This window comes from Grampus griseus (assembly GCF_964374135.1).
Source record: "Grampus griseus genome assembly, chromosome: 16".
NCBI classification, from domain to species: Eukaryota; Metazoa; Chordata; class Mammalia; order Artiodactyla; family Delphinidae; genus Grampus; species Grampus griseus.
The window spans coordinates 40786256-41027217 of record NC_139010.1 but is presented as its reverse complement, the minus strand read 5'-3'; the positions used below and the strand labels follow the sequence as shown (position 1 = coordinate 41027217).

The 240962-nt window shown below is 38.4% G+C and overlaps 4 protein-coding genes across 7 annotated transcripts; 3 read left to right on the top strand and 1 right to left on the bottom strand.

Moving 5' to 3' along the window:
• Positions 1-32324: 32324 nt before the first annotated feature.
• Positions 32325-54904, top strand: NCOA4 (nuclear receptor coactivator 4). 3 transcript variants are annotated; one of them, XM_082673958.1, is made up of 10 exons: positions 32325-32411; positions 46314-46468; positions 48177-48317; positions 48506-48594; positions 48905-49013; positions 49565-49654; positions 50196-50339; positions 51423-52436; positions 52836-52976; positions 53324-54904. In XM_082673958.1, the coding sequence occupies exons 2-10, from the start codon at positions 46328-46330 to the stop codon at positions 53327-53329; spliced, it is 1875 nt and encodes a 624-aa protein (XP_082530084.1). In that variant the 5' UTR covers positions 32325-32411; positions 46314-46327; the 3' UTR covers positions 53330-54904. The 3 variants fall into 3 exon arrangements, with proteins under 3 accessions (XP_082530084.1, XP_082530083.1, XP_082530085.1); XM_082673957.1 differs by having other exon boundaries at positions 50193-50339; XM_082673959.1 differs by lacking the exon at positions 50196-50339.
• A 121-nt stretch (positions 54905-55025) lies between these two features.
• LOC309834830 (mitochondrial import inner membrane translocase subunit Tim23) lies at positions 55026-80775 on the bottom strand. Its single transcript, XM_082673960.1, has 7 exons — positions 80539-80775; positions 77908-77966; positions 69201-69294; positions 68898-68982; positions 66316-66374; positions 64423-64533; positions 55026-56241 (listed from the first exon to the last, which is right to left on the bottom strand). Exons 1-7 carry the CDS (start codon positions 80642-80644, stop codon positions 56126-56128), a joined length of 630 nt encoding a protein of 209 aa, XP_082530086.1. The 5' UTR covers positions 80645-80775; the 3' UTR covers positions 55026-56125.
• A 90-nt stretch (positions 80776-80865) lies between these two features.
• On the top strand, positions 80866-194038 carry PARG (poly(ADP-ribose) glycohydrolase). Of its 2 annotated transcripts, none has more exons than XM_082674048.1 (18): positions 80866-81339; positions 87315-87381; positions 87998-88978; positions 89870-90057; positions 95239-95357; positions 95491-95574; positions 100144-100218; positions 131162-131254; positions 138696-138853; positions 146304-146383; positions 150941-151001; positions 155768-155843; positions 161380-161527; positions 172326-172404; positions 173830-173938; positions 181273-181378; positions 192365-192493; positions 193192-194038. In XM_082674048.1, exons 1-18 carry the CDS (start codon positions 81120-81122, stop codon positions 193344-193346), a joined length of 2928 nt encoding a protein of 975 aa, XP_082530174.1. In that variant the 5' UTR covers positions 80866-81119; the 3' UTR covers positions 193347-194038. The 2 variants fall into 2 exon arrangements, with proteins under 2 accessions (XP_082530174.1, XP_082530175.1); XM_082674049.1 differs by having other exon boundaries at positions 80867-80910.
• A 3270-nt stretch (positions 194039-197308) lies between these two features.
• On the top strand, positions 197309-201972 carry LOC309834279 (protein FAM220A-like; the record flags this gene model as incomplete). The annotated part of the gene is given in 5 exon segments (XM_082672949.1): positions 197309-197338; positions 201164-201380; positions 201383-201494; positions 201496-201767; positions 201770-201972. Coding segments are annotated over 5 exon segments (834 nt in total).
• Positions 201973-240962: the final 38990 nt, after the last annotated feature.

The window sequence follows — 240962 nt, the reverse complement described above, 5'->3', positions numbered from 1 at the left end:
ATGCCTGTCCATATTATCACAAATGAATCTAAATTATTCTTTTTAACGACTGCAAAGTATTCTGCAGTATGAACATGCTATGGCTTATTTAGTTGTTCTCCCAATTACGGGAAACATTTAGGTTCTTTCCAATATCTCATTGTTATAAGCCATGCTGCTAGAATATCCTTGACTATACTTCCTTGCACCTGTATGCAAATGTTTTGGTTTTAATAGAGATGATAAATTGTTCTCCAGATTGTGCCAGTAATACACTCCCAATGGTGGGCTATGAGGGGAACTGCTTGCCCAACTTCCTAACTAACACGTGCTGTTACCAAAATTAAAAGTATTTGCCAATCTGGGCAGTAAAGATGGCATCTCAATGCCATATATTTGTATTTCCTTGATAACTGGTGAGATTGAACATCTTTTCTTAAGCTTATTGGCAATTTTAATTTTCCTCGAATGGTGTTTTCACATGAATCTCCCATTTTTTATTCACTTAAATCTTTTTTCCTATTATAGTCAATCATTTGTTTGGATTTAACCGTATTACCTTACTTTGTGTGTTCTATTTCCTATGGTCTCTTTGTTTCTTTTTTCTCCTCATTCCTGATACCTGTTGGGTTGATTGAATTTTCTTTGTTGCATTTCTTTTCCTCTGTTGGTGTGAAATTTATACATTCCATTGCTTTTTTTCTAATGGTTACTCTTAATTTTTTATACCCACACATAAAGTTATACTTGCCTAACAAAATCTAAAGGTAATCAGTATGTATATACTCTTCCTAAACAGGAGAAGACATTTTCACTTCCTTCTGCTGTTTCCCTTCTCCCCAACTCCCCTGTTCATATCATCCAGAATTCTAATTCTAAATTGTTTTAAACATGTTTGGCAATTAATACTAATTTAGTCTTAAACTATAGGATTGACTGAATTGTGCAAGATTACTTGGCTAAGATTACTTTTTTTCATACTGCTTTTCCCTCTGTATTCCTTCAACCTTTTTTGTATGTAGGCGTACATCTTAAGTAGTTCTTTCAGTGGGAATCTGTTGGTGCTAAACGTTCTTAAATGCTGAATACTTAAAATATGCCTTCGTTTCGCCTGTGCTTTAAAGTGATACTGTAGCTGAGTGTAGAATTCTAAAATGACAGTTATTTTCCAACAGCTCATTGAGGATATCATCTCATTGTCTTCTTGGTGTGTTGCTAATGAAATTTACAATGAAAATCTGATCCTTATTTCTTTAAAGCTAAACTATCTTTCTGCTATGGTAACTTTTTGCATTTTTTTCTTTATTTTGATGTTCTGAAATTTCTTAGCTTTCTTCACTTCTGGGGAATGCTTAACCATTGATTAAATACTACCTCCTCCTTTCTCTCTATATTCTCCCTCTGGAATTCCTAAATGAAAGGTAAAATGTCCTTATCCATTCTTTATGTCTCTAAACTTTCTCATCTTCTTTTTTTCTTTGTTCTATTCTGTAAGACCCCGTAAACTTAATCCCCAGCTTGCTAATTCACACAGTGTGTCTGTTCTGTTACTCAGACTATCTTTTGAGGTTTTTCTTTTCAACAATTTGGGCTTTAATTTTCAAGATTTCTAACTGGTTCTTTTTCATAATTCTTTGGTATTATTTTGCTTTATGTTGTTGAATATACTAAATGAATTTGTTTTAATTGATCTATTGATCACATATAAGATCTTCCATTTGCTACAAGATCTTCCATTTGCTACTTTTTAGATAGTTTGTTATCTATCTTCCATGGCAGTGGCATTCCTCGGACACTAGCACTTCTTGACTGTACACTAATTTTCTGGTTTAGAATTCTCCCACCTGATTCAGGATTCAGCAGAATTCCTATGTGGGTGTAAACTTAGGTTACCTGGGGGCTTGGCTTCTCCCATGGTTTCATATCAATTTCTTTCTTTGGGGGGGCCACATTGTTTGTTTCTGTACTCTCAAGCAATCCCACTTCATGATTTCAAGCCCAGACATGAAGTCAACAATTTATTTCTTATATCTGTTGTATCATTTATAAGGATACAGCATGGAGGGGAGTAACTTTCAGACTGTTTTAATTGCATAATCTTAAATCCCTAAATTACACTTTTTAAAAAATCTCAGCAAAAGTTTTGTTCTTTACTTAGGAGAGTAGAAAATGTCAGACACAGGCTCAAAGTAGGTTTGTGTGTGTGTGTGCACTCATACACATGCTATGACATTTGAACTTGTTTTTACAGTGTATTGCAATAATGTTTTAGTGTCAGTGCCCTAAAGAGTTCAGTTTAACTTAAATATATGTCAGCCTGGAATCTCCTGTTTAAAAAAAAAAGGAGGGTTAATATCTGTAGGGAGGACCTTGAAAGAGTAGCTAACAAATAATTCTAAATCTCATGATAATCTTCTGTTTTTTTGTTTTTATAAATTTATTTATGTTTATTTTTGGCTCTATTGGGTCTTCGTTGCTGTGTGCGGGCTTTCTCTAGTTGTGGTGAGCGGGGGGCTACTCTTCGTTGCAGTGCACAGACTTCTCGTTGTCGTGGCTTCTCTTGTTGCAGAGCACGGGCTCTAGGCAAGTGGGCTTCAGTAGTTGTGGCACGTGGGCTCAGTAGTTGCAGCTCGTGGGCTCTAGAGCGCAGGCTCAGTAGTTGTGGAGCACAGGCTTAGTTGCTCTGCAGCTTGTGGGATATTCCTGGGCCAGGGATCGAACCCGTGTCCCCTGCATTGGCAGCCAGATTCTTAACCACTGTGCCACCAGGGAAGGCGATTCTGCTTGTTTTTTGATATACATATTGTTGCTCAGTCCAACCTAAAATAAAATTCACAGAGCTGGTTCAGATATCTCCCTCCTAGTCTCTCATTACAATCTGCAACAAGAATGGGGACTTTCTCCTCTGAGGCTTGGGTTTAACCCTTAAACCACCAGGCAGGTGCCAGTGGGAAATATCCTCTCTGCCTTGGCTATAAATCTTGAGTCCTCTGGCAAAAGGCCACAAGATGATAACAAGATGCTTCGAAAAGAGATGCACTTCCTTTGTAACTGGGACTGACTGCAGTTTTCCTCAATGAAATTTTTCTTTATTGAATGTAAGAAATAGAGGTCATTTTATGAATGTCTGTGCTTCTAAGGTTTGGAAAGGAGTCTTTTAAAAAAAATTGTTTGAAGTATAATCGACATATCACATTATATTAGTTTCAAGTGTACAACATAATGATTTGATATTCATGTATATTGCAAAATGGATCGCCACAGCAGGTCAGCTTAGCATCCATCACCACACATAGTTACAAATTTTTTCCTTGTGATGAGAACTTTTAAGATTACTCTCTTGGCAACCTTCAAATATAAAATAAGTATTATTAATTATAGTCACCGTGCTGCACATTACATCCCCACGACTTATTTATTTTATAACTGGAAGTCTGTACCTTTTGACCTCCTTCACCCATTTCTCACATCCCGCACCCGCCGCCTGTGGCAACCACCAATCTCTTCTCTGTATGTCCGAGTTCATTTTGAGGAGGAGTGTTGTTTGCTTGCTTGGTTTTGTCTTTGATTTTATATTCCACATTTAATTGACAGCATATGATATATGTCTTCCTGGAGAGGAAGCTTTATAACCTATTCTGACCCTAGGGAGATAAAAACATCTGTGTTTCTTTTTTTGTTGTCTCTTGCTTCCTTTTATCTCTTTCTTGATCTGTGAATACTATGCCACCTTTATCTTCTTTTTCTTGTCTTCTCCTTTGCCATCCGGGCCCAAGTTCTCATCTCTTTGGCCTTTGCTTCTTCTCATTTACTGACCATATGTGAACCAGAAAAATAATTATAAAAATGATTTGTTGTTTTAGCTAATATAAATGTATTATCCCTGTGTTCATTGCCAAGCCAGTGAGTAAGAATTTTTACCATTCCTTCACTGAAAAAAAAAACCCCAAAAAACAAAAACACTCTGCCAAAACTAACAGAATTATTATTGTTTTTGGGGGGGGGGATTATAATATACCTACAGAAAAAGAGCACCTATTGTAGCTATACAGCTCAGCTAATTTTCACAAATGGAACAAAGTCATATAACCGGTACTTAGATCAAGAAACAGAACATTACATACACCCCAGGAGCCCCATTTCTGTCCCCATCCAGCTCTACCCAGGCTTCTAATAGCATAGATTAATTCTAGCTATTTTTGTGCTTTATATCAGTGGAATGAAATGTCCTAGTTTCAATTCCCTTAGGAGCTGACCTTGCAACAAGGACTTTAGAGCAGGTAGTTTATTGGGGAGGTAGAGTGAACACTGGGCAGGGAGTGAGGAAACAGAGAATGGAAGGCAGCAGCCAATAAAGGACGTATTAAGAATCAAGCTATCGCAGTGAGTGACTGGAGCCTTCTCCTGTAGGGAGTCTTTGGAAGGCACCGCAAAACACACTACTCAGAATTCTCTCTCTCTGGGGGGGAGGAGAGAGCTGGTATATTCATATAGCCAATTATTATTTGTCCCTCTAATGCCTTTTCCTGCCCCAGCATCCCACCTAACAGCTCACATTGCATTCGGTTGTTGTGTCTCTTTAGGCTCCTTTAATCTGGGATGGTTCCTTAGTCTTGTTATTTTTTTAATTTTCCTTTCATGAACTTGATACTTTTGGGAAGTACTGGCCAGTCATTTTGTAGAATGTCCCCTAAATGTACAAAATTTAGGTTTGTCTGCATTACTCCGCATTTTAAGGTAAAGAAACTGAGGCACAGAGAGGGTAAATAACTTGCTCAAGGTCATACAGCTCACAAATAATAGAGCCAGTACTTGAATCTAGACCATCTGGCTCCAGGGTGCTGGTTCTTAACAACTAAGCAATGGTGAATTCTTAGACCATTTAACTGAACTATTTTATGTTACAAAGTGATAATACCGTTCTTATCTAGAAAAAAGTTATCATTTTTGCATATATTAGAAAATAAATATCGATAAAGCAATGAGTATTTAAGAACCGCAACAGTGCACAATTGTGTACTAAGTACTCAGAGTACAGAGTAATCATGAGCTTAGCGCTGGACTGCAGTAAACCACCATCTAATAAATGATTGTGTGATCTAAATTCACAATATAGTGTGATGCTACAAAATTTGTTTTAGAATTAATGCTTAATATATCCTAATAACTCACTATTTTAATAAAAATACAACATGCTTTGTGTAAAAATTAAAACTACATGCAAAAATTTCACTTATGGAGAGAACAAATTTTTGTGCCTCAGTTTTCTCATCTGTAAAAAGGACAATAATCCCTATTTCACAGGGTTGTGTACGATTAACGAGATAATACATGCAGAGCACTTAGAAATGCTTGGCACATAGAAAACACTCAAGAAGAATGTGTGTCCTTAACATAATAAAGGTCATGCATGAAAAACCCACAGCTAAAATCATACTCAATGATGAAACACTGAAAGCTTTCCCCCAAGATCAGAAACAAGACAAGCATGTACACTCTTGCCACTTCTGTTCATCATAGTAATAGAAGTTCTAGACAGAGTAATTACGCAATAAAAAGAAATAAAAGGCATCCAAAATGTAAAGGAAGATGTAAAACTATCTCTGCAGATGACATGATCTTATATATAGTGATGGGGTTCTGGATACACTACCCCAGAATGTGGCACTGTGGCATATGGAAGCTGAAGGATTTTGAGAAAACAGCAGAAGCAAGGTCACTCAGACCTTTACCCCCTTGCCCTTCTCCCCTGAAACAGATCATAAAACTCTCAAATTTGCCCTTCCTATACCTGGAGAAAAGAGTATCTTAATCTCTGAAGACCAAAGTATGCCAAGAAGAATCCTAACAGAGAGGCCTTGTTAAGTTTCCTCCAGTTTACTACAATTACCTCATATGCTTTAAACTATCCTTTTCCTCCATGACTGTCCACTCTTGATTAAACCTGGTATAAATATACTCAAGTCTAACTGTTTCTTTGCGTATTTATTTCCTTATAAAGTCTCCTGTATCACATAAAACTTATACTAAATGAATTTATATATGCTTTTCTCCTGTTAATCTGTTTTTGTTAGTTTGTTTTTTTTTTTGCGATACGTGGGCCTCTTACTGTTGTGGCCTCTCCCATTGCACAGGCTCCGGACACGCAGGCTCAGCGGCCATGGCTCACGGGCCCAGCCGCTCCACGGCATGTGGGATCTTCCCGGACCGGGGCACGAACCCGTGTCCCCTGCATCGGCAGGCGGACTCTCAACCACTGCGCCACCAGGGAAGCCCCCTAGTGTCTACTTTTTAAAACATGTTCACCAGTACCTGATTCCTATTTTTGCTAAGTGTCCCCCATCTGACAGAGCAATAGCTATCAAGTGGACCAAATGTATGCTAGTATTCCTTTTATCCCTTCCAAGTTTTTTTTTAATTTTGAAAAGTATCAAATATATATCGTCTAGATTCACTAGTTGTTAATATTTTGCCACAGTTACTTTGTGTCTCTGTCTCTATTTTTCAGAAGCAATTTGATGCAGGTATCATGTCACTTTATCCCCAAATACTTCCATTTAGGGACTTCCCTGGTGGTGCAGTAGTTAAGAATCGCCTGCCAATCAGTGGACACGGGTTCGATCCCTGGCCCAGGAAGATCCCACATGCCGCAGAGCAACTAAGCCCGTGGGCCACAACTGAGCCTGCACTCTAGAGCCCGAGAGCCACAACAACTAAAGCCCTCATGCCTAGAGCCCATGCTCTGCAAGAAGAGAAGCCACCACAATGAGAAGCCTGTGTGCAGCAACAGACCCAATGCAGCCAAAATTAATAAATAAATAAATTTACGAAAAAAACAAACAAACTTCCATTTATATCATCTCCCAAGAGCAAGAATATTCTGCTACATAACAATAATTATCACACTCAGGAAATTTAATATTGATATAGTACTGTTACTTAACATTGTCCATATTCAAAATTGCCCAGTTGTCCCAATAACATTCTTTATAGTGATTTTTCCCTAATCTTGGATACAATCAAGGATCACACATTGCATTTATGTGTCTTGATTCCTGATAGTAATTTGCTTGGCTTCCAACTTGAGAACTGAACCATATATATTGCCCGATGACAACTGCATCTCATATTCACTACAATTCCCCTTTTCCATGTGAGTCTCTGTGATCAGTCCTGACCCTGCATCTTCAAGCCAGACCCGTCACCCTTTTTTGTACTTCACCGCATTCCCACTCATAGCCAATCAAAGAAAGCCCCAAATTGCCCAGGATCCTCTTTAGCTGTTCCTTGGGACTTTGCTCACTTCATGCTCAGCCTGCTCCAGTTCCACAATTGCATCAGCTACCAATCATGAGCTGTATCTCTGAATTGGGGACCAGTTTTAAGGCCCTTAATCTTGGTATGATACTTGGTTTCCTTGTTTTTGGCCACTGGCAAAAGACTTTGACTCAGATTCCCTGCTGTGATTGTCCCCTCATGTTGTCATTCCAAATACTAAGTTAAACCATATTAAGTTGAAACTGATATTTTTGTAGGTCAAAGACAAGTATTTCATATGGTTCAACATAAAAAAATTACCCTTGAGTGACTCAAACACCTAGGGACCCAAAAGCTGGCGCAGGCCTACTTGGCCAGCACTGCAGCAAGGCTGATTCCCAACTTAGTATACAATGTTTCAACTTTGCTTGCCCAAATATCTGATTATTTTATTATACTCTCTTTTTACCTCTGGTAAGTCCCTTGTTCTTTTTTCAGAATTATTTGAGCTACTGTTGATTGTTTCTTTTCCCAAATGAACATTAGAATCACTTAGTGCCAAAAATATCCTGTAGATATTTTAAAAATAGATTTATAGATCAACTTAGGAAGAATTGACATCTTCATGATTTTGAATGTTCCTATACAAGAACAGAACATGCCTTTCCATTTATTCAAGTTGTCTTTTTCGTCCTTGGTAGAATTAATTCTTAATAAAAACTTTATTGAGATATAATTCAAATACCATAGAATTCACCATTTTAAACTCTACAGTTCACTGGTTTTTAGTATATTCAGTGTTGTCCAACTATCACCACAATCAATTTCAGAAATATTTAGATTTTTAGAACCTCCAAGACAAACCCCATACCCCTTAGTTATCATTCCTCTGTCCTCCATTCTCCCACCCCCTAGCAACCACTAACCTATTTTCTGTCTCTATAATTTTGCTTATTTTAGATATTTTATATAAACGGAATCATATAATATATGGTCTTTTGTGACTGCCTTCTTTCAATGAGTATGTTTTGAAGGTTCAGCCTCATTACATGGTTCAGTAATCCATTCCTTTTTATTGCCTGATTATATTTTATTGAATGTATATGCCACATCTTTTCCATTCAACAGTTGATGGACATTGGAGTTGTTTCTGCTTTTTGACTCTTGAGAATAATGCTGCTATGAACATTTGTGTAGAAGTATTTGTCTGAGTACCTATTTTCAATTCTTTTGGGTATGTACCTAGGAGTAGAATTGCTGAGTCATATAACAATTCTATATTTAACATTTGAGGAACTGCTAAACTATTTTCCAAAGCAGCTACACCATTTTACTTTCAAACTAGCAATGTATGAGGGTTCCAGTTTTTCCACATTCTTATCAACACATGTTATTGTCTATCTTTTTGATTTAGCCATCCTAGTATCTCATTGTGGTTTTGATTTGCATTTAATGTTGACTATTGACTGTTGATGTTGAGCGTATTTTCATGTGTTTTTTGGCCAGTTGCATGTCTTCTTTGAAATGTTGGTTTAAGTTATTTGCTCATTTTTAATTGTTATTTGAATTTTTACTGCTCAGTTGTTGGAGTTCTTCATATATCCTGGATACAAGTCCCTTAACAGATAGATAATTTGCAAATATTTTCTCCTATTCTACAGGCTTTTTTTTTTTTTTTTTTTTTTTGGCCATGCCCTTCAGCATGTGCGATCTTAGTTCCCCAACCAGGGATCGGTCCCACGCAGAGTCTTAACCACTGGACCAGCAGGGAAGTCCCACCATGGGCTGTCTTTTCACTTTCTTGATGGTATCATTTGAAACACAAAATTTTTAATTTTTTTTTTTTTTTTTTTTTTTTTGCGATACGTGGGCCTCTCACTGTTGTGGCCTCTCCCGTTGCAGAGCACAGGCTCCGGACGCGCAGGCTCAGCGGCCATGGCTCACGGGCCCAGCTGCTCCGCGGCATGTGGGATCTTCCCGGACCGGGGCACAAACCCGTGTCCCCTGCATCGGCAGGCGGACTCTCAACCAGTGCACCACCAGGGAAGCCCCCAAAATTTTTAATTTTGATGAAGTCCTATTTGGCTATTTTTTCTTTTGCCTCTTATGCTCTCAGTGTCATATCTAAGAGGCTTTGCCAAAACCAAGGCCGCAGAAATTTACTCCTATGGTTTCTTCCAAGAGTTTTATAGTTTTACTTCTTACATTTAGACCTGTGATCCATTTTGGGTTAATTTCTGTGTATGGTGTGATGTAGGTTTTTATTTCTTTCCTTTGCATATGACTATCCAGTTGTCCCATTATTCCTTATTGAAAAGACTATTATTTCCCTATTGAATTGTCTTGGCACCCTTGTGGAAACTCAGTTGACGATAAATCCAAGAGTCTATTTCTGGATTCTCAATTATTTTCCATTGATCTATACAACAATCCTTATGCCAGTAGCACACTGTCTTGATTACCTTAGCTTTGTAATAAGTTTCAAAATATGTTGTCTTTTGGACTGGCTTTTTTCACTTAGCATAATGTTTTCATAGTTCATCCATGTTTAACGTGTATCAACACTTAATGCTTTTTATTGCTGAATGATATTTCATTGTATGGATATACCACATTTTGTTTATCTATTCATGGACATATGGGCTGTTTCCACCTTTTGGCTATTGTGAGTAATGCTGCTATAAACATTCAGGTACAAGTATGTATTTGGTACCTGTTTGTAATTCTCTTGGACATGTACCTAGGAGTGGAATTGCTAGGTTAAATGATAACTATGTTTAGATTTTTAAGGAATAACCTAAACATCCTCATCTTTGGTAATACTTGCTATTATCTGTCTTTTTGATTATTGCTGTCTTAGTGGGTGTGAAATGGTATCTCAGAGACTTTGATTTCCCTAATGAAAATGATGTTGAGCATCTTTTCAAGTGCTTATTGACCATTAAGAAGACACTTTTTAGGGCTTCCCTGGTGGCGCAGTGGTTGAGAGTCCGCCTGCCAATGCAGGCGACATGGGTTCATGCCCCGGTCCGGGAAGATCCCACATGCCGCGGAGCAGCTGGGCCCGTGAGCCATGGCCGCTGAGCCTGCGCGTCCGGAGACTGTGCTCTGCAATGGGAGAGGCCACAGCAGTGAGAGGCCCGCGTACTGCAAAAAAATTAGAAAAAAACCCCCAAAAAACAGAAGACACTTTTTAAAACTTTTTATTTTGACATAGTTTCACATTTACAGAAAAGTTATAGAATAGCTCAAAAAGGTTATGATAACCCTTTACCCAGATTCACCCCAGCTATTAATATTTCATCCCATTTGTGTCATCATTTCTTCTCTCTGTCTCTGTCTCTTTCTACACACACACACACACACACACACACACACACACACACACACACACTTTTTTTTAGTAATCTGAGAGTAATTTGCATATCATGCCCCTTTATCCATGAATGCTTATGTGAATTTTCTGAGAACAAGGACCTTTTTATTAAATATAACCTCAGTACATTTATGAAAATCAGGAAACTTAACGTTGACAAAATAATGTTACCTAATCCACAGTCCATATTTGAAATTTAGCAATTGTCCCAGTATTCCAGATTCAAGTCCAGGATCAAAGATTTCATTTTGTTGTCATATTTCTTTAGTTGCCTTTAATCTGAAACAGCTTTTCACCCTTTCTTCAATTTTTCATGGCCTTGGTATTTTTGAAGACTATGGGCCAGTTATTTTGTAGAATACGTTTGTCTGATGTTTCCTTGTGATTAGCTTATGTTATGCATTTTTGGCAGGAACTCCAAAATGTCCTAGGGCATGGTAGTAGGAAGCTCATTTTTACCCCATCATTGGCAATTAACTTTGGTTACTTGGTTAGAGTGGTATCCCTTAGTCTGCATTGAAAATTACTGTTTTTCCCTTTTGTAATTAATAAGCAATTTTGAGATGGTATAATATTCTGTCTTTAATTACACTTCCATTCACTGGTTTCAGCATCCTGTGTCTTTTTAAAAACCAGTTGTGAGGTAAAATTTACATACAATAAAAATTTACCTATTTTAAATGTCTAATTGGATGAGTTTTGACAAACGTGTGGAGTCATGCAGCCACCAGCATAATACAAATTTACAACATTTCCATTACTCCAAAGAGGCCGAAAGAGAGCCCTTCTTAATTATGTGGGACAACAGACATAAACCTAGACATATCCTATTTTAATCTTAAGGAACTTTGAATTTCTTCTGAACCAGGCCTGGTCTTCAGGATAATTGTCTTGGTAGGAACTTGAAACAGAAGCCAGTGTTGAGGGCCAAAGCAGAACAATGACCCCTTTGTTCAAGGTGGCACCCGCCTCTTCCCTGACTCAATGGGTGGGAGGCCTCCAGGCAACAGGACTTATTTTCAGAGCACCAAAACCCATCTGGAAATGTTGCCAAAAGTATCCCTCTGCACACTCAGAGTTCTGCTTGTCCTCAATGCAGGACTCTTGCAGGCCCAATGGCCTCTCATAGGGCACGGGGCACTTTTAGATATGCGGCCTCACTACTCCGGGAGCCCAGGAGGCAGAGCAGCTTGTGCTGCACCCCACTGTTCTTACCATGTGCCACACTGTGGGGATGTTTCAAGACCTCGCTGGTTCTCCCTGGGCCCCATGAGAAGTGAGCACAGCTCTCCTTTCCCACTCTAGGACCCTCCCACTTATCTGGGGCCTCTGCTGCCTATGCCCTTTCCTCTGCTGCCCACCGTAGGTGGAGTAATGAGTAGGACACAGAAGTCCCATTCAAGGACCCATATCTAGGGCTTCCCTGGTGGTGCAGTGGTTAAGAATCTGCCTGCCAGTGCAGGGGACATGGGTTTGAGCCCTGGTCCGGGAAGATCCCACATGCTGGGGAGCAACTAAGCCCATGCGCCACAACTACTGAGCCTGCGTGCCACAACTTCTGAAGCCCGCAAGCCTAGAGCCAGCTCTCCACAACAAGAGAAGCTACAGCAATGAGAAGCCCACGCACTGCACCGCAACGAAGTGTAGCCCCCACTCACCGCAACTAGAGAAAGCCCACATGCAGCAACAAAGATCCAACGCGGCCAAAAATAAATAAAATAATTTATTTTTTAAAAAGATGATAAAATTTTTAAAAAGTAATATATGCATGAGATTAGAAAAATTCAGATGGTACAGAAAGTATAAAATGAAAAGTAAAGCTCCATCCCTCACTGTTCCAACGCTTCACCTCAAAAGTAACAGCTGTTGATATTCATTCATTTAAAAATACTTGTTGGGCACCTACTATGTGCTGAGCACTGTTCTGGGTGCTGGGAAACACTGGTGAGCAAGATATGTCAAGTCTCTGCCTCATGGTGCTTGCACTTTTGTGGACAAGGGAGGTGATAAGCTAATACGTAAAAGAGTATTAGGTAGTGGTAAATGTCGTGAATAAAAAGCAGCATGGAAGAAAAGAGAGTGTTGAGAGTAGAGGATTATTCTGAGCTATGACCTGCAGTGAAGGAATGAACCTAGGAGTACCTGGGGGAAGATCATTCTAGAGAGGGAGAGCACAAGTACAAAATTCAGATGTGAGGGGTTTCTTGGTTTGAGGAATAGCAAGAAGGCCAAAGTGGCCAGATCAGAGTAATCAGGGGGACAAGTGGTAGGAGCTGAGACTGGAGAGCAAGCTGAGGGCCAGGTCAAACAGAACAAGATAAGTACTTGGGACACCACTCTGCGTGTAATGGAGAGCCATTGGAGGGCTGGATCAAAGAAGTGACTGACTGATCATATATATCTTAAATGTCCATTCTGGTGCTATGTGCACAATAATCAGCTAATGATGAGAGTGGAAGCACAGAGGTCAGTTTTGAGGCTATTACCATAGCTCAGGTCAAAGATTATGAAGACTTGGCTTAGGCTGTGAGAAGAGGTTGGATTTGCGATGCATTCTGAAAATAGAGTGAGCAGAGATTACCTGTGAATTGGATGTGGAAGGTAAAGAACAAAAGGAGGCTAGAATGGGCTGAAGTACTTTGGCCTGCACAACTGAGTGGCCCCATTTCCTGAAACAGGGGACACTGCGGTGGCAGGGGGGTTATCTTGGAGATACTTCCAGAAATGTTCTTATGTGTATATTAGCACATTAAATCCTTATCTTTTAAAAGTATGCAAATAGGATCCAATTATACACAGTGTTACAGTTATCTGTTGCTGTGTAACAAACTACTCCAAAAGTTAGTGGTTTAAAATGACAGTTTGTTATTATCGCTCCCAATTCTTCGGGTTAACTGAGCTCAGCTGAGGGGTTCCCTCTTGAGAGGGTGGTCATTCACGCAGCTACAATCAGATAGCAGTGGAGGTCAGCCCAGATGATCTGGGCTGGACATGCAGACTCAGTACCCCGGGAACTCAGTAACTAAGTTGACAGAAGGGAATGTTGGCATATGATCTCTTCATGAGGCTTGGGCTTCTCATGGGATGGCTAGTGGGTTCTGAGAAAGAGCATCTCAAGAGTGAACATTTTAACAGACCAAGGCAGAAGCTGCCCAGTTTCTTATGACCCAGCCTTGGAAGTCCAAGACTGTTCCAGCTGTCAGATTCCACTGACTAAGCAAGTTGCTTAACCGGCCCAGATTCAACGGGAGGGGGAAAAAGACTTTACTCTTGATGGTGCGGAGACAAGATTACTTTGCAGAAGGACGGATATAGTTATGGCTATAATTTGCCACACACAGTGTTTTGCATCTTTTCACTCTTAAAAGTATACTTGGGGGCTTCCCTGGTGGCACAGTGGTTGAGAGTCTGCCTGCCGATGCGGGGGACACGGGTTCGTGCCCCGGTCCGGGAGGATCCCACATGCCGTGGAGCGGCTGGACCCGTGAGTCACGGCCGCTGAGCCTGCACATCCGGAGCCTGTGCTCCACAGCGGGAGAGGCCACAGCAGTGAGAGACCCGCGTAGCACAAAAAAAAAAAAAGTATACTTGGAGTTCTTTTTATATCAGTGATAAATAACTACCTCATTTTTTAAAACAGCTGTGTAGTAGTCTTTTGTAATGATTATGAAAGATTATTTAACTAGTTCTCTATAGATGAGTATTTAGATTCTCTCTCTTTCTAATAGAAACAGTGCTACAATTATTACTTTAGTTCTTATACTTTGGACATACTTTTGACAATATATCCAAAGGTAAATGTATGCACTTTTAAGGTTGTATGGTTATTGCCTGTGGTGTCATTTACAAATAATAGTAGTATCAGAAAATATCAGAAATCAAAGATATTTCAGGCCAGTATTTCTGACATGTGCTCCTTGGGCCTCCTGCATCAGAATCAAGTGAGGTGTCTAGCTAAAAATGCAGATTCCTGGGCCCCAGACCTATGAGATTAGACTCTCCAGGGTTGAGTCCTAGGAATATGTATTTTTAGAGATTCCTTAAGTGATTCTTATGCGCTTTAAAGTTTTAGAACAATGATTTCGTCCAAACTCCTCATTTTATAAGTGGGAAAACTGAAAGTAGATTGATAGCTGCTTAGTACTTTCCTTATATTTCTGTTATATCCCTTAACAAAAAATCTACTCTTCTCAAAACTGAGTTACCCAAGAGAGGCCATATATTAACTATCTCAGTAATCCCAGGAAGTAGTGCCATGCTTGGTTTGCGATCAGAGCTTAGTCAATATTTGCTAGATGTCAAAATCAATTGACCACATATGTAGGGGTTATTTCTGAACTCTCAATTCGATTTCATTGATCTATATGTCTATCCTTATGCTACTACCACACTGTCTTGATTACTGTGGCTTTATCTTGACAGACTCTCTCCCTGACCAAACTTTAGTCAGCTACCTCTGAGCTCTCTTCTTGACTAGCCTCCAGTCGTGACCTATGAGAACTTGAGACTCTCAGCACAAACAATTTTGTCCAGTCCCACACCAAGACACTTGAACAAACACTAGCATAGTTTCTGATAAGTCTGCATGCCTGGAATGGTGACCCTGGCCCCCTTAATTTCCTCCCTGACAAAGCTCAATGCTGCCAAAAGAATTTACTGTTTGTTCCAGGCACTACCTGATCACAGGCTCCTGACCTGCCTTTTCTTAGAGCATTTACTTTAGAAAACTAAAGTAAATTGTGAATCCTTTCTCTGTCTCTCTGAGATGTATCTTCTGTAACCCAGGAATTTATTTCTCAAGGACCTGGGAGCTATCCCTTTGAAATGTAATCATCGAGAAGAATGGGGTCTCCATCTCCCAATCTCTGTGGGAGGGTAGGAGCCTAACTTCTGTGAGCATCAGTTGGTGCAAGAGTTTACCCACAGAGGCTCTGGCCTTCCCAGTGGCTGCTGAGCAGATGGTTGTTGCAGCCATAAGTTAACTCTAGAATTAACTCCAATATGTGTGGACTTTGACCAGTGAGCGAGGAAATGGGAGGAAACTAGCAGATATGTTGCTCACCCTCTTCCATGCCTCTTCTACTCACAACTTCCAAGACAAAAAACTTTCATACAGATTCTTTTTTTTCCTTTTTTTTTTTTAATTTTATTTTTTGGCTGCACCACACGGCTTGTGGGATCTTATTTCCCCAACCAGGGGTTGAACCCAGGCCCTCAGCCCTGACAGCACAGAGTCCTAACCACTGGACTGCCAGGGAATTCCCCATACAGATTCTGAAGATGTCCCACAAGACAGAGAAATCAGCTTCATTATGGCAAAGCTGTGGCCAGCTCATTACCTCACTCCCTCCTTCCCTGCCTCACTTTCATTTCCCCTCATTCTTGGTTCCCTAGAATTGTATTCCCAGCAAAATGTTAACATGAACGTTTTTTCTCTACTTTCTAAAGAACCCAGGCAGACAGAGCCTTAGATATTATCTAGGAGTGAGGTCACAAACTCGAAACCTCCTAAGTGGGATTTAACCCACCGACATTTTATTTAGCCTGGATGGTATTTTAAATCAACTGCATCTTGGCCATTATTTAACAATCGGGAGACTTCACATAAAACCTGGATTTCCTACTTGTCTGGTATAACTGAGGTCTTAAAACAGTTAGCTGGTGTGTAGTTCTGCTGGCCCTTTGGACATGGGTTACTAACACTCCCTGGGCCAGTACGAAGCCCACCATCCCTATTGTCTTCCCAAACTGGGCTGGGTGTCAGCAGTCACTTATCATCACACTCGCCCAGTTCCCTCTTACTTGTTACACATATGTCTCTGTCAGAACTGAGATAAAGCAAAACAGACTGGAAGTGATAACACATTTCATGAGAAACAGAGAAGGTAAATTTACTCAAAGTGAAGGCTCTTCTTACCTTGTGTTTAATATCTAAACACCACGCCCACTTCACTTGGATACATTGCCTGATTTGCCCCTGAAACATTTGAGCTTGCCGCTCCTAGAGAGGGCTCTCCCTCAGTTGCCGAAGAGGAATCTCAGACCTGGGGAAGGTGATCAATTTGCCCAAAGTCACATACTGAATTAGCTGTACGCTCCTTTACTCCTTTGCCTCCATGGCAAATGTTAGTTAACCATGTCTGAGAGACACTTATTTTCCTAGTGAATGCCTATAAAGAAAGGTGTTTGAAAAATAAAAATAAAAACAAAAACATGTGGGTTGTTAACCCTGGCCTAAATTGTTAGGCTGATTAGCATCTATTGGAATTTCCTGATGCCAAAGGTCACAGGAGGCTCAAACTCATTGTCAAGAGAGGAGGAAGGGAAAGGAGGAGGGCAGTGGACACCCCTGGCCCGAAAACCCCATCCAGGTGGCAGCTGCCATCCTGGTGCTCTGGTTCAGTGGTGCTTAGTTCTTTTTGCTTGAATCCAGCTGCTGCAGGCCCTTCAGGCAGGTGTGTGAGGGATGTAACATCTGTCCATAAAAGGGTGTAACATCTGTCCATAAAAGGAGGACAGTTATATGTGGAATCTAAAAAAAATGATGCAAATGAACTTATTTACAAAACAGAAATAGACTCACAGACATAGAAAACAAACTTATGGTTACCAAAGGGGAAAGGGGAGAGGGATAAATTAGGAGTTTGGGACTAACATACACACACTACTATGTATAAAATAGGTAAACAAGAAGGACCTACTGTATGGCACATGGAACTATACTCAACATCTTATAATAACGTATAATGGAAAAGAATCTGAAAAAGAAATCAGATTCTTTTTCAGAATCACTTTGCTGTACACCTGAAGCTAACACAACATTGTAAATTATATTTCAATTTTAAAAAATGGTTTAAAAAATAATTTTTTTTAAAAAGGAGCACAGGCTTTGAGTCAGCAGGCCTGGGTACAAATCCAGCCTCCTCTTACCACCTGAAAACCCCAGATAGATTTCTCCATCCCTCTAAACCTCAATTGTGCCACTAGTGAAATTGGAGTGAGAGTGCCTGTTTTGTAGTGTTGCAGTGAAGACTCAATGAGGGAATGCATGTAAGCAGTTATAAGAGGGCTGATGTATTGGCTACTGCTCTGCTCCTACCTCTTAGCCCTCAATCCTCAGGTGGTTCTGGAAGACTCTGCTCATAGCAAGACTGTGAGGGTTGCTGGCTGACTTTCTTCTCTGATTCTCGGGGCCACATTTACTTTGCAGGTGCTCTATGATGAGAGAGCATCAGGGCTGGCAATGCTGATGGGCATCAGTTCAGGGGTCCTGGCGGATCATTGGCCACTGCCCTGAGACTCCTGAGTGCCTCCACTCACCATACTGAGTATCCCGACCCCTCCACACCTCACCAGACACAGAAATAGAAGAGGTAACACCTGGCAGAGCAGGGTCCCCCAGACACATTGCTGGCAACTGTACTGGTGGGTCAGTGGTTAGTCATGCTGGTTGCTCAACGTTTTGCTTACCATCCTGAAATAAGGAACAAACTATCTGTCCACAGAGTCTTATTGTCATTGTCTTATCTTCAAAAGAAGGCAAGCATCAGCTTGACAAAGGGTGCAGTCTTTGCACAGCCCCCATCAAGGTCAGGGAGGCAGTGGTTCCTGGGTTCTTCGCACAGTCATTCTAAGCTGTAAACACATAATCATTGACCAAATAGCCTTTAATCCACTTGACAAACGAGACTTCCGAGCCTCCTTGAGGATGCCTGGGTCTCCCCTTTCTCTGGAACAAAACCTGGTTTTGCTTCTCAGGTTCTCAGTGGTTAATCCCAGACATGTTTGCTTAGGTCCATCTCTGTGTCAGTGTTTCATTTGTTTCTGTTGTTTTCACACCCCTCTAGGTAAGCATTCCAATTGCCTTACAGAAAAAAAAAAAAAAAAAAAGATTATTCACCAGCAATTTTCCTGGTGCCCTGGCTTGTCAGCTTCGAGCACATTCTTTCAACACTTACCCAGGGTAGATGTGGCTGATGGCATTTACAGTGAACCTGGATGGCTCAGGAAACCCACACCTGTGACATTCTTGCTGTTCTACTGGTGGCTTCACAGTGTCACTGTAGCTTTCCTTGGAACTACAGAATCTCTGTCCCGCTGCCACCCTTGCCCAGTGTTAGGGGTTCACCCTACAGCATCTCTGATATTGTAAAAGACCCTGTGCTGCATCTTTCGGCATACAGCAGTGAATTCATCTTATTGTATTGAAATAAATGGAAATATTAATTTGGCATAAATTAATACATGGACTACCATTGGCCTCCATCTTTCTGGTTTCTGGAGAGTAAAAACTCTATCACAAGGTCTGACATAGTCTGAGCCCCTAAATCCAGAAACTAGTTCAGCTCTGGACTGAACGCATGAACCCAAAACATTGCCTGCGTTCACTTGAGTTCATTTTTCTAACACTTCTGACAGTATCCTGGCTAATGCAGAAACTGGTCCTGCCGTGGGGTATCAGACTCTAAAGTGAAAAACTGACAGGGGGCTGGGTGGGCCTTCAGGGGAGGATGGCTCTTTGGTGAGGATCACGCTTTCCCTGGCTGGGAACTCGGCAATTCTCGCGTGCTGGATACTTTTCCATCTGCCCCTTCAAGCCTGCCTGTCACCAGGGAGGCTGGAGGAAGTCCCTGGGAAGGCATGTGTCTGTTGGGGGTGTGGAATATAGATGGCAAGTGTGGTACAGAAAAGGGACCTGGAGGGAGAGGAGAAGGAATAGGAGAAGGTGCAGGTCAATGTGTAGGGGTGAGTGCAGCAGTTCTCACATCTGTTGGCTGTGAGATAAGAGGTGAGATTATCTTCTGGGTGTGAAGGAGGCACAGGTGGGTGGGAGGTTTAAGAGAAGTGCAGACAGTTTGGAAAGGCTCTGGAGAAGGATTGGAGGGGTGACAGATGGGAGACAAGTAATCAGCTTGAAGACTGGTGAGTGGGGGCCACCCTGATCCTGGGCAGCCCACCCTGCAGCAGCCTCAACAGAGGGCTGTATGATTCTATGGACGCTGAGCAGCCCGTGGGGCAGATCTGGGGCTTGGGCCTTGTAAGGCTGATCCCCAGGTGGGGCTAGGGTGGGCACAGTGGAAGGTGGGGTGCTGAGGACCTCACTCTGGCTGACATCTCATTGGAGTCCATCCTCCTTTGTATCGCAAACTGCAGTCAGATGAGGTCACACCTCTTACCACGGTAGCCCAAATTCCCAGAAAAAGCAACTTAGAAGACACAAGACTGTGGCTGAGACTGAGCGGGAAATGTGCCTTGATCATTCTTATCTGGCTCTATAGGCTCCATGAGAAATTATCTACAGGAACAATGTCTATTATGGAGACTCTATTTCAAAGCCTGGTTTCCCAAGGTCATCTTAAAACAGCCTATCAGGTTTTAGGTGGTGATAGAGGATGGCATATTCTCTCCCATTACCACCTGCTCAATCAAATGTCAGCAGGACTGAGCTTCTGCTGGCAAAGCAATATTTCCCACTTCAAAGATGGCTCATCCCAAGAGATTAAAAATTAGACCAATAGTTGTCCACCAGGAAGTCCTGAACATTCTTTGCTATGATTATAGCAAGAAAAGCCTAGTTTATAGGGTGTTTTATATTTATTCCTTGCCATCTGTCAGTTCCCTCAGTCTTCACGATCACCCTGGGAGATAAGCAGGCTGGTCCTATTATTCCTATGCTTCAGATAGACCTGAGGTGACCCACTTTCATTCTTCATCTGTCCTTTGCTCTGCCGCCTGAGACTCTAGCCATCTCCCTCTGACATTGAACTCTGCAATTCACTAGCTAGTCACTGGACTCCCCCAGTCTCAGTCCTTGTCCATAAAGTCAAAGCACACAATCCTTGGAGGGTCCCTCTAGTTCTGCTCATTACAACAGTTTCTGTTTAACAGATACAATACAGTTTGTTACAATGAAACATTTTAAAGGCTCACTTGTAAAATTGACTGGGATACCCATAAAGAGCCAGCAGTGGTTGCTTTTTTTTTTTCTTTTTGCAACATCTCTCTCCCATTCCAGGCAGGAATCTATGTTAATTTAGTTAAAAGGCCAGCCATCTATCAATTTCTTATTTATTTATTTTTGGCTGTGTTGGGTCTTTGTTGCTGCACGCGGGCTTTCGTTGCGGCAAGTAGGGGCTATTCTTTGTTGCAGTGTGCGGGCTTCTCATTGCGGTGGCTTCTCTTGTTGCAGAGCATGGGCTCTAGGCACACGGGCTTCAGCAGCTGTGGCTCGCGGGCTCTAGAGCTTAGTCTCAGCAGTTGTGGCGCACGGGCACGTGGGATCTTCCCAGACCAGGGCTCGAACCTGTGTCCCCTGCATTGGCAGGCTGATTCCTAACCACTGAACCATCAGGGAAGTCCCCAGCCATTTATCAGTTTGGCAAACATGAATCCCCCTGGGTTAAGTTAAAGAAACTTGTATCTCTGAAAATAAGATAATCCTGGATTCAGACTTAAAATGTTTGCTGTACAGTCAGAAGACATTAAACAGGCACTCAGCCAATATTTATCAAACAAATACATCAAAACTCTTGCATGTGCCAATACTTTACCCACCTTTTCTCAAAGGCCCATCTGTGAAATTACAGAAAAGAACCAAACTATAGGGAAGTAAGGTTTTTACCTCACAGAAAAGGTGTTTACCCAGCACATATAATGAGATTTCACTATGAGATATCTCATAAAATGTGAAGTTGAGGCTACCTCTGAGAGGAAATTAGCAAGTAAAAGCCTATGTGTACAGAGATCACCCACCTATAGAAGGTAGCTGCTTCCATCTCTTCTCTTCTCCAGAATCACCAGCTACAGACCACATGATGGGATGGGTGAGTTCCCAGTAAAAGTGTGGCTTCATGCTTGTGGCTCGTGGAAGCATCCCCAGCTTAAGGCATATGGGACATTACAGAGAGAGAACTGGGCGGGGCATCACTGACACTTCCCAGAGTAGAGAAGGCGTTGGCCACCAGATTCCCAGGGGAGAAGGATGTGGCAAGCTGCTGTTGCTTGGTGGCACCAGCATTTATTAAAAACTATGACATGTGTCTGTTGGCCGCTTGTATGTCTTCTTTGGAAAAATGTCTGCTCAGATCCTCTGCCCATTTTTAAATCAGATTGTTTGGTTTTTTGTAATTGAGTTGCTTAAGAGCTTTATATATTTTGGACATTAACCATTATAGGATGTATTGTTTGCAACTATCTTCTCCCATTCAGTAGGTTGCCTTTTTGTTTTGTTGATGGTTTCCGTTGCTGTGCAAAAGCTTCCAAAGAAGACATACCGATGCCTACAGCCACATGAAAAGAGGCTCAACTAATCATCAGGGAAATGCAAATCAAAACCACAATGAGAAATCACCTTACACCTGTCGGAATGGCTATCATCATAAAGGCAACATATAAGAAGCATCGATGAGGATGTGGAGAAAAGGAAACCCTTGTGCACTGTTGATGGAAATGTAAATTGGTACAGTGACTATGGAAAAGAGTGTGGAGGTTCCCCCCAAAATTAAAAATAGAACTACCATACAATCCCATAATTCCACTTCTGAGTATTTACCTGAAGAAAATGAAAACATTAACTCAAAAAGATATATTTACCTCTCTGTTCATTGCTGCATTATTTACAATAGCCAAGATATGGAAGCAACCTAAGTGTCCATTGATAGATGAATGGATAAAAAAGATGTGGTATATGATGGAATATTACTCAGCCATGAAAAAGAATGAAATCTTGCCATTTGCAACAACATGGATGGATCTAGAGGGTATTACACTAAGTGAAATAAGTCAGAGAAAGACCAGTACCATATTATTTCACTTATATGTGGAACATATGAAAAAGCAAAACAAATGAACAAAGGAAAAGAAAACAGACTCATAGATACAGAGAAAAGACCAGTGGTTACCAGAGGGGAGGGAGGTGGGGGCTTGGATGAAACAGGTGAAAGGGATTAAGAATTACAAACTTTCAGTTATAAAATAAATCAAAGGGATGTAATATACAACATAAGGAATATGGTCAATAAAACTGTAATAACTGTATGGAGACAGATGGTTACTAGACTTATTGTAGTGATTGTTTTGTAATGTATTTAAATGTTGAATTACTATGTTGTACACCTGAAACTAACATAATATAGTACATTAACTATACTTCTGTAATAAAAAAGATGACATCACCCTTTATCTGGCACTGGGTTGAACACTTTAGACACATTGCTCATTATTTTTTCAGGCCAGTCCTTTGAGGTGGAGATCATCATACCTACTTAATAAATGAGGAAAATAAGGATCAGAGATGTTAAGAAATTTGCCCCATGTTTTGGAGGCAGAACTTGGATTAGAACCTACTTCTGTCTTAGCCTCTACACTAAATCTCCTTGCTCTGATTCTGCACTCACCCAGCTCCCCAGGCTGCATTTTCTAAAGGAAGAGACTGTGGCCAACAGATGCAGTGAGATACAGGAGAGAGTGAGGTTGGGAGCCAGCAGATCTGAGTTCCATTCCAGGTACTTCCATTTACAAGCTGTGGGATAGTGAGAGGGCCTTCTGTCCTCATCTGCAGAGTAGGGATACTTAGAGACCTCACAGGGAACCCCTCTGACTGGGCCACTGGAGTGTTGCCACAGGGCAGCCTCCCCACACGTGTAGTTCCTTTTCCCTTTTGCGCTTCCCAGTGTGATAAAGGACCTTGTTAGGTCAGCATTCGTATATGGGCTTCTTGGGAGTTTGGTACAAGCCTGTGTGTTCACAGATCAGAACATGCAATGGATTTGTCCAGAGACCCAACTTTCTCTGCAGAGCTTCACAGCCTAGAACACTGCAACCCCAGCAGGACAAAACTCTCCATAAAGACCTGTCTGCTAAGCAAGCCAGCTTCCCGACAGTGTCTTCACATTGTCCTTTTTAACAACAGCAATTTAAATATGCTGGCACAACACTCCTTGCCTTGAAAGTCCATTTCAAAGGAGAGTAATGAAATATTTTCTCTCTGGATAGTTGGAGCCTGGGATGGCATGGCAAATGCCCCCAGAGGCCAGTAGTGACTTGGGTGGAGAAAGAGGCTGACACACATTCCTGGGGCAAGGTGGAGAGCAGGCATGCCCTTCGCCAAGTATTTATGACGGCAGGGTGGACAGGCAGAACATGGAGCAGAATCTTTGCACACTGTTGGGGACAAACTAAACTGTATGTGGTTATTCTGTGACAGGCTGTGAGCTCTGTTGAGACCCAAGGATCGGTCCAAACAATGAACAAAGTCTCTAATGAGTAAAAGGCTTATCAGTAAACAGCCTTGTAATAAAAACTCTCACCCCCTATTTGCATAGCACTTTACGGTTTCTACACCCCCTTCCACATACATCGTTTAATTTAAATCTCATGGCAGGCCTGGTGGCTGTTATCACCGTTCTCGGTTTATACAACAGCAGCAGCACAGCTGTGGCTCCATTTATAGAGAACATGCTGGGTGTCAGGAATTGCGAAAGCACTTTTTTGTTATTCAGTCCCTCAGCACGTATTGTTGAGCCCTACTCTGTGCGGGGCACTTTTCTGAGTGTTGGGAATAAAGCCATGAACAAAAGAGTTAAAGTGCCAGCTGTAAAGGAGCTGATATTCTCTCTGCGGGAGGCAGACAACAACAAACAGGTAACTATGTCTTAGGTGGGGCAATGATCAGTGCCTCGCAGAGAAATAAAGCAGGGAAGGTGGGGAGGAGGGGAGCGTGAGGACAGGCCTATGGGTGAGATGGTCTGTAGTCGCTCAGGGAAGGACCTCCTAAGAAGGTGACATTTGGGCAAAGATCTGGAGGTGTCTGGGGGTTAGCAAGGAGAGTGAGGCCAGCAGGATGGAGCCTGGGAGTGGCCTGTAGGGAAGACAAGGCCATAGGGGCAAGGGGCAAGGGTCATGGAGGAGCTGACAGTCCCTGAAGGACTCCAGCCTGGGCTCTGAGCAGGATGAGAAGCCGCTGCAGGAGTGACCTGATCTGACTTTACTTTTAGTACTTTTTTTGTTTTTTTGTGGTACACAGGCCTCTCACTGCTGTGGCCTCTCCTATTGCGGAGCACAGGCTCCGGACACGCAGGCTCAGTGGCCATGGCTCACGGGCCCAGCCGCTCCGCGGCATGTGGGATCTTCCCGGACCGGGGCACAAACCCGTGTCCCCTGCATCGGTAGGCAGACTCTCAACCACTGCGCCACCAGGGAAGCCCTCACTGTTTTAAATGGCTGAGTAATATTCCATTGTATATATGTGCCACATCTTCTTTACCAGGTGTGATTCTATCCTGCATGGCTGCTCAGTGCCAGGCACTGGGTTAGTCATTGGGAGGAACATGGACAGGAATAAGTTATGGTCACTAACTTGGTCACAAAGTTCTTAGTTGCAAACAACAAACCTGCTGTAGTCTGTGGGAGCAGGAAAGGAATTTATTAAAGATGTCAGGCAGCTCACAGGCTTTGTGGAAGGCCAGAGACATAGGCTTGGTTGCCATGAGGCCAGATAGACTCCCCAAACCTCACTGCTCCAGCAAGACCTCACTGCCTCTGGTCATAGTCACTGCCGCTCATGCCACTGACACTGCACACTGGACTCTGGACACCCTCGCCCTAGGAGCAGCATCCACTCCCGCCATCGTTCCTGGGGGACTCTGTGTGATGGCAGTTTCCAGGTATCCTCTGTAAGGAGGTCCTGCTCCATGTGTCTGATTGTGGAACTGAGGTCACACATCTGTGACAAGGATGCTAGGACAGCAAGTCATGGATGCTACTTTGGTGTAATGGGACTCACATCGTGTGAAATTCTTCAAACTCTGTTTCAAAAGAAACCGAGGGGCCACAAACCATGATGAATGTGCCCCTGACTTCCAGGAACTCAGAGGCGGCAGCGGGCAGTTTAAACATATGAGGTGAAAGCAGAAGTGTACAGCACTTCTATGGCATCGCTGGTGAGAGGGGAGGCAACCCCTCAAGGGAGCAGGAGAGCTACCCCAAAGACTTATTTTAGGGGAGGTAGAGGATGGCACTGGAAAGGATCACCATGGCCAGCTCTGAAGAGCTTTGAGAGCCAATTGGTTAAGAGTCCTGAGCGTCTGTGTGTAGAGGCAAACACAGGGTGAAATTTTAGGCACCGTGGCAAGCTGTAGGGGGAACATTTGGGGATAAGATGGTGTTACGGGTTGAACTGTGTTACCCTCAAATTCATATGTTGAAATCCTAAGCCCCAGTACCTCAGAAAGTGACTGTATTAGAGGTAGGGGCTTTAAAGAGGTAATTAAAGTAAAATGAGGTCATCATTAGGCTGGGCTCTAATCCATTGTGACTGGTGTCCTCATAAGAAGAGGAGATTAGGACATAGATATGCTTAGAGGGAAGACCACATGAAGACACAGGGAGAAGACAGCCATCTACAAGCCAAAGAGAGAGGCTTCAGAAGAAACCAATCCTGCCAATGCCTTGATCTCAGACTTCTAGCCTCCAGAATTGTGAGAAAATAAATTTCTGTTGTTTAAGCAACCCAGTCTAAAGTATTTTGTTATGGCAGCCTGGGCAAACTAATAAAATGGTAAGTCCCTCAAATGTACCAGGAGGTACATTTGAAGCTTCTACCTTCAGATAATCTAGCAGAGGAACAAGATCTATACAAGTTACTAAAATAAACTGGGGAAAAAGCAAAATGTGAGTGAAAAGTCATAGAGCAATAATATTAGTGTCCTTGGGGCTTCCAAGGACAGGAGAGTCATTTACAGGATGATAAGAATAAGAGTATATGTTTGGTAATTAGATGTTTACCATGACATATAAATGGGGTCACTTAAATAAAATTTATCTCTGGTAATAACTCTTCTCTGGGAAGAATCCTCAATTTAATACTACCTAGGTAGTTAGTGGGGCAGTAGTTTCTCTTGAACCTGCAAGGTGTCTATTGCCTTTAGCTCAGAAAAATCCTCATGCAAAAGTGGCACATTTGGGGGAGGCTTGTCCTGAACCCCTACACTGGCTTATATCAATGTAACGTCCTCTAGAATCACTCATGTTGTAGCATGTCTTAGAATTTCCTTCCTTTTTAGGGATGAATAATGTTCACTATATATACAGTGAACATTATTCAACCTTAAAAAGTAAAAAAAAATTATATTAAATATATTAAATTATATATATTATATATCTCGCATTTTGTTTATCCATGCATCTGTTAATGGGTTGCTTCTACCTCAGTCTTATTTCTTTTAAGTTGTTTTTGAACCTTGATAAATAACCTTTATTATTAAATATCTAAATCCATATGGGTTGCTGAACACAGGATAGTGTACCCAGTAGTCTGAAGCTATTCTAGAAGTGAGCTGGTTTTCACTGCAGTCTTGCTTGGCCCATGGCAATTTGCAGGAACAGGAGTGGCTCTGAACACAGGCAGAGGGAATGGATGTGGGGAGTAAAGGATGATCTGTAGTGAGCCTTGTACTCTAAACCCGAAGTTGCTTCACTGCTCAAGTTTAACTCACGTCAGCCCAAAGGTCGCACAGATGTTTTCTGCTGGGTTAGTGTGGACTCCAAAGTTCTGGTACTTGGGCCAATAAAACAGAATATCTGCAGCATGGCCCTGTTTCCTCAATAGTTACATCCAAATCAGCCACTCCACCTCTACTCCCCCTCCCCCCCCATCCATCTTATGTCTTCACATCAGCCTTGGCCCTATAGTGTTTTGCAAGAACAGGAGTGGCTTTGATGATAGAAGCATTGGCATAAAGTAGTGTTTCCCAAACTTGCCTGATCACAGACTCCTCTGAGAGGCTTGATGGAATACAGATTCCTGGGGCCCACCCCCAAACCTACCGAATCAGAATTTATAGGAGGCCATGCAATTTGGATTTTAACAAGTGCCTCAGAGAGTCTTACGATACCAGCAGGAAGTAGAAGAACAAGCACTTGACTTAGAACATCTGAATGCTACTGAAGTTTAAGTATCTGGAAAGTTCTGAATACATTTGTTGAGCATGCCCCATGCTAAGTGCTAAATGGAACAAGAGGAATATCAGATCCAGACACTGCATGTCTGGCTGCCCGAAGCAGGTTTGCAGATATTGCCTTGGCTGGGTCACTGTGTCTTACAACTGAACCTTGATTTTGTGCTCCTGAAATTTGATATTGTCTTTGTATCGAGTGTCAATGTGACTCTGGAGTGCGATTGTATCAGCAAGGTTAAGGCCTAGTGAGCTCTTCCTCTCTGACATCGGAGTGCACCTCCAGAGTGGCCAAAGCACCCTTGTCAACTGAATTTGACACCCTCCCACCCCACTCAGTGATGCATCATCACAGCCACGTCAATATGACCCTCTTCTAGGGGTCCCGTGGACCTGGTGTGGAAAACAGTGAAGTGGGAAGAGGCTCGATGCTGGAGCCAATGTAACTGAGTCTGAATCTCCATTCCTTTGTACACCAGCTGTGTGCCCTGTATAAGTTTCTTAATCTCTCTGAGCCTCAGTTTCCTCACTGTAAAATAGGGATCATCAGGTGGATATGAGAATTAAATGAGGGGGCTCCTGGCGGTCCAGTGGTTAGGACTCGGCGCTTTCGCTGCTGAGTGTCTGGGTTCAATCTCTGGTCGGGGAACTAAGATCCCGCAAGCCACGAGTGCGGCCAAAAAAATTAATTAATTAGTTAAATGAGATTCTGCATATAAATTCATTAACTTAAAACAGATTTGATGCCTTCTCTATGCCAGTTATGTGTCCCTCAAGCCTGGGACAGAAACTGACTCCGAGTCAGGGCCCACAGAGCCCCTTCCCTCTTTCTTAACACGTTGCCTATCCCACTTAGCACAGCGCTCCACGTGGAGGAAAGGGGCATATTTTCTGCTCAGAGCCGCCAACTCCTTTCCCCTATAATTATCTCGCCACCTATGAAATTTCTCTCATGAACTTCTTTTTTGTGATAGCAAAATACACGTTTTTTTTGTTTTGTTTTTTTTTGTGTGTGTGGTATGCGGGCCTCTCACTGCTGTGGCCTCTCCCGTTGCGGAGCACAGGCTCCGGACGCGCAGGCTCAGCGGCCATGGCTCACGGGCCCAGCCGCTCCGCGGCATTTGGGATCTTCCCGGACCGGCGCACGAACCCGTGTCTCCTGCATCGGCAGGCGGACTCTCAACCACTGCGCCACCAGGGAATCCCAAAATACACGTTTTGATTAAAATTTCTCTGGGAGAATTTTTTAACCCATTGCACTCTCTAAGGCAGTGGTCCCCAACCTTTTTAGCACCAGGGACCGGTTTTGTGGAAGACAACTTTTCCATAGGCGGGGTTGGGGGGTGGGGTGCGGGGGTGGGGGGGTGGGGGGGGCGGGGGGGCGGGGTGGGGTGGATGGTTCAGGCGGTAATGCGAGCGATGGGGAGCCGCAGATGAAGCTTCGCTCGCTCGCCCACCGCTCACCTCCTGATGTGTGGCCCGGTTCCTAACAGGCCGCGGACCAGTACTGGTCCTTGGCCAGGGGGTTGGGGACCCCTGCCCTAGGGGCCGTTGTCCAGATATGAAGCTGCCTAGTGGCAGTCGAGGCTGAGGTTGGTGGCCCAGGCTGCTCTGGCCTCCCCACTACCCAGGGCACCTACCCCAGGTGCCTTGGGAAAAGCTTTTTCCAGTCTTCCTTTTGGCTTCCTGATTACCCTGTGGGAAGATAATTGAAATGTCCTCTTTTGTTAAAATAAGTCAAGGGTCACCTTGTGGAAGGAAACATTGTCACAAATGGCCCTGGGGATGGCTGTTCTGTGTACACCTTGGGGACGGGCAATTTAAATCTGGGGTTTACAGTTGGGTTTCAAGGGGGCAATGAGCCCTAAAATTGTTGGCACCCTAGAATGTGTGGGTGGATTTTCCCCGGGGAGATTGTTTCCAGTTTTCATCAGCTTTTCCTAGGGCTCCATGGTCCCTGCCTGGAGTGACTCGTTTCTGTTGGCTGAGCCAGCTCTTGACTTAACAAGCCTCTATGCCAGGCTTGGGACAACCATTCCCTTCCCACATTCAAGCAGCAGTACTGCTGGCTACTTCTTCAGCAGGGAGGACAAGAAGAGCCAGGCTGAAGCAAGCTGCCTGGCCTCAGAGGAGTCCAGACCTGCCTCTGGGCCTGTTGGAAGTTGCTGTGGTCCTGTGTGCGTGGGATGGAATTTACCAACAATGTCAGGGATGGTCTGTGTTCATAGTCTAGGTCCTATATATATATGGGTACCGATTCCTGAAGGTGGCATTTTGGGGTTCCCAGACAAGGGGTGACCTTAAATAGGTGAGGGGCACCCCAGACACCTGGAGTGCAGGCTGCTTCCAGCACAAAGCTGGCGCTGGGGAGGCTGGACATCCTATTCCTTCTAACAGGCCTTGTTCTTGTCTCAATGACAGTGCTGCTGTACCTGTGGATTATGACACAAACAAGTGCCAGATAATCTTCAACAAGGAGACCTGAACCTATGCAGTGGTGGAACAGGAGGACGCAGAAAAGACTTGTGCTGTCAGTGGATGGGTGTTATGTGCTTCTCATGGACCCAGAGCTCCCAGCCTGCTGGTGGCGCCCAGGTTCTCCCAGGCCAGGCGTCATTCTCCTATGGCCTCTAATAGTCTATGATTGTGTAACCCCACCTATCAGTCAAAAGTGTTTTGAGCAAACACTTGAATATGTGTATACTTTTAGTTTATACATTATGTATGCATTGATAATACACACATTATAAAGCATGTAAACATTTAAAGGAGACAAAAATAAATATGAATAAAAGTTATTTTCCCTCCACTCCCATAGATCATTGTGCATCCCTTACTCAGGGGAGCACTGCTGCTTCTCTTGCTTCTGATAGATCTGTGCTTTGCTGCCCCAGTGTCCCACTATCTGGTGAAAAATTCAAAATATAAATGTGTCTTAAAGATGAAATCAGATCCTTTATTTTCTTTGAGGTTTTCATGTTTATCCTTCCTTCCTGTTCTTCAGAGAGTATCTGTTGTGTCCCTTATATAAATCTGTGTTTGCCTGAGGTTAGAGCAGGTTAGAGCAGGATAGCTTGGCAGAAGTGCCTCTAAGCCCACTTGCAGCCCAGTGGGGTGTTAAGAGGCCAGGAGTCCTGCTTGTAGATGGGGAATGGCTTGGGTGCAGGGCTACAGTATCAGTACTCAAAACTTAGCGACTTAAAACAGTGACAATGCTGATCATCTCTTGCTGTTTCTGTGTTACAGAACATTTGTTCAGTCAACAGGTCCTTACTGAGTGCCTGGCAGTGCTCTAGGCCTGGGGATACAGTAGTGAACCAGAGAGATCAGGTCCCTGCTCTCTTGGGGCTTAGAGTTGGGTGTGTGTGTACATGACAGATCACAAACAAGCAAAGAGCCTTCTGTTGAACAATCCATGGGCAATCAGTAAAGAGCTTTATTTGCCCTCTGCCCCCTAACCCCACCTGTGCAAACATACTATGTGGACTAGTTGAGCAATCTAGGCAGGTCCTAGATTTCGGTCACCCTAAGATAATAAAAAAGTGCCTTGGTCACTTTTAGTTACAAAGGAAGTCTCAATCCAGAATCTGCTTCTGAATTGAAGAGGGAATGAGGGACAGTGTGATGCCATCTTGGCTCCGTCTGCCTGTGGCAGTGTTTAAGATGATTTACTTCCTCATGAGGCTTTTGTGGGCCTTTCTGATATTCCCTGCAGCTCCTCTTTCTCCACAGCTCCGCTCCTAATCACAGGCCATGAGAGCCCTTTTAACTTCTGCATCTGAACCTATGTTTCCTGTTGCTGTCTGCTGAGATAGCCTTACCCCTTGTTATTCTTGGGTGAGATGCATAAAACCCAATTACAATCATTTCCTTTGCAAATCCTACTCATGGGAAATCTGGGGAGCAGTTAGCAGCTAGTATTGGGGACTTCTGTCAGAACTAAGACAGAAAGATTCTTATTTTAACATCTGGTAATAAACAAACAAACAACTAAATAAAATTCCAATATGGATAATTAATGCCAAAACGTGAGGGGAGGTACAGAGTGGTGGAATGTGGAGTGCAGAAAACTGTGTGGTGTGTGATACGGTGCAAACAAGAAAATGCTTTTAAGTCAGATGGTGTAATTTGGAACCTGGGCTTTGACATTTATTTATTTATTTACTGAATTTTAAAAAATTGTGGCAAGATATACATAACATAAAATTTATCATTTTAACCATTTTTGTGTACAATTGAGCAGCATTTAGTATACTCCCATTGCTGTGCGACCATCACCACCACCCATATCCAGAACTTCCCATCATCCCAAACAGAAACTCTGTACTCATTAAACAATAACTTCCCTTCCCCAAGTCTGCGGCAACCACCATTCTATTTTCTGTCTCTATAAATATGGCTGTTGTAGGTACCTCATATATATGGAATCATACTTTGTCCTTTTGTGTGTTCTGACTTTTATTTTTGCATCTGTACGTTAAGCCTAAATAATATCTGCCTTGTTAGGACATCTGGTGTGAGAGAATCACTTAGGATAGTCCTCGTTACAGAGCCTGCCTTCGACAAATGTTTCTTTCATTTAATCTTATTTATTCCTAAACGGCGAAAGGTCCCTGATCTATGGCCCAGGAAAACTTGTGCGCCGGCGCTCTCGCCCTCTGGAGGGTAGTCAAGGACCTGGGCCGACTCGACTTGAGATCTCGCGAGACTGTCAAACATTTGGTAAGAGGCGTGGGAGGAAGGTTGTGTTATCGCGAGAAGTCTGCCTTTAGGCCCTTGGCTTGTGTCGGGCAGTGCCTCTGTCCGCTAAGGTCTCCTCAGAACGCCCGGAGCTGCACTCGGAGGTGGTAAGTACCGGAGGGGCTAGCGGGGCGGGCGTGCCTCCTCCCTATCTCAACGCCGCGGGTCGGTCTGGGGCGCCATGGCCGCGTACCGGACCGGCCCGGGCCTGTCTGGGCTGCCTTTCGAGGCCGGCCTCTCCCTCGACCCCCTTGCCTCGAGGGCGGCCTCCTCCTGCCTGCCCGCCGGCCTGGGCCTGCCTTCCTCTCTCTGGCCCTCGACTCTCGGCCTGAGGGCCACCTCTTTCTCCCCGCCCGGCCTGTTCTCCCTTCGTCCTTAGACACTCTGGCTTGGGGACCACCAACGGCTGTCTGCCCGCCCGCCCCCCGGCCCCGGCTGTGACAGCTCCAAGTTTTTGCTCCCTCTCGCCGGGGTCACTTGGAGCAAGGAGGGGCCTGTTTTCCTGACCGGACCCAGAGTATATACATTCCTAGCCTGTTGGGTGGAAACGCGAAGAAGATAACGTTTTTTTCGGCCCTCTACCTGCCAACACAGCGTCACTTACCGTAAAGTGCTTGTAGTTCTCCTAACAGTCCCGAGAGGCAGTTCCATTATCTCATTTTTACAGATGAGAAAAGCGAGGCTTGCTAGTTCATTGACTCATTCCACCAACAATTATTTAATTCAGTGCCTGTATGTTAAGGGTGTTGAGGATACAGCGATGAAAGAAAATGGGCACAGCCCTTATTTTCATGGAACTAAATTCTTGTGGCAGGAGCAACAATGATCATATAGTCTTAAGTGTCACATGATGTAACAGGGGTGATGCGATCAAGAATGGCAGAAGGCGGAGTGCTAGTGTCTGTTTGACCCCAAAGGCAGAGCTTTTTTCACCGTACCATTTTGTGTTGTTTTCTAAACAGGGTAAGGTTCACCATAGCATAACTGTTTGAACCACCTACTTGGTAATATGGAAATATGGTTGTAGGGACTATTGAGTTACTTCCTGGGTGAGAACGGGGCAGGTAATCATAGCTGGCTCATTTCTGCACAAGGTACTAATGTGACATTTCTGAACTTTAAATAACCTCAGAGCCTTTGAGGAAGACGCACCCAAATGCTGCAATGGAGATGGGGGGTGTGGTGCATGTACCTTTGAGGCAAGTCACTTGGTTTGCATTTTGACAGTTTGCTAGCTTGCAGATTTGTTAAGTAAGTGAGATGGTATATGTAAAGTCTAGCACGGTAACATTTCTTACATTTTAATATTCTTTCCTCCTTTTCTATTGTCCTTGGGTCCCCAGGGAAAACCTAGTGGTCTAAGGTTTTATGATAACTGTATTTTGTGTTTAAATAAACTTCTACAATTATATTATTACTTTTGGGAAAAGAGGTATTTCAAAAGTGGAGAAGCCTGGTGAGCTATGCAGGGAAAGTAAGATGTGATTCTCAAAGAGGGAGGAGGTATCTTATTTTAGAATTACATAGGTTTCCCCACTCCACCCACATTTTATTAAGATTCAGTCGGTTTAGCTGTGCCAGAATCTCAGTAGCCTGTGTAGGGGCTTCATAAAACTGCACAGGCGATTCTGATACATATCCCTCCCCCACTAGCTTCCTGGCTAGTTTCCCTCCCAGAGTAAGTGTTGGCACACTGGAAGGCATTCAGAGCAGTGGTTGCTGCTGGTGGACTTCTAAATCGCAGTCTATTTCAAAGTTTTCTTATTTTCTTAGTTTTCGGTGACTCAATGGCACAGATTTTCCTCTAGATGGCAAGTTTACCATTGTGTCCTTGGGGACTATCACAGTATGTGTCAGCTTAGACACTCAATAAATATTTGTTGAATGAATAAAAAGAGATAATAAAATCTTGACACCTAAATGATCCCTTCAACATGCATTGTGTGGTTGGAGACCTTAGACTCATCTGGCATTAAATCTTGGTTCTTTTACGTGGAATCCTGTTACTGTAGGTAATATATCTAACCTTGTCAAGCCTTAGTTTCTCTCTTTTTAAAATTGTGTTGATACATCACTAATCATTAGAGAAATGCAAGTCAAAACCACAATGAGGTATTACCTCCCACCAGTCAGAATGGCCATCATCAAGAAATATACAAACAATAAATGCTGGAGAGGGTGTGGAGGAAAGAGAACCCTCTTTCACTATTGGTGGGAATGTAAATTGATACAGCCACTATGGAGAACATAGTTCCTTAAAAAACTAAAAATAGAACTACCATATGACCCAGCAATCCCACTACTGGACATATATCGTGAGAAAACCATAGTTCAAAAAGAGACATGTACCACAATGTTCATTGCAGCACTGTTTACAATAGCCAGGACATGGGAGCAACCTAAGTGTCCATTGACAGATGAATGGATAAAGAAGATGTGGCACATATATACAATGGAATATTACTCAACCATAAAAAGAAACGATATCGAGTTATTTGTAATGAGTTGGATGGACCTAGAGTCTGTCATACAGAGTGAGTAAGTCAGAAAGAGAAAAATACAGTATGCTAACACATATATGGAATCTAAAAAAAAAAAAAGTTCTGATGAACCTAGGGGCAAGAAGACGGGAACAGAGATGCAGACGTAGGGTATGGACTTGAGGACACGGAGAGGGGGAAGGGTAAGTTGGGGTGAAGTGAGAGAGTAGCATTGACATATATACACTACCAAATGTAAAAATAGATAGCTAGTGGGAAGCAGCTGCATAGCACAGGGAGATCAGCTCGGTGCTTTGTGACCACCTAGAGGGGTGGGATAGGGAGGGTGGGAGGGAGGCGCAAGAGGGAGGGGATATGGGGATATATGTATACAGATAGCTGATTCACTTTGTTATACAGCAGAAATTAACATTGTAAAGCAATTATACTCCAATAAAGATGTTAAAATAAATAAATAAATTGTGTTGATAGTGCATATGTACCTTAAAGTTTTGTGAGGACTAAATGAGATAATGTGTAAAAGTAAAAGTCTTGGCACATAGATATATTAAATACTTACCGAAGCCATTCTTTTTTTTTTATATATATTTATTTATTTTTGGCTACGTTGGGTCTTTTGTTGCTGTACGTAGGCCTTCTCTAGTTGCGGCGAGCTGGGGCTACTCTTTTGTTGCTGTGCCCATGCTTCTCATTGCAGTGGCTTCTGTTGTCGTGGAGCACAGGCTCTAGGTGCGTGGGCTTCAGTTGTTGTGGCACAGGGCTCAGTAGTTGTGGCTCACGGGCTCTAGAGCGCAGGCTCAGTAGTTGTGGTGCACGGGCTTAGTTGCTCTGCGGCATGTGGGATCTTCCCGGACCAGGGCTCGAACCCATGTCCCCTGCATCGGCAGGCGGATTCTTAACCACTGCGCCACCAGGGAAGTCCCTGGATCCATTCTTCCAATGAATATTTATTGAACATCTACTGTATAACAGTGAACAAAAAGACAAAGTCCCTGCCTGTGTGGAACGTATATCTTCTAGTGTGTTTTCTGAAGTGGGATCAGAAAATAAATGGTTTCTACGTGTCAGATACTGATAAATACTATGGAGATAATTTTAAAATAAAATATATTAAGGGGGAGTGTGTGGAAGGAAGACTTATTTTACATAGGGTAGTGAGGAAGATGACACTAAGGAAGAGGAGTGGGCATGATATCTGGAGGATAAATGCAAGGGCCCTGAGGCATGCTGGAGGAGCAGTTCCAGCCTCAGAGAATGAAGACCATTCACTATGCAGGATACACAGTGCAATGTGCTGCTGGATCAGAGAGCACCTTCTGAGTGTTACAGAAATCAGTAAATTCAGTGTCTCTGTATACTTACTAGTTAGGTTGCAAGTCCAAAGTGATTATGATAAGGGACCAACCAATATGTATATACTGGATTAAGTTCAGTTTCATGAAAGAACTATAGATTTCCATGGCAGTTTTATTATTCTTCCTGCTGCTTTTTGGCTGTCTTAAAATTTTGCTCCGGGTTTTCACTTTGGCTCTGTTTCCTATACAGGTATGTCTAAATACATTGTTGCGACATACAAGATGTAAACAATGCAGGTGGCCTAGGCTGATAAGGAGACCAAGTTGACCACTTTTGCTCTGGTGAATTGTTTTAATAGTGTTTCTATCTATGCTTGTCAGTTAGAGGAGCTGCCATATAGTCTTTCTCAGCTTGTCTTCTTTGCTTGTTAAATCATAACATTACAGTCATAATTTGTAAACTTCCCACCTAGCCTGCCATACCTCAAATCCTAGCAAGTCATCCTTACTCTGAATTAAATAGATTCACTGGCAAGTGAACAAAAAGTTATCTTGAGGGTGCTTTTTTTTCTTTACTACTGACATGAATGCTCATTCCAACTCTCTTAGCCATTCTTATCCCAGCTCGTCATCCCTGATTTTGCTTGGCTCAATTATGCAGTGGAATCAAGATGTTCTTTTTGAGGTAAGGAGTATGTTTGGGTGTTAAGTATTCCTCTTATCTAGCATTGCCTTGAGTCCTTTACAAATGTAACAATTTGGTTCAGTGAAGGAGTGAGTAACTGGCAACATAGGTTAAAAGGTTTTTGCTTGTCAGTTGCTCATAGACAAGAAGTTAGGTCTTTTAATACTTGGACAACTACAGATTTCATAAGAACATGATCTCAGGTATATTTTGAGTTTTATTTTGGCATATTTTCTAGTCCCCCAAGCTTTAGAGGAGGGAAAATATTTTATAACTTGCTTATTTCTGTGGGGAAAACTGCAAGGTGTTTACCATGTAAAATCAGGGATAAAATGATATTATTACTGTGATGGTAGATAAATAACATGGTTTCCTAACCTTGGCTATATTATGGTGGGAAGTTTCAAGTGAAGATAGGGCACAGCCCTACTTCTGAAAGCTTACCAAACTTCAGTGATGTCAGCTGGAATTTCTGTGGTACTGCAAAATCAGAGAAAAAAATCTAGAGTTGGCTGTAAATACAGTTAATGTTTCCCCTTTAACTCACAAATCAGCTGGTGCTTGTGAATCTGTATAGCTGGGCTTTGATGGGCTTGGCATCAGGAAAGACACATTATATCAGTGCCTATCCTGGAATCATAGTTTCAGTAGCAATATCCTTGCTAGTTTTGTCTTGTTTGAAAGAGAACAAAAAGTAATAGTTATGGTAGAAACATTTCCACTTCTGAAAAACCCTCCTGAATTAATGCAGGCCTTAGTGGGACATCAAGTTGATTACTTATGTTTGAAGCAGAATTCTACCATAGTTATTGTGGCTGGTCTGAAATTGAGCATTCATTTAACATTATTCATTCATCCATTTATCAAACATGTATTAAGCCTCTGTTGAGTTGAGGGCTACTGCACTGCACAACTCCAGGGACACCATTCTCTTTATTTCAATTCAATAGAGCACATAGAATGTAAAGGGGGGTTGGTAATGCCATGATACCGATAGCAGGCAGTCTGTTCAGCACTAGGGTGTACAAAGCCAAATAATATGTGGTCCCTTCTCTTGGGGACCTCTCAGGCTAAGGAGGCAGACATGTAACAGTAAGGATAACATGTGTTATAGGTGTCATGCTGGAAACTTATACAGATTACAGTGAGCCCAGAGGAGGCAGCAGTTAACTCACTAGGTCAAAACTATTGAGGAATGGGATGCTTGGTCAGGAAAGGCTTAATAGTGTTGGTGACTTAAGCATAGTCAGAAAAGCAGACAGTTGGGGAGAAGGGGAGGAACTGGCTTTGCTGGCAGAGAGAGCTGGGAGAGCCAAGCTGTACAAGGCAAACCAGCCTGGTCCATGCATGGAACTGCCGTCTGGAAGATCATGGTGTGGGCGCTGCTCTGGGGAGACAGCAGGAGAGTCAGGCTGAAGCCAGAAGACAGAGAACTTTATTTATTAAAGAAATTTGGACTTTATCCTGTAGGCAGGGGGGAACCATTGGAGAGTTATAGTTTATGCTCTCTTTAGATGAGATGATCTACTAATCTACCGGGAAATAGATGATTCTCTTGTTGTGAGACACCGTAGAAATCTTGAAACATAAGAGAGGTAAAATGCCTTATGACTTTTTTCCCTTTAGAACTTAAACATTTCATAAATATGCCAGGGCAAATAACAAAGCTTAAGGGAGTAAAGAGGTGCCTGCAAAGTCTGAATGCAGAATTCTTGTAGATGTTTATGGTTTTTTTCTCTCCCCAGTGTTTTTATATTTATATACTCTTTAGTAAATCACATCATTATAGTAACTAAAGCTGTCATAAACAGAATAACACTGACTCTCAGTAACTGTGTAAGTTCAAGTGAAGAAGAGCTGCAGCATTTAGTGTGCTGAGGCATTGGCCAGGATCCTTTAGAGAGGGCATAGAAACCACTGGTTATGTAGGTGATGGTCCACAAAGTTCCTACTGTATTTATTTACATTGTAACTATTTTGTAGTGGCATATAAAAGAGAGGTGAAAGTTCTTGACAGTCATTTTTACAGACTGAGAATTCCTTTTTTCTAGCCATTGACTTAAAGTATAAATACAAAGGGCTATCAAATTTTAACTTAACATCATTCAGAGGTATGTATCTTTTTTGTATCTTCACAAAATATGTTCTCCAATGAAGAAATTTTGAATTCAGAGATAAGTTGCTTTCTCATTATTTTTGGTAGTGAATGTCTGAAGTGGGATCCCAGAAACTGTGCAACACAGATAAAGCAGGCACTTCCATAAACTCTGTTCATCTGAAATCTGAGGGATGCTTAATTGAGGGTGATAGTCTTCAGTGTCCACTGGCCTTTGCTTTTTGTCAAGTGGTTTTGCTTTACTCTGTTTATGAAGATAGCTTCATATGCATAGATGAGAGTAAGTATTTTACATTAAAAAAATTGAAGGGAATGACAAGGCTGTATAGAATTCTATCTCTGGCCTGATGGGATATGCAGACTTTGAGGATTATTTTCGGAGAAAAGGGCATCAAAGTAGAGTACCATGAGCGTGATAATCATCAGACAGGAAGTACTTACTATGTGTAAGATACTGTCTTAAACATTTTTTTGTATATTCATATAATTCTCATTGAGTTGGGCCCATTATTATTGTCCTCATTTTACAGATGGGGAAACTGAGGCACAGACTGGTTAAGTGACTTGCCTAAGGTTACACCGCATCTAAGTGGCAGAGCCAGGTTTTGTGTGGCAACGGTCTAGCTCCAGAGTTCATCCTCTTAACTACTCTGTACTACTGTCCTGGTGGAGCTTTCATTTCACTATTGTATTCCCAGCACCTAGAATAGAGCTTGGCATCTGGTTGGTGCTCAGCTTGTTGAATGAGAAGCATCCATGAGTGTTAAATGCAGCACTGGATTGAGGCCGTGTGGACTGTGTTTGAGAGAGACAGAGGGACGCTGGGGTATAGGTAGAGGTATGTCACAGAAGTGAGATGTCAGAGCCTGAAACAAAAGCCGGGCCTTGAACCTGTTAGGCTGACAGTGGTAATCTCAAGGAGTCAGGAGCTACTGGCCAGGAACATTCCAGTAATAACTCCGGAAGCCTTCTGACTGGCCCACGTTTGTTATTTCTTTGTAGTGATTAGCAGCAAAATCCTTAAATCAAAGACGTCTTGACGATTTGGGGCGCGGATCGGGGTGGACACAGGCTAAGCGCTGGAGCAGGTGGGCCGAGGAGAGGCTGGAGAGGAGCCCCTGGCATCCCTCGGGGCTCTGCGAGCTGGCTTTCGCCCTGAGCGGTCGGGCGGGGATGGTGGCGTCCAGCCGGGAGCCCAAGCGGCTTGGAGCCACGCCGGAGCCTTGCGGGAGGCTGCGGGGGGTCCTCGGGCAGCTATAGGGTCTCGCGAGCCGCCCGAGTGGGCGGAGCCTCCGGCCCCACCCCGGCGCCGACGTGCGCGCTCCCGCCCGCCGGTGGGGAGCTGCCAGGCGCGCGGGCGGGGCGCGACCTGAGGGTTCAAGGAAACTTTGTCACCGTGGTCGCGGATAAAGCAGCGTTCTGCTTGCTGGGCAGCTCACACGGCGGGGACCTGGCCTGCAAGGAGGTACGTCTGGCAGTGCAGGGCCGCAGCGGGAGCCCTCGGGGTGGGCTCCCCTTGCCGGGCTGGGAACGGGCCCTGCGGCCGGGGCTGTGCGCATGCGTACTGAGCAGTACTCGTGCCCGCTCTTAAGCGGAGAGTGAACGCGCGGCTGCGGCTTCCAGGGAGGACGGGACCCAGGCTTCTTAGGGCGACAGTGCTCCTAGAAAGTGTTGGGAAACCTGGAAAGTCGCATGAGTCAATGTTGCTTTTGTACTAGAAACGCTTAAATTGGCATTAGATGGTAATGACCAATATTGTGGTCAGTTTTCAGTTACTGCTTCGGAAAGTTGAAGTGCTGGAATTGATTGCTCATAGTTACATGTATAAAGGTAGATCTGAGCGCAGTAAGGTCTGAAGTGTTAAACGATCTTAAAATGTGCTATCGTGAATTTATTACCTTATTTTGTTTGTTTCTTCAGGAATTAATCTTTATTTACATGGTTTTTAAAAAAATTACGAAGAATCAGATCTTGAATTTCAGAAATTATTAAAGAATTAAAGGGTTAGGATAAGATACGTATAGATAACCTTTGAGTTAATGAATTGTGACATAAAAAAACCTTTTGTTTTTTAAAACTGACAGTAAGAAGAAAGAACATGTTAAGAAATGTCTCAAGGTAAAATTGCATGCGGACTATTACTATAATTTTTTTCCTGAAAATTTGTACAGATGTTCTGATATATATTGTCTTATCAAAGATAACCAAATGGGCAGTTAGTGTTTCGAATTTAGTAATTCATAGAACATAGTAAGTGTCTTATGGGTCTGTTTTTTAAGGGCTTGGTCTTTTCGCAGTGATTTAGATGCTAGGAAAATAAGTGAAAAGTGGACACCTTTTTTGGAGAGGAGGGCCATTTGGGAAGGGGGGACAAGCAGTGAGACCTGGAAGGTGCAGTTAGAAATGATATAAGCATTCAGACAGAGGAATGGAATGCGGAATGCTTGTGATAAGATGTGAGATCAGAACCCAGGGCTGTTGCTCCTGTCCTTCATCTTGGAAGTGTTTTGATTATTCTGAGTCTATCATGATGTGCTGTTTATTTTTGTTAGCATTATCTAAGGAAGACGGTTCTGAAAAATTGTTATAATTTATTGAGGACTATGAGAATTGGCTGAGATTCTTTTTTTTCTTTTTCTTTTTTTTTTTGGCGGTACACGGGCCTCTCACTGTTGCGGCCTCTCCCGTTGCGGAGCACAGGCTCCGGACGCGCAGGCTCAGCGGCCCTGGCTCACGGGCCCAGCCGCTCCGCGGCATGTGGGATCTTCCCGGACCGGGGCACGAACCCGTGTCCCCTGCATCAGCAGGCGGATTCTCAACCACTGCGCCACCAGGGAAGCCCTGGACTGAGATTCTTAATGGAAGGTGTTCCATTAGTAACCCATTGGAATGTTAATTTTAATCTTTAGTGTTGACAAATAAAAAGAATTTATGGGTGATAATACACTAAAGGAAGAACAAGCTGGTAAGAAGGAGAGAATCCAGGACTAGACCCTAGGAATGCTAGTTCTAAACCCAAATCTGCGTGTAATGGCTGTGGATGGGTCATTTAAACTCTCTGGGGCTTTGTGGCTTCATCTGTTTAATGAGAGTAGTCTACTAAAGAGATGGCTAAGGTTTTCCAACTTTAAATTGTGGTTTGTGTCGGTCACAAGAGGGTTATGTTTCTTTGGAAATTTTATGGTTAAACCATATGATAGGGACTTAGCTTCATTTGTGGTTTAGTTGCTCAGTTCTGGTTCCATGATCTTTGGATTTCATAACTAGATTTGTGCAAAGCATTATGCAAGTATGGCATATATAGTTTGTGGAACTCTTCTTTGAGGAAAGCTCCAGGTTTTCCTGGAGCCTTATTCATTTGTTTGAGGGATGTGTGTGTTTCCCCCTCTATCTCTCTCCTCCTCCAAAACCTAGAAAAGGAACCCTAGAGGCAGGGAAGTTTTAGAAAGCACTTAAACTTTTAACTTGTCTCAAAAAAAAAAATACACATTTAAGGCAATCCTCTGTTGAAGGTGGTAGGGCAGTAGTTTGTATTATAAAGGTGAAGAGAAAAAGACATTTTTAGTAGTCTTTCATTGATCTGAATTTTAGAATTAGAGCTGATTTGGTCTAATCTTTTTACAGGTAAGAAAACAGGCAAAAGTGTGTGTACACTTGGTATATATTAGAGAGTTTAGACTACTGAGCTTTTGCCATAAAAACAACTTGCCTTTTGCTGGGTTTTACAGTGAGAGAGTATATGGGGAGCTATATTTATTAAATAGGTACCACATCCTCACCCCTAAGTCTATGAGGTAAGTATTGTTATCCTCACTTATTTAATTAAGACATTAGGTTCAAAAAGGGCAAATGGTCCAAGGTCATAGCATTGATTAATGGCTAAATGATTCTAAGTCAGGGCCTCCTCACTTCAAAGCCTTTTCTAGCTTCAGTGCTGCTTTCTATATAGTCCATAGGTGGAGATTCTTAAGGTCCCCATAATTCAGCTAACCAAAAACAACCAAAGCATTAAAAAGTGCAGTGTGCAGGGCCTGGGTTAAGTGCCTAAAGGCAGATACTGTCTCACTTTAACTTCATTGCAGCACTTTGTAGCTACTGTCATTGTCCACATTTTTCTAGAGGAAACTGAGGTCCAGAGAAGTTAAGTAACTCGCTCATGGGTCTGAAGGTTGCAGATGGAGCTGGAATTCTGGTTTGTCAGGCCTCAGAGTAATCTCTTAAACATCATGCTTGCTACATTGACTCTCTAACCTGAAAGGAATGGTGAATTTTTGAAATTGACCATATGAGCTAGATAACTCATAAAGGTCTCTTTGGATGTGACATTTCATAAAGCTAGCTCAGGCTTCACCTTATTGTGGTTTGAATTCACCCATGTGGTGGAGTTCTTGATTTCAGCTCTGAGGGCTCTCTCCTCACTGCAGTACAAGAAGGCAAACCTTTGCACAGCTTCTTTCTTGGGATTTCAACTATGGAAGCTGACTGCCCCTTGACTGCTCCACAGGGAGGAGGAGGGTCAGAGCCAAGGGCAGCGAAGGGACAGACATCCCTGGGGCTGGCCGTAAAGGAATGAAACAGGTTTTCTTAATGGCTTTAAAGACCCCTACTCTAACAAGGTTACTGTTTTGAAGGATAACACTCATTTTAATTTGAAAACAAGGGATAAATATGTGGGGAAAATCAGTTTTGTAACTTTTAAATCTCATCCTATTTTCTATCCATAGCTGATAAGGGGAAAATCCAATTTGTGTACTTTTGCCATATTCTGTTCTTGTTAGGCAGTTGTATAGTATTTGTGATGGACTTGAGAAGACTTCTCTAAGTCAGCACTGTATGCATTTGAATTTGTCTCCCGCGTGATCTAGAGTTCTGGGGTATTTGACATTGTGAAGCAACATTTTGACTTAATGTTACTGTTTAAATTTTACACTGTACCAGGCATTGTGGCATTGCACACACATGGTGAGGTCCTAAGAATGGGAAATTTGGCACAGGTGAAAGTTGGTTATACATTTGAAAGACCTAAACATGCTTTGCATATAAGTAACTTAAGTGAAAAGTGAAGCAACTTGTGGTAATGAGGTGACATTCCACTTTCTGAATATGAGCCAGCATTTCACTCGTTATGCAGGTATTGTTCAAAGTTCCTACAGTGTGCACTAAGTGCACACTAATGGTGTGCTTAAAACAGGGCAGCTTACAGTGTGAGAAAGAAGGTAGCAAAGTAGCTGCAGCTGGTGTTTCAAGGGTTGGAAAAAAAATCTCCAAGGGGATTCCTGTCGAATCCAGTTAATGAAGCCCTTCCGTTTTAGAGATCATTATGGGGAAACAGACTGTGGCAACAAAACAGCAGGGGGAAGTTAGAAAATTTCCTGAATCTTTCAGGAACTCTAGTTCCTGAATGGGAATTTTCTGCTGAGATGGTCAAAAGAAAGCCTACTGGGCTTTTTCCTCCCGCTGTCTTATTTCTGGGGGTGGGGAATCACAGTGTTCAGCCCGTTTCAGCTTCTAGCTAGCCACCTGGCCCTAAACCTCGGCTTAAAGATGCAGTGTAGGCCAGAGTTCCCTGTGTCTCGGATGAGCAGTCAGCCATTTGCACTGTGTAGACTGCTGTTCAGCCGAAAGCTGGCTTGCTTCTCTGAGAAGGTCGTTTCCTTCAGGACTGTTAGGAAGTTCTTTTATATGTTGCCTCAGATATCTTCTGTTAATCCTCCTCTACTCCTTTGGGTCATTCTGAACAGGTCTAATTCTATTTGACAGGTCTCCAAGTATTCCAGAATAGTAAATTTGTCCTCCCAGAGACTCCTCTTATCTAAACAGCCTCCCTTCCTGGCGAAAGTTTTCATGGTTTTGAGGCCCCTTTCTTTTTTCTTCTAAATGCCTCTTTCTGAAGTTTGCTATTCAGAAAGAAATTTCAAAATTAGTCTAATAAACATGGAACTGATTAGTGGCAAATGCTATACTTCTGGTAAATGTAGTCAAATAGCATGTAAGTAATTTTCCTCTGAGATCCAGCACACTGCTAACTCATGTAGAGCTTGCTTTCAATTAAAAACCTCCATCCTTTTACATTTATTCTCTTCCACTTTGTCCTCCCCCGTTCAAGTAAAAAAAAAAAAATCTACATTTTTGTTTTATAAGATTTAACAGCTATGTAGAGATTGTTTGGAATCTGTTTTTGTCACAGCCCCGTGTTGTCTCCAACTTTAATGTCTGCCTTCTGTGTTTTCATCCAGGCAATTAGGGAAAACAGTTGAGTAATTGGGGAAAACAGGGGCATACCTCTAAATACTTAACAGACTGGTTTCAATTCATTATCCTTTGAGTACTTTGTAAAAAATAATTTTATGATTCAATTTAGTTGGCCTGTTTTGCCCATGTTCACTTTGTCCACAGAGATGGTATACAACCTTGTCACAAGTCTTACTATTGTCCAAATATATCGTGTCTAAAGGATTACGTTGACTGGCCAGTTCAGTAAAACTACCCAAGAAGGAAATAATTTTGGTGTCACAGGGCTTAGTGAATCCATGCTGCGCTACTGTGATCACTGCTTTCTTTTTGTAAGTATTTAGAAACCATCTCTGATTCTAGATCTATCCAGGATACACATCAGACTGTTCTTCCAGCAGTTTTTGTCAAGCTTTGCTTCATTGCTTTTCTGACAGTCTTCTGTCCCAGTCTCATATCATTATATCTTGGGTTATGTGGTATTTTTCCACTTCTGTTTCTTCTCTCCTATGCTTATTAGAAAATTCTCTGTGGTTTCCCACACCAGTTTCTCTAAGTACCTCCCTTATAGCAGAATCCCATGAAATTATTGTCAGATTTACATTCCTGAGAGTTTCCTAGCTATGAAGGCATCCCTGAGTTCTTCCTAAATATAAAAGGAGGGGGGGAAAAAATTTAATCCTCCCAATAAATTTAGGTTAATGTCAGATCTAAACAGTGTTCTAAACTCTGTGTATTAGGTTATTGGTTTGCACCTTCTTTCCAAAGTAATTATGGTTCCTTCTAGACCTTTTAGTCTTCAGCTCTAAATCTATAAAACGAGAACACATGCCCCTTATGACTTCAGGTATGTAAATAGAAACAATCTAGTGTTCTTTTAACTTTTTGGAGGCTATATGCCCGATCAATTCAGGCAATTTAGTGTATTTTTTCAGAAATATCTGTTCCCATGTAAAGTGTAACTAAAGTAGATGCATAGGATTTTTGGGCAGGAACACAGTAATGGGGCGGGGAAGAGGAGTTAATATTTATTAAGGGTATACTATGTACCAAGTCCTATGTCGGAAGTAATCTAAGTAGTAACTGGGAGCTGGTTGGAATAATCATTTGGGAGATGATTGCAGGGTGGTTTTTGGTTGTAATTATGGTGCAATTTGGATTGTTCTTTTTTTCTTTTAAAGGAACAGGGAGCAGAATGAGTACCTCACAGGACCAGAGTGGCTGCTCCAGTAATAAAGAACCCCTTTTGAGGTGTTGTGATGCACGGAGGGACTTGGAGCTTGCTATTGGTGGAGTTCTCCGGGCTGAACAGCAAATTAAAGATAACTTGCGAGAGGTGTGACGTGTGCTTTTCTCTTTCCTTGTCTGAACTCTTATTACAGGGCTGGTTAGAGCATGGCGAAGGGATTGGCTTCTCCAAACCCAAAAGTTTTACCCCATGCCTTGCATGGTCTGCCTGAAATGTTGATGCCTTTGATCCCAAAGGGAAAATAAAGCAGATGTTAGAAGAGTTTGGAAACTCCTGCACCACCTTAGATAATTCAGTCCAGCGTGCATTTTTTTTTTTTTTTTTTTTTGCGGTATGCGGGGCTCTCACTCTTCTGGCCTCTCCCGTTGCGGAGCACAGGCTCTGGACGCGCAGACTCAGCGGCCATGGCTCACAGGCCCAGCTGCTCCGCGGCATGTGGGATCTTCCCGGACCGGGGCACAAACCCGTGTTCCCTGCATCGGCAGGCGGACTCTCAACCACTGTGCCACCAGGGAAGCCCCAGCGTGCATTTTTGATTGCTTCCGTGTGTGGTCCCTGTGCCAAGCACTGCCATCCGCTAAAAAGTAACAAAGTGAATGAGCTCAGCTCATTGAACTGGTCAGTTGTTCTTAATGCATAAAGGATGGCACTTCAGCATGTCCCCTACCATCTGTTAATTTGGTATTGGCATGGTTTTGGTGGTGGCATGGTTCTATAAACGACTTAATTGTTAGAGCTAGCCAGAACGAAATCTGTTCCTTCTATTGGCCTAATAACGTTCTGCTGGTGAGTGGGTAGACCAAGTGTTACATGACTTTGAAATACCACTTTACTATCCAGAAAAAGGTGTTTTAAAATACAGTTTCTTGGGGCTTCCCTGGTGGCGCAGTGGTTGAGAGTCCGCCTGCCGATGCAGGGGACACGGGTTCGTGCCCCGGTCCGGGAAGATCCACATGCTGCAGAGCGGCTGGGCCGGTGAGCCATGGCCACTGGGCCTGCGCGTCCGGAGCCTGTGCTCCGCAGCGGGAGAGGCCACAACAGTGAGAGACCTGTATACCGCAAAAAACAAAAACAAAAACAAAACAAAACAAAACAAAATATATATAGTTTCTTATGTGGATTCTCCTGGATAATTTATAGATGTTATGATTTTCTTCCTTAGAAATTTTATATTTATCCCTCTTGAATCATTCTTTATGCTTCCAGAGACATTTAGTTTGTAATTTTACATAAACTGTCTGCCCTGATGGTCTTCTGGCTGTTGACATGTAGTGACACATCTCTTTACTAAATTGGCCTACTGTAAATGTGTTGCTCATTTGTAGGGTGAGAAAAGAGGTAAGGGCTAGTTATTAATATTCTTGTCTTCTTCCACTGATGAATTTGTAAAACTATAGGTTTTCAAATTATGTGGAAAACTTAGGGGCATCAGTATCGCATGACATATCCTTGTATTTTCTCTTGACTCCTTTAGGACACCCAAAATAAACCTGATCCTCTTAGAAGAAGGAGTATTGAAGGAGGATTTTGGAGCTTAGATATGCATTATGGCTGGGATTCTTAAACTGGGTCCATGGGGCTTTGGTGGTTTCATGGATGGGATTCAGGACTCAACGCTGAAATTATAGGCAAAATTTTGAACGTATGCATTTTTCTGGGGAGACACTGCATAAATGTCATTGGATAATCAAAAGGATTTGTGACCCCCAGAAGTTTAGGGACCTCGCCATTCTGTGGGAAACACCATTCTTTGAGCTTACAGCACTAGTGAAGCTAACATATATATGTTTTCTAGGTCAAAGCCCAGATTCACAGTTGCATAAGTCGTCACCTGGAATGCCTTCGAAGCCGTGAGGTGTGGCTGTATGAACAGGTAGATCTGATCTATCAGCTTAAAGAGGAGACGCTACAGCAGCAGGCCCAACAGCTGTACTGGGTAAGATGACTGCAAGGCCATGATTGGTTTGAATGTGGTTTCTGGTTTCCAGAGACTTTTTCCTGTAATGCAGCATTAATATAGATGAGATAAAAATTTAATCTCGAGTGCTATTTGCTATTTGTTAACTTGGATACTCTTGGTGCTTTTAGTATCATTGTGGCTAGATGGTTTCATTTTTTTTATAGTTGCTGGGTCAGTTCAATTGTCTTATTCATCAGCTGGAGTGCACCCAGAACAAAGATCTAGCCAATCAAGTCTCTGTGTGCCTGGAGAGGTAAAGACCCTTTTTGCTTGTTTTGACTTTGGCTCTTTGACTTTGGTGTATTAAAAAAGAGTCACTTTGTAACTCATTGCATGATTTGGATTTAACTTGACGTCTCTCTTCCTTGGATAAGATCATCCTGCTTTATATATTTAATATCATACTTGGTATGATACATGGTACATGGTTAAGTCATCTATCTTTGGTTGAGTTTCTTAGAAAAGTACAGTCATTTCAAATAACTCACAATTTGGTTTCTATTTTGGATGAATTTGAAATAGATGTTTCTTTAAAATAACCAGGTTTTATTTTTTTTCTCCAGACTGGGCAGTTTGACCCTCAAACCTGAAGATTCGACTGTCCTACTCTTTGAAGCCGATATAACTGCCCTGCGCCAGGCAATCACCACGTTTGGGTCTCTTAAGACCATTGTGAGTAGTGTTCATCTCAGAAGGTTCATACTGAGCTTCTCAGGTCTGTGGCCTCACAGGTGGTCTTAAAAATAACACATTTTCACTGTGAATAGTGGCTTTCTTGAGAATTTGATAAGCTTCAGAAATTTCATTTTCTGATTAAATTTATAGAGTATTAGGCTGGTAGTGCTTGGAATGTGGTATTGACTCATTGATCATCTCTAGAATTCATCTTGTATCCCTTTAAATACCTTTGACTTCTTTCTTATGAAATTTATGGCTTGAATGGTCTTTAGAGTCAAATATGGTCTCATTTGGGTCTTGTTAAAAGTAGTAATACTACCAATTCTGGTGAAGGTTTCTTACATGAAGATAGTTATGTAGTACAATAGATAGGGAACTCTCAGATTTTATAACTACTTCGTAGGTCAGTGAATTTAGTATAAAGAATATTCTAGTGAAATGTAACACTTTGCTTAATACTTTTGAAATTTAGGGATTACAGTTTCACTTTTTTGGTATGAAAGCATAACATTAGTAAACATGATTAATTTGCTTTTTTCTTATAGCAAATTCCTGAGCACCTGATGGCTCATGCTAGTTCATCAAATATTGGGCCCTTTCTGGAGAAAAGAAGCTATATCGCATTGCCAGAGCAGGTAAAATGTCATTTTGTTTCTTGTAACTGAGTTATTACTTGGCTTATGTTTCTTTTGGGTTTTGATTATATCACTTTTTTTTTTTTGGCTACGAATTATTTGTAAAAAGGCACCAGTGGTAATAAATTAGTTTATGCAATTAAATGCTTCCCTTGAGACTGAATGTCAGAAATTTAGAGGTTTTAGAGGTGTTGGGTAAGAAAGTAATTGTTATCAGTTAGTTCATAAGAATTATCAATAGCTCTCTGATTGGGTTGGTTCTCTCTTAGGGATCCTTCTCTTTATCATTCATAGAGGTGATTTACTTCTAAAGGCAATGTGAATATAGGATCCTAGAAGTTTTGAGTTGAGAAGAACCCTGGAGATCAGCTATACTCCTTGTTTTGTAATTGTGAAAATGGAGGCTTAGGGAAGTCATTTGACTTGTGCAGGGTCAGCACCAAGCCAAGATTAGAGAACTTGGGTCTCCTGCTTTTCTGGCAAACTTTCTACTGCATTTGACATTGCCTTGTTAAGCAGCAAAGTATTGTGTGATTAGCAGAAGTCAGCATCCAGCACCACAGCTGTCCCTCTCAGCGAATGGCTCCTTGGAAGCAAACCTGCCAGCAGTCGCCAAGCTCCTTACATACCCAGTACCAATCTGCAGGACTGGCTCACCCAAAAGCAGACCTTGGAGAATAGTCAGGTGTGTTGCTGCCTTTATTGTTTCTGAGATAGATGAAGTAATAGATGGGGCTAGTTATTAACTGATAGTGTATGTCTTTGTTTGGTTTTTAGTTCTAGTCTGGGAAATATATATCTTTTAATAACTTTTTATTACAGTAGTGACACGTCTACACTGTAGATAAAAAGCTTAGGAAAAAACTGTATAAAGAAATACAAGCCCATAATCCCACATGCGGAAACAACCACTGTAACATTTTTGTTTATGCATACATACACTTTTAAAGAAAAATATCATTCTGTAACTTTTGTTTTGGCTAGCAGATTTTTTTACTAATAGAGCATGAATATATTTCTCTGTCATTTAATTTCTTCCATAAAATCCTTCACACTATATTTCATTGATTGGCTCTAAACTTCAGTTTTTCTGAATATAAATACATTTCCTCTGCATGTCCAGGAACTAATTATTTGCGTACATTCTTGATTCAGTCTTTAGGAGTAAATTCTTAGAAATGGCATTCCTAGATTATAGTTCTGCAGTCCCTTTAAGACTTTTGCTACAGATTGCCAATTTGGCTTTCCAGGAAGTTGATAGCAGTTTATATTCCCACCAGAGTATTGAAGAGACCTGCTTCCCTGAAACTTCTCTAATAGTGGTAGTCGTTTACAAGTTTATTTCTCTGAATTTGACACGAAGTAACAGTAAAAACTTTTGTTTTGAGTTTCTTAGATTACTAAGGAGGTTGAGTATTTTTCATGTTTATTAGCCTTCTTTGATGACTTGTCTCATCATATCCATGGCTCATTTTTGTCTTCTTTATTCATAAAGTCACATTATATAGAAGTACTAGTCTCTTTTCTATAAACCACTACAAATGCTTCCTCCTATTTGCCTTGTTTATTTTAAAACTGCAGAAAATTAAGTTTTACTGTAACCATATATTTTAATATCTTAATAGAGAAATCCCATACCTTTTGGCTATGTATATACTTAAATTTAGAAACATTGGGCAGTGTGGTAAATATAAGTAGAAGTCTTATCATTGAATCCCAAAGCAGTCATAATATTCTGGCAAACTAATATTGTGTACTTCTTACGTAGACTTCTGCCAGAGCCTGCAATTTCTTCAGTAAAGTCTGGGGCAACCTAAAGGGCTTGGAAAATTGGCTCCACAAGAGTCAGCAACAAGAAGTTTCTGAAAAACCAAGTTACCAAAAGTGTAACAGCCATTCTACTACCAGTTCTTACTCCATTGAAATTGAAAAGGTTGGAGATCTAGAGCTTCTTGATCAAGATGAGATGGAGCTTTCTGATTGGCTGGTGACTCCCCAGGAATCCCATAAGCTTGAGAAGCCTGAGAATGGCAGCTGTGAAACCAGTGAGAAGTTTAAGCTCTTGTTCCAGGTGTTCCAGGAGTCCTATAGTGTGAATGATTGGCTTGTCAAGCCTGATTCTTGTACCAATTGTCAGGGTAACCAGCTCAAAGGTGTGGAGATTGAGAACCTGGGCAATCTGAAGTGCCTGAATGACCACTTGGAGGCCAAGAAACCCTTGTCCACTCCCAGCATGATTACTGAGGATTGGCTTGTCCAGAATCATCAAGACCCATATAAAGTAGAGGAGGTCTGCAAAGCCAATGAGCCCTGTACAAGCTTTGCAGAGTGTGTGTGTGATGAAAATTGTGAGAAGGAAGCTCTGTGTAAATGGCTTCTGAAGAAAGAAGGAAAGGATAAAAATGGTATGCCTGTGGAACCAAAACCTGAACCTGAGAAACATAAAGATTCCCTGAATATGTGGCTCTGTCCATCCAGAAGAGAGGCAACAGAACAAGCTAAGGCACCAAAGGCAATGGCTTCTTCTAGAATTGCTGATTCCTTCCAAGTCATAAGGAACAGTCCCTTGTCAGAGTGGCTCATTACCCCCTCATGCAAAGAAGGATGTCCCAAGGAAGTGCCTCTTAGAGAGGACAGAGCTGGCATACCAAAGCTTACAAGCCACTTGGCCACTTCCTGGTGTCCCTTTAACACAGCTGACTGGGTCTTGCCAGGAAAAAAGACAGGAAATCTTAGCCAGTTATCCTCAGGAGAAGACAAATGGCTACTTCGGAAGGCCAAGGTGAGCACAACACATTAAAATAGCACCTTTTGAAGTATATTTAATACATTTTTACTTTCTTAATCCCAAACCTTGCAAATGGGCCAGATCCTTAAATATCTTAACTATTAAATATGGCTTAAGTATTAATTTTGGTGCCATGTTAGCAACAGAATGGAGGATTTGATTATTCAAACTGAAATTTCTGTGCATTTTCTAGGCCCCAAATCCCCATCTGGCCTATTTTATTGCTACTTATGGAAAAGATTAGGAGTAGAGAAAATAGTTGTCCCCTTTGCTCATTATTAGAATGCCCAACATTTACATCATTCTTTATAGACACTACACTATTTGAAGATGAATTGTTGGTCTCACGCCTCCCAGTTGTCATGTAGCAATCCACCTTTTGTCTTCTTGCAGGAAGTATTACTTAATTCGCCCCTACAGGAGGAACACAGCTTTCCCCCAGACCGTTACGGCCTCCCAGCAGTTTGTGATCTCTTTGCCTGTATGCAGCTTAAAGTTGATAAAGAAAAATGGTTGTATCGAACTCCTCTACAGGTGGGTACATGCCACTAGTGCAAATATTAGTTTTAGCTGCTCAAAGATATTTTGCCTTATATATGAATTCATACTTTGCCCACTGAACTGTATTCCTATTAATGGTTTCTATATTAGGTGAGGTGGGGAAAAGATCATAAAAATTTCATGTATTTCACTTGAACTTGCTCCATGAAGTAACGAGGACATACTTGAAAGTGACCTTTCAAGATGATGTAGCTGTTGGGGGAATTTTTGGAGCCTGTGTGGATTCTAGTAGCTTATTGAGAAGTGAGAGCTTCAGGGTGGGAAACTTGCTTTTTATCCTGCAGTGAAGTGACTTTTTATCTATGGGCTTTTCTTTACAGATGTGAAGGAATGGAGTACTGGAGTCAAGCAAATTTTCTGCAGATTAGCACAAATCCATGAGCTGAGTAACTGCGGCTTGCCAAATCATTGCGTTTCTGGGTCTGATGTAGTTCCTTTTCTGCCTAATTTTGAACTAGTGAAGAGAAATAATCAAATTATGAGTTACTGTGTAAAAGAAAAAGGCTGTTTGTTGATGTTGAGGTGATTCAGTTCCTTCTTACAGAAGTATTAATTCACCCCTACACTAGAAACACAGCATCATAGTGGGTAGGTCTTTTTCATAAGCCTCCACGGCTCCTTAGTTTGGGTTGTTATTAGAAGTACATTAAAGCACTGTAGTTTTAAAAATGAAATAGTTTTATAATCAAGGTGTGTTGATGTATTCTGAAACTAGTAAACTTACTTTTTTTTTTTTTTTTTAACCTAACCTTTTGATTGCCTTTGGATGCTTGTGGGTTTTCTTCCATTAACGGTGAATTCTTCTGTTTAATTAATGTACAATATTATTTCACACAAATAATTAACCTTGCCAATATAGTGGTTTTTTTCTTACCAAAACAGTATTAACAATCTTGGCAATTTTTGACATTAATTACAAAACATTTTAGCTTACATGCCAGATTCTACATTATTTTTCTTTTTTTGAAACAAACTCAACTATTTCAAGTTTTATCTTTATTCCCGTCTCTAAACGTTATTATTGAAGTATCTAGACAGCTCTTTCAGAAGGGCTCCATATTGCTTGAAGACTATATTCAGGGTAATCCTAGCCTCTTTCAAAGTATTCTGAAGAACTACAGGCAGAAAAGCCCCAGTGCTGACTAATCAAAAAGCAAAAGGCAAGACATGCTGGAAATGTAGTACTTGAACTATTCACTATCCTAAGTGTTAGTGGTGCATCCTGTGTAAATGTAAGCTGAACTGGACACCTGGTGCTTTTAACTAGGCATAAATTAAATGTCCTCTCACTGCAAGCATAGCATACCTATAGCTTATAATGCAGTGACATTTTAGTGAATAGGCCGTTTTGAACACTGTGCCTTGGGGTGTTTATTGAATCTTTATGAAAAGTATTGATGTTTCCTTAGCATCCCTAAAGTTATGTCCATGCTTTAAAAAGTTTCTCTGTAGGAGAGAAATGGTATTTATACCATGTTTTAAAATTCTGTAAGATGAGACATCTTAGCTGCTTTCCAGGCTTTTACACTATTAAGCCACTCAACTTGCCTATGTGTTATTGGAAATACTTTTAAAGTTTGTGATGTGGTCATCTAGAAAGCCCTTTTGGGGAAACTTCACATTCCCAGTGTCATTGCCAACTTCATTAGAATTCTTGAACCACAGCTGAAACGAGCCTATTATTTTTTAGTTCTCCAATACCATTTAGAACTTTAAAACTAAAGGTGGTGGGTAAAAACTTAAGGAGCCTTTCCATTATCTTAGGTTGCAGGAAACCTTGTAGATTTTGAGGTTTAACACATTGTGTATCCCTAAATTAACAATCACTGTGCTAATGAGTGTAAAACATTCTTTTGCATTGATGGATTTTATGCCTCCCTCCATTAAAAGCATAACAGCCATATAGTTGTCCTGTGATTTGTAAAACACCTTGTCACAAAATTATATGAATGTGATATCCTTTGGTTAGGAGTACAGTTGAGAAACACTTGAACATAAAAACAGTGTTTTTATATTCACTTAAATTTATCAGTGTATTTTATGATTCTTGAATTAGCAAATAGGTTATTACTAACTTCCATTGTCTTTCTTGCACACTCTTCATATCTACTTTTAATTTTTAATCTGCTGTTGCAGGTAAGATATTACACTGCTTTTTCTTTTTTTTTAAACTAGAGGACTTCAGCTGAAGTTCAGTGCTTTTCTGCCAAATTCCTTCTAACTAGATGCATTCAGAAAGGCCCTACTTTACTTTCTCTAATCAATCACAATAGCCACCAGTTGTTTAGTATTTCTTATGTATATCGTGCAGTGCAATCTTATTTAACTTCATTTCAAAGATGAGAAGACTAACTCAGAAATTAAATAACTTGTCCTTATTTTCTTTAGCTTGCTTTCCCAAGGCTTCCTAAAAACTTACAGCTTGTGTCTATATCATCTCTTTTTCGAATTATCCCCAGTAAGATGAGTTAACGCGTACAGAATCACGATTGTTGCACAGATTGTTCTAGCACAGTACACTAATGGTATAATGGTTAATCTGAAATATCTTGAGGTTGGGTAGTGTCAACTCTATTGGAGAAAAATTTTAACCTAGTTGCTAATGCTGCCAGTAGCCCTTCATTTCAACACAAACATGAAAACATGTTTTAGCCTAGTGGGGCATAAACAAATGCCAAGAGTAACTTCGGAGACACCCACTATGTTTTATGTTGGAGTTATGACTTTGGTTCTGTTTTTACCCTTTATTGGGAATACAGGGCAGTATTACAGTCTTGGATTATTAAATGAATAAATGTGGTGATACAGCATTGACAAGCATGACCTGAATTCTGGGAGTAAGTGGTTTTCCAGTTCAGGGGGTAGGAGAAAAAACAGGTGCAAGATCTTCTTTAAAGGAGAAGAGAGCCACATTACTCAGCCACCAAAGGGTTTTTTTGGCTTCAACTCATTAATGGCTGGAAGGAGTGCCAGTCCTGGTCAACCATCCATGATCTTCATCACAGCAAACTGGAAATCTCCTTTTTCAAACTAGTTGCAGGTAAAAGAGTAAATGACTCCAGACTGACATAAATTGATCTGGATGACTACTAAAGTGTCCTCCGTTCACCAGCTAGTAATCTTCAGAGAGACTGTTGGAGCAAGGAGCCTCTCATGTGCTCCCAGTTGTTATATAGCGCGTAGAGGCCCGTAAGGGTTAGTCCTGCCAGGCCGCCTCGTGCCACCCCTCGAAGACCACCTGCAGAGGAAAAACAAGAAAGTAACAGCCTTGTATTGCATACTGTCCTAGCATCACAGGGTTAACTAAGAGTTTCCTAAAGCTGAGACACACTGTTCATGTTTATGCAGATTCCATCCCAAACAGGAGAATAAGCTGTAAAAGTAATAAAAGAAACCAAGACTGAAGTTCAGGAGAGAGAGATTCCCTAAATCAGTTGTTTAATACATAAGCTATACCTTCATATTCACAACGTTTTTTTCCACTTTTAATTTCACAATTTGTATCTAAGATCATCAGCATAATTTCTTGACTTTTCTCAATCTGACTTGATCCTAGAACACTTCTGGACAAGATCTTATGCTTATCATTGAAGTCACAGCCAGATCAGTAATTAATTCCCTGCTAGTCATATAATTTAGAACTTGGGACTTCCCTGGTAGCACAGTGGTTAAGACTCCAAGCTCCCAATACAGGGGGCCCGGGTTCGATCCCTGGTCAAGGTACTAGATCCCACATGCATACTGCAACTAAGAAGCCGGTGAGCCATAACTAAGGAGCAGCCCGCTGGCCGTAACTAAGGAGCCTGCCTGCTGCAATGAAGACCTGGTGCAACCAAATTAATAATAAGAACTTAACTGACACTGTCAACTGATTTAAGGCTGTATGTAAACAGTGACACCCTCTTTGAAAAAGTATTAACAGCCTTTGGACTCTGCACAGGTCCTCTAAATATTAACTTTGAAGACTCAAGACAGAATGGTGGGTGATGGCTATAATCAAGCTTTGAGTTAGATGCTGATGAAGCACCAACTCCCCTGTTGCTTATTCCTACCCTGATGTGTCAGAAAATCTCAACTAAGGAGCAATGAGGCACTTAACATCATCATACTAGTTGAAAAACATTCAAGGATTAGACTTTGAACTGTTTCTGCTTAACAACAAAAGAATTTTTCATGTGGAAAAAGATTAGGAATAGATATTTCATTTGAAATGCAGAAACAAAAATGTTTCAGTCAGTTATCTGAAAATAGTCCCCAAGTCTAATAAGAGGAATGGGGGTACCCAAAGAAGCTTTTAAGAAATATTTGATGTTCTCTTACAGTTTCACAAATAAGTAGGAATCACAGACTTCAGGTGTAGCCTATATTGTACCTATGGAGTATTTGTTCCAAGTCACATGTTAGGAAGGCAAAGGTCCAGTGGTTATACCTTATTATAGGCCCTTTAGCTACAAGCCAGTAAATTCCGTGCAATTCATGACACTGCTGAGTTAGAATGCTTCAGACCAACCCTTTCTGCAATGAAAGTCTTGCCAGATGGCTTCAGATGATAAAGGGCCACTCCCTCTAGGAGGCTCTCTAGCCTGAAGACTTAAGATAGCTGACCTGTTTAAGCTTCAACTATGAAGTGCCCTAATTATCTCTCTTAAACAGACCCAAATAGAAACTGCAGGCATCATCTGTAAACAGCTGTCAAATATGTGGGAAGGAGGATCAGAAACATAAAAAAATTAAAGTAAATGGGAGATATCTCCTAGAAGTCTACATCATCTCTTTGTATCTTGCCACACAGACTACACATGACAGTTGAATTTGCAACTGTATTCAGTGTGGTTGAAAAATTAGAAAAATGATATAGGGGAGGTAATTGAAAGCACAATAATTTCGCAGACACCATTTCCTGGGACCATACATTCAACTTCAGACTAACTCCCCTGGACCTTTGGCCGATTACAAGTCCACAGGACTCTGAAGTCTGCCCACTGGTTTGGAATTGGCTGCAAGCTCTTACTTTCAGTTGGCCTTTTGCTTTGAGTGTCCTAGGAACATGGTTTCTACTTGGCCATTTTAGAAGGATCTTCACACTACTCATCTATCAGATAGCAAGCCTCCCTGGATATAGGTACTAGGGGTAATAATGAAATTGGGAACTATAAGGATTTAAGATTTTGGAGACATAAGTGGCACACTGTATCCTTTAAGAAAAACTTATCCCCTAGAAAGCCTTCTACTTTCTGACCAAAATAAAACAAACTTAGTTCAAATCAATTATGTTACTTCTCTGAAGACTAGAAAAAAGTTGTTTCTAGTAAGAAGACACCAAACATACGTAAGTGCTTGATTTACTAATAATCACAGTAACCCTGACTCAAGGGTAGCCTTTTATTACATGTTTTAGTTTTAATTCTTTCCATTAATTTCAGGGTTTTCCAGCTGGTTGATCTGTTAAAAGTTTGACAGCCTTGGCTTTAGGCTTTCTGTAATAAAACAACTTTTGCCCAACTAAACACAGGAAGTCGATTAGCAAATAAACTTGCTTTGAACACAGAGTAACCAAATGAGGCCAATGGTTAATCTCTATAAAGCAGAACAAACATGAGACTTGTGTGTCACAGTTTTATCTTCTGTCTTTTGGATACTTATACAACTCTTCCAGAAAGGGCAAATATCACCTCTTCTAAACCTGGGAAAATGAGGCCCAGAATATTTAAACGCCTGGTTTATGGGGTATAGAGCTGATCACTGGCAGAGCTGACACACTGAACTGAAAATTATTTTAGCACAAGGGTCAGCACATTTTTCTTGAAACGACCAGAAAGTAAATATTTTAGGCTTTGAGAATGCAAAGGCTACGTAGGTACTTATATAACCATTAAAAATGTTTACTGTTTAAAAATGTAAAATACATTCAGTGAAGAGACAGGTATCTGGCCAGCAGGAGTCTGTGGCCCTTGCTTTAGACAAACAGCCTTACATACACAGAGATGGCTACAAATTCCATTCAACAAATGTTTGTACTACTTAAATTTTTTTGTTAAAACTATTCTTTAAAACTGTGATAAAATACACATAAAATTTACCATTATTAAGTGTGCAGCTCAGTAGCATTAAGTACATTGGCGTTGGGCTACCATCATCCATCTCCAGAGAACTTTTTTCATCTTACAAAACAAAAACTCTGTGCCCATTAAACAACAATTCCCTCCTCCCCTTCCCAATCTAATGCCTAATTTAATTTTTATTATGTTGATATATCTTTGCACACTTTAATTTTTATTTTTATCAAAGTAGTCCATATAGATAATTTTAGAAGTCAAAATAGTACCAAAAGATTTTAGTGATGCACAACAGTCTGGGGTCCTCATCGTTCTTACCCTAATTCCCAGTTCCCAAAAGCAACTACTTTAATTCTTCACTTTTTACCTGCATGTTTCTAAAGAACATCTTTATCTTGCTATTTCTTGATATTTCAATCCTAGATATTGTCTATTGACTTCCTACTAGGAAAACTGTGTCAAGTCTCGTAAGAATTGTACAAAATATGCTTATGGCAGAAAGGTTTATTGTTATCTCATTTACAACTCTCTGAAGGCAACAGTCACCCTTGTTTTATAGACAAACTCAAATTCAGACAAGTTACTCTCCTATTTACACATTTATTTAGGGATCCAGTGCTAGTCAAACTCAGTCTGACTCCAAAGCCCAGTTTTCTTCAGCATACCAAATTGCCTCCAGCATAGAGAAAGGAGATTATCAGGGAAATTTCTTGAAAGGGGTACTAACAATTGAGCTGGGTCTTAAGGATGGACTGGATTTCAAATTTATCTGTTTGATCATACGACATGCATGAGAAAGCTGTGGGAGAAAAGGCTGGGAAGATAGATTAAGAATAGAACATGGAAGGCTAGGGTGAGAAGTTTGAATTAAGATAGGAAGTGTGTCATCATCACAGGCTCCTGGGTAGGGAGTATTAGAATTAGAACCTTCCTTGAGGAAGATTAAGCTAGAAATAGTAAGTAGGTAAGAGACTGGAGGTAGAAGTCTAATGTCAAAATGGTCAACGGAAAATACTGTTAGAGAAGTTCAGGGCTTGTGATAAGGGCCTCAACTCAGGTGATGGGTGTGGTAAACTTCGTAACTGATGGAATGAGGGAACAGAGTAAGAAAGGCAGAAATCAAAGGTGATTAGGCCTGCTTCCTGCTTCTTGTTTTTTCTTTCTTCGTTTTGTAACAGAGTGGAAGCAATAGGTGGGACTTTGAACTGCACTTCTGGGCTTTCCTGGGCTCCCGTACCACTGCCCCATCCAGTCCTTCCTTGCAATGCCAGCGCTTCCATGCAGGACAAAACTCACTAAAATATCCCAGCTGTTTTTGAGCCCCCACGTTACAGTGTCCTTTTAGGACTAGTCTTTCGGTGGCTGTTTTTCTGCAGGTGGTAGGGAGTGTCCCAGACCCCTTTGAGAACCTTGTGGAAATTTTAGAGGATTTAGAAACCCTGACTTAACATCTCCTGGTGTAAACTCTGTACTCAGGAGAAGGGTGAAAGTTTAACTCTCTGGAAGTTACAATAAACAATTTAAGGCTTGTAAGTAAATGGAAATGCTCTAGTACTTAGATGGTAAGAATTAAAGTCCAGGTAAGCCAAGTCTTTACACTGGCCTATGAAGTTCTATCATCTATATGATTTGGTCCCTTCCCACTTTTATCACTCCAGATTCTACTACTCTCCCATTGCCTTTTTTTTTTTGCTGTAAGTGGGCCTCTTACTGTTGTGGCCTCTGCCGTCGCGGAGCACAGGCTCCGGACGCGTAGGCTCAGCGGCCATGGTTCACGGGCCCAGCCGCTCCGCGGCATGTGGGATTTTCCCAGACCGGGGCACGAACCCGTGTCCCCTGCATCGGCAGACGGACTTTCAACCACTGCGCTACCAGGGAAGCCCTCCCATTGCCTTTTAACTCCCACTTCAGGGCTTTTGTTCTTGCTGTTACCTAAACTGCTCCCTCCAGACATCCACCTCACGCTCCCTCATCTATCCATCTTTGGTCAGATATCACCTTTTCCTTGAAGGGTGTCTTAAAACACCTTGGTACATACAGTTTTCCATGTATGCCTTTGTGTGCTGTGGGATAAATTGCTGAAAATTAGATGACTTAAGCAAAGGATCTACATATTTAAAATAGTAATAACTAACGCCAAATTGCTCTTCAAAGTACTTGCTTACCTTTGCCAATAAGCATCGTCTACCATCACTTTTTAAAAGCCAGGTTGTGAAAAATATTACCTTAATGTTTTATTTTGCTTTTCCCTGGTTGCTTGTGAGCAAACTTCAATTGTTCATTGGTCATTTGCCTTTCCTCCTGAAGGGCTTTGTCATATCCTTACTCCACTTTTTACTGGGTTGTTGGTTTAAGTGATTTGTTGACATGTTTTATACATTATGGCAGTTAGCTCTTTGGAAGAATGTTGATGCCAGTAATAGAAACAAAGAAGTCATCAAGAGGCTGTTTGTGGTATATGAAGTTTAATTTTGAAGGCCTGGCATTCATTGAGAAGTAGTACATTTTAACAATAACCCTGATAATTGCTTAATTTGAAGAACTGTATTTGTTTATCTTCTTACTTTTACTTAGCTTGCTTTTATAAGGTGACTTTCTCATGGAAGGCACAGGATTAACAGGTAAGGAATTTTCTGCGAGGGGGAAAGGGGCACCCATATTTTTTGGTTTCTGAGGTCTTGTTTCCTGAAGATAAGTGATCAGGTCTCTTCAACATTCCTAAACTTACACATAATAGCAAAACTACAGCTGTTCTCATTCTGGTAAAATACTGGTCGTTAGATTTTCACATGGCATAGGAAACTAATAATGACATTTCACATCCTCTGAAAAATATTTACAGAGTTCATTAAATACAGCATTAGATCTGAAGTAAAACCACACCATCAGAATTATTCCTTTAGCCTCTTTTTGGTGTGACAACTACCCACCTTCTCATGTATTTTCCCTCATGGTTTTTCTTTCTACAAAAGTAGCTTCCATACCTAAATTGAATCATATTGCTTTCATTCTAAACCCCTTCCTTTAAAAAAAAAAGAAAAAAATTCCTATTCTAGAAGAGTAAACTGGGGATTGGAAAGATTTTAGGTCAACAGGAATTAACCATTCTCTAAATGTAAACTTCTTTCCTCAATGGTTTATGCTGATTCTACACTAAAGAGTGCCTAAACTCTTTTCCAAATCCTTGAATCTAGAAGTTTTACAAATATTCCTGCCACACAAAACTCATAATTCTGTGCTCTGTCTTAAGTAGAGTGTAAACCAGAAATCAATAAGACACTGATTTGCCTCTTTTAGAGCAATTTTGATGCGCTGAGTTAAATTGTTCAGCCAGGAACTACAAACCAATGTTGGAATTCTGGGTCAGCAGACTATTTACCTCTTCTACGTTCCCCAATTGCGGTGGAAACTGAAATGTACTTGTCACCTGACATAGAATTAATGAATATTCCTTTTTGCCCTTTTTCTTCTGAGCCAAGAGCCTACTCTTCCATATTTGATGTTGGAGGTGTCCCAGGTGGTGTTATAAATGCTACTCCCGCAAGGAAGTTCTGGACACAGAAAGCTAGGCTCTCCTTTTCTGGATAACACCAAGTATTCAGCCTTTCCCTTTTTATCTTTAAAATACATGTAATATGTCTTAAATGAGATGGTAATTCAGTACATTTTTATCCTCAGGACTGCCCTCAACACAAGAAATGCCGTAATGGCTTACCTTGAGCAAGAAAACGGGGACTGGTGGGAACTGAGCTGGAGCTTCAGTGCCATCCACTGGGGTAGCTGCTCCCCAACCTCAGCTCCAGCCATCTGCCACCACACATAACGTGAGCTTAGTGTCTTCCATTTGTTCAAAAGAAGCTAAAATTTCCAGACTTTTGTGTGAAATCTCCTGTTTTTTAAATTTTAATTTGATTTTTAATAAACATAGTTTGGGCCAACTAAACTCTTGATGGCTGAGTGCCACCCTTGTGGTGCCAATAGGGTTTTCAATTCCTTTGTCTGATCCCAAAGATTTTCAATGTGGAAGTATTTTTAGGTTTTTAACAAGGTTCTTCTATGCCAAGGTAACACTTCCATGGACATAAAAGGTATTTACTGTCTTACTCTACCTGGGAGCTCTGTTGATGTGCGTAAGCACATGCAGAAAGTATTGCGAGCTCTTAAGAAGAAAATTCCCAATGTGATCCATTTTCAAAATTAAAAAAGCCTCTTACTCTCAGTTATATCAGGAAATTTTGGATTTTACAATTCTGTTGAGACTTCTCTCATTTCTTTCCAGTAAAAATGAGGCCAAAATGCTACTTGATATTTGTGATAGAGGAATTACATAAAAACGAAATTACTCAGTTAATCAAGTGTCTAAAAGCAGAATAAAGCAATCAAACAAATAAAAGTAGTTTTCAGAGGCTTGAGTATAGAACATATGTAGTTTAGGCAATTTAAAACAGAAATGTGAGAAAAATCTGGGGCTGTCGCTAGTTATATGATCTTTTAAGAAAGATCATCTTAATACCGTCCGTGCTCATCTATAAAATTGGGGTGTGATGATTATCACTTCACAAAGTTTTAAATGAAACAAGTTATATTAACTGATTATTGCTGAGAGTGTAATCATAACTCAGTGAATGTTAATTTCTTTTCCATCTTAGAGGAGAATTTGATATTTGATCTTCATCCAGTTAATTTTGACTCAACTCTCAGGGTTTTGATTTTTTTTTTTCCCCCAAAACTGAATGGTATTTTGTCCACCCATGTTCATAACAGCATTATGCACAGTAGCCAAAGTGGAAGAAACACAAGTATCCATTGACAGATGAATGAATAAACAAAACGTGGGACATACGTACAATGGGGTATTATTCAGCCTTAAAAAGGAAGGAAATTCTAACATATGCTACAACATGGATAAACCTTGAGGACATTATGCTAAATGAAATAAGCCAGTCACAAAAAGAAAAATACTACATGATTCCACTTACGTGAGGTACCTAAAGTAGTCAAATTCAGAGAGATAGAAAGTAGAATGGTGGTTGCCAGGGGCTGTAGAAGGGGGAAATGCAGAGTTGTTGTTTAACGGGTACAGGGTCTCAGTTTTGCAAGATCAAGAAAAGTTCTGGAGATTAGCTGCACAACAATGTAAACATACTTAACATTACTGAACTGTACACTTAAATGGTTCGGATGGTCAATTTTATGTTATGTGTATTTTACAAAAAATAAAAACCAAAATCCCAAACCACAAGATGGCAGAGAACATTATACTACAAAAAAAAAAGTATAGTGTTTCCTTTGAAACTACAGTATGGATAAAAAGCATACTTCAACTGTATTAAGAGACAGCTTCACTATTTAATAGTACCTACCTGTACATTTATACAACATGCCTGTCATGGTTCCAGCTGCTACTGTGTTGAGGTCATCTTCTGCACCTCGTGTTTTTTCAATGATGACACCAAATGCACTATAGAGCAAAGCTATAGGGGAAATGGAACTGATCAGTAATAAAAAAGTAAACTGAAAGTCAGTGTGACAATTATATTTAGATAAATGTATTCTACAGACATATTATAAGTATTCACAGACATATAAACAATGATCACTGGAACACTATTTGTAATAAAAAAGGCCTAGCAACAAATAAAATGACCTTCAAGAGGGGACTGATCCAGAAAGAGACTTTCTACATAATGGAATACTATGTACTCACTTAAAACGCAGGAAGAGCTCTATTCACTAATATGTAAAGCAGGCACATGTGTGTATGACTCTGGATATGCAAAGAAAATGTTTGGAGAGATTCAGAAGAAATTTATTAGCTATTTATGGAAAGTACTACTGGGGAGTCCCAGGAAGAATATCTTTAATTTTCACTTCCATTTGATTCATAACAGCTGTACTTTGGGTTTAGAAACAAAAACAAAACACATGCATTTCTATTCTAAGAAAAATATAACATCCAGAAACATGAGATCTGGTTCCTGCACATGTAAAAACCCTAACACTAGCACTATTTAGTTTTAACAAGATCTTCCCCCAAACTACCATTCTCTTATGCCTGTAAAGACTGATTAGCCATGAATGCATTAACCCTTCTCCTTACCCTTTCTCAAAATTATAGCCACATTTGACCCCTCAAAATTATACCAAACTCAGCCTTACAACTCCTCTGCTGTGATATTTTTATACTTCTATAAGGGCTCTTCTTCCCGTTTCAATTTATTTAACTGAAACTAAACTTGAGCAGAACATTGTGACCGGTCACATTACAAGGGAAACATACAGGGTGACTGGCCACCCCAGTCTGCCCAGAATTGAGGGTTTCCTGGAACAGGAAGTGCTACAACTGAGAAAGTCCTAGGGAGACCAGCACGACTGATTACTCTGGGCACACAGGTACAAAGGAGGGTGACTGTGCTTGGGAAGGGCACTGGGGTCATGGGCAGCATATGGAAGCAGACATTTACTATTACAGTGTGAAAATGTACTGCTTCCAAAGCCTATGACAAGGCTAGGATCTCACTCTGTTACACAGAGGCTTTTCCTATTTTTTTAACAAGATGCCTACATCTTCTCTTACTTAATCTGCCACAAGTAAAAGATTTTCAGACTTTCAAATAAAGTAAACTTTGGATTAGGGCATAAGTGCCATAAGTAGGCTTATTATAAGTCATGAGTAATCAAAAGAGTCAATCATTCATAAACATTACAGTATGAAAGCATTTGGTCCTAAGTACTACTAAATTATCCCTTCCTTAGAACTGCAAATGTTTTCAATGTCTACAAAGGCCCTATTACAATTCTGGCAATTAAGTCTGGGAAATCTAATTAGGTAAAGAGAATGATGAATGCTCTATTAGGAAAACTTACCAGGACAGCTGGATTAATCTACCATATCTTACTACAGGAACTTGAACCTCTCCTAACAAACAAAACCATTTGCCTTGAACCTAAATTATTTTAATTTCATTTAGTTAAAACATGATTTTATTTGGTGTCTTGCTGAGACAGGAGAGTATGCAATGCTTAAAGCATTTAGAAATGAATGTATTTCACAATGGTATTAGCAGCTGGGATTCTTTTGTTATACAGTTTATGGTCTTCTCCTAAGTAGTATCTATACTACTCACCAGAGTGGATTTAAACATAATTTTTAACATCCCAGGACCAGGATTTTAGTTGATCAAATTGTTCATAATACATGTACATTCTTTCTTTGCAGTAATAATAATTTATTAAAAAGTGAGATATCTACTTACCCAGAGAACCTAGAGTATTAGCCCAAAGTGCCCCTTGCCTGGTCACCATATTCAAGATCCTACCAGGGCAGAAAGAGAAAGAATCTGTATTTAGAACCAGTATTCCTTTAGTATTTAGAAAAACCATAATAATAGCAATTTTAAATGTATAAACGCAATATACAAAGTTTTCTTAATTTTAAAACTTAACACCTCCTCAGAATTCAATTAGGATAGCTTTTACTTTATATAAATATTTATATTTATATGTAAATATAAATGAAGATTAGATTAAAAACTCCAACATTTCTGGGCAACAAGTAAATTCTGATTATTAAATGTGTAAAACTATTAAATATATAAAAGGTTTGAATGATATCCGGGAATGTATTTTATAAAGTTTACAGAAACTGATCTATGTGAAAAAAAAATGACATAACAGACAAACTAGCTTATAATTAAGTTTCTTATGTGTGTGGGGTAGTATGTATACTCAGAATGTTAAGTAGAATCAAAGTGTGGAATATCATGGAATATAAAGCAAACTTAAAGACAAATACTAAAAGGAAAAAGTCATCTAACTAGAATACATGAAGAAAGTGCACTCTGTGTCTGCTCCCAGACTAGAACTAAGCAGCCAAAGTGAATGCTTAGCACACTCTCAAGGAAGCACAGCACTGCCCTCATCCAGTGCCAGACGTCACCAGAACAGTGACGGAGGCAACTGGAGGAAGAAGACAGAACACTGCTCTCCCAGCAGTGTAACACTGTCACAGGAATGGTTCTGTCCTGACAGCTGACTACTGCTGGAGATTATAGAATTACAACAACAAACAGTAAAAGAACTCATTTAATTAAAGCACTCATTTAAATTAATGCTCAGTAATAACAAAAATCTGTATTACTTTTAAAGGATTATTTAAAAAATTAGTAATGATTACAAATATTATGTTACACATTTAATTAATCTAATTATGGTACATATTTACTAATATATTAAGTTTAGCACTTAATTGTTTTTCATTTATAACAAGCATCTAAAACTATTAATTTTCATTACTGTATTGCTGGTGGCACTGCAAATTGCCAAAGTCCTTTGGAATGTGATCGGGCAACACCACTTAACTGGGCCCTTACCTACTTCCCACTTTAACCATCTCTCAATAGATTAAAGGCAGAAAGTAAGGAAACTTACCCAAGATCCCAAAACAGTAAGCAATGAAACTGGGCTTTGAAACTACATAGATTTGTCTGGCCTGAAACCCAATTACCTTTCCATTTTTAAAATGTTGTCTCTCTATTTGAAAGATCAGAATGATTATACTAAAAAATGGTATGTAAGATTTTAAAAATCTGACTTCAGAAATGCAAACCAATTTGACTCTCCCCCAAAATTAGTAACTATGATGGTTTTAAGAAACAAAGGTTATCTTTTCTAAGAGACCTTCCACTTTCAAATTGGTGTTCAGTAATATGATGCTGGGGATTTGTTTCAAAATAATATGGAAGGGAAGAAGGAGGTGGGACATAACTGGTCCTGGTGCTGGTTGATGGTTGTTGAGCTTGGGTTATAGTTCATAGATGTTCACTGTACTACTTTGTCTACTTTTGTATAGATTCAAAATTATCCATAATACAAAAAGTAAAAAAAAATTGGAGTAAAGAACGAATATTAAGAATATAAATACAAATATATTCAAGGATCTGAGCTTGTAAAGCAAGGGCAGTGATCCATACAGTAGTAGGAATATGAAAAACTTGACAGGCCTTCAGGTTTCCCAAGGTCCAATTCTAACACACTGCTGCCATCTGCTGGCTAAGAAACATATAAGGAAAATGGAGCTTAAAGGGTCCTAAAATAAAAACCACAAGCCACTGAAGAACACATACTGTGTGATTCCACTCATATGAAGCATAAAAACATGCAAAACGAAACAATATATTATTTAGGGAACAGTAACAGGAACTTCTCATGTTTATTCCTTAATCAGGGTGAAGATACATGTTATATACACTTTCTGACCTTAATTGCACTTTCCCTTCTTTGCAAACTTCAGTTTCCTAAGAGAACACTGTCTTACTCCTTTTGGAACCACCTCTAAGTTCTAGGGATTTCATTTAAATTTTCTGCACCTTTGCACTTAAGAAAAGGAGAGTGAAGTCAATGAGAAGCTCAAGTCAAATGTCGGCAGAGTTAGCAATTACTCTTATGTGCTTATTTCTTCACTTATCATGTCCTACGCTTATGCACATCCCTGAACTATCCAAATAATGTACTAGTAATTCAACAATTTGAAAAGCATGTTATATAGGCCTGCAAAATGGAACAGGTGTAGCTGAGAAGTTAGGTTAGGATAGCACCAGCTGACGGAGGGACACTGACTCAAAAATCACTCCTTCTAAAAGCTTAGACCCAGGACTTAATTCCTAAATTCCTTTTATTTTGAGTAAGGGAAAAACAAAACAAAACACCGGAAAAAAAAAAAAAATGACCAAAAAGTATACCAATACTCTAAACAACCGTAACCTCAAGGTTGTGCTCATCAAGCCAACAAAGTAGAGATTAATATTCAAACATCACTATGTCATTACATGAGACTTACTGTACATTTCTTGGTTTGGACCAGGCCATGTTCTGGGTTTCCTTCAGTCCTAGCCGTAGACCATTCATTGCCCCAAACGCAGCCCCTGGCAAATCATAGTAACAATTCATTCAAATAATCAGCTATATATTAAAGAACAACTATATTTCTCATTCTTTTTCATTTTTATTTAACAATAAGAAAACTGTAAATAATGATTTTCAAAAAAACAACCCTGAAGGTGATATTTTAATTGCCTTTGCTTTTAAGCACCTCTGACTACTTGGATTGAGGATACTTAAAAAAACATATATAAATACCAACCTGTCATACAACATCCTCCAATGGTAAAGAAGGCCAGTTCAAATCTGCCCCGGGTTTTATTAGCTCCAGTTGGTAAAATAAACTCATCTGTATCCTACAGGGATAACAATGAAAACCAAGTTGAGCTCCCCTTAAGACACAGTACTTGGCAAAGTGTTTAATTTTTCAAAGGAGTTTTTCACATAATGTAAATCCGTATATTAACTAAAACTCAACTATACTTAGTCAAACAAAAGTAAAACTTTCTGCAACAAAAGGAACATGTAAATCAAAATTAAATGAAATATACAACATATATAGTTATACTCATTAGTTCTTAGGAGAGATTCTTGCCCAGAACTTTACATCTTAATGTAAGTTTGATAGATTATAGGAAATTTGCCTTCATGATAAATTTGAAAGTTTAGGAAGGCCATCTCTAGAGAAAGGTAAACTGAATGCTATGAGAGATAACAGAATACCAGTCTGGAAGGAGAAAATAACTTTCACTCTGTAGCTACTATTTATCCAGAACCATTTTACTATATGTAAGACCAATGATCATAAAAAATGAGCAGAAACTATAAAAGTACAACAGTTTGGATCACTTACGCAAGGGCAAAAATCACCTCCTTAACTAGTTGTTTAAAGGGGATATATTCCTTTGATAATCTTAGAAAGCTTACTAGATCCACCTTCTAGTAAATGCATACACAAAATTTGGTATGAACCCCCTGAAGGTCAGCCAAGAATCCTAGGTTGAGAAGTGCTACTGTAAGAGCACAATAGGATTGATTTCGCAGTACAATCCACTTTTTTATGATGAACAAATACATTTGCCAAGCTTTCCATACAAAAATGGTTAAAATGAGCCCCTGAAGGATAGCACACACCCTTAGCAAAAAACACTAACCAAAAAAAAAAAAAAAAAAACACTAACAAGTAAACATCCCTTTGGCAAATACTGACCTTTGGTAAATGCATTCCTGATTAGGAAAACTGTACCTCTGTACTGATTTTTGACTTCTGGCTTGTGCACACGTTCTTACCAAAAACTGTACAATAAACAAGCCCACGTACTCTCATCACACAGAAATGGTCTGTTGGGCAATGAGAAGCAAACTCTAAAAACTTCAGTGTCTAACTATATTTATTATACATAGATCTGTAAATTCTGGGTGTTTCCTGACTTTTCAATTAATGACTTAGTTTTAAATTGTGCTTCCTGTTTGAGGTTTTTAGGAATGGTATATTTAATATGATGAGGTAAATAATTATCCTTCAATCCAGAAATGGATCACTAACTACACATAGAAAATATAAAAAAAGATGGTCATGATTAACAGTAAGTATTGATACAAGTGCATGTCATCACCGACTCATTCTTCAGCTAGTGAGTCAACCTTGCATTCCTGAGATATCCAACAACTACTCTTCGAAGCCTGATGTTGTAAACTGAGCTTTAAAAAAAACCTACTATTTGCAACTTTATCTGTGTTGAATCAGCAACTTCTCCAAACTGAAAAAACAAAACCCACAAAAACAACCAACCAAAACCCGAGGCTAATATAAACCTTAAAATGTATAACCCCCTAATTTCAAATGTTTGTATTCATGAGACCACTCTTATTTTCATAGCCTTTTGAATAATAATAATCTGATCTAATTAAATAAACTCAGGTGGTATTTTTTTCCCCAAATGTAGATTTGGTTCAAGATTTCAGTAAAAAGATTCCCACTTTACACTTTCATTTACACTTAACTTAGTATTAATGACCTCTTATAACTTTGTAACTACTCACTCCAATATTTTTTATTGGGGTGCTTTTAAAGTTAATTACTTGTTGCTTTTATTTATGTATTTTTTAAAAATTTTATTTATTTATTGGCTGCATTGGGTCTTCGTTGCTGCGTTGCTGCGCGCAGGCTTTCTCTAGTTGTTGTGAGTGGGGTCTACTCTTCGCTGCAGTGCGTGGGCTTCTCACTACGGTGGCTTCTCTTGTTGTGGAGCACAGGCTCTAGGTGCATGGGCTTCAGAGTTGTGGCTCGCAGGCACTGGAGTGCAAGCTCAGCAGCAGTGGCGCACGGGCTTGGTTGCACTGCGGCAGGTAGGATCTTCCTGGACCAGGGCTTGAACCCATACCCCCTGTATTGGCAGGTGGATTCTCAACCACTGCACCACCAGGGAAGCCCTACTTGTTGCTTTTAGATATAAATCTTTAATTTGTGCTCTGATCACTGCTCCTTCTGATCACAGAAGTGTGTACAAAGAAGCAGGCAGCCATTGTTGTTGTACCCTCACCACCCCCACTTATTCCAGGGGCTTTAAAGAAGAGCTGGGAGCTGGTCTCCTTGCTGCTTCCCCGTTCGTGAACTAGACATTAAAGACTAGAACATTCAAAAGCAATTGCATAAAAAGGAAAAATTAGAAAGTGACAACACACACCCAGGAAAAAGTTTACGCTCAGAAAAGAACTGAGAAGAGCTTAAGTTTACATTTCAGGCTGGTCCTTGGCACATAGGGAGACTGTAATAATAGTAATAATAATAAAAACCAATAACCAAATAAAAGCAAACCTTGGGGAAGGGGGGAGAATCTGATTTCCAGAGTTAACCACATTATTAGAGTCAAACGTCCAGTTTTCAATAACAAAAAATCACAAGGCATACAAAGAAATAGGAAAGCATGGTCCATTCAAAGGAAAAAAAATAAATCAACAGAAATGTCCCTAAAAAACACCTGATAATAGGTCTACTAGGCAAAGACTTTAAAGTGTCATAAAGATGCTCAAAGAACTAAAGGAAATGTGGAGAAAGTCAAAACAATGTATGAACAAAATGGAAACAAAGAAATAGAAAACGTAGAAAGAAACCAAAAAGAAATTCTGAAGCTGAAAGAACAATAGCTGGAAAATTCACTAAAGGGATTCAAAGGCAGATTCGAACGGGCAGAAGAAAGAATCACTGAACTTGAATACAGAATAGAAATTATTCAGTCTTAGGAAATGGAGAAAAAATGATTGAACAGAAGTGAACAGAGCCTAAGGGATCTGTGGGATACCACAAAGCAGACTAACATACAGACCATGAGTTACAGAAGGAGAGAAAGAGAATGTTTGAAGAAACAATGGCTGAAAACTTCCCAATTTTGATAAAAGAGATGCATATGAACATTCAAGAAGCTCAATAAACACCAAGTAAGATACATTCAAAGACACCCATACTGAAACATGTTAAAATCAAACTTTCGAAAGCTAAAGACAAAGAGAGAATCTTGAAAGCAGCAAGAGAAGCAACTTATCACATACAAGGATCCTCAATAAGATTAACAGCCGATTTCTCAAGAGAAACTTTGGAGGCCACTAGACAGTGCGCTGATATATTTAAAGTGCTAGAAGAAAAAACTGTCCACCAAGAACCCCATATTCAGGAAAACTGTTCTTCAAAGTGAAGGAGGTATTAAGAAATTCCCAGATAAACAAAAGCTGAGAGAGTTCATGACCACTAGACCTGCCATGCAAGATATGATCAAGGGACTCCTACAAAGTAAAATGAAAGGACAATAGACAGTAACTCAAAGTCTTATAAAGGGATAAAGATATCAATAAAGGCAAATACATGGACAATTATAAAAGTATTACTGTAACTTACGCTTTTGACTCCACGTTTGTTTTCTACATAAAGTTTAAAGCATTTAGAAGAATTATTAGATTATGTTTTTGACCACATGATGTATAAAGATATAATTTTGTGACATCAACAATTGAGAGGGGCAGGGACAGCTGGTAAAGGAGCAGCATTTTTGTATGTTACTGAAGTTATTAAACTGGTATAAATTCAAATTAGTGTTATAACTTTAGAATACATTTTAAAAAAAAGGTTATAAGAAAGGAATTTAAACAATTTCCTACAAAAAAATCAAATAAACACAAAAGAAGATATTAATGCAGGAAGGGAGGGACAAAAAAGCTAAAAGCTTATAGAAAATGAATAGCAAAATGCCAGAAATCTCTCCTTATCAGTAAACACTTTAAATATAAATGGATTCAACTCTCTAGGCCGAAAGACAGATATTAGCACAATGGACTAAAAAACATGATCCATTTATATGCTGTCTACAACAGATTCACTTTACAGCCAAAGACACAAGACTGAAAGTGAAAGTATGGAAAAAGATATTCCACACAAATAATAACCAAAAAAGAGCAGGGTGGCTATACTAACATCAGAAAATATAGACTTTACAGCAAAAAAGGTTACAAGAGACAAAGAAGGACATTATATCAATAAAAGTATCAACATAGCAAGAAAATATAACAATTATAAACATTTACTTAACTAATAACAGACCATCAAAATATATTAGGCAAAAGTGATGGAATTAAAGGAAAGAATAGAAAGTTCTACAGTAACAGTTGGTGATTTCAAAATTCCACTCTCAATAATGAATAGTAACTGTTATAACCAGACAGAAAATAAGGAAATAGAGGAGTTAACACATTAAGTCAACTAGATCTAACAGACATATGCAAAACACTGTACCCAACAATGTACACATTTTTCTCAAGTGCACATAAGTCATTTTTTAGGATAGACCATATGTTAACCACAAGTTAAGTCTCAATAGATTTTAAGACACCATACGAAGCACCTTTTCCAACCACAATGGGATGAGTTAGAAATCAATAACAGAAGTAAAACTGGAAAATTCACAAATTCGTGGAAATTAAAAAAAACACCTCCTTAAACAATCCATGGATCAAGGAAGTAATCACAAGGGAAATTAGAAAATACTTAAGAGATGAGCAAAAAAGAAACACAACATACCAAAACTTGTGAAACTCAGTGAAAGTGGTGCTAAGGGGGACATTTATAGCTATAAATGCCCACATTAAAAAATAAGAAAGATCTCAAATCAAAAATCTAACTTTACAACTTAAGGAACTAGAAAAAGAAGAAACTAAACCCAAAGCTAGCAGAAGAAAGGACATATTAAAGATTCGAGCAGGGATAAATGAAATAAATTACTAGAATCAGAAATGAAAGTGAGGACATCACTACTGATTCTACAGAATTAAAAAGGATTATAAGAAAATGTTATTAACAACTGTATGCCAACAAACTGGATGCCCTTGATGAAATGTACAAATTCCTAGAAACACAAAACTCACCAAGAAACAGAAAATCAGAAGAGACCCATACAGTAAGGAGACGGAATCACTTATAAAAAAACTCACAACAAAGAAAAAGCCCAAAAGACCAAAAGCCCTGGATCTGATGGCTTCACTGGTAAATTTTACCAAACATTTAAAGAACTAACACCGGGCTTCCCTGGTGGCGCAGTGGTTGAGAGTCTGCCTGCTGATGCAGGGGTCACGGGTTCGTGCCCCGGTCCGGGAAGATCCCACATGCCGCGGAGTGGCTGGGCCCATGAGCCATGGCCACTGAGCCTGAAAGAACTAACACCAATCTGGGGGTTCCCTGGTGGCCCAGTGCTTAGAATTCTGGGCATTCACTGCCATAGCCCGGTTCAATCCCTAGTCAGGGAACTGAGATCCCAAAAGCTGTGTAGCAGCGCAGCCAAAAAAAAAAAAAAAGGACTAACACCAATTCTTCTCAAACTTTTCCAAAAAACTGAAGTGCAGGGAATACTTGGAACACTTCATAACTCTTTGTATGAGGCCAGCATTATCATACTGAAGCCAGGCAAAGACACTACAAGAAAAGAAAACTACAGACCAATACCCCTTATGATCACTGATGCAAAATCTTCAACAAAATTCTAGGAAACCAAATCCCACAGCATATTAAAAGGGTCATACATCATGACCAAGTGGGATTTATTCCTGGGATGCAGGATGTTCCAACAAATGAAAACTGATCAATGTAACAGATCATATTAACAGAATGAAAGGAAAAAACCCCACATGATCACCTCAATTGATGCAGAAATAGTATGACAAAATCCAACATACTTTCACTGATAAAAAACACTCAACAAACTAGGAACAGAAGGAAACTACCTCAACATAATAAAAGCCATATATGAAAAATCCAAAGCAATTACCATACCCAAAGATGAAAGACTGAAAGCTTTTCCTCTAAGATCAGGAACAAGGCAAAGGATGCCCGTTTTTTTTGCCACTTCTATTCAACACAGTATTAGACGTTCTAGTTGGAGCAATTAGGCAAGAAATAAAAGGCATCCAAACTAGAAAGAAGTAAAATTTTCTTTTTTCACAGATAATCTTATATGTAGAAAATCCTAAAGACTGCACCAAAAAAACCCTGTTACAACTAATAAGTGAATTCAGCAGAGTAGCAGGATACAAAGTCAATGCAAAAAATCAGATGCACGTCTACAAACTAACAACGAACAATCTGAAAAGGAAATGATGAAAACAATTCCACTTACAATAGAATCAAAAAGAATAAAATACTTAGGAATTAATTTAACCAGGGAGGTAAAAGTCTTTTACAAGAAAACTACAAAACTTGCTGGAAGTAACTTAAAAAGACATAAAGAAATGAAAACATTTCCCATATTCATAGATCAGAGACTTAATACTGTTATGATGTCAGTATTACCCAAAACAATCTACAGATTCAATACAATTCCTATCAAAATAGGAATTGACATTTTTGCAGAAATAGAAGAACCCATCTCAAAATTCATATGGAATTTCAACAAACCCCAAATAGCCAAAACAATCTTGAAAAAGAACAATTCTGGAGGACTCACACTTGCGAATTTCAAAACTTACCAAAGCTACAATAATCAAAACAGTGTGGTACTGGCATGTAGACCAATGAAATGGAAGAGAGCGCCCAGAAATAAACCCTTGTACATATGGTCAAACGATTTCTGGCAAGAATGCCAAGACCATTCCAAGGGGAAAAGACAGTCTTTTCAGCAAACAGTACTGTGAAAACTGGATATACACATGAAAAAGAGTGAAGCTGGACCTTTACCTAACACCATATACAAAAATTAACTCAAAATGGATCAAAGACGTAAACGTAAGACGTAAAACTATAAAACTCTTAGAAGAAAACACAGGGGAAAAGCTTTGCGACAATGGATTTGGCAATGATTTCTTGGATATGACACCAAAGGCAAAGGCAACAAAAGAAAAAATACAAATACTGGCCTTCATGAAAACTTAAAACTTCTGTGCACCAAAAGACAACATCAACAGAGTAAAAAGGCAACCCACAGAATGGGAGAAAATAACTGCAAATCATGTATCTGATAAGGGGTTAATAATTAGAATCTATAGAGAACTCCTAAAATTCAACAACAAAAAACCAAATGAACTGATTCAAAACTGGACAAAGGACTTGAATAGACATTTTTCCAAAGAAAATACACAAATGGCCAAGAAGCACATGAAAAGTTGCTCAACATGGCTAATCATTAGGGAAATGCGAATCAAAACTATAATGAGTTGCCACTTCACACTCATTAGAATAGCTATTACCAAAAAACCCCAGATAATAACAAGTGTTGGCGAGAATGTGAAGAAACTGGAACCCTTGTGCACTGTTGGTGGGAATGTAAAATAGTACAGCTGCCATGGAAAACAGTATGGCAGTTCCTCAAAAAATTAAAAATACAATTACCATATGATCCAGCAATTCTACTTTTGGATATATAATCAAAAGAATTGAAATGAGAGTCTAGAAGAGATATTTATACACCAAAGTTCATAGCAGCACTATTCACGATAGCTAAAACATGGAAGCAATCCAAGTGTCCATTGGACAGATGAATGGATAAGCAAAATGGAATATTATTCAATGGAATATTATCCAGCTTTAAAAAGGACATTCTGACACACACTACAATACAGACGAGCCTTGATGACATTATGCTAAATGAACTAAACCAGTCACAGAAAAATAAATACTGTATGACTCCAGTTATTTGAGGTACTTAAGAGTATTCAAAAATCAGACAGAAAGCAGAAGGGTTGCCAGGAGCTGGGGGGAGGGTGGAGAAAGGAGTTATTGCTTAATGGGTGTAGAGTTTCAGTTTTACAAGATGAAAAGCATGGAGCTGGTAGGTGGTGATGCTACAATATTAGGAATGCATTAAATACCACTGAACTGTGCAGTTAAAGATAGTATATTTTGTTAGTGTATTTTATCACAACTTTAAAAAATGGAAAAAACCCACCAAACCCCAAAATCATTTAATCAACTAGTATCAGGGGGCTTCCCTGGTGGCGCAGTGGTTGAGAATCTGCCTGCCAATGCAGGGGACACAGGTTCGAGCCCTGGTCTGGAAATATCCCACGTGCCGCGGAGCAACTGGGCCCGTGAGCCACAATTACTGAGCCTGCGCGTCTGGAGCCTGTGCTCCGCAACAAGAAGAGGCCACGATAGTGAGAGGCCCGCGCACCGCGATGAAGAGTGGCCCCCACTTGCCACAACTAGAGAAAGCCCTCGCACAAAAACGAAGACCCAACACAGCCATAAATAAATAATAAATAAATAAAAATTAAAAATTGCAAAAAAAAAAAAAGAACACTAGTATCAGGAAGAAATGCAAGCTAAATCCCCAGAGTCTGTGAGGGAAAAAAGGGTGAATGAAGACCAGAGACTTGGTGCCTCCAGATGCACATATCACAGATCAAGTCAACAGAGGTACTTGGGGTTATTTTTTTAAATGGTAAGATAAAGGACCAAATTAGTAAAATCATAAAAGGACTAGTCTTAATCTTACCTGCACGAGATACCGTGGATCCACATTTAAATAAGGAGACAGAGGGTTCATACCAGTTACTAGAGAGAAAACAAAGCATTATATTGCAATAAAATTTTAAAAAGTTATTTCATTTAGCATTAATTTTGCTCTTGTTTTGTGTGTTTTGCAATTTTGATGCACAGGCTCAATGAATGTGTATTTCTCTACCACTTTCTTGGTCTTATCCTTCCTGTCTGGCAGTTTAGGGGTTGCCTCTTCCTGGGGCCCTCAATCTTGCACTGGTGTCTCAGGATCGCATATCAACAAGATATTGGCAGTGACGTGGATCAAATAATCAAAGTAGCAGGAAGCATAGCCCAGATCAATAAAAAGCTAATTTCTTTCTACTTTACTACAAAAATGCTTGACAACTATACAGAATGCAAAATAAAACTGACCAGAGACCAATCAATTTTATGAGAAAAACATCGTTTAGGTTATGTGTTGTGTATAAATATTCTAAGGCAATTCCTTCAGATCTTAGTGTTGACAGTTGTTGACAGATTTGATTTACAGGGTAGAGAATTCTTAGGTCATCACCAGAAGGAAGGGGTCAGGGCAAAAGAAATGGGCACTCTCATAGGGCCAGACTTGAATTCTACTACCTTTGAAGATAGAAAAATCTATCAAGGAAAATCAACTTTCTCACATTTTAAATTTAATCTTTGGATCCTTTTGTATCTCAGCTGATTGTTCACAAACCTATCCACTACCCAGGACTCTGGTCTTCATCAATTCAAAGTCCTATAAATTCTATATCCAATATCTATCCTGAATTGTGTTACTTACCATCTTTATTGCTACCACCCTAGGCCAACCACTAAATCTCACGTAGACTGTAGTAACTATCTCCTACCTAACCGGACTCCTTACTTGCTCTAGTCCCTCCAATTCACTTTCTAAATGGCAATTAAAGTCATTTTCTTTTAAGAAAGGGAAATCAGCCTTAATGGCTTCCATTTACACCTGTAACCAAATCCAAACTCCTTACAAAAGGCTTACACAACACTACCTTAGCTGCCATTCCTTGCCCCTCTAATCTCATTATCTTCCACCAAACCAACTCCAAACCAATAGCTCTGTAGATACAATGACCTAACAGCTGATCCTCAAACACCTGCCTCCCCCCAGGCATTTGTACTGTCTTCGGGTCACAGCTCAAAGGGCAACACCCCTGAGTTGCTTCCCCTGGACCATTCTAAAATGGCTTCGGCTCCCATCACCATCTCAGGATCCTTTTATTGCCTTTACACACTTATCACTAACTGAAATATTTTTTACTCACGTTACTTGGCTCACTTCAACAGGATGTAAGCTCCATGAAAACAGCACTCATCTTTTAAAATTTAAATACTGTAGTCCTGCACCCAGAAAAGTCCACCTCAAGTACTCAGTGAATGGTGTTCACCCCTTGATCTCTTAATTTACCTTCAAATCTTAATTAACGTAACAATGCTTCTTCACATTAAGGCAGTGCCCTTTGTGCTCCAAAACTCAAAGGTCCTCAGACTAATATACAAACTACATACAATTATATCCTATAACTTATTACATACAAACTATGTTCTAGATTCAGTTTTTTTTAAACTAAATTTATCTATTATTTATTTTTGGACGCTCTGGGTCTTCGTTGCTGCGCGCAAGCTTTCTCTAGCTGTGAAAAGGGGGGCTACTCTTTGTTGCGATATGCGGGCTTCTCATCGCGGTGGCTTCTCTTGTTGCGGAGCACGGGCTCGCAGGCTTCAGTAGTTGTGGCAGACGGATTCTCAACCACTGCCGACCAGGGAAGTCCTAGATGCAGTTCTGACACAGGTGACACTAGGAACTTTAAAGGGCGTTTTTGTTTTTGAGCAAAAGAGACCTAAAGAAATAGTACAATGATTCTCAAGAGAAATCAGTTTTATGAAGCGCTTATCCTTCACCAACTTCCCACTATCTTTAACTCCAAGTTCTGTTCATCCAGTTGAATACCACAGTTAGAAAGTTCCAAAGATCTGGAATACATATTCACACTACTTAGGAGAGGGCACAGGCAGGGTATTCGTGCTTCGGCACCCTAGATCTTGAATAATTTCCTTTCCTAAAATTCTTACCGGCTTCTTTCTTCATGCCTATAAAAGTTCTCTTCCAAGTTCCTCCAGTTGTCTCGAGACGTTATTTCTTTCTCTCCTGTATGCCTTAGTATTGAGTGTCTTACCTTGACGGCTACTTCGTGGTTTAGAATGTGACTTTGTGCTAAAAAGTTATGTATGGGCTCGATACGTGGAATGCATTTACTTGCAAAACTGGGCGCTCTTCTGCACTTAGGGCCAAGCACACAGCCCAACAAACAAGGAATTTGTGGGAGGAACGCTAAGACACGAAGCTTGAATATAAAAGAAAACATGCAACATCTCCTGGGTCCAGGTCAAACACAGAGAGCTTCTCGGAATCCATGGCTCCAAACACCCGTTCAGTGCTAAAAGAGCGGCCGCGCAGACACACTAACCCCACCACTGCTACTGAAGCTTGTGACCGCCAGCAAAAAAAAAAGGGAACAGGGCACATCGCATGTGTAGCGTGGCCGCAAGAACCAGTCAGAAATGTTCGCAAGCTAGGCCCGATACTTACGCGGGACTCCGGCCAAATCCGCGTGCGAGTAGCCTGCTCCACCGGCTCCGAAAAAGCCGGCCAACCCCCCTGTGGTTTTGTTGCCGCTTCCGCCGCCGCCCTCCATGGTGTCGCAGCAAACCGCCCGTCCACTTCTCCCCGCCGCCTCAGGCCGAGATCGCGTGCTCGGCCGTTTTTCCTCTGTAATACTGGGGAGACCCGCGTTACCACCACCTCCTTCACAAGTTGACCTTCCGGGCGCCGGCGCCCGCTGAACCTCGCACTTCCGCTTTGCGACAGCGTACGTCCCGGAAGCCGGAAGTGCCTGACGGCAGCTTTCCGGTGGTGGGAAAGTGAACGAAGCTAGAATCAAAGCGGCGCATCTTGAGGAAGGTGGGGTGCCTGTGGAAGAGGGAAGGCAGGCGACTGGATAGGGTCTGGCTCGGGAGGCCGGCAGAGCAGCAGCTGCAGAAGCAGGCAGAGGCAGAGAGGGCATGGTGTCGGGAGGCGCCGAGAAGGAGGCGCAGTCCGTCCCTCCCAGGGTTAGTGAATGAGGCTCTCCGCCCGGGCTAGCCCGGGGACTGTGCGCTGCGGGTCCCAGCATGAGTGCGGGCCCCGGCTGTGAGCCCTGCACCAAGCGACCCCGCTGGGGCGCCGCTGCAACTTCTCCGCCGGCCGCCTCGGACGCCCGGAGCTTCCCCGGCAGGCAGAGGCGCGTCCTCGATCCCAAGGACGCTCCGGTGCAGTTCAGGGTCCCGCCGTCCTCGTCAGGCTGCGTCCCGGGGCGGGCGGGATCGCACAGAGGCAGCGCCACCTCGCTTGGTACGTGGGGAAATAAAGCTCTTTGTCCTTCGCCTCGGCCCAAACCTCTTCTTGGTCTCTGAGGAGCCAGGGACTCCAGCACCGCCCCCCCCCCGCCCCTTTTCTGGTCTTGTGTGCACCGCTCTGAACTCTGAGGTCCCCTTGCTGAGCCACCAAGGCTACTAGTTGGAGAATGGGGCCGGATTTTTCCCGTGGCGATTGGTGGTGTGACAAACCCTGATGAGTAGTCACTCACAGGGAGGGAAGCGGTAGGATACTCCACTTGTTTGCTTTCTTCGGGTTTGACTGAGAAATTGCCTTAGTCGTTAAGGAGGTTTAATTGTGTATGTGACGCTTCAGCCTCTAGATGGAAAGAAAGCTGCAAAGAAAATCACAGCTTATCTCAATTTACATTCTGAGTCCCTGGGTGCAGAGCTATTATTCTTAGCTTGCATTATGCTTGTTTCTGGTGTACAGTGTTGAACAAAAGTAACTTGGTCTCTGTCTTCAGACCCTAAAATCTGTCAGGAGAGATAGACAATTAGGGAAGTTAACATAATAAAGGGTAATGGGTGTTCCAATTCTTGAAGGAACAGAGCGTTATGGTAGAAGTCAGGTGTACCTAATCCAGTTTGTGGGCTCAAAGATAATCTTCCAGCCAGAAGATAAGAACCTTATTCCGAGGACTGAAGAGTGATGAGTTAGCTAGATGAAGAGAAGTTAATGAAGTGATCTCAAAGTGCAGCTGATTCATATTGTCAGCAGGGGAGCGTAGTGCGAGATGAGGTTGCAGAGAGGTAGGCAAAGATCAGATCATACTGGGCAATGCTAGGGGTTTTGAACTTTATTTCTAAGGGCGATGTGAAACTATTAAAGGGTTTCAGTAGGGGAGTGACTTGATTGGATATATATTTTTAAATATGTGTATATTTATTTAAAAATATATATTTTAAAGGTCCTTGTGGCTGGTGTGTGGAAAATGAAGAATAGATTGAAAGGGAGCAGAATCGCAGGCCCAAGATAGTTAAGGAGTTAGTCTAGATGGGAGATAATCATGGTTAATAGTTGGTTGCAGGCAGTAGGTAGGAGAGGGGAAAAGTGGATGGATTTAGGAGGGAATGGGTTATGTGGGTTTGTACCTCATAAGAAATATATCTGTGCTGGAAATACAGGTTTGAGAGTTATTGTCACATACACCATAATTGATACGATGGTAGTAGATTAGATAGTATAAAGCATGTAGTGAAAATAAAGGCGACCTAGGACAGACACCACCGTGTAAGAGTAGACTGAAGAGAAGCAGCCAGAGAAGTAGGAGGAAAGCCTGCTTTTGTTGTGTCATGCAAGGACGGGAGCATTTCAAAAAGGATGTGTTGGTCAGCAGTATAAGAGAATGGGCACAGGTTAGGAAGTCCTCTGATGAATGGTGTACACTTAGTTCTCTCGGGACTTGGAGGCAATGAGGAGCAGACCTGAACTTAGTATTGAAGGATGAGCAGGATTTGCTGTATAAACCAAGGAACGAAAAAATTACATAGGCATGTGGCTTGACGGGAGACCAGAATGACAAGACTCAGCTGAGGCTGGGAAGGGGAGCAAGAGCTTATTTATGGACAAACTCAAGTGCCATTTCAAGGAGTTTGGACTTGATCTGTGGTTAACGGGGAGCCACTAAAAAGCTTGTAAGAAAAGGGATATCATTTGGTTAATATTTTAGAAAAGATGGCGTAGGCAGTGATCTTTGGACCTTTCTGACTGCAACCCACAGTATAAATTTCACCTGGTACACAGAGTAAGCAGTCTCTCTCTCTCTCTCTCTCTCTCTCTCTCTCTCTCTCTCTCTCTCTCTAAATACGTCATATTTATAACAAATGTTTCATGAAATAATACTTTACTATGTGTGCTGCATTATCATGTTGTCTGTATTATTTCATTAAAAAATGTTGGTCATTTGTAGTTTGTGAAATGCTGGGTTAGAGAAAGTCAAGACTGTAGACAAGGAGACCAGTTGCAGGAAACAAATGCAGTTGCCCAGTGAGTGATGTAACTGTTCTTTTAATATTGGTCCTATTTTGAAGATGGGGAGGAAGGGATGGGTTTAAGATTTAGGATGTAGATTTCAGAGAACTTGTTGAAGGAGAGTGGAGGGGAGGGGAACTAAGGGTGACCTCCAAGTACTGTATCTGACTACTGTGACAGGCTAATTTGTGGTCCTATTAACTTTATCTGCATGTAAAGGAGAAGGAATGCGTTGGGGGTGCTGTCAGTCCTCACTAATTGGATCTCCTGATTTTTCGCAGAAGAGGGAGTGAATTAATACTTGGGCTGTACTTGTGCATGTGTGTAAATGTTTTCTGTATACCTGGCACAGGACACCAATTAACAAAATGTTCAAAATCTAAACTTGTGTCAAAATCTGTTGTTTGAGATTTTGGAATTCTTTTAGGAACTTGATATTTAAAATGTATATATATAGTTATCCTAGGAGAAGTGAGATAGGGAAATGGATATTCAGTATCTTTAAATTTTGTGTTATTTATCTTCCTGGGCATATTTCTTATACTGATTGAAATCTGCAAATCTGCATATAGGCAGAACTCAGCATGCTATTCACACTCTGATGGGGAATGGTTTATCCAGTTGTGTTACTGTAGGAGCTCCCCTTTTCTGCCTGTTATAACTACCTAGAGTTTCTCTCCTCGCTCCAGGGATGATCCGAGTGTAGGTCAGTGGTGGGTGGGTGGGAGGCTAGAGCTGCCTTGTCCCCCATCCCCCTTATCATTCTTTCAGCCTCAGTGCTGTCAAAAGCACCTTCAAACCTCTTTCCTCACCTCAAAACTTTCCCACTGTCCATTGCTCTTAGGTCTCACCACACCCTTCCTTCCCATGCCTTATCTTGCTGCTGCTGGAGGAAAGAGGCTTTTTGTGAAGGTCTGGGTGTTCCTTTAAATGCAGGTGAATTTTACTGCATTTTGTGCCTTTTGCCGGTATCTCTAGCACCTAATTGAATGATTTGCTAATTGAAATTTGCTGGTTACTGAGTGAGGTTACTTATGAGATTATGTAAATGGTGTGAAGTCAGAGTAAAGTTGGAGAACTACTGATCTCAGTGAAAAATGAGATTGGGTGAAATGTTGGTAGAGAATACATTTGTTGAGTTTCTGCTTTGTGAGACTGGCACAATATTTTCTCTCATTGATCCACATAAGCCTTGGAAATAGGTATTGTTAACCCTATTTTGCAGGTGAAGAAATAAAGGCTTAAAGAAATGGAAGTACATGCTAGTAAGTGACTGAGCAAAGAGCTCAGCCCAGGATTTTGTTTGACTCCAGATCTCGTATCTGTTGATATTTCATCACCTTCTATTGCCTCCCTTTTTGTTTGCTGTGATTACTTCTAGTTAAAAGAAATTCCCCAGAACCCAGGACACATCATTTTATGCTTACTTCAGGATTAAGAGGGGTACAACTGATACAGTCCTGTGATGTGTTGTGAAAGAAACCTTTTGAAGCCAGAAGTAGTGGTATTGGAAAGAGAAGTAGGCTGTCCTTTCTCTGGGGCCATCAGAAGGACTGAAGACCATTTTATTAGCAGGAAATGTCAGTTCCTCACCTCTTGCTTCTCCTCCTTCACCCTGTTCTCAGGCTTCAGGATTATGATAGGAAGCCTGAAGCTAGAGAGAGAACACATTCTCAGCATCAGAGCTGCAGGAGGGAGACCTCTCCTTCAACTGCACTGGAACACTCTTCCTAGTTTTTTAGGAAATGATGCATGCACTCTTTAAGTTCTGTAGACTTGTCATCATAGTGCCATGCTTCATGTGTGTTATAGGAACCTAGCCATTGCATACCATTGAATCTTTACATTTATGGAAAAAGGTATTTTAAATTCTACACTGACCCCAAAAATGAATTTTTTGGCTCATTGCTGATTTGTACTTTGAGGATTTTCTATACTTGCTGTGTTTAATATAAGGAAATTAAATAGAGAAGATGGAACTGTAGAAAAAGTCTCAGAACGAAGTGGATCATCGTCTTACTCCCTTGTGACTGAATCTAATTTTTTCTCTGAAGCCTGATTTGCTGCAGAAGTAGTAACTTAATAAAGTCACGAAGTAGTGGTGTTTAACAAGAAATATCAAATGTATATATATTTTTTTGTGAAAGAAATGATTCTAAAAATGCTAATAAAAGATTTTGTGGAAAGTATAAATTATATGGCACTCAAATGCAGTGGTAAATAAATTGTTGATTTTCATATATTTGGGATGGTATCTCATGTTATGGTGTTTGAGGGGACATAGGTAAATAAGAGGAGTTTATGACCTAAGGTACCTAGATTCTTACATTGCAATTTAGACAGTGGTTGAGAATGTTCAAGATTTTCTTATACTAAAATATTATATACATGTAATCCATATGCAGTACATTAAATTTTGAAAGTATGCTTAAATTTCTAATGTTTATATAAATTGTGGCTTGAATTTATTTATGTTACATGTCCCTTACTGAACCATCAATTCTACTTTTGCTACTGTCTGCTGGTCATTTCTGTCTAGTTATCTTTCTGGCATTTCAAATTTAGTGTGTTCAGTATTGACCCAATCATATTTTTCCCCTAAATCCAGTTCTTTTATATTCTGCATTTCTGTTTAATGTTGTCATCATCTTTCAAGTCTCAAGCATTAAAGCTTAGTGTCACCTTTAACTTCTCCTATCATTGTGAAGTCTGTAATGACTCTCACTTCTCAACTTTTTATTGTGTCCTTACAAGGGCTATTTTTAGATCTTGACCAGTAGTTCTTCAACCTTGCTGATCATCAAAATCATTTTTTGAAAAAAAAATACAGATTCCAGCTTCCCTCATACCTCCATCATCACATATAGATTTTGATTCAGAAGGTCTAGGTGTGGCCCTTGAATCCATTTGTTATCAGCCTCCTGATGATTCAGATGGTTTGGGAACCACTGACCTAGACCAATACCTTCCTCACTCGCTTCTACTGACAGGCTGTTCCTTTCTTGCCCCTTCACATCTGCCCTCCAGGCTATGTATCCTGCCTGACTTGGAGCCTCCTAGATTTGAACTCTGGCATTAACTCTGAGTGTGACTTTTGACACTTTTTTGTACCTCTCTTTGTGGATTATTCGGGGATCTCTATGGTATGGTCCTAGCTGACTTTTCAGCCATATTTTCTGTTGCTTTCTTTATATTTTTCTGCCGTTGGTTCCGTTGCTTCTGATTTTCCCTTTATGCGATGACATGTTTATTCTTCAAGACACAATTCAAGCACTACTTATCAGATGATCCCATTTACTTCAGTTCCCTAAAGTAGTCTTTTCCTCAGAAATATCTTAATTTCTTATCAGGATCTTTTTAATTTATTTTATTTTTTAAATTTATTATTATTATTATTTTGGCCGTGCCGCACAGCTTGCAGGGTCTCAGTTCCCCAACCAGGGATTAAACCTGGGCCATGGCAGTGAAAACACCAAATCCTAATCACTAGACCACCAGGGAACTCCCTCAGCCTCTCTTTTGATACTAATGATAATTAAGAACTAATATTACTGAACATATATCAGATAGTGCCCTAAACACTTTGCAGTGGTTATTATTTAATTTAAACCTCACAATAACCCCAAGAGAGATACTATTAATTTGCATGTTTACTAATAAGGAATCAGAGACACAGAGAAATGGCTCTTCACAAAGTCATACAGGAATCCAGTAGGAGAGCCAGGATTTGGATCTAGGTAATCTGATTTCAGAGCATGTACTCTCATCCATTAGGCCATACCAATTCTTTTAGGGTCTGGTCACTTTCTCTTCTATGCCAAATGTATTATCTCCCATTGCCTGAGTGGGGAAGGAGTGATTAATCGTTGTTTAATCCACAGAACCTGTCATAATGCCTTACATGCATATATGCTGCTATAGGTATTTTCTCTTTGAAGGTATGCATGCACATACATTAATTTTTTTTTTTTTTACAGTTTTCAAACAGAAGACTATTACCAGTTGGATGGACACGAAAGGACTCAAGACAGCTGAATCAGAAAGGTAAAGAGCCATGCCTATATAGAGAAATGAATAACATGATATATGGATGTTTTATTGTGCTTCATGCTGTTTTCTCTTCTTTTTACTTTCTCATTTTTCTTTATCTACATTTCATTTAATAAATAATAATTTTTTAGAGTCTCCTATGTGCCAGGGATGGTCCAATATACTTGAGATACAGAGATGAAAGAGGAATAGTCTCTGTCTTTAAGATACTTAATAGTGTAGTGATGCTGACAGACACCAAAATACATGATGATTACGTGGTGTGATCAATGCAACAGTAAAGATTTAAACAAGGTACAGTGGTGGTTAGCATATAAAACAGACAATCAGCTTTACTTTTACAGGAAAGACTGCACAGGAGGTGAGTGAAGTTTAACACTGCACTGTGGCAGGTGTTTGCCAGGCACACAGTTGGGGAAAGGGCATTATAGGCATATGTGCAAAGACATGGACCCATGAAAGAGCATGCTGTATGCTCAGGTAATCACAAGTAGTTTAATTAATGCTGTGACATTGTAGGAGTGTGTTCAGGTAAGTGATTTTTTTGCGTCATAAATTCTTTCTGTTGTATCATAAGTTCTGTTGTATCATTCTTTCTATTCTTTTGTAGTTTGCATAGTAAAGAAAACAACAATACAAGAGAAGAATCCATGATGAGTTCTGTACAGAAAGATAACTTTTATCAACATAACATGGAAAAATTAGAAAATGTTTCTCAGCTAGGTTTTGATAAATCACCAGTTGAAAAAAGTACACAGTATTTGAACCAGCATCAGACTGCAGCTATCTGTAAGTGGCAAAAGGAAGGGAAACATTCAGAGCGACTTTTGGAAAGTGAACCTCCAATAGTAACTCTGGTACCAGAGCAGTTCAGTAATGCTAACATTGATCAGTCACCCCAAAATGATGATCACAGCGACACAAATAGTGAGGAGAGTAGAGATAATCAACAATTTTTGACACCTATAAAGCTTGCAAATGCAAAACAGACAACAGAAGATGAACAGGGTGTAGAAGCCAGAAGCCACCAGAAGTGCAGCAAGACTTGCCATCCCGCCGAAGACTGTGCAGGGTGTCAGCAGGAAGAGACAGACGTGGTGCCAGAGAGCCCCTTGTCAGATATCGGCTCTGAGGATGTTGGTACTGGACTGAAAAATGCCAACAAATTGAATAGACAAGAAAGTAGCCTAGGAAATTCTCCTGCATTTGAGAAAGAAAGTGAACCCGAGTCACCAATGGATGTAGATAATTCCAAAAATAGTTGTCAGGACTCAGAAGCAGATGAAGAGACAAGTCCAGGTTTTGATGAACAGGAAGATAGTTCCGCCCAAACAGCAAATAAACCTTCAAGGTTCCAAGTAAGAGAAGCTGACACTGAATTGAGGAAACGGTCCTCTGCTAAGGGAGGTGAGATTCGATTACATTTCCAATTTGAAGGAGAGAGTCGCGCTGGAATGAATGATTTAAATGTCAGACTACCTGGAAGTACTTCTAGCCTGAATGTAGAGGGCAGAAATTCTAAGCAACATGGGAAAAAGGATTCTAAAATCACAGATCATTTCATGAGAATGCCGAAAGCAGAGGACAAAAGGTAATTTTTGCCATCAAGAGTATCTTCAGTAGTGTAACATGTTTAACAAAGGGGGTTTAACAAAGTTATGGTTTACACTGAAGCAAAGAAATAATTGTCTTTCTTGTTAACTATTTATGCTAAATTTAAACCTAGGTTCAAAATGTTAAATTCTAAAAGTCCCAGAAACAGAAAACAAGAAGTAAATAAATAATCAGACTTTAGTTTCATGAACTTCCTTCTGAGATTTATGGGAATTATTAGAACATAAATATGATAGTAACTGCTGTTTTCTTAGGCCATTGTACATGCACCTTCTCTAATGCTGTAACAGGCAGGCAGGTGTTATTGTACTCACTTCACAAATGAGAAAATTGAGATTTGGGTTAGAGAATTCACTGAAATTATGTAACTTGTGGGCAGTAAAGCTGGGATTTAAATCCCGGTCTGATTACAAAAAAAATGTAAATGTAAAAATTTTATTTATGCAATTATCCCATATGATATCTTAAAGCCTACTCTGTAATTCTTGTGATCTTTATGGCAAGCGTGCCATAGTAAGTTCACTTCATTGCATATTACTGTCTAGAGTCCTGAGAAGTAGCTGATACTGTGAATCATGACTCATTTGGCAGTGTATATATTTTTACACGTTCCCTTTTTTCAGAAGGTGGTTTACGTGTGTTTGGAAATTCCTTCCACAGACTATTGAAAATAAGCTCTCGGGTTTTACTGTAAACCTTATAAGGTATTTTTGTTGTTTTGTTTTGTTTTTTTTCTAAATACCAAGGAGAAAGAGCAAGTTTGGCACATTTTAAACAATAACGTTCTGGGTAAGTTTTTTCACTTGTGTATCTAAGTAAATTTAAACGGTAAGTGGTTTGTGACTGATTACATTTGTTTTGATCTTAGAAAAGAACAATGTGAAATCAAACATCAAAGAACAGAAAGGAAGATCCCTAAATACATTCCACCTCACCTTTCTCCAGATAAGAAATGGCTTGGAACTCCTATTGAGGAGATGAGAAGAATGCCAAGGTGTGGGGTCCGGCTGCCTCCCTTGAGACCATCTGCCAATCACACAGTGACTATTCGGGTAGGTGTTACCTCTTACCTATAAAGAGAGAAGATGCTAAGTCTTAATTTATTCTGATACTTATAAATGTGAAAAACAGACCAAAGCATAAAAGTGCTTCTCTTTTCTGCATATATAAAGTACTGAGAATTCTACAGGATGGAGAAATATAACAATAGCTTACTTAACACGGTACTTAACAAATCCATAAGAGGAATCATTGTTAGCTGGTGAGAAAATTGAATTTTTCTGTATTTTTAAGAAAATTTATTGGATTAAAAAAAAATTCAATTGACAATATTTATTGAGTACCCACTACATGTTAGGTACTAAAATTCAAAGTTGTATGTGGTTCAATATCCTCAAATCATTCTTCAGTTTTACCCTCTTTTCTGAGCTTTAGATTCTTCTAGATATCTCCCTCACTGTCCCACAGGTATCTCAAACTCAACATTTTTAAAACCTTATTTAAAAAAATTATGGTTATACATATACCATCTTAACCATTTTTAAGTGTACATTTCATTGGCATTCAGTCCATTCACAGTGTTGTGCAACCATTACCACTATTCATTTCCAGAAAATTTTCATCTTCCCACACAGAAACTCTGCCTACTAAACAATAACTTCCCATACCTAACTAACCCCTGGTAGCCTCTTTCACACTGTCCATGTGTTCTTTTTTTTAAAACAACAACAACAACAACAACTTTATTGAGGTACATAAAATTAACCCATTTTAAGTACTCAATTCAGTGATATTTAGTTAATTTTTAAAAAATTTTTATTTATTTATTTTTGGCTGCATTGGGTCTTTGTTGCTTTGCGCGGGCTTTCTCTAGTTGCAGTGAGCGGGGGCTACTATTTGTTGTGGTGCTCAGGCTTCTCATTGCAGTGGCTTCTCTTGTTGTGGAGCACGGGCTCTAGGTGCGCGGGCTCTAGGAGTTGTGGCACAGGGGCTCAGTAGTTGTGGCTCGTGGGCTCTAGAGCTCAGGCTCAGTAGTTTTGGTGCACGGGTTTAGTTGCTCCGTGGCACGTGGGATCTTCCCAGACCAGGGCTCGAACCCCTGTCCCTCCTGCATTGGCAGGCGGATTCTTAACCACTGTGCCACCAGGGAAGCCCATATTTAGTTAATTTACTGACTTAGGCAACCATCACCATAATCCAATTTTAGAAGATTTCTACCACTCATAGAATAGTTTTAGATATTCATCTCTTGGGAATTCTCTGGTGGTCCAGTGGTTAGGATGGTTAGGACTCAGCGCTTTCACCGCTATGGGCCTGGGTTTTATCCCTGGTCAGGGAACTAAGATCCTACAAGCTGTGTGGCGTGGCCGAAACAAAAAACAAAAAAAAACCCATAGAGGATTAAATATTTATCCCATTTATTAGTCAGATGCTGTATTAGATTTCACAGGGGCTACTTAAAAAAAATCCCTTTTCTTGTACAACTTAGTCCACATGTGATTAAATATTTTGAAGTATAGAATTTATTAACATAGTTAGGTAGCAGCAACATTGAGCAGGGTGGTGGGGTTGGACTGAGCTCCTAAAGATGAGCAGAAATTTCTGAGGTGGAGTTAATTTAGCGAGGCAAGGGAATTCCAGACAGATACATAATCTGTATAGGAAAAGGCTGTGTGGTTAAAAACTATTTGTTTTAGAAATGAAAAACAATTGATTTGCTAGAACTGAGAATTTGGATGGGAAATGGTGGAAGAGAAGACTTGAAAAGTGGATTGGGTCCATATTGTAGAGGGCTTCAGGTGCCAGGAACTGGACTTGAGTCTGTAGGAATTGGAACTCATTAAAATGTCTGTGTAGACAATAGTTGTACTGTATGTATAGCAAGATTGATCAGACAGGTATAAGTAAGGAAAACTGAAGTGAGGATACATTGGAAACAGGGGAAGGTAATGTAAGAGCTCAGATAAGAGATGAAAAGTAAAGAAACAATAATTATCAAATTGTGCTGCATGGAAGTTGTTCAGGGGTTCTTTTGAAATTGACTCTCGTTTCTTTTCTAAATTATACTTTTAGCTATGAAAAACCTGTAGTAAAAGAACTAACAAATGCGCTCAAATTTTAAAATGCTTAATACCATATTTTAACCAGCAGATTTTACCAGGAGAACTCATTTTTACGCAGATCATAGAATCAAGGTTCTCTTGCCACTGCTGTTTGAAGAATTTCCTTAAGTATCAAAATATCAGTTAAAAAAGGTTACCATTTGCAACTGTTTTGGTGTGTGAATAGGATTTTCTTAATACTGGATAAGAGATATAAATAGTAGGTTGATGTAAGCTTTAGCTGTCATCTCTAACTCCTGATTTCAGATTTTATAGTCCTTAAAGTAACCTCATTGCTATTGATGTTAGAATATGTAAAGTTACTGTAAAAATTATATTTATTTAAATAGCTTATGTTTAAATATAGTGATTTTGTATCACATTTCTTAGGGAAAAAAGAGTTTTGCTATTTTAAAAAGTTTGAAAAAAAATAAGAAAAAAATTTAAAAAAAGTTTGGAAATAACTGAGACAGGGTAATAACCATGAGAATAAAAAAGAATAAATGGTTGCATTGTTTTGAGGTAATATTGATAGGACATGGTGAATTCTTAAGTATGGGTGATAAGGGGAAAGGAGGCATTGATAATGTGTGTAAAATTAAGAAAAGACTTGGATGACTGACAAGATGTTAATGGTGAAGATTTGGAGAAAAGGTTGATCGGGGGAAGTAAGTGATATTTTGACTTTTCCTGCTTCCTCTCTCCCGCTACCCACAAAGAAAACCTGAAGCATCTTATACCATCATTACCTAATCTTTGTAACTACTGTTTATTTATTGTTAGATATCCAATGAATTTATAAAAGTTTTATTTTATTACAAAAGTAATATAGGCTCAATGGGGAAAAAAAAAAAGCAACTGTTATGTGAAAGTGTATACCTCAGAAAACCCAAGTGTCTCTCAGTCCTATTCCCAGAGTTTAACAGTTTGGTGTATTTTCTTCTAGATCCTTTTTCCTGAATATGGTAATATGATATATGTATAATTAATAGTTAGTTATTAAATAGACAGTCCTTAATTACATTTCTGAGATGCCAGATATTAATAGTTACAGAATTTGAAGTAATAAAGTAAAGCTGATATTTAGCGTTAGAAATGTAAGGCAATCTGAAATTGCATGGATGGACATAATAGTGCTTGATTATCTGTAAACGCACACACACATTCACGCACCAACATGTACACACATAAGGTAAACACATGTAGGTGCATGCACTATGCACATGCACACACACATTTAGACAGACAGACATCCAAAGCATATCCTTATATATATGTTCTCCTATGTGTGAACCTCTCCTGGTACCTGTTTTTGTCACCTCAGATTACATGGAACATCTTTACAGAATCACTTTTGGGATCCTCATCTGGAGGTGAAAATACTTTTGGCATGATTGGTTACTCAGCCACTTTTGACCATTCTTTATTCTTTCCTCCTTGGAATATTCTCATCCTTTGGATTCCTTGACACCATATAATCGTGATTTTCTTCCTACCTCCTTAAGCCACTTCTTATGTTCCTTTTAGCTTTTTTTCTATATGTGGCCCTTAAACGTCGTTGGAGTTCCCCAAAGCTCTTCATAGGTCCTCTTCTCCTTCTCTCTCGGGGTAGTCTTATACACACTCATGGTTTTAATGGTTATCTATATAAATGACCTATAAATTTATTTATCTTGGGTTGCAGACTTTTAATGAAGCTGCCTATTTGACAGCAGCTTTCCCTTTTCAAGGCTGTTCCCTTTTCTTGTTTCTTCCGCCTTTTCCTACTTCTTTTTATCCTTTGGAGTTGAGCTCAACTGCTACTTCCTCGAAGCCTTCCCTAAGCTTACCAGATAAGTTAAAATTGTCTAGAAAGGTTCTTATGACACTATGAACCTCTCATTTATAGCATCTTACAGTTGAAATTTTATATTTATTTATGTGATTATTTGATGATCTACAGTGAAATTCTGATTTATGCTATAGCATGGATGAACCTTGAAAACATTATGCTAAGTGGGAGGCCGGGCACAAAAGGTCACATTTTGTATGATTCCATTTATATGAAATGTCCAGATTAGGCAAAATGTAAAGCTATTTTGTTGTAAAGTATCTTTTTCCTCAGACATTTACTTAATGCTTATTATAAGTAGCATGTGTATATATATGCATACATATACATGCATATACATATATGTGTACATTTACATATACAGTTGACCCTTGAACAACTCGAGGGTTAGGGGTGCCGACCCTCTGGGTAGTCCAAAATCCAAGTATAACTTTACAGTTGGCCCTCTATATCCGACGTTCCACATCCACACATTCAGTCAACTGCTGATTGTGTGGTACTGTAGTACGTATTCATTGAAAAAGATCATTGTATAAGTGGACCCAAGCAGTTCAAACCCGTGTTGTTCAAGGGTCAACTGTATGTATGTAAACACTTATACCTATTAGAAACACACATGTCAGGCTCTGTTGTAAATATTCAAAATACAAAGTTAATATAATTACTATTCTCAAGAAGTTTAGAGTCTAGTGGGGGAAGGGAAAAAAGTGTGCTCTAGTATGATCATGATCTAGTAAAACAAGAGAGAATACACTTACTGCCTATTAGAAAGTTTTTAAAGACTTCTTAGAGGAAATGAAGATTGAGCTGAGTCTTGAAGGTCAGAATAGATGTTTACCCAGATAGTGTTTGCAGTAAGAGAGAATGTTAAAAACTGGCATCATTAGAATCAAAGTATAGGCAGAGGGGAGCCATTATAGGATTAGAAGCTTGGGGATATTTTAGAAACATACTGTTATTCCCAAGTGGGGATAAGGGTTTTATGGGGGATGAATGTGTCTGGGAGTAGTTGGAGTTAGGGAGAGGGATAGAAAGCTGTTACCAGAAATTCAGGCAATGAATAATGAGGACCGGGGGTGGCCGTGGGGGCTGGATGGGATGAAGATAGAATGCCAAGGACATGGTGACTTGGAAACTGATTAACTGGAGGTAAGGAGTGGGAACAACTGAAAAAGACATGAGATTTCTTGCCTAGGAGCTGGTCTGTATTTTATAACATTTGCTTTGGCTGCTTTCTTTGGATTATTTTGTACAAGAGATATGCCTAGTTTTTATGCACTTACAGTTTTCTTATATTTCAGGTAGATCTTCTGCGAGCAGGAGAAGTTCCTAAACCTTTCCCAACACATTTTAAAGATTTGTGGGACAACAAGCATGTTAAGATGCCTTGTTCAGAACAAAACTTGTACCCGGTGGAAGATGAGGTAAGAACAAAACTGAACAGAACTGATGTTCTTTTAGTCTCTGAAAGGTATTTTAATACTTGCTGTTTGACTTCTGATTCTACCATGTAAAGGAACTTGGAATAGTTTCCTCATGTTTTTCTTTTCCTTAAAGAATGGTGAGCGAACTGCAGGGAGCCGGTGGGAGCTCATTCAGACTGCACTTCTCAACAAATTCAGTCGACCCCAAAACCTGAAGGTGTGTTCTTTTGCTATTCTTGTCTCTTACATGTAGTTCTTAGAGGTGGGCCCTGGTGTCCTCCCTCAGAGACATTTTTTGGTCTTTAATAGACTCAGGTAACAGCATTATTTATATGGTAAGTGCTTGCTTCCTGAGGAACTCTCTTTAGAGACATTCTTGGTTTACACTCCATCACTAGGAAATGAGTAGAATTGAGAGTTGTAAATTACTTGCCTGGAGCCACACAGAATAATTTGGAGAACCAGGAATAAGACTTCTGTTTCTTGATTGCCCATCCAGTTTCCTTTGGTCCTGGCTTCTCTTTTATTTTGTTTTGGAATTATCATACTTCTGAAACGTCTTTAAAAGTAAATGAGGGAAGAATTATGACTTCACCATTGTTTGCCCGAAGGGAAGCTGAGTTTCCTAATGATTAAAGTATACATTAAGCATTCTACTTTTTATTGCTCTTAATATAGCTTCTAGCAGTTTCATAATTTATTAATCTTATATTTTGGCAATAATTCAATTTTTGCTTTAAAAAATATTTCGTTCAAGATTGTAAGGGCAACCATTAGATAGTTTTTTCTAATATTTAAAATATGAGTGAGAGTATATGTTTATTTTTGGCACTATAGCCTTATATAAACTTTTAAAGTTTTTGTAACTATAAACAGATTTTTTTATACTTCTGTGAAAATGGGTTTCATTTTATTTGAGAGACTTAATTTGTTGTATACAGTTTCTCAGGTTTAATACTGTTTTTTTCATTTATTTATTGTTAACGAGTCCAAGCTCACTCTTCTCGCCTTATGACAGGCAAATAAATCAGGAGATAGGTGTTGAGGCAAGGAATATAACTTTATTCGTAATTATTCAGAAAGCGGGCAGACCAAGAAGATGGCAGACTAACGTCTCCAAAAAAACCATCTTATGGGGGTTTGGATGTCAGTTTCTTTTATAGAACAGTGAAGGGGAGGAGATGAGGAAGTAAAGTAAAAAGGCCATAAGTTTTGCAGATATCCCCTGGAATGGCCGGCCTTGGGGAGGAGATGTGTTAATTTCTTCTTTCTGGCAGACATTCACAGGTGGACAGGGTCAGGATGCTTCCCTGAACAAAGGCACTTTGGTTTGACATTCAGGCAGAGGGGCACGGTTCCCTGAGCCAGCCATTATGGATAGACAGTATCCTTTTAGTGAACAAAAGCAGCTGGAAAGCAAAGGTTAAAGTAAAAGAAACAGGTAGTCAGATTTGGCTCTTCCTTGTTACGTACTTACAAGTTATTCTTAAACTTTCTATACCTTTCCTGTAGCTCCTTTTTTTTTCCTTAGCTCTTTTTTTCCTTAACGTGAAAAATAGTGATAAGTTGTACTATAATATATTTTGAAAATTTTATTTCTTAGTGACAGTGTTTCTCAATCTTGTAATTACTTCTTTTAAATGGGAGGAATTCTCAGGGTCTCCCAGACTTTACTTATTGTTAATATTTTAATTACATATGTACAAACGTAAAGCTAAATATAAACTCTTCATAGTATCCAGCTATATCAATTTGATGTTTTTCCATTTTAAGCATTATGACCCGTGATTTGAGTTGTGTTCATTATCACAGTCAAAACAATTTGTAATCAGCATTTCCTTTTTGCACAGATTTTTAAACACTGATCTGAGCCTTGAAATAGTATGCTGAGAAACTTAAAAAAAATACTGTATAAAGAAAACATTCTTTGTTTTGTATTTACTACTTTTTTTTTTTTTTAACCAATCACAAACAGTTGGTGGATGTTGGTAGAGGCAAAGATGGGATCCGTATGCAGAACATCAGCTTGTGAATAAGTATGATGGTGACCACTTTGGTCCAGGTTTTTATGACTTTGGCATTTCTATACTGCAGTGCATCTTAGGATCGCTCACTCTCTCCACCATTTTTATGTATTTGAAGCACCATCTTTCATTTCTACAGTGTGTTGTTTTTTGGCCTTTGTATTCATTCCCAAACCACAATTATATACTCATAAACACAAGCAGGCCAATCAAGAATACTATCCAGACTCCATTTGAAAAACACTGACTTAGGACCTTTATGGCCTTACAAACAGGATTATTTAAGAATTTACATATTTTTTCTTTAAACACAAATGCAGAATAATCATAGTGTTCTAAATTACATTGCTGCTTGCCTCTGTTAGCAATTCCTTAGTGCGCCATGATTACCTTAGGAAGGGGTAATTGCTTTAATCTGAATTTCCCTTTCTTGTTTATTTTATGGTAGGTTCAATAGAAAAGTAATCCACCGAGATTTTCTTCTGTTTATGGTAATTGTTTCCTTTGCTGAAAGAACACTATGAGAGGGATGGAGAAACGTTAAATCCCTCTTATCGAATATAATAATATTTTTGCTGTTTTTATGCCATTTGATGTTGAATTAAGAGGGATTAGAGATGTTAAAAATGTAAAAAAGGAACAGTGTCCTCAAAAGTTGATCTACACTGTAATATTTCTATGAATAATGTGTCTGGTAGTTTGTAAAGAATGGACTTCTTTCTGCTTTAACTCATTGTGCTTATTATGAATTATGAACTGAAAAAAAGTTACTCAGCTAAGAATACTGTATAGAGTAGCATCCAGCTTTTCTGGTGATAGGAGATCTCATGGTGGACTACTTCTAAGACTTGAAGACTGAAGTAAAAGTAAATATTAGTTAGGAGTTAATGCTAATTACACAACTCCATTAAAGAATTACAGCATAAATGCTATTTAGAATGTTTTTCCTTACCAACTTTGAGGAATAACTTACATATAAGAAAGTACATCCTTTTAAAGAATGTAATTTGATGAGGTTTGACATTTGCATATACACTTGAAGCCCCCACTACAGTAAAGATACAGAACATTCCTGTCACCCTGCAAGGATTCTTCTTACTCATTTGTGGTCAGTTTCCTCTTTCTGTACTGGCCCCAGGCAACTATTGATCTGCTTCTTCTTTTTCCTTTTTTTTTAAACTATAGATCGGTTTACATTTTATATGAATGGTATCATGTATTATGTATGCTAGTGTGTCTGGCTTCTTGCACTTAGGTGAAGATCTTTGAGATTCATCCGTGTTGTTGAATGTATCAGTAGCTTTTTCCAGTATAAGCATTGTTTGTCCATTCACCCGTTGATAGACATTGCTATTTTTTTTAATAAATTTATTTATTTTTGGCTGCGTTGGGTCTTCGCTGCTGCACGCGGGCTTTCTCTAGTTGCGGCGAGTGGGGGCTATTCTTTCTTGCGGTGCGTGGGCTTCTCATTGCGGTGGCTTCTCATGTTGCAGAGCACAGGCTCTAGGTGCGCAGGCTTCAGTAGTTGTGGCACGTGGGCTCAGTAGTTGTGGCTCGCAGGCCCTAGAGCGCAGGCTTAGTAGTTGTGGTGCATGGGCTTAGTTGCTCTGCGGCATGTGGGATCTTCCCAGACCAGGGCTTGAACCCGTGTCCCCTGCATTGGCAGGTGGATTCTCAACCACTGCGCCACCAGGGAAGCCCCAAAACTTGGGTATCTTCTTATTCCAAATAGATAAAAGACATTTTGTTGGCTCATTATTTAACCTAGCTGCTTGGTAATAATTTATGTGGCATGAAGTATTTTTCAGGAAGCTCTTTGGCAGAGTGTTAATTTTTAAAAACTTCATCAATTCTGAGGAAATTTGGAAGGTTTATAGTAATAATCTAACACAGTGTCTTTCAGACTTAATATGCCTTCAGTAAAAAAATTGGGGGGGTGTGTTACAGTCATAAATGTTTTTTTATAAATTCTATGTATTTATTACTTTAGTAATTTAATATTTATTATAAAAGATAATCAAAATAGAAATTTTAAAGGTTGAGATAAAATATAATTGTAAATAATTGTTCTTTTTGCATAATTAATGGATTGTCATATGCCTACCCCACTCTGGTAACTGGGAAGTACTGCCTGTTCAGACAGTTGAAAATTACACCAGCAGATGGCGCAATAGTCTAACTTTTTACAAAAATACGTAATTTACATGGACTAATGGGGAAAGATAACCATTTTTATGTAGCTTATAAAAATAGCTAATAGTAAAGGAGAAAAGACTATTTTAGGCTTTAAGCTAATGTTTCTCAGTCTTTTTTTCATTATTGCTCTCTTTCCCAGGGAGCCTTTTTAGATATTTTTTTCCTAATTTACTCTCCTAATGAAATCTTAATGCTGATGCGCAGTGTATCTGTACATGTAGTGTGACTCTGTTGAAGACCAAAAGTCACTATAATATTTACTTTTTTTATCCCTAAGATCCAATTTTTGTCCACTTGAATTATATCGCCTCTGATTAGAGAGCATGTTTTAGAGTAATTATGTTTTTCCCCCTGTTACTTGAGCTTTCTAATCTCATTTTTCTTAAGTGAATAATAAATTAGTATGCGCTCTTTTTGTTCATAGTTACTGACGTGGAGTAGCTAATGGTAGGAGAAGCTTGCCCAACATTAAGAAATATACTGGAAATAGTTCATAAAGGAGACAGGCTGTTCATAGACAATTCACTTTACTATATCATGACATTTTGTTTATGCTTTTTCCCTAGGATGCTATTCTGAAATACAATGTGGCATATTCTAAGAAATGGGACTTTACAGCTTTGGTTGATTTCTGGGATAAGGTAGAAGTATGCTTATTTCTTAAACTATGAAACTAATATGACAACTCTAATGGAAAAGTTTGAGAAAAATATGCATAATTCTGTCACACTAACACCATTATCATCTTTTATTTTTGTGAGAAATATTTCCTGCTATTTTATATGCAGCTAATTTTGAATTTTGCTTTAGTCTCTCATGATATGCATTTTCTGTTGTATTGTTGTACCATTTTCAGTAGTATAAAATGGCTGCATAGTATTTCATGTCTAGATTTTGATAATTTAATGATTCCCATATTCTCAGACATCTAGGTTGCATAAGTTTTACTCCCTTCTCAATTATACTGTAGTAACATCTTTATATATGTATGTGAATAAATACATGTATATGTTTTCCCAAATTTAATATTGTTTCTTTAGGTGATTCCCAGAAGTTAGGTGGCTAGGTCAAAAGGCACAAAACTTTTATAGCCCTGGATTTATGCTGTAAAATCATTTTTCCTCAGGGGACTGTAGCAGTTTAGTATGCTATCAGCAATGGGTAAGAATACCACTTTGATAGTACTGTTAGAAGAATAGGTATCATCCATTTTGAAAAACTGGCAGTATACCATTTTAAAAAAAACATTTTATTTTGATATAATGATAGATTCACAAGAAATTGTAAAGAAATGTACAGGGAAGGTCCCATGCACACTTCATCCTATCTTCCCAAATGTTGATTGCTTAAATAAGTATAATACAATATCAAAACTAGAAAACTGACACGAGACCTTATTTAGATTTTACCAGTTATACCTGTACTCATTTGTGTGTGTAGTTATGTAACTGTATCTTCATGTAACCACCACCACAGTCAAGATACAGAACTGTTCCATCACCACAGTGCTCACTGGTGCTGCCCATTATAGCCACACCAACTCCTTCCTAACTTCTGGCAACCACTAATCTGTTATCCCTGTGCATAATTTTGTTACTTCAGAAAGGTTATAGTTTGTAACCTTTTCACATTGCCTTTTGGTTCCTTTTTATTGCGGAGTAGTGTTCTGTGAGATTGATGTATCATAATTTAACTGTAAATGCATTTCAGGACATTTGAGTTGTTTCTAGTTTTTAGCTGTTAGAACTAAAGCTGCTGTGAACTTTCGTATACAGTTTTTTGCATAAACATAAGTTTTTATTTCTCTGGGGTAAATCCCCAAGAGTGCGATTGTTGAATTGTTTGATAAGTGTATTTTTAGTTTTAGAAGAAACTGCCAGTATACTTTTGCTAGGTAAGTAAGCCTTCCCAAAGAGATACTTTCATATACAATCTGTTTAAAAGTTTTTTTATAATTTGCTTTTTCTGCCCACAGTTTAATTATCCATGTTATATATGCTTCATTTACTAATACTAGAAACTGAAAGTAATTTTTGAAATGGAAACATTTTGAATTGAAATATTTTCAATATTACACAACTTTAACTTACCTAATAGAGAATAATTATTGAACTTTAAACATTTCCTATGTTGTTTTTAATTGTGGCCTTTCCCTCTCTGGTCTTTTTTTCAGATAAATAACTGTGAGATAAATAAGACAATAATTATTATTCCTGTCGTAAATGAGTAGTTATGATTTAGAAATGAACTTTCTTGGCCAAAGTGACATAGTTTGTCCCTGGTAGGACGGTGTAACCCAATCAGTGTTCTTTCCACTATTGCCTGCGATCACAGTCTGATGTCCCTCTGCACACACCTTCCCCTCCTACTTGCTGCTCATTTTCTCTGTAATTAGAGACTGATATGCCCGCTTCGTCCACTTTTCTGTATTGAAGTTCTGTCTCCCAAGACTAACATCTTCCTATCTACTCCCTCCAAAATGAGATGTCACCGTTCTTTGAATTTCCATGACAAATTTTAAAATTTATCTTGTGGCACTCCCTGTCTTTGCTTTGCTTTATTCTAGATGAAATGTTGACATCCACTGGTATGTCAAAAGTTTCTTGGGGCAGAGACTGTATCTTTCTTAGCTTTGTGTTTCGTGTAGCATCTATACAATGTCTTATTTATCGTGTGTGCTCTGTAAGTAGTTATGGACTGGATTTCAACAGGAGATCAGGCAGTCATATTGGTTTTCATGGTTACCAAGGTCATGAGAATATTATCTAGAAGTAACGGTTTGAGTTAATAAAAACTGATGTTTCTGATTCCTTCTCCCACTCCCTGCCCACACACACAACACATCTAAATTAGACTCTTCCTTCTCTGAGCATTTTTAGCTAGTGATGTTCCAGTGTTCTTGTTACTTCATTTCCTGTGACATTACTGAAGATCAGTCTGTCCTCTAGGATTGCTGGTGGTAATCCAGAAGAAAGTGGTTGCTTAATTACATGGTCAGGAATCAAACATTAAGATTATTGTGAACCCTTATTTTTGAGTTACAAATAAGGAAGAACCTGAAAATGTGAAAATGAAATTGACAGTGTTAACACCACCACTCTCTTTTTTCCAGTAGTTTTGATTGTTTCACAAAGTATCCGTGAGGCAGCATGATATAAGCAGTGGCTCTCAGATTTATTGTGTATCTGAATCCTGGAGGGCGTATTAAAAAGGTAGCTGCCGGGCTTCCCTGGTGGCGCAGTGGTTAAGAGTCCACCTGCCGATGCAGGGGACACAGGTTCGTGCCCCGGTCTGGGAAGATCCCACATGCCGCGGAGCAGCTAGGCCCGTGAGCCATGGCCGCTGAGCCTGCGCATCCGGAGCCTGTGCTCCGTAACGGGAGAGGCCACGACAGTGACAGGCCTGCGTACGGCAAAAAAAAAAAAAAACAAAAACAAAAGGTAGCTGCCTACCATCCTCTCCAAGTTTTCTGATTCAGTGGGTCTGGGATGAGACCTGAGAGTTTGCATTTCTAATAGTTTCCTAGGTGGTGCTGCTGTTGGTTCAGAGACCATGCCTTGAGAACTGCTGGCGGAAAAAAGAGCATAGAATTAGAAATGAGTATTTTGTTTCTTAGTCTCAAAGGTTTGTAACTTTAGGTAAGCCACATGACCTCAGCGTTAGTTTCCTCATTTGTAAAATTGACAAAATAACCACTTTATGCATCTTGATGACATGTTTTAAAGATCTAGCTAGCTAACTAATGTATCTGAAATCACTTTTAAAATTCTGGAATGATAATCAAATATATTGTTACTTTCTTACCTCTGTAAACAGTTTGTTTTGCCTCTTTTCAAGAAAAAGTTCTTTCTGTCATTAACATATCTGAATTGTAGGTATGTTGTAAAAATATAAGAAGTAAGACAATAAAAATTACTTGTGCTTTGGCTACCCCCAAACAATCACCTGAAACAACAATCTGTTTCAGGGCTTTGTGTTCTCTTCTGGTTAATTTGTCTATTACTGCAGTAGTGCCACAATGTCTTAATGGCTATAGCTTCATAATAATTCTTGATATCTAGTAAAACGAGCCTCTCATCAGTCTTCTTTCTCACAAGTGTACTGGCTATTCTTTATTCTTTCACGTAAATTTTAGAATCAGCCTGTTGGTGTCCGTAAAAATCCTGTTGGACTCTTGAGTAGAATTGCATTAAATATGCAGATAAATTGGAAAAGATTTTACATCTACATAATACTGTATGTTCCTCTCCATAAGGATGGTATGGGTCTTCATTTATTTAGGGTTTTCTTAGATCAGACAGGACCTTGTATTCCAATATTTCTCTTGCTTGCTGTCATGGAAGCCCTCATCATCTATTTCTCCGTAGTATAACATGAGCTATGCCCCATAATTATATATTTCTGTATATTGTCTTAATTCAATGTCTGCTCAATTGCTCAATTACTCTTAGGTTCCCTGGCATTTACCCCATTTGTGTTTGATTGCTGGCAGAGCCAAGGCACACCCACTGTCTTGGCCGTTGCCATATGCTTTAGGGAAAGATGTGAGATTTGAGCATAAAAGCACTTTGTCCCTTGCCTGATGGGAGCTGTTGGGAAGTTCTTTAGCTTTTCTGAGCCTCAGTTTTCTTCCCATAAAATGGGATTAACAGTAGCTACCTTGGAGTATGATATTCTGATAATTAGTGGCTTCTTGTGGTTCTTTCTCTCAAGACTCCAAACAGGAGGGAACAGGAGCAACCCAGACAGGCCTTGTTCCATCTGTCCATCAGCAGTCGCCGTAGGGCAAGAGCTGGAGGGAAGGTGTATTAGTCAGGGAAACAGCACCAATGGGAGAGAGATACATCTATATATCTATATCTATATATCTATCATCTATATATATATATGTGGGGGAGAGAGAGAGGAAGATTTTAAGGAGGAATTGGTTCACACAATTATGGGGGCTGGCAAGTCTAAAATCTGCAGGGTGGGCTGGCAGACTGGAGACCCAGGGATGAGCTGGTGTTGCAGATGATGTCCAAAGGCAGCCTGCTGGCAGAATTCTCTCTTGCTGAGGTAGGTCAGCCTTTCGTTCTGTCCAGGCCTTCAACTGATTGGATGAGGCCCATCCACCTTATGGAGGGCAGTCTGCCTTACTAAGAGTCCGTTGATTTAAATGTAAATCTCATCTATTGATTTAAATGTAAAACATCCTCACAGAAACATCCAGGATAATGTCTCATCAAATATCTGGCCACTGGGGCCCAGCCAGGTTGAAACAAAATGAACCATCACACAGGGGCTTTGGAAATCTCTTTCTTGTAGCACTTCTCCCTCTTCTTCTGTAATTACATTGTTTGAACATACGTAAACATCAGGAAGATTTGCAATGTGCCTCCACATCCATTCCACAGAGATAGGATTCTAGAGTGGTTAGGAGCACAGATAGGGGTCCACATGGCCTGGGTTTGGATCCTGGGTGGGTAACCTGAGGCATTCTTTCAGCGCATCAGTTTCCCCATTGGGAAATGGGGGTAAATAGTACATTTCTCTCACAGAGTTGTAGTGAGGGTTAAATGATGTAATGTATGCAAAGCATAGATCAGTGCCTGACACCCGGCCATTTTTATCCCTCACCTTCTAGAGTTAATACATTTAAACATCATGATACGATATGTTTCTGCCAAAAATTTTAATGAAAAATAGTATATATAGTTAAAACCTCCTTTGTTTCTCTCTGCAAGTTCTTTTCCCTTTCTCCTTCATTGAAGGCAGCATTGTCCTAAGTGTGGCATCTGATTTGGCAGTTATTTTTTTTCTACATTTTAACTACATATCCATTAACAAGAGATAGCAGTGTTTTCTGCATTTCAAATGATGGAATATGGTATCATAGTGTACATAATATTCTGTAACTTGCCTTATTTTTACTCAGCAGTATGTTGTTGGGATCTAACGATTCTGAATATATACAGAATTGTCTCATTTTAATGCTGATTAGATTCCTTGTATGAATAGCTTACCTTCCTGTGCCGGTACTGCTGGATGTTGGGGAGTTTCTAATGTTTTGCTGTCGTAAGCAGTGCTGTGATGGACACAGCCTATGGCTGTCTTTGTGCCCTTGTGATAGGCTGCAGGGTAGGGCAGGCATGTTGGAGGTTCCCTGGGTATCGACAAAGAACTCTCCAAGATAGTTAGTTGTACTTTATTTTTCACACCCTGGCCAATGCTTGATTGATATTGTCAGGCTTTAAAATCTTTGCCTGTCAGATGGCTTTTTTTTTTAATTAAAAACAATTTTTTTAACGTCTTTATTGGAGTAAAATTGCTTTACAATTGTGTGTTAGTTTCTGCTTTATAACAAAGTGAATCAGCTATACATATACATATATCCCCATATCTCCTCCCTCTTGCATCTCCCTCCCACCCTCCCTATCCCATCCCTCTAGGTGGTCACAAAGCACCCAGCTGATCTCCCTGTGCTATGCAGCTGCTTCCCACTAGCTATCCATTTTACATTTGGTAGTATATATTGCCACTCTCTCACTTTGTCCCAGTTTACCCTTCCCCCTCCCCATGTCCTCAAGTCCATTCTCTACGTCTGGTGGTGTCTTGCGAAGCACAGAAGTTTTTAATTTTGATGAAGCCTAAATTAATTTTTTCTGTTTTTGGTGTCATATCTAAGAAGCTAATCCAAGGTTGCAAACATTTACTCCTGTGTTTTCTTCTAAGAATTTTATGGTTTTAGCTCTTACTTTTAGGTTCATGACTTATTTTGAATTGATTTTTGTATATGGTGTGAATTAGGGGTCAATTTTATTTTTTTGCTTGTGAATAGCCATTTTGTGTTAATTTTCACATACGATGTGAGATAGAGGTCTGATTTCATTATTTTTCATGTGGATGGATATCAGGTTGTCCCAGCACCATTTGTGGAAAAGACTTCTATCCGTATTGAATTGTCTTGGCACCCTGCAAAAACCAATTGACCATACATGTGAGGGTTTATTTCTGGCCTCTCAATTCTATTCCACTGCTCTATATGTCTTTATGCCACTTCCACACAATCTTGACTACTGTAGCTTTGTAATAAGTTTTAAATTGGAAAATATGAGTCCTCCAGCTTTGTTCTTTTTCTAATTTGTTTTGGCAGTTTTGGATCTTTTGTGCTTTCATGTGAATTTTAGGGTCAGCTTATTAATTTCTGAAAAAAGTTAGCTGTGAAGGGTAATTTCTATAATCATTAATAGAATCCATACTAATTCTGCATCTTGAGGCAGGACCAGTCAATTTCAGGGTTACCTTATTGCGCTTTTGAACCATATGATGTTTAAAGGTAGGCATAAAATAATGGAAGCCTTATGGCTATGTCAGAATATCTTTGTATCTAGATGTCTTTCACTCTTAAAGAGATGTAATTTTTGATGCAATGAAAAGTTGACCAAACTGATAAAATCTTTGTCACTTAAGTTATAGTATATAGATGGTCTGTTTGCGTTTTGTAATTTTCGTGCCTTAAACTAGTTACAGTTGTTAATTTGGGTAGGTACATTTGATACCTTGTGATGGCAGTAAAACACGCCATTGGTTAAAATACCCCTGTCACCTTGCTATGAGGTAAAGTAGTCGATTTTTCCTCTCTTCTTAATCACTCTACTCAGACAGGACCTTGTTTCCCTTTTATCTAGTGACCTTGCCCAGAAACATTCCTGTAAGAGTAATATATAGCAAGTTTTGGTGTGTTTAGTGTAGATCATAAATATGAGGTGATTACCAAGGTGCTGATGATAGTTTTACAGTTCTCTAGAGAGAGGAGTCATTGCATTTTTGACCTTCTGATTTTTATTTACTTTGTAAACATACGGGAGGTTGGGGGAGTCCTCACAATTGTACCAAATACTCATTTCTTATTGTTTTCTTTAAGTTTTTGTCTCTCTCTCTCTATTTTTTATAGTTATATCTAGATATAAAAGTATATTTAAAATATTTTATGATATATTATAAAGCTGTGTTACATAGCTTCATCATTTTTAGTCTTAATGGTTGCATGATATTCCATCAAATGATATGTCATTTGCTTAGCCATTCCAGTGTTAGAGATTTAAGGAAGTCTCTTTGTGTAAAGCATGTCTAGAGATTTAAGGGTGTTCGTCCCTATGACTGTCTGTTGTTTGTGCATTGTCAATGTACTTAACAGTAGACCTTGGATATTTAATACAGTTGTGTGTTTTTCTGTCCTTCAAACTTCCAAAGGTATTAATATAGAACTTTACCATGTCACAGCCCACAGGGATAACATTGCCCAGGATTGCAGGAGTTAGTGAGAAGTAAGTATTAGATACATATGTGGTGGGATTGGAGGAGTAAAAACAGATCTTTAGTGCAAGGGAAGCAGTTGTTTGGCTAGGTTTTAAATTATAAGTGAATTCTATTTGCTTTGTATTGTCTGTGTCCACATTTTGGAGTAAGAATGCTTCTTTTAAAAGGGCTCTTAAATGTTGCTTTTAACAGTATTTGGGAATTCTTTACTTAAATGTCACACCCAGCTCTGAGTAACTTGTTTTGCTAAAGAAAAAAATGAAGTTTAAATTTAATATCATATCAATTTTAATATTTTACAGTTAAGTTGATTTTGGGGCTGTTAACATTTATCTCCTTAAAACTTTGCTTTGGCTGGTTCTGTGAGTAATAGGTTTTGTAACCCATACTACTTTAGAACAGGAGGTGTTCATATCAACAGTCATTTAGTGTGGTTCCATGTTACAGTCATTACCTAAATGCTAGTATTGAGAGCAAGAAGTAAGAGACCCAGAATCCTGGTGATCTTTTGAGCATCCTTATTTAGGATAAAAGCAAGGAGTACTGCCTAAGCTTTTTAAAAAATTTTTTCAGAGACCAGCAAAGATCACAGAAATCAACCTGTTATTTTGTAAATCATAGTTAAATATTTAGGTGCTACTGAGTTGAAATGGCCATTATTTAGTGTTTTTTGCATCTTGAATGCTAATATTAGTTTTCCTCCCTGCCAGCTGTTGGAAGTGCTAGGAACAAATAATCTGTGTTTTATGGCCCTCCTGGGTGGTGTTCCACAAAATTAAATTCAAACACTTCTATAATTCGTATTCTAACTAAATCAATATACTTACTGCTGACATTTTTCACAGGAAAGTTTAACAGAATGTCCTATATATTAAGAAAGTTTCTCTATTAATACATTTTAGACATATTTTAAATACTTCCCTCTTACAACAACTGTGGCACTATTTCTTTTCATTCTCAGTGAACTAACTTGTGAAATTTACATAGCACATTATGGCCATAGTGATGGAAGAGGGGTGTGGGGATGGCGTATGTTAAGAGTGGTTACTTCTGTTTCTGTGATCCTGGCTTCTATTTCTGGACTTGGATGCTAGTTAAAAAATGGATGTTTGCCTTATAATTATTCATTAGGCCATCCATATATATTTTGTGTACTTTTTGAACATTTATTTCACAATAAATGTAATTGTCAAAATAAAGAACTTTAAATTCTAAAACTGGTTTGTATAGTGAACTTTTTCAGTAAATGGAATAGTTGTTGAAAGGAAACCTAAGGTTTTTGGTGACTATTTCATCTTCCTTTCCATGTTTAGTTTTATGTCTGGAATAGAAAAGATAGGAATGAGTAGGTCTCTTATTTCCTCACTTATGTTAGTTAGTTTATCCATAAAGGCTTTCATAAATACCAAAATCAGGTATTTTGTTTTTGTTGTTGTTTTATTTTTACATCTGTGATTGCTAAAAGTGGAGAGAGAGATAGGAGTACAGAAATGGGAGATCATTTAAAATAAAAAATGGAAAAATTTAAACTTCAAAGTTCAAAGGTTTTATTGTTGTGGTTAGGCTAGAAATATATTCCTCTTTGGAAGCCACTATTTTTTTTTTTAATAAATACAGCATGAAGTTTATACCTCAAGTCATACGTACACAGTAAATTCTTTATGGCAACTCGGTAATTGTGCATCTCTTGCCTTTGCTGTAGTTATTAAAATATTGAGTATGTATTGTCCTGTCTGCTCGTGTCCTATGACTTGTCAGAGAAAGGTTGTGTAAAGCCTCTTTTCCTGTAAATGAGGATGTGTAAATCTATCAATAATGAACTTGCATTCTTGCTTATGTACTACTTAATTTTAAAAGGTAAATAGGTGTCGTATTGAGTTTTGAAGGATGTGCACTAAGTGGAGCAAACTATTATGCCTAAGTCATCTTTTCCTTCAGAGTTCTTTTTGTGTAGTTTTACATTTAAAAAACAGGTATATCAGAATTCTTTGTCCCAAAAATTGAGACGTGTGCTGTTATAGCCACGTTTAACTAAAATGACATTTTTGAACTCACGTGACCATGAGAAACCTTAAAAATTATCATTATTGACAGAACAACAATAGAAACTCAGGGAAAACAAATATAAGCTTGTATTAAAATGGATTACCGAGAAAGTTATCTCACATATATAAAGTAATGGCTAGATGGAATTGTTTTGACTTATATCTTTATTATGGGATAAAAAGTTAAAATATAATATATTGAAATTATTAGGCAAAAATCATAGTGTAAGTCACCTGTCATTAAGTAGCATAAAATGCAATAGTTGTATGTTTATGCATCACTTGGGTGTCATATGTGCATTCATACGTAAGTGATGTCTTTCAGACTTCCTGGCTTTCTGGTGCGTGCCATAGTATTATGGGCAGCTTATCTAATAATAACTATATCGAATGTACTTAGTACTTTTTTGTATGTTAAAATATTTTTTTAAATTTATTTATTTTGTTTATTTTATTTTTGGCTGCACTAGGTCTTCGTTGCTGTATCTGGGCTTTTCTCTAGTTGAGGCAAGCGGGGGCTACTCTTTGCTGCAGTGCACTGGCTTCTCACTGCAGTAGCTTCTCTTGTTGCAGAGCACGGGCTCTAGGTGTGCAGGTTCTAGGTGCTCTTAACCACAGTGGTTAAGAATCCGCCTGCCAATGTAGGGGACACGGGTTCGGTCCCTGGTCCGGGAAGATCCCACATGCCGCGGAGCAACTAAGCCCATGCGCCACAACTACTGAGCCTGTGCTCTAGAGCAGGCAAGCCACAACTACTGAGCCACGTGCCACAGCTACTGAAGTCCTCGCGCACCACAGAAGAAGAAACCCGCATACCACAGTGAAGAGTAGCTCCTGCTTGCAGCAACTAGAGAAAGCCCATGTGCAGTAACGAAGACCCAACACAGCCAAAAAATATATATACACACACATATATATAAGAAAAAAATTTTAGAACAAAAATATTATAGGATTTTTTTCTTTTTTCTCTCTCCATTCCCTCACCCCTACCCCCACCCCCACCCCACCCCCCATCACCACAATCTCTATAAATGTTTCATGGAACATTAGTGTTTTTTAGACTAGTTTTGGAAAAGCTGAGGTAAGGCAACATGTTGTTAACCACTGTTTCAAATCAGAACAAATGTCATTAACCAATAACCAGTAAAAATTGTGGGCTTTCACAATAGCCTTTTTTTTTTTTAATAGTGCAGAAGTAAGTTTCTGAATGTATATAAACACATTACTCCTTAGCTTCCAGTTCCAAGTGGAATTCTTCATAACGAATCTATTTCTGGACGTTTCTTCAAAACTTAAACGATTTAAAGTATCCTTGTTAGTTTTGTCATAAAGAGCCTGTAGCAAATTCCTAATCAAATGAAAGCAGCCTTGAATGTTTCACAAGACTACAGCTAATGTCTTTATTCCTCTAGCTTTCGAACCTCTGATTTGGAGTTCAGTGGAAATTTAACCTTTTTGGACTTTTTCCCTTAGTGACTCACAGTCTCTAGAATCAATAAGGTCTGCATTGCTTTTACAGCTTGACTTGATTTAATTCATGAGAACTGCAGGAGCCAAAAGAAAGCTAATCAGAGTCAGCAAAATATTAAATTTTAGATTTGTGTGAAATATGTGGACTTCCTCCTTGGTTTGGTTAATGTATCCTTTGGGTTGGAGCATATGTTGAGGGTCTCATTCATGATTTATTTTAAATAGTGCACCTCTCATAGAATTAATTGCTCCAATTGGAACTAGGCACCTTGCTTTATAAACTTGCTGAGGTATAATGGATAATTAGTCTCAGTTGAGCCCTCTATGCACTAGATCATTGATGAAATTAGAGTTGTTATTATGTGTTTGTGAAACACTGTGTTGTATTTATGTGTGTGGAGGACAAGGAGGATGGAAATTATAGACATCCAAAAGTGAAAATTTATTTAGTAGAATTCCTCCTGTATTCTAATGATGAAATTAATCTAGTACATTAATGTCCTGTAACTCCAACCCTACCTACTCTGTTCAAATAGCTATGGAAGCCATTACTTTTAAATGTTGCTGTGTCATTGATTTCATTATCTAGAAATCTACTCTGTTGGAGGGGTGATAATAATTTCATGTTCTAATCTCTCCTGTGATTTATATCTCTATCAACTAGCTCTGAGCTGTTTTCTTTTTTTCGATGCAATTTGACACCATACCTTGATTTATAAATCCTGTTAGATTACTTCTCAGATTATTTACTCATCTTATGCTCCTAGTCATTAAAAATAAATTCTGTATTCCTTTTGGTTAAGCTCCTCGTAACACTTTTATCCACATATAAGATCTCATATTTAACACTAGAAGGATTTTCGTAGTATATATTACCTGAAGATAAAAATAGTAAGAGGAAATAAAAACAATATAAATCTGTTTTTCAAATTTATATACTGTTTCCATGTGTAGCCTGTATAAACAGTGCAGTAAACTCGGTAGGACTGAGCCAATAGCTCTTTCCACATTTTACTTTTGGTACTAATTGTGAAAAATACTCATCCATGATTTATTGCTATGGTAATGACAAGTAATGATTAACTGCACGGGGCAGTCAGATTCTAAGCTGTCAGAGCAATTATTCTTTACAGTGTTAAAGAAGTTTTTAGTAAGCCGAGTGGCATAGTACCTTGTTGCCTCAGTTGCTCTTTGATTACATGAAGAGCACTACAAAAACATTTTCTGCAAGAAGAACCATTTCCAGCATAGTGAAATATGGACTATTTTCAAATGTACTCCCAAGCTATGCTATTGGTCTAATCTGCCTTAGCCCTGGGAAGCCCAGCTTAGATAGAAACAAGGTGTCTTAATCCATTCAGGCTGTTTTAACAGAATAGACTGGGTGGTTGATTTATTTCTCACAGTTCTGGACACTGGCAAGTTCAAGATCAAGGTGTTGGCAGATTCAGTGTCTGGTGAGGACCTGCTTCCTGATTCATAGATGGCTGTCTTCTTGCTGGGTCCTCACAAGGTAGAAGGAGCAAGAAAGCTCTCTGAGGTCTCTTTTATAAGGGCACTAAATCCCATTTAAGATGGCCTCACCTTCATGACCTAATCACCCCAAGGTCCCACCTCCAAATACTACCACATTGGAGGAATAGGTTTCAGCATACGAATTTTGGGGGGACAAAACATTCTATCTATAGAACCAGAGCATCTTCTTCCATTGGGAGTGGAATTTAAAAGTCCTTACTGTCACAGCACACTGGGTTGAGCAGCTGTATAAATAGCCTCTTTCCCCATGGTTGACTTTTGGCTCCTTTTTTAACCCTTTCCTTTTTCTTGGCCGACTGCTTAAGCTGCAGACCATTTTATCTTCACGTCACATGCAAACCCCTATCCATTCCAGGCTTAACCCTGTCTCCTCCTGGACTTACCCCTTCTACAAAGTTCGCCTTGTAGATAATCTCCTCAGTGTTTGATGCGACATCCTACTTGGTTATCTGTGGTAGAGATAGTGGTGGTGCTTATTATTGACATCTTTACTATGTACTAAGTACAGTGTAAGCAGTATATTTTATCTCATTTGATTCTCACAAATACCCCATTATATAGACACTGTATTTTACAAATGAACAACTAAAAATTCAAGGCTTAGAGAGTTTAAGTAGTTTGTTCAAGTGATGAAGCCAGGATTTCAACCCAGGTGCCACTCACTCCAGAGTCTTAGCTCTTAATGACTATAATCGGTTGTGGTAGTTCTCGTCAGTGAGTTATTCTGCTTCCCAGGGGACCTTTGGCAAGGTCTGGAGACATTTTAGATTCTCACAACTGGGGGAGAAGTGCTACTGGCTTCTGGTGGGTAGAGGGCATGGATGCCACTAAACATCCTACAATGAACAGGATGACACTCGCGGTGACAAAGAATTATGCAACCCAAAAGGTCAGTAGTGCCTAGATCAAGTAACCCTGCTCTTCTGCAGTGGTTCTCGAGGTTTGGTCCCTGATCCAGCAGCATCACCTGGGAACTTGTTAGAAATGTAAATTCTCCTGCCCTACCCTGAACCTTGCAAATTAGAAACTCTGGGGGTGAGGCCCAGCCATCTTTGCTTTAACAGTCCCCTAGCTAATTCTGATAGATGTGAAAGTTTGAGAACTGCTCTACTGTACCATCTTTCTCAAACCTCTCCTTGAAGAGTGCCTGTTCCTCAACTTTTTACCTTGGCTAAAGGAGCTTTTCCTATTGGCAGTTTTTCCTTCTCAAGTAGAACTTGCTGGAATGAAGAGGAGGAGTTGTTTTTCTCCTCAGCCCCCACTGCTGATTCCTGTCCATTGTTGAATTGTTTGGCCATGACCTAGATCTGTGAAAACCCAGGCTGATACCTGTAGAGCTGGGCTGAGGTGGGTCTCCTCTTATCTGTGCCCTGTGGTGCATGCCATCAGAGCTAGCCTTTGACTTAGCACCTCGAGAGGAACATACTGTCAGTCAAACATACTGCCAAACATTAGGTCAGCTGGAAATGATTCAGTTAAGGGACAGAATTGTCCTAGAAACCAATTAACTAAATCTAGGGAGGCCTGAAAAGGTCAAAGATTTGAATTATAAGTAGAAAGAAGAGGAGCCTGGGAAAAATCCTCTTAAAAAAAGGTGGCTTTAGTGGCCTATGGCCTTAGATCTGGCATCATTAAAAGCACTGACTTAGGGAGGGTACCTACCAACATCCAACAGCCTTTGTTCGGTTGATAATCATGTTGATGACCTATGAACTAGTCTGACTCAAACCTATATGTGAGACTCTCTACTGTATTAACCTATGATCACAAATTGGATCTGGTTATGCCCTGGGCCAGCTCCTTCTCTAACATCATTAACTCTGCATTTCTTTCCTACCATAGCCTCCTAGTTTTCTACTCACTTATTCCTATAGCACTTTCTGTTTTTAAGGCTACTGCTTCCATCCCTTTTCTTTTGGGCCACTGTTTTCCAGGTTGTGTTGTTCTAATACTTTTAAATAAAGAGTTGAATGGTCAAGTTAGTTTGCTACACGTTATGTCCTCCTACTGGGAATAGTTCTGAGGAGTCTTATAGTGAAGAAATCTGCTTAGTTTTGGTTAACTAAACATTTTCCCCAAACTTATTTATAAACAAAGCCTCCTTCTGTGTAACGGCTTATGATTTCCCTCGTAGGTAATGTCCCATGGAACACACCTTGCAAAACAGTTGTAATCTATTGGCTTTTTCCTGCCTTCCTATCTTTTCCTGCCCAGCCTGGTACCTGCACATTTGACCCTTGAACAACATGGGTTTGAACTGCGTGGGTCCACTGATACGTGTATTTTTTTCAGTAGTAAGTACTACAGTGCTGCGCGATCAACAGTTGGTAGAATCTGAAGGAATTAGCGGTGGGGGCTGAGGAGAATAACAGCTCCTCCTCTTCATTCTAAGAGGTTCTACTTGAGAAGGAAGAACTGCCGAGAGGAAAAACTCCTTCAGGCAAGGTAAAAAGTTGAGGGACAGGTACTATTCCAGAACCATGGATATGGGGGAAACGTGGATACACAGGGCCAAGTATAAATTATATGCAGGTTTTCGGCTGTGCAGAGGGTCGGTGCCTCTAACTCCTGTGTTGTTCAAGGGTCAACTGTAGTCTGCCTTTAAAATCTAGTTACTCCTTGGCACTTAACATAGTGCCAAGAGCTTTAAATACCACTTAATGCTGGGCACACTCAAATCTTTATCTTAAGCTCCTTCTCTCTGTCAGCTTCTTATATTAAGACATAATAAATTTACTTCCTAAACACTTCTTGAGGCTCACCTCTATTTCTGTTATACTTGTCTAATCCATGCTGTCATCATGACTCAGATGGTATATTGCAGCAGTCATCCAGCTGACCCCCATGTTCAGTGGTGCTCCCTTCAAATCCATCCTTCATGCTCCTCACCCACAGTGAGCTATCTGAAGCATATATCTTCAAACCCTATGTGGCACCTCATCTATTTTCAGTTCTGTTGGATGATGTTTATGGTATTCCCTGGCCTTGCCTCTACCCATTTCTCCAGCATCACTTGATACTGAGCTTCTCCATAACTGATATTCTAATGACTGAATTCCTAAAGGTTCTCTGGCATGCTGTTGGCTTGTTCTTAATCCATCCTTCCAGACTTAGCTCAGTCTTTATCTCCTCTGGGAACTCTTTTCTGTCCTCGCAGCCTCTACTAAAGACTCCACTCTGTGCTCACAGTAGTACCTGTGCCTGCCTCCATGCGCTTGCCACATAATGCATGATCTTTCTATAAAATGTCTGCATCCTTCATGAGGCTGAACCTCTCCAGGGCATCTTAGTGTTTTCTAGCTTATGGCTGGTGCTCAGTAAGTGTTTCTTGAACTAACTTCAGTATACTTAAGGAGAGTAGATCAGCACACAGAAATGTGGGTCTTAAGCCACAGCCTCTTACTGAAAGATTTAGGAATTATTTGTGTAAAGTGACAGTTGACCATTTGAGATTGGCAGTTGGTAGAGAGAAAAGATGAGGCATGTACACATAACCCTTATGTCTGTTTATATGGCATTTTTACCCTAAAAAGTAGTACGTTTCTGGAGGACAGAGACCTCGCTTTGCGTTGTTTACCTTTATTTATTTAAACACAGTGCGCATATTGAGCACTGTGTTTATTCCTCACAGTGCTCAATATGACATCCTGGGCAAAGTGGACACTCAATATATGCTTGAACTAAATGTCAACATACTACTAACAATATGCCTAACTTGAGTTAAGTATAAAGTAGAGGCTGGATCAATTGGGCTGTTCTCTTTCTTGGATTTCTGAGCTTAGCTAATTCACAGTTCAGGGGCTTGTTTACCTGTTTATTCTCTCTATGTGAGAAAAGAATGAATGCCCCAGATGATAAATTGAACCTGAGCTCGTAATCCGTTTTATTTGATGTAGCTAACTGGTGTACCAGTCGTCACATGTCTTAAAGCCAAAAATTATTTCAAAAGGGATATTTTACCATTTCAAACTCATCTGTATTTTCAAATGAATTGCAGTTACCAAAAAGTAATCCAATGCAATGGAATAAAATTAGGTGCATTTAAGAATCCCCAGACAAAATGGTGCAGGTCCAATTATATGTATTTGCACCATCCAGCTGTACATGTGTCTGGGAACCTTTGGCTCTTCCTTGAATTGCTCTGGTGACTATTTCTATTTCATTGGAGTGGAGTAAAGAGTAGGACTAGATTTGTGTTGTCCAAACAATAAGCCAATAGCGATATGTGGCTATTTACATGGAAATTAATTAAAATGAAATAAAATTTGAAATGCAGCTGCTCAGTCACACAGGCCACATTTCACATGCTCAGTCAACACATGTGGCTGGTGGCTACCGTCTTGGACAGTGTAGAAAGTTCTCTTCTGCCCTGGATGAGATCATCTCTAAGGTTTCTTCTGCATCAGACATCTTGCTAGTCCTGCTACCTAGGAGCTGGTACTGGTCAGATCTCCTCACAGGGAACTTCAGAGATTTCCCAACATTCTTTGATCACATTTTGAATTTTTTCTAGATTGGATGTTACCTGTAATAATAGAGTTGCTGAGTAGAACTTGGTCAATTTCTTAAAAAGATATTTTCATTGTAATGGTATTTGTGGGGTTTTCCCCCCTTCCCCAAAGTCTGCCACCAGGGGGTGCCCTCAAACCTTTTGGGAAATATGTTTGTTTCAGCCTTATTAATAAGAGTGAAGTTTGGACTATAATATTGACTATTCATACTGGATAATTTAAGAATTAAATTAAGAATTAAGTGTTATAATATGTAGGTATGCACATTACTTGATTCGCATGGCAAATTACTTTCCTAGTGGTGTGAGTGTGAGAAGCTGTCATTGAACTACCTTAAAAATTAGGTAAAAGTAAAAATAAGTAATTTTAAAGTATTTCTTATAGTTCAAAAATATTTTTATTAAATTTAAAACTGTTAACTATAGTAAAAGAATGAAGTTATTGTTCACTTATATTTCTCAGACAAATTAAGTCCATTTTGCTTCCAGGATGAGAAAACTTCCATTAACCATTAGCTATTTCTCTGAAATCTTGTCATGCTGAGTTTGATTGCCTGTCTATAAAAGATGGATAATAGTGTGACTATATGGTATTGAAAATATCTGTTGGCTTGTGTGTAATAGCATTGTGGTTTGGTGCTGTTTGCTAGAGTGATTGATGGTTATGGCCATGTAGGCATACAGTAATAGGAGTGAGAGATGAGAAAGACCCATCAGAGCATCTTGTGCTAGTCTGAGATCATTCCCTAAAGAATAATCATTTACCATGACGGTATTGAGAAGTAAATTCTTCTAGGAGACAGAGGATAATAAGGGTGTGTTATTATGTTTTATCCTTCTAAGGCAAAAATAATTTGTGCATTTTATTATTAGCATGAAAAAAGATAATGATTACTGTTTAGAGAAGAGCTTCCTTCATGTGTCATAAACCTACACAATTTTGTTCTTCATGTTTAATCTAATGAAATTTGTATAGGAAATAGTGTGACTGGTTTTGATTAGAGGCATATTTTGTTTCAAGAACTGGATGATGGTATTCTTCCTAAAGTGATTGTGTTCCCAAATTAGTTGTCACTTATTTGGGTTTTGGAGTATATGATGGTGAAATTTCCACACCCATCTACAAAAGTCTGTGAATTTTAAGCCACTAATGGCTTGTTTCCTGAAGTGAGAAACTAGTTCATAGTTCTGTCCTGAGAAACAGAACAAGGATTGGGAGAGTGGAAGTGGAGTTGAGGTAACCTGCCACAGGGCTCTTTCTCACTTCATCGTTACTTCCTCTTCCCTTTACTAGCTAATAAGAGTTTGGCTCTGGGATTGGAGGTTAAGAATCTCTTTGATTCTAGAGACACTGCTTTGGGAAAGATCCCAATGTTCTCCTTACTTGCTGCAAGTAATAAATCCTTCATTCCCCTGGGTGGGGGAAGAAAAGAATAAAAGGAGATTCTAATGCTTGGCACTCTTTTACTCCTGCTGGCACCCATTGATGGGGAGAAAAAGGAAGTGTATAGCAACCTGGTTTATCCCATATTAAACAGCTGTTAATTTAATGACAAATACAGATTATTTCTAGTGTAAGTTACAGGGCACATACTTCAAAGGATCTTTTATATTATCCTTAAAACAGATCATTTCAAGTGCTTCTAGTGAGTTGTGATCTTCATCAGTGCTTCTCAGGTTTGAGTCATAGCATTTGAAAATTACTTAGGAAGCTCTTAATAGCTGTTTGAGGAGAAAACCAAACCAAGGGACAATAGAGAGACAGGGTGGCTTCTCAGCACATCACCTTGCCTCGCCACCATATTCATTTTGTACCTCTTTTGTTGCCATAATATAAAATTTTTGGAAGTCTTATTTAAGTCCAGAAATTAGTTCACTAATTTGTGAAATGTGCCTTCTTAAATATGAAAATATTAGACTGGCTATTTCCTGAAAACCAATTGGACTTTATTAAAATTTGGAGAACATTTTTATTAAAGCAATAATTGTAATGGGTGATACACATGAGAGATCACCCTGTGGTTGGCTTGTCAGACTTGCATGAGCTTTCAGAAATTAAGGGGAATGAGTGAGTTTGTTTTCTTGTAAGCTGTCACATTCTTCTCTTCAAAGTGTCAGCCTGAATTGTGCACAAGTAAATGTTAGAAACATTCACCTTCTCCAGTTGATTTTTTTATCCTTACATAACTTAGTGCTATAATTATTTTTTTCCTCTAATGTTTAATTTTTGTAGTCTAAAAACATGCCTGAAGAAGAGGTGGATCTGAAAGATCTTAATAATTCTGACTTATGTTCTTTCTTTTTAATCTTTGTAATATGAACCTGTCTCTCGAACTTGGGAAGCTCTGGAGGTAGTTCCAGTAAGTTTTTTAGGTGTTTTATAGAAAACTCAGTTCATATGCAGTTTAATTTACTAAAAAAAAAATAAAAAATAAAAAAAATAAAAAACCTCTCGAGGGAGATTCTGATAGGCAGTAGAGAGAAGGAAGAGGGAGAGCTTGGTAAAATTACCTAGCTGTGGTAGAAAGTGTCAGTTAATTTAACATATTTTTATTGAGAACATTACATAAGAGTATGTTCTAGCATAGTGAATCAATGTCAATCTTGTATGCAAGGAACTTCTAGTAAACTCTAGAATGCATGTCCATAAATAACTACAACATAAAGCAGGAAGTCTTAAGTGTCTTGTGAAAAAACAGACAATTAAATTATAAGAGGAAGAGTTACCTTCTAGTTGGTGCGTCCATTTAGATAGACTTTGAAGCAGTGTATTGTTTGAGTAAGACATTAAAAGGTTAGGTAAGTTTTAGAGTAGGAAAGATATTCCAGGCGTAGCACAGATTGTATTTGTGGAAGCACAGGTAGGAGCTAGAGAAGAGTAAATTGCTGAAATGTCTAGTATGTAAAATGCACAGAAGGTAGTTTGAGAGACAGAGAGAGCCCTAAGTAAGACTAGATAAGCATCTAGGGCCAGATAGCTTGATTATTAATTGAAGGATTTGTACTGTACTGAAAAGGCAAGGAAAAGCCATTGAAAGCTTTCAAGTGGAACAGGGACACACCAGGGTGTACTTGGGCTAAAACTGAAGGTGGGCTAGCGGCAGGGCAACAGTTAGATTACTGTAGTAATCTTGGTGAGACTGGATGAGGGGCTGAGTCAGCGTAGTTTAGTAGTGATTAAGAGGAGGTAATGAATATGTGACGCCGCTGGATCAGTCAGTAGGACTGGCAGTTAATTGATATGGGGGGTCTTGAAAGAAAGAGGAGGCTCCAGAAAGGGCATAAGTTACTGGCCCAGTAGATAATAATACTTTGCATTTATATATGGGGCTTTAGAATTCATAAAACACGGTTATAGCTGAGCATTCATAACTCTGTAAGGTAAACAGAGTTCGAATTATCCTTATCATTCCATTCCAGTTTCTTGGCCAAGTGCTCCATTCTCTAAAATACCCTTCCTTGTGAACCTGGGAAGAAAAGTCCTGGCCTCTAGTCCCGATGTATGCCATTAAGTTTGAATGTGGGAAATTGGCTTTACATTCTTTGAGCTTCAGTTTCTCCAGATGTCGTTCTGCTTTCTGTTTTGCAGGGATGCTTGCAGGATAAAATGTAATTTTAAAATTTTCATCAACTCTATTCAGCAAATAATAACGAGTACTAAATATTATGCTTGGTACTGGAATACAAGATGTATGAAATACAATCCTTGCTTTTGCAGTGTCACAGATTAGAGAAGGAGAGGAGAAGAACATGTAAATAAATAATTATAATAAACCATAATAAGTGCTGTACTACAGGTATGTGCATGTGACTATAGAGTCACATGAGGAAGAAGGAATTAGGAAAGTCAAGGGAGGCTTCTTCACAAGGAGATGTGAACTTAGTCTTGACACATAATTAGTGGTTTAACTGTAGTAAAAGGTTAAACAAGGCAGAGGGTACAATATGCATCATCACCATAATAGTAGCCACTATTTGTTGAAAGCTTCTGAAAGCCAAGGAATTCCAAGGATTGCCCATAGGCACCAGAAGCTTGGGAGAGGCAAGGAAGGATTCTTTCTGAGAGCCTTCAGAGGGAACATGACCCTGTTAGCACCTTGATTTCAGAATTCTGGCCTCCAGAACTGTGAGAGAATGAATCTTTGTTTTTCTAAGCCACCCAGTTTGTGATAGTTACAGCAGCCCAAGGAAACTAATATAGTGTGGTCCTGGCATAAGAATCAAATTGATACTGGAAAACCCATAAAACCCAGAAATAGACCCATACTTATACAATCATTTGATTTTCAACAAAGGTGCCAAAGCAATCGATGGGGGAAAGAAACATCTTTCAACAAATGGTGCTGGGAAAATTGGGTTTCTTTATGGGGGAAAAAAATGAACTTCAACTCTTTGTATACAGCATACATAGAAAATAACTAAATGCAAAAACTAAAACCATAAAGATTCTAGAAGAAAGCATCTTTGTGACTTAGGGATAGACAAAGATTTCTTAGGACACAGAAAGCATTAAGCATAAAAGAAAAAAATTAAATACTTATCAAAAGACATTAAGAAAATGAATAGACAAGCTAAAGGCAAGGAGAAAATATTTGCAAAGCATATATATTTATCTGACAAAGGATTTATGTTTAGAATATATAAAGAACTCAATTTAAAAATAAGGCAAACCGGGCTTCCCTGGTGGCACAGTGGTTGAGAGTCCTGACGATGCAGGGGGCGCGGGTTCGTGCCCCGGCCCGGGAGGATCCCACGTGCCGCGGAGCGCCTGGGCCCGTGAGCCATGGCCACTGGGCCTGAGCGTCCGGAGCCTGTGCTCTGCAATGGGAGAGGCCACAACAGTGAGAGGCCCGTGTACCAAAAAAAAAAAAAAAGGACAAACCACCCCATTAAAAAAATTAAAAGAGTTTAAAGGACCGGTCACAAAGAAAGATATACAAATGACCAATTAGCACATTAAAATATGCTCAGTGTCATTTGTCATTGGGGAAATGCCAGTTAAAACTAGAATGAAGTATTAGTGCACAGGCACTAGAAGGGCTAAAACGAAAATGAATAGATGTAGCTAGAGATGTGGAGCAACTGGAACTCTCATACTTTGTTGTTGGGTTTGTAAAATGGTACTACCACGTTGGAAAAAGGTCTCGCAGTTCTTTAGAAAACTAAACATATACCTGCTCTATGACCTATGCATTTCATTTCCTTTCTAAACCTACCCAAGAGAAATTAATATACGTATACACAAAAAATCCTGTGTTTATAGAAGAATGTCTATAGCAGCTTTACTTATAATAGCCAAATCCTGGAAATAGTGCAGTTGTCTATGAACAAGAGAATGAATAAACAAATTGTGGTATAATTATACAATAGAATAAAATAATAGAAGGGAACAAAATCACTGATACACACAACATAGATGCATCTCAAAAGCACAGTGCTGAGGGGAAAAAAAAGCCTTACATAATATAGTACATGTCACATGTTTCCAATATATGAAGTTTTACAAGAGACAAAACTAATCTATGGTAGAAGAAAATTTAGAACAGTGGTAGTCTCTCAGATGTGGGAAAGTTGCCTGGGAAGGGGCATGAGGGAACCTTCTAGGGTGATAGTATAATAATATCCTGTGTCTTGATAGGGATTTAGTTTATGTAGGTGTATGCATTTGTAAAATGTCATTGAATGGTACACTTAGGGTTAGTTCATTTCATTGAATGTAAATTTTACCTCAAAATGAAAAAACTTCTAAACAAATGTCAAATTATATTTATATGGAGGCTGAAGTGGTCAGGGTGAAATGTACTGATGCCCCCAACTTACTTCAAAATGCATTTAAAAAATGGATTGATGGATGGATAGATATGCGACAAAAATAAATAGAGTAAAATGTTAACTGTAGAAAATGAGTTTATGGGTGTTCAGTGTATAGTTATTTTAGCTTTGCTGTATTTTTGAAATTTTTCATAATGCTGGGAAAGTTAATTGCCATCAATAAGGAATGGTTAAAATTGTATATCCATACTGTGGAAAATACTGTATAGCATTTATTCTATTACGGGGAAAGACTTCTAAGGCTTTCTCTTAAGGCAAAAAACAAGTTGCAAAAAATATAGTATACCATTTAGTTTAAAAATTAATGTAACAGAAAGCTAAATTTCTGTATGCACATATGTAGAAATGCTTAGAAGTAGTTTGGGAAGGAGACAAGCATCTGTTTGTCTGAGAAGTAGTTTGGAATTGGGGATTTGTGGTTAAGAAGAGCTTTGACTTCATCTGAATGGTTTGACATTTTTAAGGCAAGAATGTATCCACGTATTACTTAAAAATTAATAGAAAAGAAGGATTAAGGCTCATCACAGAGGAGTTTGTATACACGGGGATAAAAAGTTCAACATCATTAGTAATTAAATAAACATAAATTAAAATAATAGTGGTGTCAATTTAGTCTATCAGATTGTGAATAAAACAAGAATACGAGAATTCACAGTATTAGTAAGGTATGGAGTTGAGTACTTTCATATACAGCACCAGAATATAAATTGATAGAACCTTTCTGGAAGGTGATTAGACAGCATATATTAAAAACCTTTAAAAAAAAAAAAGCCTATGCTTTTTGATATAGCATTTTCACTTATAGAGATATCCAAATAGTTGCAGAAAGATGTATGTACAAGGATATTCATTGCAATGGTAATTTCAAGAGTGGAAAATTGGCAACAACCTGTAAATCTATCATAACAGAATTAGATAGGGAAATAAGGTATGGTGTGTCCAAATTGTTAATAATACTCAGCTACTGAAAATGGTGATATAGGATTATATTTATTTACACGGGAAAATGTCCACTATGTAAATGAAAACAAAATACAGACTGGAAGGATATATGCCAAAATGTTAGCAGTATATATATTGATAGTGGGTTTGTGGGTGGTATTTATTTTCTTTTTGTTTATGTTAATTTGCTACAGTGAAAATACATGACTTTTTAAAAAAACATTTTGTTGCTAGTGATGTTTATGAAGACTACACAGCAAAGTGGAAAATTCTTTTGTCTAATGAAAAAATTATACAGAATTGTTAGAGTAACGTGATTTTAAGTAATTTTTTTCTGTGTGAGAAGGAAAACAAATACCTAAGTGTAACAAACACTTAAATGGTTATATTAACTTTAGGATCATAGGACTATGAGGTTTTTCACCATGTCTGTTTAGATATTGGGATGATACATGTTTTATGTTAAAAAATTATTTCATAAAATTTATTGTTCTAGACCTTTTGTATAAACTTTTTTGAAATTTTTTATTAAAAAAGAGTATTAGTAACTTTAAAAATTTTTACTAGGATCTACCTAGGTTTACATCAATAGATAACATGGAGTGACTTGAGGTGTTTATTATATTTGTTGATTTGTGACTGATTAAAAAGCTGTTTCCTATGAACTCTTTGAAGAAGTAGAGCTATGGAAATATTCTCCTTCACTAAAATATCACTAGTTTTCTGATTTTACCGGCTACAGATTTCACTTCACCATTCAAAGTTCAGTAGTATTATTTATTTAGTACTGTCTGTGTGCCAGGCACTGTACTTAGTCACGCATGAATATGCCTTTAGTATTAGAGCACAGTTCACAGATTTAGTTTTACTTGATCAAGCATTCTAAGAAAGAAGAAATAAGTACAAATCTCTTTTCTATATGTAAGCTTCTAGATATTTAAATCATTCATCATGTTTTGACATTTGACAAATTAAGTTGCTCTATTTTAGTAGTTTGTTAATGCTTCCATCTGCTAAGGAAGAATGATAACTTCTCCATGACCACTGTGATGAAATTGCAATAATTACTGTCCTTCAAGGTGAAGGCTGATATATTGAGGGGATCACAGAAAGAGCATAGGACTTTCTGCTTTGAGATTCATGAGGTCAGTGATCATGTCTGTTATTGTTTACAGTTCTGTTGTCAGTCCTGGCACAGTGTCTGGCATATAATAGATACTTAAATTTACTGGTTAGTTGAATGGATGAACAACTCTATAGTCTAAAGAGAGGAAATGGGTAAAATAGCATTATAATTTTGAAAATCTTTGTATCAGTTCTGAGTGAAACACATACATAATCAACTTTTGGGATGAGAATAAAAGGATGGTATGTACACACATGCACACACACAAAGACTTGCCATATATAATTATGCAGACCCTCCAATAGAGGGCAGGGAGAATTTAATCATCATATAAATGCTTAATTTCCTTATAATCATCATCATCGTTATAAATAATATAATATATGATATATTATAAATAAATATTTATTATTTAAGGCTCTTCTTCCCTTGAAGTTAAGCAGTGATTTACATTTTAAAAACTTTTTAATACTAATGTCTTGGTTTGCATTGTATAGATTAATAAATTGTGCAGATTAATAAATAGTAAATAATAATTTGTAAAAGGTAAGATTTGCTTAAAGATGCTAATAATATATGAGAGGGCATAAGATTATACTAGTTTTTTAAATTATGCATTCCATCTCAAATGGTAGTTGGGTTGGTTATGTTCTCAAATGACATTTTTTATCTTCCCTTTTGTGTTTTCAAAGCAACATTAGACATAGGTCAAGTGTTGACAGAAGTCCAGTGCAATAATGCTTCATCAGATAAATAAGTGATATTTTAAAGCTTGTGATGGTCAGCAAAGCATGGCAGCAGCTACTCGTATGTCAGTTTTAAAAGACAAGGACAGGTACCCAAAGGAGAAGAAGCTGTCAGCCTATTTAGACACTTAAGGTTAAATGTCTTTAGGTTAAAAATGTTTGGAAAGACACTTCTCCTTATCCCTCTACTAAATACAGCTGAAAACCCAGGACACTATAAAAGAATAAGAAGACTCTGAAAGGTGGAGAAAAGACTGACCAGCTAGGGTCTGTGGGGCTGTTGGAAAAATATGGCACCTGGGTGGTATCAGCAGAGGCCTGGTGGGGAGCCTGAACTTTCACCCTCTGCACCCACCCCCCCACCCCCCAACCCAAAGGTATCAAGATGCCTTTCCCCCTCCCTGCCCTGGGAGTCAACAAGGGCAGTAGAATTTTCACTCCTGACTGGTAGTAATGAGGTGGCTCTCCCTTCCTGTGTTCCAGAAGACCTGCTAAAACAAGATTTAAATAAGATCCAAAGTCTCATAACATAAAATCCAGGTTTCAATAAAAAATCGCTCCACGAAGAACCAGGAAAATCTCAACTGAAATGTGAAGACAGTCAACAGATACCAACCCTGAGATAACACAGATGTTAGAATTATCTAACAAGGGCTTTAAAGCAGCCATCATAAAAAGGCTTCAATAAGCAATTACAGCTCCTTGAAACAAATGAAAAATAGACAGTCCCAGCAAAGAAATAGAAGCTATAAAGAAGAACCAAATGGAAATTTTAGAAATGAAAAATACAATACCTGATTTTTTTTTTTTAATGCAATGCATGGGCTCAATGGGGAGTGGGGGTGACAGAGGAAAGAATTGGAAAACTTGAAAAAGAACAAAGGAATCCATCTGAACAACAGAAAGAAATAGACTTTTATGTCATTTTTTTTCTGAGGTGACTCAGAAAAGTTAGAATGGTTTAATAATTTTGGTCTAAAAGTGACTATATATTTCCTTTCAGATTTTCTCATAATGTAGAAAATAATAATAGCATAATGGTCTAGTATATATAATTTTGGGGTTTATATTGGCTTGAAAATCTGAATTAAATTCCTAAATTTCCTATACTGGTTGTACTACTGGTCAAACAAGCAAACATTACATTCAAGAAACATTAAAATTTATTTAAAAAAGTGTAGGGACCTATGGAACTATTTAAAAATATTTAACAGTCATGCCTTTTTAGTACTGGAGGGAGAGGAGAAAAGGGGCAGGGATGAAAAAATACTCAACAACAAAAAATAGTGGCTGAAAACTAGAAATAATAGCTGAAAATTTCCCAGATTTGACAGAAAACATCAAGAAGCTGAGCAAACCTCTTACAGGATAAACCCAAAGAAATCCATGCCAAGACATATCATAGTCAAACTTCCTCAAACTAAAGGCAAAGAAAAAAATTTTGAAAGCATCCAGAAAGAAATAACACATTGCCTATAGGGGAAAAACAGTTTGAACGTTGTTGGATTTCTCATCAGAAAATATGAAAGCCAGAAAGAAGTGACATAATATTTTTGAAGGAGTAAGAGAAAAGAACTTTCAACAGAGAAGTGTATATCCATTGAAAATATCCTTCAGGACTGTAGGAGAAACGGTGACATTCTCAGATGAAGGAAAGGAAGAGAATTTGTCATTAATAGATCTATCCTAAAAGAATGTCTGAAGGAATTTCTTGAAACAGAAAGGAAATGATAAAAATGGAATCTTGGAACACCAGGACAGAAGAAAGAACAGTAGAAAGAGTAAAAATATAGTAGACTTTTCTTCTTGAGTATTCTAAATAGTGTTTGACATTTTCTGTTTCACTATTTTCAAACATTATAACACTATCAAATGTTCTCAATGTATGTGGAGAAATATTAAAGAAAATTATAATGGGGGTGGGTAAAGAGCCTTAAAGGTAAAGTTTCTATACTTTACTGCAACATGTGAAATGTTGACACCAGGAAACAGTGATAAGTTATATATAACGAATGCCTAGAGCAGCCAATTTAAAAAAAATCTGTTCAAAGAGATGTGTTCAAATATACTTTAGATAAATAAAAATGGAATTCTAAAATATGTTCAAGTAACCCATAGGAATGAAGGAAAAGAAAACAGGTAAAAGAAAGAGAAAATTAAAATGTTCTAATTTATCAGTGATTAAATGTAAATGTCAAAGTTCACCAATTAAAAGATGATTTACAGGGGCTTCCCTGGTGGCGCAGTGGTTGGGAGTCCGCCTGCCAATGCAGGAGACGCAGGTTCGTGCCCCGGACCGGGAAGATCCCACATGCCGCGGAGCAGCTGGGCCCGTGGCCATGGCCGCTGAGCCTGCGCGTCCGGAGCCTGTGCTCTGCAATGGGAGAGGCCACAACAGTGAGAGGCTCACATACCGCAAAAAAAAAAAAAAAAAAAAAAAAGACGATTTACAGAGTAGATTAAAAAAACCTGACACATTATATGCTGCTTGCAAGAAATTATTTCAGACATAACAGTATAGGCAGGTTGAAAGTAAAAGGCAGCCTTGTTTGTAATAGCCAAAAACTTGAAACAACCAAAATGCCCCTCAGTAGGTAAATGGTTAAACAAACTGTGGTATATTCATACTATGGAATACTACTCAGCAGTAGGAATTAACTGTTGATACATGCATGAACTTGAATAGATCTCAAGGATGTTACACTGGGTGAAAAAAAGTCTATCTTAAAAGGACACACACCATATGATTCCATTTGTATAACACAACAGAATTACAGAGATGGAAAGCAGATTGGTGCTTTCTAGGGCTTAGGGATGGTTGGAAGGAGGGTGTGACTATAAATTAGTAGCACAAAGGAGACTTTTGTTATAGTGGAACACTTCTGCATCTTGATTTTGGTTACACAAATGTACACGTGATAAAATAGCATAGAACAATACACACATACTGTACCAATATTAATTACCTGGTTTTGATATTGTGTTACAGTTAATCTGAAATGTAACCTTTAAGGGAAACTTGGTGAGGGGTAAACCGGACCTCCATATATTATTTTTGCAGCTTTCTGTGAATCTATAATTACTTCAAAATAAAATGTTTTAAAAAACAAAAAGATAAATTATGAATAAGAAGAATTTGAATATCTTAATACATTAATATGTTTTATGCATTTTCAGGTACAGGAAAGCAAGTATCTTTAATATATACAATAAAATTCTAAAATAGAACGCCTTCTATGTATGATTTTTTTTGATTTAGTTTTTCTTTTTATTAGCATTAAAGAGGCTTATAATGAAGAGGCTTTGAACCTTTTAGCCTTTATTTTTTTAGTGTGTTAACTTCCCATTATAGAAGATTAGGATTTAGCTGTTGTTTACTTAACCCTGTCACCATTAACAGCCTTATTTATGTTTCCCCACTTTTCCACTATAGATATCATATTCATTTCAATTAGATCAGTATTCTGGTTTTTTAGTAGGATGGTAAAAACACTGTTCATATCTGAGATCTGATTCCTTTTCTACTCTTGTACAACTTTTTGTTTTCCCCAGAATTAATAATTGTATTCTTGTTTTTTATATACCTATGATTAATTGGATCCTACACTCTCTGAATTGCAAATATCTTTCTGTTCATTCTGAATATCAATTTTCCCATTTTCCTAATTTAAAGAGGGAGGTGGGCATAGGTTTGGATTTTAGAGCTTTGGTATAAAGAAAATTCTTAGTGTTAGAACTTTTTTTTTTTTTTTTTTTTGCGGTACGCGGACCTTTCACTGTTGTGGCCTCTCCCATTGCGGAGCACAGGCTCCGAATGCGCAGGCTCCGCGGCCATGGCTCACGGCCCTAGCCGCTCCGCGGCATGTGGGATCTTCCCCGGACCGGGGCACGAACCCGTGTCCCCTGCATCGGCAGGCAGACTCTCAACCACTGCGCCACCAGGGAAGCCCTGTTAGAATTTTCTTGTAAAACCAGAGTGAATGTAAATTATCTTTGCTACTTTTTCTATTTATACACATACTGTGTCCAGCTGTAGACAGACAAATGAATATTCCTTTATTTCAGCTTAGCTCCTGATAGCAAAGGGAATCTATAGATATTTGTAAAGAGTCTGTATCCTCATCAATCCCAAACATTTGTTACATAGAGAAGTGGGGAGAGCTGTGGAATATAGGCCAGAATACTTGGGTTCTAGTTCTGATTTAGTTGCTAATTGACATTTTCAGTCTAGGATAATCAGGTGACCTCCTTGGCTTCAGTTTTCTTTTCTCTTTAATAATGACAGGATCAGACTGGATTATAACTGAGACCTCATCTATCTAGTTCAGATGTGATTTCAGATAGATACGTGATTTACTTTAATCCTGACTGTATATATAGAATCCCTAGATTAAGAGTGTTTTCATTTTCAGTATTTTAAAAGAAATACTCTGATGTTTAGAGAGAAGTTGGATTAAATGGCCTAAAGTAATTTCTAAAGCATTGAAGAGATGGGAAATTACAAAAGACAGAAATAGGCCATGAATGTCATCTTTCTTGTACTTCAAATTATGATATGGGAATCGTGGTTTTAACTTCCTAAAGGTGCCTAGAAAAGGAAATTGTAAGTCACCTGGAACTTCATTGTTTACTACCCAGTAGGTTAGATTTGACACATATAATATGCTCTGAAACGATTAGGGTGGCTTTTATGGTGATTTCTTTAAATTACTGACTGTAGAAGCTTGAGGGCTTCTGAGAGAGTTCTTTGTGGTCTAATAGTTTTTAGTTGATGTAACCGAGGTCAGAAGGTACTGTTTTTCATATGCAAGCATTTATTTAGTTGTGAATGTGATATGATAGATATTTCATATTTGGGATACTCGATTCATTTTCAGAGGGCATTTAGGTGAATTACATACATTTGGAAATGAATTTGTAAGTTCCTTACTGCACCTGTTGGTGTACTTGTGCATGTGTTCAATGATGCTGATAATATGCCTTCTTATGGGATCCTATATAAAGCACATATGTAATTTAATAACAGATATTTGTTCATTGGTTATTATTCACTGATAACATTTTATTGGTTTTCAGGTACTAGAAGAAGCAGAAGCTCAACACTTATACCAGTCCATTTTGCCTGATATGGTGAAAATTGCACTCTGTCTGCCAAATATTTGCACCCAGGTTGGTGGAAATAACTTCTTCCTCAGTAGCTTTCTTGAGACTCACAGTTGAATTTCGTTTAAACTCTAATTGTCAAGGTCAAACAGAGAGATGGGAAACAGTTTTTTGCCAGAGTATGATGATTTTGCTATACTAAGGAAAAGGTTAGAGGCTACAGAGAACACTGCGAGTGGACATTAAAAATGCAGCATTCAATTTCTGAGCTTCAGTTTACAGTGTTGATGTTTGCTCATACTTCTTTTTCTTTTTTTAAAAAATAATCTCTGAATTTCAAAAAAGGATAGTCATTATTTCAAAGCATACTAATGGATTTAGAAAATTTTATCTTCAAAATGGCTTAATACGTACTCCTTCCTCCCCTCTCCCCCAAAGTAGTGTATTGTATAACAAATGAGTTCATGATACATTCTTAACTTTTAAAAATAAAAGAAAGAATCTGGTATTATTTTGTTTTGTGTGGGAGTGTATTATTTATTGCTACATAACAAACTACCTCAAAATTTAGTGGTTTAAAACAGGAAACTTTTATTATCGCAGTTTCTGTTGGGAATTTGGGAGCAGCTTAGCTGACTGGTACTGGCTCGGGATCTCTCTTGTGGTTTCAGTCAGGGTGTTGGGCAGGGCTGCAGTCATCTGAAGATTTGACTGAAGCTGGAGGAGCTACCTCTCAGCTGGCTCACTCACATGACTGCTGGCAGAAGGCCTTAGTTCCTTGCTGTGGGGCTCTCTGTAGGCTGATTGGGTATCCTCGTGACATGGTTGCTAACTTCTCCAGAAAAAGCCACCCAAAGGAGAGAGGCAGGAAGAGGCAGTGCCTTTTTGACCTCGTTTCTGAAGGCGCACACTACCGCTTTCACTATTTTTTCTCTGCATTAGAATTTAGTCAATAAATCTAGCTCATACTCAAGGAGAGGATAATTAGACTCTGCCTCTCAAGGGGGGAGAGTATCAAAGAATTTGTAGATGTAATTATAAGAGGTTGTTGGTTCTTCATAATTCTTTTCCTGTGTTTCTCACAACAGTAGCTTGAATTCGCCTCTCATTTATTTCTAGGGCCAGCCCCCTGGCTACATGGATGCTAGCCAGGTTTCTGCTAACACTGTTGATCCACAGGGGCCCTAGGGACATTTTGGGCAGAGCAATTTCTGAATGTGTAGGATGGTCCCACACATTGCAGTGTATCATTGGAACAGCACAAAAAACACAAGCATAGTCATTGGGGCAACCAAAAGCCATGTCCGAATGCCTGAGTCCAAATGTTGAGAACCACTGAATGTTTTTCCGTGTGCCATGTTTGTTAGCATTATACTGTGATATTTCCAATTTTAGGTAACTATAATTTCACCTCATTAATTCACTGTGTCTGAAATAAGTTTTTCTATTGGGCAGAGAAAATATATTTTAAAACTCAACTTCTTGTTGTTTATGTTGGAAGTTATTTGCTTGCTTATGTTTCATGTTCATTCTTTTCTCTTTTTCTCCTTGCTTTTTTCCTTATGTAGTAAAATTTCTCACTACCTCTTAGGTTCTGCCCCTTGTGAAGCCTTTCCTACGCCTCCCAGCCAAAGTTTATCACTCCTGTAGCACTCGAATCATACTTATTATTATTAGCACATTATTTTGTAATTTATGTTTTTATATGTCTCCTCCCCTAGATTATATTCTCCCTGAAGGGGGATCATCTTTGTGTCCCCAGGTCTAACATAGTGCTTAATTAAATGCTTTTTAAATTCACTGTAGTTCATAATTAACCGAATATAGCCTTTAGATAGGAATCACTTTCTCCTCTTCTCTTCCCTTCATGCTTTAGAGAGAAGGTTTCCCTATTGTACTTAATGAGATATGTATTCAAAAGCACCCAAGTTTGTAATCTATAACAAGTCAGTGGGTGGAACCAAAATCAGATTTGCAGCTCCCATCTCTTTTTCCTGGCTTAAAACAACTATGTCCTTCCATTAGTGTACTAATGGGAGAACATTTTAATTTTGTCCTCTGTCCTCGACTAAAAGGTAAATCTCTGCTGTGAAAGTTAACATTTCAATTTGTTATCGAAATATATCTTTGGCAAGTTAAATTGCATATGTTGTTATTTAATGATTTATCATATTAATGTTCTCTAGGCCAAATCTAAAAGGTAAATTTTAGATTTATAAAAATTAAATTAAAGGAAACAAATTTTGGACATGAACTTTTTGAAAGATCTTCATTCATGCTTTTTTAAATTACTTAATTTTTTATACAGCAGGTCCTTATTAGTATCTGTTTTATACATATTAGTGTATATATGTTAATCCCAATCTCCCAATTGATCCTACCCTCCCACTCCTTTCCCCCCAGGTGTCCATACGTTTGTTCACTACAACTGTGTCTCTATTTCTGCCTTGCAGACCGGTTCATCTGTGCCGTTTTTCTAGATTCCACATATATGCGTTAATATACGATATTTGTTTTCCTCTTTCTGACTTACTCTGTATGACAGTCTCTAGGTCCATCCATATCTCTACAGATGACCCAATTTCGTTCCTTTGTATGGCTAATATTCCACTGTATATATTTACCACATCTTATCCATTCGTCTGTCGACGGGCATTTAGGTTGCTTCCATGACCTGGCTATTGTAAATAGTGCTGCAGTGAACATTGGGGTGCATGTGTCTTTTTGAATTATGGTTTTCTCAGGGTATATGCCCAGTAGTGGGATTGCTGGGCCATATGGTAATTCTATTTTTAGTTTTTTAAGGAACCTCCATACTGTTCTCCATAGTGGCTGTATCAGTTTACATTCCCACCAGCAGTGCAAGAGGGTTCCCTTTTCTCCACATCCTCTCCAGCAGTTGTTGTTTGTGGATCTTCTGATGATGCCCATTCTAACTGGTGTGAGGTGATACCTCATTGTAGTTTTGATTTGCATTTCTCTAATAATTAGTGATGTTGAGCAGCTTTTCATGTGCTTCTTGGCCATCTGTATGTCTTCTTTGGAGAAATGTCTATTTAGATCTTCTGCCCATTTTTGGATTGGGTTGTTTGTTTTTTTAATATTGAGCTGCATGAGCTGTTTATATATTTTAGAGATTAATCCTTTGTCCATTGATTTGTTTGCACATATTTTCTCCCATTCTGAGACTTGTCTTTTCGTCTTGTTTATAATTTCCTTTGCTGTGCAAAAACTTTTATTTTTCATTTTATTATTATGTTTATTTTTGTTTTTATTTCCATTACTCTACAAGGTGGGTCAAAAAAGATCTTGCTGTGATTTATGTCAAAGAGTGTTCTTCCTATGTTTTCCTCTAAAAGTTTTAGTGTCCAGTCTTACATTTAGGTCTTTAATCCATTTTCAGTTTATTTTTGTGTATGGTGTTAGGGAGTGTTCTTATTTCATTCTTTTACATGTAGCTGTCCAGTTTTCCCAGCATCACTTTTTTTTTCCCCCAATGTAACAGCTCCTTTACATTGCAGTGAAAATTGATTTGTATATTTTTTGCCTCTGAGTCCTTCCTTGTGGGATTTTTTTTATTATTATTCAAACAGAAGGTCACAAAAATTGTAATCATCCTCATCAGTTCACTCAGTCCCATGTAATTAATTTTTTTTATCTTGATCTTTTGTTAGCACTTTTATGAATTCATCAGTTTTCCATTAGAGTTCTGAAAATGCTTATTCATTCAGTTCAGCAGTATAGTCAGTTACCAGAAACCTGTACTTGTCAGAGTCTTTTCCATGACTTCCTTGAAGATGAAACCCTTTTATAGGAACATTTTTGCAAAAGCATCAGAGTACACCCAGAACTGTCTGTAAATGACAAAAGACTTAAAAATGACCATGGTTAAAGATTTGATGAAAGTTCATAATAATGCAATTGACAAGGAAGTATAGTTATTTCTGAGATATACATTTTAAAGTAATAACTAGAATTATGACTTATAACATTATACCAGAACATACAAGATTTTTAGAAATTTCATGTAATGTCTGAAACATTTATATTAACATATTTCCATACAAATAACCCAAAGAAAGTTTAGTATTAGTTGTTTTATTTTTTTGTTTTTTTATACTGCAGGTTCTTATTAGTCATCAATTTTACATACATCAGTGTATACATGTCAATCCCAATCGCCCAATTTAGCACACCACCATCCCCACCCCACCGCAGTTTTCCCCCCTTGGTGTCCATACGTTTGTTCTCTACATCTGTGTCTGAACTTCTGCCCTGCAAACCGGTTCATCTGTACCATTTTTCTAGGTTCCACATACATGCGTTAATATACAATATTTGTTTTTCTCTTTCTGACTTACTTCACTCTGTGGGACAGTCTTTAGATCCATCCATGTCTCAACAAATGACTCAATTTCGTTCCTTTTTATGGCTGATTAATATTCCATTGTATATATGTACCACAACTTCTTTATCCATTTGTCTGTCGATGGGCATTTAGGTTGCTTCTATGACCTGGCTATTGTAAGTAGTGCTGCAATGAACATTGGGGTGCATGTGTCTTTTTGAATTATGGTTTTCTTTGGGTATATGCCCAGTAGTGGGATTGCTGGATCATATGGTAATTCTATTTTTAGTTTTTTAAGGAACCTCCATACTGTTCTCCATAGTGGCTGTATCAGTTTACATTCCCACCAACAGTGCAAGAGGGTTCCCTTTTCTCCACATCCTCTCCAGCATTTGTTGTTTGTGGATCTTCTGATGATGCCCATTTTAACTGGTGTGAGATGATACCTCGTTGTAGTTTTGATTTGCATTTCTCTAATAATTAGTGATGTTGAGCAGCTTTTCATGTGCTTCTTGGCCGTCTGTATGTCTTCTTTGGAGAAATGTCTGTTTAGGTCTTCTGCCCATTTTTGGATTGGGTTGTTTGTTTCTTTAATATTGAACTGTGTGAGCTGTTTATATATTTTGGAGATTAATCCTTTGTCCATTGATTCATTTGCAAATATTTTCTCCCATTCTGAGGGTTGTCTTTTCGTCTTGTTTATGGTTTCCTTTGCTGTGCAAAAGCTTTGAAGTTTCATTAGGTCCCATTTGTTTATTTTTGTTTTTATTTCCATTTCTCTAGGAGGTGGGTCCAAAAAGATCTTGCTGTGATTTATGTCAAGGAGCGTTCTTCCAATGTTTTCCTCTAAGAGTTTTATAGTGTCCGGTCTTACATTTAGGTCTCGAATCCATTTTGAGTTTATTTTTGTGTATGGTGTTAGGGAGTGTTCTAATTTCATTCTTTTACATGTAGCTGTCCAGTTTTCCCAGCACCACTTATTGAAGAGACCCTCTTTTCTCCATTGTATATCCTTGCCTCCTTTGTCATAGATTAGTTGACCATAGGTGCGTGGGTTTACCTCTGGGCTTTCTATCCTGTTCCATTGATCTATATTTCTGTTTTTGTGCCAGTACCACATTGTCTTGATTACTGTAGCTTTGTAAAGTGTAGTCTGAAGTCAGGGAGTCTTATTCCTCCAGCTCTGTATTTTTCCCTCAAGATTGCTTTGGCTATTAGGGGTCTTTTGTGTCTCCATACAAATTTTAAGATTTTTTTTGTTCAGGTTCTGTAAAAATTGTCATTGGTTATTTGATAGGGATTGCATTGAATCTGTAGATTGCTTTCGGTATGGTCATTTTCACAATATTGATTCTTCTAATATAAGAACATGGTATATCTCTCCATCTGTTTGTGTCATCTTTGATTTCTTTCATCAGTGTCTTATAGTTTTCTGAGTACAGGTCTTTTACCTCCTTAGGTAGGTTTATTCCTAGGTATTTTATTCTTTTTGTTGCAAGGGTGAATGGGATTGTTTCCTTAATTTCTCTTTCTGATGAGAGGTCTTCATTCATATTAACCAGTGTCTTATTTTACCTAGCTGAGTGCTCGATGATAAGATTTACATCCTCTAGTTTTCCCCAAGTGTTAGCTTTCAGCATTTCTCCTCACCAGGAGAACAAATAACTTATTATATTTTAAATTATACTTATTTAGTTATTTGGGAAACAAGAAATGTTTGTGTTTTAAGTCCATTAAGCCTAAAATCATTATGTGGATAACCTGGTAAATGGTAGTTAAAAACTCATTTCTTACTAAAACCAAGGAACAGTGTGCTTTAAGCCATTGATACTTTGTCACCTTTTCTAAACTCATGGCTGGGTTGTAAATAAATGTATAGGAAGGAAAATGAAGATCAATATGAGCTCTCTATTGCTTCTTTCTTAGAACTGGTGTTTGCTAAGGCCTAAAAGGAGAGAATTTTGTTTACCCTAATGGAAATAAATTCTTGATATTTCCTGTTTGTTTACTTTTGTATTTTCCCAAGGCAAATAGTTGAACTGCAAGTTTAGCATTTTCTTTTTCTAGCAAACTCTTATTCTAGCAATGATGTATGTTTTCTGTTAGAGAAAAGCTAATTGTTGTAGTTGATTTGTCTTGCCTGCCTTTCCTCAGTTTCATTTTGAGTGTTGATTCCTGAGATGTGATCAGGACAGTTCTCTATGCATACTGTTTTGAATTAAAGTAGATATCCAGGATTCTTAGTTCTGACTTATTAAAGGGAATAGGAAAAGCGTCCCTAAATATTATGTTGGAGCATTTTGAAGCTTAACAACTGATGTAAATTGGCAGTTGGTCTTTGGCTTTCCCAGCATGACTTTAAAAACATACAGTTTAAACATTTAAAACAGAATAAAACTCACTGAACGCAATACTCAGGTCCTGTGGAATATACTAAAAATAAAAGGTTAGTCAGTTTGGGTTTGGTATAACTTGAAGACATTTCAGATGTAAAAAACTTGAGGGAGAAATGTCCTGCATCTTCCTTGACTTGAAATGATTATGTAGGAAATGCCTATATTCTTACAGGTTATACATAAATAAGTCTGTGTACACATGTTCCATTAATTGCTTTAATAAAATTAGATTTGGGTCTTATAAATTGTCAATGAGAAGTGTAATTCAAAATTAGAAGGAAAAGACTTATTTATTGAATTATTTTCCTTAGTTCATTTTCTTTAGGACTGAAATAGAAAAATTGCTCTGTCCAATAATCTTTAATATAAGTGAGAACAAAATTTAGCATATGCAGTAGTAGCTAAACTCAACATTACATTTTTCTGTTCCATCCTTTGTTTTAATTTTTCATTACATGTGTAATGTGTTTTTATTTCTTACTTGCTAAAGGAATCTCATTTTTCATTAATACAAGTAATGTTTTGTGTTCTCTTCACTATCATTATTATTGATTAGAAATCTGCACTTTGTCAAACAAGTACATTTTCCCAATCATCCTTGATGAACTGCTCTTGACTTCAACAGTATTGCTGATTTAAGGATTCAAGAGTGGCCTGAAATTATTCCTACCTTAATTTAGCAAATGCAATTTGGTGCCTCTGCTTTTGAAATTGCTAAACTAATTATTGCTCTTCTTGTCTGTATTTGTGTTTCCTCTATCAGCCAATACCGCTCCTGAAACAGAAGATGAATCATTCCATCACAATGTCACAGGAACAGATTGCTAGTCTTTTAGCTAATGCTTTCTTCTGCACATTTCCACGGCGCAATGCTAAGATGAAATCGGAGTATTCTAGTTATCCAGATATTAACTTCAATCGGTATGTTTTCAGTGAACCCCTTTTTAACATTAAAATGGAGGGTTGGCATTGAGTGATTTGCCAAACATTTTATGTACAATTATCTAATTTAATCTTTACAATACAGTGAGTTAAGTGATATTTTTGCTATTTTGCAGGCAAGATAATTAAAGTTCATGGTTAACAAAACTTGCTTTGGGTCCAGGAGCCAGTAAGTCACAGAGCTAAAGTTTAGTCTCAGGTCTGTCTTACTCCAAGGCACATGTTCTTTCCACTCTGTCAGGTTGTCCTCCTCCTCTAAGTGCCCTGAATTCCTTATGCCTGTTCCGTGTGATTATTTAGTCACAGAACATTTGTTGTACATTATATTCTTTGTATGCTGAAATAATGTTAAAGCTGGAGTGAGTACGAGTACTCCTTTCTGTAAAGTGTGAGTTTAGAGTCATGAGACTGACTGTCTTATGAGACTTGAAAATACAGTTCTTAAGACAAAAAGCAAAAGTGAAAGTTGACTTTGACTTTTTATAGACATGATTAATTTATTAATCTAATATTTTTTAAAAGGAAGACAAAATAATGTTTAACTTATTTGATTAAAGTAATGTGTTGTGAAGGTTGATAAAGTTTTAGATTTTAACCATTTTCCCACATTATTACTTTCTCCATCATTTACACAAAAACATTGTAAAATCTTCTTGGCAAATGATTATTGTTTTTTTCCTCCCTCCAACCCCCCCCTCCACCCCCATCTCTGTTTTTCACCTGAGAATTATCTTTATGGGATCTGTGAGTAAAATGTGAGGTTTTTCCCCCCTAATGTCAGGAGCAGGCCTTCAGAAAATTGTTCCAGTATATGCTCCTCTTTCCCAGTAGACTGTGTGTAATGTCCTCCTCCATTACCTCCCTCTAATCCCCATCTCCTGCCTCTGAGGGGTGGGGCAGTGTGGACAGGGTACAGAGAAGGAGATGTAGTGATGGAGCAAAGTCACATGACTTTGCTCAAAGTTGACAAAGTTCTGTTTGCTGTTCTGTTTTTGTGTTCAAAGTTGATTGGTGTGGTAATGCCACTTATTTTAGTTTACCTTTTTAATGTTGTCTCGTTAAAAACTTTATTTCTAATGAATTTTAGATGTGTAAAAAAGTTGCAGAAATAGTACTGAGAGATCTCGAATACAACTCTCCTTAATTTCCCCTTATGTTAATATTACTATGTAACCGTACTTTGTAACCATAGTAAAGTTATCAAAACCAGGAAATCAACATTGGTATAATACTGTTAACTGAACTACAGACCTTATTTGAATTCCAAGAGTTTTTTGGGTTTTTTGTTTTGTTTTGTTTTTTTGCGGTAGGCAGGCCTCTCACTGTTGTGGCCTCTCCCGTTGCGGAGCACAGGCTCCGGACGCGCAGGCTCAGCGGCCATGGCTCACGGGCCTAGCCGATCCGCGGCATGTGGGATCTTCCTGGACCGGGGCACAAACCCATGTCCCCTGCATCGGCAGGCGGACCCTCAACCACTGTGCCACCAGGGAAGCCCTCCAAAAGTTTTTGTACTGTATTTTTCTGATCCAGAATCCTCCCAGTATCCCACACTGTGTTTACAGTAGTCCCCTCTTTTTTTTTAAAAGACCATTTATTTAATTTATTTTTAAAAATTTTTATATTTATTTATTTATTTGGTTGTGTGGGGTGTTAGTTGCAGCAGGCGGGCTCCTTAGTTGCAGCACATGGTCTCCTAAGTTGTGGCATATGGGCTCCTTAGTTGTGGCATGCATGTGGGATCTAGTTCCCTGACCAGGGATTGAACTTGGGCCCATTGCACTGGGAGCGTGGAATCTTATCCACTACACCACCAGGGAAGTCCCTACAGTAGTCCCTTCTTATCTGTGGCTCGCTTTCCATGGTTTCAGTTACCTACAGTCAACCACAGTCTGAAAATATTAAATGGAAAATTCCAAACAATTCGTAAGTTTTAAATTGCACACCATTCTGAGTAGCATGATAGAATCTTGTACCGTCCCACTCCTTCCCATCCAGGACATGAATCATCCCTTTGTCCAGCGTATCCCACCTGTTAGTCACTTAGTAGCCTGACTTGGTTATCAGATCAGCTATTGAGGCATCGCAGTGCTTGTGTTCAAGTAACCCTTGTTTTACTTAATAATGGACCCCAAGCAGAGGAGTAGTGATGATGGCAGTTGGGATATGACAAAGAAAAGCTGTAAAGTGCTTCTGTCCATGGAATTAAGAAGAAGGAAAAAGAAATTTATGGTAGTTTTGCTGTTACACCTCAAACTGCACAAGTTATGGCCAATGTGTGTGATAAGTGCTTAGTTAAGAGGAAAAGGCATTAAATATGTACAATAGGATATTTTGAAAGCTAAAGACCACATTCACATAACTTTTATTACAGTATATTAGTATAATTGTTCTACTTTATTATAGTTATTGTTGTTAATGCCTTACTGTGCCTAATTTATAAATTAAACTTTATCATTAGGTATATATCTGTAGGGAAAAACATAGTATACATAGGGTTCCATATTGTCCAAGGTTTCAGGCAGCCACTGGGGAGTCTTGGATTTCCTACAGGTAAGGGGGGCTACTGTAGTTTTCTAAGTCTCCTCTACCCTGTTATTTCATTTTTCCTTTTCTTTCATGACTTTGACACTTTTGAAGACTACTCCTCAGTTATTTTGTAGTATGTTCTTCAGTCGGGTTTGACTGACATTTTTTTCACAAATGGAGTGAGGTCACTGAATTTTTGACAGAAATAGCAGAGAACTGATGTTGTGTCCTTTTCGGTGCATCATATCAGTGGACTCTTTAAAAAAAAAAATAAATAATTTTGTTTATTTATCTGTTTTTGGCTGTGTTGGGTCTTCGTTGCTTTGCGCAGGCTTTTTCTCTGGTTCTCTGGGGCAAGCAGGGGCTATTCTTTGTTGCGGTGAGCAGGCTTCTCATTGTGGTGGCTTCTCTTGTTGCACAGCATGGGCTCTAGGCACACGGGCTTCAGTAGTTGTGGCACGTGGGCTCAGTAGTTGTGGCTTACGGGCTCTAGAGCACAGGCTCAGTAGTTGTGGAGCGCGGGCTTAGTTGTTCCGTGGCATGTGGGATCTTCCTGGACCAGGGTTCGAACCCATGTCTGCTGTGTTGGCAGGCGGATTCTTAACCCCTGCGCCACCAGGGAAGCCCTATAGCCTCTTTTTGAATGAATCAGATTAATAGTTTTTTACATCATAGGTAGTCAGAAATTAGAATTATCCCTAGAAATAATTCTTGATCTGTAAGAATTATTTCCAGTCCAGAATGACCATGAGGGATTTAAGCTTGCAGTATCCTGGTAGCATTTTTACCAAGTAAGAGTTTAAGTAGGTAGGTCTGTTGAAGGTTTGAAACCAGGCATGCTCTTGTCTTCCTGGCTGATGGATGTTCTTTTGGTCACCAGAACACTGAAAATTAATTAAGGCAGGTGAAACCTGTGGTAGTTTCCACAGTTGTTTTAGGGAATCCTCAACAGTCAGGATGTCTGCACTTGTCTCTCAGTGAGATGAATGTGTTTTCATAAGCCGAAAACAGCCAACAACCGCAACTATTCGCGATCATTGATGCTGTCTATTGGCAGCTCACTTTGATTTTCTATCTCTGGAAGTTTCTAGTTGGGAAGCTTCTATACTAATAGGTTCAGTGAGAGTAAATGACTTGTAGCAGAAGTGGGACTTGAACACTGTCTTCTGTTCAAACTCATTGCTGTTTTGTTATGTCTCACTTCCTCTCAAGAGCAAAATGCTCTGCGTGCACTCCAGAAATGAAAAACAACCAGTAATTCCCCTTTTTCGTGTGGCTTATGAAAGATCAACTACCTAATTTGATGAGCCATTTGGTAAGCAGATTATGGAGCATTTTGTTGTTGTCATGTTTTCTTTTTTGCATAATTGCTGTTTATGATTATAGTTTCTGCCAGTTAGGAGTTGTGTGTGTGTGTGAGTGTATTTAGTCTCCAAAGGCTAGCCAGTTGATTGAATAAGAAAAATAGTAAGAGTTTGTGGTGGCAAGCTGATGTCAATAAATTGAATAGGTCTTCCCTTTTTTATTTATCCTTGTGTTCTTCCAGCCCTGCTTAGTTATGTTAAATTCCCCTGACCTTTTCCCCTGCTTGCCTTTCAGGGCCTAAACATTCTTACAAAGGCTTCCAATGTGATTAGCATCGATGCTTCTGAGATTGCTTAGAAACTGATGGTCAGAGATTAATTGTGGGTTGCAGCAGTGGTCAGCCCAGGAGGCTTTTACATCTGTCTCTTCCGTGGATTGAAAATGCTGTCAGGGCCATATGGCACAGTGCTTCACAGAAAAGCCAAGAATGACTTTCTGGCTGGGTTCCGGATTATCATTTGCTTCCACTTTAAAGTGGAGGTTATAGTGCTTTAGGTTTGATTTACTGTATACTAATAGGATTAATCCTTAACTTGAAATCACATGGGAGTGTGTGTGTGTGTCTAGAATCCAATTCTAGTAATGTTATCAATATTCCATTCAGGGAAAGATTTTATTAAACTATGTTTCTCTTTATATGTATGGAAAGAAAAACACCAGTTAATAAGTAGCTGACCCTTGATTGACTTATTCCCTTGAAAATAAAAGTTTTGTTTAGAACAAGAGTAAGGTTGCCTAACTGGCTTTTTCTGTTTATTTTCTTTAATAATCTGTAATTATCATTTGGTTAAATGCTAAAATGTCTTCCCTACGTGTGGAGGGGTTATTATGGCCTAGTTTATGTGCATGTTTACATGCACGCCTGCTGACTCAAAATATGCCTTCAAGTATACATACCCAGGGATCCAGGGATTTCCCTGGCAGTCCAGTGGTTAAGACTCCATGCTTCTACTGCAGGGGGTGCGGGTTTGATCCATGGTCTTGAAACAGATCCCACATCACGTGCAGCACAGCAAAAAAAAACCAAAAAAACCCCCAGGACTTGAAAATCCAAATTAACAACAACAACAAAAAATGGTGTTGAGGAGTTAAAAAAAAAAAACTGGGATGGTGCTTGATTATTATGAGAAGGTCTCATTCTCTCTGAGTCTCTGTCTTTTTCTGTTTGTCTCTCTGCGTGTCTTTCTCTGCGAGTTTCTGTCTCTCATACCCTCTTCTGTCTTCAACCCAACTTCTGTCTCTTTCTCTTCTCTCTGTCTTGTCAGTCCCATCTTTCTGTCTCTTCCTTTCTCAGCTCTGTCCTCAGTCCCTTTGTCTATCTCCCCATCACCACCACCCCTCCCCCCGCCGCCACCCCAAACACTGTCCTTCAGATAGTACATCACTCTTGTGGCTTTCTCTCATGCAGATTGCCTGTGTTTTTATGTTATTTTCACTTGCTTCCATACCAGAATAACTCATTTTATTTAGGTGGCTATTCGTGGTACTTTAAAATTTTACAAAGCGAAATCTGAGAATTGATGCAAAGATTTTAAACCTGCTTCATCTTGCCTTATTTTCTACCTCCCTGTTGTGTCCCAGACGCCACCCCACACACACTTCTCCATCAGGAAGATGGAAAGCGTATTTGGTTGCATAGTGATTTGAAATTAGACTTGGAGCAATGAAGAAAGAGAATGCATTGAGATTCTGCTTGATTTGTACCTATAAGATTTGGACCTGTAAAATAAACAGTAGTGCTCATTTGTAGTGGGTGATAATAACAGACATACAATCTTTCCAGGAAAGTCCATATTGCTAAGGTAATAAATATGCAGTCCCAAGAGTCTCCTAAGGTTAATAATTTGCCATCATGGTTATTAAATATGTTAACTTTTATGTGATTTTATAAATAAATGATCACATGCTGAAGCTAGGGATGCTTTTTACATTTGGGGGAATTATTTCTTAAGGGCAATAGCCATTTTCACGCATTATGCAACAGCTCTATGAAGAGGAACTTTTTCCCCTTAATTGAGTTGTATAGTAAGTACATCAGTTCATCTCTAAAAAAAAGGTGATAGCTGCCTTTGTATTTATCCTGATTCCCTCTACTAAGTAGTAAACCTAGAAAGGGATTTTGCAATGGATCCCAAGGTATTCATTCGGTAAATCATATTTATTTGATACAGGATGTTTAATTAAACTGCCAAGTGGCTTCTTCATTTTGACTGTCATTTTGATTTAAACAAGCTCTATTCTGGCTGACATTTTGCAGAAGAAACTGAACTGAAACCTGTGTTTGCAAAGATTTTCTTTCAGCAGGCAGCTGGATTTTAAGAGTATTTGTTATAAACATTTTAGAAAATACAGTCTTTTAGATGAGAAAAAATTTTCACACAGGCACTCAAACTACTTTTAAACATTAATTAGATTTCAGATTTCGTTAAAATGCTTTCTGACATTTAGCGTTCTTTTCAGGAAATAAGTATTCATGTAAATTGTTTTCTCAGAAATTGACCCTGAATAAAGAATTTCAGATCATTGGAAACAGGATCATTTGAAATCTACATTTCCTTCCCTTTTCCTAATTCATTTCATTTGCTCAATAGGATTTTCTCATAGAATTAACTTTTCCCTCTCTGCATAGTTACATAAGCTTGTTTTTCTAATCATGAAAAATTTTACCCATTTCGGCACTTATTAAAGTGGACTTTTACTTGAAGGGTTTCTGGTTTTAGAGCAAGAGTATATGACTAGAAGCAGATGACTAATACTTCATCGTTTATAGCCATAGAATTTCTTTGCAATTTTTAAATACCTTTGTAAAGCTAGATCTTGTGCCTGAAAGCATGCTTTTGTGTTAGAAATCTTTTGGTGAACTACTTACTGAGGTCATATGCTTTCAAAGCCTTACTTTTCTTTCCTCAGGATAAATTGCATTATGTGTTACCAATAACAATGCCATGTCATTTCAAAGAAAACTAAATTAAGTAGTGCAAGTCCAGGTTGCTGGAAACTGGATGACCTAGGGTAGGCATTGTTTTGGTCACCATACGAAGGGTATATGTGTTTAATCACCAAGGATTGGTCAGTTCGCCAATATCTTGTCATACCTGCTTGTTGTTATCCTAGCTGCACCCCACCCCCAAACAGTCATGTGGATTTTTTTTCAGATACCATTTTCGTTCAATCATTTAACTACCTGGTAATATTATGAATTATATATAGTATTTGCCATGATCAAGCATTAACTCACTGGCCTAATTGACTTTGGGGGACCAGATGGTGCCCCACAGAAAGATAGACTGGAGGAACGTGGTTGTTAGAGAGTGCCATCTGACATGGACAACTTTGAAGAAGCCTGGTTCTAGTTGGTCTCAGTCCTCTTCAGATTCTGTTTGAATCCAAACAGTTTCCCAGTTTTCTGTCGTTACAGAATTGCCTTCTGGAAGAATTACTTCTTTTATTACTTGGTAGCAGTATAGATTTAGTTTTCTATGAATCATTAAGGCATTTAGAATCATCCTTACCCTCTTTTATTTTCCATCTCTTTCAGGTTGTTTGAAGGACGTTCATCAAGGAAACCAGAGAAGCTTAAAACACTCTTCTGCTACTTTAGAAGAGTCACAGAGAAAAGTACATTCCTTTCATTCTTACCATAATTTTTGTCACTGAGGGGGACAGTTCAGACAGGTCAAAAACATTTTGTGTTTAAAGTACACTTTCCTCCCCAAACCACATTAAAACAATAATAATTCAATATCTAGATTTTATGCATTTGTTTTGTGTATATGTAAATGTGTGCTATGAATGTGTATGGGTTTTATATACTCTGAAATTAGACTAGCGTAACATACGCTAGTGGATGTTCATGAATAAAAATAGTAAATTAATACTTTCAAAAGAAAGTATATTGACTGGGAGATACATTTTAGATATTCTTTATTTAAAGAAACATTGACTATTACAATTAGTTTATTTGCAGAGGTTAACCAATTCATTGCCTTCCTACCCATCCCTCTCTTTTGTGCCTCCTTCAGCCCTTTGTAGAGTTCTTATAAAACAGTGTTTGTACTTAGAGTTTACATGTCTTTCTTCCTCTGTTGGACCTCAGCCAGCCATCTTCTTTTCCCAGAGGCTAATCATAGCACCTGAGGCAGTAGTGGTAAATGTCTAGCCAATGCTGGTAGTGACCAGCTAATATTAGATGGGTGTTGCCACCCTTATCCTAGGAGCTGGGTGATCACAGACCCACAGACAAGTTTCTTAACATCTCTAAGCCTCAGTTTCTTCATCTGTAAAATAAAAGAATAATAATAACTTACCTCATTGGGTAGTTGTAAATACTAAATCAGAAGTTACATGCTTAATAAATGTTAGCTATTATCATGGGTAGCCTTTCCTGCAAAGTAATTATAAAGGAAGCCAGAACACCTCAAAAGTTTGCTTTTGCTAAGTAGAACAGGTCAAGTGAAATGAGTTCTTTTCAGTTCTGGTTGTCCAAGTTGTGGGATTGTCTTAAAATACATCACTGAATTATTTTAAGGTCATTTTTCTCATATCCTTCCCTTAGTAAGTAATCTCACATCCTAGTGTACTTGGCATTCTTTTCCTTTTGAATGTATTGCTATTGGACATTGTACAAATTTGGGGGAAAGAAATCAATAATCAGGATTTTGATAATTTAAGGGGAAAATTCATAGGCTTCTTTTGATAGAGGGTTATTTTTTTTTCCTGTTTTGTTTTTTTTTGTTTGTTTTTGTTTATTTGGCTGCGTCAGGTCTTAGTTGTGGCACGTGGATCTTTGTTGCAGCATGCAGGGAGTTATTTCTTAGCTTATCATTTTTTGTTTTGTGCTCTGTACTGAATGAAATAGTAAGGAAAGAGAATGCTCACTGGGGCTTATGAGACATGAAACCTAATTAGAATTTGTACTAATTTGTTAGAAAGATGAGTATATATTTTGCTATTCTAAATCTAAATAGAATGAATTCCATTACTGTTTCTAAGTAATTCAGGGTTTACTTTTGTGTCCCTGAAGTCAAATCCTGCATGTCTGCTCTAAAAGCCAGCTTGCCTTTCCAAATTTTAGGATTTTAAACACTTTGAGAGAAGAAGCTAAAATTTTGTTTTTTCAACTAGAAATTTATAAATCATCATACATATTTTTTATTTATTTATTTTTTTTTTCATCATACTATTTTTTTAAAATATTTATTTATTTATTTGGCTGCTCTGGGTCTTTAGTTGCAGCACGTGGGATCTTTGGTTATGGCATGCAGGATCTTTGGTTGTGGCATGTGAGATCTTTAGTTGTGGCATGCAGGATCTTTAGTTGCAGCATGCGGGATCTAGTTCCCTGACCAGCATCGAACACTGGGCCCCTGCATTGGGAGCACGGAGTCTTAACCACTGGACCACCAGGGAAGTCCCTAAATCATCATAAGTATTGGGAATTAGGCTGAAAAAATAAATTGTAATTAGACGTTTTATTTTCTGACTTTTTCACTGTACATGGTAATTTGGTTCTTTGTAGAAATATAGTAAGACATACTATAGGTTTTTAGGATATAAAGCTACAGGCTTAAGGAGGAAATACTAAATAGAATAAAAGAGGTTTTCAATTTAATAATTACTTTCTATAGAATGTTCTAGAGTCTACTGAATAGAAACTATAGAAACCTATTTAAAGTACCATATTTCATCAACTCTAGGACATGATATATGGTAAGAAGTTTCATTATGTTAGGTATCACTACAAAGGAAAAAACACTCAGGATGGGGAGTTGTAGGAGATATCTCTTACAAAGCTGGTATACCAGAGGTCTGTACCCTTAGTCTAAGAATAAGTGAGAAATTAACTTGGCCATGCAGAAAGGGGACAACAAAGAAACTGCAAGTGTCAACCTAGGTAGAGAGGGCGCCCAAAAAATCTTCCCTGAGAATTTGAACCACGAGCCGCAAGTCTGAGGTCTGAAGTCATATTACCAGTGTGATCCACAGAAGCCTGCAACGGAAGATTTAATTCAGACTGATTTCAGGTTGGTGGTGGCCCCAGATGATGGTAGAAGCAGATGCATATCTTCTCTGGAAAAATTCAGCTTTAATGCAGACCAATAGCAATGGCTAGATACCTTTGACTATGTGAGATATGTCCTAGTTTCAGAAACTTAATATGTGAAAAATATGCTTTTTAGAATTGATAAAATATAATTTCATCAGGACCACCTTTTCAAGGATGTCAGTATATATTTTATATTTGTAGTGAGGCTCTTGAGACTGAAAGATTTTAAAGAGCTTTCTGAATTATTTTCAATATAATTTTAGATAAAACTATCTTATAAATGGAATATTTAAAAAGTGATGGCTTGGAACTTCCCTGGCGGTCCAGTGGTTAAGACTCTGCACTTCCAATGCAGGGGGTGTGGGTTCAATCCCTAGTCAGGGAACTAAGATCCCACATGCTGTACGGTGTGGTGAAAAAATTAAAAAAAATAAAAGATTAAAAAAAATTTTGGATGATCTTAAAACAAAAAAGTGATGACTCATATGCAGTATATATTGTGATTTTATTAAAGGAAATATTTGATTAACCAAAATAACCTATTCTGGTGTGAAAGGTGCCTTTCTATGGAAGAAAGGTAGTAGGCATGTTCTCAAGGGTTTTTTTTTTTTTGTTACTAATTATATCTAAAGAGCCATGTTCTTCATCCTTTTCTCTTGCTTTGCTAGAAATTTTCATTTTTTAATTTCTCTTGGTCTCTCCTAGTATATATGAGAGACATTTAATGTTCTTACTTTTCTGCTAAATTATTGAATGATGACACAGACATTAGTTTCCTATTAATAGAATTGCTTCTCTAGTGTTTGAATTATTTGACTTGTGAATTTTAACTATGCTATCCATTTGTCTTAAAGAAAGTTAGACATCTAAAGAATATTTTGTAACTCACGTTAACAAAATTCTGTTTTCTACTGTAACTACTCCATATGATTTTTGGATTGTTGCTGCTTGTGACTGAGAGCAGAGAAATGTGGAATCATCCGAAGGAATGAAATGATTGCCAAGCTTTCACTGGGACTCTACCACCATTATCACTAATAGCTCCTGACATAGTTCTCTCTGCTTAAGAGCATTTTTTTTTTTAAAACAGAAGAAAACAGAAATGGCCTGGCCTTTTTAGTTTGTTCTTTGATTTGAATCAAACAAATTTCTTTTGGCCAGATGATTTATTTTTTGCTTTTGCCACTATTTAAAAAAAAAAAAGTAAATCTAACAAAAAAGGATCTGATCCTCTAAAATTTACTGCATTTTGATCCTCTCATATCTATTGCTCCTTGAAAACTATGTCATCATTCTTCTCTAACCTCTTAGAATACAATAATTCCTCCTTCTGGCAAAGGTGCCTTTAAATAGAGCACTTGCGTATCATCTAAGCCCTGGGTTTAGCTGTGTCAACCTCAAAGGACATGCCAGCAATTTTCTTTTTTAATCTTAGACATATTATTTTATTATAAAACACATAAATGTGTATACATTTACCAGTCTTTAGGTGTAGGGTTAAGGCTTTTTTTTTTTGAGGAGTTTACAAATTAAAAGTTAGTTTGTCTTTGTTGTATAAGCTATATCCATTGTGCATCCTTTTTTCCCCCAAGGATTTTTTTTTTTTTTTTTTTTTTTTTGGCGATACGCGGGCCTCTCACTGTTGTGGCCTCTCCCGTTGTGGAGCACAGGCTCCAGATGCGCAGGCTCAGTGGCCATGGCTCACGGGCCTAGCCGCTCCGCGGCATGTGAGATCTTACCGGACCGGGGCACGAACCCGTGTCCCCTGCATCAGCAGGTGGACTCTCAACCACTGCGCCACCAGGGAAGCCCCCCACCAAGGATTTTTTAAAAGTATGTTCAGTTTGGAAAACTTAACCAAAAAGTACCAGCATGCAAATCCTACTGTCGTGCTGTTTTCTGTATAGTTTTGTGTCTTAGGGAGGGCTTATTTACTATTTTGTAGAAAGAATTCCTATTGTAAGGATAATATTATTTTAAATCAATCTTCTGTTGTATTCCAGCACCAGGCTTGGTTTTTCCTGATTAGCTTTACAGCCAGTGTTAGACCCATTCTTTTACTGAATATATATAATCTTTTCAAACTCAATACTTATTTTGGGTGTGTTTCTCTTTTATTGCTTTTGTAGAACCTACTGGGTTGGTGACATTTACGAGACAGAGTCTTGAAGATTTTCCAGAGTGGGAAAGGTAATAATAATGTAAATAATCCTGGAATCTTAGAATTGGAAGGACTCTTTCACCATGAGACGATTGTATTTTACAGCCCCTGAAAAGATGGTTTCCCAACTTCCTAATTGCCCTAGTACCAGGGAATTTCTTCTTAAAATGATCAATTGATAGCTCTCATTGTTAGAAAGGTCATGCCTTTTGAATCAAAGTCTGCAACCCTTTCACTTCTACTCTTTTGCCTTAGTTTTATCTTCTGAAACAAAGTCCTATTTAGAATTAGGAGTTTTCTGTGTGAAGACACTAACATTAAACACCAGTATTTAACGTTCCTCCTTACCCTTGGTTTTATGGTTAATGTTTGTATTTTATTGCTTTTCTTTCTGGGGGACAAGATTAGGAAGTTTTATTTTTACAAACTAAAATGTAAATCGTAGTTACTTAATATTTGTCTGAGTGACAAGAGTTTTGAAGTTTGGTTGTCAACATGTACTATTGGCAATTTTGTGGAAGTTGCTAATTTACTAGGGTTTTTTCTTATTTACCTGCAAATACTGAGGAGAATAATAAGCAATCTGAGTTTATTCAGATATGTAAGTTCCTTTAGTGCCTTGAAATAGTCAACACATTTTCTAACCTGGAACAAATTCCCAAAGCACTTAGAGAAGAATGTATCTACTGTTTCAGTGCATGTGACAACATGATTAAACATGCTAAATGCATATTTTGGATGTGCATTCATGTTAATCAGTGCGTCTTCATTTTCACTTTCTAATATTTTTTATTGTAGTTTGTAATTGTTTTGTTTAGAATTAGTGATGAAAGGGACTCACTCTTAAAGTAATTAACTTGAGAAAGCACATATGCTTAGATGGCTTTCCTGTGTTTTCATCCATCAAAGATGTTTATTTGTGAGGTGGAGGAAAAACAAACTTACTTTAGGAGGCTGACTCCATGGCTGAGATGATTATTAGCAGAGGGAAGTGGATAAAAGATTAAGCAACCAAAAGAAAGACAAAAACAAGAACAAAATTGAGTCAGAAAGGAAGAGAAACATGTACAGCATTTCAGAATCATGGTATATTAGAAATTAAAGGGACCCCAGGAAGTCATCTGGTCCAGCTGCCTACTAAAAGTAATCAGCTCTGTAATACCTATAACAGATGGAGACTAGGCAGCCCTGGTGATGGGAAATTCACTGTTTGGCCGCAGTCTATCCCACTGTTGGCTGCTTGTGTTATTGTCTAATACTTTCATTTACTAAAAAAAGTCTGTCTTCCAAAAATCTCCCCACCCCGCCAAATCCCATTCCTTGTTCTTCCTTCTGGAACTACAATCAATAAAACTAATTTTCTTTAAGATTTGACCCTCCTTCATGTATTTTGATGCTTTCTTGATCCACCCCCACCTCTAACAATACACACAGGTCCATACTAAAGTACTCATTTCTTTTGTTTCACATATAATATGGATTGTAAACCCTTTAACTCAGCTGTTGATGTATCCTAGGCCATTGGTCCCTCTTAAAATATGGTGCCTAGAACTAAAGTAACAATCTGCTGTGTTATCTGCCCAGATTAGAGTACAGAAGTTTGCTTTTCTTAGCTCTTCTATTAGTCTCTAATAGGAACACAGATGTTTTTGTTCATGTTGCTTTTGTGTAGATTTTATAGATCATTCAGAGGGATTGTTTTTAATTCAGCTCAGGATCTCTAATCTGCATCTGGCATTCATTTGGCACTAATGTGAAAGGACACCTATTTGTACACCATCTGGGAGAGAAGGGATAGGTCAAAATGCAGAGATTGGTGAGGCTGCTATGTCAGTAAGATAATTTTGCTCTTTAAATAAGATCTAGATATTCCACTTAACCTAGATAGGCAGAATTTAACTTGAAACTTTTCATACTTTTTTTTTTTAATTTCATTGATCTCTTTTTTGTTTTAGCTGCTTCTTAAGTGAGTTGCAGAATGCAATTAAAATCCATCTCCCAGATTCCACAGAACCAGAAACATGTGTTCACTTAAAGAGAGAGGATGAAGAAGAGATGAGGATTGTTGGTATTCCCAAGAGTAAGGGACTAAATGGGTGCCAGGAAATTGGAGGCTTTTCTGAGTTTCAGGATTCTGGCATTATAGTTAACCCTGTGACTATCAATAAATACCTTAGCCAGGCTTAGTTAATCACAGAGAACCAGAATAATCTGTCTTTGATTCCTGGGGCAGTGGTATGAAGAATTTGCTGGGGCCAGAAGGGGAAACCTATTAGGAAGTTGGAGGATGCTTATTTTAAAAAAATAGTTTCTAGCAATTTCCTAATTTTGAGAAGTGTACTATAAGGTGACAACTACAGTCACAGAGAATAGTTGACAGCAGATGAGACTTCTGGATCATGCTTCTTTATCTTCTCAATAGTATCCTCACAGGTAGTCTCCCCTGGAATAAAATAGCTAGGAAAGTAGGATGCTGCAAAAAAGGGAAGTTAAAAAAATCAAACTTATGGTACTAACTTTCTCCAAGAGATTTAGAAAGTAATTTTTCTAAAAGCATAGCTTACTGGTTAAGAGCTTGAACCATTACCTTAGGCTTTCTGGGTTCAAATCTTTGTTGCTTCATTTACTAGTCTTGGACAGGTTACTTAAATGCTTTTTGTGCTTTATTTTCCCATCTGTAAAAGGAGATAGTAATAGGGATGTTGTGAAGATTAAATAAGTTAATACAAATGAAGCTTTGAGAACAGAATCTGTACTGAATTATTTTACCTTCTGAGTAAGGTCAGTCTGTTGGACTGGAGCTTTACCAGAAATATATTTGGACTCATTGATACCAGGATAAAAGCAAATCCCAATAAATAAAATACTGCTTCCCAGCTAAATTTTTTTTTAATATAATTGTTTTAAAAAATATATAATTCCCCTCCCTCCAAAAATTCATGCCACTCTGTATAAGTTAGGGGTTTGCTATCTGTTACATATTATTATAATTTATTTATTTTTATTCAGTAATTAATCAGGAGAAAAAAATCTAAGGAAAAAATGTCATCACCAACTGCTATTAATAAAAAGGAATTTTTTTTTAATATGATTTAAGCAGGTAAACACTGTAGGGCAGGAAAAAGTTTTTCCTCAATCCTCTTAGGGTCCCTGGCTGGGTATGAATATTAAACTAAGATTAACAGGAGAAAAGCATAAAAATTTATTTTATATAAGTTTTGCATGATACAGGAGCCTTTATGAGGAAATGAAGACCCAAAGAAACAGATCTATGTACTTTTATGCTAGGTTTGATGAAGAATAGACGAGGAATATGATATGTAAAAGAGTATGAGGTGATTGAAGTAAACTGGGGGAAACAGCAAGTTCTGGTTGTTGGAATTCTTCTTGGCATCTTTTTGTCTTCAGAGATAATAATGCTCCTTTCCTCCAGGTATAGGTAGGGTCCCTCATGTGAGGGTTTTATGGCTTGTTTCAGGTAAGACGGGGGAGAGGGGGAGGAGGTCAGAGTGACCTTTCTGCTTCTGCCATTTTCTCAAACTTCTTCAGCTTAAAATATTCACTATGCCAAGATGCCAAATTTGGGGGTGGTTTATCTGAACCCCATAAACACCTCAGTGACCATGGTTTATGAAAAGGAAAGAAAATAATTGTGACTTACAGGTACTAGACTTACCTATCAATTTTATTAATATAAAAATACCATAGATCAGGATTTCTGTAGCATGTATTTTCATCAAGACACCCCACACACATATACGGTTTCCAAACTAGTGAAAATAGAGCCCCTCTGAGAATGATATATAATTTTTTGTAAAATTTTTCTATATTTTTCCTTAGGTTGCCAACTCTAGCATAATAATAAAATTTCATAGATCTTAATTTTTAAAAATATTTTGAGAAGTTTTTCAACTTTTAAAGAGGAGAAACTTAAACTGGTGCAGCCACTATGGAAAACAGTATGGAGGTTTCTCAAAAAACTGAAAATAGAATGACCATATGACCCAGTAATTCCACTCCTGGGCATATATCTGAAAAATAATTCGAAAAGATACATGCACCCCAATGTTCTTAGCAGCATTATTTATAGTTGCCAAGATATGGAAGCAACCTAAGTGTCCATCAACAGGTGAATGGATAAAGAAGATGTGGTATATACGTACAGTGGAATACTACTCGGCCATAAAAAAAGAACAAAATTTTGCCATTTACATCAACATGGATGGACTGGGAGGGCATTATGCTAAGTGAAAGAAGTCAGAGAAAGACTGTATGATATCACTTACATGTGGAATCTAAAAAGTACAACAAACTACTGGGTATAACAAGAAGGATACTCACAGATACAGGGAACAAATGAGTGGTTACCGGTGGTGGTGGGTGTGGAGCAGTGGGAGGTACACACTGTTGGGTGTTATATAGGCTCAAGGATGTATTGTACAACATGGGGAATGTAGGCCATATTTTGTAATAACTGTAAATGGAAAGTAACCTTTAAAAATTGTATAAAAATATTTTAAAAAAAGGGGAAAATGATACTTTGTAGGGGCAAAACAATTTTCAAAACAGTATGTTGTCCCATTTTAATTTAAATATTTGTATTTATATATTTGAATAAGAAAAATTTGGGGAGACTATCCCAAGAATGTTGAGTAAATAAGCATCTGTTTCTCACTTTTGAGATTTGGAATAGTTTCAGTTTTTCTTTTATAGTTAATCTGTATTTTCAGACTTTTCTGTAGTGCAATACTTACCATTAAAAAAATAAATAAGGAAATACCTTTTTAAATCCTAGATGTGAAAAACTCCTGACTCGATTGCATGTCACTTACGAAGGAACCATAGAAGGAAATGGTCAAGGCATGCTACAGGTAGGAGAATTACAGCAGTGGGGGCATGGGCGGATGGGACGACTGTCTCTTGTCAAGCTTCCGACAGCAAAGGAAATATGAAAAGCTGTTTATTTATCTTCTAAGCTGATGTAATGCAATGAAGCATAATAGCAGAATGGAGAAAAACACCAAACAGATCACCTTGACAGCCTTGGTAATACTTTTATCTGCCGATATACGTTCTCTGTTTCGTACGTGTGCCTCTTTAAAAAGCCTTTGACAGAAAATCCAAGATCTGGACAACATCAGGCCTCTTGGTTCAGATATAGCTTGTAGATTGACAGTGGAGGAAGTTGCCAGGGTATGGTCTTGACAAGCTGTCACCAGGCAGTTTTGTTCTCTTTCTTTAAAGGCTCTTGCTCTGCCCTAAAAAATGACCGGCTTGAGATGTTTTTCTGTCACCAACTTTGTTTGGGTCTAGGAGGCAGACATCTAAAACGGATTGATAAGAAAGTCCTCTCTCCATGTGTAATAGTTTTAGGCACATGAGCCAGATATACTTGCCATCTCTTCCCTGTTTTAGAGCAAGTAATTTTGTCCATCTGTCAATCTTTGTTATTAATCTATGTTCCTGCCATTATGTAAAAAAAAGTATTTTGGAAAAAGGAGTTAACAAATAAAACACTGTATCTGGCTTTAACTTGTAACACCTAACCTGAACATGTGCTTTCCTTTTGCTTCATAGTGATCTTTTAAAAAAATCACTAATCAGAGACGAAATGTTAGTGTTTTGTGTTCTTATTTAGAAGAGCATTGTAATCCTAATTTTCTTTGGAAGAAGCTTGTACACCATCCTGTTTATACTGAGACTAGCTGATTTTTTTCTTAGATCATTATTAAATGCTTATATAGGGTCAGAAGTTAAAGCAGTTGCCTGATAATGGACTATTTGTGTAATTAACTTAATTTTTATTATAAAATGACCAGACTGATTTGCATTTGGCTACTTATTATATGCTCTAAGTGCCTACATTTGTTTTAGAATGGCCTTTTATTTAGACATATTTGTATTTAAAATTTTCAAAGAGGCAAACCATGTTTTGTTTTAAGTCACCTCCCAGTGATTAAAATTATAGACAAAAATAATTTGGATAACTGAATTAATATTTGTCCTGTACTTAATTTTTTAATATTTATATTTAATAAGTCCTTTTTCTTCTATTTAAAACAATAATTTTGAAATAAGACTAAAGTTTGTTTCGAATGACTATCACTTTTTCCCCCACATTTCCATCTTGACAAGGTTCTTTCCTACAGTAACATCTTGGATTAACTGAGGGAAGCTTAATACACATGAAATAAACAAAGCTACTGGTGGTTAGCACCGCAGGAATGCTGACCTTTCATTACAGTACGATTCAGCAAGGAGTTATTCAACAACATTCAAGGTTGAGATTCTCCCCACTTCCCTGGAATGTATTATAGATGAAATGTGAAACCTCAGTAGATTAAAAGAATACCATAAAGGCTTCTATTTATTTTCTCCCTACCCATGCCATGTATCCCCAGGAGATCAGGGAATATTGTATTGCAGTGCTCCAAATCTCCTTGTGTAGCATATAAATTACATTATGCTGAGTGGCAACAACAACAGAACCTCTCCAAGGAGTGTTATCATTTCTCTCTTTTCATCAAGTTATAATTCAGAACTGAGTAAGCTGAACAGGTAGCTTTAAAGTAAAGTGAGTTAGAAAATGGCTAAAAATAAGGAAGCACTCATATGCTTGTTTTCATGTACTGGAACAGATTTCTTACCTGCAGTAGAGAGCCTTTTATTAAGAACTTTTTTAAGTAGTAGAAACTGATTTTCTAAAAGACCCCTGCTTTCAGAGGCATATTGAATTTAGTGTATTTCTTTCTGTGCATACCTTTTAAGTAATAAATGTTGGCCTTTTATTCAAAGAATGAACAGTAGTATGCACATTGAATGTATTTCATTTATCATTTCCAAGTAGTACATAGATTGGATAGAGCTTATCTTTTAAATTTAGTTATGTATCTTGTTCCGGTAACAATTAAGTTTAGCTGATCTCAGGCCTTTGTTTCTCATTTGTATTCCGAATACCATGATACTTAGCCAGTCTTTCAGTTTTCAAGAGCTGTCCATTTTATTTCCTTGCTGGGTCTCACTTCTTTCCCCACTGACCTATTTGAGGCCCTAGTTGTGCTTGTCTAAACTATTCAGTATTTACCTAGCCAGCCTTTCTGCTTTTACTTTTCCAGTTCATTCTTTAAACTTTAGTCTGAATTATCTTCCTAAAACACAGATACATTTGTTACTTTTCTTCTTAGAATCTTTCCCAGAATCCTAATAATTAAGTAAAAATTTCTTGGACCCCAGACCAGCTCATTACCAACTTTAACTCTCCACATACTGTACACTGCAGACAGGCATGAGGAATCTGCTTACCACTCTCCTCATACAGCTCTTTACATTGGTTTTTTCCTGTGTCCTTTTGCAGCTATTCCCTCAGCCTGATTGTCAGCAAAATCTCAATTGAATATGCCACATCCTTTTGTAACGCTCCTGTATCCTCCCCATGCGCCAATTTTAGTTAATTGTATTATCTGAGAAGTATCAAATACATCCTAATAGGTTCTTTAATAATCATCTTATCATTCTACTTATGTGCCTCACTCCCATCTAGACTGTAAATGCTATGAAACCAGGAACCACATCTTATTCATCTGTGTATTCCATGGTTCACAGCATAATAGTTCATCAATACTTGTTTAATTGAACAATTTAAGCTATAAATCACCCAATGTATAAAGACTTAATATGTAGTAGGTAACTATTTCTAATCAGTGGACTAGTTTAACCAAAATTATTTTTCTATATAAGTTAAAGTTTTAGTGTTGATTTATTATGCCAGAATATAAACCCAAATGATTCACTTTGGTAACTCATTTCAAGAACTTGTCCAGTCATATTTTTCAGTATTTTCTAAGTTCTTCTGTAGTGAAAGAAGACTACTTTATCTTCTATTAATTTCTCTCTTTTCACATATAGTATTTTTACGTGTCAAAAGATTCATATTCTTGTTTTACTCTTTTGTAAAACTGGCTTCACATTACTATTTCTTATAATTGCTTTAGAGATCACAAACAAGTTTTACAAAATCTCATACTTGACAATAGTATGAAAGTATATGTGAAATAATAGGAAATATATATATTAGTCTCTACAACCTGTTCTTGGCACAGAGCTCCTAAAACCCTTGTAATCTCCTGAGTGGTAAGAGCAGTAGGAGCATCTTTTGTTCTAATATTTGGTCTTTGACCCCAATTCCTGACTCAGAGCTCCTAAACCCCTTGGAATTTCCTGAGTAATAGACATGTCTTTTGTTCTAATGATGCAGCTCTTGGTGGGCTCCTGGGTAGCTTCAGGATGGGGATGGTCACCAGAAAGACTAAGCCATGATTAGAAGTTTGGAACTTTCTGCCCCACCTCCCATCCTCTGGGAAAGGGGGAGAGGGACTGGAGACTGAGTTAATGATCGGTCATGAGAATGTGATGAAGCTTCCATAAAAATTTCAGAAGTACAGGATTTGGAGAGCTTTGGGGTTGGTGAACATGCAGAGGGGCTGGGAGATGACTTGCTTGGAAAGGGCGTGGAAGGTCTGTGCCCCTTCCCACATACCTTGCCCTGTGTGTCTCTACATCTGGCTGTTCATCTGTATCCTTTATTACATCCTTTTTAATAAATCAGTAAATGTAAGTAAGTGTTACCCTGAATTCTGTGAGCTGGTCTAGCAAATCATCAAGCCCCGGGTGGGGTCATGGGAACCCCAATTTATAGCTGGTCAACTAGAAGTACAGGTGACAACCTGGGACTTGAGATTGTCATCTGAACTGGGGCAGTCTTGTAGGACTGAATCCTTAGCCTGTGGGATTTTTCACTAACCTCCAGGTAGACAGTGTCAGAACTGAACTGGATTGTAGGACACCTAGCCGGTATTGCAGAATTGCTTGATGTGTGGAAAATCCACACATCTGGTGTCAGAAGTGTCGAGAGTGTGGCAGTAGTGTGAGAGTAAAGAAGAGACACAGGATTGTGTTTTTCCTAAATAGTATAGAAGCCTCTCTTACGTTACTTACTAAATTCTGGTGGGGGCGGGAGGGGTTGTGTATGACTGTATGTGTACACAAGTTGTGGGTATGTGTGTAATCTAACTCCCCAAATAGAAAAATCTAAGACAAAGTCAGAAACTATTTCTTACATATTGCCCCATAGAGCCTAGCATACCGTTGGACACATTGGAGTGCATAGTAAGTTTAAGACAAACAAATAATTCTGGCAAGTTGAGTTTGCTTTCTCTTGAGGCTTGTGTAACTCACCTTTATCAATAGGAGCTTGGGGATGCCATCATAGTACTCCATAGAAAACTTACATATAGTTTTAAACTAAATTGGAAATATTAATTTATTGAATCTTTATTGTTAAACTAGATTTTTTTTGTCTTCATTTTTCTTCCCCTTAGGTGTATTTTTCTTAAAACGTTTGTAATGTTTTTGCAGTTTGGGGTTTGCAGTTGAATTTAGAAGGAAGAAATTTTCATCCTTTTATTCTTTCACAAAAGAAAAAAGTTACCGAAAAGGTTAAATCCTAAACTTTTCAAACCTTTAAGGACAAGTGTTTGATTTCCATATTATATAAGAAAGGTACAGGCTATATAGTTTGGAGATACTATGTGTTCATTTCCAGACCATTGCAAAAAAGTGAGTCACATGAATTTTTTTGGTTTCCCAGTGCATATAAAAGTTACGTTTATACTATACTGTAGTCTTTTAAGTGTCCAATAGCATTATGTCTAAGAAAATGTACATGCCTTAATTAAAAAGTACTTTATTGCTAAAAAAAATGCCAACCATCATCTGAGCCTTCAGGTCATAATTTTTTTTGCTGGTGGAGGGTTTGAAATATCGCCAAGAATTACCAAAATATGACACAGAGACACAAAGTGAGAAAATGCTATTGGAAAAATGGCACCAATAGCCTTGCTAGATGCAGGGTTGCCATTAACATTCAATTTGTAAAAAATGCAATATCTGTGAAGTGCAGTAAAGCAAAGTGCAGTAAAATGAGGTATGCCTGTATAATTATATTAAAGTCATATGAAGTACATAAATGGAAATTGAGTAGAGAGTGGTGGAGAAATGATCTTGAAACCTTTCCAGATAAAAACCTCCCTTGATTTGTGGCCCTTGGAGCACAGGAAAGGTTTATAAACAAGAGTCCATATAATTACATTGAGGCTTTTGCCTAAAAGCTCTATTTTCCATGTTCCTTCTAACATTTTGGAATCCAAAGAAATATTCAGAGATGTTAACTGCAGTGAGGTGGAAAGGGTGCAGTCAACCACAATCTGTTCTCCCCGGGAAGATTACTAATTTGGGGATTGATTTATGTGGGAAAGGAAAGGAAGATCAGAGCTTAGAGGGAGTGTACTTCTTTATCATATATGTAGGTATTTTAAATTGTCATTTAACATGCCACATTTTCCCAAATAGGTGGATTTTGCAAACCGTTTTGTTGGAGGTGGTGTAACCAGTGCAGGACTTGTACAAGAAGAAATCCGCTTTTTAATCAACCCTGAGTTGATTGTTTCACGGCTCTTCACTGAGGTGCTGGATCACAATGAATGTCTTATCATCACAGGTTAGTTTTGAGAAGTCTGGACAATGGGGTAGTGTTCCTCATCTGTGATGATCTATCATGAAGACGAGAGGCCACTCAGATAGTAGCTTTTCTCTACCGTGGGCATTAGTCCTAATATTTTAATTCATTAATTTATACTTGTTCTTATTAAATTGTTACAGTTTCATTTTCATAATCTTGAGTAAGACATTTTATCCCCACATTTTCTTTCTTGGTACCTTTATCTGAGGAACAAGGGTAAAAATGATTAAACTACTCTCCAGTTTGAAATTTTATGATACGGTGTCCTTAAAAAGAAGATAGTGATATGTCTTTGAGCATGTATCCTATTATTATTCTTCCATTATATTTCCAAAGTGATTTGTTGTACTTCAGTATGAACACACTATGTAAGTATAAAAAACAGTTACAGTGTTTGGAGAGAGTCAGTACAACAGTGAGCTTTATAGAAGGGAAATAAATCAGTAGCCTTATGTTTATTCTAATTTCTAATCCTAAGAGAAAAAGTGTGATTATCATAGTGCCTCTCTTTGATTTAAGTTATTATGGGTGAAGGAGAGAAGGAAACATAGTCAAATTTATACTTTAGGCCTATTAATGAAGATTTACATTTTTTCCTTTAAGTTTCTTTAGATTACAATATCACTATGTCACAGTATTTTCTTGTGTATAAGCTACCCAAAAAAATTGATGATTAACTCATAACTCTTAAGAAACTCTTAATCAGCCACTGTAGGGAAGTTAAGCCTTTTATTCAGGTACCTAAAAGACCATATACCCCCCCCCCCAAAAAAAAAAAAAAAACATTCCCATATAAAAGCCGTAATCAGCCATCAATTGCTGATGTTTTTCTTTCTGCAAAGGAGGATTTCTTATTTCCTCTTTGAATCTATTGCCACTTTGAGATTAGTATAGGAGACTAACAGGCTAAGTGTAGGAGAATTTGGTTGATAGTTATTTTCAAAGATTACAGTGGGATGAAAACCATCCTCTGTTAGTTTTATCAAATGTATAACTCAACTGATTTATGTCCAAAGAGGTACATGACAGAATTAAGACTGAGACCACACATCTCAGATACATTTGTAGGCAACCTTCAGGAGAGCATCTAAATTTTGTCCCTTATGTTTTGCTTTCAGGATTCCCTCTTTGTCTTTCAACTGTTTATGATGTGTATAGGTGTGGATCTCTTTAACTTTATCCTGTTTGGGTTCATTGAATGTCTTGAATGTTTAGATACATTTGGTAAATTTTTGGCCATTATTTCTTCAAGTATTCTTTCTGTCCCTTTCTCTTCTCTCCTTCTGAGACTCCTGTTATGCATGTGTTGGTACATTTGGTGATGTCCATTGGTCTCTGAAGCTCTGTTCATTTTTCTTCATTCTTTTTGTTTCTCAGACTGGATAATTTCTACTGACCTATTGTCAGGTTCACTGATTCTTCTGTCTGCTCTAATCTGCTTTTTAATCCCCTCAGTGAAATTTTTATTCCAGTTATTATGCTTTTCAACTATAGAATTTCTATTTGATTCTTTTTAAAAATAATTTTTATCTCTATTGAGATTCTCTATTTGTGAGGCATTATTCTCATATTTTCATTTAGTTCTTTAGACATAATTTCCTTTAGTTTTTTTTAATGGATGTAAAACAGCTGACTTAAAGTTTCTGTTTAGTAAGTCCAACATCTGGGTTCCTCAGGGTGGGTCAGTTACTAATGAATACTTTCTTTCTCTGAGTATGGACCCTACTTTCTCATTTCTTTGCATGTCTCAATTTTTTTTGTTGAAAACTGGACATTTTAAATGGGGCAACTCTTGAAATCAGATTTTCTCCTTTTCCCAGAGTATGTTTTTGTTGATGTTTGTTTCGTGACTTTCCTAATCTAGTTCTGTGAAGACTATTCTTTTTCATGTGTAGCCACTAAAGTCTCTGCTTGGTTAGATTAGTAGTTACCTAATGATTGGACAGAGATTTTCTTAAATGCCTAGAGCCAGTAAGTCAGTCTTTGCCAAAGGGCTCTGTGTATATGTTGGGGCTTACCTTCAACACTCCACCAGGCAGTTGACACTTCCTTCCTGCTTACACAGAGCCTCAAGATCAGAGTGAGGGGAGAGGTTAGGACCTTCTCAGGTCTTTCTTGAGCCTGTGTACAGCTATGGGCATGTGTGTAGACGTCTAGATTCCCGAGGATACTTTTCAAAGTCCCGTAAGTACTTCTCATTCCTTAGCTTTTCCTCTGAAGCTTTTTGGTTAGCCTATTTACCCCAACTGTAATCTAATGCCTCAGGCAGCTACACTGTTAAACAGTTGACTATAATTGTTTTCAACAAACACCCCTGGGAATTAGGCTTTTCACCCTGGACAAAGTCCAAGTCTGGTCAAATAAAGACAGCCTTGTGAGTGAGGTCTTCCAGGGAACTACCAGACAGGTCAGATGATTACAGTTCTCTGAGAATGGGGCTTTGAAGGAGCTTCAACCCTTCTCTGCCCCCTCCGGTGACAACCAGGCTGCTTTGATTACAGGCTGTTGGTTTCTAAGGCTACTACGGAGCTTGGGAAAGTGGAATAGGAACAGGGCAAGTTAAAACACCATACAACTCACTGTGTTTACCAATATTCAGCCAATTTTTCTTTAATAAACACTCCTCAGACTGCTGCAAGCCTTTGGTTAATTCCCACAGTTCAGAAAAAGATGATTCTTACAAGTTTTGCCAGTGTTCTTATTATTTTTATGGAGGAAACAGTTCTCTGAGATTTTTACTCCATTGTTTTTGTTGATGTGTCCATAACTTTTATAAGTGCTTGTGGATAAAAGGGCTTTCAAGGAGTTATTCCACATCTTTTAGATAACCCTATATTATTTCTTATAATATCCTTTTGATTCTTCTGTTTTGATGAGATAAGACAAAAAGTAAAAATTGTTGTTTGAGTTTATGTAGGAAGTTAAGAACTTCAGCAAAGGAATTTCTTCTTTGATAGAACTGCAGCTATTTGAAGTTAATAACCTGAAGTATTTCATCCAGAATTCTGAGGTTGTAATCCAAACTGTACTGAAATAGAAAGATAAAAAACCCTTTTATTCTCAGCATTGTCTCAACTCACATATTGGTTGTCTATCTGCATTTGTTGTTTATTATGTATGCAGATAAGAAGGGTGTAGTTAGAAGTTGTTAGGGGAGAAAAGAGTGTAAGGAATTATAGAACAAAAAAATTAAACTGTCATAAATCCATTGTTGGGCAAATGAATACTTTGAATATTGATCTCAGACTGTTTTAGAGAGCACTGAAGTTCTGGAATGTGACCATCTCCAGCATTTGGGTGTATCAAATAATACTTTAAAAGAGTTTTAATTTTTAGCAGTTAAGCTAGATTTGAATTGAAGACTGAGAACAAAATATACCATCAATTTTTTTTTTTTTTTTTTTTTTTGGTACGCGGGCCTCTCACTGCTGTGGCCTCTCCCGTTGCGTAGCACAGGCTGCGGACGTGCAGGCTCAGCGGCCATGGCTCACGGGCCCAGCCGCTCCGCGGCATGTGGGATCTTCCCGGACCGGAGCACGAACCCGTGTCCCCTGCATAGGCAGGCGGACTCTCAACCACTGCGCCACCAGGGAAGCCCTCCCATCAATTTTTTAGGATGAATTTACATTCTTGAAATAAAAAAGTTGGTAGAATGCAGGGCATTTTAACTCAAAGCTAATTTGTTTCATTTGCTTCACTTCTGTTGTACTAGGGAAGTAGTCCCTTGTCATCTCCCATTAATGTTTCTGTAAATAAAGGATGTAATTTCCTTGGGAATAGTAAAAGGAAAACATTAGACTTCTTTTCTTTTTTAAGGATAGTTTGTCCCCAATCTAAAAAAGCATCATCACTCTGGAGTTATATCTGGTCTCTAACTTACCTGCAGCCATTGTAAAATAGATGGAAAATTGCAGATCCATGACTCACCTTCACACCTGTAATTACCTCAGGCTAAGGACACCCGGGGTGACTTTAACTCAGCATTTTTTCCCCATATCCACTTAACTCTATTATAGTGCCTCCTAATTAATATCTGTGATGTGATGTTCCCTTAATGGAAATGGCCATTTCATCATCTATTTGATGTTGGATTTCTGCCATCTCCCTTCTTAGGAGACTCTTAACTATGCACTGCAGTCTATCTGCCTGATCAATTCCATTCCTTCAATGATTCAACCAGGCTCAGTGAGCTAATGGCTGTGACTGTGCTGCCTGAATCTGTAGAAGAGTTTGAGAAATTGGAAATAAATTAAATTTATCATCATTGTGGGGCATCTGGTTGGTATCAGACTTTTAAATGAATATGAAACAGGTCATGCAAACAGGCAAATACTTTTATCCAAACAGTGTTATCCCTCTACTTGCTGTGATCCTCCCTGGAGCAGGCATGAGTTAAAACCTTTCAGTAAGTATAGATTGAGGAAAAGAATTAAAACTCCAATCTTCCCCCTTTTTCCCCTCTCTTGTGTTCCTTCACAACGTCCAGTAAAAGCTTCAATACTAAAAGGTGTTACTGTGCTGCTGGGAGATTATTTTGTTGTTTCTCTGTGGTGAGAACATAAAGCAGATGCCTAGACATGAAACTTACTGAGCAGAATGTTGACACATTTAATATAAAACCTGCCCTCTAGTGAATCAAAGTGTCCCAAACACCACAGGTCCTTAAATCTTTCGTGAGTGTCAGCAGAACTGATAGAAAAGACAAGAGCAGACACCATTGCTTGTAGTACTGGTACCTTTCATAGAGTTAACAACACTAGAGGAGCCCATCACTACAAAAACAGCCCAGTGCTTACTAAATGACACCAGCTCATTGGGAAAGATCCAAATAAAGTTGGAGTTTGGCTTTTCTTAATTTTTATTAATCATGGGAATGAAAGGCCAGAGTGTTTTTTTCTGCTGCATAATCACCACTGTTTTAATGATGCTAATAAAAGTGGGGTAGATGGTTGTTTTTTTTTTTTTTTTTACATCTTTATTGGAGTATAATTGCTTTACAATGGTGTGTTAGTTTCTGCTTTATAACAAAGTAAATCAGTTATACATATACATGTATCCCCATATCTCTTCCCTCTTGCATCTCCCTGCCTCCCACCCTCCCTATCCCACCCCTCTAGGTGGTAACAAGGAGCTGAGCTGATCTCCCTGTGCTATGCGGCTGCTTCCCACTAGCTATCTATTTTACGTTTGGTAGTGTATATATGTCCATGCCACTCTCTCACTTTGTCACAGCTTACCCTTCCCCCTCCCCATATCCTCAAGTCCATCCTGTAGTAGGTCTGTGTCTTTATTCCTGTCTTACCCCTAGGTTCTTTGTATAAATCTTCTTTCTAATGGCATAACCCATTAGTAAGTAGAATTTCTTTAATCTCCAAATATTTTTTGCTGTGTTCATCATAAACTTTCATTACTAGTAAAAGAAAATAAGAATTTTTCTTACTACTATAAAGTCTAAGAACTCATACATAAGGTTGTAATGAGCTCTTGAAAAGATTTAAATGGGTTCCTTAAAAGTTTTTAACTTAGGTGAAGGTTTGTCTTTGAGTATGAAGTCTTAAGGCTATATCCCTAGAGAGAGCTATCACAAAGGTCTTTGTCTTCTCTTTTTTGCTGTTACCACTGTTCACCTTTTGCATTTTTAGAAAAGTTTATCAGTAAATTTAAATTTAAAGCGAGCTAAGGGCATTTGTTTTTCAGAACAAACAACATAATTTTGAAAGATGTTTACTTAGAAAACTCAGGATTTAATTTTAGAGCAAAAGCTTCTGTATGTGCATTTTTGATTTCCCAAACCTGAAGGAAATAAACCTAACCTTGTTTCTGTTAGGAAAGAAGACAAAAACCATCCTAATTTGAAATAGAAGTTGATCATTGATATTTTATATTTTTCAACCACTTTGCAAAAGACAGAAGAGGTGGTTATTTTCATAATTAAGAGATCAGAGTAGGCGTTATTATTGTTATTATTATTAATAATAATAATAAACAGGGAAAATGAGGCTTGTCCACCACAGGGCAAAAAGCAAAAGAACAGGACTATTCCCGGCTGTCTTTATTCCCAGTCAGGCCAGTAGACCACGTGTCTTTTAAACCCCACATAAATAGAGTCATATATCTTTGGTTTCTCTACTCCCTTACAAAGTTAAGTCTGATGACACCAATACCAACCTGTGTATGGTATTGAAGGATTTTAAACTCGTCTTATTTGGTTTTCCAAGCTATTCTATGGGATAAGCAATATAAGAATTATTGACAAGCCTAATTTTTAGACATTGAGATGAAGTCCAGTGAGATTTGGTTACTTTAGGATTCACTTTGGGTTCCTCGTGACTCTTAATCTCAGTGTGGTGCTCTTTTTGCCATGCCACACTGTCTTTGTAAATGAATTTTTTAATATGTCAATTATATAATACTTAGTCCAGATTAAGTATTTCTGGACTCCTTATTTTAACCTCAGTGTTCTTCCTGTTTCGGTCCTTAATTATGTTTATGCAGCAAGTACTTACTCAACTGCTTCTATATTTTTGCATTACAAGATGCTGATGTAGGCACACATGTTAATAATACATAATCCCTGCCCTTGAGAAGCTGTCAGTCTAGTGAAGGAGTCAGATTATTGAGGTATAATTGACATACAACAAACCATATATATTTAAAGTGTGCAGTTAGGTAAGTTTTGACATATGGCTATGCTCCTGAAGCCATCTTTTTGCCTATGTTTTAATTGGGTTGTTTGTTTTTTTATTCTTGAGTTTGGAAGTGCTTTATATATTTTAGGTAAGCCTTTTATCAGACATGAAGTATGTCTTTTCATTATCTTAACAATGACTTGAAAAACAGAACTTTCTAATTTTGAAGTCCAATTTATTAATTTGGGTTTTTGTTTTTTTTGGTTCTTTCTGGTTTGATTACTGTAGCTTTATAATAATTCTTGAAATCAGGCAGCGTGAGTCCTCTAACTTTGTTCTTCTTCAGAGTTGTTTGTTGAATTTTAGAATGAGTTTGTCAATATCTACAAAAAAGGTTGCTGAATTTTAATTAAGATTGTTCTGAATCTATAGATCAATTTGGGAAGATGACTTTTAAAAAAATTTTATTGAAGTATAGTTGATTTACAATGTTGTATTTCTTCTGTACGGCAAAGTGACTCAATTATACACACACACACACACACACACACACACATACACATATTTTCATATTCTTTTCCATTATAGTTTGTCAGAGGATAGTGAATATAGTTCCCTGTGCTATACAATAGGACCTTGTTGTTTATCCATCCTACATATAATAGTTTGCCTCTGCTAATCCCAAACTCCCATTCCTTCCCTCTCCTACCCTCCCTTCCCCTTGACAACTACAGTCTGTTCTCCATAGAGTCTGTTTCTGTTTTGTAGTCTGTAGTTTTGTAGATTTGTGTCATACTGTAGATTCCACATATACGTGATATCATATGGTATTTGTCTTTCTCTGACTTACTTCACTTAGTATGATAATCTCTAGGTCCATCCATGTTGCTGCAAATGGCATTTTATCATTCTTTTTGATGGCTGAGTATATATATATATATATATATATATATATATAGTATATATATATGTATTACATATATATGGACTATATATACATACCACATCTTCTTTATCCATTCATCTGTCAATGGACATTTTGGTTGTTTTCATGTCTTGGCTATTGTAAATAGTGCTGCTATGAACATAGGGGTGCATACATCGTTTTGAATTATAGTTTTGTCTGGGTATATGCCCAGGAATGGGATTGCTAGATCATCTGGCAACTCTATTTTTATTTTTTTGAGGAACTTCCATATTGTTCTCCATAGTGGCTGCACCAATTTACATTCCCACCAACAGTGTTAGAGGGTTCCCTTTTTTCCACACCCTCTGCAGCATTTGTTATTTGTAGACATTTTAATGATGGCCATTCTGACCATTGTGAGGTGGTACCTCATTGTAGTTTTGATTTGCATTTCTCTTATAATTAGCAATGTTGAGCATCTTTTCGTGTGCCTATTGGCCATCTGTATGTGGGAAAACTTGACTTCTTAACAATATTTAGTCTTTGACACATGAATGAGATATCTTTATGTTTATTTAGGTCTTATTTAATTTCTCTCAGTCATATTACATACTTTTTATTGTATACTTCTTTTACATTTTCTCAGACTTACCTCTAAGTATTTCATATTTTTTGTTATTGTAAATGTAGTTTTAAAATTTCAGTTTTTGACTGCTCGTTGATACTGTGTAGAAATATAATTGATTTGCAGATTGCAATTTAATATGTTAATTGTTCTGCTGATGCTGTATGCAGAGTACTGCGGAGCACAAAGAAGGAACAACCAACTCTACTTACAGTGTCAAGGAAGCCTGACAGAAACAACATTAATTTTGTAGTTATTTTCTTGATTTGTAGCAGGCTGTCTTACCCCAAATACTAGGTGAATTTATAGTAATTAAACTGTAAATTATTTAAAATTTTGAAAAATTATTTTTAAGAAACAGTGTGCTCAGTAATAGACTAGAAACTCTAGTATTGAGTTTAAATCTTTTAAGTTTTTATTATGGAATATTTTAATCATTTATAAAAATAGAATAGTATTTTTTATAGCTTTATTTAATATTTACTTATATTGTATATCTATGTTTATATTTGTATATGTATGAAAATTTTCAGATCTACAGAAAAGTTGTAAGAATAATACAAGGAATTTCACCCAGATTCACCAGTTTACATTTCTGCCCCATCTGCTACATCATTCTTTCTCTATTTTCTTTTCCTGAACTAGGAGTATATTGGAGACATTCTGCCCTTTTACCCCAAATATTTTATTGTATATTTCCTAAGAACTAGGACATTCTCTTACATTAGCACAGCATAGTTAATCAAAATTAGGAAATTTGGGCTTCCCTGGTGGCACAGTGGTTGAGAGTCTGCCTGCCGATGCAGGGAACACGGGTTCGTGCCCTGGTCTGGGAAGATTCCACATGCCACGGCGCGGCAGGGCCCGTGAGCCATGGCCGCTGAGCCTGCGCGTCCAGAGCCTGTGCTTCGCAACAGGAGAGGCCACAACAGTGAGAGGCCTGCGTACCACAAATAAATACATAAATAAATAAATGGGAAATTTAGCATTGCTAAAATACTATTAGCTAATCCCTAGTCAATATTCTATCAATTATCCTAATTATATCTTTTGTAGCTTTTCCCCCCACCCAGTCTACAGTCCAATCCAGGATCAGACCTTGAATAGACTTGTCATGTATCCTTTAAACTGGGACAGTTTCTCAAACTTGTGTTTGTTCACCTTGATATTTTTAAAACATTGAAGCCAGTTACTTGGTAGAATCTCTCTTTGGGGGGGGTTGCCCAGTGTTTTTTTCATAACTAGATTCAGTTTATTCATTTTGGTAGGAATCCCACTGAAGTGTATCTTTTGAAGAGAAAAGTAGTACCGTAAAATTCACATATAACTTATATGCGTATATAACTTCAGTCAGCCCTTTGAATACACATTTCCTTCATCTGTGGGGACCACCTCTGTGGATTCAACCAACTGCAGATTGTCTAGTACTGTAGTATTTACTATTGAAAAAGATCTACAGTGTAAGGGAACCCGTGCGGTTCAAACCCATTTGTTTGAGAGTCAGCTGTACTAAAAATATCATTAATCTTAGTTCTCAATGTTGTCTTGTTTCTGTTTTTTTTTTAATATGTGAAAAGTATAATCTTGCTCAAGTTTTCAGCTTTTAATTTTACTGTTTTGTTGATTCTTATCAGGTCAAGTAATTATTGAGTTGACCATAGGAGTTGGAATGAGCTTATTTACTTAGTTAAATAGACACCATCCCTTTTGATATATTCAGGTCCAGTGAATTAGAAATCTATGTTATATGCCAAGGTTGGTACATCTTCTCATCAGATGAATGTTAATTATGCTTTTTTCCCTCCCTGTCTTCTCAGGCATAATATCCTAGTTTTACAAAGTTCTTTGAGGTACCTTGCCTGTTGATAGGCAAATCCTAAATTTAATTTTATTGATACTTTTCTTAGGGAATGTTTTTATGTAAAATTTATTTTTTCAACAACACAAATAAAAAACCATCTGATCACTGACATTGAAGACAGTGGACTTTTTTTTTTTTTTTTTTTTTTGCGGTACGCGGGCCTCTCACTGTTGTGGCCTCTCCCGTTGCGGAGCACAGGCTCCGGATGCGCAGGCTCAGCGGCCATGGCTTACAGGCCCAGCCTCTCCGCGGCATGTGGGATCTTCCCGGACCAGGGCACGAACCCGTGTCCCCTGCATCGGCAGGCAGACTCTCAACCACTGCGCCACCAGGGAAGCCCGACAGTGGACTTTTATAAAACACAATCTTTATGTACTCCTCATAAAAGAAAAAAATGAGTATGACAGACATTTTGTTTTCTTTGTTGATTGGGACATTCATTCACTGTATGATAATTGCGGTGGCATTTGAAGGCATCATTTTTTTCTTTATGGGAAGTAATAACAAGTCATTAAGACCAGTGGGGTTTTTTATTTGTTTGTTTCTTAACAGAGACCCTTTAGAAGGTGCAGTTCTTAAGAAATTTTTTTCTGGGGGCAGTGGTGGTGGGATGAATTGGGAGATTGGGATTGACATACATACACTAAGATGTATAAAACAGATAACTAATAACCTGCTGTATAAAGTAAATAAAATTCAAAAAGAAAAAAGAAATTTTTTTCTCAAAAATAATAGTGGCAGATTATTTGTTTCAGGTACTGAACAGTACAGTGAATACACAGGCTATGCCGAAACATACCGTTGGGCCCGGAGCCATGAAGACAGGAGTGAAAGGTGAGTTCATTTCTGACGTTAGCATCTCATGACCAAAAGCTAAGGAATGTGGGTTTGACCCTGGTACAGTCTGTCTCCCATCTATTCTTATTTCAGAAATATAATTTTCTTCTTAAATTCAATAGTACAGTTTCGTTAGTAGTTAAAACACTATCACCATCCCCATATACCAAAGGGAACAACAGAGAAAAGCCAAATGTCTAAACCAAGAAGAAGAAAGGCACAGCTCAGCTGCTAATTATAAGCAGCCAGTGGAGATTAACTTCCAAGGTCGAACTTAAACAGCTTATTTAGTTATCCTTACCTTTTCTGTTGAGATTAGGTTAAGTGGGGGAAACCTATGCTGGGACAATTTGCCTGATGCCACAAACAGTTGATAGCAGAACCTATGTTGAATTTTGCTGCTGCAGTCTCCTAGTTCTTATTGAAATATATTTTTACACTTTGACATTTTTGCTTTCCCAGTAAGTTGGTTTACCAGAGGTAAATTTTTACAGAAAATGTGTGTGGCCTATGTATGTGTGTTTCAATGCAAAAGAGCCATTGTGGCAGAAAGAATCAGCTATTGCCCATGTAGCCATACAGCCTTATCTTTGTAATATCTCAAGCCCAGTCCCTAGTCTCTTTCCCTTTGTTTTGGTTAAAATATGTGGTTGCAACAATTATCTATGTGAATGTTTAATTCCTGATAATTATTTACAGACTAACATGAAGGTTTCTGTGGGTATTCTTCAGTGTGAAAAGTTGACTGCCATATCAGTATATGCATGTTTATAAAGAGATGAAATATTTGGAATTTGGAATTTCACATTTCCAGAATCACCATCTCAGCCAGTTTTTCCTGTCTCCTTGGGCAAATTGTTATCGTCTGCTTTGATTTCTTTGCCTTTTTAAAAATAGTTTTGCCCAGTCAGCAACTGAGCACAGTAGGTAGAATTTTGTACTGAATTATTACACATTTTTTTTACAAAACTTGACTTCTTGGGATTCGTTCTTGGACAATAAATGGTGATGTTACAAACTCAATACTTAGAGCAGTTCTTTCAGAACAAAGGAGGAATGAGCTCTTGTTGAGATACAAACGCCATGTCTTTAGTATTGAAGGAAAACAAAGAACTAAATTCCTTTCGTTTGCCCCCAAAATCTTTTAACCTCGAAGACTCATTGTTAATCATGTGTCTGTTTATAATACGTACTATTTTTTCATTTTACTGTTTAATGCCTGGCAGTCCACAATATGTATCCCTTGGAATTTAAAAATAAAATGGTGTTTTTCTACCCTCCTGATTTGCTGAGATATATACCCACTGGTTTGTTTGTAATGTATTAACCCTGCCAAAGTCTCAGAAACCTGACCCTTGTGAGGGTTTTATTTTATGAGTGCCTTTCCCCATTCCTCATTTTCCCCCATCTGTCCTGCCCCAGGGACGACTGGCAGCGGCGCGGCACTGAAATCGTCGCCATCGACGCCCTTCACTTCAGACGCTACCTCGACCAGTTTGTGCCTGAGAAAATCAGACGCGAGCTTAACAAGGCCAGTAACCTTATTTCTTAGTTCATCTGGCAGCTGTCATCTATTTACTGCCATTTTATTAATGCTGAAATTAATGTTTTCTGGTAATTCTTGCAGTGTCAGTACGTCTGCCCACAGCTCTCCTGATTTAATGTGTCTGTCAGCTTGTACAGGATGTACTTTCCATTTCGTAATTGTTTGATTACTGATGCCAGATAGACTGTTGCTTGATATTAGGCCCCACACATGCATTTATCTCATCAAGTACATTTAGTTGCTTTGGAACATTATCATTGTAAAACCATATAGAAATGAATGAACCCTGAAAGTTTTTATCAGACCTGCCCAATGACATTTTTCTCTACAAGGTGTGCTTATCAGGATTAAAACAGATAAACCATGAAAGTCAAGTCATTATTGTTCTAGTATAGGTAAGACTGACATGTAAATTATTTATTTGGTAATTTGACATATTTATGATGGAATCTGTGGTTTTCTGTGCTTAGTTTTGTCTCCTATAGCCATTTTCTTTTTTTTTTCATTGTGTTACAGAAATAGAAAAATGAGCCAGACCTATTGTTAGTTTAAATTTTTACTACTGTTAACCATAGTAAATAAACTGTCATAGTGTTCTAAGTCTATTCTCTAGATAGATAGGGCCTTACCAAAACAGTTGATGTCTTCTTTAGTTCCTCTCACAGCCAAGAAGACTGACCCAGTTCTGAAAACCATTGTTTAACTTCCATGAGTAGGATTTGGTCATGAAGTTCATTATTAAGATAATGAGGTTGTGGTTTTGCATGACAACCCATGTGCCAATCCCTACACAGACTTCTGGGAATGACAGACTAGGTGTACCATTGCAGGCAGACTGGGACTGCCCTTGGATTGGCATGTGTGGTGTTCAGTATATCATCTTCACATCTTTTCCCTGGGTCTTACCACAGGAATGGGCTCTCTGTGGTGCTCTGCTTATCCCAGCTCAACCGCCTTGCCTCTCATATTGTTAGTAAAATAACTAAATAATCCAGAAAGACTTTAGTACACTTAAAACTTAGTAGATATTTCAAATATAATTACATTTATTATCATATTCTGATGTACTCAAGAATCTAATTTACTGTTAAACATGTTTTTTTAATATATAATTTATTAGGTTATAATGTTTGAAGTTCTCAAAGGAATCTCATAAAAGTTCAAACTTCAACTTCAAGTTCCAAAGTTCAACTTACACACAGATTCCGTTTTTCTTTTAAGTAATTTCTCATAAAAACTATCCAAAAACACTATTCTTTGATATATCAACAGATATAATTTCTCTTTCACCTGATATTACTGAGGAATATCTTTTATTATATTAGGTACCTTTTAATTGTGAGCTTGCTTTCGCTGTTCTAAACTCTTGCCTTAAAGCAGTTGTCTCCAAGCACATGATGTTTTATTACACAGCATATCAAGTAGAATAAGAAGATTTATATTTAGCTTTTCATCAGATGTGTATGTGAATTTGTCACATGGTCATTGATACTAGAAGACATTTATATAAGCAGTAGGTATGGGTCCCCCCGGCCCGCCCACAATTCATATGTTGAAGCCCTTACCCCAGTAGGTCAAAATGTATAGAGATGTGATTAAGTTAAAATGATGCCAGGGAGTGCCCTAATCCAATCTAATGAGTATCCTAATAAGAAGAGGAGATTAGGGCATACAAAAAAAAATCAGGGGTGCATACCCACAGAATAAAGATCATGTGAGGGCACAGCATGAAAGTGACCATCTGCAAGCCAAGGAGAGAGGTCTCAAATGAAATCAAACATGCTGACACCTTGATCTTGAACTTCTAGTCTCCAAAACTGTGAGAAAATTAATGTATTATTTAAGTCACTCAGTCCATGGTATTTTGTTATGGCAGAGAAAAACATGAAAAGTTGGGAGAGAAGCATATGAAAAGTTGGGAGAGAAGCATATGAAAAGTAAATGTATTTAACCATTATCGTACATTAACACACATTTAAAGGCTCCCTTTTTTTAAACATTTTAAAATATTTATTTATTTATTTTTGGCTGCGTTGGGTCTTTGTTGCTGCACGTGGGCTATCTCTAGTTGCAGCAAGCAGGGGCTACTCTTTGTTGCGGTGCGTGGGCTTCTCATTGCAGTGGCTTCTCTTGTTGTAGAGCATGGGCTTTAGGCGCATGGGCTTCAGTAATTGTGGCTTGCAGGCTCTAGAGCACAGGCTCAGTAGTTGTGGCGCACGAGCTTAGTTGCTCTGCAGCATGTGGGATCTTCCCGGACCATGTCACCTGCATTGGCAGGCAGATTCTTAACCACTGTGCCACTAGGGAAGTCTTTTTTTTTTTTTTTTTTAATTTATTTATTTATTTATTTATTTTTGCGGTACGCGGGCCTCTCACTGTTGTGGCCTCTCCCGTTGCGGAGCACAGGCTCCGGACGCACGGGTCAGTGGCCATGGCTCACAGGCCTAGCCGCTCTGCGGCATGTGGGATCTTCCCGGACCGGGGCACGAACCCGTGTCCCCTGCATCGGCAGGCGGACTCTCAACCACTGCGCCACCAGGGAAGCCCCGGGAAGTCTTTTTTTTCATGATAACATTTATATTCCCACAAATACTTTTCTGGAGGAGCTAGATCATTCACTTTTAGAAATCATCTATAAATATGATCTTTTTAAATTGCCCACGGCTAACTGATACTCTCTACATTTACTTGGATAGCACTAACCTTCAGTTTCCCATCCTTAAAGACACAGAAATTTTAAAGATGTGAAGCCTTGGTATATGTGAATAGGTTAAGTTAGTTGTAAATATTACCAACACTGAAAAACATTTATTTGTACAATGGTAGAGTCCTTATGAGACTTTTTTTTTTTTTTTGCGGTACGCGGGCCTCTCCCTCCTGTGGCCTCTCCCATTGCGGAGCACAGGCTCCAGACATGCAGGCCCAGCGGCCATGGCTCACGGGCCCAGCTGCTCCGCGGCACGTGGGATCCTCCCGGACCGGGGCACAAACCTGCATCCCCTGCATCGGCAGGCCGACTCTCAACCACTGCGCCACCAGGGAAGCCCCGAGACATATTTTATAGAAAAAGACTGAGTCTTTAAATAACCTGGCAATAGAAGTTTTATTTCATTCAAGTCAGATTTTTTTTGTTATCACCAAATTTGGAAGGGGACTGTTCTTAAATCAGAGCTTGATTAACACAACTGATCAATACTTGCTGCTGATATTTCTAAGAAGCTCAACATTTGATCATTTATAATCTTTTATTGAAGTCTGTGTTACTTTTCAGGAATATTAGTTCAAAATGTATCATTTTTAATGAGTTTTCCCTTAAGTTTCTCAATGTATAGAATCAGGATAACCATAGAGAAACCTAATCTAGTCTTTGATTTCACATATGAGAAATCTAAGGTCTACATGGTGTTTTCATTTTATATTGCATCTTTAAAAAATTTTTATTTATTTATAGTTTTTTTTTTAACTTATCTTTGGCTGCGTTGGGTCTTCATTGCTGTGTGCGGGCTTTTCTGTAGTTGTGGCGAGCGGGGGCTACTCTTTGTTGCAGTGCACGGGCTTCAGTAGTTGTGGTTCGTGGGCTCTAGAGCACAGGCTCACTAGTTGTGGTGCGTGGGCTTAGTTGGTCTGCGGCATGTGGGGTCTTCCCGGACCAGGGTTCGAACCTGTGTCCCCCTGAATTAGCAGGCGGATTCTTAACCACTGTGCCACCAGGGAGGTCCCTATATTGCATCTTAAAAAGGCAAAATCAATTTACTAATGTTACAATTATTTTAAAGATAAAAAATCATCTATAATTTTACCTTTCAAATAATTGTTTTCATTTTTGTAGGTCTTTCCACATGAATACTAATTTTCATATAAATGTGTGCAAAAGTTACCTATAATATTGTATTTATCTATTTAATTTATCCATAAATTGTATTTTTCATACTTTCTAATGATCTTCATGATTTTTTTAAAATAAATTTGATGTTTTTTAATCTATCTACCTACCTATTTTTGGCTGCACCACATGGCATGAGGGATCTTAGTTCCCTGACCAGGGATTGAACCAGTGCCCCTTGCAGGAGAAGCACAGAGTCTTAACCATTGGACTGGCAGGGAAATCCCCATAATAATATGTGTAATGGCCACAGAATTGGTTGGATTGATATACTAGGACTTAGCCACTGTTTTTGAACTAATAGGTGGTCCCAAGTTTTTCTCTATTATCTATAATGTAGTAAACATCTTTGTATAGTTGTTATTAAATAAAAGAAATTTACAAAAGAAGAAATTTATAAAATTACTGTTACTGAATCTTAAGTATAATTTTAAGACTCTTAATTAATATTATTTTATTCTCTTCCAAAAGATTAAGGAACTTTTTATGTTATGTTTGTTTTTAAGAAATCACAGTGTTCTAAAACATCAGAAAATCATTTTCAATACCAACTATGTATTAGTTTAAGTTAGACGAGTACGGTAGATTGATTTCATATAAACAACTCTTTTTTTTAAATTAATTTATTTTATTTTTGGCTGTGTTGGGTCTTTGTTGCTGCCCGCAGGCTTTCTGTAGTTGCAGAGAGCAGGGGCTACTCTTCGTTGCAGTACGTGGGCTTCTTATTGTGGTGGTTTCTCTTGTTGTGGAGCATGGGCTGTAGGCACGCGGGCTTCAGTTGTTTTGGCACGTGTCTCAGTAGTTGTAGCTCGCAGACTCTAGAGCACAGGCTCAGTAGTTGTTGTGCACGGGCTTAGTTGCTCCGCGGCATGTGGGATCTTCACAGACCAGGGCTCGAACCCGTGTCCTCTGCATTGGCAGGCGGATTCTTAACCACTGCGCCACCAGGGAAGTCATGAACAACTCTTTAGGACAAAAATTGTTAAATTATTAATTTAGCAAACAGTATAATGTATTTACATTATATAATGTCCACCCTCCCTCCGCCCCCCCCATCCCACGCCACTAGGCCATCATAGAGAAATGGTTGGTTCAAACAGAATAAAAATTTTGTAACAGTAGCCAAGATATGGAAGCAACCCAAGTGCCCTGCCCATCAACAGACAAATGGATATGTATACAATGAAATATTTCTCAGCCATAAAAAAGAATGAAATTCTGCCTTTTACAGCAAAGTGGATGGACCTAGAGAATATTCTGCTTGGTGAAATAAGTTAGAGAAAGACAAATACTATATATCACTTACATGTGGAATCTAAAAAATAATACAAATGAATGTATATGCAAAACAGAAACAGTCTCACAGATATAGAAAACAAACTAGTGGTTACCAAAGGGGAGAGGGAAGGCGGGGAGGGGCATATTAGGGGTACGGGATTAAGAGATACAAACTACTATGTATAAAATAGATAAGCGTCAAGGATATATTGTATAGCACAGGGAGTTACAGCCATTATCTTGTAATAACTTTTAATTGAGTATATTCTGTAAAAATACTGAATCACTCTGTACACCTGAAACTAATATAATATTGTAAATCAATTATGCTTGAATAAAAAAAGAATTTTGTATTTAATCATCAGTTATTCTTTATACCTAATTACTGTGTAAGTATTTTATATCATTTAATTTCTATCTGATTACATTTTTAAAGTTTCATTTTATTTTACTTAATCAGAACACCAAATGCAGGTTAATTTCAGTTTTATAGGGTTTTTTTTGTTATGGTCATTTTTCAGGATAGATTTTTTTTTTTAAGTAAAATTGGTTAGATTTTGCTTCTAATAATCTAAATATTTCAAATTCTCTGTTGTTAGGCCTTAGTCTTACTAAGCTACTTTTGCTCATTAAAGAATAGTTAGCCCAGATATGTAGAGATAGCAGTGTGCAAGAAACTAAAACCATTCTGATGGTATAAAACAGAGATGACACAAACTAGGAGGCTAAGAAATCTTCCTCTTCTTCTAGACATATTTGGAGAATTTGACAGGAAAGCAAGTGGCAAAGTTACGTCTATTCTGACAGAAAGTCTGTTCACCCCCTTGTTGGCATAAAGGCAGAGACTGTATCTTTCAAGAACCTACTCAAAAAAATTGAGCTCTTTGATAGTTTTGACCTGAAAGAGATTTTCAGATGCTCCATGCATCTGATTATACAGGTAATTTGTGAGTTCTAGTGTAAGCTCTGTACCACAGTGTTGAGTAATGGTCCGGTACCAACTTATAATTAATATCTGTCAGGATTTACAGCCTAGGAGGGGGTGGAAGGAATAGCCTTGTTAATCCACCCAGACAGGTATAAAATACATTTTTATACCCTTGTAGCAGCTTCAGAGAGCAATTTACAGTATTTCTATGTGTGGGTTTCATAGAAGCATCTTTCTTTATCCTTGGTTTTTCTCTGGGAACATTTGTCACACATCATTCTTTCTATTTTATTTACTGTTACACATAAGCTATATTTTAGGGTTTGGTACTTGAGAAAGCCCAGGGGAGACTTGCTTTGCTATTATTTTAAACCTCTTAATATAGTCTGATAGTTTCAGAAAACTAAGAACCCTTTGGAGGCAGAAAGACCAACTTATCTGACAGCAAAGAAATAGAAATCAGAAACTCTGGGACCTTAAACTGCAGTCTTCTCATATACAAAATGAGCTGTTCATTTAATTAAAACTTAGCATCCTCAGGATATATTGTACTTTTCTCAGGTTACTGGCAAATTTTAAAATATTCTAGCTTAAAACAGAGCTGTGAAACTAGAGAATCTTGGAGCTGGAAGGAATATTAAAGGTTATCTTGTAACCAGGTATAGGAATCCTTTTTATATATAGTTACTTGCTCATTTTATTTATAGTTGTTTAAGCATTTCAGTGGCAGGAAGCACATTTAAAAGCTAATCACAGTTATTAATCTAAGTCCCAATAATTCAGAGAGAGAGTGGTGAGGAAGCATAATAGTAGTAACTCTTTACCTTAATGAAAAAAATGGTAATCAGAAGTTTTCAAATAAAAGTGTCTTAAATGCCTTTCTGTACTTCAATCCCTTGTGGTTTGTGATTGGGATTCCATTAGTTCTTAAAATATCTGATATTTTCCTTTATATTTGTTTGAATTGGAAAAAGAAACTGAGACCTGTAATGGTTTCAGGGCTTTGATTTGCCCAGCATCAAAGCAAATAAATAATAGAACTGATCATTTCTTACTCTCTTCCTTGTGTAATCCCAGGATTTTCTCTTTTTCCCCTGTACTTTGGCCCCTAGGAAAAAAAGAGAGAGAGATAACATAAGCTTGATAATGGATACTGATCCTAGTACATCAGTCAGAAATACTGTTAGTGTCTAGTCATTCACGTGCTTTGATATTTCTTTCATCCTGCAGGCTTACTGTGGATTTCTTCGTCCTGGAGTTTCTTCAGAGAATCTTTCTGCAGTGGCCACAGGAAACTGGGGCTGTGGTGCCTTTGGGGGCGATGCTAGATTAAAAGGTGAGTGAATCAGTTGTTATAAGAAGGATAATAGTATTTTGACTAAGGAGAAGAGTTAGTCCTTCAAACCGGATTTCTAACCACAAACCACAAAGATCTGAAAGAAGAGAAAAAGAATATTTGACACCATCCTTTTTTTTCTTATTGTATATGAAGGAATCCGTATTTTTATTTACTATTTACCTGCAGAGGTCATTTATCTCTGATCTATAAGACACAGTATTTAGTTGAATAAAGAGAGGGAAGAGGCCAAAATTACTATGAAGTTTCAAGCCAAAGCACCCATTAAAGCATGTTCGTTTACAGAAGTGATTTTTTATGGACAGAGCTATTTGATGACTGACTCGTTCATTCACCAAACTTACGGCACATCTGCCACTGCCTAAGCACTGTGGTAGGCTCTGAGAATACAAAGGTGAATAAGATGTAGTCCCTGCTTTGGAATTCACAGTCTAGCATATGAGAGAGAGGCATAGACAAATGCAGCACATAGTAATGAGTGCTTTAATAGAGGTACACAGTGTGTGGGACTATAGCTTGGGAGAGCTGCATGAATGGCACAGATAAGGAGGCATTTGGGTACTCAAGAAGGATAAACATTTCTTGCCCTTTATAGTTTATAGTAGAAAAATCACAAACCTATCAACAAAGCTATTGGTCATTTACCATATTATGACGTTTGCTTTCCTCTCAGGAGTGTCAGTTATAGAGAATAGTATTATATTATTACTTAGCATGGTTACTATTCTTTGTCACCCCAGCTGGTGACATAAGCTGGGTGTGCTACAGTACAGTCTTGACACTAACTCCCTGAAGTTTAGCACAGACCCTCGGGTTAAGGACACCCATCCTCCACAAGACTGCCCCTACTGCAGACTCTAGCTGCAAGTCTGGGGAGGGGGTGTCCCCCTGCCCACCTGTACCTCTTACCAGCTGGCTACCAGTCTTGGGAGTTTTCCACAACCAACCCCTCTAAGGTTTGATAATTCATTAGAATGACTCACAGAACCCAGGAAGGTGCTATTATAATTTTATTACAAAGGATACTCATAGGGTTTATGTATTTCAGCCTGTTGAGTTGTTGTCACATGGATTTATGTTTTATATGTTTACATTTTTGTGGCATGCTTAGAAAAATCTTCTCTATTCCTTTATTCTAAAGGCTTTCACCCATATTTTCTTCATATTCAAAAACAAAAACCGCATGTTGTCAGTTTTGGTGTTTTGAAGGTCTATAGAAGAAGGAATTTCTGGGTTTTATTTTATGAAATTCTTTATCATCCTGAATTTGTTTGAGGAAACCTGTTTTTCACTCTGGGCTTATTGATCTTATGACAGACACTTTTTTCTGTTTTTCTCTTAAGTAAAATAAATGAGTAGATTCATCTCATCAATCCAGAAACCAGGTCTACCATAAGCCTTGGTCATTTGTGATGGACAATTTGGGAAGCTTTATAAATGTGTTCATTTTGTTTCTTTTCTTCATGGCATAAAAGCCTTTCTCTCAGACTGCGGCTTTGCTTGCTCTGGTGACTATTAAGGGTAGTATAGTATACACAAGATTCTCATTGTGTAATTTTCTCAATTATCGAGATTATTTTTCTGTTGTGAGCATATATTGTTTTGTTGGTTTTTTCCAGCTTTACTGAAATATAATTGACATACAGAACTATATAATTTTAAGGTGTACAACATAATGATTTGACTTACATCATGAAATGAATATCAAGTAGGTTTAGTGAACATCTATCATCTCATATAGATACAACATTAAAGAAGTAGAAAAAAACTGTTTTCCTTGTGATGAGAATTCTCAGGCTTTACTTGCTTAGCAACTTTCATTTATAATGTACAGCAGTGTTAATTATCTTTATCATGTTGTACATTACATTCCTAGTACTTACTTATCTTATAACTGGAGGTTTGTACCTTTTGACTACCTTCATCTAATTCCCTTTCCCCCAACCTCCTGCCTCTGGTAGACAGAAATCTGATCATATTTTCTTATGAGTTTGTTTATTTGTTTCTGAAGTATAATTGACCTACTTATACTACGTTAGCTCCTGGTATACAACATAGTGATTCTATATTTCTGTATATTTCAAAATGATCTCTAGTTGTCTTCTGTCACCATGCAAAGATCTTATGTAATTACTGACTGTATTCCCTGGACTGTACATTTCATACCCATGACTCATTTATTTTGCAACTGGAAGTTTATACCTCTTCCCCCTCACCTATTTCTCTCCTCCTCCCTACCCCCTCCCTTCTGGAAGCCACCTGTTTGTTCTCTGTATCTATTACTCTGTTTCTGTTTGGTTATGTTTGTTCATTTATTTTGTTTTGTTTTTAGATTGTACCCATAAGTGAAATCATACAGTATTTGTCTTTCTATTCCACTTAGCATAATACCCTCTAGGTCCATCCATGTTGTTGCAAATGGCAAGATTTCATTCTTTTTTATGGCCAAGTAGTATTTCATTGTATATATATACCACATCTTTATCCACTTATCTATTGATGGGCACTTAGATTGCTTCCATATCTTGCTATTGTAAATAATGCTGCAATGAACATAGGGGTACATATATCTTTCCTAATTAGTGTTTTCATTTTCTTCAGATAAATACCCAGAAGTGGAATTGCTGGATTGTATGGTAGTTCTAGTTTTAACTTTTTGAGGAACCTTCATACTATATTCCATATATATTGCATCAATATATATTCTCATCAGCAGTACACAAGGGTTCCCTTTTCTCCACATCCTCACCAACACTTATTGTTGTCTTTTGATAACAGCCATTCTGAAAGGTGTGAGGTGCAATTTCATTGTGGTTTTGACTTGCATTTCCCTGATGATTAATGATGTTGAGCATATTTTCATGTGCCTCTTGGCCATCTGTATGTCTTCTTTGGAAAAATGTCTATCTAGGTCCTCTGGCCAGTTTTTAATCTGGTTGTTTGTTTTTTTGGCACTGAGATGTATGAGTTCTTCGTATATTTTGGATATTAACCCCTTTTTGGATATATCATTTGCAAATATCTTGTCCCATTCAGTAGGTGGCCCTTTTCGTTTTGTTGGTTTCCTTCACTGTGCAAAAGCTTGTTTGTTTACTGTAGTCCATTTGTTGATTTTTGCTTCTGTTTTCATTGTCTCAGGAGACAGATCCAAAAAATATTGCTAAGACTTATGTCAAAGAGCATACTGACTATGTTTTCTTCTAGAAGTTTCGTGGTTTTAGGTGTTACTTTTTTTTTTTTTTTTTTTTGCAGTATGCGAGCCTCTCACCGTTGTGGGCCTCTCCCGTTGCGGAGCACAGGCTCCGGACGCGCAGGCTCAGCGGCCATGGCTCACGGGCCCAGCCGCTCCGCGGCATGTGGGATCCTCCCGGACCAGGGCACGAACCCATGTCGCCTGCATCGGCAGGCGGACTCTCAACCACTGCGCCACCAGGGAAGCCCTAGGTGTTACTTTTAATCCATTTTGAATTTATTTTTGTATATGGTATGTGAAAGTGGTCCAGTTTAATTCTTTCGCATGTAGCTGTCCAGTTTTCCCAACATCATTTATTGAAGAGGCTGTCTTTTCCTCATTGTGTATTCTTGCCTCTTTTGTTATAGATTAATTGCCCATATAAATATGGGTTCATTTCTGGGCTCTCTATTCAGTTCCATTGATCTGTGTGTGTGTTTTTGTTCCAGTACCATGCTGTATTGACTACTGTAGCTCTGTAGTAGAGTTTGAAATCAGGGAGTGTGATTTGTCCAGCTTTGTTATTCTTTGCCAAAAATTGCTTTGGCGGGCTTCCCTGGTGGTGCAGTAGTTGAGAGTTCACCTGCCGATGCAGGGGACACGGGTTTGTGTCCCGGTCCGGGAAGATCCCACATGCCGTGGAGCGGCTAGGCCCGTGAGCCATGGCCACTGAGCCTGCGCGTCCGGAGCCTGTGCTCCGCAACGGGAGAGGCCACAACAGTGTGAGGCCCGTGTACAGCAAAAAAAAAAAATTGCTTTGGCTATTTAGGGTCTTTTGTGTTTCCATACAAATTTTAGAATTATTTTATTTCTGTGAAAAATGCCATTGATATTTTGAAAGAGATTGCATCAAATCCGTTATTGTTTTTGTAATTTTAAAAAATCTTATTAAAAATGTTCTCAACAACATGGATGACCTTGAAAGAATGATGCTAAGTGAGATAGATACCATATGATCTCACTTATATGTGGAACCTTAAAAAAAAAAAAAAAGAGCTCATAGATACACAGAACAGATCAGTGGTTGCCAGAGGTATAGGATGGAGAGTGCACAAAATGTGTGAAAGAGGTCAAAAGGTACAGACTTCCAGTTATAAAATGAATAAATCGTGGGGATGTAATGTGCAGCATGGTGACTATAGTTAATAATACTGTATTGTATATTTGAAAGTTGCTAAGAGAGTAAATCTTGCAAGTTCTCATCACAAAAAATATGTAGCTATGTGTGGTGGTGGATGTTAACTAGATTTATTGTGGTGATCATTTTGCAATATATACAAATATCTAATTATGTTGTACACCTGAAATGAATATAATGCTATATGTCAATTATATTCTGATTGTATAAAAAAAAAGAGTCAGCCGTAGGAACTGTATAAAAACCCCTCTTTTATAAGCCCACTTTCTCATTAGCCACATAGCATATATGAGCAAGGGAGCATTTAAATCCTAGATTAATTTCCAAGAGAAGAGAGCATTAAGAAAGAGATGTTCGCTGATGAACCAACATTAGAGAGGCAGAGCGGGTGCACAGAGAAGAATCAGAAGCTATGGTCCAGTTCAAAGTATTGATAGATTAAATAAAGTTGGTAAACAAAAACCCTTTGAGAGCAGATAAAGACAGGGCCAATATTAACTTCTCTGAACTGGCCATCTTTATCTGTCCCTAGGTCTTAGTAATGTTTCAGGAAGACTCATCTGAACCATCAGATGCTATCCCTACCCTATAAGAAAGGAGGGAGGAAGGACAGTTAAAACAAGCAAACAAAAAACTTCATGGAGGGAGAACATGGGCATATAATAAACCCTTAAACTTACATTTCTTTTATTAGAAATAAGGCTAAATATTTTTTAACATGCTTGTTGCCTAACTGTGCATGAGTTTTTCAGTTTGTAACAATTTAATTTTGAATGGCTTTCATTGTACGTTATGCTAACAACTAGTAAGAGAATATTTTTCATATATTCATTCATTCAACAGACATTGATTAACAGCTTTCTGCCCCAGACAGCCAATGGCCCTATGAGCCAGAGGGTAGGAAAGAAGGGACATAGGGAAGAGGGGCTTGATGCCTGTCCTCCAGCAGCAGCCAGTTACCTCCTGCAGGCTTGTGGAACCAAAGGGGCTCTCTCTGTCCTCCTGCCTGGCCCCTCATCTTTCTGAGGACCCTCTGGAGGCCTGTGGAAAAGAGCTTTTGAGTGAATGTGAATTCTCCTTTCTGGGGCTCATAGCTATTACAAAGTGACACTAACCCCCACCTCCAGTTCACACTTGGCTTTCAAAATTTTATTCTCACCCATTTCTATGGTAGCTACCTCTTTCTCCTGTGTTCTTTCAAGATAATAGTTCATGTGTTTTGTCTCTTCTTGGTAGAGCTTGTTGTACTTTGGTTGCCCTGAAAACTCAGCTCTCTGGTAGACTCAGGAAAAGTTATGATTCTGTAGATTACTTGGCCTTTTCTCATTGTTAGATGGAGTAGAAGCACTGTTTTTTGCTTTTTTTGTTTGTTTTTTGCAGCATTATTTATCCCATCTCAGTAGAGACTGTTGAGTGGGCTCCTGCCCCCTAAGTGTACCACCAGGCACCCATGAGATTTTTAGGAGATAACTTGAAACCATTTCTAAATAGTTTTTAAAGCAAATTATGTTTGTTTCATCTCTTATTTCTAATTTTATTGCATTGTAATCAAAGAGTATAGATAAAATTATCTCTACTTTTTAAGAGTTTTTTGGGCTTTTACTTGTGGCCTAACATAATTGTTGTATATATTATGTTGGCACTTGAAAAGACGTCTCTGAAGGGTATAGAATTTATACTTTGTTAGATTCTATACCTATTAGATCAGATCCTGTATTTTTCTAGTTTTGTTTGCCTGCTTTCCGAAGGAATCAAGTGGTGCTCTAAAGTTCTTTCTGTTGTGTTTTTGTCAATTTCTCATTGCACATCCTCAGTGTTTATTTTTTGTACCTCTCCATACTGTGTTATCTGACTTGTGAAAGATTATGCCATTGCTAGCTTACCATAATTTGAAGCTATCTTGATGCAGTCCTGTGCATTTTCTTTTCTATCCCCATTCCCTACCTTCACTACCTAATAGTGACTTGCAAATAAAATAAGCTTAATGAATTTCTATTTGACAAATAGAAATTTCAGCTCCACCGCTTTCTGGCTTTGTGACCTTAGACAGGTTAATTAATCTTTTGGTGCCTTTATTTCCTGATTTTCAAAATGGAAATAATACTAACGTTTATTCAGTTTTTGTAAGGATTAAGTGAGTTAATCCTTGTGAATCTTGAGTTTGTCCTTTAAAAAAAGCTGCTAGAACGTTCAGCATGCTACAGTATAGAGCTCAGTGTTAGCAGTTGTTACTAATGTTACATGCTAATGGCCTCAGACCATACCTGTGGTATAAAGTATCCATGGTTTTACTCATTTTTTGTTTGGTTCATTTGTTACAAGAGGACACTGTGAATTGTTTTTTGACATTATTCATATTTATTTGAAGAATTTTCACAGCTTAACATTGATGCCAAAAAGAAAATTAAAACCAAGCTCCCTGCAGGTTAATTTAAGTGATTATTTTGGCACCTAGTTGTGCTTGAAGTTAGAATTTGATGGTTTTATATCATACTTGGAGTCAGTCCATACACCCTATTAGATTTGTGATTTATTCTCATCTAAATTGTGATAACAGGAGAGTTCACTTAAATTGCGCGACATAATTGTCTAGATGTGCAAAGATCTTGGGGATGTAGTGAGGCCTGAAGACAGTTCTGTTTAAAATGATCTTTTGTTAGTGATTACTGATGTATTTAAGGTCAAGATTAATTTAAATTTCTGAAAATTTCCTTTGTGTATTTATAGTCTAATATCCAATGCAAGGAGAAAAGTTATAACAGATTATGGAATTATACTCTGAAAGAGTCTTTAGGGATCATCTGATTCAACTTCTTCATTGCACAGATGGCGAAAATGCAGGCAGGAGAGTTAAGTGACTTGGCCAAAGTCATAGAGCTTAGATAGCTAGCAGAAGGGCAAGGCCTGAGTTCAGGTCTTCAGTCTCCAGTCCCAGCTTTTGTTACCATGTGTACCCAAACAGAAATGGATGTGAAATCAAGAATGTAATATGAACTGGTTCTCTTATTAGGATCCAGGCTCTTTTTTGGTAGATCTGTCAAGCTTAGCTCCAGGAGCCTATCCACAGGGACAAAGTGGCCTGTGAAGCATTTAAAACTTAAACTCTATAGGGAGATACATTTTAAATGTTTTTATTAATATTTTATTTCATAAATGGCAAATGACCAGTGATCTAGTATTTCTGTATGTAAGGACGAAGTAGGACTAAAAGGACTTTTCTTTGGGTCTCTCTCTCCTCTCTGTCTCTTAAATAGGAAATACTTAAAGCCAAATTTCATTCAAACCAAAAGATAAAAAAATGATACCTCTGGTAGAAGAAGATGACGATTCATTGCTTTCCCTTTTTATATGTAGTTTAGGTTAATTAGGAACCTTTTAAAATTGAGTGCACTGAAGCTTTAATGTATGTACAAGTTGGTTGAGTGGTTTTAATTAAAACGTATCTCTATTTTGAGATAATTACTTTTAACACTCCAAGATTAATGAGGCCTAGTCATGGTACCTCACATGTTGGGGATACTCAATAAATATTAGTTTGGAAATTAGGAAATACTTTGGTATTTTAGAATATCACATGTATTCTAATGTCTTACATTGTTTCCCAAATTTGGAGATACTCAGCTATATCAAATTTACTAGTTCATCTTAAAAATATTTTTCCTTCCTACATAATTTTTAAACTTTTTATTTGAAAATAACTTCAAATTTACAAAAAGTTAAACAACTCTGTGTATGTTTATGTACATATATGCTTGTGTATTATATACAATTTTTTTCTGAATGATTTGAGCTTGTTACATACATTATACCCCCTTTGCTAAATACTTAAGTGTGTTTTTCCTATTCTCTTATATCAACACATTACAGTTATAAATTCATAAATGTACACTGATATAATATTTTAATCTTCTCATCCCTGTTGCAGTTTTATCAGGTGCCCTAATCAAACCCGTTGTAGCCATTTTGCCCTCCAATACAGGGTCCAGGGTCAGGTATTGCATTTAGTTAATGTCTGAGCCTCCTTTTGAATCTGGGTATTTCCACAGCCTTTCTTTGTCTTTCTTTTATGACATTGACATGTTTGAAAAATACAACATTCCTTGAGTTTATCTGCTGTTCCCTCATAATTAGGGTTATAGTATGCATTCTTGATCAGAGCAATACCTATAGGTGATAGTGTCTGGAGGCACTTAGTAGTCATCTGACCCCATTAGTGACGTTAATTTTGGTCACCCAGTCAAGGTGTTATCTGATTTTTCCACCTCTGTTGCAGAGTTTTTTTCCTCTCTTGTAGTTAATTAAGTAGTCTGTAGGAAGACACTTTGAGACAAAATTTCCCTTAGGTTTAGCATCCTTTATTGATCTTTGCCTGATTCAGTCTTTACCATGATGGTTGCAAAAAGAGGATTATCTCGTTCTAGCACTCCCTCCCGACTTACCCAGTTAGTCTTTGGCTTTCTCCTGTGAGTAAAAGCCCTTCTTTCTCTCTATTTATTATATATTATCATTGTGAACTCAGGAATTTATATTTTTTCAGTGATTTGTAAGTTATTACTGTACATAATATTTTGATGCTTAGCTTGTCCAGATTTGGCTAGTAGGAGCTCCTTCAAACTGGCTCTTATATTCTTGTGACAAACATCCATCAGTTTTCCTGTTTTTGAGCACTTCTTCACTTTCTGGTATAATAAAACATTCTGGGTTCATCTTGTACCTGTCCTCTCCTAACCATGGAATCAGGTGTTCCCTGAGGAATACAGCTCTGTTAGGTGGCATGGTATTAGATACCAAGATCTGGGCACTAGATGTGCTCATTGCTACTAAGATGTCTTCTTTTTGGCCCTTTCAGCAGACAAAACTAAGAAATGCACATACATACACACACACACACACTCTCTCTCTCTCTCTCACTCACACACACACAAATGTACATATTTTAGAAGTCATGAGTACATACCAGTGCCTTCCATTTCAATCTATCAATCACCACAGAGTTCTTTTTTGTCTTTTCCCATTCCATGTTGTATTCCCTCTTCCATACTGAGAACTACAGCTGCCAGCAACATCAACAAATTAACTCATTTGTTCAGTCCTGAAATATATTTTAAAATAGTTTCAGAATTGCTTCACCTGTACTACTGTGGTAAGCAAATCTAGTAAAAAGAGTCCAGGAATTGTTTGCAATTCTTTCCTCTTTGCCCAAGACTGAAGGCATATTAGTCAAATATTGTGTTCATAAGTTACTTGGATTAGTTCTTACTTTCATCCTTTCATTTTTCCTTTCCCTGTAGTGCTATTCTTTTGAAATAAAATTAGGCTCATTTGTTTTACTTTGCTTTCAGCTACAGGTTCCTCCCCATTCCCATTCTTATTGTTTTAATTTTGTTTTGAATATGTAGAATATTAACATGCTCTCAAAAAATCAAAACTATATTTATCCTCCATAGTGTTTTAGTTTGATTCCCACCTCCCATTGTATGAAGGAAAAGATTTGTTACTAGCAAAAGGGCATTTATTGTACCTTTGTTCCTTTTTGTTATTTAAAGTAAATTTTGTCGGGTTTCCCTGGCGCAGTGGTTAAGAATCTGCCTGCCAATGCAGGGGACACGGATTGGAACCTGGGTCCAGGAAGATCCCACATGCCATGGAGCAACTAAGCCCGTGCACCACAACTACTGAGCCTGTGCGCCTAGAGCCCATGCTCTGCAACAAGAGAAGCCACCACAGTGAGAAGCCTGCACATAGCAACAAAGAGTAGCCCCCACTCTCTGCATCTAGAGAAAAGCCCATGCGTAGCGACGAAGACCCAGTGCAACCCAATGCAGCCCAAAATACATAAAATAAATTTATTTTAAAAAATAATTAAAAAAATAAATTTTGTCTATTGAGATTAAGATTATAAAGGAATTTAACTTTTGGAAATATACTCCAGGCTGAGTGATTTGTAACTCTGATTTGTGGGGACAGTGGTTCTCAATGATTTTCCTTTTCCAGTACACCAGAGTTAACTGTCCAATGTTTTCAGTAACATTCACTCCATGCTGTAGTGATTGGGTGGAGGTGGGAGTGCAGGAGGGATAAGGATGTCTTCTCTAACCCATTTTTGAGAATGCTTGCTTGCTGTAGGGTTAATGAGAACAGTAGAACCTCCCAAGTATATTGCTCATGGGAAATCACAGAGACTCCTTTGACAGAAAAAAAAACAATGACTATGTATAAGATAAAATAATTAAATCAAGCAAGCAAACACAAAAATTTTAGTTCCAGATTAGTATAAGTGAAAAAAAAAAAATACCACTTCAGTGCCTTAACTGTGCTGCCTCAGATGCACCTTCCTTTGTTTTCCCACAAAGATGCTTACTTACTTGGGAATTCTGTGGCTTGATGATATTCTCAGCAGCATGTCTGTTAAGTCACAAAACTAGATGATTTATATTCATCCTGTATTTGCCATTGCTAATAACGTGTATATTAGGTTTATAAATCTTTAATCCAGGATAAAGCTATGACACCAGCTATAATATTTACCTGGTTGAAAGAACAGAAGGTATCTTGAAGTGTCATAATATAGTTGTGTTTCTTCTCTTTGCTACAGCCTTAATACAGATACTGGCAGCTGCTGTAGCTGAGCGAGATGTGGTTTATTTCACCTTTGGGGACTCAGAATTGATGAGAGACATTTACAGCATGCACACGTTCCTTACTGAAAGGAAACTGACTGTTGGTAAGTAGGGGATAGTCTTGACACTTGGTATCTAGATGGATTGTACACCATCCAGGAGGAGCACTTGCTAAATCTGGATAGATCATAGTGGATAAGAAAAAATGGAAGTGTGACTTTGATGGGGCGACAAGGTCTTAGAGGGGCAACACTTGCAGAATCTTTTTCTGGCAAACTTTCCTCCTCAATCTTGAATGAGTATGTCAGCTTATTAATTTAAGGCCGAGAAGTTGGAGTTAGTGTCCACTTTTTACTTTTTTGTGTATAGAAAACTGAAAGAGGGAAGGTATTGGCGGGTAAGTTAAAACCTAAGCGGCCTCACTCTGAGTCATGTTTATCAGACATGCCAGCATCCTCCATCTACTGTTTCAGCTGGACCTGAAAGGCCTTGCTATATGGGAGCTAAATGTAAAATTAGAGTTGCCACGAACTCCCAAAACAATGCATGGATGATGCACCATGTATAGCCTGCTGTAATTATGAACTAATAAGTAGTTTCTTTAAGGTATTCTAAAAAATTTTAACTTTATATCAGGAAAGCCTTCCAGGCTTTTTTTTTAAAAATAAAGCCTTCATGCTCTATTTTCAAAAGCCAAATGTGAGTATATTATTTAGATTAAGATAAAACTGAAGTGTTCTGTAGTAGTTTTACCCATCTACATACCTTAATGTGCAAATTGGTCTGGCTTTCTGCTCTTCAGGAGAAGTATATAAGCTGTTGCTACGATATTACAATGAAGAATGTAGAAACTGTTCCACCCCTGGACCAGACATCAAGCTTTATCCATTCATATACCAAGCTGCTGAGTCTTGTGCGGAGACCACCAACCAGCCAGGACAAAGGACTGGGGCCTGAGGATCCAAGTGAATAGAACCTCCTTCCACCTCTCATGAGAAACATCCTTTCTGAACTGTCAGGTGTAACATATGAACTGACTTAATATAAATGTGTATATAATCCACATTTGTAGGCAAGGATGCAGTCCCTTCCACAAACATAGATTCAGACATATTTTGTTGCCATTTTTTTCTATTTCAGTCTTCATTCTTTGATTTTTCTTTCTTTTGCCCATAAGATTTCTTGTGAAATTTCATGAAAGTTTGTGCTCAGCCTGTCAGGTCTCTTTTTTGATGCCTGTATATTATACAAATTGCCTCTGCAGCTAGCAGATGCCAGGGAAGAAGGTGAAATCCTAGAATCTGTTTAACTAACTGGGTCTGCTAAAGATCTCCCTGTGAGCCTTTCACCCCCTCCTCTTCTTATGATTGCATTGTTGGAGTTTTTGATTTTTAAAAATTAAGAGTTGGGGTTTTTTTTTCATACATGTTACATAATGCAGATCCCCTGCGTTAAAAGTTTTGTATTTAAGGCAGAATAATTTCCAGAAAGTTATTTAGTGACATCACCTTTATCTGTAATGGTTTGTCTGTCCTTTTTCCCTGATCAATTTTTATTGATACTGTTTTTGGAAACTGACCTAAATGGAAGGAAATGTAGAATAAAAGTGTTTCCCAAATGGTGTTTAAAATACAAACAGATTCAAGAGACTTGAAGGATCTTTTGTTTCTTGGGGTTTTTTTTTTCTTTCTTTTTGAATTAGGATTATTGTTTGTTCCTTGGTGCTTGAGGCATATTCATATAACCAGAGTTTAGAAACTGGGAACTTCATGGTGATCTGTACATAGTGTAGTTTCCCTAGTACTCAAAGGTTATATAGTTAATAAATTTTCATTAACAAATCATTTGTCAAACTCCCATATCATCTATATTTCATATATATAAAAAATATATGTTCTTTAAGTGTGTCTACATGCAAGCACATAAAATCTAAATAAAACTGGAATTGTGGAAATGATTAGGTTTAGGCTTTATTAGGGGCTCTGTTTAAAATTCTTTATTTACAATTGTGTCCATTTAAAATGGGCAACAAACATAAATAATAATGTCTCTCAGAAGTTAAAGCCAATGTCAATTCTGTGTTAACTGAGAGTAGAGTTTAAGCACAGAAGCACTTATTTATATTTCTAAAGTAATTCTAAACCATACTGTTGAAGTTCTAGTTTATAGTCAACTGTCAGGGAAAGCTATTGGTGGTCAAATCCTATTAATAAGGAGTTTTAAGTAGATGGTCCAAACACCTGGTATCAATATTGGCAGGGAAAAAATGGGGCCTTGGCCAGCATCTGCAACTCTTTTTGTTTATATAGAGATTGAGAGGTTAGTGGAATTTGGCACCTGAAGGCAGCCACTTGTCACTGATGAAGTTTTTTAAGATTTTTCATCATCTCTGAGTCCAAGGTGTCTGGCTTTATTTCTACTGGTACTAAAGTCTTTTCTTTCCTTCCCAACCCATTCCATGCTTTGGTTAAGCATTCATGGTATATTTCATTTCTTTTTATCTATCTCTATATTCTTTCCCTCTTACCTAGCCCCAAGACTAAGTAAACAGTTCTTTAAAATGTTGCATGAACAGTTTAGGAGGTTCATGTGGTAGAGAAATCATTGAGTCCAGGTAAGAAGTCCCCCCAGCCTAATATTACAGAATACAGGTACTAAGACTCAGCTCTTAGTACTGAACAGGTTGGTGACCAGGCCATCTTCCTGACTGCCTTTCTGCTATTGAGGGGTTTTCAAGAATAAAAGCCTGCCTACTTCTTTGTCCCAGTACAGTCTTGAATTGGGACGGTTTAATCATGAGGAATGTATAGAGAGAAATAATGTCCATTTTTTGTGGTGGGGAGGGTGGTGGAGAGAACATGATTACTTTGTTCCTAAAGGCCCTCTGTAAAAAGAGGGACAAAATCAGACACTGAACTAACATTTGTATCTATTTTAAGACATTTAACAGCACCTTTTTGTTCTCTTTCATTTAGGGTTTCTTTTATTACATGTTGTTTACCCTTCCCTTCTTTAATCTACTGAGGCATGAAAGGATATTTTCAGTTTAGAATTCTTAGGTTTTTAATATAACTCACTTGCTTTTCACTTTCTATCTAGCTCACTCAAAAGTACAATAACAGTTTAAGGAAACAATGTGGACTAATGGAAAGGGCGTGAGATTTAAAATCAGGCCAGCTGGGTTCAATTGCTAACTGTATCCCCAGCTAACATTTTAACCTTCTTTGGATAAACTGAATTGCTGAGCCTTACTTAACTCATTTAGAAAATGGGTTATTAGCACCTACCAAGAAATACTGTATATAAAGCAACGAGCATAGGGTCTGGCACTCAGTTGGTCCTTAATAAATGCCAACTATTTTAGTTGACCAGAAACATGTATGGGGCACCTACTGTACACTAGGGACTGTGCTCATTGCTTTATATATTTTAGCCCATTTTACCCATGGGCTAACAGATGCCCAGACGTTAGGGAGTACCATCTCAACTTCCAGGAGTTCATTATGAAAGGAGACTTACTTTGTAATCTGATAGAGGAAAGGTTCTGACACTCTTGTTCTCTACCAAGTTCGTAGTACAGCTTATTCTTCATCATAAATAACTAGTTATCAGTGGGGTATATTAAATGGTCTCTGAGACTTACCTCTTTTCTTCCTGGTTGAAGTGACACTAAAGGCAAGAAGATAGGTATTTGAAAGCGAGATTGAAAAGAAGATCTAACCAAGCTCCAGGATTGCTATGTCAGGTACTTAGCCAATAATATATTGCTTTGGAAACCAAGCATTAAGTTGCCCCACTCCAAGAATATGACGGAACAAAAAAGTCACTGGATTATATTCTTTAACACTTCAACAGGAAGAGAAGCAATTGCATAGATTCTCACCTGTTTTCTTCTGTCTTCTCCAATCCATGTGGCTGCATATTCATGGCTTTTTTCTGATGTAAGGAAGAAGTGCATCCTAGGAAGTCTGCTTTAAAGACAAACAAAGGTTAAGAAGGTGTGTCCTTCCTCCTCTCAACCCTGTGGATCTGCCCCAGTCCTTTTTCTGGAGGGAAGGGAAAGACCAGCCATTCCTGGAACGTGAGCTCAGAATATTTAATCCTGTCCTTTGGGGGCTGGAAGTGGGTCCTAATGTGATACTTATTAGAACAAACTGCCGGAATCCACTGACCCACTGCTGTGCTCCGTGCCCACTGGAGTCCCCTTAGTCCCTCCTCACCAGATTCACACAGACCTACTGAGCCTTTAAAGTGCAAGGTTTCCCAAAGAAGACAACCAAAACTGTTCATCTGATAACTGGTTTTATTTTTCCTGACTGTTTATTTTAAATGTAGGGCTAACAGGTCATGATGATTTTGAACCTGGGGGATAAGGAGAGATCTGTGCTAATGTTTACATGATTTTTCTAGGAAGAGAATAAAGAAATTTTGATCCCCTTGGTACCACCTAATATACATACTCTCATTTTATTTATTTTTTAATTTATTTCATTTATTTATTTTTGGCTCCGTTGGATCTTCATTGCTCCAGACGGGCTTTCTCTAGTTGCAGAGAGCGGGGGCTACTCTTCGTTGCAGTGTGCGGGCTTCTCACTGCAGTGGTTTCTCTTGTTGCAGAGCACAGGCTCTAGGTGCATGGGCTTCAGTAGTTGTGGCATGCGGGCTCAGTAGTTGTGGCTCATGGGCTCTAGAGCACAGGCTCAGTAGTTTTGGTGCACAGGCCTAGTTGCTCCGTGGCATGTGGGATCTTCCTGGACCAGGGCTGGAACCTGTGTCCCCTGCATTGGCAGGCAGATTCCCAACCACTGCACCACCAGGGAAGCCCCATGCTCTCATTTTAAAAATGTGTGTCTTAGGTATTTGGTTAAAGTTTTTGCATATAGATTTGTTATTCCACATTAGGTGTTAGGCATGTAGAAATGGTCACAGGCATAAGGAACTTTCCAAAGGTAAAGAGAATTCAGGATGCCTTAGTTTTTCTTCCTTGCCAGGTTCCTGAGGTCATGTTTCCTGTTCATTTCCTCTTCCTAGTTTCCATCTTCCCTCAAGAGAGCTCAAATAAGAAGATGTCTTGAAGGTTCTGAGGACCACCGTCCTTCCATTCATTCACATATTCACAAACACAAGTGCCTTCTCTGGGCAACCATTGAACTGTCTGCTCAGGGATGCAAAGATGAATGACTTGTCCTCTGCACTCAGATCTAAACTGAGGCACAGAGAGAGGGTGATGCAAAAAACCCCACAAATATCATTTTCTTTTCACTACTGTGTTGCAATTCAACCTAGAAAAACGAATTGAATTTTTATGCTAACAATTTTAGAAATTCGAATAGGCCCCTGGACAATGTCAGTTCACCAGAGTGTTTAATGCCCTTACACAACTTTCTCTGTTGGAGACTTGTATAAACAAATGGCCTAACTTATAACGTTTAGATGGGCTACCTAAATGCCCTTTCTTGACTTAATATAGGAGCTGGCATGTGGCTTCTTGCCATCTTGATTCCTATCATCTCAAGTGCCTGCCATCTTTGGTTCTTGGATTCTGAGAAAGTGGCACTGGACGCTAAAAAGTAGATTTCCTAATAGAAATGTTACTTTTCCCTATGGTGAGTCCACACAGGGTAGGTAGAAGGTCATGTTTATTTTAGCTGGAATTATATTGCCTCAGTTTGAATACTATACATTTAATAGATGAAAAATGAAAATTAGCTTTTACTTGATATCAAGGAAAAAATAAATTTTACTTGGCATCAAAATATTTCAAAATATGGGAACCTTGGGGATAAAATAATAAAAGGGTCCTTGGTGGTGAAAAGATGGGAGACCATGGCAGAGTGTTGCATTTTCTATTAAGATTTGTAACAAGAACCTATAAAGTTGGGCATAAAAAATTTCAATATTTTGGAAGAAATATACTCACTGTAGAATTGATAATACTCTCAAAAATATACCCTGATCTGCTCTTGAACATGTATGAAGCATCGTCATCAGAATCTTGACCTTGCAGTATTTTAGAGTATTCATTTATTCCACAGATATCATATTTCATTAATTCTAAAATATTTTTTTTCACATTGTAGCATCTGGAATCCAAATACTTCTAAAACTTGGTGGTATATCATAATTTAATTTGCAGTATTTTTTAATGGTAATAAAATAAATGTATTTTATAATCTATGGAATCTTATATTTGAGGAAACATAGTAATTAGAATGCCAGCCATATACCAGTCAGTTTTAAGCTTTGGAGCTGTAATTGTGACCAAGATAGACTGGGTCCTTGTTATCAAGTTTACACTGTAGTGGAGAACACAGACAAGAGCTTGTAACATGACTTAGACTGGGTAGTCAGGAAATGGTTTTCTTTTTAAGGGGAATTTCAGACATATACAAAAATAAAGTAGGGTAATAAACCTACATACATCACCCATCTTCAACAATTACTAATTCATAGCTAATCTCGTTTGCTCCATATTCCTACCTATTACCCACCCCAGTTTTTTGAAGTTCACCCCAGACGTAATATATGTCTTTAAAGACTGTACCACAATACCATCACACTAAAATAGAAAGGACTTCTTATTCCAAAACATGGAGTACACAAACATTTCCCTATTCTTCCTGCTAAGTACAGCTAAAAACCATGAACATGATATATAAAACAAATATAAAATTCTGAAAGGGGGAAGAGAGAAGGCAGACTGGCTAGGGGAATCCTGGGAACCAAGGAACAATACAGTGGTAAGTTCCATGGATTTTGTTATTGGTCTTATATTCTATAGTGATTACTGGAAAAGGCAGCCACCTGGAAATTCTGAGTGCAGATAAAGAAAGGCCCAAGAAAAGCCTACTCCCTTTAGCCAATGGACCAGGAAAGGGGCAGCCTACAAGACAGAAACTTTTACGTAATAAACCCTCTATTCAAGCCAAACACACAAAAACAACAACAAAACTAAGACCCTACCAGCAAAGATAATGTATAGAGCCTAGACTTTCACCCTTTCCAGGTTACAACAAAATGCTCCAGTAGGTCAGGTGGTAAAGGGGGTCTCTCCCAACGCAGTGTGAGTGGAGAACACATGCGAACACTGGACTTCTATCTCCACCTGGGCTAACATGGCTCCTCTCCCGTTTCCTGTTAGGTGCCCTGCCCCTTCCACTAGGAAGTGTCAGAGGAAGCCTAACTGACAGAACTTTTTCCCACTTCTCAGCAGAACTGAGGCCATTCATGCACTTCCATCTACCATTCTGCATTGTCAATGGAGAATACATGAAGAGCATCAGGGTGCTCCCCTTCCTAGCCAGAATTATGTCAGCACAGCCTACAGTGGAGCCTGAACTCCAATTTCTACCAAGCAGTGACAAGGAGCCCTCCCCTCTATGTGTCAACTGAGGCAGAGAGGAGAACCTGAACATCCGTCTCCATCTGGCTGTAACGAGGCAGTGTCTTGTTCCCCAGCTGGAACAGTACCTGAGGCCAGCTAAAACAGGTATCAGGGCTTTCCTGGTGGCGCAGTGGTTGGGAGTCTGCCTGCCAATGCAGGGGACGCAGGTTCGTGCCCCGTCCGGGAAGATCCCACATGCCGCGGAGCGGCTGGGCCCATGAGCCATGGCCGCTGAGCCTGCGCGTCCGGAGCCTGTGCTCTGCAACAGGAGAGGCCACAGCGGTGAGGCCCGCGTACCACAAAAAGAAAAAACAAAACAAAACAAAAAAAACAGGTATCAGAGGAGGCCTGCTAAAACACAAGATTTAATGAGATCCCAGATTCTCATAATATCCAAAATGTTCAATGAAAAATCACTTTGAATGAAAAGTCACTTATCATACCAAGAACCAGGAAGATCTCAACTTGAGTGACAAAAGGCAACCAACAAACAGCAATACGGTGATGACACAAATGTTAGAATTACCTGACGAGGATTTTAAAGCAGCCATCATAAAAATGCTTCAACAAACAATTATGAACACTTGAAATAAATGAAAAAGTCTCAGCAAGAAAGTAGAAAGTCTCAACCAAGAGGTAGGATATATAAGAAAAACCAATTTAAAATTTTAAAACTAAAAAAATACAATAACAAATTTTTAAAAAACCCTCCAAGAATGAGCTCAACAACAGAATAAAGAGGATAGAGGAAAGAATCAGTGAACTTGAAAATGGAACCATAGAAATTAGCCAATTTGAACAATGATAAAAATAGACTGAAAAATAATAAAAAATAGGGCCTCAGGAAAATCTGAGACTGTAACATATAACATTCATATCATTGGAATTCCAGAAGAGAGGAGAAAGATGGTGTGGGATGAAGAAGTGTTCAAAGAAATAGTTTCTAAAAATATTTCCCAAATTTATCAAAAGACATAAAAACCTATAGATTCAAAAAGCTGAATGAACTCCAAACAGGATAAACTAAAAAAATTCCACACCAAAAGCACATCATACTCAAACTTCTGGAACCAAAAAAGAAAAATTATTGAAAGCAGTCAGAAATGACATCTTACCTGCCAGGGCAGAGGCCAGGAGACATCACGGTGGTGGGTCTATATGGCAGCAGCTCTGTGGGGCTGTCTGGCTCTTACACTCGGCCACCACTGGCTCCTACAGGGTCTTCTGCAAGGGGCTGACCCAAATACTGCTTGTCTTAGACCTGGCCTGGTGGCTGCGCATCAACTTCCCCTACGTCTTCATCATAGCTTCCATGATGCTCAAAGTCCACATGCAGGTTCATATTGAGATCCGTCGAAGGCCTTCCTCGGACTGACAGACGTGTCCTTAGGCTCGGGGCATCAGAGAACACCTGACATCAGAGAGTCAGGGACTCAGCATCTGCCTCGCAGAAGAGAAGGGAGCAGGTGATGACTCAGACAAAATACTGTATAGACTTAACAGAACACAGAAGGAGAGCCCTTGCCCATCAGATATAACTTCCAGGACGAATAAGCTTGCAGTTGATGTAAATGGTAATTCACAAAATGAGGAGTTAACACTGGAAATGAAAATGATCTGAGTGAGGTCAGCTTCTTGCTTCACGATGGCAACAAAGCACTTCCATGTTTGCAAGAATCAATAAGAAGAAATTCAGCTTCAGCAGCTGTTCAGAGGAAGACTGGATCTGTTCTTTGCTCCTGCAAAAGAGTGTTTTGCTGGGGTGTCCTGTGGCACTGGAGAAGCTCAGGTGAGGCACTGGCTGGGAGGAGGGCCCACTGCCACTGAAAGCCACAGAGGACAGAGCCACAAAGGAGAGCCTGGGGAGTCAGGACTACCATCCTCTCAAAAATGGTCAGAAATGGGGATTTGTGAGGCTGAACCACCAAGTGCTTTTCTGGAGAGGCTAGACTCTGAGTTGGAACTGTCTTGCCTGCATTCCATCCTGTCTACACTGCTGCAGCACATCCCCAAATATTCTTGAATGATGAGACAAAATGTGTTTTCCCTGGCCATTCAAAGCTCATGTTTTCAGAGCAAACAGTAGAATACAAGAAAATGCTTTCATGTGAAAAAAGTACCTCAAATGATCTGCAGATAACACTGGCATTACTGGCTCTACAAGCTTTTGAATTTGCAAATCTGTTATGTCATAATTAAGGTACAAGCAGAACAATAAAAATAGATTAATTTTAAAAGTCCTAAATGATTTCTTTTGCATTAAGTCTGGATGCAAACCATGCAGCCATGAAGCTCCTGCTTTGGTTTGTATGACCAGATAGACTTAAAGTAAGTGGAATTCAAATTCATGGAAAGCTGGTTGATATGGAAGGAAATTTTTGACTTTTTAATTGTGCTTGAAAGACATTCAGGATTGGGAAACCATTTCAAGGAGAATATTGATATATCCTACATAAATATCAGATTAGACCCTAAAGATTTAACATGAAGCATTTAATATGCCTTCAACACCCATTCTAAAGGGCTACGGTCCCAGATACTGTCTCTCCAGACTGTCTCTGACCATCTAATGGAAGTAGATATTTGTAAAATCAACCCCTCTGTACTTGCTCTGAGCCAGGCTGAGTTGATGGTAAGCTGTTACCATTTCTGCATTTTTTTTTTTTTTTTTTTTTTTTTGCAGTACGTGGGCCTCTCACTGTTGTGGCCTCTCCCATTGCAGAGCACAGGCTCCGGATGCGCAGGCTCAGCGGCCATGGCTCACGGGCCCAGCCGCTCCGCGGCATGTGGGATCTTCCCGGACCGGGGCACGAACCCGTGTCCCCTGCATCAGCAGGTGGACTCTCAACCACTGCGCCACCAGGGAAGCCCCATTTCTACATTTTGTAGAATAATTTTGGTCAACAAAATTTGATTTCTCTTCTCACATGCCTTTCCTTCCACTTCAAATGCAATAAATGGAGGCCCTACAGTGAAAGTTGCAACATTAACCTTACCTTTAGATAAACCTTTCTCTAATTAGGAACCCTAGCAGTGTTATTGGAAATAAAAAGGAGCTTGAGGCTATCTGTCGTTGCTCAGTTATAGAGAGGCAAATCAAGTATTTCCCTTATAGAAGGTTTCCAGTTTATAGGAGTCAAGGTATCTCTTACACTTAGATTTTTCTGGGTTAACTCCTTTTGTTGTGTGTTAATAACTTTGATAAAAGGCACTTAAGAGTGTAAGTTTTTAAGGAGTCCCAAAGTAAGACTTAACCAATTTCAGAATTGTCTGACTGCATATATTAGTTTATATTGTGTGCTAAATTACTATGCCGTGTGCTATTTTAGTGTTTTGGGAAAATGAAAAATAAAGCCCATTCTTTGGCATAATAAATGTCTCATTTTATGTGTGTAAAAGAAAATTACAACTGGTTTCTCATCAGGAACAATGAAGGCCAGAAGGAAGTGGCACAACACTTTTCAAATTCTGAAAGAAAAGAACTGCCAATGCAGAATTCTATATCTAGTAAAAATATGCTTCAGGGATGAAGGGGGAAAATCAAGGCATTCTCAGATGAAGGAAAACTAAGAGAACTTGTTTCCAGCATACCTGCCCTAAAAGAATGACTAAAGGAAGTTCTTGAAACAGAAAGGAAATGATAAAAGAAGGAATCTTGAAACATCAGGAAGAACAGAAAGAGTAAAAATATGGATAAATACAGTACACTGTATTTTTCTTGAGTTTTCTAAATTACGTTTGTTGAAGCAAAAATTATAGCTGTCTATTGTGGTTTTCAATGTATATACAGGAAATAAGACAATTATAAATGGGAGGGTCAAGGGCATAAAGAGAGGTAAGTTTTTTATACTTCACTCAAACGTAAAATATTGATGCCAGTAGACAGTGACAAGTTATGTACTTATAAGGTAATACCTAGAGCAACCACTCTGAAAGCTATAGAAAGAGGTACACTCAAAAATGCGATAGATACATCAAAATGGAATTTTAAAAAAATGTTCAATTAACCCACAGATAGGCAGGAAAACAGAAAAATGTTAAACATAGAGAACCAGAAAATAAAAAATAATGGCAGACTTAAATATGCATACATCATAATTACATTAAATAACAAGACACTAAATATTAAAGACAGAGATTGGCAGTGCATTAAAAATATGACCCAATTATATGAACTATATGGTATCTGTAAGAAACTCACTTCAAATATAATGATAAAGGGAGGTTGAAAGTGAAAGGATGGAATAAAAGATATACTTTGAAACATTAATCAAAAGCAGGAGTGGCTATATTGGTATCAAATAATGTAGACTTTAGAGCAAGAAATTTAGGGATAGGGAGGGATGTTTCATAGTGATAAAAGGGTCAATCCACTAAGAAGACAGCAATCTTAAATTTTTATGTACAAAGTAATAAGGATGCAAAATATGTGAAGCAAAAACTGACAGAAATGAATGGAAACAGACAAATATAAAATTATAGTTAATGACTTCAACATCCCTCTCTCAACAATTGATAGAACAATTTGATAGAAAATCAGCAAAGGGAATTCCCTAGTGGTCCAATTGTTAGGACTCTGCACTTTCATGCTGAGGCCACGGGTTCAATCCCTGGTCAGTGAACTAAGATCCCACAGCCATGTGGTGCGGCCAAAAAACACAAAGAAACAAGGATATAGAACTCAACATCATCCCATCAATCAATCAATGTGATCTAAACACTTAAAAAACACTCCACTCAACAATGACAGAATGCACAATCTTTTCAAGTACCTGGGGAATATATGTCAAGATAGACCATTCCTAAGCTATAAAACAAACCGCAACAAATTGAAAAGAATTGAAATAATATAAAATGTGTCCTCTGGCCACAATGGAATCAATTAGAAATCAATAACAGAAAGCTAAAAGGAAAATTTCCAAACACTTAGAAACTAAACAACACACTTCTAAATAATTCATAAGTCTCAAGGGAAATTTTAAGATATATGTTTAACAGAATGAAAGTGAAAATATATACACACTACTGTATATAAAACAGATAACCAACAAGGACCTACTGTATAGCACAGGGAACTATACTGAATATTTTGTAATAACCAATAAGGGAAAATAATCTAAAATATATATATATATATATATATATATGAACCACTGCTGTACACCTGAAACCAACTATATTTCAATTAAAAAGAGGAAAGATCGCAAATCAAGGCTACTACCTCAAGAAACTAGGGGGAAAAAAGCGAAATAAACTCAAGCAGAATGCAAAAATAAAGAGCTGAAATGAATGGGACAGAAAAAAGTTAATTGAGAAACACAAATGAAACAAAAAACTTTGAAATGTTCAATCAAATTGACAAACCTCTCACAAGACTGAAAGGGAAAAATAGAGAAGACTCAAGTTACTAACATCAAAAATAAAATAAGCGATATTACTATAGACCCTGCAGACATTAAAAATATAATAATGGAATACCACAAACAACTCTACACATATATCTGACAACTTTGATTATATGCAGCAATTCCTCAAAAAGTACAAACTACTACAACTCATCAAATATAAAATGTATAATTTGAATAACCATATAACTATTATGGAAATTGAGTTTGTAATTTTGTAACTCTCACAAAGCAATCTTCACACCTACATGGTTTTATTGGAGAATTCTACCAGCTGTTTAAGGAAGAATTAACATGACTATAAAAACTCTTCCTGAAATAGGAGAGAGGAGGGAAAACTTCCCAATTTGTTTTATTACCTTGATACCAAAGCCAAAGACAGTAAAAACACAAACAGAACTGCAGACCAATATCTCTCATGATTAGAGACAGAAAAATTCTTAACGAAGTGTTAGCAAATAGAATTCAGCAATATAGTAAAAAATTATACACCATGACCAAGTGGGATTTATCCCAGGTATGCAAAGCTGGTTCAATTAATGTAATCATAGCAATAGGCTAAGGAAGTCATATGATATCAAAAGATGCAGAAAAGGCATTTGACAAAATCCAAGACATATTCATGATAAACATTCAGCAAACTAGAATACAGGGGAACTTCCTCAACATGACATACACACACAAAATCTATAAAAGTCTACAGTTAACACTGTGCTCAATGTTTAGAAACTAGATGATTTCTTCCTAAGATCAGGAACAAGGCAAGGATCTCTCACTACGTCTATCCCACATCATACTGGAAGTTCTAGCTAATGCAATATAACAGTAAAAGGTATACAGGTAGGTTGGGAAGGAAGAAATAAAACTGATTTTGTTCCCAGTTACATGATTATTGTTGTAGAAAATCCCAAAGATGAACAAAAAACTCCTGAACTAATAAGCCACTGTATTAAAGTTTCAGGATACAAGGTTAATACACAAAAATCAATTGCTTTGGGACTTCCCTGGTGGTGCAGTGGTTAAGAATCCGCCTGCCAGTGCAGGGGACATGGGTTCAAGACCTGGTCTGGGAAGATCCCACATGCCATGGAGCAACTAAGCCCTTGCGCCACAACTACTGAGCCTGTGCTCTAGAGCCCAAGAGCCACAACTACTGAGCCTGTGTGCCACAACTACTAAAGCCCGTATGCCTAGAAGCCCGTGCACTGCAACGAAGAGTAGCCCCTGCTCACTGCAATTAGAGAAAGCCCGCGTGCAGCAACGAATACCCAACGCAGCCAAAAATAAAATAAATAAATTTTAAAAAATCAATTCCTTTGCTATATACCAGCAATAAACAATTGGACTGTGAAATTTAAAATATAATGACATTTACACTAGTAGCCCAAAAATAAAATAATTAGGTATGTCACAAAATATGTACAGGATCTGAGAAAAACTACAAAACTGATTAAACAAATCAAAGATGACCTAAATGAATGGAGACATAATCCATGTTCATGAATAGGAAGACTCAATATTGTCAGGATGGCACAATATGCATTGATCCATAGATTTCAATGCAATCTCAGTCAAAATCCCAGGAAGTTATTTTTGGATATAGACAAACTGATTCTAAAGTTTATATGGAAAGGCAAAAGACCCAGAATGGCCAACATAATACAAAACGAGAAAAGCACCATCAGCAGGCTTACATTACCTGACTTCAAGTCTTACTATAAAGTACAGTAATCAAGACAGTGTGGTATTGCCAAAAGTACAGACTAACAGATCAATGGAACAGAATAAAGAGCCCAGAGATAGAACCACACAAATACAGCCAATTGATCTTTGGCAAAAGAGCAAAGGCCATTCAATGAAGAAAGGATAGCCTTTTCAACAGATGTTCAAACTGGACATCCACATGCAAAAAAATTAATCCAGACCTTACAGCTTTCACAAAAATTAACTAAAAATAGGTCACAGGCTAAATGTAAAACACAAAACTCTAAAATTTCTTGAAGCTATAACACAAGCCAAAATCTAGATGACTTGGGCTTGGTGATGAGTTTTTAGATACAACACCAAAAGCATCATCCATGAAAGAAAAAATAGGTTAAAACGAATAACTCCTCCTCTGCAAAAGACACTATAAATGAAATGAAAAGGCAAGCTACAGACTGGGAGAAAATGTTTGTGAAACACACACTTGATAAAAGACTTGTACATTCCAAAATGTATGAAGAACTCTTAAAAACTGAACAATAACAATCCAATTAAAAAATAGACAAGAGAACTGCTACACATGTATTAGAATGGTTAAAATCTGCAGCACTAACAATATCAAATGCTGGTGAGAGTATGGAAACAAAGGAACTCTCAGTCATTGCTGGTAGAAATGCAAAATAGTACAGCCACTTTGGAAGACAGTTTGGTAGTTTCTTACAAAAGTAAACTTAGTCTTATCATATGATCCAGCAATCACATTCCTACATATTTACCCAAGTGAGATGAAAACTTATGTCCACAGAAAATTCTGCACACGAATGTATACAGTGGCTTCATTTATGATTGTCAAAACTGGAAGCAATCAAGAGCTCCTCTGGTCGGTGAACAGCCTGTGGAACATCCATACATTGGAATATTATTCAATGATAAAAACAAATGAAATACCAAACCACAAAAAGACATGGGAGAACCTCAAATTCACATTGCTAAGTGAAAGAAGCCAGTCTGAAAAGGCTACATATTGTATGATTCTAACTATATGACTTCTAGAAAAGGTACAACTACAGAGATAGTAAAAAGAACAGTGGTTGCCAGGAGTTTGGAGTGGGGAACAGAGATGGGGGAAGGAGTGAAAAGTTGGGGCATGGAATTTTTTGGGTGATCAGACTATATGATAATGTAATGTTAGATACATGACATTATGCACTTGTGAAACCCCACAGAACTGTACAACACAAGCAGTGAACACCAAAGTGAACTAGGGACTTTAATAATAAGTAGCAATATTGGGACTTCCCTGGTGGCGCAGTGGTTAAGAATCCACCTGCCAATGCAGGGGACATGGGTTCGAGCCCTGGTCCGGGAAGATCCCACATGCCGCAGAGCAACTAAGCCCGTGTGCCACAACTACTGAGCCTGACAGCCACAACTACCGAGCCCGAGTGCCACAACTACTGAAGCCCGCATGCTTAGAGCCCATGCTCCGCAACAAGAGAAGCCACTGCAAAGAGAAGCCTGCGCACCACAACAAAGAGTAGACCCCTCTTGCCACAACTAGAGAAAGCCCGTGCACAGCAACGAAGATGCAACGCAGCCCAAAATTAATTAATTAAAAAAAAATAATAAGTAGCAATATTGACTTACCAGTTACAAATGTACCACACTAATACAAGAAGTTAAGAATAGGGGAAACTCTGGGGAAGAGGAAGTGTTTAGGAACTACACATACTATCTTGTGAACTTTCTGTAAACCCAAAATTTCTCTAAAAAATAAACTCTCTTTTAAAAGAGGGGGAGGGAGGCGGGGGGAGGCAATGAGAAAGAGAGAATAGTATGAGTTGATTGTGGGGCCGGACTTCGCATGGCTTTGAGCTGCATTGAAGATTTCACTGTCTAAAAACAATGGGGTGCCACTGATAGGACTCAGGTACCCAGTGTCAAGGTTTAGGGTTGAACATCTGCTATTTCCAGGCCTCTTGTTGATGATGGAGGTCTTGAGACTTTTTCACTAGTCTACTGAAATGTAATTCTCTGTACCTTCATGTGTCTATGAATATACCAACTCTCCCTTCCTTTTATAAAATAGTAAGCCTAAATTCAACAAACATTTGCTCCAAATACTGGAATTTTAAGAGTTTATCAGTCCTTGAGGATATGAAGGGGCCCAGAGAATTCTACTTCTATCAGTAAGGTAGAGTAAATGATTTTTTAAAAACCCCAGGGCTTCCTCGGTGGCACAGTGGTTAAGAATCCGCCTGCCAGTGCAGGGGACATGGGTTCAATTCCTGGTCCGGGAAGATCCCACATGCTGCGGAGCAACTAAGCCTGTGTGCCACAACTACTGAGCCTGCGCTCCAGAGCCTGCGAGCCACAACTACTGAAGCCTGCACACCTAGAGCCGGTGCTCCACAACAAGGGAAGCCACCGCAATGAGAAGCCCATGCACCACAACGAAGAGCAGCCCCCGCTCGCCACAACTCCAGAAAGCCTGCGCGCAGCAACAAAGACCCAATGCAGCCAAAAATAAATAAATTAATTAATTAATTAAATTTAAAAACCCAACTATACTCTAGATATAACATACCTTTATGGATTTTTTTGTTCTTGAAAAGTCCCACCTCCTTTCAGCCTCCCCCCAAGTGAATTAAAACTAAATCTAGGAATAGTAAATGGTAAGCAAAGGGGAGAGAAAGGGCTGTCCTGAGGGTGGGTGCCAAAAATTGCACTATAACTTGTATTACTATACTTTGGGCCAATAAAGAAGGGGGAATGACTAGGCAGATTAAAAGAAGAGTCAATTAAAACAAAAGAAATGGAAAATAAAATTGGTTAAATGACGGATTAGACACAGTTGAAGACAAGGTTTGAGATTGGCAGCTATATCTGATTACTCAAAGTGAGATATAGAGAGGCAAGTCAATGGATAAAAATTAAATGAGATGGTTCATTTGACAGCCTTCACAGATCTGTCTTTTGATTCAACAGTATTTGGATGGAAGATAACCCAGGACTATTCTCCTTCTAGGCTCTGACCACACTTCAATGTTCTGTCCAACCTCAGCCTCCAAAGTACCTCTGAACCAGCTCACGTCTCATGCCTCCAAGACCAGCTAACACTGTATTTTGTGGCCAGTGCCTTGTCTCCAACAAGAGCTCCCAGATCCTTCAGAATTATTCAAATGAGGCCAAGACCACTCACTATCCACTATCTGGCCAAGCTGCATTTGTGAATCTCTAACACCTGTCTCTGGGCTTCTTTCTTCCTTCCTTTCTCTTCCTTTCTTCATTTCTCTTCCTTTCTTCCTTTCTCTTTCTTTCCTTCTTTCTTTCTTTTCTTTCTTTCTATCTTTCTTTTCTTTCTCTCTCTTTCTTTCTTTCTTATTTATGCCATGTTGGGTCTTCATTACTGGGCACGGGCTTTCTCTAGTTGCAGTGAGTGGGGGCTACTCTTCGTTGCGGTACGCGGGCTTCTCGTTGCGGTACGTGGGCTTCTCATTGCAGTGGCTTCTCTTGTTGCAGAGCACAGGCTCTAGGCATGCGGGCTCAGTAGTTGCAGCACATGGGCTCTAGGGCACGCAGGCCCAGTAGCTGTGGCACACAGGCGCTAGAGTGCAGGCTGAGTAGTTGTGGCGCATGGGCTTAGTTGCTCTGCAACATGTGGGATCTTCCTGGACCAGGGATCAAACCTGTGTCCCCTGCATTGGCAGGCAGATTCTTAACCACTGCAACACAAGGGAAGTCCCTGGGCTACTATTTTAATTGCAACAATGTGGCCCTCTAAAGGGTGTGTGCCACTTCTGGAAGTTGTCAAGGCAGAAGCACAAAGGCACCAATGCCTCCTTGCAAAACTAGTTTAGTGATGGTGCCTTCTTTGAGGATAAACAGAAGCCATCTCAAGATGAGTCAGGTTACACCTTGGATGCCTTAGAGGAGAAGAACTGAAGCTGGCCCTAATAGATCTGCATCCTCTGGGCTCTGACAGCACAGCTCCTCGTGTCTGTGACTTCTGAAAGCACCACTTCCTACAGCAGGAAGTGGAACGCATCAAGAAGATGTGCTTCCACCTGACCAACCTCTACACGTCAGGCTCGGGTAGTACCTCTTTGAAAGACTCACACTCAAGCATGATTAGAGACCTCCTGAATTCAGTGGCCCTTGAGGGGCACTCTTACATTCCCCTGTCTTCAGGGACTCCACCTGAACTTCTGCTCCCATCCCAAGGGCAGTTGTTTATATACTCCTCCAGACACTTTTCCAAGCTGTGAACAAGGTGGAAACAATATTTTTTTCTTTTTAACATGGAAAAAGTTTAATTTAAAAAAACTAAAGAGAGTGGCATGGACTTATATATACTACCAAATGTAAAATAGATAGCTAGTGGGAAGCAGCCGCATAGCACAGGGAGATCAGCTCAGTGCTTTGTGACCACCTAGAGGGGTGGGATAGGGAGGGTGGGAGGGAGGGAAGAGATATGGGAACATATGTATATGTATAACTGATTCACTTTGTTATAAAGCAGAAACTAACACACCATTGTAAAGCAATTATACTCCAATAAAGATGTTAATAAATAAATAAATAAAAATAACTAAGAGAAGTGGAGGACAGACTCAGATTTAAATGGGTCTGATCGGAGTCCCAGAAAAGAATAGGGACAGTGGGGCAAAGGCAATACTTGAAGATCATTTTCTAGGACTAATGAAATACATTCCTAAAAACATCAGAGTGAAACTGCAGGACTAAAGCAGAGACTAAAAGCAGATCTTAAAAGCAGGAAAATAGAAAAGAGTGATATTGTGTTAAAAAAAATTAATGAAATAATGTTATTATAACAAATATAATTATATTACTATAATCATAAATTTTTGTATATTGTGTCTTGACTTTTATTCATTGGAAATTAATAAAAATAATATATTAATGAGTAAAATTTATGAAATAACATCTTTACATGCTGGAAGAATAGTTGTTAACCCACTTGACCACATTTCAAGAATGAAAATAAAGCTATTTTTCGGTAAAACAAAAATTAAGTGTTTACCATATCAAGCTTTTACTAAAGCAAACTCTAAAAGGATATACTTTAGGAAGAGTGATGAAGAAATAAACTAGCAATGTATATGTAAATATAATTTTAAAAGCAAGAAAAACATTAATGCCTAATTCATGAAGTTAAAAATAAGGACTAAAGTAAAATAATGGGTAACAATCACATGGAATTTTAGAGGCAAGTGATCAGAAATAATGTTTTCACATTCTTGTATTTTTCAAGTGGAGGTATAAGTCATTGTTAAATATAAATGTTTAATACGGATGTTAAAAATTTCATGAGTAATCATTCAAAGAATAGAAATATGAATGGAAATATATATATGTTATGTGTATATATAGATATTCTAACATATATATTCTAATGACTAGTGGTCCTAAATAACCAATGGGTCAAAGAAGAAATCAAACAGAAAATCAGAAAATACTTTTCAATGGATAAAAATGAAGACACAATATACCAAATCTTATGAGATGCAGCTAAAGCAGTTCTTAGAGACAAATTTGTATCTGTAAATGCCTACACTAAGAAAAACGAAAGATCTCAAATCAATAACTTAACCTTCCACCCTAAGACACTGGAAAAAGCAGAACAAATTAAACCTACAAATAGAAGAAAGGAAACAATGAAGATGAGAGCAGGAAAAAATGAAACAATGAACAGAAAACAATAGAGATAATTAATGAAACAAAAATCTGGCTCTTTGAAAAGTTCAACGTAACTGATATACCTTTAGGTAGTTTGACAAAGAAGAAAAGAGAAGAATCAAATTACTAGAATCAGAATTGAAAGAGGGACATTAGTACTAATCTTACAGATGTAAAAATAATTATGAAGGAATACCATGAACAATTATTTGCCAACAAATTAACTTAGGTGAAATGGACAAATTCTTAGGAAGACCCAAGTTACTGAAACTGACTCAAGAAGAAAGAGACAATCTGAATAGACCTATAGCAAGTAGAAATATTGAATAGATAATTTTTCAAAACAATAATTTTTCAAAACTAACCACAAAGATAGGCCTAGGCTGATATGGCTTCACTGCTAAATTCTACCAAACATTACAAGAATTAATACCAACCAATCCTTCACAAAGTCTTCCAAACATAGAAGAGGCAGTAAAACTTCCCAAATCCTTCTGAAACAAGTATTATTCCAATAATAACAGTAGACAAAGACAGTACAAGAAAACGTCACACCAATATCTCTTATGAATATGGAAGCAAAATCCTCTAGAACACACTAGCAAACTAAATTCAGCAAACATATAAAATAAATTATACACCTTGACAAAGCGGGATTTATCCCAGGAATGCAAGGTTTGGTTAACATCTGAAAATCAATTCATGTAATACATCATATCAATAGAATAAAAACAAAAATCACCTTATAATCTCAATAGATGTAGAAAAAGCATTTGACAAAATTGAACATCCTTTCATGATTGAAAGTACTCAACAAACTAGAAATACAAGGGAATTTATTCAACCTAATAAAACACATCTACAAAAAACCCTCAGGTAACATCATACTTGATGAAAGACTATCATTTCCCGTAAGATCAGGAATGAGACAGGGATTTATGATTTCACCACTTCTATTCAACATTGTACAGGAGGTTCTATCCTGGGCAATTAAACAGGAAAAGTAAGGAACAGACATTTAGTTTGGAAAGGAAGAAATGAAAGTATTTCTAGTCACAGATGGTATGATCCTATACATAGAAAATTCTAAGGAACCCACTGACAACTTTTAGAACTAAGAAATGAGTTCAGCAAGGTTTCAGGATCAAGATCATGTACAAAAATTAACTGTATTTCTATACACTTGCAATGGTCTATTTGAAAATGAAATTATAAAAGGAATTTCTTTTATAATAGCATCAAAAAGAATAAGGTACTTTGGAATAAATTTAACAAAAGAAGTGCAAAATTTATACTCTGAAAAATACAATGCATTGTTGAAAGCAGTTAAAGAAGATCTAAATAAATGGAAAAGCTTACCACTTTCAAGGATCAAGACAATATTGTTAAGATAGCAGTATTCCCCAAACTGATCTCCAGATTCAGTGCAATCCCTAAGAGAACTCTAGCTGACTTCTTTATACAAATGATGAGGTGATTCTAAAATTCACATGGAATTGCAAAGGAATCAGAAGAGCCAAAATAATCCTGAAAATAGAGAAAAAAGTAAAAGGACTCACATTTCCCAGTTTCAAAACTAGTACCAGGATAGATATATAGATCAGTGTAACAGATTGTGAGTCTAGAAATAAACTCATACATCTGTGGTCAACTGATTTTCTGTAAGGTTGCCAACACCATTTAGTGGGGATAGAATAGTCTTTTCAACAATGGTAATAGGACAACTGGATAGCCACATGCAAAACAATGAAATTAGAACTTTACCTCATACCATGTATACATATAAGTTAACTGAAAATGGATCAAAGACCTAAATGTAAGAGCAAAAACTATAAAACTCCAAGAAGAAAATGGAGATGTAAATCCTGATGACCTTGCAGTTCCTCAAAAAATTAAACATTGATTTGCCATTTGATCCAGCAATTCTACTTTGGGTATATATACAAAAGACTTGAAACCTGGGACTCAAACAGATATTTGTACAACAATGTTCACAGCAGCATTATTCAAAATAGCCAACAGGAAGAAACAACACAAATATCTATCAACAGATGAACTAATCAACAAAATGTGATATGCATACACTGGAATATTATTCAGCTTTAAGAAATAAGGAAATTCTAATATATGCTACAACATAGATAAGCCTTGAAGACAATACTAAGTGAAATAAGCCAGATAAAAAAGGACACATATTGTATAACTCTACCTATCTGAGGTACCTAGAATAGTCAAATGCATAGAGACAAAAAGTAGAACAGTGTTTACCAGGGATGGGGGAGTGGAGTATAGGGAGTTACTGTTTAATGGGGACAGAGTTTCTGTTTGGTTTGATGAAAAAGTTCTGGAGATGGGTAATGGTGATGGTTGAACAACAATGTGAATGTACTTAATGCCACTGAAAAGTCCACTTAAAATGGTTAAAATGCAAAATTTTATGTTATGCATAATTTACCACAATAAAAAATAAAATTAAAAAATTCTTCATGACCTTGGACTTGGTAAGAGACTCTTAGCTATGGTAAGAGATTCTTAGCTATGGCAATAAAAGTAAAAATGGTAAAAGGGAAAATACGGAAGTTGGACTAAATAAAAATTTAAAAGGTTTGTGTTTCAAAAGAAACAAGAGAGTGAAAAGACAGCCCACAAAATGGGAGAACATTTTTGCATATATCTAATAAGGGATTTGTATTTAGAATACATAAGTAACTATTACAATAATAAAAAGAAAAATAATCCAGTTTTTTTTTTATTTTAAACATCTTTATTAGAGTATACTTGCTTTACAATGGTGTGTTAGTTTCTGCTTAATAACAAAAGTGAATCAGTTATACATATACATATGTCCCCATATCTCTTCCCTCTTGCATCTCCCTCCCTCCCACCCTCCCTATCCCACCCCTCTAGGTGGTCATAAAGCACCGAGCTGAGAGCTGATCTCCCTATGCTATGCGGCTGCTTCCCACTACCTATTTTACGTTTGGTAGTGTATATATGTACATGCCACTCTATCACTTTGTCCCAGCTTACCCTTCCCCCTCCTCATATCCTCAAGTCCATTCTCTAGTAGGTCTGCATTTTTATTCCCATCTTGCCCCTAGGTTCTTCTGACCTTCTTTCTTCTTTTCTTTTTAGATTCCATATATATATGTGTTAGCATATGGTATTTGTTTTTCTCTTTCTGACTTACTTCACTCTGTATGACAGTCTCTAGGTCCATCCACCTCACTACAAATAACTCAGTTTCATTACTTTTTATGGCTGAGTAATATTCCATTGTATATATGTGCCACATCTTCTTTATCCATTCATCTGATGATGGACACTTAGGTTGCTTCCATGTCCTGGCTATTGTAAATAGACCTGCAATGAACATTTTGGTACATGACTCTTTTTGAATTATAGTTTTCTCAGGGTATACGCCCAGTAGTGGGATTGCTGGGTCATACGGTAGTTCTATTTTTAGTTTTTTAAGGAACCTCCATATTGTTCTCCATAGTGTCTGTATCAATTAACATTCCCACCAACAGTGCAAGAGGGTTCCCTTTTCTCCGCACCCTGTCCAGCATTTAGTGTTTGTAGATTTTTTGATGACGGCCATTCTGACTGGTGTGAGATGATATCTCATTGTAGTTCTGATTTGCATTTCTCTAATGATTAATGATGTTGAGCATTCTTTCATGTGTTTGTTGGCAATCTGTATAACTTCTTTGGAGAAATGTCTATTTATTTCAGATCTGATCTTTATGATTCCTTTCCTTATGCTAACTTTGGGGGTTTTTTGTTCTTCTTTCTCTAATTGCTTTAGGTGTCAGGTTAGATTGTTTATTTCAGATGTTTCTTGTTTCTTAAGGTAGGCTTTTATAGCTGTAAACTTCCCTCTTAGAACTGCTTTTGCTGCATCCCATAGGTTTTGGGTCGTTGTGTTTTCACTGTCATTTGTTTCTAGGTATTTTTTGATTTCCTCTTTGAATTCTTCAGTGATCTCTCGGTTATTAAGTAGTGTGTTGTTTAGCCTCCATGTGTTTGTATTTCTTACAGATTTTTCCCTGTAATTGATATTTAGTCTCATAGCATTGTGGTCAGAAAAGATACTTGATATGATTTCAATTTTCTTAAATTTACCAAGGTTTGATTTCTGACCCAAGATATGATCTTTCTTGGAGAATGTTCCATAAGCACTTGAGAAGAATGTGTATTCTGTTGCTGTTGGACAGAATGTCCTATAAATATCAATTAAGTCCATCTTGTTTAATGTATCATTTAAAGCTTGTGTTTCCTTATTTATTTTCATTTCGGATGATCTGTCCATTGGTAAAAGTGGGGTGTTAAAGTCCCCTACTCTGATTGTGTTACTGTCGATTTCCCCTTTTATGGCTGTTAGTATTTGCCTTATATGTTGAGGTGCTCCTATGTTGGGTGAATAAATATTTACAATTGTTTTATCTTCTTCTTGGATTAATCCCTTGATCATTATGTAGTGTCCTTCTTTGTCTAATGTAATAGTCTTTGTTTTAAAGTCTATTTTGTCTGATATGAGAATTGCTACTCCAGGTTTCTTCTCATTTCCATTTGCATGGAATATCTTTTTCCATTCCCTCACTTTCAGTCTGTATGTGTCCCTAGGTCTGAAGTGGGTCTCTTGTAGACAGCATATATACGGGTCTTGTTTTTGTATCCATTCAGCCAGTCTGTGTCTTTTGGTTGGAGCATTTAATCCATTTACTTTTAAGGTAATTATCAATATGTATGTTCCTATTACCATTTTCTTAATTGTTTTGGGTTTATTATTGTATGCCTTTTCCTTCTCTTGTGTTTCCTGCCTAGAGAAGTTCCTTTAGCATTTGTTGTAAAGCTGGTTTGGTGGTGCTGAATTCTCTTAGCTTTTGATTGTCTGTAAAGCTTTTAATTTCTCCATCAAATCTGAATGAGATCCTTGCTGGGTAGAGTAATCTTGGTTGGTTTTCCTCCTTCACTTTAAATATGTCCTGCCAGTCCCTTCTGGTTTGCAGAGTTTCTGCTGAAAGGTCAGCTGTCAACCTTATGGGGATTCCCTTGTGTGTTATTTGTTGTTTTTCCCTTGCTGCTTTTAATATGTTTTCTATTTAATTTTTGACAGTTTGATTAATATGTGTCTTGGCATATGTCTCCTTGGATTATCCTGTATGGGACTCTCTGTGCTTCCTGGACTTGATTAACTATTTCCTTTCCCATATTAGGGAAGTTTTCAACTATTATCTCTTCATATATTTTCTCAGTCCCTTTCTTTTTCTCTTCTTCTTCTGGAACCCCTATAATTCGAATGTTGTTGCGTTTAATGTTGTCCCAGACGTCTCTGAGACTGTCCTCAGTTCTTTTCATTTCTTTCTTTATTCTGCTCTGCAGTAGTTATTTCTACTATTCTAACTTCCAAGTCACTTATCCGTTCTTCTGCCTCAGTTATTCTGCTATTGATCCCATCTTGAGTATTTTTCATTTCATTTATTGTGTTGTTCGTCGTTTGTTTCATGTTTAGTTCTTCTAGGTCCTTGTTAAATGTTTCTTGCATTTTGTGTATTCTATTTCCAAGATTTTGGATCATTTTTACTATCATTATTCTGAATTCTTTTTCAGGTAGACTGCCTATTTCCTCTTCATTTGTTAGGACTGGTGGGTTTTTATATTGCTCCTTCATCTGTGGTGTGTATTTCTGTCTTCTCATTTTGCTTATCTTACTGTGTTTGGGGTCTCCTTTTTGCAGGCTGCAGGTTCGTAGTTCCATTGTGTTTGGTGTCTGTCCCCAGTGGCTAAGGTTGGTTCAGTGGGTTGTGTATGCTTCCTGGTGGAGGGGATTGGTGCCTGTGTTCTGGTGGATGAGGCTGGATCTTGTCTTTCTTGTGGGCAGGTCCACGTCTGGTGGTGTGTTTTGGGGTGTTTGTGGCCTTATTATGATTTAGGCAGCCTCTCCCATCTCAGAGGCACAGCCCTGACACCTGGCTGGAGCACCAAGAGCCTGTCATCCACATGGCTCAGAATAAAAGGGGAAAAAAAAAGAAAGAAAGAAGATAAAATAAAGTAAAATAAAATAAAGTTATTAAAATAAAAAATAATTAGTAAGAAAAAACCAATTTTTTAAGTAATAAAAAAAAAGGACAGAACCCTAGGACAAGTGGTAAAAGCAAAGCTATACAGACAAAATCACACACAGAAGCATATACATACACACTCACAAAAAGAGAATAAGGGAAAAAAATATATATATATCATTGCTTCCAAAGTCCACCTCCTCAATTTGGAATGATTGGTTGTCTATTCAGGTATTCCACAGATGCAGGGTACATCAAGTTGATTATGGAGATTTAATCTGCTGCTCCTGAGGCTGCTGGGAGAAATTTCCCTTTCTCTTCTTTGTTCGCACAGCTCCCAGTGTTCAGCTTTGGATTTGGACCCACCTCTGCGTGTAGGTTGCCTGAGGGTGCCTGTTCTTCGCTCAGACAGGACGGGATTAAAGGAGCAGCTGATTCGGGGGCGCTGGCTCACTCAGGCCAGGGGGAGGGAGGGGTACGGATGCGGGGCGAGCCTGCGGTGGCAAAGGCCGGCGTGACGTTGCACCAGCCTGAGGCGCACTGTGCGTTCTCCCGGAGAAGTTGTCCCTGGATCACAGGACTCTGGCAGTGGTGGGCTGCACAGGCTCCTGGGAGGGGAGGTGTGGAGAGTGAGCTGTGCTTGTGCACAGGCTTCTTGGTGGTGGCAGCAGCAGCCTTAGCATCTCATGCCCGTCTCTGGGGTCCGCGCTGATAGCCGCGGCTCGCGCCCATTTCTGGAGCTCCTTTAAGCAGCGCTCTGAATCCCCTCTCCTCGGCACCAGGAAACAAAGAGGCAAGAAAAAGTCTCTTGCCTCTTAGGCAGATCCAGACTTTTTCCCGGACTCCCTCCCGGCTAGCTGTGGTGCACTAGCCTCCTTCAGGCTCTGTTCATGCCGCCAACCCCAGTCCTCTCCCTGGGATCCGACTGAAGCCCAAGCCTCAGCTCCCAGCCCCCACCTGTCCAGGCGGGTGAGCAGACAAGTCTCTCGGGCTGGTGAGCGCTGGTTGGCACCGATCCTCTGTGCGGGAATCTCTCCACTTTGCCGTCCACACCCATTGCTGCGCTCTCCATCGTGGCTCCAAAGCTCCCCCTCTCTGCCTCCCGCAGTCTCCATCTGCGAAGGGGCTTCCCAGTGTGTGGAAACCTTTCCTCCTTCACAACTCCCTCCCACTGGTGCAGGTCCCGTTCCTATTCTTTTGTCTCTGTTTTTTGGTTTCTTTTGCCCTACCCAGGTACGTGGGGAGTTTCTTGTGTTTTGGGAGGTCTGAGGTCTTCTACCAGCGTTCAGTAGGTGTTCTGTAGGAGCTGTTCCATATGCATATGTATTTCTGATGTATTTGTGGGGAGGAAGGTGATCTCCGCATCTTACTCTTCCACCATCTCGAAGCTCCTCCCCCCAATCCAGTTTTTTAAATGGGCAAATGATGTGAATAGACATTTCTCCAAAGAAGAGACACAAGTGGCAAACAAGCACACGAAACAATGCTCAACATCATTAGTCATAAAGAAAATGCAAATCAAAATCACAATGAGATACCACTTCGTGCCCAGCAGGATGACTAGAATTGAAAAGTCAGATAATAATTGTTGGTGAGGTTGTGGAGAAATTTGAACACTGATACACTGCCATTGGGAGTGTAAAAGTAGCCCAACACTTAGGAAAACAATCTAGTATTTCCTCAAACAATTAAACAGAAGATTACCATATCACCCAGGATTCCACTCTAGGAAATAGAACACGAGAAGTAAAAATACATGTCCACACAGCAATTTCTACATGAATGTTTATAGCAGCATTATTCACAATAGGCAAAAGGTAGAAACAACCCAGTGTCCATCAGTGGATGAATGGATTAACAAAATACGGTATATTCAAACAATGAAATATTATGTGGCCATTAAAAGGAATGGAGTACTGATATATGCTACAGTATAGATGACCCTAGGAAACACTCTGCTAAGAGAAAGAAGCAGGTCACAAAAGACCACACTCTGTTTCATTCATGAGAAAGTCCAGAATAGGGATGTCTATGGAGACAGAAAGTAGATTAGTTGTTGCTTAGGGCGGGGGACAAGGAATGGAGGGATAAGTGTGATAGCTAAAGGATATCATGTTTCTTCTTAAGGTGATGAAAATGTTCTAAAAATTGTCTGTGGTGATGGTTGTACTTGTCTGTGAATATACTAACAACCACTGAATTGAACAATTTAAATGGGTGAATTATATGGTATGTGAATTACATGTCAATGAAGCTGTTAAATAATTTAAAATTCTGAAAAACAGTTTTACAGATCGGAGTAATATAACCAAAAGGAAGGGACATTAAAGTTTATGGGATTCAAGTGGCAGCTTTGAAAGGCATTGTTTCTAGGAGAGAAGGATTATTTTTTAGGGGGGAAAAAAAAAAAGCAACACCCTTCCATGACAAAAACTCTCAGCAAGCTAGGAGTAGAGGAAACTTCTTCAGAGCGATCAAGGGCATCTCCAAATAACATACAACTAATATCATATTAATGATGAAATATTTAATATTTCCCCCTAAGATCAGAAACAAGACAAAGTTGTTCACTCATACTACTTCTATTGGAACTGGAAGTCCTAGCCATTCTAATAAGGTAAGAAAATGAGATGAAAGATATAAAGATCAGAAAGGAAAAAGTAAATCTGTTTCAATTTTCAAATGGCATGATTATTTACACAGAAAATCCTAAGGAATCTACAAAAAAACTAACAAAATTAATGAGTGAATTTTGCAGTCACAGTATGTAAGATTAATATTTTAAAAACTGAATTGTGTTTTATGCACCAGCAGCTAATAATTAGCAATGAAATTTTTAAAACTGCACTTACAAGAACAGCAACAAAAACACAAACTACTTTGGAATAAATTAACTAAAGACCTGTGCACTAAAACCCATAAATCCTTGCTGAGAGAAATTAAAGGAAGTTTAAATAAGATGAGAGATACACCACACACATGGGTTGGAGGGTTCAATATTGTTGATCCATATCCATTTTCCTCAAATTAATTCATAGATTCAACATAATCCTAATGAAAATCCCACCAGCCATACTGCAGAAATTAACCAGCTGATTCTAAAATGTATGTGTAGGTGCAAAGAACCTATAATATACAAAGTAAAGCTGAAGAAAGATACACTTGAAGGAATTAACTACTCAATTTCAAGAGTTACTAGAACATTACAGAAATCAAGACAGTTTGATACTATAGTAGAGTACATATAGTGTATATAAGTATAAATAAATAGATCAATGGACCAGAATAGAGAGCCAGAAATAGACCCCTAACTTATCAGTTGATTTTCAACAAAGTTGCCTGAATAATCCAATGGGGAAAGGAAAGGTTTTCAACAGATATTGTTGGAATAACTGGATGCCCATAGGGGAAAAAAAAAAGAACATCAACCCCTATCTCCAGTATACATAAAATTTAACTTGAGATGGATTGTAGATCTAAACATAAAAGTTACAATCATAAAGCTTTTAAAGGAAAACTTAGAATATCTTCATGACTTGAATGTAGGCAAAAATCTCCTAGGCAGGTCAAGGAAACATTAAGCATCAGAGATAGAACAGATTAATTAGACTATCACAGTTAAGTTTATGCTCTTCAAAGATACATATATAAATTTAACAGGTAAGCCAAAGACTAGGAATAAACGTTTGCAAACCTATATCTGACAAAGGAATGGTACCAAAATGTATGAATTTCTACAACTCAATAGCATAAAGAGAAATAACTCAAGGAAATAGGGCAGAAGTTTTGAATTTCACAAAAGAAGACTTACAAATGGCTAAAATTTAAAAGATGACAAAATTAAATCTTGGCAATGTTGCAGACCAACAGAATCCTTTAACATTTTTGATAGGAGTGTAAAATTGTACAACTACTTTGGATAAAGGTCAGCCAGTTTCCTGTAAAGCTCAATACCCTATGTCTCATCAATTCCACACCTCACTTTACCTAACAGAAATGGAACACATGTATGCAAAAATACATGCACAAGAATGTTCATAGCAGCTTTTTCCTAATAGCCTCAAATTGGAAACAATACAAAAGGCCATGAGGAGAATAAATAAGCAATCTTTGCTATACTCACACAATAGACTACTACTCAGAAATAAAAAGGAATGAATTACTGACAAAACAAAAACAGCAATGGATGAATCTCAAAAACATGCTGAGTGAAATAAGCCTACACAAAAACATACATACTGTATGGTTTAATTAATATGAAATTCTAGAATAAACAAAATTAATCCATGGTGGAAAAAGCAGAATGATGTTATCTCTGTCAGTATGGGGTAGAGGATTTACTGGAAAGTGGAATAAGGAAACTGTCTAGGGTGCTGGTGATGTTCTATATCTTGATAGTGGTTTGGGTTACACAGATCTATGCAATTATTAAAACTTAGCAAATATATACTAAATATTTGTGCATTTCTTTGTATGTATATTTTACATTAGCAATTGTAAAAAAATATTGTGTTCTATTTAATGATATTCATGATAAAGCATTTAAGGGGAAATGCAGTAATGTGGACAATTTACTTTGAAATGCATCAAAAATAAAATGGATTAACGGATGGACAGAGGCATAGTTTCACCAATATGATAAGTGAAAACTGTAAAATGTTAGCTGTAGAATCTAAGTGATAAGTATATGTGTGTTGGCTGGAAAATTACTTCAACTTTTCTGTATATTTGAACATCCTCACAAAAAAATGCTAGAAAAAAAGAGGAGGAATCACTTCTGAAGCCTGGATGGTAAAAGGAAAAAATATATATACAAGAGAGGGAAACATAGCACCTTCGAAGAGAAAAAAGACAAAAAGTCAAAGGATGCATAAAATTCCCCCTCACATGTATATCCTTCCCCCAAGCCATCTATTAAGGAAAATGCACTTAGCTACATTGCCAGGAGAGAGAGAGGGGATTCTTGAAGTGTGAATTTTGTAACTCACCAAATGTACCAATATTGTTCATGGAATGCATACATATGTAGTTTTAATCTATAAAAAGCTAAAATGAGAAGAAAACAGAAAAGAGGAGTCAGAACATTTCAGCTGATGAAAACCTCCCTAAAACCATAAAACAGAAGAAAACTGTAACACAACAGTCCAATCTGTATTAGCCTAAAACAAGTGCATAAAGATTTGAAAAACACCTTGCATCAAAAATTCAAAACTTAAAAGAAATAGGCAAAGAAATAAGAAATAAAACATGAGTTGATTGAACAATGGAAAGGAAGCAAAATATAAAGTCATATCAGAAATAAAGACTAAATTTCAAAATGCCCAAAGGGGAATACAATCAAATAGAAATTTTATAAGGACGATCAAAGAAAAGCAGGAAAATAACAAAGAAAAATTTTAAATGAGATTAAGAAAAGGATCAGAGAGAAAATGGTTTAAACAGGAGACAGGCAAAGAAGAGCCAACATACATATACTAGGAATTCCTGAAGAAGGAAAACAAAACAAAGAAACAGAACAAATATTTAAAAGTATAATCCAAGAAAACTTTCCAGAGATAAATTAAGGTTTGAATTTACATATTGAAAAGGCCCACTGGTTACCATGTAAAATTGCCTTAGAATGATCAACTCCAAGACACTTTCACTGTGTGCATCCCTAAACACTAAACGTTATGTTTGCTTGTTTTTGAAATAGATAGGTATAGATACAGATATTCACACATTATGCATACTTTTGTGTCTGGTTTCTTTCATTCAACATCATGGTTGTGAGAATAGACCCAGAAATAGAGTCATAAACACACAGTATTAAGAATATTTTTTTAAAAATGAGAAAGTGACTCCAGTAGAAGTGAGGATAGCTGGCACTTGTATGTTGGGAGCCCTCTGAGCAGCTAGAAATATTCAATGTATGACTCGAGGAGTAGTAGCATGGATGCTTGCTGAACATTTATGTTTTAAATGCTCATCTGTGTTTAAGAGTTGGGAAAAGAGGAGAAAAGAAAAAGTAAGGAACGGAAGAAAAGAAAGCAGGAAAGGAGGAAAAAAGGGAGAAAAGGATAAATGAAAGACAATTTTTGAAAAAACAGCTTCCTGACATATAATTTACATACAATAAAACTCACCTGTTTTAAGTGTACACTTCAACGATTTTTTTTAGTATATTTACAGAGGTGTGCAACCATCACCACAATTTAATTTTAAATATTTCCATCACCCCAAAGGAAACATCATGACCATGTACTCAACTCTCACTTCCAGTGCCCTGTCTCTAGATCAGTGACTTCTCTGGACAATTCATACCAATGGAATCATATATTGAGTTGGGCAAAAAGTTCGTTTGGGTTTTTCCCTACGATCTTATGAAAAACCCAAATGAACTTCTTGGCCAAACAAATATGTGGTCTTTGTGTCTGGCTTCCTTAACTGTGCATAATATTTTTGAGGTTCATCCATGGTATAGCATGCATAGTACTTATTTCCCTCTCATGGCTGAATAATATTCCACTGTAAGGATATACCATATGTTGTTCATCTGTTCAACAGCTGGTGGACACTTGGGTTGTTTCCACTATTTTGGCTATTGTAAATAATGCTGCAATGAACATTCACCTTCAAGTCTTTGTATAAACATATATTTTTATTTCTCTTGGAGAATTTTTCTAGGAAAGAAATTCCAGGGTAGTATGGCAACTCTATGTTTAACATTTTGAGGAAATGCCAAACTGTTTTCCAAAGTAGCTGACCATTTTAAAATCCCACCAGCAATGTTTCAATTTCTCCACATCTTCACCACTTGTTATTGACTTTCTTTTTAATTGAAGTATAGTTGATTTACAATGTTGTATTAGTGTCAGGTGTACAGCAATGTAATTCAGTTATACATATATATATATACATATCTATTCTTTTTTCAGATTATTTTCCCTTATAGTTTATTACAAAAAAAATAAGTATAGTTCCCTGTGCAACAGTAGGTCCTTGTTGGTTATCTATTTTATATATAGCAGTATATTGTTGATCCCAAACTCCTAATTTATCCCACCCTTTCCCCTTTGGTAACCATAAGTTTTCATTCTATGTCTGTGGGTCTATTTCTGTTTTGTACATAAGTTCACTTGTATCCACTTTTTGGATACAAGTGTAATCCACTTTTTGGATTCCACATAAGTGATATCATATGGATATGTTTCCTTCTCTGTCTAGCTTACTTCACTCAGTATGATAATCTCTAGGTCCATTCATGTTGCTGCAAATGGCATTACTTCATTCTTTTTTATGGCTGCGTAATATTCCACTGTGTATATATATATACCACATCTTCTTTATCCATCCATTTGTTGATGGACATTTAGGTTGCTTCCAGTCTTGGCTATTGTAAATAGTGCTGCAATGAACATTGAGATGCATGTATCTTTTCGAATCAGTTTTCTCTGGATATATGCTCAGGACTAGATCACTGGATCATATGGTAACTCGATTTTTAGTTTTTTAAGGAACCTCCATACCTTTGCTCCATTGTGGCTGCACCAATTTACATTCCGACCAACAGTGTACAAGGGTTCCTTTTTCTCCACACCTTCTTCAGCACTTGTTACTTGTAGACTTTTTAATGTTGATGCTGACCAGTGTGAGGTGATACCTCACTGTGGTTTGATTTGAATTTCTCTAATAATTAGTGATGTTGAGCACCTTTTCATACGCCTTTTGCCCATCTGTATGTCTTCTTTGGAGAAATGTCTATTTAGATCTTCTGCCCATTTTTTGATTGGGTTGTTTGTTTTCTTGATATTGTGCTGTATGAGCTCTTTGTATAGTTTGGAAATTAATCTTTTGTCAGTCACATCATTTGCAAATATTTTTTCCCATTCTGTAGGTTATCTTTTTGTTTTGATTATGGTTTCCTTTGCTGTGCAAAAGCTTTGAAGTTTAATTAGGTCCTTGTTTCCTTTTGTTTTTATTTTCATTACTCTAGGAGACAGATCCAAAAAGGTATTGTTGCAAATTGTATCAAAGAGTGTTCTGCCTATGTTTTTCTCTAGGAGTTTTATAGTATCCGTTCTTACATTTAGGTCTTTAATCCATTTTGAGTTTATTTTTGTATGTGGTGTTAGAGAATGTTCTAACTTCATTTTTTTACATGTAGCTGCCCAGTTTCCCCAGCGCCAGTTACTGAAGAGAATGTCTTTTCTCCATTGTATATTCTTGTCACCTTTGTTGTAAATTAACTGTCCATAGGTGTGTGGGATTATTTCTGGATCTTCTATCCTGTTCATTGATCTATATTTGTTTTTATGCCAGTACCATACTGTTTTGATGAGTGCAGCTTTGTAGTACAGTCTGAAGTCAGGGAGCCTGATTCCTCCAGCTCTATTTTTCTTTCTCGAGATTGCTTTGGCTACTCAGGGTCTTTTGTGTTTCCATACAAATTTAAGATTTTTTTTTCTAGTTCTATGAAAAATGCCATTGGTAATTTGATAGGGATAACATTTTATCTGTAGATTGCCTTGAGTAGAACAGTCATTTTAACATTGACTACTGTTGATTCTAACAGTCCACGAACACAGTATATCTTTCCATCTGTTTGTGTCGTCTTCAATTTATTTCTTAGTGTCTTATAGTTTTCTGCATACAGGTCTTTTGTCTCCTTAGGCAGGTTTATTCCCAGGTATTTTATTCTCCTGCATGCGATGATAAACGGGATTATTCCCTTAATTTCTCTTTCAGATCTTTAAGGTATACAAATGCAACAGATTTCTGTGTATTAATTTTGTATACTGCATCTTTACTGAATTCATTGATGAGACCTAGTAGTTCTGGTAACATCTTTAGGATTTTCTAGTAATAGCATCATGTCATCTGCAAACAGTGACAGTTTTACTTCTTTTCCAATTTGGATTCCTTTTATTTCTTTTTCTTCTCTGATTGCTGTGCCTAGGACTTCCAAAACTATATTGAATAAAAGTGGTGATAGTGGACATCCTTGTCTTGTTCCTGATCTTAGAGGAAATGCTTTTTGTCCACACAGAAACTAGTAGGAAGGTCAAAAGATAAAAGTAATAAAATCATCTATGTCCACAATAAGCAGTTAAGGGATACACAAAACAATTAGATGGGGCTTCCCTGGTGGCGCAGTGGTTGAGAGTCCGCCTGCCGATGCAGGGGACACGAGTTCTTGCCCCAGTCCAGGACGATCCCGCATGCCGCGGAGTGGCTGGGCCCGTGAGTCATGGCTGCTGAGCATGCGCATCTGGAGCCTGTGCTCCGCAACAGAGAGGCCACAGCAGTGAGAGGCTCACGTACGGCAAAAAAAAAATAACAAAAAACAAAAAAACAATTAGATGTAATATATGATATCTAATCCAGTAATCAGGAGAGAAGGAGAGTACAAATTCAGAATATTTGAAATGCATTTGAAATTAAGACATCAACAACTTAAAACAATCACGTATATGTATAGTCTGCTATATCAAACCTCATGGCAATTGCAAACCAAAAATCTGCAATACATATACACACAAAAAAGAAAAAGGAGTCCAAATACAACATTAATGATAGTTATCAAATCAGAAGACAAAAGAACAAAGAGGAAAGAAAGGAAAATAAAGACTTTCAAAAACAAATCGAAAACAATTAACAAAATGGCAATAAGAACATACATACTGATAATCCCCTTAAATATAAATGGATTAAATGCTCCATCCAAAAGACGTAGACTGGTTGAATCGATACAAAAACAAGACATATGCTGTCTACAAAAGACCCACCTCAGAGAACGGAGCCCACATTTCCGCAGAGCTGGAATTCCCGGCTCGGGGTCTCTTCCCTCTACCGTCACGGAACTGCCCCGGAGCCCGAGGGGAGGGCGGCCTCACTGAGGCTGCCAGCTCTGGAGGGGCCCCAGAGGCCGAAGCCACGACAGTCCTGAAGACCACGGGCCGGATCACTCATGCGGGGGTAAGCCAGCTTCCATATCATGAGGACACTCAAGCAGCCCTATGGAGAGATCCATGGGGCAAGAAACTGAGGCCTCCAACTGCAGCCACGTTAATACACCAGAAATACATCTACACGTGGAACAACTCCTACAGGACACCTACTGAACACTTGCAGAAGACCTCAGACCTCCCAAAAGCCTCAGAAGCGGCGGATTAAAGCTCCACAATCAACTTGATGCACCCTGCATCTGTGGAATACATGAATAGACAACAAATCATCCCAAATTGAGGAGGTGGACTTTGAGAGCAAGATTTATGATTTTTTCCCCTTTTTCTCTTTTTGTGAGTGTGTATGTGCATGCTTCTGTGTGAGATTTTGTCTGTATAGCTTTGCTTCCACCATTTGTCCTGGGGTTCTATGCGTCCATTTTTTTTTTTAGTTTTTTCCTTAATAATTAATTTTAATTTTAATAACTCTATTTTATTTTACTTTATCTTTTATTTCTTTCCTTCCTTCCCTCCTTTAGACAACGAATCATCCCAAACTGAGGAGGTGGACTTTGAGAGCAAGATTTATGATTTTATTCCCTTTTCCTCTTTTTCTAGAGTGTGGATGTGTATGTTTCTGTATGAGATTTTGTCTGTATAGCTTTGCTTCCACCATTTGTCCTAAGGTTCTATCCCTCCGGGTTTTTTTGTTGTTGTTGTTTTTAAATTCTTTTTCTTAATACTTATTTTTAACTTTAATAACTTTACTATGTTTTACTTTATTTTATTTACTTTATCTTCTTTCTTTTTTCCTTCCTTCCCTCCTTCCTTCCATCCTTCCCTCCCTCCTTTCCTTTCTTTCCTTTCCTTTTCTTCTTTCTTCCTTCCTTCCTTCCTTTCTTTCTCTCTTTCGTCCTACTTCTACTAATTCTTTCTCTCTACTTTTTCTCCCTTTTAACCTGAGCCGTGTGGATGAAAGGCTCTTGGTGCTGCAGCCAGGAGTTAGTGCTGTGCCTCTGAAGTGGGAGAGCCAACTTCATGACAATGGTCAACAAGAGACCTCCCAGCTCTACATAATATCAAACGGCAAAAACCACCCAGAGATCTCCATCTCAACGTCAGCACCCAGCTTCACTCAACGACCAGCAAGCTACAGTGCTGAACATCCTATGCCAAACAACCAGCAAGACAGGAACACACCCCCACTCATTAGCAGAGAGGCTGCCTAAAATCATAATAAGTCCACAGACACCCCAAAACACACCACCAGATGTGGACCCGCCCACAAGAAAGAAAAGATCCAGCCTCATCCACCAGAACACAGGCACAAGTCCCCTCCACCAGGAAGCCTACACAACCCACTGAACCAACCTTAGCCACTGGGGGCAGACACCAAAAACAACGGGAACTACGAACCTGCAGCCTGCAAAAAGGAGACCCCAAACACAGTAAGATAAGCAAAATGAGAAGACAGAAAAACACACCGCAGATGAAGGAGCAATATAAAAACCCACCAGCCCTAACAAATGAAGAGGAAATAGGCAGTCTACCTGAAAAAGAATTCAGAATAATGATAGTAAAGATGATCCAAAATCTTGGAAATAGAATGGACAAAATGCAAGAAACATTTAACAAGGACTTAGAAGAACTAAACATGAAACAAACAACGATGAACAACACAATAAATGAAATGAAAAATACTCTAGATGGGATCAATAGCAGAATAACTGAGGCAGAAGAACGGATAAGTGACTTGGAAGATAGAATAGTAGAAATAACTACTGCAGAGAAGAATAAAGAAAAAAGAATGAAAAGAACTGAGGACACTCTCAGAGACCTCTGGGACAACATTAAACGCAATAACATTCGAATTATATGGGTTCCAGAAGAAGAAGAGAAAAAGAAAGGGACTGAGAAAATATATGAAGAGATTATAGTTGAAAACTTCCCTAATATGGGAAAGGAAATAGTTAATCAAGTCCAGGAAGCACAGAGAGTCCCATACAGGATAATCCAAGGAGACATATGCCAAGACACATATTAATCAAACTGTCAAAAATTAAATAGAAAGAAAGTGTATTAAAAGCAGCAAGGGAAAAACAATAAATAACACACCAGGGAATTCCCATAAGGTTAACAGCTGAACTTTCAGCAGAAACTCTGCAAGCAAGAAGGGAGTGGCAGGACATATTTAAAGTGATGAAGGAGAAAAACCTGCAACCAAGATTACTCTATCCAGCAAGGATCTCATTCAGATTTGATGGAGAAATTAAAACCTTTACAGACAAGCAAAAGCTGAGAGAGCTGAGCACCACCAAACCACCTTTACAACAAATGCCAAAGGAACTTCTCTAGGCAAGAAACACAAGAGAAGGAAAAGACCTACAATAACGAACACAAAAAAATTTAGAAAATGGGAACAGGAACATACATATCGATAATTACCTTAAAAGTAAATGGACTAAAAGCTCCCACCAAAAGACACAGATTGGTTGAATGGATACAAAAACAAGACCCATATATATGCTGTCTACAAGAGACCGACGTCAGACCTAGGGACACATACAGACTGAAAGTAAGGGAATGGAAAAAGATACTCCATGCAAATGGAAACCAAAAGAAAGCTGGAGTAGCAATTCTCATATCAGAAAAAATACACTTTAAAATAAAAACTATTAAAAGAGACAAAGAAGGACACTACCTAATGATCAAGGGATCGATCCAAGAAGAAGATATAACAATTGTAAATATTTATGCACCCAACATAGGAGAACCTCCATACATAAGACAACTACTAACAGCCAAAAAAGGGGAAATCGACAATAACACATTTATATTACGGGATTTCAACACCCCACTTTCACCAATGGACAGATCATCCAAAATGAAAATAAATAAGGAAACACAAGCTTTAAATGATACATTAAACAAGATGGATTTAACTGATATCTATAGGACACTCCATCCAAAAACAACAGAATACACATTTTTCTCAAGTGCTCATGAAACATTCTCTGGGATAGATCATATCTTGGGTCACAAATCAAGCCTTGTTAAATTTAACAAAATTGAAATTGTATCAAGTATCTTTTCCAAACACAACGCCATGAGACTAGATATCAATTAAAAGAAAATATCTATAAAAAATACAAACACATGAAGGCTAAACAATACAGTACTGAATAACGAAATGATCACTGAAGAAATCAAACAGGAAATTAAAAAATGCCTAGAAACAAATGACAATGGAGACACGACAACCCAAACCCCATGGGACGCAGAAAAAGCAGTTCAGAGAGGGAAGTTTAGAGCAATAAAAGTCCACCTTAAGAAACAGGAAACATCTCGAAACAAACTAACCCTGCAACTAAAGCAATTAGAGAAAGAAGAACAAAAAACCCCCAAAGTTACCAGAAGCAAAGAAATCATGAAAATCAGATCAGAAACACATGAAAAAGAAATGAAGGAAACAATAGCAAAGATCAATAAAACTAAAAGCTGGTTCTTTGAGAAGATAAACAAAATAGATAAACCATTAGCCAGACTCATCAAGAAAAAAAGGGAGAAGACTCAACTCAATAGAATTAGAAGTGAAAAAGGAGAAGTTACAACTGACACTGCAGAAATACAAAAGATCATGAGAGATTACTACAAGCAACTCTACGCCAATAAAATGGACAACCTGGAAGAAATGGACAAATTCTTAGAAATGCACAACCTGCCAAGACTGAACCAGGAAGAAATAGAAAATATGAACAGACCAATCACAAGCACTGAAATTGAAACTGTGATGAAAAATCTTCCAACAAACAAAAGCCCAGGACCAGATGGCTTCACAGGCCAATTCTATCAAACATTTAGAGAAGAGCTAACACCTATCCTTCTCAAACTCTTCCAAAATACGGCCGAGGGACGAACACTCCCAAATTCATTCTACGAGGCCACCATCACCTTGGTACCAAAACCAGACAAGGATGTCACAAAGAAAGAAAACTACAGGCCAATGTCACTGATGAACACACATGCAAAAATCCTCACCAAAATACTAGCAAACAGAATCCAACAGCACATTAAAAGGATCATACACCATGATCAAGTGGGGTTTATTCCAGGAATGCAAGGATCCTTCAATATACGCAAATCAATCAATGTGATAAACCATATTAACAAACTGAAGGAGAAAAACCATACGATCATCTCAATAAATGCAGAGAAAGCTTTTGAAAAAATTGAACACTCATTTATGATAAAAACCCTGCAGAAAGTAGGCTTAGAGAGAACTTTCCTCCACATAAGAAAGGCCATATATGACAAACCCACAGCCAACATCCTCCTCAATGGTGAAAAGCTGGAAGTATTTCCACTAAGATCAGGAACGAGACAAGGTTGCCCACTCTCACCACTTTTATTCAATGTAGTTTTGCAAGGTTCAGGCACAGCAATCAGAGAAAAAAAGGAAGTAAAAGGAATCCAAATCGGAAAAGAAGAAGTAAAGCTGTCACTGTTTGCAGATGACATGATACTATGCATAAAGAATCCTAAAGATGCTACCAGAAAAGTACTAGACCGAATCAATGAATCGGGTAAAGTTGCGGAATACAAAATTAATGCACAGAAATCTCTTGCATTACTATACACTAACGATGAAAAATCTGAAAGTGAAATCAAGAAAATACTCCCATTTACCACTGCCACAAAAAGAATAAAACATCTAGGGAGAAACCTACCTAAGGAGACAAAAGACCTGTATGCAGAAAATTGTAAGACACTGATGAAAGAAATTAAGCATGATACAAATAGAGGGAGAGATATACCATGTTCTTGGATTGGAAGAATCAACATTGAGAAAACGACTCTACTACCCACAGCAATCTACAGATTCAATGCAATCCCTATCAAACTACCACTGGCATTTCTCACAGAACTAGAACAAAAACTTTCACAATTTGTATGGAAACACAGAAGACGCCCAATAGCCAAAGCAATCTTCAGAACGAAAAACGGAGCTGGAGGAATCAGGCTCCCTGACTCCAGACTATACTACAAAGCTACAGTAATCAAGACAGTATGGTACCGGCACAAAAACACAAAGATAGATCAATGGAACAGGATAGAAAGCCCAGAGATAAACCCACGCACATAGGGTCACCTTATCTTTGATAAACGAGGCAGGAATGTACAGTGGAGAAAGGACAGCCTCTACTGTAAGTGGTGCTGGGAAAACTGGACAGCTACATGGTAAAGTATGAGATTAGATCACTCCCTAACACCATACACAAAAATAAGCTCAAAATGGATTAAAGACCTAAAGGTGAGGCCAGGAACTATCAAACTCTTAAGAGGAAAACATAGGCAGAACACTCTAGGACATAAATCACAGCAAGATCCTTTTTGACCCACCTCCCAGAGAACTGGAAATAAAGACAAAAATAAACAAATGGGACCTAATGAAACTTCAGAGCTTTTGCACAGCAAAGGAAACCATAAACAAGACCAAAAGACAACCCTCAGAATGGGAGAAAATATTTGCAAATGAAGCAACTGACAAAGGATTAATTGCCGAAATTTACAAGCAGCTCATGCAGCTCAATGACAAAAAAAACAAACAACCCAATCCAAAAATGGGCAGAAGACCTAAATAGACATTTCTCCAAAGAAGGTACACAGACTGCCAACAAACACATGAAAGAATGCTCAACATCATTAATCATTAGGGAAATGCAAATCAAAACTACAATGAGATATCATCTCACACCAGTCACAATGGCCATCATCAAAAACTCTACAAACACTAAATGCTGGACAGGGTGTGGAGAAAACGGAACACTCCTGCACTGCTGGTGGCAATGTGAATTGGTACAGCCACTATGGAGAACAGTAGGGAGGTTCCTTAAAAAACTACAAATAGAACTACCATATGACCCAGCAATCCCACTACTGGGCATATACCCTGAGAAAACCATAATTCAAAAAGAGTCATGTACCAAAATGTTCATTGCAGCTCTATTTACAATAGCCCGGAGATGGAAACAACCTAAGTGCCCATCATCGGATGAATGGATAAAGAAGATGTGGCACATATATACAATGGAATATTACTCAGCCATAAAAAGAAACGAAATTGAGCTATCTGTAATGAGGTGGATAGACCTAGAGTCTGTCATACAGAGTGAAGTAAGTCAGAAAGTGAAAGACAAATACCGTGTGCTAACACATATATATGGAATTTAAGAAAAAAAAAATGTCATGAAGAACCTAGGGGTAAGGCAGGAATAAAGACGCACACCTCCTAGAGAACGGACTTGAGGTTATGGGGAGGGGGAAGGGTGAGCTGTGACAGGGCGAGAGAGAGTCATGGACATATACACACTAACAAACGTAGTAAGGTAGATAGCTAGTGGGAAGCAGCCGCATGGCACAGGGAGATCAGCTAGGTGCTTTGTGACCGCCTGGAGGGGTGGGAGGGAGGGAGACGCAAGAGGGAAGAGATACGGGAACATCTGTATATGTATAACTGATTCACTTTGTTATAAAGCAGAAACTAGCACACCATTGTAAAGCAATTATACCCCAATAAAGATACGAAAAAAAAAAAAGAAACAGGAAACATCTCAAATAAACAACCTAACCTTGCACCTAAAGCAATTAGAGAAAGAAGAACAAAAAAACCCCAAAGTTACCAGAAGCAAAGAAATCATAAAAATCAGATCAGAAATACATGAAAAAGAAATGAAGGAAACGATAGCAAAGATCAATAAAACTAAAAGCTGGTTCTTTGAGAAGATAAACAAAATAGATAAACCATTAGCCAGACTCATCAAGAAAAAAGGGAGAAGACCCAACTCAATAGAATTAGAAGTGAGAAACTTCAGGGGAAGATGGCGGAAGAGTAAGACGCGGAGATCACGTTCCTCCCCACAGATACACCAGAAATACATCTACGCGTGGAACAACTCCTACAGAGCATCTACTGAACGCTGGCAGAAGACCTCAGACCTCCCAAAAGGCAAGAAACCCCCCACGTACCTGGTTAGGGCAAAAGAAAAAACTAAACAGAGACAAAAGGATAGGGACGGGTCCTGCACCAGCGGGAGAGAGCTGTGAAGGAGGAAAAGTGTCCACACACTAGGAAGCCCCTTCGCGGGTGGAGGCTTCGGGAGGCGGAGTGGGGGAGCTTGGGAGCCGCGGAGGAGAGCACAGCAACAGGGGTGCGGAGGGCAAAGCGGACAAATTCCAGCGCAGAGGATCCGGCCGACCGGAACTTGCCAGCCGAGAGGCTTGTCTGCTCGCCCGCCGGGGCGGGCGGGACTGGGAGCTGAGGCTCCGGCTTTTGTCGGAGCGCCGGGAGAGGACTGAGGTTGGCGGCGTGAACACAGCCTGCAGGGCGTTAGTGCACCGCGGCTGGCCGGGAGAGAGTCCGGGGAGAAGTCTGGAACTGCCGAATAGGCAAGAGACTTTTACGTCCCTCTTTGTTTCCTGGTGCACGAGGAGAGGGGATTAAGAACGCTGCTTGAGAGAGCTCCAGGGACGGGCGCGAGCCGCGGCTAAAAGTGCGGAGCCCAGAGACAGACATGAGACGCTAGGGCCGCTGCTGCCGCCACCGGAAGGCCTGTGTGCGAACACAGGTCACTAGCCACACGCCCTTCCGGGGAGCCTGTGCAGCCCGCCACTGCCAGGGTCCCGGGATCCAGGGACAACTCCCCCGGGAGAACGCACAGGCGCGCCTCAGGCTGCAACGTCTCGCCGGCCTCTGCCGCAGCAGGCCCGCCCCACACTCCGTGCCCCTCCCTACCCCCGGGCCTGAGTGAGCCAGAGCCTCCGAATCAGCAGCTCCTTTAACCCCGTCCTGTCTGAGCAAAGAACAGACGCCCTCCGGCGACCTACACGCACAGGCGGGGCTAAATCCAAAGCTGAGCCCCTGGGAGCTGTGAGAACAAAGAAGAGAAAGGGAAATCTCTCCCAGCAGCCTCAGAAGCAGCGGATTAAAGCTCCACAATCAACTTGATATACCCTGCATCTGTGGAATACCTGAATAGACAACCAATCATCCCAAATTAAGGAGCCCTGTGGATGAAAGGCTCTTGGTGCTGCAGCCAGGAGTCAGTGCTGTGCCTCTGAGGTGGGAGAGCCAACTTCAGGACACTGATCCACAAGAGACCTCCCAGCTGCACATAATATCAAACAGCAAAAATTTCCGAGAGATCTCCATCTCAACGCCAGCACCCAGCTTCACTCAACGACCAGCAAGCTACAGTGCTGGACATCCTATGCCAAACAACTAGCAAGACAGGAACACAACCCCACCCATTAGCAGAGAGGCGGCCCAAAATCATAATAAGTCTACAGACACCCCAAAACATACCACCAGACGTGGACCTGCCCACCAGAAAGACAAGATCTAGCCTCATCCACCAGAACACAGGCACTAGTACCCTCCACCAGGAAGCCTACACAACCCACTGAACCAACCTTAGCCACTGGGGACAGACACAAAAAACAACAGGAACTACGAACCTTCAGCCTGCAAAAAAGGAGACCCCAAACACAGTAAGATAAGCAAAATGAAAAGACAGAAAAACACACCGCAGATGAAGGAGCAAGATAAAAACCCATCAGACCTAACAAATGAAGAGGAAATAGGCAGTCTACCTGAAAAAGAATTCAGAATAATGATAGTAAGGTTGATCCGAAATCTTGGAGATAGAATGGACAATAGAATGGACAAAATGCAAGAATCAGTTAACAAGGACCTAGAAGAACTAAAGATGAAACAAGCAACGATGAACAACACAATAAATGAAATTAAAAGTACTCTAGATGGGATCAATAGCAGAATAACTGAGGCAGAAGAACGGATAAGTGACCTGGAAGATAAAATAGTGGAAATAACTACTGCAGAGCAGAATAAAGAAAAAAGAATGAAAAGAACTGAGGACAGTCTCAGAGACCTCCGGGACAACATTAAACGTACCAACATTCGAATTATAGGGGTTCCAGAAGAAGAAGAGAAAAAGAAAGGGACTGAGAAAATATTTGAAGAGATTATAGTTGAAAACTTCCCTAATATGGGAAAGGAAATAGTTAATCAAGTCCAGGAAGCACAGAGAGTCCCATACAGGATAAATCCAAGGAGAAATACGCCAAGACACATATTAATCAAACTGTCAAAAATTAAATACAAAGAAAACATATTAAAAGCAGCAAGTGAAAAACAACAAATAACACACAAGGGAATCCCCATAAGGTTAACAGCTGATCTTTCAGCAGAAACTCTGCAAGCCAGAAGGGAGTGGCAGGACATATTGAAAGTGTTGAAGGAGAAAAACCTGCAACCAAGATTACTCTACCCAGCAAGGATCTCATTCAGATTTGATGGAGAAATTAAAACCTTTAGAGACAAGCAAAAGCTGAGAGAGTTCAGCACCACCAAACCAGCTCTACAACAACTGCTAAAGGAACTTCTCTAGGCAAGAAACACAAAAGAAGGAAAAGACCTACAATAACAAACCCAAAATAATTAAGAAAATGGGAATGGGAACACACATATCGATAATTACCTTAAATGTAAATGGACTAAATGCTCCCACCAAAAGACACAGATTGGCTGAATGGATACAAAAACAAGACCCATATATTTGCTGTCTACAAGAGACCCACTTCAGACCTAGAGACACATACAGACTGAAAGTAAGGGGATGGAAAAAGGTATTTCATGCAAATGGAAACCAAAAGAAAGCTGGAGTAGCAATTCTCATATCAGACAAAATAGACTTTAAAACAAAGACTATTAGAAGAGACAAAGAAGGACACTACATAATGATCAAGGGATCGATCCAAGAGGAAGATATAACAATTGTAAATATTTATGCACCCAACATAGGTGCACCTCAATACATAAGGCAAATACTGACAACCATAAAAGGGGAAATCGACAGTAACACATTCATAGTAGGGGACTTTAACACCCCTCTTTCACCAATGGACAGATCATCCAAAATGAAAATAAATAAGGAAACACAAGCTTTAAATGATACATTAAATGAGATGGAGTTAATTGATATTTATAGAACATTCCATCCAAAAACAACAGAATACACATTTTTCTCAAGTGCTCATGGAACATTCTCCAGGATAGATCATATCTTGGGTCACAAATCAAGCCTTGGTAAATTTAAGAAAATTGAAATTGTATCAAGTATCTTTTCCGACCACAACGCTATGAGACTCGATATCAATCACAGGAGAAGATCTGTAAAAAATACAAACACATGGAGGCTAAACAATACACTACTTAATAACGAAGTGATCACTGAAGAAATCAAAGGGGAAATCAAAAAATACCTAGAAACAAATGACAATGGAGACACGACGACTCAAAATCTATGGGATGCAGCAAAAGCAGTCCTAAGAGGGAAGTTTATAGCAATACAATCTTACCTTAAGAAACAGGAAACATCTCGAATAAACAACCTAACCTTGCACCTAAAGCAATTAGAGAAAGAAGAACAAAAAAACCCCAAAGTTAGCAGGAGGAAAGAAATCATAAAAATCAGATCAGAAATAAATGAAAAAGAAATGAAGGAAACGATAGCAAAGATCAATAAAACTTAAAGCTGGTTCTTTGAAAGGATAAACAAAATAGATAAACCATTAGCCAGACTCATCAAGAAAAAAAGGGAGAAGACTCAAATCAATAGAATTAGAAATGAAAAAGGAGAAGTAACGACTGACACTGCAGAAATACAAAAGATCATGAGAGATTACTACAAGCAACTCTATGCCAATAAAATGGACAACCTGGAAGAAATGGACAAATTCTTAGAAAGGCACAACCTGCCAAGACTGAATCAGGAAGAAATAGAAAATATGAACAGACCAATCACAAGCACTGAAATTGAAACTGTGATGAAAAATCTTCCAACAAGCAAAAGCCCAGGACCAGATGGCTTCACAGGCGAATTCTATCAAACATTTAGAGAAGAGCTATCACCTATCCTTCTCAGACTCTTCCAAAATATAGCAGAGGGAGGAACACTCCCCAACTCATTCTACGAGGCCACCATCACCCTGATACCAAAACCAGACAAGGATGTCACAAAGAAAGAAAACTACAGGCCAATATCACTGATGAACATAGATGCAAAGATCCTCAACAAAATACTAGCAAACAGAATCCAACAGCACATTAAAAGGATCATACACCATGATCAAGTGGGGTTTATTCCAGGAATGCAAGGATTCTTCAATATACGCAAATCAATCAACGTGATACACCATATTAACAAATTGAAGGAGAAAAACCATATGATCATCTCAATAGATGCAGAGAAAGCTTTTGACAAAATTCAACACCCATTTATGATAAAAACCCTGCAGAAAGTAGGCATAGAGGGAACTTTCCTCAACATAATAAAGGCCATATATGACAAACCCACAGCCAACATCGTCCTCAATGGTGAAAAACTGAAAGCATTTCCACTAAGATCAGGAACAAGACAAGGTTGCCCACTCTCACCACTCTTATTCAACATAGTTTTGGAAGTTTTAGCCACAGCAATCAGAGAAGAAAAGGAAATAAAAGGAATCCAAATCGGAAAAGAAGAAGTAAAGCTGTCACTGTTTGCAGATGACATGATACTATACATACAGAACCCTAAAGATGCTACCAGAAAACTACTAGAGCTAATCAATGAATTTGGTAAAGTAGCAGGATACAAAATTAATGCACAGAAATCTCTGGCATTCCTATACACTAAGGATGAAAAATCTGAAAGTGAAATCAAGAAAACACTCCCATTTACCATTGCAACAAAAAGAATAAAATACCTAGGAATAAACCTACCTAAGGAGACAAAAGACCTGTATGCAGAAAATTATAAGACACTGATGAAAGAAATTAAAAATGATACAAATAGATGGAGAGATATACCATGTTCTTGGATTGGAAGAATCAACATTGTGAAAATGACTCTACTACCCAAAGCAATCTACAGATTCAATGCAATCCCTATGAAACTACCACTGGCATTTTTCACAGAACTAGAACAAAAAATCTCACAATTTGTATGGAAACACAAAAGACCCCGAATAGCCAAAGCAATTTTGAGAACGAAAAATGGAGCTGGAGGAATCAGGCTTCCTGACTTCAGACTATACTACAAAGCTACAGTAATCAAGACAGTATGGTACTGGCACAAAAACAGAAATATAGATCAATGGAACAGGATAGAAAGCCCAGAGATAAACCCACGCACATATGGTCACCTTATCTTTGACAAAGGAGGCAGAAATGTACAGTGGAGAAAGGACAGCCTATTCAATAAGTGGTGCTGGGAAAACTGGACAGCTACATGTAAAAGTATGAGATTAGATCACTCCCTAACACCAAA

Excerpts from the sequence above, each read along its gene's own strand:
- NCOA4 (XM_082673957.1), top strand. The coding sequence starts at position 46,328 with ATGAGTACCTCACAGGACCAGAGTGGCTGCTCCAGTAATAAAGAACCC. Across the intron at positions 48,318-48,505 it reads AGGCCCAACAGCTGTACTGG|TTGCTGGGTCAGTTCAATTG; the intron begins GTAAGATGACTG and ends TTTTTTTTATAG. Across the intron at positions 50,340-51,422 it reads AGACCTTGGAGAATAGTCAG|ACTTCTGCCAGAGCCTGCAA; the intron begins GTGTGTTGCTGC and ends CTTCTTACGTAG.
- LOC309834830 (XM_082673960.1), bottom strand. The coding sequence starts at position 80,644 with ATGGAGGGCGGCGGCGGAAGCGGCAACAAAACCACAGGGGGGTTGGCC. Across the intron at positions 64,534-66,315 it reads TAATACTCTAGGTTCTCTGG|CTTTGCTCTATAGTGCATTT; the intron begins GTAAGTAGATAT and ends TTTCCCCTATAG. Across the intron at positions 56,242-64,422 it reads CATGTTGTATAAATGTACAG|GTGGTCTTCGAGGGGTGGCA; the intron begins GTAGGTACTATT and ends TTTCCTCTGCAG.
- PARG (XM_082674048.1), top strand. The coding sequence starts at position 81,120 with ATGAGTGCGGGCCCCGGCTGTGAGCCCTGCACCAAGCGACCCCGCTGG. Across the intron at positions 95,575-100,143 it reads GTCGACCCCAAAACCTGAAG|GATGCTATTCTGAAATACAA; the intron begins GTGTGTTCTTTT and ends CTTTTTCCCTAG. Across the intron at positions 155,844-161,379 it reads ATGGTCAAGGCATGCTACAG|GTGGATTTTGCAAACCGTTT; the intron begins GTAGGAGAATTA and ends TTTCCCAAATAG.